Source organism: Pseudopodoces humilis, chromosome 3 (assembly GCF_049639895.1).
Source record: "Pseudopodoces humilis isolate 2021_Gansu_Grassland_sample_001 chromosome 3, ASM4963989v1, whole genome shotgun sequence".
NCBI classification, from domain to species: Eukaryota; Metazoa; Chordata; class Aves; order Passeriformes; family Paridae; genus Pseudopodoces; species Pseudopodoces humilis.
In genome coordinates, this window is record NC_142202.1 from 104,838,949 (window position 1) to 105,112,590 (window position 273,642).

The 273,642-nt window shown below is 41.5% G+C and overlaps 3 protein-coding genes and 1 non-coding gene across 7 annotated transcripts; 1 reads left to right on the forward strand and 3 right to left on the reverse strand.

Moving 5' to 3' along the window:
- Positions 1–42,991: 42,991 nt before the first annotated feature.
- Positions 42,992–98,572, reverse strand: HS1BP3 (HCLS1 binding protein 3). Its single transcript, XM_005521834.3, has 7 exons — positions 98,425–98,572; positions 92,279–92,444; positions 82,979–83,186; positions 80,921–81,140; positions 54,514–54,665; positions 53,755–53,890; positions 42,992–44,686 (listed from the first exon to the last, which is right to left on the reverse strand). Exons 1-7 carry the CDS (start codon positions 98,466–98,468, stop codon positions 44,467–44,469), a joined length of 1,146 nt encoding a protein of 381 aa, XP_005521891.1. The 5' UTR covers positions 98,469–98,572; the 3' UTR covers positions 42,992–44,466.
- Positions 98,573–98,606: 34 nt separating this feature from the next.
- TRNAS-AGA (transfer RNA serine (anticodon AGA)) lies at positions 98,607–98,688 on the reverse strand. The gene has a single exon. It is a non-coding gene; the product is annotated as a tRNA-Ser (tRNA).
- Positions 98,689–116,053: 17,365 nt separating this feature from the next.
- Positions 116,054–119,699, forward strand: GDF7 (growth differentiation factor 7). Its single transcript, XM_088053365.1, has 2 exons — positions 116,054–116,381; positions 118,777–119,699. Exons 1-2 carry the CDS (start codon positions 116,054–116,056, stop codon positions 119,697–119,699), a joined length of 1,251 nt encoding a protein of 416 aa, XP_087909491.1.
- Positions 119,700–130,336: 10,637 nt separating this feature from the next.
- Positions 130,337–237,269, reverse strand: LDAH (lipid droplet associated hydrolase). 4 transcript variants are annotated; one of them, XM_014251493.2, is made up of 8 exons: positions 237,165–237,223; positions 235,617–235,677; positions 226,033–226,191; positions 207,911–208,045; positions 192,125–192,294; positions 168,639–168,879; positions 146,110–146,192; positions 130,337–133,507 (listed from the first exon to the last, which is right to left on the reverse strand). In XM_014251493.2, the coding sequence occupies exons 3-8, from the start codon at positions 226,184–226,186 to the stop codon at positions 133,316–133,318; spliced, it is 975 nt and encodes a 324-aa protein (XP_014106968.1). In that variant the 5' UTR covers positions 226,187–226,191; positions 235,617–235,677; positions 237,165–237,223; the 3' UTR covers positions 130,337–133,315. The 4 variants fall into 4 exon arrangements, with proteins under 4 accessions (XP_014106968.1, XP_005521890.1, XP_087909791.1 ...); XM_005521833.3 differs by lacking the exon at positions 235,617–235,677 and having other exon boundaries at positions 237,165–237,269; XM_088053665.1 differs by lacking the exons at positions 235,617–235,677; positions 237,165–237,223 and adding an exon at positions 233,829–233,892.
- Positions 237,270–273,642: the final 36,373 nt, after the last annotated feature.

The following is a 273,642-nucleotide window of genomic DNA, read 5'->3' on the forward strand; positions in this document are numbered from 1 at the left end:
TGCTTGGTTTGCAAAATCCCCACAAAGCCAGACTGGCCACTGTTCCTGGAAGCAGATCATCTTTGCTTCTTTTGTCATTATCCCCGTTTAATGCCAGTCTCTCCTCTTCTGGAGGCTGGTTTGGAAAAGCCATGGCTATTCCTTCCTGTTAGTGAAGGAAATGGATTGGTTGGAGGAACCCAGAGACACAATGAGCAGCACCCAAATGCTGACTCAGATAAGAGCTTTGTCTTGCAGCACAGATGACTCAATTACTTTGGAAAGCAGCAGAATAGTCGTCAAGGGCTAACAAATCTCTAACACATGCGTATTTTTTTTTTGTGTCTCATGAGTTCACCTCTCTGCATCCAAACAGTAATATTTTAAGTTGCAGATTAGTGTTCCTCTACCAACCATGAGATGAGTCATGTGGATCATGTGGAGTGAAGTAACCTCCAGAGGTAGTTCAAAGCAGCCTGAACTCAGAGTTAACTTACTCATCTGAACTGGAAGTAATTTATGAGGTAGTAAAAACAAGGTCATAAGCTGTCATTTCTACTTTCTTTCTCATAGGACCATCTGTGTTTGGTCACTGAGGAACTTGGCACGTCCCAGGCAGCTGCAGAGTCTGGGAGCCATGGCTCAGAGATGATATGAACCTCTTCACTCTGATATAGCAACATGATCCATGGAGGTAAGAGCCACAGTGAGCAACAAGGCAAAAAATTGAACTGGGTGCTCCTGAAGATTTATTGGGTGTGACATGTCCATGAAACACAGTTATGTTAATGTTGCTATGGACTATAAAAGCACATCTCTGCTGTTGAGAGATTCTGCAGTAAAACATCACAGATATAATTCTGATCTGTTTAGACTTGTATTCTTGAGTTTACCTCAAGGCCTTGATATTGCACCTGAAATGAATTCCAGCAAGTAGGAAAGATGCACTGCAAACATGAGCTGTTTGAATAAGTCCTCAGCAGCTCCAGCTTTAATGACTTATTCATGAAAATAAATTGGCAGATGACAGGCTTCCATCTCTGGAACAGAAAGGTTGCAGCTTTAATTAAACTTTTTAATTGGCATGGCCATCTCCTCCCACCCAGAGCAAACACTGAATAAACATGGAATGTCACTGCATCCTTCTTGTGAACAGACATGGAGCCATTTCGGAAAATCAATGACAATGATTAAGAGAGCTTTCATCCCTTGCTCCTACCTACATTTTGCTTTCCACACCAAGTGTATTGACTAAATGTCTCCTCCTAGAAGGTTATGTGTACAGGCTTTCAGCAGACAGCACCAACAAAATTTTTTTAGTGACAGGCAATATTGCTCAAATTCCTAGCAAGCACTTTCCTTTGCCTTTGCAGCACAAGTCCTGTGGGGTCTGGGCACTATGTAAACCAGGCAAGAGATATGCTGTTCTCAGAGATCTTCTGGTCCCTAGGACAGAATAAAAGTGGTCAGGGATGAAGAAGTGAAGTGAATTTTTCCAGTATGGGGAGCCAGGCAGTAGAAGAGGGCATATGGCTCCTGGTTGAGGACAGAAGCACCATCTTAGAGTCTCCTTTCACTATCCTGTAACCAAAAAACCTCCTCCTTTGAGAGGAGAGGCCAGCCTTTGTACCATCCCACAGCTCAGCTGATAAGGCATTCAGGAGGCTGTTGCTGTGGTGTCTGAAATGCAGCTGTAAGAACACCACATCCAAATATGTAAAACTCTTGAGAACTGTTGGGCTTGTTGGCCCAGCCTCACCCATCTACTCCAGTTACTCTGCAGTTCTGGTGATGTTCAGGTCTGGGCTTGAGTCTCAGTGTGACACAAAGCAGATGGAGCTCAGTGACAAATCTGGCTCCCAGATAATCACACTGCTACAGAGCAACCTCCTTGAAGAGATATTTCCTATTCTGCTTAAAATCCAATCAAGATTAGGAGATTTTACAATAAGCAATAGTATTTTGCACGTACAATATTTTGCACATGCAATATTACTCAAACTTTTTTTTTTTTAATATCTTAAAAACTTTTATTTTTTCATCAAAGTTTTATAGACAATTTGTCACATAAAGGCCTAGGGAGAAGCATCACAAGAAGTACTGTTGAAATATGCTCTGGCAGCTCCAGCTAGGGGCAGAACAGGCCTATATCTTGCTTCCTTACATGGGTTTGAATCTATATCAGGTCAAGTTAAACAAACCTTCACCCTCTCTCCTCATAGTTCCGGTGAACAGAGATCACTGTAGTTGAACCTATACTTGCAAGGCACAGAGCCTGGTCAGCTAGTGACAGCCCAGCCTGTAATTGTCAGCTCATTAATGCCAGCTGAGCCATGGTGACTGTGCTGTTGCTGGCCAGGTTTGCCCTTCCAGCCCATCTCTGGAACAGAAAGCACTGGAGTACCTTTCAGCCCATCAACTGAGAAGTAAAGTGACAAATCTTATACCTCAATAAAAGAGGTTTACACTGTGTTGCACATGAAGACTCTGCAGATGAGTGCATGAGCTTCGCTGGCATCAGCTGATGGAGAGTAATTCATTGATCTTCTGCAACTTAGCTGTGTATCCAAGCACTGAGGGGTTGCATATATGTGTATATATATGATGTAGATATATGTGTGTGCAAGTATCTATCACAAAGTCACAGAGGAGCTGAGGTTGGAAGGGATGTCTGGAGATCATCCAGTCCAGACCCCAGCTCAAATCAAGGCCAGCTATAGCAGGTGATTCAGGACCATCTCCTGTGAGGTTTAAAATGTCATCTATGGCTGAGGCTCCACAACTCAGGGCATCCGACTGTGGTGGCAAAGCATAAAGCAAGGGCTTTAATGCAAGCATCATGGCTCTGAAATCCATTCTACCACTGTGAATGGCTGGGACAATGTGCTGCTTCTCTGATGTCCTCCAGTGAAGGGGCAACTTTTGTGGTGTAAATACACTGCTGAAGAAATCTGCACATATATGAACATATATGCAAGTTCTCACCTCCAGAGCTATCAAAGTATTTAGGAGTCTTTATGCTTTTGAAATCCATCATCCTGAAAATACCTTCCTAGTTGTGGAGCCTATTTGTAAGGCTCCAATCATTGTATCCTAAATGTCCTGTGTTCTTAAAAACATTTTTCCTTATAGTGGCCCAGGATATAAAAAAAGGATTTAAACAATTTGTCCCTGTCAGAGACATCCATGACTTCACCTGAGCCACAGACCTGAAATCTCGGTTCATTCTCCCTCTCTTCATCTATTCCAGTAGCACATTACAAATTGGCAGCTTTAGAGAGTGGGAAGTTGGCACATGCATAGGGCTTCAGAGTGCAAATACTAGAAATGGATTCAAGCTCTTGGATCTAAATAACTCTGGATCTGCATGCAAACTTTTAGCTGATGCCTAAGAAGTGGGAGGGATTTGTAAATTGTGTCTCAGGAGACATGTCAGAGCTACTGATAGTTTTACTGGAGGATTTGAATTGGGCTGCTGATTTTGTCATCAGGTCATGACTAAATAACAGATAAAAACTAAACTATGCAAAGCTATGACTGTTGCATGTGGGGGCTGAATGACTTGGCCGAAAGGCAAGTGTCCAAAGGAGCACTGAAACAGAGCAGCTGCTGTACTGCTGCCTTTCCTCCTCCTCCTCATTCGCCTCCTCCTCCTCTTGCTTCTCTGCAACAGTTGGAGCTTCTCAACTGCTCCCCAAATCCCTGCGAAGCTGTGAGAGCACAGGAGGTACTGCGAGACAAAATAATTCAGTTCTTCTGCCTTTTGACATGCAAAGGCCCTTCTCCAAGTTCTCTCACATGGATATGTACTTTGTATCCATCTGCAGGCTTTGTGTGCTGCATATAAATGGAATCACAGAATCAGAGAATAGTTTGAGTTGAACGGGACCTTTTAACCCCTCTGCAATGAGCAGGGACATGTTATTTTGTGGCAATACTGGGTGGGCCCTACACCTCTGGACTACATTAGAGAGGATATACCCGTGGATGTATCCCTAGAGGCTGGATGAGTTGACAGTCTGATTGTGCTGGACAAAGCGTAAATGGTCAAACAAGGTTTGGGGACAGCTGAGCTCTGAGGGTTAGGGATCTGGACTGCTCTGCGACAAAGACTTCCTGTCTAGCAAATTTAGGGCTCCCACCACAGATTTCCTTTCCTTAATTACTTTTTGTACAACTGCTTCCAAGTAGCCCAGAAACCTTCCAGGATCTGCAGACTACAGTTAAAAACACTGGTTTAATAAACAAAACACTACTAATAGTTGAGACAAGCAAGCATGGAAAAAGCAGGAAGAAGTAAATTGGCTCTGCACAGTTATTAGCCAGAGCAATTATCACAATTTTTTGCCTTCTAAACCATCCTCAGGCTGCAGTTATGCATTCTATGGAGCCCCTTGTTTTAATTTACATTTCTTTTTTATCCATGCTTTAATTTCTAACAATGTTTGTGGGGACAAGTATCTCAGGAAGCCACATGCTTACACAGCAATCCAGGGAAAAGCACAGCAATTGGCACTTGTTTCCCTGAGCAGCTGTGCCTCATCTGATGTGCACAGGGCTGTGGTCAGTGTGGTCAATAAAAGAGCTCAGTAGAGGGTGGGAACTATTAGGCTAAGCATCACTTCTGGTGGTCATTATTGACAGACTTTCCTGTGAATTATTGAGAAGAAGCTGGACTGGGGGTCCTTGTGGGTCAACGAGGCCAGTCTCTCAGAAGGCACCAGTCTCTGCTGTCACAAGCCACCATGTCACACGTATCCCCAGATGTGTAGCCATCACCTCCTAAACCGAGATTCACTCCTGCCTCCAGTGCTCTTCCTGCTCCTCCTGTTGTATCTGAAGCACTCTCCTCTAGTGATTAGAGCTACTTTTAATTTCAAGTCTAAAGTTATCTGTGGCTGGCTGATACTCATTTGTACTGGTGCCAACAGTGGCTTTAGCTTATGCTTTTTTTTTTTTTTCATCCTCTGGTGTGTATCTGCTTGATGTATTAATAGACAGCACAAGTTAATTGCTTCTTAGCTTTTGTTTTGTCAGACTAAACTGGCGAAATTCATTCAATTTCTTCTCACTGGACATGTTTATTGTTCCCCCAATATTTCTTCCTTGCATGCCATCCATTTGGGATGACTCTGGGCTGTAGGAGGCCATGATTAAACATATTTTTTTCAGAAAACACTGTAGAGGAGCAAAAGGATGCTTTCAGAAGCCTCTCTCCTGATGAAAGCTATCTGGTGCACATTTAGTGTTTGATCAGCACACTCTACAGTAAAACACTGTAATATCTTAGGCCACATTTATGGCAAGCCAGTACAGTGGGCCAGGGCCTGATGGCGTGGCATGGCTCACATCCATGACTCTCTTAATCTCCAAACCAGTGACCTCATCCCTACAGCCCCTTGGAAGCCGTCCCTGGCCGGTGCTAATCCCCAAAACATGCCTGGGCATTGTCTAGCAGGGAATTGCTCAGCCCCATCAAACAGTGCCAGGAAGCACATAAACATTTATCCTCACCAATGATCACGGGGCAGTTCATAAACCTGCCCTGGCTTGGTTTAATTAATTAGTGTAGAGGGAGCCTTAGTGCATGCCAGGCACTTTGAACTCTTCACTCCAGGTCTGCTGATACAGCTCTCAAATGCAGTGTGTTTTTCCTTTCTGCTATTCCCAATTCACTTATGCCTCCCAACTGTGTATTGTCTGCAAATATCATTAGCTCTTTTTTTTTTTTGCTCCAGAAGAAAACTATCTAAAACTGGGTCCAAGTAATTTCACCCATTATGTCCCCCTGGTCCTATCATTTTCCTTTCAGAAGAACCTGTTGTGTTTGTTCTTGGTGTTTCCTGACAGACCTCCAGCTCAAATACCAGTCCCTGCTTCTTCCAACACAAACAATAATTTCCCATGTGGCTCTTTTATCAGAAGTGTTGCTAAAGTCCAGACAGATTAGATCTAAAGCATTTCCCTTGTCTAAAAAAGCCCATGGAGAACTCTGTTTGCTCTTTTTTTTTTTTTTTTTTTCCTTTTCCTTTTCTTATCAAGTTAGTCTGACTCAAGTGACCTTGGTAAATCCTGGATTTATTTTTATCATATTTTGTCCTTCACTACCATGGATTCAGATGTTGCTTCAAAATTAGTTTGCATGTTATACAAACATCCAAACAACATATCCAGCCTATTTTTTCTGAATTCATGTAAATTCAGTTCCTAAGTACTCTGTTGATATCTGTTAGATAACACAGCCTCAGGAGGTCTGAAATTCTTCCTGCTGTGTGAGCACCCCCAAGAAATGGGGCTATTTTAAGATGCTAGGCAGAAAGAAAACTCAGAGCTAGAGCTACCTCAGTGCAGTGTGCAAACACCCAGCCTCACTTGTGCCAAGCTAAATATCCAGTCAAAGCAGAAAAAAATCACTTGCATACTAATCCCCTTCATAATTAACATTTAGGCCAATACTCCCTTGTTCCTCCATGGGGGCTTTGCAGCACACCATCCTGAGTCCCCAGCTCTGTGCCTGCCCTGCTGACCAGTCTGTCCATGTTTCACTGTCCCAACCCACACACACCTGAGTTTGCACAGACAGAAGCACAAGGACGTGCAGGGCCAACACTGACACTGTGTAGCACAAGGCCCAGCTAGTTTGATGTGAATTTTCTGGAACACTCATCTCAGAATACGGTTTGGTCAGGGGCCATGGTCCCCTTCTAAGGGATTTGGTTGTTACATATTTGGTTGCCCTGGTGGCTGTGACAAATGCTGCAAGTGCTACCGCTACATTTATTTCAAGCCTTTTTTACTCATGTTACACTTCTTTCCTGGCAAACCCGTTCCTCAACTACTTTTATGCAGCCTCCTTTGTGTATACAAATATATATATATATATATATATATATAAATAAAGTACATGAACATATGTCTATAGCTGTGCATATAAAAATCAATGTATTTCAAATAATTCCCTGTCTCCTTTTTTTCCCAATCTAATGCACACACAACAATAATGCAGGAGAGTCCCAGCAGCTACAGAAAAGCTCCTTCCCCAGTCTTCCCCTTGTCCATCAGGCTCTGATCCAAAAGTCTGCTGGTCTTAATCTGGGACAAAGGAGCTCTTTCCCTATTTAGCTGGAGGGTAGCTATGGCAACATGGCACAAAGACATCTCAATAGCTGGCTAAGGCCAGACCAGCCCCCTGTCTAGCAGACAGACACTGCTTGCTGGCACTTTAATTCTGCTTTTTTTGACAAAGGGAATGTTTATTACCAAAAACTGGGCCCCTGGCTCAGAATGTCCAGTAGCTGGAACTGAAAGCAAGCACTGCAACTCCCTCGGCAATTGGGACATTTCAGGGGATGTCCATGAATAGGTCTTGTAGTGGGTAATGAAAGAAGCAGTGGAGAGGGAGGGGAGGAGATGAATGAGCAGAGACTGCAGCAGCTGAAGGGAAGCTCGATGCAGGAGATGGGAAAGGGCGCTCTGATTTATGGCTTGTCTGTCTGGGAAAGTTGCACTGATAGAGCTTTCCTTTTTGTCTTAAATGCGCTGCCTTGTGGCCACACACAAATTGTCTCACATCCTTTTGTCCAGTCTTTCAACGGAAATGCTGCATTCTTTTTGTGCAAGGGCTGTTTCCCTCCTTTGTGTTGTAAAGACAAGGCTGCAGCCACAGCAAATCGCTGTCTGTACCTACCAGCCTGCACATGTGGCCACCACTGGCCTTGGGGCTTACCAGAGGCATCTTTGGGAATGCTTTGGGGAAAAATGGCCTATAAACACCTCACATTTAGCAGTGTACTCGAGGATCTTTTGGGGAGCACCAGCACAGCCACAAAGGAGCTGCATTTCCATGTCCCCATGTAAAGCTCCAATCCTGCACTAACCCCCCCACCCCCATGACATTTTATCTTTTCTCCTATTTCTAACTTCTACATTTTGGGGGATGGCCCTGGCAGAACGAGACACTGTTTCAGCCTCTAGGCAGTGGCAGCTCAGAGTTCACTACAGCCCTCTGTGCTCTTGCCCTTGCTCTGGCCAGAATGATCCCAAGCACATTGGTCTTGGAGACCCAAGGCAAAGGGCAGGGCAGATGGCTAAACCAGTAAGCATCTCTTTCTTTCTCCTTCTAAGCACTGGCAGTGTTCCTCCCTCCAAAATCCTGCTGTGTCCTGGAGTACAAAGCTGCCTGGGCTTCACGCATGGGCCTGGCTGTGCAGCGTGGGGGCACAGCCACGTATATGGGCCCTGCGGCCCTGATCTCACCCAGCATGTGCCTCAAGCAATCCCACACATCTGGTGAGGAGAGCTTGGGGAATCTCCTGCTCCACCCTGCCCCACAGTGTTTCCAGCAGTGGCAGAGCCAGGACGTGCTGTCCCTTTGACCACTCCACCCCCCAGGTAGGCTCATTTCAGCAGCCATTGGTGCTGGCTGATGGCTTTAGGGTTGTGGCGTCACTGCTGGCACATGCAGGCACATTTATCACCAATTAGTTTCCTTAAAAGCGCCACAGAGGCTGCAGAGCCACCAGCCCCATCGTAGGGCCATCTGTCTGGCATTCCTGGCCTGTCACCTCCTGATGACAAGTACCTGGAGAGTGGCACAGCAGCTACTGCATGGCAGCTCCATGTGCTCCCAGCTCCACCTGCTCTCCCCGTCACACGTATTAATCTCAGCCCTGAGGGTGGGAGGGAGTTGGCTGTGCTGCCAGATGAGCCTCACCTGATCCAGCCCCAGCCCAGCCAGATGCTGGAAGCAGCAGGCAGGGAGTCAAGGAGCTGCCTCGTGGGCCTCTGTGCCCTGCTGAGGCTGGCAACCAGCCTTTGCCGGTTATGTCCTGCACTGACACTTCCAGGGCGTGCAGATCCCTCTCTGCTCACTTGCAGGACAGCTGGAGGCATGCAGAGGATGGCTATCACCTCACCAGACCACCAGTTCAGCTCAGCCTCATGCAGCTGTGGAGGTGATCCATGGCTTGCTCCAGAACATGAGTGCAGAAGGCTCAAAAAACTCCTGAACATGATGTTAGCAAACAGCTCATGTTTTATGTTTGCTGCTGAGGAAGGCTGATGTAGCAGCAAGCTGTTTGCAAGGTAATGATCACTTATCACTCAAAAATATGCTAATATATTAGACTGGGTAGTTTATATTTCATCTGTGCTCCTCTGTATTTCCATAAGTAACCTCCCTCCCACTATTGAGCCCGACAGACTGTGGTCTTACCTGAAGCATGGAATGGATTTAACTCATTTAAAGGGGAGGGTTGGTTGCTGCCAAAAGTCTAGCACTTTTTTGGTTCCTCTTGGCAAGCAGCACAGGTTTTGGGACCAATGGGGATGCTTGTCTATACATCCATGAGAGCTGCTGGCACTTTGGGTACCCTCATGCTTCTCACAGTTTCTGTGGTGCTCCCTAACCCTTTAATTGCCAGTTCTCTGGGCCTGCCCTCTGCTCTACCTCGATAACTCAGCACCATCTGCTGCTGTAGACTTACACTCCAGCTTTCACCACAGCCTGCCTGAGCCATTTTGGAGTGCTAATGCTATTGCAAGCCACTCATTTGCTTTTCTGGATGAGGGTGCTGAGCAGTTTGATGTGCCCCAGAGCTGGGGTGAAGGGAGGTAGAGGAAAGGGAGAAAGACACTCCTGACCTGGGTGTCAGCATTGACATGCCCTCTTCTGGCTCCTCAAATTGCTGCTTTGCTCCAGGCACATTCCTATCTGCCATATAGGTCAGGATATTTTTTCCTGGACAGCATCATATACCTATTACTATTTTTCTTTTTCTTCCTGTGGGACCAGGACCCAACTTTTCTGAGACCTTTGCCCAGCAGCTTCAGCCACTTTGACACAGAGGCACTGAAGGTGCTAACTTCCAACAAATGCCATGACTGCAAAGCAGCAGAAGAGAGAGGAAAAGCAACCCTCTGGAGAGGGAGAATCAGTGGGTGTTTCAGGCATACCAGAAGGCAGGCTGGGGTCTGGGACACAGACACCCACAGAGTAGGTGTGTATGTGTGCCTTCTGGCATTCCACAGGGTCCTACAGCCATGCTGTGTGGAGTAGGGTATGTGTCATCACTGCAGGGTCTGGTCCCTGGGAATACCAGGAGGGATGTCCACGGGATTGTCCCAGGTACTTGTGGGGGTGGCAGAGAGACACTTACATGCTACTTTTTGGGTGACAAGATGTGTTTTCCCCCACTCCTGGCAGACAGGAGGGTTTCCAACAGCCTGGGACGCCTCAGCTGAGCCTCCTGGGATGACCAGGAACAGCAGACACTTGCATTTTTCAGCTTTACACATCAGACACCCAAGGAATGACATCAGTATGACTTTGTCCAGACAGGGTGGAGGCTGGATCCCACCCTTCACAGCACTGCTGGTGAAGAAGCCCCAAGAGAGGGAAGCTGGAAGCTCCAGCTTTCTCCCAGTTTGGGCATGTCTTGAGTGCAGACCTTTTCCTTTCCAGTGGCCTGAAGTAAGGAAGATTGCTCTTATTTAAAGATCAGCAAGTAGACAGCTGACAAATACCTCTGTCTTCAGCCTGTCACTGTGCACATCATACAGATGCTGAAACAATCTGCCTGGGGGTCTGCTGGGGGGATTTGGAGGGGTTCTTATTAGTTCTAGAGAGAGATGCATTACCTTGTGCTAAATGCTGTGCTAAAGGCTGTGTTACAGTCTTTTCCTCTGCTGTAGATGTTAGATGTTTCTTTTAGATGAAAGGGGAGGGGAGAAGGAGGTCTGGAACTTGTAGCCCCAAATAACTTAATGGTCATGATCTGTACTTTGAAGCAAGAAAATAAACCACATCTTTTTTATGCTATCCATTCCAAGAGCCTTTACTCTTCAGCCAGGATTTGTCTGCCTGCTGGGAATGGCCTGATGGAAAAAGTTTTAAAACTTTCAGAAATCCCATCTGAGACTTTAACTTTGTTCTCTACCTCTGAGGTTTATGTAGCATTTCTATGGCCTTATACATCAGACAGGACAATAAACATCAAGAAACTCCAGGTCATACAGGGACCAAATTGCCGACTCAAGCTCAGCTGATCTATCATAAGTACCAGATGCTGCACCAGAGCAGTTTAAACACCAGAGAGCTCTGGAAAGCCATGGAGATCTTATCTCTCAGGCTCTGCCTAACTCCTGAAGGTGTTCAAACCCAGTAAGAATGACAAAATTGAGCATCCAACAACAGGCCTTGATGTGTTGTTCGTCACTGCTGCCATGTGCTGCGACATCTGACTTGGAGTTCTGGAAGAGATTTAGGGAACTTATATGAGAGCTGAGCCTTAAATTGAAATAGTGTGCATGCCCAAGAGACACCAAAATGAAGCATTGCCAGGAATTGTCTTTTATCATTTTTTGTATCATGTCTTTTATCTATTATTGTATCAAAAATGGGCAGTGTGATTATGAGGCAAATGTCAGCTACAGCAGCAACCCCCAGCACCCTGAGACAGCCAGGCAGGGCAGGGTCACAGGAGCAGGTTTGGGTATAAGATGAACTGAACCCAGCTAAACTAACATATCCATGACTACTTGAAGAAGTTCTGGTTCTTCAGAAAATTTGTGGTAAAATCCTGAGTTGCCCATGCAATGCAGGAACCTCCACAGACAGGCAGCAGCTGTGGAGATATCTGCAGAGCTGGAGGTCAAAGCTAGACTAGGTCTAGCTAGGTCTAGCTCCAAGCCTGGACTCCTACACATTTTATCATGGTTTTTCCCTGTTTCTCTAGTCAGTTGGAGGCTAATGCAGACCATCTTAGCTCTCTTACAGACATATCACTATAATAAGCTGTTCAATTTTTAATGAAGCCAAGAGACTGCTTTTCTAAAGACCTTCTGATAATCAATAGTGCTCTTTACTGAGATACTACTTTACAATGGTAGGTCAATAAGGAAGGAAAATGCAAAGCCTCTAGGGACAAGTCTGCCTTCTTACCTGAAATGATGAATTTTGTGTGACAAAGTTCAGTTAGACACATGAATGATTTGAGGATGTATCACCACCATGTCACTTGTTCTTTGGAGTTATTAAATTGGTTGTTGGCAACAATTAATTATTCAGAGGTCAGAGATGGTTTAGTATTTTAGAATTTTAGTACAAGATCATTATTGGTCTGAATTCCTTATAACACTTCCTGTACCACTGCAGGGGGGGTATTATTATTATTCTGCATAAAAACAAGAAGCAGTTGGCAAATAGGAACACTAAGGCATCCTTTAGGTAACCTGTTATTAAACCTGACCATCTATATTCAGAAAAAAAAAAAAAGTGAAACAGTGTGGTAAACTTATATTAGTAATAAATCTCTTTGTTGATTAGTTCAGAAATGCTTTGTTTGGTTAAAAAGTCAATAACTAAATTAATCTGGTTCAAATTGGGTAATTCATATAAAACTCTTAATATATGTGTCCTCTTCTTTGCCTTCAGTGAGATTGAAAGAAATTCCTGGGGTTATTCCTAAATTTGGAAATTTCCCAAGCTGAAGTACGTATTTGTGAGCTGTCACTCACTGACCTCCCTCTGCTAGGTGCAGGAGGAAAAAGCAGAGAGTAAAGCACATTCCTGCTGCCAACATTGGGACATCTGCTAGAAGTGATTTGCTGGTGTTCCTTACACCTTTAATGGGGAGAGCTGGGAGCTGCTGAGCAAGGGTGCAGAAAACCTGGATCTCCCTTCTTGTAGGAACCAGCCTCCCTTCTGCAGCCCTTCCCAACATCCTGCAAGCTTTGGGATTTTCTCCACTGCTGCTGTTGAACAGTCTTGGCAGCTGCTGGCGCCTTTGACTCATCTGTGTTTACTTGGTCTGCCCCCAGTGCGGGGGGATGTGTGACCTTGGAAAAAAAATGTGCTGGACTTCTCTCCATCCCACCCCCACTTCCCTTTGCACCCTTGGGCGGATGTTGTCTGCATTTAATGCCTTGTCAATACCAAGAGGCTCCAAGCCTTCACAAGCTATTTTAAGATTTATCTTACAGACTTCCTGATTTTCCTGCATTTCTCTCTCTAAATATCTTATCACCATTTTAGGTAAAAGTCTGTCCTTCTGAGCTTTGAAAACAATGGCCCAATAACTCTGTTATTACATTTTTTTCAGTTTATATTTTCCCTTATATCATTTCTGCAAGGAAAAATCATAAGTTTTCATATCTTTTTGGTTAATTCTGCTCTCCAGGGACCCTGGGTCTTATTTTTGTCATTTTTCTTCTGTATTTTGTAACTTTGTTGAAGTTTTATTCCCTTTCATCTTGCTCCAAAGTTTTTAGGTGAGAATAGGTATCATGGGTCACCCTGGAAACTGAAATGACAAGACATTAGAAGTTGAATTGAAGGATAACACTGGATTTGGGTGCTTTGGATTTTAACCCAGTCCTGGCAGAGTGGGATCGATAGCCAGGAGCAGATCACCCAATAAATCCATCTAGTTTCAGCTGTCTTTGAATTGGGAAGAATTTTTGCCAATCTCTTATTGCAGCTCATTTCAAACATAACACCTTGGTCAATCTTGAGTGAAGGGCACTGGAGAAATCTCAGATTAAAATGTAGCTGGCCTCAGGCAAAGCACTGTACAGGGAAGAGATGGAAATGAGATAGGAAATTGTCTGCTAATACAGCTCATGGACACCGATGTGACAGATGCATCACAAGTGTTCACAGGGGAAATAATATGATGAACAAAAGCAAAGTAAAATGAAACTTCCACGACACGTTTGTTTTACACCAAAATCATCAGGTCTTTCCTTGGTGAAATTAATATGGGATTTCCTTACTTTAACACAAAACCCAGTTTCGATATCAAAATATCTGACAATTCAGCTGGTATTTGCATCCTCCCTGAACATCAAAAAAGCAATGTTTTCTTTACAAGGATCCTTTTTGGCTTTTTTTTTTTTTTTACTGAGCTTGAGATGAAGTTCCTGGAGACAAAATACAGTGGATGTGCAGCCACATTTGAGACAGGCATTAAGCATTGCAAGCCTTCCCACAGCACAACAGTAGGGCATAAATATAAAGGATTCTATATCCAGGAGAAATCACATTTATCTTGAAGTGACAAGCAAGAGTGAGAAATAAAGAGAATGCTCTTTATTTTATCCAGCATCAACCCCTTCTCATCTCCTTTGCAAAATACTTTCAGTGGCCAACTGGGCTGTGTCCTGGAAAACCATACTAGAGGTTAATTAGTGATGGATTTTTAACAATGGTGTAGAAGATATACACAGGAGAGAAAGATCAGGCAGTTCAATTGAATTACTATATTTCCATAGGTTTTCAGACTGACTACTTTATGCTTTTGATTAAATTATTATAATTTATGTGCTTTACAAGTAGCAATCTTCTCTGAGTTATTATTTTCTCTTGACCCATCTCCATATAGAATTATTTCCATGGTAACAGTTTGAGTGATTTAAGAAACAAAATTATGAACTTCCATTACTATTGGGATAAAAAACTAGTATTTTAAAACAAAAATACAGCAGATTTTGGCTTCATAAATGATAAAGAGTAGCATCTGAAGGAATCACAGTTATAAAAAGAGGAAATTGAAACTTGATCTTTCCTTATTTCTTTGCTACAAAAATGTTATCTTCCAAACAGGGTTATAAACTGTTATCATTAGACCAAATAAATCTGATGTTTATCTGCATTTGAAAGTACCTTTGAAAGTATGGGGTTTAAAACAGTTGTTATTATTTCTCCTGAGTCAGCAGACTGATAAACCAATGTATAACAAGTATTATTTGGTATTTTCCTGGAATTCTCTCAGTGCTGAAATGTTTAAATCAGTTAAATGTTTTAAATGTAAGGCATAAATTAGAGAAATTAGGTAAGACATGAGAGGCAGACAACAATCACCCAAAGGTAAGTGAGGGATCAGCCACAGCACTCCTTGAAACAATCATCTTTGAATGCAGAATGAGGCTGGAATGGGAAATCCCAACAGACCAGAGAAGAGCAAAGAACAGAAGGAAAGGGAGAAGATTGTGGATGGAGAGAAGCCAGACCAGTCAGACTTGCTTTGGTACCTAGCAGGATTCTGTGAATTATTTACAAATTTATAAGCACCAGTGGGATAAAATACAACTATAACAGTAGTAGATTTTTCAGGACCAAGTCACATGAGTCCAGCCTGACTTTCTTTGACAGGATAACAGGTCCCAGGAACAGGAGAATAGTAGCTACCACGTTGCATCATGACTTCAGAAATGCTTTTGTCCTGGCCAGATGATGTTACATAAAATCTAGGAGAATGTAAAAGAGATTAAATCATAACAAGGTGGGTGCTGAACTGCTTAACATATGGCACTGAACAACAAGCTGTGAATAGTTTACTCTAAAAAAATTGCAGTGTTTTTAGTCAACTTTTTTCACTTTGATTTCATGATGGAGTGAAGGATGTGCTTTCATTTGTGGAGAGATGCAGCTTTTCAAGGGAAGTTTTCAAATGTACTTAAGGTATGCAGCAGGGCTCAGAAAAGTGCAAGTCAGGGGAAAAGCACAACCAGCAAGGTGGAATGAAATAAAATGTTGAATTTGGGAAGGAGAGTTCAAATGTGCAATACCAAGGTGGCAGGAAAACAACACACCCTCCCAAAAACCAAGCAAGCAAGCAAGCAAACAAATAAAAACCAAATCCCACCCCAAACATCCCCAAGCACAGGCTTTTATTAGATAGAAGATAAAATGTGAAATAAAAGGGAAAATGCATTAAATAAAAGGGAAAATACATTCTGTATTGGGAAGAGTATCACAAGATGTGGTTTTGCTCTGCTCTTTGTTGATGAGTCTTGGGTTTATGCACTAAATCCAGTTTAAGAAAGGTTGGCTACTGTCCAGGATGGGCAGCTGTGGCAGAGGTTTAAGAAATATGAGTCAGGAGGATTGGCAGACAAGTTCCTCTGGGAAAGAGAGGGAATTGGAGCATGCAGCAGTTTCTCAATGTGGGATGGAGGACAGCAAGAGAGATTTCTGGCTGGCTGGTAGCACTAGGCAAAACATATGTTGGAACTGCCAGAAACAATATTTTTATGAGATAGTAGGGAAATATTTCTAACTGTAGAGTGCTGAAGCTGTGGATTGAGAGTCCTGGAGAGTTCCTGAACCTCTTGTACTAGGGATCATACACCCCAGGTTAGACAAGTCTTCACCAGAGAGGGTCTAAATATGTTTGTTCCTGCCTTGAAACTGGCAAAGAGGAAAGTGCTGTGTCTGTCACCTGTGTTGGATGGTGCCCACATGGGAGGTCACTATAGGAAGACGCAGCTGGATGATGTTCTCCCTTTCTGTGTGAAAGTTTTTCATGCCCAATGGAAGCTTTCTTTTCCAACACTCAGATGTCAGTAGAAGAGATTTGGAAACAGGAGAGGTACCAGGAGCATGTTTTAAATCCCAAGTTCACAGTCTTGCCCTGGTTTAAATCCTCTTCATGCAAACTCTCTGACTACACTAGCAAAGAGCGTCTGTGCCTCTTACAGCTCAGTTCCTACACCCACAGGACACTGTCTATCCTGGGCACCAGCCAGACTCATACCTCAGAAAGGCAAAAAATACCCTCTTAATTTACAGACCTGTCATTACCTACCTGTTTTGGGTATATATTTATGTACCTGCTTACTTTGCTGAACAGAGCCCAGAAGAAGAGCAATACCAGGAACAGTCAAATTTTCCTAAAGGCTTCCAGAGGCATTTGCAGGATTTACCTGGAGTTTCATTATCAAAAAACACCTCCCTCACCTGGGCAAACTCTAAGCCTCTAATCTGATCCCATCAATAAACTACAGGTTCAGCTATCAAGAATCCTGTATCACTATGCTGAAATTGCTTATTCTTATGCATTCTTGCACACACACTGTGTCCCCTGGGCAGAGCAACTGCCAGTGTGAGCAGGATTTCCTGCTGAAAGGTAATCAAGGTTTATGCCAGGGGCTCTGCTGGGAACATGCACACTGTGTAATCCCTGACGTTAAGTGACAGAAAACAGAACTTCCTGCGCAGCCCACTTAATCCAGACAGATTAAATTCATTTTGGATGGCTTCTCTTTCTCAAATCATAATGGATAAAAGAAGAAGTGTTTTATCAGGTTGTGTTGAACATCACTCTCTTCTATGACTTTTAGAAACATGCTGCTACATTCACAATGGATCCTTCTCCTTCTCCTTCTCCTTCTCCTTCTCCTTCTCCTTCTCCTTCTCCTTCTCCTTCTCCTTCTCCTTCTCCTTCTCCTTCTCCTTCTCCTTCTCCTTCTCCTTCTCCTTCTCCTTCTCCTTCTCCTTCTCCTTCTCCTTCTCCTTCTCCTTCTCCTTCTCCTTCTCCTCGTCCTCCTCCTTCTCCTCCTCCTCCTCCTCCTCCTCCTCCTCCTCCTCCTCCTCCTCCTCCTCCTCCTTCTCCTCCTCCTCCTCCTCCTCCTCCTCCTCCTCCTCCTCCTCCTCCTCCTCCTCCTCCTCCTCCTCCTCCTCCTCCTCCTCCTCCTCCTGCTCCTCCTCCTCCTCCTCCTTCTTTCTTCTTTTTTCTTCTTCCTTCTTCTTCTTCTATGTTTCTTCCTTTTTTTTTTGGTAAATTTTCAGGCTTGTCTAGGGACTCTTTTTAAATTCTAATCCTCTAATCTCAATGTGATAAAGTCTCTCTTAAAAGTTAGTGCTCTTAAAAGTTGCTTGGAATGAACACAGGCTTTCAGAAGAAAAACCTCATGCTTATGTCTTCTTGCTAATTTAGATCGTGTTCTCTGTGCAAGGAGGCTTCAGCCAGCATAGCTAAAAGTGAATGAGGGAAGTTTATTTTAACCACTGCTAAACTTTCCTGTCTTGTAATAGGAAACTAAATAATTTTTTTTTGGGAAAAGAGTTGGCTATGTGGAAGAAATAGACCAGATTGGTTTTAATAAGATCTTGTGTTCATACATTATTTTGCACTTTCCGGGGTGCAAAAAAATCCATAAATAGTTTAATTTGCATTTCCAGCAGGATATACTTCTTGTCCCATCAAATTTTGGTACTGGCTGAGTTCAACCAAAGATCACTGGCTTTGAAAACACTAAAATAATCTTCTCCAGGGACACTGCTGTCCTGGCTGCTGCCTGCTCTGGGTCAGCATGTTCTACTCCTTCCCACAGGGAGTCATTAGGGACAATGCTCTCTGCCAGCATCTTGGGGAACAGGACACCTCCCACTCCAGGCTGCTCAAACACATAACTTCTTACCCAGCTGTCTTCCTGGCTAAGGAGACTATGTTAAAATGGCTTCTGGGAAGAAATAGCTGCAGGTCACTGGGACACACAGGCACTGGGATGTTTGCTGGTGGGGGTCCAGGCATTGCTCACAGACCAGAGGTACCAGTGGGCTTTGATGCCAGGGCCAAGCATTTCCCATCTGGGAGGGCACTTGCCCCCCAACCTGCCACTGGGGGTTGATCATCCCATTAAAAGCCCATGTTCATTAAATAAAAGGAGCCTACTTCAGTTCAGGCTCATTTTTTGTTTCTCAGCAATGGTTTTACCTCCATTTGATTAATGTCACAGCACAAAGCCTTGGATCTAGTCTTGATAAATGAACACTCACTGGTCAGAAAACCAAGTTCAAGGTGAAGCAAGCTCTCCTGAGCCTGCAATTAAAGGATCAGAGTGAAGATCAGAGAGCACCTATCTCTCTAGTCCCTTCCACAGTATTTTTAAAAATCATCTGGGTGCCCAGGCATCAGGTACCACTGCAAATAAGCAGGCAGGTGGCACTCCCTAATATCAGCCTCTGGGCCATTACTGGGACTTGCTCCTGCTCAGGGTTGCAGTGCAAAGGCAGGTGAGAGCCCGGTGCTCTCCCTGACCCAGCCATCCCCTGTGTCCCTGTCCCTGCCAGCACAGGTGCCTTGGAGAGGTAAATCACAACTGCTCCCAGCACTGGCAGCAGGAATACCCCTACATCTCTGCTCCAACCACACTTGGCAAGGTTTGTCCAGTTCCTACTGCCCTTTTGTTCTCTTACTACAAGGTCTGACCTGTTTAAGGGCCAAAGGATCTACAAGCCTTTCTCTGACTTAGATACTTCTAAGCTTTATAGTTCAGTGGTGATTCTTACCTCCTCCTCATGTCTGAGTTCTGTCCTGTTGAGATATGAGGGAGAGTCTATCCTTCCTTCAACTTCTGTCATCACCTCCTCATTTTTGAGGATAACAGCCTCATAAACAATATGGACACTTATGTTTCAATTTCACACGGAAGCTGAGTTTTTATGCTGCAACACCTAAAGATTGAAGGTGGAAGAGGTCCACAAAATTCATCAATTTGGAAGTGCCTTTACCCATCTTCCCTTTGTTTGCAATACTTAGTTAGGCATATTAATACGTGAATAGAAATCAAACTGTTCTCAGACAGGCAAGGCCGTCAGTTCAATAAGAACAATGTATTTAATTAAAAAGAGCTCAGTAAGATGTTCTCAAAGAGAACACTTTAAGACTGATTAGAAGAAAAAGGGCAACAAACCACTATCCATGCCAATTGCAAACCAAAACCAATCAGAGTTTGCAGACATACTTGTTTAATCAGTAACTGAAAGGACTATTGTTCTGCCAATCTTGAGCTGTGTTGCTGTTATGGGATGCAGTTCAGTCCCACCACCACAAGTCCCACCCCCGGCATGCTCTCTGTGAGCAAGGGGGGCACAGGGTTTCTTGGCATGAAAAGTGTCACACCTTCTTTCCATGTCTCTCTGTGCCCAGGCAGTAAAATACTCATCTTCACAGAAAATTTAGCAGGGAGAGAGGCAGTTCTGCCCTCTGCATTCATTAGCACTGTGGTTAGTGCACCCCATTCCGGGGACAAGATGGAATGCGCTGCCTTTTTGGAGGATGCTTTGAGTTGAGAGGCCTTTTCCATAAATAGTCACGGCCGATTCAGCCCTGCCAGACCATCTCTGGTAAATGGGACACTGGGTTTCACGTATTCTGAGGGGGTAACTGGAGCATCACATGGGAAAATGCCAGGCACCCGTGTGTCTTTGTGCCACTAGTGTTGGTTTCAGCAGTGACTGTCTGGATTTAAATAAGAGCCTTTCAAAGTCAGAGTTTAAATGGAGCATTTATGGCTGCTTTGTCCTGTAATAGTAAATGTCGGGAACTGTAGGTCAATGCAGCAGCCTGGCTCGGTTGACAGGTTTTTTTGTGCAGCCCAGATTTATGTGACCTTGTGTCCTGAGATCTTCTATCTGTGGCCAATATTTGTGTGTCCCCTGGGACACGGCAAGACAATACTGCAGTGACTGTGCATCCAGAGGTGGCAGCTGGCTCTTGGAGAGCTCTGACTGCTGGAGTTTGGTCACTGATTTCACTTCGATGCTGTACAAAACCACCTGTTGTGAGAGACACAAAGCTGCCTGAAGCACATCTCTGTGCAGTAATTGGGCAAGGTGGGCAAGGCTGTGCCCTCTTGGGACACATTTCATTTTTGCCTGAGATAACTCAGGATAAGCTGTAAATTGCCTTACCAGAAAAGATATCCTTGTTGTTGGCCAGTCCATCCTTGTTCCCATGGATCACAGAAGGACAGCATAACCTCATACTAAGGTGACAGGGAAAGGCTCTCACCCCCAGCCCTGACAAAGCCAGTGTTTTATCATTTTCCTCCCTCCAACCTCAGTGGGTTGAAGACTTCCATCACTCACAAGCCTAGAGCCTTGTCTCCCAAGCTTATAATCCCATGGGAGTCATGGGGAGGAAAAACCCATCCCATGGGAGTCATGGGGAGGAAAAACCTCATACTGTTGAGTGTTAGAGCACTCCTTTATACAGAAGCTGTGGGTTCAAGTTTTATGGAGTAGGGGACAAAGGAAGTAGATAAAATAGGATTTTTCTCCAGGCGAATCTCTGACTACTCTCATGCAGGGAATGAATATCAGCTTGGCTTCTCTGCTCCTGAGCACAGACATTGCACTATGATGAACACTGCTGACAGCCCCATCCTTGTGCCAGGCATGCATGTGTGGCTGCTGTTGAGGCCTTGGATGCAGGGGGACATGGAGCAGTGTCAGCAGCCTGGTATTATGTGTCACCTCCAAAAGCAGTCTGGGTCCCACAACTGCTTATTCTAAGAATTTAAGCCCAAATCTCAAGTGTAAACTGCACTTTAATTGCCTTAACAACATTTTCCTTATGCCACTTCCCAAAGATCTCGCTTTTCCAAAATGGAAGTTATATTTTCAGATATTAAAACACCTGTGGATATGTTTTCCCTTGGTGTAAATTACCTGTGAAATGAGGTTATTTAACTGGTGTAGAATAATGCTGGCTGTGTGCTTACATCTCAGGAGACAGGAAGTCTGCAACAGCAAGGATAACAGTGTTTTTTTCATCAGGTGTTGGCACTTCTGAAAATGGTTGGCAGTGTTTGCTCAGAATTTGGGAAGGGATCAAATGATCCAGAACTAATCAAATTTGCGTGGATATTTTACCTTAAATACCACCTTGAACAAAATTACAATTCTGCAGAAATTTTTAGGAAGGTAGATAAGACTGAGAAAATGAAGACAAACAGAAAACAATACATATCTTAAGAAGGTTGAATTATCCTCTAGAAGTTCCGGTCTGTCCCTGTGGATTCTGCAGAGAACTTGGCAGTACTCAGATAACCAGCTATGACTGCATACTTTTTAGCACCCAGTGTGACAGGACTGCTGCTTTCTGAGCATGAGTGGCAATTGCTTCTCACTCTCTTGAATACAGTGTCTGATGGTGATGTGCTGAGATCAAGGCTGTCCCTTGGTTCTGTGCTATGTGACGTTAATAAGGCTTGGCTTAACAAGGCCCTATTGAAAGTTCAAACAGTTCCAGAAGAGGAAATGAGGCCCATTTGAAGGCAGGTAGCATATTTGAAAAGTCATGGCAACAGCAGAAACTTACAGGAGGCGAGAAGGAAACAAAATAGAGGATAAAGCGTGCTGAAGTAGAGGGTTAGTCAAGGTGAAGGCAGTCAAACTGCAGTCTGCCTAATGAAAAGGGGATTCAGTCCCTCTTAGAAAAGAAGGATTAGAGGAGAAGAGTTAATCCTCTTGCTGCTTTTTGAGTTACAAAATAAAGTCTTATTTGCTTCAGGTAGGAGTGGGGCTTGGCTGTATTCCGAGGAGAAGCAGAAGGGTTGGAGTAGAAAAGAGGGAATATTGCAGCTTTGCTGAGCCTCTCAGAGCTACCAGGCATGGGGGTGCCTGCAGTTGCATGTGCCTGCTGCATGTCTGCTGCACATTGTCTTCAGAGAGATGATGCCTCAGTGTTGCAGGATGTTTCAAAAAGGGCTGTGTGACCAAACTGCTCCTTCAGCTCCTGAGCTCGGCTCCACGCAGTTCTTCTGCAAATGCTGGGGAAGCCCACTACCCTCCCTGGCCTCAGCAATTCCCTGAATGGGATCTGATGATGCAGAGGGGGAGGAAGGCTCCAGTACCCTCCTCCTTTGCAGATCCTCCAGCCAGACTGGCTGTGGAGGTGGTGGTAATAATGAAATCTCTGAGGGAGCTTTGACATCCCTCAAACCCTGCTGGTGAGTCCAGCCAAAGCACACAGCAATACCTGGTGGTACAGAACCTATCTCATGCACCTAATTTTGTTTTTGTGGGGAGGAATGAGAGGAGTAGGGTGTTCCGTACCGTCAGAGTCACCACTATCAGTCCTTATTGCTATGGGTCTAGGAATGTAAGAGGAAAATAGCAGCCAAAGACCCAGAGACAGCAATAATCAAAGACTCATAGAACAGCTTGGGCTGGAAGGGACCTCAAAGACCACCCAGTTCCAACCCCCATGTCATGGGCAGGGACACCTTCCACTAGACCTGGTTGCTCAGAGCTCCATCCAGCCCGGCCTTTGAACACTTGGAAGGAGCTGTGTCCTCAGCTGCTCTTACGATGGCCAGCGGAGGTCCTTGCTGAAGCAGGATGCTCTGCCTGGAATGTGGTCAAGGAACTCCCCAGGTGGGAGCTGGTGCTTAACAACTGATCATCGACAGCTTAATGCTAACACAGAAGCACTCACTGCAGCTGTCCCAAATATTGCAAATCTCACTGGTGCCCTGCAAGCAGCTGCACATAAATGGATGGCAGTTTTTAATACAAAAGACGTGTTCTTCATAGTTCTACCTCAGGAAGAAGACAAACCCAAATTTGAATTACCTGGGAGGGAGCACAATACACCTTTATTTGCCTGTCCCAAGGGTATAAGTATTCACCTACTACAGCACACACTTTAGTTGAAGTCCTTCAACAAATGAAAATCCTGGAAGGAGTGCAAATCTATCAATACACTGATGATGTGTTGATAGAAGGTGAAGAGGAAGATGCAGTAAGAACAACAACACAGGATATATGGAATAAATTAAATGACAAGGGGGTAGAAATGCCCCTACTAAATGCCAATGCCCTTCTAAAGAGGTAAAATTCCCAGGAATCTGGTGCATTACTGGTCAGGCTGCAATCCCAGATGGAACAATTACAAAATTGGATGCTATACCCACTCCTAATTCTAAAAAGGAACTTGAAAAGATCATGGGTACTTTAGGAAACTGGAGAAATGTTTCTGAATTTTTTCTAGTAGAAAGACCATTGCACACGTTAATGAGGAAAAAACAGACCTGGGAGTGGCTTGATAGTCACAAACAGGCTTTGCAAACACTGGTAAAAAAGTTAAAAACCAATCAAGCACTAGGTCCTGTTCGTCCCAATGATCCTGTAATAGTTAAATGGGGTTTTGCTGAACATAGGACTTATTGTAATATGTTCCAGAAAAGTCCACATGGACCCAAACAACCACTGAGTTCCACAGCATTGAAAGATATTGATAGAGATACATTAATTGGGAAAAGGATTATCTCTGACCTAAGATCTTAAACAAGTAGAAAAATTCAACAGCATCAACTTGTGCAAGCCTGAGGACCTTTTAGCCTGTGGTCAGTATTAAGAAGGGCAGTGCTTCACCAGATGGGATTGCACAAAGACCAACAGTACACAAATGGTTTGCATGTCTCAGAACTCAAGGATCAGATGGATATAACTGAAGGGACAACAAAACCTGCAAAATTACACAGCTCTAACCCCAAATATGCTAGTTTTGCAACAGCCATATAAACCTAGTCCTGTACTTGATGCTCCTGCATTTACATCAGACTCTGAAGTTAAAGATGTTTGGTTTGCTGATGTGTCAGCCAAGCACACTGATAGTAAATGGAAGTACAGAGCAGTTGCTTTTAATATTCAGACAGGAATGAAAGTGAAGGAAGAATGGGAAGTGCACAGGTAGGAATGTTAAAAGCTGTATTGCTGGCATAAGAGAGAAAGAAAAGACAGTATGGGTCATGAGTTTTAAAAGAATTATGAATTTTAGAAAAGTTAAAGCTTTTAGCTAGATATAGGCTTTGCTGGAATTAGAGTTAATGATTAGGTTTGAAGCAGGATTTGAGATAATGAATCTTGAATTTAGGTAACGAATTACTTGTCATTGTATGTTTGTTTAGCTGTGCTTATAATGAGAAAAAGAGAAACTGATAAATAGGCCCAGGAAGAACACAGACTTTGCATCTGGAAACCTATTTAAAAGTCATGAAGGGAGGAAACTGGAGTTCTACCAAGTGTCATTCGTGATGTCAGCCATTGTAAAGGTAGAAAGGTCAGAGTGAGGAAGGATGGTTTTCCTTCATCTTTTGAAGACCACTCCTCATTAAAAGGACCACCCACTCAATTCAGGGAACTGACCACGCAGGCATAATGACCTTCTCAAGTCATTACCGTGTATTTTAATATGAAGTGGGGAATGGGAGGTGTTAGCATGATGAATATATATTAGTATTTTGGATATTCAAGACTTTTGTAAATAAATAGACACTGGAATCTTTTGTCAATTTGCAGTGCATATTAAGGGCATGATCCTCACACTTGCCCAGTGACCGATTAAAACATACACTTTCTAACTTTAAACTGTTAGAGTCTTTTGTTTGTCAACGGATTGATATTGATACTAGATTAATATCAATATTTGGTAAATCAAATATACGTTGACTCTTCTGCAGTCTGGGCTGGTGCCAGTGGTTGTGTCAGTGGAAAACATTAGTTTGGCAGGTAAATGGAAAAGAGGTGTGGCAGAAGGAAGATTGGAAGTGATTATTTTTACAGGCTCAAACCCAACCAATCCACATAGGATGGCACAAAGCTCATGCCAATGGTCAAGCCTTCCAGGACAATCTAAAGGGGTTCCAACCTGTCAACGTCAAACTACCCCAACTGGGATAGTACCTATCAGTCTAATGGACACTCGAGGACCATTAGCCTGGGTGGCTACAGACTCTGATGGCCACCAATACAGAATCAGTTCATGGATAATTCCCACCTTCTGATCTAAGGAAGTTACCCTTTCCCATCCAGCACAGCTGCCAAGATACATATTGTTTTATTTTACAGATCAGTGGCTGCTCCTGGTCATCATCCTGATGGTAACACCTGGAACACTACAGTGGATAATATCCTTCAAACAGCTTGGAGGCTGCTGAAATGTGGATTGCAAACACAACAGATCTCATGGTATGTACCTGCCTTCAAGGTCCCTCTGCAACTTGAAGGTGGTGTTGCCATGCATCTGCACCTATGGGAATGAACATTACCCTGGTTAAAAACTGTTGGAAGATCCTGATCTACACAAACTGGTACAACTGAAAATGATCATTGAAAAAATTAATCACTGTCCATCATGATGTGGAAAAATACACTGCTGTCCTAGAGACAGAGAAAAGGGATAGAAAGTGTCACAGTATGATGACTTGTTTGGATGATTCCTAACCATGATGGGCATTCTGAATTTATTGTAACACCCTGTTATTATAATATTGTTATTAATCAGAATCTGGTTTCTATAAGTAATTATTCCATCTATATTTTATATGTAAGAGTGTGGTACCTAATCCAACAAATGAAGATACTAACGGTTCCAAAAATACATAAATTAAAATAATAACAGTGTTTCTTGCCAGAATCAATAGCTAATTTTATAGTGTGCTCCATTTAATATTATTAACTAAATTCTGACCAATTTTTATAATAATTTTGTATGTAAAAGTACTATAATATAGCTAACACTATTTCAAACTAAGTCTAAAAAAACAAATACTGAATAAAAGATAAAATAGTAAAATCTAGGAGATTGATGTAGCTCAACACAAGTGGACACTTTCATAGCATGGAGGGAAGAGGTACCTGCATTACCTCCTCATGAGGTAAAGATGACTGACTGCAGTCATGGGGTGGAGTGTAGCAGGATGCTCTGTCCTGAAACATGGTCAAGGAACTCAAACAGTGCCCTATTAGCAAGGCTCTCAGTGGTGGACTGTGAGGGGACTGCTTTTGGTGCTGAATTATGCTAAAACCAGTCTGACTCACTGTGATGCTGAAGTAAAAATGTGGCAGATATGGTAAAGTATCTTTATCTAAAAATGCTAAGCTGACACAGTGTCTTAGGTTGCAATGCAAGATGTAACCAAAAGTATGTATTCTATTAACAGCTGTTAAAACCATCTGTGGCAGTGTTCTTTACCTCTTCCAGACCCATCCTCCCTCCAGGGGGATATCTTTTGTTAATGGGCCATTGAGTCTCACTGCATGACTGATAAAATTACATCACCCCATTGTGAGATGCTCCACCCAGGGGGAGGAGCCAAGCATTCCTACCTGGATATAACCTGAGATTTAGAACACCGAAGGAGCCTTTCTCCACTGGATTCCCAGAGGAAGACCAGACAAATTTCAAATTGCACTGTGGATTTTGCTGCTGTGTAGCAGCTAGCATTTAAATTGTTGGTCTCAGTATTTCTGAAAGAGTTCATTGTTGTGCTTCTTCCTTTTCCTAATTTAAATGGCTGAAAGGTGCTAAAAAGCAGCTCATTGGTGTCCCTACAGCTCACCAGCTCCAGCCTGCCCAGCATCCTCAGCTTTTGAGTTCCAGGCACTGGCATGAGTGCAAGATCTATCAATCACCACAGTGCTGCAGAAAACAATGGAGATCTCAGCACAGCAGGAGCCAAAGATGCTTGAAAAGCAGTTGCTCCTTGTTTAAACATGCAGGCTGCATCCATGCAAGGAGTCAGACCAGTCAAGAAGAGAGTTTTCAGAAAGGGACAGGATCTGCATTAATCTTTATCCAATAGTGAGGGTTTCTGCTTTCTTATGAACTAAAATTCAGCATTAATGAAATTGCTCACCTTCCTCCATAGAAATAAAAACTGATATACAGCATGGGATTTGAGTGCAAGCTGACAGGCCGTTGTGGCTTAGGTGAAAGGTAGAGAGGCCTGTGATGACAGCCTTTGCATGCAGGATGAAAATCTGGGTAACATTGGGAAGCCACAATGGCCAAAATGATGTGTAAAGGTTCCATCTTGCCCTCAGTCCTCTTGGCTTCCACAGAAATACTCCAGTATTGGTGGGCACCAAGTCTTATGGGAATTCACTGCTCTTCTTCCAGCTCTGAAGCTGGGTTGATAAGAGATTACCTTCAACAGAGGCCATCAAAATACCTCAATATGTGACTGTTCCACCACCATGGGCTGAGGGTGGAGACACCATAACCTCCCTGGGCAACCTGTACCAATGCTCAGTCAACCTCACAGTAAAAAAGTGTTTCCTAATATTCAGAGGGAACCTTCTGTGTTTCAGTTTGTCCCCATTGCCTCTTGTCCTGTCACTGGAAACCACCAAACACAGCCTGGCTTTTACTTCTGTGCAGCCTCCCTTCAGGTATCTATGTGCATTGATAAATTCCCTTTGAGCCTTCTCTCCACACTGAAAAGTCCCAGCCCTTCCTCATAGGAGACGTTCTCCAACCCTCTTTTTCATGAGCTGTTTCCAGAGTCTTTCCAGTATGTCCATGTCTCTCTTGTACTGGGAAGTGCACAATGGACTCAGCACTCCAGCTGTGACCACACAAGTGCTGAGTAGAAGGAGCTTGACTTGCTGGCTTTTTTCCTTTGTCTAACGGAGCCCATGGTACCTTTTGCCTTCTTTGCCACAAAGGCACACTCCTGACTCATGTTCAACTTGGTGTCCAGCAGGAACCCTAGATCCTTTTCTGACAAGGTGCTTTCCAGTGTGGCGGCCCCCAGCATATTCTGGTGCATGGGGCTATCCCACCTTCACACTTGTCCTTGTTGAACTTCATGAGGTTCCTGTTGGTCCATTTCTCCCACCTGTTGAGGTCTCTGGATGGCAGCATGGCCCTGTGGTATCAGCATCTCCTCAGTTTTGTATCATCTGCAGACTCACTGTGGGTACACGCTTCCCCCTCATCCAGACCATCAATGAAGATGTCAAACAGGACAGGACTCAGTACAGACCCCATACTCCCAGTCACTGGCTTCCAACTAAACTTTGTCACCACCCTCTGGGCCCAGCTATTCAGCCAGTTTTCAATCCCCCTTACTGTCTGCTCAACTCACCCACACGTCAACAGCTTGTCCATGGGCATCTAATGTAAGACAGCATTGAGTCCTTGGAGACACCCAGCTAGAAACTATCCATTCCTCTTCCCCCTTGTCCAGGCCAATCATTCCTTCATAGGAGTTTGTAAAATTGGACAAGCACGGCTTCCCTTTAGTGAAACTGTGCTGGCTGCTCCTGGTGGCTTTCCTGTCATTTATGTACCTGGAAATGGTTTCCAGGGATAAAGTTGAGGCTCTTCAGCTTGTAGTTCTCTGGGTTATTCTTCTTGTTCTTCCTGAAGATAGGAGCAACATTTGTTTCCTCCAGGCTTTGGGTACTTACTCCTCTTATTTTATGGGAAAATGTGTCAGTCCTTAAACGACATGGTAAAACAGCATCATCACTGAAAAGACTGCATGTGAGAGACACTTTTCCTGGCCTGGCTGTGCTGGCAAAAACTTCAGAGATAAAGGGTCCCTTGGAAACCAGAGGATTATTTTTGATGCTAACCTGTGTTTCATCTCCATCCATGGATTCATAAATAACATCTGGCATGCCTCTGCTTAGGTGATCTTGTGGTCTATAACAAATTTTTGAGTGCAAAGACAAGGAAAAAGAAGTTCAAGTCCCTGTGGGCATCTCTCCCTAATGTTTCACTCCTGACATGACATGGAGCTTGAAGCACTCTCCATGACTGATCTGTGCTCAAGAATCCCAGCTCTGTAGTGAACTGTGTCAACCATTCCCTAAATGGCAGAGGAAATGCCTTAATACTCATCCATATTGTAAAGGAAGTAAGAACATCAACAACAAAAAGAAAATTAGGGAAAGATATCCAATAGAGATGCAAATTAACCTCCCTCCACAAAGCCCTATATAAATCCTGTGATTTTGTGCACTTATTACTTCTATTAAATGTGACATATTTAAAGCTTTCCTTTGCCAAAAGTGCTCTTTCACTCTTTCTCTGACCTCACTTAGCTAGTTCATGAACAAAAAGGCAGATTAAAGGGGAGGTAAATACAATTTATTAAACACTTGGGACCATGGGAAAAAATGCCATATATAAAACCTTCATGAAACATACAGTATTCTTAAACATTTTATTTGCTGAAGGTTTTGAACTATTAATTACCAGTAACATTCCAAAGTTCAGTGTTTCTCTACCAACCATTCCCTTGCTTGCTAGGAGCTTAACCAGCTCCCTCCTCACCACCCCTGCTGCTTCTCTTGTTTCCTTTTTGCATCCAAGCTTGTAGCAACCACTGTTTGATCTAGGTGGAAAAAAGAGCACTAAATATACCTTAGTTCTAGGTCACAGCTCAACAAAAAAGGGCTTTTTTTTTTTTTTAACTGGACAGGGTGTTTGCCTAACATGGAAGGTCCCTGGCACACCAGCACACAGCCAGTGCAGTTTTTTGGTTTGCAACACCAACATGTAAGGTGAGGCTCTGGGTGGAGGTCATTTGGGTCAGCCTACTGGGAAGCAGGTTTTCCAGAGTTGAAGCGGTGGGCTAAGTCCACAGCAGCTGATTTCTGACCGACTTCAAACAGGGGTGCAACCTCTTCCCTTCTTCTGTGCCTCTGTGGCTTTTTCTCATTTCCAAAGGCTGTCATTTGCTGCTGCAGGGCACCTAGGTTTCAGCAGGAACATCTCATCTTTATTTGCAGCTGGGGCTGGGTGAAGATTCTGGTGGTGAAGATGTCTGGGGAGGCATTGCCACCACACGGTGCACATCCAGCAGGTGCACAGCAATCCCACGTGCCACCCCATGTGTCAAACAGCTCTGATGGCTGCAGGCCAACATCCTCAGCAGGTGTGGAGTTACTGACACAGCTGAATGGCAGGAGGCCTTGGTGATCACTGGCCAGCACAAGGCTCCAGCACTTGGTGTATCCATGGCAGGACACGGAGCTTGGCTGGATCCAGCATTGCTGTATGTAAGTGGAGACAACACCCTAAAATAGCCAGGGGCAATCATGGAAAGCATAATCTGCACAGGAGAAAGTCAGACACGTTTCCTCCCACGTGCAGTGGGAGTTGTGATGGCTGTCTGGACCAACATTTCAGCCTTCAGGAGATATGAGGCAATCTGGTACAGCTGTATCCTCTTTCACTGCGAGCTACATGATGTCATACCCAACCTCTGCTGCCAGAGCCTCACATCACACTTGGGCACTTGCTGCTGCTGAGGAGCTGTGTGATAACCTGCCAATCTGCAGTCATGTGTCAGTGTCTTAATGGGTGCAAATTGGGAGTAACTCCATAAAAGTGGATTACACTGGTGGAAAAAAATGGGCAGTGAGCCTTCTGTGCACTTATCAGTGAGGCTGGGCCTATTAGTCATGATTTACTCAAAACTGTACAGAGAAAAACAAATGCCTGGCCAGCACTATTGAAGTAACTGATTCAAGTTAACATTTATGGGAAATGGTCTGTGTAATGGGAAACAGCTCTTTCCTTCTGAGCTCACATGCCACTAAAGAGTTTACTTGCTACTACATGTCCTCACCACTCATCTTTTGTTATGTTGAGAATGTATTGATTTTATTAACATCCTTTGGGACGTTAAGGTTACTTTGGAAATTAATTTATTTCAAAAGCATCCTCCTTGAGACTGAATATATGTAAAAACCTCATGTAGCACAGCAAGAGGGAGTTCTGAGAACTGCCATGCTCTTCCCTCATGTTGTGACTTTCAGTAAATGCCCCAGCAAAGCTGCACCCCCCAAGCTTGGCTCGGACCTTTGGGGAAAGTCAACCTACACCAGCCTGGGGTGAGAGGCACCAGAAGGACTTTTTCTGTGGTGCTGTAATGGTCCTTTTTGGTCAGTCCCTTGGGGTGGATTAGACTGAAATGACACTGAATAACTGGTATATACATATCTATTTTTTTTAGGTTTATTTAAGAACAATTTGATTGCAATGGAATGGAGGTATGTAGCCATTTTTGTTATTCTATATAGAAATATAACAATACAAAAGTTTAAAAGCATCACTTAAGGAAATATATAAGAAAAAGTAAGACAGAGTAAAAAAGGGTAAGAGTAGACAGTGGAGAGGAAAGCTATCATCACCTGTGGATCCAGCAATGAGACTTGATTGTTGGAAAGTGATGGTTGCAGGCTTGATCCATTGAGGGGTGGATCTGCTTCTTATCTGCCTTTTCTCTTATTTGGCTCAAAAATCAGAGAGTTTCTAAACAAAGGTTGGTTTGTCATGGTCATCCTCCAGTAGTGGGTGTGCACATCCCCTGCACCTGGGCTGTGCTTGTGAAAGTCAGAGGTTTCAGCAGCACACACCCAACACGTCTCCTTATCCCCTTCAGCTGGGGGTGCAAACCTGGGCTCAGCAAAGCACAGCCTGCTGCTTTTGCAAATGGTCCATTGTTTGAGTCATTAACCCCTAACATTTCAGTCTCTCACAGATGCCAAGGTGGTTGGTGGTCCGTGGCACATGTCTGGCCCTGATGGTGTCCCCTGGTCTGGGGGCCAGCTCACACCATGGACCACTCGTACAGCAGTGTGATCCCCCTGTGCCAACTGGTCTCAGTGCTGGAGGTCCTGCAGGGAATCAGCTACCAGTAGGGCTGTCAGGTGCTTTTTAATAAACACCTGAACATGTCCTAGGCCAGAAAGAAACAATGTGATAGGCTGTGGCAAGAAGAGGCACTGCTGAGGGCCAAGATGGATCGTTTCTCTCATGACAGGAGGTACCTTCCACACCATGTCTGAGCCTTACAGAGCCATGTCAGGCTTTCCTCGACCAGGGCTTAGATTTCACCATCCCACGTGGGAGGTCTGGAGAATGTAGTGTTGAAATTATGTTCCCCAGGAGAGGGCAACCAGACCTGCTGAAGAACGTGGCCATGAAGAGGGGGCAGGAAGCAGGAATCACAGCAGAGGTATTGCAGGAGAAAACATTTATTAGGTGGTGATTAGGTGGTGCCACCCTCTGTGCCAGCACCTCTGCTGGGACACCCATTACTACTGTCCCCAGGACATGGCAGCAGTGGCATTTGCTATCTCAGGGATGTGCTGATGCACTCTGGCTGTTCAGCACTCCCAGCTCTGGGCTGATGTGTGGTCCCAGGCCAGACATGGAGCTGAGGGTTTTGTTAGCATCAGGAGAGACCATGTTCATCTCAGCCTGGCCTTTTCTCTTTTAAATCCCGGTGGTGGAGGAGTTACTCAGGTTAGGAACTAAATTGGCAGATTGCGGCAAAGGTTTCTGCAAGGTTTCATTATCAACAGAAATTTCAGCTCATTGAAGCAATTTCTTGAGTCTTTTAACCTAACTCTAAACCCAGCAGTTTTATCCTGAAGAGCAGGGAAACATTTGGAAACCTATTAGTCTCTACTGTTAGCTGTTCCTATGGGAAAATGGAGTTGCCTATAGGAGCAAATGAACAATAGTAATACCCAGCAAGTCACTCCTTGTCATTTTTACTGCAGAACAGTACAGATCACACAAGTATTGTATCTGTCCACGTGAAACTCAGCACCTGGACTGGCCTTCCCCAGCTTCTGTAATGAGAAATATCTCAACATTCCCAAATAATTCAGTTAAATTAAATGCCAATCCTTTCTATATTCCTATATGAAGGCAATGCCAAATAATCACTTGTGGTACAAAAGCCCCAGGGTAGTAATCCCTTTAAAATCAAAATATCTGTGGATTTTTTTTTTTAAAACCAGGCACAGGTTTCAGTTTCCCTTGATGCTTCTGCTCCCATCTGCTGACTTTATTTCACTGGGGTGTCAGAAAGGCAGTAGTCAAGTATTGGTGTGGCAGTTCATGTGTGTTGAGCTAGAGAGGGCAAGAAGGTCCTGCTGCCCACTGCCCACATGTCCACATGAGCAGCTGCTTATTGCTGGTCAGTGGAATAAACTGTTTAAAATGTGTCTGGGGAGAATGTGTCCAGGGCTGGGTTTTATGTTCCAGGTCAGCATTCAGGCAACTGCTGGGGGAAATGTGCACCGCTGTGCCTCCCTCTTAAAGGGTAGATGCTCTAAGTGTCCACCCCAACACTTCTATAAACCTCCCAGAGTTAACATTTATGAAGAAATTTTTAAAGATTCCCTGTAAAAATGTACTTTTGCTACAAGGCCAGCACCTGGCAGAGAGGGACAGACCTCTGCTCCACAGGAGATGAACCATCAAGGCTTGAGAGGAGCCAAGTCCCACCTGGGACAAGCCACTGTCTCTGCATTTTCCCCGGTGTACCCACTGCCAGTGCATGCTTTGGCTGGCTTGTGTGCTAACAAATGACCCCAAGCACGTGTGCAGAAACAGGGCCAAAATAATGTTCATGGCACAATTCCAGCTGATGGATCCTGGCCTGGAATAGCCTCCTGACAGCCGGCTGTCTCCTCCGCTTACAGCCCAGGACACCCAGCGTGACTCTTGGCAGGAAGGCTCCCTGGGCAGGATCCCTTTCACCTAACTTTAGATGCTCCCAGCCTGCAGCTGGGCCAGCTGGCCACAGTCCCTTGGAGAGGAGATCAGGCACTTCCAGAGGGCATGTCACCTCACCCTGGGTTAGATGAAGGTCAGGTGAAGCAGCCTGGGAGCACCAGTTGTCTGAGAGACCATAAAAGGGTTCTCAGCTGCCAGCTCTGGGATGGGATACACCATCCTTGAGGTTTGGCTCCTTTGCCTAAGCACAGATGTCTAATATCTGCTTGGCCTGCAGCTGCTGGCCCCCAGGTCTTTCTTGTCCCCAGATCCAGGCTGATCACTACGTACCACAGCCCCTTCAGAGCAGGGCACTGGTGGCCAAGAGCTGTGCAGGTCTTGCTCAACATCCTCCTGCACTGGGCTACTGGAGATGCTGTGCCCACTTTCTGACTGCAAATGGCTCTGACAGGGGAGACCATGTTCATGGCAAAATGTACAGTAAGCCCACAATATTTCAGCACTGGCAGTTCATACATTAGGTTTTTTCCCTTTTTGTTTTTTTTTTCTTGTTTTCTTTTTTTATCATACACACATATTTCAGAAGATGTAGGCTTTGTCTTCTTCTAATTAATAAACCAAAGGAACAACTCTGACATCCAAGTGATTCCTATGCTGATTCCCAAGCCATTCTTTCAAGCTTTGAGACTATAAAGCCTTCTCATCCAGAGTTTTAAGAAAAAATATAAGAAGTAGAACCTACAACTACTTCATATGAAGACTCATGAGCTGTTTGAGTTGAAGCATTCTTAATATCTCAGTTCTTAATATCTCAAATAATGAGGCATGTGAAATTTATCCTGAACAATGAAAACCTGGCAAAGTGTAAGGAACTAAAAACAAGAAAGAAAAACATATAGGAAATGGCTAGATGTATTTATCTGCATCAGGAATAACTTACCACTAAATACTAATAAGGATCATATTCCTTTTGGCTTAGCCACGTGCCAAATGGGATTGTCATCTCATTTGTGATGTGTAATCAATAGGGAAATAATAGCAGGAAGCCTCCAGTTATTAGAAACAACTCAGATCCCAGGAAACTACGCTTCTGTTCCTCTTCCAAGACCTCACTTCTCGCTCTTGCCTGCCAGTCCCGTCGCTCCCACACGCCCAACAAGGTGCGGTGGTGGCACAAACACCGCTGCCACCAGTGATCTGAGAGCTCCTGATGCCTGAGCTCTCTTTCCCTCCCAGAGGAGCGCACAGTCCCAGTGCCATGATGTTAGTCAGCATTCCCTCAGCTGTGTTCCCAAGAAGCAGGGCTGTCATCACTGTGGGGCTTTTCTGCAGCAAGAGCTGAAATCATCTCGGCCCATGCCATTTCCATTTCAGGCATGGCTGCGCCAACCTGTGCTGGGGACAGCAGCTCTGCTCTGCTCCAAGGGCAGTCCAGGGCGTGACATTGTCCCACAGCGTCTGTGACACTGTCCCACGATATCCTGGTGTGTGACATTGTCCCTCAGTGTTCTTGTGTGTGACATTGATACTGTCCCACAGTGTCTGTCACACTGTCCCACAGTGTCCTGCTGTGTGACACTGTCCCACAGTGTCCCTGTGTGTCACACTGTCCCACAGTGTCTGTCACACTGTCCCACAGTGTCCTGCTGTGTGACACTGTCCCACAGTGTCCCTGTGTGTCACACTGTCCCACAGTGTCTGTCACACTGTCCCAGTGTCCTGGTGTGTGACACTGCCCCACAGTGTCCCGGTGTGTGACACTGCACAGCCCCAAGGACGGGGCTATCCCACAGCTATACCCAGTACCTACTCTTTTAAGCAACCACAAGGTCTGCAGTGCTTCATCCTGGGGAAAACCACCCGGGCAGCCTTCTAGTGTCTGTGCCTCTCAAGGCATCTCTGGGTCACGCTGTCACAAGCTGACTTTGACTTTAAAAAAAAATAAATCTCTAAAATGTTTTGTCTTACGGAGTTCTGACACCAATCCAGTAAAAGTTTTATTTGTCCTGATTCTGAGCAGGCTGTGGTGACTGAACAGTGACTGGTTCTGGGACTGAGACTGATGGGGAAAGAAAGGTGATTTTTAAAGGAATTTAGAGTTTGGACCTGTTTTTCTGACATAATAAAGAAAACACTTAAGCTTTTCCTCTTTCATTTTTAAAGGTCAGTCATTTCCTTCTTATATTTTATTGGAAAAAAATAGGAGGAAACCCAGATTCTCACACCCTTAGTGTCGGGAAAATTCATTAACAATCCTAGCAAACGTTTTTCTCACAAATATCGTTACATATTTTAAAACTAAATAGAAAATCAACTGGAAAAGAAATGAAAACCTGTAATACCAAAAAAGCTAGTTTTCCCTCCTTTCATCTGTCACAATGTGACCAGTTCACTGTCTGTCCAGCAGATAAAGCATATTCCTGAATTTCTAACAAAACAGAGAAAAGGCAGGCAATTCTTTTTCAGAGGGTGATTATTTCAGGTCATCCTTATGCACATCACAGAAATGTGAAAACAAATCAGAAAATCCCTTAACCCACAAATTGTTTGGTTAATATTTTTAGTTTAGCCTCGAAGTTCATGGCCAAGATATGAAACCATACAAGTCTTTTTCTGGCTCTGTTACAGATTCCCTCTTTAACTGTGGGAGGGTTAATGAGCTCTCTGATTTTTCCATGTTCTCATATATACTATATACGTACATATTTTCAGACAGAGAGGAACACAGGGTCTATAAATGATTCCAAAGTCTTAAGTCCCAGTCTCTACTGAAGTGTCGAAAATAACTGAGTTGTTTTCATGAAATGGCTGTTACTAAAATAGCCCCAGGAAAAGGAAAGGGGGTAGCAGGTCTCTGACAGTCACACGGGTGAATACTCCAGCCCCAGGGCAGGGACACGGTGCTGCCACCTTTCCCCAGCACCTTTTGGAGTGTCACTACCAAGCAGCAGAGTGTTCCCAGAAAGGTGAGACAGCAGACAGCAGCAGTACCTGCCCACCCCCGGGATCTCCTACTGGATACTAATGCTGCCCTGTGTGGATCTCTGGTAGAATTACATGGAATTCATTATTCAAACATGGCTCTAGGGAAACTTTTATTTTTTTTTTCCACTAATCTCCCAATTTTTTTCTTTCTCCTCTAATCCTCTGGCTGAACAAAAGAAACTCCATGATTTTATTTTACAAAGCTGGAAAATCTGCAGGTCAAGTGGAAAAAATAAAAAGAAGGAAAAAAAGAAAGATAAAGAAATAGCGACAGAAATGGGAAAAAAAAAAAAAAAGCTGTGGTAAATGAAGACGTTACAGATTTCACCTGCAGTAATTTAGGGGAGGAGCCACTGCAGGTCAGTACCTGGAAGGGGAAGGCAGTTAATTGCTAATTACTGCATTAAATGGAAATGGGTCAGCTCATGGCTACTCTACAAAATCCAGTCATAGGGCACACACTTGAAAATATGGGAAAACGAGCTGTACACCGGGAAATGCAGCCGTATTCAGGACAGCCTTTGACTGTCAGCCTTAGCTGAAAACACCCCTGGGCAGAGCACACTGAGCCCCTGCCACCCCACTCAGCCTGGGTGGTGCCAGCTTGGAAACGGGAGAAAGCAACAGCATCTCATAGTGACCCCCAGTGACCAGTTCTTAAGCCAGGCCTGGGACTGAGTCTCCTGTATTTTTGCCTAAGGAAATTTTTATTTCTTCTGACTTTCCCTGGTGCACTGCCTGCTCACCCAGGAGGGCAGACACGCAGGCCTCTTGCCTTTCTGAGCTGCAGGGACTTTCTATCCCCCCTTTTCCATTTCTCCAGCAAACAAGAATCAAGGTCGTGCCAAAATCATGCATTATCTTCCCAGATGAAACTGGAAAGAAACAGGATTCCTGTAAGAAGAAACAGAGGTTTTATAGCAAGTAGGGTATCTACTTGAGAGCAGGAGCAGTGGGAGTTTGTTTTCTCTCCTGACTTCCCCACACAATACAATTTTTTTCTTTAGTTGAGCCAATGTTTTCTTAATGCAAAACTCATGAACAGCCTGGGCAGCAGAGACACATGAACAGAGCCCAAGCTCTGTTACAGACGGGGGGCCTGGCTGGGTATTGTGAAACTCCAGCACCTGCAGACCATGGAACACCTGAACCTCCCTATGATTTTGCCCCTTCCTCCCTTTGCTCCCTCAGTAGAATCCCTTACTGCAGAGGTGGAAGGGAACTGGTTCAGGATTTGGGGTCAGTTTATCACCAAACTGAGCTGATGACACCAGCAAGTGCAGCAGCATGATGGGAGGGGATGGGCAGAGTGAAACAGCTGGTGCTGAGTGCCCACTGCACACACCTGGGGAGGTTATTTCTACTTTTGGGGGGGTGCCTGGTTTGCTGCCATGGCAGCTCTGTGATGGGAACCAGGGTATGGTTAGGTGAGCCAACCAGATGTGCTATGAAAATGCTCCCTTGAGCTAAACTAAACCACTGACGAAGACAGCCTCAGACTTCTTTTACCATTCCTTGTGAAAAAGATTAATTTTCCACACAATTCCATGTAAATTAGTTTTGTTTGTTTGTTTGTTTGTTTGTTGGTTGTTTTTTTTGTTGCTGCTGTTGTTTTTTGAGGGAGGCATTGCAGCTATAATTAGAATGTAGTTCTGGACATAAAACATTTCTTTTGGGGACTGTACATAAGGTTAAATAAATAAGCTATGAAAGGTTGATACAGGGCAAGGTATAAGCAGGAAAACAAATCATAGCAGCCTGCAGATTTGATTGCTTAAGATGGGAGGGGAGCACTAGATAGTTTTCATTCTCAGCATTCAATGTAAATAAATTATTTTTTTCACAGAAAGATCTTGTTAACATACCCAGACATTACCAAATGGACTGTTTCATTAAGCTCTTCTGAAATACAGTCAGTATAATTAAAGCATTATTGCTAAAAAAAATAATTTGAGAAGTTTGCAATCATTAGACAAAATCTCTGGGTGGACTTAAAAAGCAGATAGATCAGCAAAGACGTAAGAAAAGTGCTCAGTAAATATCCCAGGAATTTTATAATTTTTATTTCTTTTATGCTTATTTGAAAAACCATGGAGCTCCTCTCACCACAGAATCACTAAATTAATTGCTGATTCCAGCCCTACAGCTGTGATATTTCAGGGCAATTGAATGGCTCTGGAGCTGTGTGTGTAAATCATGCAGATTCTTTCTTTCATTCTGCCCTGTCTCTCCTGTTTCTCAGTGCTGCCCTCCAAGCCCATCAGGCCTGTCAGTGGTGTCACATCCTATTCCTTTACCTCCTCTCTCCAGCACCAGCACGACCAGGCTTCCACTGATCTGCACGAGGTTTTGACAGCTTAGATTGAGAGCATGACCCTCACAGCATCACAGGAAGCAACCTTTTGATGACATCAGCGGTACAGAAACATTGCTTTTGGTAGAAAATAGCTAAATTGCCTCCTGATAGTATTTCATGAGTTCAAGGAGAGACAGGTTTGCATTTCTTTTACCAAAACCCAACAAAATTATAGGTTTTCATATATTGTTAGAATTTTCTGGTGACTGAAGGGCCACAAGGAAGATGCCACACTGACCATAATGCTTCCCCATGGCTTTAACATCTCCACACATCCAATTTAATACTGTGATTCCTTGGTACTTGATAATAAAACCAGTATACCTGAGCATAAGAAACCATGGTAGCTGTTAATGCAGCAGGGGCCAGTGGGCTTTGAGGTCTTTTTGTGTTTGCTGATGACTTCAGACTCGGAGGTTCCTGAGCACCCCACTGAAAAAGATCATAACGTCAGATGCTCTGTTTAGGGGATATTCCACTGCAATTTGATGGTGTTGTGATGATGCCCATTCATTGCCAGGTTATGCTGGTAAATCTGTATCTGACATGCTAAGCAAACTGTAATACACACTAACCTTCCCATCAGTGGCATCTTTGAATCATAGAACAGTTTGGAAGGGACCTTAAAGATCATCCAGTCGCAATGCCCCTGTCATGGGCAGGGACACCTTCCACTAGACCAGGTTGCTCAGAGCTCCATCCAGTTTGGTCTTGAACATTTCCAGGGACATCCACAGCTTCTCTGGAGAACCTATTCCAGTGTCGGAGCACCTCTACAGTAAATAATATCTTCTTAATATCTAATTTAACTCTGCCTCTACTTTGAAGCCACTTCCCTTGTCCTATCACTACAGTTCCTGAAGAAGATTCCCACTCCATCTTCCCTGTAGCCCCCTTCCAATACTGGAAGGTTGCTATGAGGCCTCAACACAACCTTCTCTTCTCTGGGCAGAACAACCCCAACTTTCTCATCTTCTCTTCACAGGGGAGGTGCTCCAGTCCCCTCACCAGCTTCATGGCATCCTCTGGACTTGCTCCAACAGCTCCATGTCTTTCTTATATTAGGGGCACCAGAACTGTGTGTCGTATTCCAGATGGGGAATCCTCACTAGAGCAGAGGATCTGGATCTGGAAGAGCCTTCAGGAATGACTGAAATCTTCCTCTGATATCATCTGGACTTTTACTGCTCACTAAATGTCAAAAGTGGCCTTTGGAAAAGTTTATATTGAAAATCAAAATTTCCACTGACTCCAGGACTTTCTCCTGAATAAATAGGAGAAGCTGCTTTGTTGTTGTAAGGCCAGTGGAGGGATCCTGTGGAGGGTGCTGGGAAGCAGGGTGATAAAGTACTGAGTATCTTCTGTTCTCTCAGTCACTCCCTGAGTGACTCGTTCCATGTGAGTTTTGGGTTAGACCAGAACAGTATTCCTTACAACAGTCAAAAGCAAATCACTCTAGGGAAATATGACAATATTTGTCTGTTTTCTCCCTGTTTCCAGTAATTTGTAGCTCAAGGACTTACCAAGCTCTGACTGGCATAACCATCAATTGATTTATCTTCCATGAATCTAACCGGTGTCTCCTTGACCCCATAAAAATTTTAAGCATCCATAACATCTTGGTATGAATAAAACTTAGTCCCTAAATATCTAGAACTAATCAATCCTTTAAGCAGCTTTATTGACTTCTGAACTCTCACAGCAGCATTTAATTTGACAATAATTTAATTTACCACCTTCCAGTGCTAGTATATTTACTCAAAGCAGTGCACAAGATTTTCCCATCACTTGAATTCTTCATTAGGTTCAAGGCATGACAGGAAATAACAATATGCAGGAGGCTTTAAAGAAAGATCAGACAGGGTGAAGGCTAAAAAAAATTGGATAAGAAGGGTTTAAAGATGAATTAAGGAAGAAATGGGCACAATACAGGAAGCGAGTGACAATTTACTCCAGTTGTTGATGTTGAGATGAAAATAAGAATATAAATATAAGAATATAGATAAAACTTCACAGTAAAAGCCTTCTCTCTTCTTGACCCACAGACATTTAAACTGTCACAAATGCGTGATCAATTGAGATAAAATGTGGTTGATGCATACATACACAGACATTCAAGAATCCTTGAATGTGTGAATTAGTGACAGTCACATTTTTAAGTGAAATATCAGTACTTTCTGGTACTCAGTATTAAATCTAACCTCAGGGATTGCTCATTTACAGCAGGTAATGCCTTAGTGGCCCATGAGCATGCTGGATTTTCATGACCTTAAATCAGAGGATGACTTGTGTATTCTGCTGTAGCCTACTCAGTTTCTTTGCAGAAGCTAACATCTGGGCAAAAATTAGCAGGAATATCAGTTTCAATTAATATATTGTTTTACAACTCAACCCAAATTGTCATTGACAGAACTAGGCCTTAAGTGCTACATGGGAATTAGCCTTCCTAAAAATTCCCCAACTGAACAGACCTGAGCAGATGACCCACAACTCATCTGTGAAATACTCAGCTTGGTGAAGTAATTTGTTTAACTGTGACCCAAATAATGAAGTACACAGTGTTAGCTGTCTATTAATGCTGTACCACAGAGCAAGCAAACTGTTATGCAAAACAAGAAACTGCTTATAAAGCAATAGAGATACCTATTATGAGCTCTAACTAACCTCCCTATCTTTTTTAAGAATTTAAATATAACTCTTTCTTGTCAAATCTTTTGATCAACTCTATTACTGATGTTGGAAGGTGATGACTGTCAGCCAGGAACTACATTAAGAGTCCATAATTGAATTTCAAGAGTTGTCAAGACCAGGCTAATCAAATAGCTGCTACTAGAATAAAATATGAAAGAAAGAAAAAAAAAAAGTTCTCTTCTGGCAGGATGGGAAGTATGTTGTATAGTTTCCCTATGTCATTTCTAATAGAATGTTCAATTTTTCTGGGCTACCTTTGTCTGACATTCTTCTCTTGTATAATAATGATTCATTACATATAATGTATTCAATGACTGTAACTCACCTCTCAGTGCCCAAAAATATGACTGCAGCTAGATATTTGCATTGTAAAACAAAAGCGTAACACCAGGGTTTATGAAGGATCCCTCTTAAAAGGAACGCTAGACGTTTTTTCTGAAGTATAATACTGACCTCAAAATAATCTTAAAAATCCAGCATAAGAAACAACAGCTCTTCCTTCCCTGTGCTTAGGTAATTTGACAATTTTAGGGAGAGCTGGGGGGGAAAAATACTCCTTGGCCATTCAAGGAGGGTGAAGAACTGCATTCCCTCTACTGATCATTAAATCCATGGCCTGCAGTCTGGAAGTTTTAGCAGTGTTCAGGCTATGTGGTGGGCTGTAGTCCAAAAACAGAGAAATGCAAGCAGTGTCCCCAGACAGTGCTGAGTAAAATGGAGAAGATGCCCCCTGAGCCCTCAGTTAAATACAGTGGCTGTTCATGACAGCAGGGAGTGCAACAGGAAGTGCCCTGAATTATTTCTTCCTGCCTGCTATTCCCTGCCTGTTCTTGGGCATGGCATTTATTTTCTCCTCACTGCTTTTATTCACCTTTTTATTCGTAATTGCACCAGGACACTGGAGGGACAGACAGGACCAGGTAGTACCTTTGGTTCTGCCTTTAGCTGCTCTCAAAGGAAATATGAGCACAGCTACATTTTTGGTTTCATAGTTATTTACACTTTAATAACACATAGCACTCCTCCTCAGCTGAAATGAATCGATTCTTTGCTGCTATGTACAACCTAGAGAACAACAGCAACAACACCTGCAGGTTAGCAAAATGTTTTATTATAGTAAAACATACCACACACAGAGGAGAACCAATGGTTATATTTTATCTGTCCCATCAAAGCAAAATACCTTCATAGTATTTTCCACTGGCTTAAAAAGGAAATGCTAATAGAAATAATTTCATTATTAAAAATATATAATGCTTTATATTTATTTTGTTCTATATTAGCAAGGCAAATACTGGGATGATAATATGGCTTAAATATATTAAAATTTTGCCTCTGGGGAGCTTGTCTTCATCTCTAGCTAGACCACACATGGAATGAGTTCAGGAATCTCTGCATGACAGCAGGTATCAACCCACATTAGATGTAAATTTGGTATCTTCAACCAGTGTGCCTGAGTTCAGCAAGAAAAGGGAAATTCTTGGATACCTATTCTACAAAGCTTTTCTCTTCCTGCATATTAAAATTTCTTCATTATATTTTCTTCCTATTTTTTTCCTCTAGATAATGCCATGTTTGTCTTCCCTTGTTTTAACCATCACATGGTAAAGAACAGACCACCATCTTATCACACAAACTCATTTTAGTTTAGTGGAATTGATCACAATGGCTGGTCCTTAAAAATTCTGGAAGAAGTGAAGAAATAGGAGAGAAAGAGTGACTCCAGAGAGCAATTCAGATTTCCTCCATTAACACACCTGCACTGAATGACCTCCTGGAAAAATCTCTCTCTCTCCACTAACTACAGTGGGAGTCCAGGAAGACTTGGCTGGAAAAAAATTAGCCCTTGTGAATCTGGAGTTCACAGGAGTCCTACAACACCCGAACCTCCTACACACTGCAACCTCCATCTGTGTCTGGAGAGTGTTCTTAGCCACCCTCAGTCATCTGCTATTCTTCCCAGGAATCAGAGATGCATAGTGTGGTCTTTGCAGGCCTAAAGTTCTCTTACAAGTTGGCATTTGTGCAGCAATTAAGGCAGCAGATTGTCAGGCTTAGCTGGGATTTCAGTGCTCCATGGAAAGACAGAGGAACTGTTAACTATATTTAGCAGTTCCTGTTAAAAATTACCAAAGTATCAGTCAGGGAGGAAAAGGCTGCTACAAAAATGCACTGGATAAAAGGAAAATAGCCTTTCCACTGAGCTGAAAAACATCTAAAAATGACAGGAACAGCATCCTATCATGCCTCAGACCATTTGTTGGACATTATTCACAGCTGCCATGTGTACAACATCTTCACCATTTTCAATCAACTGGCCAAAACTGTACAATGTTGATACTAAAATAGCAGTAGACAATCTGTAGTGCTACATCCTTGTCCACATTCCCTGTAAAACCCTGAAAATCTAAGGCAATATTAAATCACAGCTGCACTGTCTGGAAAACGTCATGGGGAGGTTCTGCTGCTCAAACTTGCTGCTCTCTGTATCCTGGTACACAAACAAGCACTTTGACAGTAGAAACACCTGGTTAATTCTTGCTGCTTTCACTTGAGCTCACTGGAAGGTGGAGCCAAGGAGGCATCCTCACGTTTTAAAAATACATATGATCAAAAAAGACTGGTATCCTGGTTGTTGATAGATTCATTTTCCTGGATATACTGGAGAATGTCCACTTCATTCATCGTCTGAATTCTGTTTTCCTTCTGCTTTGCCAGTGAAGGTGAATTAGTGCTCCTGGGGGCAACTGCTGGCTTCTGAGGTTTTGGTGGGACCTTAGGTTTTGGTTTGGAGGTAACCTCCAAGAGTTTCTCAAAATCATCTTCAACTCTGGAATGAAAAGAAAACATCAATAACATTCTGGGAATGTCTGAATTGCTTTTTGTTTTGTAAGAAAATGCAATCTTTCAAAACAAAACTTTTTGCAGGAAAGGATCTACTCTGATAAAGTTCTTTCTTCAGAGAAGTTTCTGTAAGAACCATGTTTTTTATGATGTGGCTTTTCAGTTCACACAAGCTATACAAATTAACTTTACAGCATGTTTTCAAATGTCTAAATTGAAGGCAATTTGTGATTACCAAAACCACCAAACTTAATTTTAGTTTGGGAAACAAATGTTTTTGATTTGTGACAGGATGCTTTGCTTCTCCATAAATTTTCATGGGAAAGTAAAATTATCCACATTCGACACTGTTTCCTCTTCATTCCCATCACCCAAAATTGAGACTGAGCATCCCCACACTCAATCATGAGAAACTGTAAACACTAATGAATTAAAAAATTTCATGTTCATATTTGGTTCCAGGACACTGAAGAAGTTTTGCAGTCTGTGACCATATACAACAACTCTTTTTGGTGATAATTTGCTTCTGATTCCCACTGAAATAACCCAGAACACCTCAAACAGTTCAGGGTATTTTCTACCTGCATTGTTTGATCTCATCAGATATGCAGCAGGCTGTGCCTGCCCAACTCTGTTCCCACGTGAGCTGTTAGAAGATTTTAACAGAGCCCTTATCACAGATTATCTTGTGGCTCCAAGAACTGTGTGCTTTTGGAACATCAAAATATGGAGTAAAGAAAAAGAAAGATGCTCTCCTGCAGCTCCACTCACTGGAACAGGATATGGTACTGGAGTCTAAGGAAGATGCCTTTTTAGTTTCTTCTTCTCCATTAACCGTAGGTAGGCAGTCCCTGGCGCACAAATAAATAATTTCATGTCATGTATTTTTTGGTTCTTCCTCTCATTTGCCTTTTGTAGTTAGAATCATGGGACCATTGAATATCCTGAGCTGGAAGGGACCCATCAGTCCAACTCCTGGCCCTGTACAGGATATCCCAAGGATCACAACTTGTGCCTGAGAGCATCGTCCAAATGCTCTTTGAGCTCTGTCAGGTTTGCTGCTGTGACCACTGCCCTGAGGAGCCTCTGGTCCAGTGCCCAGCCACCCTCTGGGTGAAAGGCCTTTTCCTAATATCCAGTTTATAACTTCCTCATTTCCAGGCAATGAGGCATCTTGGGAGGTTACCCAGACCCCTGTGAAACCACTGGGATAATTTCTGTTTCCTAAATGTGACAATGATTCCTCCCTTTCTCTCTTTGTTCACCAGTTGCCTTAGGAGAGGTACTGTAAATGCCTCTACCACACAACAGTACAACTGGTGGGGCTTTCTGCAGACAGTTAGAAGTAGAGCTGACCTTTTCCATAATTTGGGAAGCAACAGATTTGGGAGGCAACTGTCCAGGATGACCAGGAACATGATCAAAGAAACAACATCTCTGAGACACTTTATTCCTCCATCCCCAGTGAATATTGTTTGAATATTAAAACCATAGGTATTTCAAGAGCTACAGCCCCCTCAAGCTAAGGAGCCCACTATTACTAAGATAAACTGCATAATTTCAAGGGTTTCTTTTTTGTGTTCACCCTCATTACAACCTGTGAAGAACTTACAACTGTACAGCTCAAATTGAGACAAACTACCAAGAACTGGCCCTGAAGTCAATCAGGATTAGCCTAAATTTTCTGGTGTACAGACGGCCAGAACTCTTTAAGGTAAAACCATTTCTGAAGTCAGACAGATCTCCTTGTGACTCCCAAAGGGAAACTAAAAAGAATCACTTTTAACCAAAGCTACTCTTGCAAAATCAGTATCATAAACACTGATATCTAAAACTAGGGAATACCTGAACCAGCTGATGGACAGAATCATTCACTACCCCAGAGTTCTGCAACTTGAACTGTACCTGTGGTACTCCAACAGGCAGACCCTCAACTTTTATCCTCTCAGTAACTGTGATTATATTCTTTTTTATTTAGGTAAGATTTCTGATTTATTTTCCATGATTACTTGTCAGTGACATACCCTACTTAACTCATAAAACACACTCAATGTATTCCTAAATTCCTCATCTACAAAGAAATCAATTACATTTAAGCCCAGGCCTTTCCTTTTGTTGACAACTCTGCTATCCAACAGGTATCACACCTGTGATCACATTGCCAAGACATGTTCTTGTTCTCTTTGCTGTGTAATAAACAAAACTTGTTAGGGCTAGTATTTCTGAAGCCTCCCTTCTTGGCATGAACAAATAGTGACTGTATCAGCATCCATGTCATAAAGTTTTGGTCTTAAATAACAGAAAACATAATAAGCAGAGGAACAATGCACAATATACATGAAGACCATATGGAGGAAGAAGGATTTTGAACTAGATGCACTACCCAGAAAGGGCAGCAGCAAATCCAGCTCACTAACCTGATAGGATGGTGCAACTTCCTGAATTCTCTACTCCCGTGCTAATCACAGCAATAAAACCACTCGAGCACAACCAAAAAATACCCCCAAAAGATCCAGTCCAGTAGGCTGTGGGGGTCTTTAGGGGGTGGGGGTTTGGTGTTCTGTTTTTAAGACAAAGATTCTGCAGAAGAAAGTCTGGAAGAGGATTATGTAATTTCCTTTTTCTGTCCTGGATTTTTTCAAGGCCTTGGTTAGACAGAAGCCTCTTAGAGAGAACACAGCAGATAATTCGTGGTCTTTCTCTCAAAACCTGCTTTTCAGTGCTGCAGTGCTAGACAAGCTGTTTGATCCACTGCTGTTTGATCATATAAGATACAACTGTCTTTGCAAAACTAAAGAGGTAAAATGCAAAATGCCTCAGGCAGAGATAGAAACAAGGACTTCTATTTCTTGAAAGCAAATGAATTGTTACAGTGCATAACTACCACCACATTTAACTCCGGGACAGGAGGAAGAAGAAAAAAATCAAGGAACTATTCTGAAACAAGATTAAAGGAAGAACCTTCCCTCCCCATCTTTTTATAGACAATCAGGCAGAGAATCCATGTAATTAATCATTCTTTAATTAGTCTCTTTCTGTAAAAGAAAAGCAGTGTCATATTGTTTAAAATTCCTGCCATATTGTTGTGCTGATTCACAGACTCTACTGGTGGAAATTCTCTCTGACACAGAAAGCAATCAAAGCCCTTACTGGAGAAAGGCTGTCACAAAGCCCTTCATGACTGCTGGCATGTGGACTTCCAGACAGTAAATGAGTTCTGACTTGGAGACAGATGCAGCTGCCACAAGAACATCAACATTTTAAATGCCATTTCTCTGGACTTTGTCCCTTCTCTCTAGACCAGATCTATGAGACAAGAATGACTGTCTGCATGTACAGCATGATGGGGACAGTGACCTCTGCTTGCTGGGAATGCTTTAATGAGGAGAATCTGTAATGAAAGCAAGAGACAAAGACTCCCATAATTTGCTAAAGTATCTGAAAGGCTCATGCTTGAAACTCAGTTGTGCAACTAACTGCAGTTCTTGCAGAACAGACTTTCATCTTTTGCTATCTTATTATCTTTATTTTGTCTGGTGTTAATTCCAAGTGCAAGAGATACCTTAGTGAAGCCTTGGGGAGTGCTGTAACATCACATCTACAACTTAGGAAAAGACTTGTGCCCAAAAATAGGCAGGAGACTTCAAAGTATCTGTTGCCCACCACATTTACTGTGGTCAGGAGAGCCTACCAGCAAGGTGCAGAGAAAGACACAGGCTGGAGTTAACCCCAGGAATGCCAACCACTGGGGGCCATGAAGGAGGTCTCTCTCCTGCTGCTTCAGCTTTCCTCTGCAATCTATTACAGGTAAATTCCCAGTGGTATTTTAACCAGGGCCAGGAAATACGTCTGGACACTGGAATGTGACAGTCTGTATTGTTTAAATGCTACAAGAACCACTGGCATGACTGTGGTCTGGGAGGGATTAACCCTCCAAAAAACTCTCTGGCACAACGCAAAGGTGGTGTGGGACAGGGACCATTCCCTGGAGGCAGCTGCACACAGTCCCCTTGCTGTGCAGCTGCAGAGTCCAACAGCATGGATACAGCCCAGTGGTGCAGCTGGGCCAAGTGCCAGAGAACAGGCTCAGTGCAGGTAAGTCCCACAAGAAGCCCTCTGAAGAAATCAGCCTGCTGGTTACATCACTCACCTAGGAAATGAGAAAAGTCAATTTTTCCAGTCTGAAAAAATTCAAACCTCTCTTTCTGTCCTCTCTAGAAAGTTCCTCAATCACCAGCCAAAGGCACAGCTGTGGCAGGGAGAGCAGGCAGCTTTTCCCCTTGAGCTGATGATGTCTCTCAAAAATGTAAACAACCTGGTGTGAGATGATTGAAGTCTGGTGGGTCTCAAGCCCAGCAAAAGCATCTCTTGCTACACTAGGACACCACACCACCTCTGTGCATTATTCTACACAACCTGTACATGTTCCTAGGGATGAAGCAAGGATTAATGTTTCCGGTCTACCAAAAAACCTATTGTTTTGTTGGCAAGTTTACTTTATAGCTTTTCTAATGTTTGTAAGTAGTATCCCAATACATCACATGAATAAAATAAATAAACTCTTGAAAACCATCACAGAAGAATTTGCTTTTCTGTAACCTACTGCAGCCAAATCAAGGACCTTTCCACACAGTTCCATCATAGCAAACAAGAGAAACTGACCTAGAGTCGTCAGAAAATTTCTGACTCAGTTTTTACAACCTTCTGTTCCAGCTGTACATTGTCTAAATAACCCTCTCCCCAAAGGATCTACATACAAAGCCTCTGAAGCTTCTTTTTTTTTGTTTTCCAACTATAGTGCTGTCATACTCTCAGGACAGTGAGCATTGGTGCTGGAGATGCTGCTCCACAGGACTCCTGAAGAGTTTGAAGATGTATTACTCTCTGAATTCAGCATCTGCTAATGCCTACTGAAAGAAGAACACACAAACTTTTTCTGCTTCAAGGGTGGCAACAGTTCCTTGGCAAACTTGAAGCCAACAAACCTGCTCAAGAAGCTCTATGGACTGAATGGCATCTGGAGGGCACTTTCACAAATAGCCTCAGCCTTAAAAAGTACAATGCTCCTGGAAAGGGTTATCAGTGTAATCTTAAGAAGAAGCAGACCAGATCTGCCATCACAGGGCAGTAGAACTGGGATCCTGCTGCTGACACTTTTTTCCAGTACTGGAAAAAGACAAATGTTGTGCTGACAGCTGCTTCCTTCCATCTCAGCTCCCTATTCATTCTCAAAGGTGAAGCTAATTAAATCTCTCCTAAAAGGCTGCTCAGACAGCTGTGATAATTATTTCAGGCTAGGATGTGTGATAATTCATGTAATTCTGTGGGCACACAGAGCTGCTGCAACATTCACAGGATCAATTCCAGCATTGGTTTTCCACAAAAACCTGATCCATCACACCAGGCAGGCACGATTGAGATTAATGAGGCAAAAGAGTGCATGCCTGCAGGGCTATGGTCTCACTGGCATCATGGAGACATGGTGGGATGGGTCCTGGGACTGGAGAGTTGGAATGGAAGGACACAGGCTCTTCAGGAAGGAGACAGGCAGGGGACGTGAGGAGGGACTGTCACCCTCTCTGCCAGTGACCAGCTGGAGTGCATAGAGCTCAGCCATGAGCCTCAGATGAGGAGCCATCCAATAACTCAGGGGTCAGGATTAAAGGGAAGGCAGGGACAGGTGACATTATAGTGGGGGTTTGCTACAGCCACCTGAGCAGGAAGAGTGAGTGGATGGGGTACTCTACAGACAGGAGCAGCTTCACATTCACAAACCTTGGTCCTCACAGAGGACTTTGACCACCCCAATATCTGTTGGAAGGACAACCTGCAGGGCTTAAGCAATTCAGGAGGTCCCTCTAATGCACTGAGGCAAATTTACTTCTCCAAGTAACAAAGGAGCTAACCTCGCTCTAACCAATGAGGAAGGGCTGGAGGAGAATGTGAAGCTCAAGGGCAGCTGGGCTGCAGTGACCATGAAATGGAGTTTGAGTTTCTCAGGACAGTGAAGAGGGTGCTCAGCAAACTCAGTACCCTGGATTTCAGGAGAGCAGACTTTGGCCTCTTCAGGAATCTGCTTTGTAGAGACACATGAGATAAAGCCCATGAAGTTTCCCATTGCACTTTCAAAGCAATTGGTTCTTCTCAACACTCCGCACTTGTTAATGCAAAGTTGGTGATTTTATTTAAAACAGTACTTTTCATTTCATACGAGCAAGTATCCACAGACAGCACAGTCCTCAGTTTGCAATGAGAATGTTTATCAGATCCTCTCTTCCCTCATGTTGTGACAAGCACGGCCCACACACATTTTGCAGACTCATTTGTCTCCTTAACAGCCTCTGCCTCATGAGTTACAGCCACTGCTGAGGAGTCACTGCTGTGCTGACACTGCTGTGCTGCTACAGCCATTCTGGGACCATAAAGATCACAAAGGATTTGGCTGCTCCTGTGTTCTGCTCTAAATATTATCTTCTTCCCATCCCCCTTTGGAGGAAGGTTCTGCCCTCCTCTGCCTTAGGCAGCTCTCTTCTAACTCTGTCCGTGAGTCACAGTGAGTCAGACACTTCTCAGATCTACCACACACACGTGAGCAGGCCCTGAGGTACATGTGAATGTTCACTACATCAGTGAAGAGCTCCCACATCTGCATTATTCAGCTACTCCACTGGAGTGCAGTGAACATATCCAATTTCTGGACCTACCAGGGACAGGCTGGTGCATCATAGCTCAGGACAGTCCTAGATCTTAACAAAATGTGTCCAGGTAAACCTTCGGTATGATATAACTGACTAAGAGACTAAGATGTTTCCATTTCTAGTAGCATATCCAGCTCTAGCCTGCTAAAGGAATAGGTTGTCACAGCTACTCTGATCTGAGGGCTGTGGAGAGATTTCTTCCATCCCTTTTGGGAAAGGAGAGAAATTGTCAAAACATACAGGGCAAAGGCAAGACTTATTTCTTATGTTTCAAAATAAGCTCAAGCTCCTGTGCCAGGGAGATTGCAGAGTGCAGCTTATGTTGAACATTTTCTCACCACAAAGGGTCACTGCCTGGAAAAGAAGCTGTGGTACTGCCCTACACCACTTTGGTGGGAAGGGAAGGTGAGAGAGGATTCAAATGCTGCCTCTACATTTATGAGACCTGACTGTTCTGCTGAGGCTTCCAGCTGAACAGAAAACAAAGCGCATTTTGCCCTACCACTGGAGAAAGTTCAGCTGTGGGGTTTCAGGTAACTGCAGTGAATTTGCATAGAGAAGAGGTGAAGTGTTACATTAGGTTAAAACAGCACTGCCACTCCTCCCCTCTTGGACAGCAGCTTCTTCTTCACCCTCAACTGCCTTGCACTGAGCTCACCAGCCCTCTATGATGTGCAGATAACACCATGAACTGGGTTTACCAGGGCTATTTCAGAGGGTGTTAGGTGACCTGGAACAGGCTAACAGATCCTGACCTAACTGCCTGTACCTCTTGCACAGCCAGGAATTGCCTCTGGATTTCCATAGCAACTTTCCCATTGGACCACTGGAATGATTTTCTGCTTCATTACATGTATTCATTTCCAACTGGATCTTGACAACTTAGCAACTATTGGAAACACTGCAACAAATCAGGAATAAACAAAAACTACTGGAATTTAAAATAAATTAAATCTTTTCCCATGGGTTCCCATAACCATCTGGGTGTGCTGCTGTTGTTGATAATCCCAAACTGGTCTGAAAGCATGGTCTATTGGTCTCAGAGCAGACTTCAGAGACCTTTCTTTGAACATAAATAATCCAAAAGACATGAACACGACAGATGGAGAAGTTCTCTCTAGTGGATAAGAATGCAAGGAGTGCACTGGAACAGGCCCTTCTCCTCTAGTCATATGAACACTCTGGGTGAAGTGCTGTATGGTAAGATCACTAGCAGACAAGAAAACATTGCAAGCACACGTGTGTTTGCTCCCAGTGTACCACAGCATGCAATCAGGTCATGTCCTGCCCCATCAGCTTCTATAAACATCAGGTGGGTCATGTCAGGGTGTAATGCAAGATGGCACCCAGCACAATTTAACTCTTATTTAAAGTAAGTCATTAGTAAGGTATTCCTGCTGAGATAGCCAGCACTCTTCCATGCATAGAAAGCCAACATCTGCAAAATACCTGCTTCAGAAGTCTGAAACCACACACAGAGTGCCTCTCCTGGGTTTAGTACCTGCTGTGGAAATCATACATCCTAACAGGAGCTGGGTGACACAAATTAGCACTGGAAGCAGGCTGGTCTCATCATTCAGATGCCAGCTTGAGACCCAGAAGGAATGAATTTGACTCATTAATGCAGCACAGATTCCCTGTGTCTCTCCAAGCACTGGTTCCCTGCTTGATCTCTTGAGGATTATCAGTGCAGGCAAACCAGCCCTGTGAGAGAGATGTCAGGGATAAACACATTATGTGCTGATGTGTTCCAGTGCTACACTACCAAGGGAGAAGAAATGTATTATACCCTCCTGCAACTCTGAGCTCCAGCCCTCCTTCCCACTAGATTAAAAATTAAATACAGGATGATAAAGAGTCCTTTACTGCTGTGGAGATATGCACAGGATCCCTCCTGGAAGCATGGACAGAAGCCTGTGAGCCATCAGCATGAAAATCATTCTTCCTGTGGCAAGATCCCCTGATTTCAGGACCCTGAAGCTGAACTGCTTTTTACCTCTGGGCTTTGCTCCCCACTTTTCACAATGGAAGTCAGGTTCCCTGTGGATTGTTTGCAGAAAGCAGAAGTGTCATGTTAGAAAACAAGAACAAGATAGCACACCTTGGGCCTTCCAAGGCTCATCCTTTGGAGTCACAGAACAAGTCCTTGCACCCCAAAGGGCCTTCCTAACTTCCTTTTTGATGTGTTTGATATCCAAGCTCCATGACACACATCTTTCACTTTACTTGTCAATACAAGTAATGATTCACAGTTTGCTTTCTGAGTATTTAAGCTTTGTCCCTAAATTCATCTCTTTCAAGATTAAGTAACATCTCAGACCACCTTCATCCCGTATGACAGGTTTGAGATGAGTACCTCAGCAGTTCCTCAGTGTCCTCCTCAGGATCCCTGCTCAGCACATCCTTGCTGTGCTCACAGGCAGCTGGCAGCAGCAGTGAGTCGCCCAGTCTCACCACTCCACCGAGGTCTGGGTCTTCAAATAACTTCAGATCTAGAAAGGGGAATCAGAAGCTGCTGTATTTAAATCATGCTATGTAACACAACAGCTGCACCAACACCAACTAGTAAAACTGGCTAGCTGGGTTGAAAAAACAGATCATGTACACAATTATTTTTTTCCCAAAGACCTCCAGTCCACAAAGTGCACATACTCTGCACTCTAAGGACTTGGTAAATCTGCTTTTTCCTAGCACTCAAAAGTAGGTCACATTAGTCTTGTTAGTGTGGCCTGAGTGACTGTGGGACAGCCAGCTCCCACAGAACTTAATATCCCAGTTCAAAATGTTTACAGAGAACAGCTATGGGGGCTACAGGTTTCATTTGTTCTTTATGAATGATTCTAAATGTTTCTGCTAAACTGAAAATTTGCCTTAACATTTCCAGGTCATTATTCAGCCTGTATACTATGCATCACTGTAATTTAAAGGTCCAGTTATATTATATTATATTATATTATATTATATTATATTATATTATATTATATTATATTATATTATATTATATTATATTATATTATATTATATTATAGTATATATCATATCATATCATATCATATCACAAATTATTGTTTTAGATAAAACAATCTGTGTATATACAAATATAGAACAGATTTACTCTCTTTCATCTTTCTTCTGAGACCAATTGCTGAGAAATCTTTTTCTGGGCCAAAGAGTCCTTCATTTGAATCCACCTCCTCTTCAAAAATGGTTAATTTGGGCTTCTCTTCCTTGGCTGGAGAAGCAGGTACCTTCTTTGCTTTTTTAGTTCTAAAAGGTAAGAGAAAATAAAGTTAGCTGCAACTCTTCATTTAACAAGCAAGATTTATGGCTAGAAAGTCTCATAAGCTGAAAATAGATGGTGGGAGGCTAGGAAAGGTTTATACAAAGATAGACAGGCATCTGTTAATTGCTAGCAGGAATAGGATACTGAGCTGGAGGGACTGTTGGTCTGGCATTTCCTAGCTGGACCCATGTTTTGTATTCTTAATATTTGTCAAGCACCACAATGGGAATGGGAAAAGCAGCACTAACAATACTGTACTGTGCAACTACTCAGAAACACTTAAGCAGTTTTACTCCTCCCACACAAAAAGCTTAAAATAAAATCAGTTGCAGCAACACTGTTTGAGACAGACAGAAAAGGATGGCTTGAAATACAGAGTGCAAGTTGATCTACTGCACTGATCCCTTTGGCTCCATTTCCTGCTGCTGTTAATGGTTGCTTCATACTCCTTCCATAGAGGCATTAGACACTCCCTTCATTTGCACATGGCTTAAACAAAGAGAGTTGTCTCCCCTTCGCAGGGCAGAGTGAGAACTCCTGCTGTCATACCCAGGACTCACATTCCACCAGGTGAAGCTACAAGGCAGCTCTCACAATAAGGCTTGGTCACATAACCTTGAGTTATGAGGCAAACCAGATGGCACAGAAAAGGAAATTTGGAGGACAAAAACCTTTGGGTGAAAAGTCCAATTCAAACTAGGCGGAAAGAAAAGCAGTCCCTAGGAGAGCAAGTCCTTCCAAAGTAATTGCCGTATTTTAGAGATCTTTACTCTCAGCAGCCCTGGCCCAGCAACTTCCAAGGTAGCCCTCTGAGTGCCTCTTCCAATAGAAGATCTGATCTTCTCCTCTGCAGAGAGCAGGTCAGGTTTCAGCCTAGAGCAAACCCAATTATCAGCACTTAACATGCCATAGTCATCAAAAACTAAGAACAAGGTCAAAAGATTACGCACACATTCCAACTACATTAAAGAGTCTTGTAAAATCCTCTTCCAATTACAGCTGCACACAAAAGAGGAGTTCAGTTACTTCCAGTTATTTTCGCAAGTTTATTATCAACAAACTGCAACTCACCGATGGTATTACCTTGCTACCACCATTTGTGGCAAATGCAGCCTAAAAGCAAGCCCCATTCAGAGCTTAAATATTGCTTCATTTGGAAATATACCCTATTTGATACTCTAAAGGTATCTGCAGGTGTCAGCAAGTATTATTTATGACAAAATCCTTCATTTTAAAGCAGAAGAAAGTTTAATGAATTTCTTTTTTTGCATTCATATTCATTAGGGATATGCCTTGAGTAACTTCTGAATTTGAGCTACTTATGAAAGCGCAGCTCCAAGGAACTGCTTCAAACTGAAACATCTGTAGAAGACCCTTCTTCCAAAACCTGTCAAAATCTGAGGTTATAATACATACAGGCAGCTTTCACCCAGGAGACCTACATAAACTCAAATGCATTGCTTTATTAACTGTATTAAGGGATCTATCACTCAAATGAGCCTAAGTATTAAAGGAAAAGGTAAAACAAACAACAACAAAACCAGAGGAACAGTAGGACTGAGTCTTTCAGTGCTGAGAAACTGATTAAAAAAATTAGTAAACACAAATATCTACTAGGGAAGAAGCAATCTTTATTTGTATAATTCACGCCTCACAAAGTATTCTTTGAGAGGTGAATGCCAATATACATGAGGATTTGCCAACCTACAGACTGCCAAAAGTCTTTGTCAAGATCCCCTGTCCATTTAGAGAATTACAAGAGTTCTCCTGATGCATAAGAGCCCATCATGGCACAGGTAATTATATACATGAGCCAGTATATTGTCAAGCAACAGATCTCCACCCCAGAGAAATTAGCAAGGAATTTACTGTTAGTTAGCTCAAGTATTTGTAGTAAACAGTACCAGTATGGTGGGAAACATCAAAGAAAGGAAGAGAATCACAGTGTCATAAAGAACAGCATGTAAAACAGAAATAATGGAACTGAAAAGTCCTGGTAACAACCTTCTATGTAGCCTGGCCACCAAACCAGCCCACTGACACACTCTGTTGGCCTGGGGACTCCACTGGCAGCTACAGGGCATGGGGCCAGACCCACTGGGCTTGACTGGTACTGGTAGGAACAGCGGGAAGTTGTTTTTCTGCCTTCAAGTTGTTTCCCCTCACTACCCTTCTAAGGAAGACACTGCTGGACTGCCAAGTAATTCCAGTATATCCATATAGGGACACTGCTGAGGTCAGTCCCTGTGTGGGAAACAGGATTCCCACAGTTCTGTATTTAGCTGTGCCAGTCCAGACTGTACTGCTGAGAAGAGGTTAATGGATGAGAAGGGGGGTGTGAGACGTTTCAGAGACAGGTCTGCAGCTGGCCTGAGTGTGCATCTGCCTGCCCACCCATCCCCTCTCTGTATATTGGTGCTACCTCCCCACAAGCAGGGCCCAGGGACTCTGCTGGAGCTGAGCTGATTGTGAAGCCCCAAGCTGGCAGGCATGCAGAGGAGAAGCTGCAAGGACAGCTAGTTCGATGATCATGATGTACCAGGGTGCAGTAAACTTGTGCAGGAATGTAGACTATTTGGGGAAGACAGAAATGAAGGAACATTAAGTGTTCCCTGCACTTCATTAGCACCTTCTTCATACATCATGTTCACAACCTTGGCATCTGACATTTTGAAACTACCAGCATCAGGCTGGCAGAAGATGACCTGTATTATTGCTATTTCTTCATTTATGAAACAAGTGAGCTTTTGGAACATCACTCTAGTGGCTTTTAAAACCTTAACAAAAACCAAACCAGCCCTAAAGATGATGTATCCTTTATTCAACAGGAACTATTCACCCAGTTGTGGTTACTGATGCCTACACAGGATGCACTGTGAGAATAATTCAAATAACACTCCTGTCTCCTGCTCTGACTAAAAAGAAGCCTCCTAAGTGACTGTACATAAAGACTGGCCTCCTAACTGACATGGATCAAAACTGGATGATCAAAAATTAGAGTACACAAATCCACCCAGTCAGGCTGCTGGAACACTCAAAAGTCCAGCTGAGACTCTTCGATCCCACATTATCCTCAAATCATCCATGAAAATGTCAACAAAACCCTGTATGCAGACACTTTCAAACCTCTCTGTGGGCACAGTTCTCCTGTTACTGTTTTCTGACACAATGTAGGGTCACTCATCTGGCAGCCTCCAGGTCTCGCTGGCACAGCAGCAATGCACAAGAGCTTTCAGGTCAGCTGTGGAAAACAGCCACGAGGATGACTAAGACAGTCCAAAGTCAGAAGATTTCCAGACCTGTGTGTGATAGCACTGGAAACAGATCCAATGCTGCGTGATGCTGGTTTAAATCACAGTTTATCAACTGTGCTCTCTACAGAGAGGAGTTCCTGCCCCATGCTCACTGCTGGGTTAAAACAGTGAGCGTTCTTTTCCAGAGCACATGTAACCTCAGCACACAAGCAAAAGTTTTCAGATGTTATTATTCTGAAAATATGGCCATCTCTTTTTTATAGAAATAAGATTATGCTTCAGAAAAGGAATGTTACAGTAATATTAAAAAAAAAAAAAAAGCCTTATTCAGAATATACATACTCATATATTAGGTATCCATGGAATTTTACAAAGGAAGAACTCACTAATATAAATGGACATCCCAATTCCCACAAATCTATGTTCAGGCTTGAACAAAAGAGCTACAGCTAGAGTAGCAGCAATATTAGCACATCTTCTTGAAAACCACATCTGAAAAACAAAGATCCCATACACTAGTTTATGCAGAAAACAAAATGTCATCTGCTGCTTTCTTTTCACTCAACAGTGCTCATTTTCCAGAGCTGCCTGATAATAACAGACAGGACAAAAGGGGTCATTCTCAATCGCTCTGGCCAAGGGATGCCAAATAGAAATTTGAAGCCAATCAGCTCACACAGCCTCACTCCTAAGCATTAAGCCACCAGGACAAGTGCTGGCTGCAGGGATACATTACCTCACACAGCAATCTTTTTCTTGTGGACATCACGCTAATTTACAGTATTTGAAATGGCTTTGGCATGTCCCAAAGTAAGATAATGTGTAATTGATGGCATAAATCTCCAATTAGAAATCATTTGGAACAAGAGTATTCAGTTGCAAAGTTTGTCTACTGCAGCTCTGAGATTAGGTCAGCCTTGGATTATTGTTCCAGTAGAGCAACAGATGGAAAGAAAGCCTGAAGGAACAGATTTTCAAGAGTTCAGCTGCCATCCAGGGACCTGCTTTTGTGAAGAGATTTTTCTGAAGGGTTCAGAAGCAAGAGTACCTGTTCTTCCTAAACAAAAGCAAGCTGTGTTTATAATCTGTCCTCAAGTTTTCTGATGATATAATTTTCCAACGTAATTTGAAAGCAGATAAGAAGACCACAGATGGATTAGTACACAGCTCATTAGCAATAATCATAATACAGAAACATTTCCTAAAATGTTTTCAACTAAATAACTAATAAATCACTGAAGCACTCATAAGCCTGGCAAGAGAAGTAGGGTTACAGAGGAGATTGCAAAGAAGGAAAATTAACATAAAGAAAATTTCTTTATAATTTTCCTCTGATTTTTTAGACTAAACCAGAGTGTAAGACTTGCTGAAACAAGTTACAGACAACAAAAAACAAGTTTCAAGACATAATCATAACTAAATTAAACCACAGTGGTCCAGAAAGAAAGAAGCATAATAAAGCTGTCAATAATGATGTGAAAAAGCCAAAAATACTCACTAGTATTTTGGGTTTCATCTGCAAAGCAGCAAAATGGTTACTTTCAGGGTTTCTGACAACACTGAAATTTTTCTTATCCTAATACTCATGTTAATGATGAACATTTTCAGATATGCAATACCAGATAACACATACTAAGGTGTTTTGGAAAAAAACAGCCAGGCATTTTCTGCACCCTGGATGTAACTACTCAATACATTTTAGAACTCCAGGGAGGTTACAGGGGCTAAAAATAAAGCTATTTTAGAAATCAGAAAAGTTAAAAAAGCAGAACACAAGCATGGGCCATTGAGCATTGCTTTGATGCTCAGTAAAATTATAGAAGCCAAATTATCAGATATAATCAGTTAGTAATTAAAAGAGCATTTATTACCAAAATCTGCCCAGAATCATGCTATTTTTTTTTTTCATGGATGTACAGCCTTGATAAATAATGGTATCTTACCCAAAGTGTGACACAGCCATCCTGAAAATTCCTACCATTTTCTCCTAAAGCAGGTACAGGACAATGGAAGTTTCTCTCCTCCAGGTCCTTCAGTGATCTCACTGCACCATTGCAGGAACCTGCATCTCTGTAGAGATCCTGAGCCATCTCTGCCTTAACTTGGACACTCAAATGCCTCAAGCTATGGGGGATAAAACCACAACAATCTTTTGGTAGAACAAGGAGACAAGAATATTATGTCTGTGTATGAATTAGTAAAAGAGCTACAAGGCAATCATTATGATGGTAGCATCAGGGCCTGATGCATACCAGCTTTTATCATGCCATTAATTCTCTTTCTCTGTTTACATGTCTGGCAGGACTTGGTTTCAAATTGGTAAAAGGCGAGAAACATTGATTTTTGCTCTGCTTCCCTCTTCTGGTGAACCTTTTATTTTCCTTATGTCCAGCCTTTACAATTTCTGCCCCATTCCATCCTCTTCCCCCTTTTCATCCCTCCTCTTCATTTCCCCAGTTTTCTGGCCAGTATCAGACATTTTCTTGCTCCACCTCCAGAATCTGCAGGGCTGCCTTATCCTCCAGACTGACAATAAGGCCTCCTTGTCATCTTGAACACTCTTCTTCACATCATGTACCTCTTACTCTCCAGACCTCTGTTCTGGACTCTTCTTTTTCTGCTTTAACCCTAAAGATTATTATCATTGGTCAAATTATGCTTTTGAAAAAGACCACAGGCAGTAACTGAAGGAGAAACAGGAAACTTCACTGCAAAAGTGGGAAAATGCAGATGAGAAAAGGTAAGGGGAAAAAAAAAGGATAGAACTAAGCAGAGGCAACACAAGAGAAAGAGGAGAAGTTGAAGCTGATCACAAATGACAACTAGCTGTAACTATTAGCCCCTAAAAAGAAACAACATTTACAACTCCATTTTCAATCAAAGGCAAAATTCATGTCAAATCTTAAATAAATGCAAAATCTTTCTGAAGAAACAAAGCTTTATCAGGAAATACAATGAGGGAGAACAATTTGGACTTAAAAAAATTCTGCAAGACATTATCCCTTGGTTTATTTCCTTTAAAGTAAAATTCAAGCTAAAGGAGTTACTTTCAGGAATAGCTACATTTTAAGAGTTATTTCTCAGGAAGCTTTCTTTTAAACCCATAAAAATAATACTCTAAGAAAAAAAAAATCCATTCTCTTACATTAATTAATGATTGCTGCAAGTCTGTAGCTCCAAAACTAACAAATTCTTTACTAAGTACTGCGTTGCATGCCTGTAAAGTGATGTATATATGCAGTATTACTCAGCAATAAAATGTGCCACAAGAATTTAAATTTGACCACTGTAATGAAATCAACCAACATTGTCCCTTTATGAGATGTTCTTCACAAAACATCCTGAGAAGCTTCACAATCTGAGTCACCCAAGCTGAAACAGCGTGTGAAAAAATCTTGCTTGTAAGCATATTTTCTGCCACACTCTCAACAGCTTTGGGAGCAAACACTTAAAATTAAGGCCTCACAAAGAGGGAATTAAAGGTACCAAAAGTATGCAATGTCATGCTGAGAATTCTTACAAGTAGCAACTAAAAGTGACAAATGCAAATAGCAACCATTTTGGAGAAGTGATTGGTTTCTTCAACCCTGAAATGGTGAAACCTGCTCCGCTCCTGACATGAACATACTTCTGTAGCTTCTTGTTAGATCTATTTTCTGAAAAAGCACTGAACATGTGAATAGCTGATACCTCATTCTCAGATGTGTTGAGCACTCACACCTCATGGAACAGCAGAGTCACAAAATGGTTTGGGTTGGGGTGGACATTAACATCACCTATTCCAACCCCCCTGTTGTGTACAGGGACACCTATCATTAGGTTGCTCAGAGCCCCATCCAACCTGGCCCTGCTCACTTCCAGGGGTGGGGCATCCACAGCTTCTCCAGGCCAGCGTCTCACCACCTTTACCATACTTGTACCTCATCTAAACCTTTTCAGCTTAACACTGCAAATTTTAAAGCGTTGTCTCACTGCAGGCCTTGGCAACTCTTTGGTGCCTCTTTCCAACAACAGGCAGCCTGTTTGTAACTGCTACCTCTACTTACCAAAGTTTTAACTTTGGGTTATTAAATCTCTACCTCCTCACAACAGAATGCCATCCAGTTCCCTGGACTCACACTGTGCTCCTCAGGAGAAGATAATGTCCACTTTGCCACTGCCTCACCTGAATTCCCTCCCAATCACATCCTAAAGCAGAAGGGATACAAGAGCCCAGACTGCAGACACAACTCTAATTTTTCTCTGTCTGTGAACAGAAAAGCTTCAAACAGGATAGAGGATGTTTGCTTAAAAAACGTCTGGCCTCTCTAATCCCTGACGCTCCATTTAAAACTCAGTCTGAAGGGTAGCTCTCCTTTTCTTTGCCTGGTACCTGCACGGACCAACCCCCAGCCTACAGAAAACCTCTAGCAACCTGCACATGATCTTCCAGTCTAAAATTTTTTCTGACATACCTGTCACACCAAATCTAAAGAGCTTATGAAAAGCTTGAGTTTACCAAGCCAGTTACCACAGCAGTGAGCAGATTCCAGCAACAGCCAAGCAGGATTTGCATCAACTCGAGGAGGAATGATGGGGCTGAGCCAGGTTCCCCACTGCCTTCCCTCCCCCACATCTTGCTGTTCACAGAGGTCACTTTTTCCTCTTGGCTGTGCCATGGGTAAAACAAACATCTCACCACAACTCAGAGACGGCTCCACAGGAGCTACAAGAGAGAAGGACACAGTGAGACATTGTCAGGGCTAAATGACACTGCTGTTGTAGACACAGTGCTGTGCTCCGGCTGCTGCCCCTCCTGCTGCTCATGACATCAAAGCATCTTCCATAAAAAGGGAACACTGCTTTCCTGCCTACAGGTTTCTTGTGTTTTTTTTTTAATGGAGGTAAGATAAAATTGCTCTGGGTGAAATATTCCCTAGGCCATGGATATACCTATTGCATGAAGCAATTCCACTTGCGATGTTGCAGACACTGCTGGAGGTCAGACTGTAGGAACAGTCACACCAGGGAGCACGCCAGACACAATCTCTCCTTCCTAAGCAACAATCTGAGGCTCTGCAGTGGCGGCTGCCTAGGGGCTGCTTTCTGCTGAAAACAGAAAAACGGCTGACAAAATTCTGCATTTTTTATATTGGATTCCTATTTATGATCTTATTGCTAACTAGCTTGGTTTCTCAGCAGAGAAGCTTTTGCAAGATCAGTAATTCCAGGGGCTGGGCACTGAGATCAGTGTGCCAGCAGCTGGCTGTCAGGCTGGAGGGGGGTCCAGCACCACAAATCCCTTGGAGAGCACAACAGGGCTGGGCACTGAATCACTAGAACCTGCCAAGTGCCAGCAAGCCATAACACGTGACTGAAAGAAGGAGAAATGAGTAGAAAGAGAAATGAGTAGAAGGAGAAATGAGTAGTCTTCACAAGTGCTCTGGCTTATGCACACGATCCAACTCAGTTGCTGGTGTTATTTGGCAGCCATGACAATATTCCAAAATCTTAAAAAAATTCACTCCCCTCCTACTGGCAAAAAATCTCTGAGCTCAGCCCAGCCAGAGGACACTTGCTATTCCCACAGCACTCTTCAGATAGATGATCTCAGGCCTCCAGCTAGCATTTCACATCCCCAGAGGATTATGACTTGACACAAACAACATGAGCCTGTAGATCCACACAACTGACTCCCTGCAGATGCCACTCTTTGCTCCTGCTCAACCACCTGATGCTCTGCTCCTGCCCACCAGCCCCTTGAGATGGCTGCATTAAACACTGAAGATCCCTGTGCTGCAAGGGGTGCAGCAGGGAAAATGGATCAGGGAACACAGACTGTGGGTAGAAATGCTGGTAAACATCTCAGGCTCTCATACCCCGGATGACATGAGATCTCAGGCTTGTGTGAGGACAAAAAGCAACAAACATAGAGCTCCAACAGTCAAGGAGAGCTCTTTCCAGCTACTGGTCACTCACAGTGTGAGCCAGGTTTAGCTACTGGTCCCTCACCTGTGAGCTAACTTGATCCTTTGGGTGAGTTTGATGACTCACAAACCCTAAATGCATTCAAAGAACATTAAAGCTCTATGCTGTGAAGAATCTTGCACCATCTAGTAAGTTGAAGATGTGAGAAAATACCTGAGGTTTGGTAAAGGAAGATCCTTGGTTGAATACGGAGAGGGAACACAAATTGTATCACTGATCTGTGTCAGTAAGAGGGACAACTGGAAAAGTGCTGAAATTATGCTGATGAAAGCAGGGGAGTAGTGATTACAATTAATTGCACAATGTTTTGAGCTTTCACTCCCTCATGTTACAGTACCTATAGCAGTGTTGGAAGAAGAATGATCATTACAGACAGAAAACACAGACCCAGGGCACTTCAGGATTTGGATCCATAAGCAGAAATGCTATAGCAGACCTTTCACATGTCACGCAGCCAGGACAGAGAACAAACAGCACAGGGTCAGCGTGGTTGTAAACGTACAGTACATCAGATATGGTCAAAATGCTGATTTACAGGGCTGAAATCTTCTTGTAGCCAAGTCCCTTCATGCTGCCCACCCAGCTCCAGGTCTTACTCCTGTCTCTTCATTTTCCTTTGCTCTTTGAAGAGACACTGGTACCTGCTGTACTGAGTTTGCATGGCAAGGTTTTGGTAGCGGGCTGGAGCTACAGGGGTTGCTTCTGTGAGAAATTGCTGGAAGCTTCCCCTTGTCCGACAGAGCCAGTGCCAGGCAGGGACTCCTCAGTGGCAAAGGCTGAGCCACCAGCCATGGTGGTAGTGCCTCTGCGAGAGCACAGGTAAGGGGGAAAAACTATTCTGCAACTGCAGCCAGGAGAGAATGAGAATGTTTGAGAAACAGTCCTGCAGATACCCAGGGCAGTTAATGTTCCAGAGATGTTCCAGGCCCCAGAGCAGAAATTCCCCTGCTGAGGCAGCTGTGCCCCTGCAGCCCATGGAGGTCTGTGGGGGAGCAGAGATCCTCCTGCAGCCTGTGGAGGATCCCAACCTGGATCAGGGGATGCCTGAAGGAGGCTGTGACCCTGTGGAGACCCCACACTGGAGCAGGCTCCTGTGGCCCACTGACAGAGCAGACCATGCTGGAGCAGGTTTGCTGGTAGGACTTGTGACCCCAAGGGAGAAGGATGTGAGGAGTCCTCCCCCTGAGAAGGAACAGCAGAGACAACTGGTGATGAAGTGATCCCAGCCCCCATTCCCCATCCACCTGCACTGCTGGTGGGGAAGTAGAGAAAATCAGGAGCAAAGTTAAGTCCAGGAAGAAGGAAGGCATAGGGGGAAGGTATTTTATAATTCAATTTTATTTCTCATTATCCTGCTCTGATTTTACTGGTAATAAATTCAGTTCGTTTCCCCAAGTGGAGCCTGTTTTGCCTGTGACAGTCACTGGTGAATGATCTCCCCCTGTCCTTAACTCAACCCACGAATCTGTCATTGTAATTTCTCTCCCATGTACAGCTGAGGAGGGCAGTGACAGAGTGGCTTTTTGTCTTGGGGTGCAGTGCAAGATGTAACCAGAAGTATGTATTTTATTGCCATCTGTTAAAACCAGGTGGAGCAGTGTTCTTTAGCTCTTCCATGGCCCATCCCTCAGAACTCCAGGGGGATCTTCTGTTAATGGGCCATTGAGTCTCACTGCATGACTGATAAAATTACATCATCCCATTGTGAGATGCTCCACCCAGGAGGAGGAGCCAAGCATTCCTACCTGGATATAACCTGAGAATTGGAACACCACAGGCAGCCTTTCTCTACTGGATTCCCAGAGGAAAACAGGACCCATCAACACCACCACTGGGCCTTCAGAGGAAAACTACACCCTTCTACATGATCCAAAACCCTGACCAACAGGGTGTCAGGTTATATTCGGACTCTGTCAGTGGGTTTGGGTTTTTTTTGTACTACTGCATTTTTATTTTAATTTTTGTAGTAAAGAACTATTATTCCTACTCCCATATCTTTGCCAGTGAGCCCCTTGATTTCAAGATTATAAAAATTTGGAGGTGGGGGGGGTGGTTTATGTTTTTTAATTTCAAGGGAGGTTTCTGCCTTCCTTAGCAGACACCTGTCTTTTCAAACAAAGACACTTTGGAAGGATTTTGACTCTGAATTCCACAGCAGTGGTGCCATGAGCACAGGAGGCAGCACACACACCTACCCTGCTGAACAAGAGGGCTGGTGCAGGACTGTATCCATACTTTAAAACACTTGGTCTTTCCTTGCTCTCTGTGGCATTCTGGAATTTATGTTTATTCTGCATCTGTTTTTAAGTTCAAAGTGCTTGAAATGACATGAGGATTGTGCTAGAGTTCTGCAAAGTCATAGCCTGAACTGGTGCTAATGACATGCTTTGGGCACAGAACAAAGTCACGTGGGGGTGTTTGAAAGAGCAAAAGCTGGTATGATAGTGCCAGAGGACTGTACATGGAGGGAAGTTTGATGTTCATATCAACTTCCAGAAAGGGTCCTTGTGAGGGGTCCTGGTTACCAGCCCCTTCCAGGAAGAAGTGATAAGCAGAGAGCAGGAAGGAGACTCCTATCCTTTGCCATGTTGTCCATTTGACTGTAGGGCTTAAGGACACCTCAGCATCTTTCATAACATCAACCAGCAGCACACAACGGCACCATGGCAGCATCCCTCCTGTGAACAATGGTGTTGTGCTGCCAGCAGCTGGAAAAGGACTGGCAGACCAGGGAAGTTCCTCCGTGAGAGTAAGGGATACAACAGACTGGGTAACACGTCCAGCACCACCTCCCAGGGGCAACTAAACCAATGCGTACTGACAAAAAACCACACTGCTTGGATAGCCCCAAAACACCTCACAACCTTTCAGAATTCACCCTCTCTACACCTCTGCAAGTCAGGGCATGCCAGCACTGTTCTTTCACAGATCAGGAATGAAATGTGGTCCTGAAAACCAGAAGTGAGCTATCTGTAGCCTAAACAGGATGTCTTTGAAATGAAGAATTGAAACTAATTTTCCTGAGACTTTGGTGCACAGTTCTAGACCATGCACTTCCCCTTCCTGTTCCAGCATCCTGCATTGTGTGGCACTGCCCTCGTCTCTTGGCAGCCTCACTGAACAAATAAAAACAACTCCAGTGAGGTCAGGGTTTGGTATAACAGCCCCTGAGGGATGAAGTGAGGGTTAACTCTCAGGAGTCTCTTGAGAACTCATTTACTTTTTTCCATATTACAGGAACAGTTGGGGCTATGGCTCTGTCAGTCACAGCCAATAGAAGAAAGATGGATGATTCAAGAATAAGTTTCCAGGACAAGACTATTACACACAACAATAGCCTATGCTGGCAGATAACCCATCACACAGATGAAAAATGAGATGTCTGTTGCAAACAGGTCTAGATAATGTAGCAAGTTCTTGTTAGCCAAGCTGGCACAGGGTGGGGCTTTCCTCTGGCGAGTGGCAGGGTGATTAAAAGAGGGCTCTAGGGAGCACGGTGAACAGGAGCCTGGCACAGAAGTTTGCATAGCAGTTCGAACAGGCAGGTCAAGCAGGCGGGGTTGCAGGTTTCCTCCTGCTAATGGAGTTTTTACTTTGTTGTTTGCTGTGTTTTTGTTGGTGGGTTGGTTTTGGGTTTTTTTGTTAGTAATGGTTTTTACATGATCAAAAACTTCCGTTTGTAAAAGTATAGGTAGCCAAGTAGAACCCTCCCAAAAGGATGCGTCTGTCCAGACCCTTCCTGCACAGAGTATTCAAGCTTATCAGAGCTACCAGGGAGTGTTGCAGAAGAGGCCTGCCCACGGTGTGAACAGGTGAATGATCTCCTTTCGCTGGTGGCCAAGCTTAGGGAGGAAGTTGAAAGACTAAGGAGTATTAGGGAAAGTTAAAGGGAAACAGATTGGTGGAGTTCTGCCCTTCCATCCTTGAGGGAGACCCACCAGGAGTCAGAGGACCCCCATGCCTCCCACTGTCAGCAGTAGGATGCTTGGCCAATTCTTGTGGATGAAGTGGAGTGGAAATGGGTTCCTACTTGGGGAGGTAATAAAAATTTCTCCTGACCCCCACACCTACCCAGGTGCCACTTCAGAACAGGTATGAGGCCCTGGATCTACAGAGCCAGACAGAAGATGTAGAAGAAAATAATTTTCCCAGTGAGCCTCCCAATTACGCTTCATCGGTAGGACAGATCACCACCTCTGACATCAAAAAGAAAAGAAGGGTGATCGTAGTACGTGCCTCCCTTCTGAAGGGAACAGGGACCCCATATGTCAACCAGACCCATCCCACAGTGAGGTCTGCTGCCTCCCTGGAATCTGGGTACAGGATATCACTGAGAGACTTTCTGGGCTGATTCAGCCCTCTGATTATTACCCACTGCTGATACTCCAGGCTGGCAGTGATAAGATTGAAAAGAGGAGCATCAGGGCAATTAAAAGGGACTTCAGGGCAGAGAAAAGAGGCAGTCCAGGAAGTTCTTAGAGTCTGTGGAGGACAACTTTTTTTCACAGCTGGTGAGTGAACCCAGCAGGGGAGGGACTATGTTAGACCTGTTGTTTGCAAATAGAAATGGGCTGGCAGGAGATGTGATTGTTGGAGGCTTCTTGCGACATATTGATCATGAAATTATAGAGTTCTCAATATTTGGTGAAATCAGCAGGAACATCAATAAGACTTTTACACTGGACTTCCAGAGGGCAGGCTTTGGCCTATTTAGGAGAGTTATTCATAAAGTTCCTTGGGAAGCAGCTCTTAACAAAAGAGTCCAGGAAAGGTGGGTGTGCTTCAAAATGGAAATCTTGAGGGCACAGGAAGATTGTCCCTGTGTGCCAAAAGATGAGTCAACGAGGCAAATGTCCAGCCTGGATGGGCAACAAGGTTTCAAAGGAATTTAGGAATAAAAAAAGGATCTACCATCTTTGAAAAGATGGTCAGGTCTCTCAGGAAGTATTTAAGGGGGTTGCTAGGGCACGAAGGAAAAAAAATTAGGGAGGTCAAAGCTCAGTTTGAACTTAATTTGTCAACTTTTGTAAAGGATAATAAAAAATGTTTTTGCAAATATATTAATGGCAAAAAGAAGGGTGAGACCAACTGGATGTGGGAGGGAACTTACTAATTGCAGATGAGGAGAAGGTGGAGGTGCTTAATGCCTTCTCTGCCTCAGTCTTTAGAGGGAAGATGGCTTGTCCTCAGGACAGCTGTCCTCTTGGGTTGGTAGATGGTGTCAGGGAGCAGAATGGTCCCCCTGTTGTCCAGGAGGAGGCAGTCAGAACTGCTGAGATGCTTGGATATTCATAAATCTATGAGACCAGATGGGATCCATCCCAGGGTGATGAAGGAGCTGGCAGAGGAGCTTGTGAAGACACTCTCCATCATTTACCAACAGTCCTGGCTTACTGGTGAGGTTCCAGATGACTGGAAGCTGGCCAATGTGACACCCATTCACAAAAAGGGTGGGAAGGAGGATCCTGGTAATTATAAGCCAGTCAGCCTGACCTCAGTACCCAAAAAGGTAATGAAGCAGTTTATCCTGAGTGTCATCACACAGCATGTACAGGATGGCCAGGGTATCAGACCCAGCCAGCATGGGAGGGGTAGGTCATGTTTGACCAACCTGGTCTCCTTTTATGACCAGGTGACCCAGCTGGTGGATGCAGGAAAGGCTGTGGATGTGTCTATTTGGACTTCAGCAAAGCCTTTGACACTGTGTCCCACAGCACACTCCTGGAAAAGCTGCAGCCCAGGCTTGGACAGGAGCACTCTGTGCTGGGTTAGGAACTGGCTGGATGGCCAGGCCCAGAGAGTGCTGGTGAACGTTGCTGCATCCAGCTGGGGGCCAGTGACCAGTGGTGTCCCTCAGGGGGCTGTGCTGGGGCCAGTCCTGTTCAGTATTTTATTGATGACATGGATGAGGGGATTGAGTCTTTCATTAGTAAATTTGCAGACAATACTAATCTGGGAGTATGTGCCAATCTGTTGGAGGTTAGGAGGGCCCTGCAGAGAGACCTGGAATGATTGGATGGATGGGCAAAGTCCAGTAAGATGAAGTTTAATAAGCCCAGCTGCCAAGTCCTGCATTTTGGCCACAACAACCCCCTGCAGCACTACAGGCTGGGGACGATGTGGCTGGACAGTGCCCAGGCAGAAAGGGACTGGGGGTGCTGGTGACAGCCGGCTGGACATGAGCCAGCAGTGTGCCCTGGTGGCCAAGAAGGCCAATGGCCCCTGGCCTGTATCAGGAATGGTGTGGCCAGCAGGAGCAGGGAGGTCATTCTTCCCCCGTACTCAGCACTGGTGAGGCCACACCTTTAGTGCCATGTCCAGTTCTGGTCCCTCAGTTTGGGAAGAACATTGAGACGTTTGAGCGCGTCCAGAGGAGGCAAGGAGGCTGGTGAGGGGCTGGGAACACAAACCCTGTGAGGAATGGCTGAGGGAGCTGGGGTTGTTTAGCCTGGAGAAAAGGAGACTCAGAAGTGACCTTACCACTCTCTACAACTTCCTGAGAGATGTTTGTAGTCAGGTGGGGGTTGGTCTCTTTCTCCAGGCAGCAGCTGACAGAATGAGAGGACACAGTCTCAAGGTGCACCAAGGAAAATATAGGTTGGATATTAGGAAAATTTTTTTTACAGAAAGAGTGATAAAGTATGGAATTGTCTGCCCAGGGAGGTGGTGGAGTCACCATGGATGTGTCATATCATGGATGTGTTTAAAAATGGACTGGATGTGGCACTCGGTGTCATGGTCTAGTTGAGGTGTTAAGGCATGGGTTGGACTCAATGATCTTGAAGGTCTCTTCCAACCATGTCATTCTGTGATTCTGTAAGATGGTTTTGAGGGCATGGCACCATGTTTTGTGTTTAGTGATGCCATCAAGTATGCCTCAGAAGCTATTACAGACAAAAACCAATAAAGCAAGGAAGGGAGAAGCTTAGAAGTCTTCCATTCAAGCCTCTCCAATCCTTTTGTGTATCATGACAAATAAAGAGCAGTTATTACAGAAAACTGTGATTCAGAGAGCAGACCTCAGAAAATAACTGATACTAGTGAAAATCAAAATCAAGCCATGTGATACACCACAGCTCATACCCACAGGGCTGAACTCTGTTACAGCCCACAACAGGCAGGCTGCACCTATCCAGCTCCAGGCTAGTTCCTGAACTGTGCCACCACCCAACAGAGTGCCAGCTGAGAGGAGCCAGCAACCCATCCTTGCTGCAAAATGCCCCTAGGGGTTATGGCCATGGAGTATCCTCAGCTGCCAGGCATACACTTACTACTGCCTGAACCTCATTACAGAGCCCAAACAGCTCCAGCCCTGACTCCTAAAAATGTATATTATTTAGGCTGCCCTGAGGGCAACAAAAGGCCAAAACCAGCAAATCTGATGAGTGCATGGGCTGGAATAATGGTGCACAGTAACTGCCTGGTGAGGTTTTAGCATGCTCCCCATCATGAATGTGGCCCAGGTTATTGCTTTCCCAATATAATAATATTATTGCTTTCCTAAATGATGCCTGGATAAAGTTTAGGGATCAGTACAAGCTTAGGGCCCTTCCTGATTTGGTCATGGCCAGCTTGCTCTGGGGAGTGGAAGGATTTAGCTGCTGGACAGAAGCTACTTTATTCTAGCTGGCAAAAGCAACACTACTGTTCTTGCCTGCTTTTATTTACTAGTTTAGCCACAAACCACCTACCACGGCTGTGTATTTCACTTTCATAATAAATCTTACTGCCTCTATTTGATCTGGACATGACTGGGCATATCAGGCAATACGGAAAGCAAGGGTTTGACTCTTACCCAAAATGTACAGAGGGTAATGGAAAGTATTTCTCTTGCTTCAACAACAGTGGTCATTAACAACTATCTGAATGCCACATTTCTGTGCAAAGGGAAACTTTTCCCCAGGCAGATCTATAAAATCAGTTTTATTCCTTTTACTAAAGGGATAATGGAGAAATCTAACTCTTAAGTACTGTGATATGACCCAAGAAATTCAAGTGCAAAATGAAGAGCTGCTGAGACCCAGATGCATCTGTCCTTAGGGCCATTTCTTTTTAATTGACACTTAAGATGATTCCAGACCTGGCCAAATGCTGCAAGGGGCAGCAGTAAAAGATGTGATCCCCAGGTGTGTTAATTAGTACCAGCCTATAGTTATATAGCTAAAACATGCATTTTTGGCAAAGTTTTACAGATTGCTTTCAAAAATGGTTTTCCAAAAGCTGATTCTTTGATCCTTTGAAATGAAGACAAGAATGTCTGCAGCAGGCCCATGGGGAAAATGAAACAATGGTTTTATTAAGTCTGCTGAATTAGGAACCTGACAGCATCAGATGAAAGGGAAAACAAGTCTCCCATCTTGACTTAAACTGAGCACACATTCACCCCACAGCTTCTTCAGTGAACAGTAAAGCAATAGGGCAGCTCTGAATCCATCCCTCATTAGCAGTCTGTCTCATCTATGAGCAGTTCCCTGCATCTGTTGATTAAAGATTTCCCCTGCCTTGGTGATAGAAGAAGGCTCATCGATGAGGTAATGCTTTTTTTATACTAATTAAGGACTTGAGTCATCCTTTTATTGTAAGGTCCATGAAACAAAACATGTTTAAATCTGCCCAATTACATCATGTTCAATTCTCTTCCAAAGGAGAAGTAAAAAAAAAAAAAAAAAAGACACTTCTGATTCTCTGTAGTCATAAATTTATCCTGTAGCCTCTAAAGGATCTCCTACCCTTCTCTCTGTTAAGTGAGGACTTGCTGGATATGCCTACAGAGCAGCTCACAGAAGCTCCTGCACACCTTCAGTGCTGCCTAGCTTTGCTACAAACACCCGCACATCCTGTCAAATAGGAGGGGGAAACCAAAAGCCAAGAGTTCACACAGAGGACTATGGGAATTACTTAAAAGCTGGTACCAGCTAGTGGCAATGGCATTTCACTCCAGTTCCCTGATATCACTTGGCTCTACAGTTCTTCTGTATACAGAAAAGTGCATGTTAAGTTTTATTCCTTTAGTACATTGTAAACAATGAATGAGGTCTGTTAAAAATCCTGTGAAATCTTTCTTAAAAGGAGACATTCTACTTTAGCAATCTGGTCAAATTCCAAGCTGGGTATTTGCATTTACATGGTGCAATTCTCTCTGCATTTCCAGTTGAATTAAGTGTTCTTCATTGATGGTATTGCAATGAAGCGTTGCGTGAAGTAATTAAGTCCTTGCTGCATTTTACCCCAGGTAAAGTTACATTTGTGTTCTGCTTGGAAACACCACTGGATGATACACACAGCTGTAACACTACACAGACTAGAAAGTTATTTTTAGCCCTTTGGGCTTAGGATGATGGCATAAACACAAATTAACTATTTATAAAACCCATTAAAGTATATTCAGTGTTCTAATCAGAAAGAAAATGAAGCACATTAAAAATAATTACTTAAAATTTTTCCCAAAGGATCTTCATGTTCCAGCTGTGGATGTACTGGAATCACTCAAGCCAGTCATGACAAACTCACCACTGAACTTTAAGCCAGGCAATTGCTTAAAAACTTGGGGAAATAATGACTGCATAATCTCATAGGACCAAAAATCCAACACTAAACAGGGAAACATGAATGCAGACAAGGACAATGCTGGCACAGGGAAGGCTCTCACAAGTTTTCCTTAGGTCAGGGAAATGACTATTTCCAAAATAAAAGAAAACACAGAGCAGTCAACTTTAGAGCTGTGATTTGTGTATCCGCTCCAAATCTCTGTGACAGCTAGTGCCCTAGCTCCGACCCCAAGGTACAGTTCTCTCTGACTGCCAGGTGCATAGCAGCAACTACCTGCACAATACACTCTCCTGAAGGAGTGCTTATGGATAGAAGAAATGTCAACTACAAGTCCAGGAGTACCCAAAAATCTCAGTTTTCCTGACCATAATTCCATTCAGTCTGCACATCCAAAGAAAAGCTATGAAAGAAGAGGGCCAAGTCCTTCTCACATCCAACTCAATTTCCCTGGCTGGGAAGTACAGCAAGAAAAGGGTCTCAGTTCTACCATCTGGAGCCACACAAGCCTTGGTAAAGTTACCTCAAGGGAACAGGTTTCTCCCACTCAGAAGACATAACACAGAATAAATATGGATGATTCTGTGAGATCCAGCAGCTAAGGCTTCATTTTCCATTGTTTTCTTTCAATCACCCTCAACCTCCCATTTGTGGGGGAACAGTAAGATTTTCAGTAAGGAAATACATTGGAAGAGGTTCTCAGGAGATGGGATTGGTGGCAGAAAAGAAAGAAAAGCCCTCTGCATGGGAAACAACATTCACAAAGCACCTATAAAAACAAATATGCTCAGGAGAAAAACTGGAGGCACTGAATTCCTGCAAGGAGAGCATCCCTGCCAACCTGCTCCACTCCCTAGCCACTCAGTTAGAACAATCCTAAGGGGAGGCTACAAAATTGCCTCTGAAAAAGCTTGAGACCTCCAGCAACCTTAACTTCAGTGGGTGTTTTCCACTTTCTTCTTAAATGCCAATTCATCACAAGACCAGACAATTTATGAAAAAGTGAGGCAAGCTTATCCTCTAACTGGGCAGGTAATACAGAATTTTTGCTCCCTTTTCTTCTTTTCTCTTTGATGGAGAAGAACACTATACCAGACTATTATCCTTGGTTTTCAGAAAAATTTCATCTGTCAATAGAAGACCAACAGGGTTGTTTACTGGGATGTTGTGAGTTGCCAGTCTGACAGCAGCTGGATTGGAATTGCGACAAATACTTGTGTCACTTGGCAAAGTGATGGTCAAACATGCCTTGCAACCTAAGCTTGTGACTCAACAACTGACAGAAAATAAAGATTTGCCTGTTTAAATCTCTGAAGGCTTCACAGCTGTGAGCATGGATACACACACTGCTAGGAAAACAAAGCTCTTCATTCATTCATTGTTTTGATTATCTGAATTTTGTTAAAGAAAAAGTAACCTGTATCTTTGCTCTTCTTTGATGTTTTGACACCTTCACTCTCTTTTAGCTGACCAGGACAAATAGAAAAGTTGTTTTTATGCTGTGTATAAATCCTACTAGATTCAGAGGGGAAGGCAAACACCTACCTGGCTGGACCAAAAGGCAGCTGTGAATGTGTGAGTGGCTGAGGAGCAGGATGCCTGAGGAGTGGCAGGAATACAACCCTGCCAGCCAAGGACCAGAAGGCACAGCAGCTGAACACATATTTTGACAAGTTTGCTCCAGACCATCTGTCCAGCAGACAGCAGCTGTGCTACAACACCACTCCAGCCTGCAGAAATGTTCTTCCTTGGAGGGGAAAATCCATGAGCAAGTATGCTACCCTCACCTATTACAACTTTGGGCACTCCAATAAAACCACTTGGAAAGATGCTAAATGCAGGATTCCCCTGAAGCTGATTTCTGCCTCTTCAACAGCCTCTCTCAGCTGCCCACGGTTTCTGGCAGAGGAAGCAAGATCAAATGCTGCCACTCATTTCTTCCCCGAAGACAAAAGGCTGAGGCATTTTAGGCTCTTCTGCCACAACAGGGGAGAAGAAAGGAAAGGGAATCAACGACTCAGGAGTCAAGCTCTAGCCTGACTGCCACTAAGGGGGCTGGGAAACATGAAGGTGTAGGATGCAACACAGAAATGACTGCTGGCTTGTGTGCCAACCTACTTCCTCCTGCAGCCTGCTAGGCTCTGACAGCTCTGGCAAGGCCAGGGCTGTCTCCTGGCTGCTCATTCCTTGCCAATCTGCTGCTCCAAGCCATCACCTACTTCATCTGCAGCCTCAAAAAGCACCAAGTGCCTTAATAATCTCCTTACCAATTAAACCAAACAACAGCAAACCTCTGGCACTGGAGGTGCTTGAGCTTGACCCCAGCAACCACCAGCTATAAAGATTTAAAAAACCTCTGGCAGAAGGCACCCAAAGCATCAGCCCTCACCAGCCCCATCCCTTCCTAACTGTTGTCAGGACTTAGCTGTGTCTGTGTCTAAACACAACAGATGCAAAGCTTCCACCTACACAAGTGTCTGTATTCCTCAGGAGAGGCACGAATTTGGAAGAGGAAAAGCCACAAGGGGAAATCCTCTGAAACAATAGTAAAGGCACAGAGTAGAGACAGAAACTCTCCAGGACCCACTGGAAGATAGAAAAACTCTTGCCTAGGAAATACTCACCTCTGTGCAGTTTGCCAGGAAAAACCTATGCCTGGAGAAATATATGCTGTCACTGAAAGATTTAGGGAGGCAAAGGAAAAAGGAGTGGAGGAGAGGGTCCTATGAGGGCTGCAGAGAGCAGATGAAGACAGGAAAAAGAAAGCACAAGAAAAAGTGGGTTCTCCCAAAGTGGTGAACAAATATTACCTCAGAAGGTAATTGCAGCTGAAGAAATGCATGTGCTGAAAGGGCTGCTGCACGTTTTAACCCATGAGGCAGCCATAATCCTTTTGGAGAATTGTTGCTGCTTTGTTCAGAGGAGCTGGTTCACAGTCATTTTAATCAGCTGCTGTCTGTGGTTTTTTGGAATGAACTGAATACAACTACTAAATTCAGTTGTTGTGACTACAAAGTGGGAGGAGAGGGATGCTAAAGCTCTTGGCTTCAACATATGAATGGTAAAACTCGGTATTTCACCCACAAAGGAAGAAGACAAAACCCAATTCAGTTACTGCAATGTGTTTTTTAACTTGCTGTAAGATGAAGACCTGGAAATATGAACTTGGCCTTGCTTGGATTAAGCAAAGAAACTCCCAAGCTGGATGGCTGAATTCTCTACAGAAAGCCAAGCCCTAGAGGAGCTTGAGGGCAGACTGGAGCAAAGATGGCAGCAGGCAGAAAGCTCTGCTGGTAGAGGAACATGGGGCCATACTGGTTTTTTGAGTAATTTCTTCACAGTCTGGGCCTGAGCACAGGAGCTCAGTTCAACAATTCAAGCTGCTGGAACAGTCCCTGGTACCCCCCTGGCATGGGACAACCTGTCTTCTCCCAAACCCTCCCAATCACAGCCCAGGAGGCAGCACAGGCCAGCAGCCACTTGCAGTGAACATTCTGGAGACAGCAACTCGATGAGAGAACAGGAGAATGTCATGGTCCAGGCACGGCCAGACAGCTCAGCCAGCCCTGGCCAAGGGGCCCTGGCACGGCCGAGCTGGCTGAGCACTGCTGCTGCTCCAGAACCCTGCTGCACACAGCTCCCCTCACTCCATGCCAACCTCCCCTGAAACCACTGGTAAACCACACCTTTTTCCATTGCAGAATTTTCAGCAGTACCATCAAGTTCAGGTGGAATAGCTCATCCACCTTGTGTTTCTCTTCCACCCCTTGTCTTTCAGAGGATTAGCCTCTTTCAGATCCATTGCTCTTGTTTCTTTCATTCCTAAAGATATGCCAGTTGGAGAACTCCCTGCAACTGAGACTAGCTACACAATACTATTTTGCAATTTATGAGGAAAACCCTTTAAAACATTGTTAAAAGATACTGTACCTTTAAAATCTCAGATACCAAAGCACCACAGTAGCCCAATAAGAATTTAAAAATATGTATCTGCAAATGTTGAGCTCTATGGATTTAAAGAAGGGTGATAAAGAGTGGTGACAAAGATAAGTCAATATACCTAATATTGTCCCTACAATGGGGAGTTAAATATGTATCTGATTTCCTACTTATATGGGAATTAAAACAATTTAACAAAGAAATATTATAATGATTGTGATGATTGTGGCTTAAGAGAAAAAATGAAAAAAAAAAACCAAACACAAGAGATGCTAACTTTAAAAAAAAGCTATGAGAGCCTTACAGTGACTTAAAAGTCACTGTACACTTAAAGTGCTGAGAAAAGTGAAATGGAGCTAAAAGTGTGCCACTGCTACAAAAGTGAGTATACTATAATTCATTCCCTTATGCACAGCTGCTATCAGAGGATCATCTTACTCTGTACTAGGAGTGATTTTTCTTACAGGACTTGTATATTCTGTCCAAAACTGAAAAAAATTCTACAAATGTCCAGGAAAACTTGCAGAGTAATTGGTGACAGTACACGGGAATACCAATACACCAAACTATCAAGAAAGGCAGAGGATGAAGATAATAAAACAAACCTTGCATCCCACAAATATAAGTTAATTTTGAGCACCTTTTTTTCTAGGAAGAACCAGGCTTCTGGGGTAAAAAAAATAAAAAGGAAGAGGAGTGTTAAAAGATGAAAACTTAATCAGAAATATGTATTGTTTTTGACATGTTCCTGATTTGGACAGCAAAACCCCAAGTCCTTCTGTTGCTAAGAATCCCAGAATCACCCTGCTAACACAGAGAGAAAGCTTTGAGGCATAAGAACCGTACAACAGAGAGTTTGGAGATTATCATTAACAGCCACAAAAGATGAAGAGCTGAACTGGCAAGTGAGTTTGTCCACCTGACATCAAAGAGCAACTCAGACACAGCCCTGAAAACGAGGCAGAGAATCAGCACCACTGGGAGGTCTCTTCCAGGCAAAAGGAACCAGGCCATTATGAGCTCCCAGCTGCATGATGACCAGCAGTACAAAACCAAAAAAAAAAGGCCCTAGTTTAGCATTTTACCCCTAAGGCCAGATATTTGACTAGATATTGGGTGGTTCAGCAGCACAACAGCAGTGCTGGGACAACTCCAATTCACAGCCATCTGGCCCAGGAGGAGAAGTTGTTACCAAATGAAGCGTGCTGATAGCATATGGAGGCCTGTGCTACTGGAGCAGTTTCATCCTCATCCAGAAAGCAAAAAACTTGTAAGATTATGCCAAACACATGATTCAATTTAGGTTGGAGCTCTGCTGCTCAAAGCACTCTGGCCACCACTACTGCATGAAATGGACTGGCTTGTTTCAGTGCTGACTCTACAGCTTTCCAAGGGCTTTTCAGAGAAGAAAGGAGCATGATTTTTTTTTTTTTTTTTCCTTTTTAACCTGAATTTACTAGGCACTAGGGGACAATTTACTACTAAACACATTTATCAATCTGCTTTACCTCTGCCTCCTGTTTATTCATTCCCATATAAAAGTAATTTCAAGCACATGTGAAGCACTGAAGCTGTAGGGCTTCAGCTCCCTCTTCAAAGCATGCAAGCACCAAACATTTTAATAGGCATAGAAGACACCCTAAAATGTCCCCCAAGCACCTCCCATCCACTGACCACTAAGCTCCTGCCTTTGGCCTCTCATCTAGACACATCTTACTAGATGGCACACAGCTGAGATACTGTGCTGATGTCCCATCTGATCTCCACGGATGTGAGCTGAAAGTAACTTCCATGGAAGCAGGATGAGTTACAGGAGAACACAGACAATGAAAAATCCAACTCAGAATTCTTGTTTCCACTTTCATGTTTCCCCACAACACTGTACATTGTGCCAGTCACAAAAACAATAATAAATAGATATGGAGATTTCTTTTACAGATAGCCAGCCACTGCTTTAGAGTGAAAAACTTCTGACTGCATAACATGTCATGCTGCAGCTCTGTCCCAGTGACGACCATACTTCTTATATAAATGAAGTTATTTTGATTCAGTAAGAATTCTGTACTTGGAAGGAATGGAAGCAATAAACTAAATGAGGATAAAATACCAGATCTTGTCATCCTTCAGTGCATTAGAAGACCAAAATAATCAAGATTTTCAAATGCTATGTCAAGCTGTGCAGAGGAGAAAAGCAAATCTCTTGCTTGTTTTGGCACAGCAAGCTCTTTACAGCTTCTATTTGTTGTAAGTTGGAAAATATAACATTGCATTTGTTAACCCAATAGGTCATTTTCCTATCTAAAAAAGGACACCTGCTTTTGTAGACATACAAACTAAAGACCGTTTTGTGGGAAGTATTGCTTTATCTGACTTCTCATTGTAAATAATTATTTAAATTTTTAAACTCTTGTTAAACAAAAGAATGATTTTGATGCTGAATAATTTAGCACATTGTGTCAAAAGAGTAATAGTTAATGTTTTCTGGTGAAACTTTTCTGATTTAAAGGATTAAATACTTCAGGTAAAAAGGACAGTATCTGGGCATCCATGATTACATATGATTATAATAGCAGGAGGAAAATCCAAATAGGGCTTCCAGTATTAATCATCTTATTTGACCAAACTTAGTGTAGGAGACTCCAGCTTAGAGCCTAGATTGAATGATCCCCTGGAGATGATTTAATGCCATTGGGAAACACCAAGAGAAGGGTCTGGCTTGTTACTCTCAGTTACTCCCTTTTGCTATGCAGAAACATTTTGAAAGCACAGTCTAGACCCAAGACAACATTGAGTAGTGGCTGGTGACTCTGGGTAGCTGAAATCATCCAGCTGGGTTGATCAGTGCTTACTGAAGATCAAAAACAGCTACACCTCCTTTACTTGGACATCTAAAGCCTGAGACACCCAAAAAAGTAGTTGATACTAATGATCCCAGCCACAGAAAAACTGAATTTGCTTCCAGACTTTAGTAGTTAGAAATTGGTTTGGAATTCAGTGAGAAATTCCATCTTGAAGAAAGTAACTGTCAGAAAATTACTGGACAGGTAAACAAACCCAGATACTAATATCAGGAAGCTCTGATCCAGTTACTGTTTCTCAAGCTGTTACTGCTTATGTCTTAGTTGCTTTTTAGTATGTGCGGCCTTCAACACAGGAAAAAGGAAAGAAAAGCCACAAGTGAGCTCAGAAGCAATTCCAGACACTGCAATCAGAGTGTCCTGTGTACTCCAGAAGGCACATCCACTGGATGCTGGAGGGTTGATGCTTTGTGGTAGAGCTCTGCAGTGTCCAGCAAAGTACTTTCTGTAGCTGAGACTGTTAGCAAGGCATTCATGATGTCCCTGTCACTTCGATGTCCTGAGGAATGCACTGAAAAGGCACCACAAAGTCTCTTCCCTCTGTCAAAGCACCTCATTCATGAACTGCAGGGGCCCCTCCTCTGTGAAATTTAGTGATGTGGGACTGTGACATACAACAGCCTTATTCAGAAAGGCTAAAATCTAAATACCTAATTTACAGGTTTTTAGCCATACCTGATTATACCAAGAGGGTCTAAAATTTCCTCTTCTTCCTCATCTCCCTCTTCTTTTCTCTCCCTGTTTTTGATATTTTCCACTGATAAAAGCTGTGAGATTAAGTCAGGTGTCTTCTCCTCTTTGAAAAAATCCAATGCATCATTTTCTTCATCTTCTTGTTCCCTGTCATCAGGCACGTTTTTACCCTTGAAGTCAACAGCACTGGAAGATTTTGTTCCTGCAAAACACAGTAATGGAGAAAAAACTGAGTATACAAGATAACAACTACAGGTTTTTTATACCTTGCACTTGTTCCTGACAGTTTTGTTTGAGGAATAAAGGACATGATCAGCTTTTGTAAAACTTTCAAAACACTCCCACTGTTCCCTTAATTCACTGTGTGTCATTATGTGTCTGATCTGTTTATTGATTTAAAGTAGTTAAGTAGAGGAAGATAGAGGAAATGAACTTTATCTGAGACATAGCAGCACATGTCAAAACTACTTATTTATGTTCCTTCTACAGTAACAGAAACAATAGAATTTCCACGTGGTGATTCATCCCATCCAAATGAAGTCACATTAGAAGTTTCTCTTTGAAGTGCCTATTTCTCTTCTACTTGCTACAGAGAGACTGTAAATACTGTGCTTAGATGTAGGTAGCTAACTTTCACATAGCTAGTAGAGATAAAATCCTCTTTTTGATACTCTTTAATTACCTTGGGCTAAAATTAGAGCATTGGACAGCATGTTTCTACAGCTCTCCAGTTTACACTGAAAAATGAAGCCTGAAGTTCTAACACCCTTCAGTATGCAAGATGCAGCTGAGCAAATTCAGCCAACTGAAACATAAAACTAAGTCTTCTCACCATACTTGTGTAAGGAAAACTAATCCACAAACACCAGAGGTTTATGTCCAAAAAGGAGGCAGAGGAGTCCTTTTATTTTATTTGAATAAAGGGAGAGACCCTGTTTACATGCAAAAGCCAGCAGAATAAGGAGAAAATACTTCTTTGTTACAGTTTCTGGATGTCCAGAATTTAAAATAATGAGATAGAAAAAAAGAAAGGTTACTGAAAACTGTGATGGATAAAATTAATGGTTACACCATTTTGACTAGTGAAGTAACATGTCATGGGAGTCTCATTTCTTCCAACGTTTCATGTCTGCATCTGCCAAATCAGGGTAAGACTTACATTACTCTAAGGCAAATTTTGATTTCACATTACTTGCACATGATCTGCCCACAGAATGCAGTCCAGCCTAGTTTAGCTGCAGATGTGCACCATGGTTAGGTTAACTAGCAAGCAAAGATCAATCAACATGAATTCTGAATTCTTTGTGCAAGGGGTCTGCTCTCAAGAGAACACTGCCAGGGAAAAAAGCTCCAAACAAAAACCTTGCTACCTGGATCTTGCCACACATTAAGCAACTTTGACTATAGCAAACTGCCAGTTTCACAGAGCTAATCTGGCCAGACTCGTCACTTCTGCAAAATGGGCTGTTTACACTTGTTAGCTTCTTGCAACTTCACTTACTTAAAAGTAACCCTCCACTAAGAATCCTGCACAGCACCAGGCTGGAGTATTCCCTGCTCAGCAGCCCTCAGCTGAATTAAAAACAGAGAGCTCACATGTTCCACTCATTCAGTAACTCCCTCCTATGCCCAAAGGACACAAGAAAGGAACTACACTAATCAATAGACAAGACAACAAGAGCTTGACATAAGGTTACGGAAAACTAAGAAAAAAAAAAATTAAAAGTAAACTAAGAAGAAAAAAAAAACAAAAAACAAAACCAAAAAACCAAAAAAAAACCTAGCCAGAGAATGTATTTAACTAATAAAGAATCTGTCTTTCACTTAAATCTTTCTCAGAGTCAATAATTTGCAGGAAAACCAGCCAAAACATGGAAGAGTTGCTCACTAAGGGAGACTGCACTGTCCCTTTAGGGTCCATCTCCCCACTGATAACATAGTTATCAGAGCACTCTCTAGTTTTTGGCTACCCGAGTCAAGAATTTAACACTCCCATACAGTACACTCATGGGAGAGGGGACACTCACATCTTTTAGTTACCTAAAAATTCCAGTAACTCAGGACTTGCTGCTAGTTCCTCATCTTTGGAGATGAATTTCATGATATCATTGAACATAGCTCTTCGTTCAGAGATGTCAGATTCCCCCACAAAGAGAACTTTTCTAGGCAGGAGTGGAAGAGAAACCTGTGGATATCGTGCTGTCAGTCTCTGGTAGAGCTCTTCAATCTCACTGTACTTCTTGGAAACCTGCAATGAGAATGTGTTGCCTGGGTTCATTTCTTTACAGGAATACAGAAGCAGCAAAGCAGCAGTTTAAGTGCTGTGAAACATTAACTGTGCAAGTGGAAAACCATATATTAGCAAGGAGCTTTACACATGGCCTAGCAAAAGCCTGTTATGTACCTCATGAATCCTCCAGCATTGTTGTTGGTCTTCTGTTATTAAAATCTCCTGCTTAATGGAATTAAAGTTCATTGCCAGAATCCATTTGTCTGACTCATCAGCTAATGAAATACTGGGAAGGTCACTGTTCCAGATATTTTTCTGACAGCAGGAATCCTTGTCCACTGAAAGTGATGCCCAGTCCTGAGAGACAGGAGGGAAGAAAAGCCCTGTCTGGTAGGTATATGGTAGAGAAAGCAGCCTATGTCTTTGCACCATTGTCCCATTCCTCACCCCTGGTGGCTTCAGTGCAGTTTGGCTGCTTGGGCCTAAAAAACTGTCACGTTTTCTGCCCTGAAGAGCACATGACACAAAAACCTAAGGGCAAAGTTCTCTGCTGACCCCTGACTATTCAGTTCATCCATGAGAAAATAAAAACCAACAATTTGGCCATGGCCTAAAAGGTTCTCATACAGGGAAAAGATGTCAACAGTGAATGGAGTCATTCCTTCTTTGGACAAAGACAGGAAGCCTGAGGAGAAATAAGGCTCAAAATATTACAAGGAAAGCAATAGCTATGGGAATGTTGGTTAGAAAAGGTGTGGCTTTTATGCCACATTAAGTATTGAATTCAGTATCTTAAACCAACACACAAAACCCACACAAGAAACGAAACGCTATCTCCAAGTGACATTACAGATGCAATGAGGGTGACTTCCCTGCTAATCCCAGATAATATATTTGTCAAGGCCCTCTGTGGACTCATAATCTACCAAACTGTTTCAATTAATACAGAGATTTGAAAAAATCAACCAAAATAACAGTGCTAGCGGAGTGCATAGAACACAGATACTCTTTTGGGGTCCAGCTGTTATCCTCCTGTAACACATGTTGCTGAACTCTAATGGAGTGAATCCTAATTAACACTGCAATATGTGCAGTATTGCACATACTGAGATGGATATAAAAGACAGAGAGACTCAAGAACCACACCTTGGAATGAAGAAATGCTGAGTTCTCCCACAAACACAGGAATAAAAGAAAGTCAACCTAACAAAAAGCACAGAAGGGAAGTGAGTTATAGATTAATGCAGAATCCCTACACTGCCTCTATACAAGCAAACTAAACAGCACCAGGCATATTCCCAGCCACTGCAACTTGAGAGCATCCACTAGAAACCTCATTTACAGTATGTACTGGAACCTGAAAATGACTGGGACAGTTCCTACACTCTGGGCAGCTACCATTCTTCAGCCCAAGATCTGGCCCAGTGGAGAGACCCCTCAGCAGACAGTTTGGGGACTGATGCACACTGCAGATGGTAAGAAAGTTTAATCCTGCACATGCTGCCAGACTGTGTTCCCTCCAGGCCAGGGAACAGGCCCTGACAATAACAGGCACACCTCAACCAGTTCACTGATTCAGATGTGGGCACAAAGAGCAATAACCACCTCAGCTTTCACGCTTCCCTGCCTTTCGCAGTAATTATCAATCTAGCCAGATGATTTGGAAAAGCATTTGCATTTCAGCTGTACAATGTTCACTGTGGGTTCAGTGTCCAGTCACAAAAGGCAAGCAGCCTTGTAACAAAGGTCTGAAATGCAACACCCAACCTAAGTTGACAGGGCAATGAAAACCAAGTATTTCAGACTTGTCTTGTGAAAGCAACAAAGGTTAAGTGTGAGTAATACTGTGCTCCACATGCACATGTGGATCTGAAATACCATTCAGCAACCAAGCACTAAAGTGAGGGCAATAGAGATGTTCCAGAACATCATAATCTTCCCTTTGAAAGACACCCCAAAAAGAGAGGGGAAAGCAATTCCAGAGATTCTGAACTGCTGTACATTTTTAGTTCACTAGGTCCCAGCAGCACTCCGAGCAGGGTATGATGCCTGAGCCCCTCCCAAAAATACTAAGTAAGCGCGAATATAAGGACAGTAAGGAATTCACTGGTGCTCTTTTGAAAGAATAAACATCATTTGCCTCCATCCAGGAAAAAAAAAAGTAAGTCTGATTTGCAAAAAACATTTAACATCTAATTAATTTCAATAGTAACTACCAAATTAATTTCTGAAAGCATTACCAGACAGCAGCCAATCAAGATTATGCCAAAACAGTTTTTTAAATACTCTAACACTGAACTGAGACAAACTTATTTCTTTCCCCACTTTATTTTCATTCCTCCTCTATCAAAGTCTGTAAATTATTCATAAATCTCAATTTATGTCTAATTACACCACTGAACCTAAAGCAAATGCACACCCTCGCATCCCATCGCTAATTGCGCCTTTGTGGATCTGCGTGGGCTTTGAACAACAACGCTGGGAATGCACACGCGACACGGAATACCAAGTATGACGGCACTGTCTCCAAAGCATACTAATGTGCTTCCCAAAGCCTGCAGCACACCGTGCAGGACAATATCCAGCAGTGCCGGGATGCCCTCTGCTGGAACACCCTGCCACACCAGTGAGCTGTCAGACCTCCAGCCAAAACCTTTCTCTGCTTACCTAATGCTGGCCCCTGCAAGCCCCTGCCAGCTGGGGCTCCTCACCCACTGTCCCTGTGCCTCAAGCCCTGGAAGCCATGGGCTCCTCACTCAGCTCTGCTGCCAGATTTACTCTGGTTTTGGTGCTCAGAATGCAGTGGTGAGGCTGGCTGAGCCCACCAGCCCCAGACTGGTGCACTGAGAATCACCGAATGGTTTGGGTTAGAAGGGACCTTAAACATCATCCAGTTCTATGGGCAGGGGCACTCTCCACTATCCCAGGTTGCTCAGTCTGTCATCCAACCTGGCCTTGAATAATTCCAGCAATGGGGCAGCCACAGCTTCTCTGGGCAACCTGTTCCAGTGTCTCAGCACCCTCACAGTCAAGAATTTTTTCTTTACATCCAATCTACACCTTCCCTTCTTTAGCCTAAGGTCGTTACCCGTTGTCAATTCCAGGTCCTTGTAACCAGCCCCTCTCCTGCTTTCTTACAGCCCCTTTAGGTACTGGAAGAGGTCTTAACACCACCCTGGAGCCTTCTCCAGGCTGAAGAGGCTCTCTCAGTGTCCTCACAGGAGAGCTGTCCCAGGTCAATGGCTACTTTTGTACCCTTCCTCTGGATCTGTTCTAATCACATCTTTCCTATACTTGGGACCCTGGAGCTGGATGCAGTAGCACAGAGGCCTTACACGAGTGCCAGACAGGTTCCACAGAATGCATTTTTTCAAGTCAAATCCCAGACATGACGTAGAGCATTCTCACACCTTTCTAGTCAGAAAGCACTGCTCTGCCACAACAATTCTGGACCCTTTCAATGTGACATCTTCTGTCAATTTTCCAGAAGAAAGGTGCATCAGCATGTAACAAAATTAAATCCTGCCTTTCCTGGTTATCACTTACAGCCCTTTGAAATTGTTGATGGATCCTATGGCCCAAAATGTCAGGATAAAAAATAAGCACTGCTCTAAACCCCATTTAATCAATCCTATTAAGTAAACGAAGTTCCATTTGATTAATATTCAAATATTTCTCTTCTGCTGCCTGTAATTTGTTCAGGCCCTCATCCACCAGTTATCCTCTCCCCCTCCCCACCTCTAACTGAGCCCCGTGAACACTGTGGAGCTAAACCCCACCACCTGTAAGCCTGACTGCACACACTTCAAGGAGCTCTGTCAAGTCACAATATCAAAGGCTCAATCTGCTTCACTTCAAAAGAGTTAATCATGCAAATACAGCAAAGCATGTGCACATTTGCCAGGTCAAGACCTTATTTGCCTGCAACAATTAACATCCAACACAGAACTTAAAAGACAGACAGGGATGGGGTGAATGTTTTTTTTTTTTTTCTTTCCGCTGGGAACAAATAAATAAGTTGAATGTGATCAAGTATAGCTAGAAAGTTAAAAAAACCACCATGAAGTTCAAAGTGAAAGTCTGAAGTTTGCTGCTCATCCCCCAAATCTCATGCATGTGCCTTGCCCCCCTCTTCCCAAGGGCCTCACGCATGAAAGTACACACCGGAATGGCTGTAGGATACGAGCCTGGGACTCACAGTTGTGTGCAGAATTTGATCCCACTCAGTATTAATGCTATTTAATACCTCCTTTCCCTTCAAAGCTCCTTTTACTGCCCTATTTCTGACCTCAAACTTGCCTTCATATGCTTCATATCTACTGCAAGGATTTCAACAAAATGGAGATCTTAGAGCTAACCGAGCTCTTTGCCAGCCAGTGCACACCAATAAAGAGCACACTTGGTTTTATAGTATTTCATGAAAACCAGGGCTACTGTGACTTTCTTCTTATAAAGCCTTCTTCTTAACACCAACAGAAAACGGAGATCCAGCATCTCTGTCCTTTAAAATAACCACTAGCTTTGGGTACAGGAATCAAAAGCACCCCTTCTCTCAGGCAGCACAACCCAAGTTTTTCCTTGGAAACTCCCAATTCAAGCCATGCTAGAATTAATGTTGCTTGGTGACCCCATGGGTATGGATTATGGTAGATTTTAATTACATGACCACATGCTGTTCACCTCATCTGTTTTGCCCAGCAGAAGAGCAAGAACTCTAACATTTCTTTTTAATCAACATGAATCCTTAGTGGCTTCTGGACCTCATGCTACACTGAGCATGAATTTTCCCCCCCTCTTCCACATCACAGAAGCCATAAGGTGAAGTAATTTATCTTCACAACATACCTGTATGCTCAGGAAAAAGCGACTCCAATGCACAGATTTTGACACCCCCCGACCCTCCCCGCAAAAAGGCCAACATACACAAAAAGGCAATGATGAAAACATAAATGAATACACATCCATATAGTCATACACTCACCTCATTTTCAAAAAGGAAGACAGTTCTATAGTAATTGCCTCCCTAAACTGTGCTATCCCTGTCAAACACCAGTAGCTATTTGTTCAGCTTTGAAATAGAAAAAACTTGACAAATAACTTGTACAGAAGAATCAAACTGGATGCAGATACAATGAGAAGACACTAAAGGCTGGGTGGATTTTTAATAAGGCTGGGAAGGGAGAAGTTAATTGCTAGAAAAGCTAAGGTGTGGCTAGAAGAAACGCTTTTAAGAAAAGCAAAGCCTTCTCTTTTTATCACAGAAAATGGCAAATCTACAGGCAATAATTAAATATCACCTAGGTAGCCGTAGCAAAGAGAAAACCAATTTCCCTCTTTTGATAGTACAAGAGTATTCTGACCTTTGAAAGAAATGCAACTGACATTTCCCTTAATTATCAAATATAACCTTAAGGTAATTCAGTTCTACAACCCATTTTCCCTATTTTGCAATTAGCGTTTTTTAAAATTAAAATTTTCCCTCCAGTTTCTAAGAATTTAGATCTGAATGTCATCACAGAAGTGAATTTCTTCTTCACAAACATTTTGATTAGAGATGCCATGATGCTGATTTTGCAGAATCCTATTAAGGCTGGGGAATAGGGCACTCCGGATTGTTTAGGCCCACACTAAAGGCTTCACAGGTCAGATCTGAAATCTCTTTTTGATGTTCATCTGTTTTTTGTCATTGGGCCTTAACACATCTCTTGATCTTGACAGGACGAGAGACAGACAGAGCCTCAGTCTGCACCAAGGGAGGTTCAGGTTGGACATCAGAAGGAATTTCTTCATGGAAACGGTTGTTAAACATTGGGATGGACTACCTAGGGAGGAGGTGGAGTTACCATCCCTGGAGGTGCTCAAGAAACATCTGGACATGGCACTTGGTGCTCTAGCATAGTTGACAAGGTGGTGATCTGTCAAAAGCTGGGTCAGTGATCTCAAAGGTTATTTCCCACCCAAATGATCCTATGATTCAGCCCTGGAGACCACAGCTGGCTTAAAGGACACCTCTTCCTTGCTGACCATCCTTTCCCAGGGAAAAGAGGAGCTGCTGGAGCCACTGGAGCCACTGCCTGGCGCTTGCTGCAGGTGCTGAGGTCTCAGGACAGCGACAGGGCAAGGAGGAGCCACAAAACACAGACCTGGCTCCCAGCTGGCCAAAACAGAGACAATCTGAAAATCAGTATCCAGGGGAATCCTACCTTGCCTGCCTGCATTCTCTAACCTATGTGCCACCTCAGCGCTGTGACATTGGCTCCTTCTTCCAGTTTGGCAGTTTCAACAAAAGCAAAAAAAGATGTCCCCCATCCCATTCTGCCCATTCTGCTCCAGAATACGCACACAGTAGTTTCTTCATCCTTCAGATGTCTCATCTCACTTTGCTTTGTGATACAAATTTAATGTGTTAGATCTGCTATGCACTGCAGCCTTGCTCTTCTCTGTGGTTCCTCAGGTACCTCTCTTTACACTTCACCTGCAAACTCTCTGGGGAAGGGTCACAGCTCTTACTTGTGCTGCTCCTGCATCCAGCAGAACACGGCACTGCACAGACACTGGGTGCAACCTGCCTTCCCTGGCAGCCACAGGATTGGCACTTCTCTCCAGTTAAGCCATCTGCCTACAAGCATGAGATGTCTCAACTCCCATGACAGTCACTGGTAAAAGGACACTTTGGTGAAACACGACTGAAGCTCAGCTCACCTGAACACAGGCAGTCAGTGGCACCTTGGATGCTGTACTGTGTTCTGCTTGTTGTTTCAGGGCAGTGCCAATGCCTTTATGTCCTCTGTCACACCTGGCAGCCCTGTGCACACACCTACGGTAATTTAGGGTTTGTTTCTCAAATGGTACCAGACGTTTATGTTATGCAAAGTGGGTTCCCCCACCCCACAGATGCTCAGCTACATCCTTTTCAACAGCACTGCACTGATGGGGATGGGAGTTTAGAAAACCAAATGCAGACATCTAATTATAGAGCAGACTGTTTTGCCCAGAAAAAGGCATCCCATGCCATCTGAGATGCTTTGGGGTATTCAAGGGGCTTCTGTGCAGCAGGCTATTACCACCCAAGATCCATATGAAACCCATAATCTTTTGAAGGCCAGGCAGAAAATCCCAGGACACATGTGACTGCACAGAGTGATCTCTGCACAACTCTACTGACCCTCAAGCACTTCAGCCTGGAGTTGAAGCTCCCCACCACAGCTGTCTAAAATGTAAATACTTTCTCTTTATGGTCTAAGAAGAGACACATTTCCAGAGGATGAGTCACATCATTCCCCTCCTTCCCACTGACCATAAAAGCATGGACAGACTCAGATTAAAATATCCAGTTTACAGAGAGATAAGTTATGACAGGTGAATCCCTCTGTTCCTTCCAGTAATACATACAGACAAGACTCGTTGGAATGAATCGATGGAAAGCATCCATCCTCAACCTCCCAGCTCATGGTTTTAAATTACTCTCACACAACAAACTATATAATATATCATATTTAGTCAGCTGAAAAAAATGTAACTGAGGAGATAAATGTTATTCTCGTCAGGCTCCACCAGTTTTTTTCTTCATAAAGGATGAAATGTCAGGAGGCCTCACCAGAGGAGAAATCAGGAAGGTTCATTTCACTTGAGAAGAGCAACTGAGTGCTGAAAATCCTCCCAGAGAGAGACATGGGAACAGACAATCCCAGCAAGCAGAGGGGCTGCAGTACAGTCTGTTTCTCCTTTTTACAGACAAGCTAATTTTATCAATTTATTCTTAAATGATGCAAAATGAAGTTAGACAATGACAGCCCAGTTTAACATCTCAAGTGTAGTCAGATTCTTTCTTCCACAGAGATGTGTGGAAATATTACACAATATAAGCATGAAAACAAACAACTGTGCATCTCCTTCTCTTATCTGCCCATGTCTGGCCCTTCCCTCTCCTAAAAGAAACTTTAATGTGATTATGCAACTCACAGGCTCAAGGAACAGGTGTATATCAGTACTGAATAACAAGCCCCAAAAATACTAATTTTTAGCCAGGAGCAGTTCTTCAGCTGACTTTAGGGAATAGCCACATGACACTGGCACACAAAAGGAAACACTGCAGGAGCGACAACAAGCAGTCAGGGATGAGGAAGGAGAACAGAACAGAGTCCTATGCCAGCATTTCTGCTTGTACCATAGCACAAAGTGTGGAATAAATGCAGGAGATCTCATTTGTTGTAAAGCATTTCTTTACAACACTGACAGATACTTGTCTCTAAATCAGATTGCTTAAATAGGGTTTTATCAAATGTCTTCTGTGAAGTGTGTTATGCTGCAGGTCATGGCCTACCAGATAACCACACATTCACATCTCTCTGACATTACAGTTATTGCCAAAACCTCTGAAAAGAGCAGATGTTCAAGCATGCAAGGGCGTGTCCCTTTATCAATGGACAGAGAAATGCACTTCTTGGGAGTGGTTCAGCAGGCAGCTAAAGATCAAATAGAACACCCTAAATGCACCTTTTCCCATCAGCTTGACAGACAGTCCCAGGGGCAACAGCTTAAGTGGATGTGCACACACCACAGATGAGATTAATTCCACCTGTTTTAAGTCACGTGCTGTGCTTTCAAGCCTTTACTCTGCAGGTATAATGAAAAAGACAATCCAGCTAAATAATATTTTATATGGACACTTCCTTGTGAACCTCCCTTACTAAGGATTTTAAAAGCTGTATCTATGTAATAGACCCATTCAAATAAGCTACTATATATTTATTTCATGTTTCTGTATGAAGTCTAGTACTGATACATATGTTGGAGAATCTCATTTGTAGCAGAAATTACAAAAAGCTTAATTGGATTCCTATTTGTTGATCCATAATGAAAAATGCCTTAAAGGCAACAACAGTCATCATCACTTTTAGCTCCTGGAATAAAAAGTTCAGTTACTGTGTGCATAATGAAATACACATAATGGAATAGAAATTGCAGAAATGGTAAGACTGTGTTGTCCTACCAAGGACCTTGACCTGGAGAGGCTGTGATTGATGATGAAGCATCTGCTACATCATGACAGAAATAATCAATGCTGATTAAGAATGTGATCACTAACACAGGTCTGATTAAATATTTACCATAAATTGAACCACATCTTCAGGCTTGTGCTTTGCTGATTTGAAGGCAGCCAGTCGGGTAACAACAACAATGTGATACTCGACATGGCCAGACATCATCTTCCCATGGATTTCCTGGTATTCCGGCACTGACAAATCCAGCCCCGTGTGGGCATTCTGAATTTGCCTAGGGAAAAAAACACACAGAGTTCAGGCACTGGCTCAGAGACTTCTCCCAGTTACAGGCCCAAGAAAATCAGTGCAAAGGCTCTCCCTGGACCAGGACATCAGACAAACCCTACCCCCAACTCTTCCTACTCTGCAGTAAGACAAACTGGGACATAGCCTGTTTCCTATATTCCATCCCAAAGCACCTGCCATGAGCCACTGCAGGCAACATGCCAGGAACACAGCATTTCTGTGAAGAGATGTAGATTCATTCAGAGCAGGACTTCACTTGCAGGAGCTGAAAGTGCTCTTAACTCAGCATGGGAGGTGAGAAGATCCCATGACCTCTCACCAGGTTTATTTTGAGACAAAGGTCTGTTCATAGTGGCTCATCCCAAGCCCTATCCACCTGTCCTTTATCTAAGAACATTCCCAGGAATGACAGAGACAATAGCTGAAAGGTGCCATGAAAGAAAGAAGGAGCTCTCTGGAGCACAGGGACAACTTGAGGTTTGTGAAGAGCCAACCAGGGAACTGGATTAAAGCTGAAATACAAAGGAAGCTGCTGGAGCAGACTGTTGGGCCAATTGCGGTTTCCATTTGTGAAGGTCCTTGAGGAAAATCAGACAAACATCAAAACTGAGCAAGTTAAAGGAGGACACGATCTCTCAGAGCTGCCTTCTGGTTTTGGCTGTCTGATAGACAGTCTTGTCACCCAACAGCCTAAAAGGCACACTAGCTAAAACAGAAAATCCTACTGGAAACAGAACTACCTGTCCTTTCATACCCAGTTAAAGTAGACAACCACAGCATTAACCTCTGAGAGCTGCCATCAGTCATAACCACTCATGGCTCCTCCTGGAGGAAAATGCAACAGGGGAGCTGCTGCTGCTGCAGTTTACTCAATGTATTTTTTTCCTCCTGACCACTTCAGATCCACATAACTGGTGCTTACTTTCCCCCTGGATTGCCACCTGAAGATATGACATTTTTGCAAGAGGAATGCCAGATCATACTAGTGTGCTCACACATCAGGAGTAAGACCAAGTAGTTGCTGTTGGAGCATTAAATGGTACATTTAATGAAATAAACAGTCTGTTTCAACAGCCTGAAAACCAAAACTGGTAAAAGATCCCTTCCCCAAAGTTACCCTATGCCAAGCCACAGAACACTTGCTGTTATTGAAACCAAATATTCTGCCAGAATCAGAAGTTCACCATCCAGAAGACTGAACACCCTCTGAACACATCCCTGAGTACATCCTTCCTATGTGTGAGTGAATGTTTTTTAGAGAAAACAGAAGGGACCATTTAAAAGAAAATCAAACTAGGATAATTTAATATTTTTTATGCATTTTTAGATATGAACCATGAGGAGGATGAGAAGTTCCATCTTCCCTGCATTTCCTGCAGACTGTAGAGTTCTTGCAGAATTCTTACCTCTTCCTTCAGGAAGTTTAGATTCAGGTGCCCTTTCACCTAAGGATACACAGTGCACAGAACTTAATATACACTTTCAAGAGGTTTAAACAATCTAGTTTCAAACAAAGTTTCAAAAGATTCCTCTCATCATGTCAAAACTTGATCAGTTCTTATGAAACTCAAGCTTCCCCAAGAAGGCAACCTCTGAATCTCTAATGCAAAGATTGAATAAAAAGCCTTTTAAAAAGAGTATCTTGAGAGTTCTTGATAAATAGGATAACAATAAACAAGGACACAGACCCAGTTTTGCACCCAATTCTCTTCGCAAGCCATGTTTAAAGCCCTAGGCTTTTAACAACAGCTCTACCATCTCCAGTGTTTTGATGATGTTGTTCTGTCTGCTCTGATTCTGTTCTCATGTTCTGCCAGTCAAGGACTTCACTTCACACATCCAGACAAAATTTTGTTCTCAGTTACACGTGGCTGGCTCTAACACAGGACCAGTAGTGCCTGTGTGTGAATATAGAGGTGTCTGGCTTTCACACAGCAGCCTGTGGGACCTGCGAGTAACAACCATCATCTGGAACTCTGCCTTCTTCAGTGGCAGCCAAAATTCTGACTCTAAGGGCACCTGCCAGTAAAAAATCAGCTGGACCTGGAGATTTTTAGAATATACCTGCAGCAGAGGATATGCTATTTATTATACAAGACTTACAGATCACAATAGCCTTAAACACTTAAGATCACCAAAGGAATTTGCCCACTGTGGCAGACTGTATAAAGAAGCAACTCCTCATCTGTGACCACCGACACCTCCACCCCAAACCTGCCCCCATGAATTCCTGGAAATATGGACAGTAAATTAATTGAGATAAATAAAGGTGGTACTATTGTCCAAGTTATCTCAAGCCTAAGGAGAGGTAAAGAAGACTGGGGGAGAAGAGTGTAACACTGCAAGGAGTCCATGGAGAAGGCCAGCTCAACAACTGTGATGAAGGTCAGCTCCGACTGGAGGAGACTATAGTCCACTGACTCAAAAGAAGAGACACACTGAGCACACACACATGTAGGCTGATTCACACTCACATGTAGGCCTGAGGCTACTTATCTCTTCTGATGGGGCATAAAAGGCTGAACTACACAGGCATGAGAGACAGCTGTCATGTCTTAAAAAGTGTCATAAACCATCAAAGACACCCAAGGCACCCCCAGATGTATTTCTGGGGCCTTCCATCAGAGGACTGTACATGCAAAAGACAGTGCAAAGCTCCCCCCTGCAGGGGAAGTGCTTGGGCATGCTCACATATACCTGAATGTATATCAACCCATTAAATGTTATGTTTTGTGGGACCCTTACCACCAAAAAGGGTGAAGAAGGACCAACAGAATATTGCTGGATCCACAAGGTCAGTGATTGTTTTTCTACTTAATTGTTCTCTCTCTGCCTCTCCCCCCACCTTCTTTTCTATGTCTTTGTCTCTCACACACACATTTTACTAAATAAAATCTGCATTATTAATTTTGGCATATGATCTCATTTGCATGTTAATTTGGGTAGAAGCATCACTCTCAAATAATCACAATAATCAGATCTTAACAGCTCTCCAGATGTGCAGCCACTCAGAAGTTGTGACTGTAGCTATGGCAGCAAAAAGGTCTGTCACTGGTACTCAGGAATGACTTACTAACCCAGGGAAGTGCCTGAGTTACCAGTCCTTGACAGGATGTGTAGACACGGCACACGGGAACAGGGATTAGTGGTGGATGTGGCAGTGCTGGGTTAATGCTTGGACTTCATGATCTCAAAGGTCTTTTCCATCTCAAATGAGTCTGTGATTCTACTTCTGTTAACACAGAGTATAAATGACTAGCTAACCTGCTTTCTCCTCTAATATAAATAAAAGGAGTAATGATCAGTGAACCATCCTCAAGTGGCCTTTAGCTGAAAACACCAACCATGTACAGATGTTCCAAGATGACACAATGACAACTTCACTGTAAGAGCTGCCGCATGCATTAGAGAGTTGTGAAACTGTCATGAAGTTAATAAGTACCTTATCTACACCCAGGGGTTTTCTTTTAAAGTTGTCAGAAGTCTGTGCTAAAATGTCATGGACAATTATTAGAGGAAGGGGGAATAGCTACATTTTTGTTTGTTTGCTTTAGGTCTTATGATCACTTTCATTATCACCTACAGGAGACCCCTATTATCTCTTCCATAGCAACAGGATTTCTTTTTAAACATAAAACTTACTCTAAACAAACAGAAATCAACAGGAAGGCTGAGACAAACAGAGTGTACTATCCAAAGTGCTCCCTAGTTCTTGCAATGCCTTCAAAATAAGCAGCCTTAGTACTTAAATTAATTAAATACTGTTATTGTTATTCAAACAGACCTAGCACCTACAAATCCAAGACAGAATATAGTTTCACTGCATTTTTCACATAAAACACAATTATTTTTATACTTGTAGCTTTTTAACAAAACAGCAAAAGGAGAAAACTGGTTGTTTAACTTGAACAGACAGGTTTATTGCTTCTACTCTTTATTTGAATCTAGCTTATCTCCAGTTTACACTTCTATCTAAAAAACAGACAGTTCACCAGAGACCTGGGCACATGGTTAGCCTTCCTAACAGGAATCACTTCACCCAAACCCCAGGAGACCATTCATACCAGCAACACTGGTGTGAATCAGATCATTGCACAATCAGATCATGCAGGATTGGCCCAGAACAGAGGAACTGTAGATTATAAAGGTCAGCTGAACTGAGCAGCTTCCACAGTTCACGGAAGAGCTGGGTTTTCACTCCTGTTTTCTTTTATATGCATATAATAATGAAATTGTATTTTAATTAATCTGCTTTCTGTACTGAAAGACCAACATGGGGGGTGGGTAGTAGCCACCTCCAGAAAGAAAGTAAAATAAGAGATTCAAGTGCTGTGGCCAGAGAAAGGTTTATTCCAGCACCTGTGTGGCCAGGAGAGCAGAGTCTGTGCTTCCTGCCTCGATAAAGTCAGCCCTGCCAGCAGCACCCAGTTCCAACAATCTCTCTCCACAGGGGACCAAACTGTGACATCCCTGGTTATAGCAGGAGAAAAGAAATTGTACAACTGGTTTTGTTTATTAAGTGAAGGCAGAGTACTCACAAAATAATTTATTTCTCTGTATTGTCAAACTACAAGTATACAGATTTTGTAGGCTCCCCAGAGAAGTGATCACAGCATCAAACCTGAAAGAGTTCAAGAAGTGTTTGGACAATGCTCTCAGGCACATGGTGTGATCCTTGGGATGTCCTGAGCAGGACCAGGAGTTAGACTCAATGATCCAACTCAGCATATTCTATCATTCCATGATTTATATTACCAGAGCAACTAGGAATCCTATTCCCAAAACAAGCATGTGGAAAGAATAGTGGAAAAAGTCACAACTATACAGCTATTTCACCTCAGAACCTAGAAAATATGTTCACTTGCTAAAGTATTAATCCCACACATACATATATACCAAATTTTATCACTGAAAGCATTCCAGTTTCAGTGGGACAATTTGCTAGTGGGTCTTTTTCAGTCTAACAAATGTAAAATTGTTCAATAATTCAAATGTATAGTTGTTCAATAACAAATGTAAAGGTGTTCAGATTTCCATTTCCAAGGCTGAACTTTATATAAAGTCAGTCCTATGAAACATCTGTTAGTCACACTGGATACATTTGAAGGTTCAAGGCCATTGCTTCAAGGAAAGTTTGACCCTGATATAGCCAAATATTTAAGGATTAAAATAATGGCTTTGAAGTTAAAGTGACTGAAATAGTCATTATTTATGCCTTAGGAGTTAAGGACCCTGCTGAATCAACACTTCTGCTTCTCATGTCTCATCTGATAGGAAACTGCTTTCATGTGGTCTCAAATATCTCGTGGGAATTAAAAAAAAAAAAAAAAGGAAAAAAAAAAGGGAGCACGAGATCTATCAATTTCCCTATAAAAGATTGGCATAAGCACTTTCTTCTTGAGGCATTTCTCATGATCGTTCCTTTACCACAACTAGGAAAAGATAGGGTTAAAAAATTTAATGCAATGAAAAACATCTCCCCTGCACCAGGCAGGGGATAGCTTCCAGAAGGTGGGAAAGGAGAAGAAACTCTTTTGGCCCATCCCTGGGCTTCCAGCCGGAGTGGGCAGAGGAAGAGCACCCGACCCCAGGATAAATCCTAATTCCTGCCCACACACCTCGAAACACGGACAAGGAAAATGTGTTCCTGGAGGGCGGCAAGCACCCGCTGTGCCAGAGCGGACGGCGAAGGACCCGGAGTTATCCCAAGAGGAACGGGCCCACAGGACGGGCCAGGGATCGCCCCCGGCTGTGAAATGCAGGAAAACTGGAGAACATCTGAAGTGCTCCGGGGCTAAAGCTAAGCAGCACCAACCGGCTTCCCCTCAGCCTCCGCCGCCCCGCGTCCCTTCCCGTCCCGTCCCTTCCCGCACCTTCCCTCCCCTTCCCCGCTCTGGCCCGGGCTGCCCCGCAAGGCCGAGGCTGAGGCGGGCGCGGGGCCGCTCCCCCGCCCCGTTCCCCGGTACCTGCTGGTGACCAGCACGGCGGGCGCCGGGCCGCGCTGCTCCATGGCCGCGGGAGGAGGTCCCGCCTCCCTTCCCGGGGCTGGACCGGCCGCCCTGCCGGATGTCAGGCGGCGGCAGCTCCGGTGCAAAATGAGCGGGAGTAAGAAAACGTCCGGCACAGGGAGGAAAAGAGGAGCGCGGCTCGTAGTCGGCAGGATTCGAACCTGCGCGGGGAGACCCCAATGGATTTCTAGTCCATCGCCTTAACCACTCGGCCACGACTACACCGACGAGCAGATGTGTCGCCGTGCGGGCCCCACTATCTCATCCCCGCGCTCGCTCTTCCCCCCGGGGCCCAGACTTCCCCCGGGCCTTGGGGCAGCCCTGAGTGCTTCCCCTCCTCCTCACGGGAAACAGCTCGCACGCATCTCCCTGCCCTGAAATAATGGGCACGGTGCTCCTTACCAACCCCATCCCGAGGCAGCGGCAGCCGGGTGCAACGCACGGCCACCCTCGCAGCCCTGGCCACACACCTCGGAGCGGCTGTGTGCTCCGGTTTATTTTGCTGCCCCTCAGGCACCTGGTTTGTTTGCAGGCTGCTGGGCGTACCTGGGCGCTTGGTTATCCCACGGCTTCTCTGCGCTGGTGTGCAGGGCTCCTGCAGGGAAGCACTTGGGGAAAAAAGCTTCGCACCGGGCACAGCTCTGTGGAATCACGGAATTAGAAAGTTGTTATGGTTGAAAAAGACTCTTAAGATCATGGGATCCAACTGTTTACCCATCCACCGTGCTCACCTCTAAACCATAGCTCTAGGTGCTCCGCATGTTTTTTGGGACACTCTCGGACACAACTTTCCTGAGCAGCCTGTCCCAATGCCTGGCCACCCTTTCAGTGAAGAATTTTTTCCCAATATCCAATTTAAAGCTCTTTAGGTGCAAGTTGAGGCTATGTCTTTCTCTGTCACTTGTTGCTTGGAAGCAGGGACCAACCCTCACCTGGCTGCACCCTCCTTTCAGGTGGCTGCAGTGATAAGGTCCCCGCTTGAGCCTCCTTTTCTCCAGGTGAAACACCACCAGCTCCCTCAGCAGCCCCTCATCACATTTATGCTCCAGACCCTTCTCGCCACCTCTGTTGTCCTTCTCTGGACAGACAAACTACAGGTGATGCCAGGGAATATTATAAAAGTGATAAAAACCAGATGCTGACACTGCATCAATGCAGCCAGCCTCCAAACAGGCTCAGCACCTCAAGTGGGTATGCAGCAGTGTCCCCAGAGAGGAGCAGCCCTTGAAAGAGGACCTAGTGAGTAGATTAAGACTTTTCACCCCAGAAAGGAGCAGCTAGAGGAGTTTGGGATGTGATGGAAAAGTCAAAATCAAGGGAGGTTCAAAGTGGCAGACACAGAACAGTCTTGATGCTAGTGGTCAAACAAGAAATCTGGAACATGAAACCCACAAATCCAAAAAAAAAAAAAAAAGACTTCATAGGTGGGGTTCCTTCCTAAATCTCTATTGTTTCCTCTCCCTGCCATTACAAACCTTTTGTTAAGCAGAGTGTAAACACCACTACCCAGCTGCAGCCTTTCTGGCATGGGAGTTGCAGTTTCCAGAAGTGCTGCAAGCCACCAGAAAGTGCTTTTAGAATATGAATCATTCTCATGTGGCCTCTGAAGGGTTAAAAAGCCCTGGGGTGGAGTTCCTGAAAGCATATAATGAGTAGTTTTATGGCTAAACAAATTGCTTCTCTAATGGTATTTTTATCCCCATTTGACTTCCTGGATAATGCAATTTATTCAGATAGTAACTAGGAGTAAGCAGCTGGCAGTTTGCTGTCTGAGACAGCAAAAATAGAGCAGGACCTGAGCCATGAGTTTCCACTGAAGCTTGTGGTGCTCGCTGAGCAGTGTCCTTCCAGATGTTGCCAATGCTGATGTTGTGAAGGTGCTTCAAAAGCTGGGGATTTTCTCCCCAAACAGAAGTAACTGCTTGGCCCCAGTTAGCTGCCACTCTTTGTCCTGGAGAGCCTGTGTGTGCTATGTTTGTGTACTCATGAAGGAGTCCAAGCACTGCCTGTTTATCTGATTTCTTAACAATATATTCTTAATAATATATCTTAACAATTTCTTATCATATATGGCATTTCTATAACTCCACAGCCCGTATCACCATAACATATCAATAAAACAAGTGCCTCAGTGGTGTTAACCTCTGAAGTTGTGGAAATAATCAGCTGATTTTCCCATGAGGTTTGGACAGGGTCTTTGTTCAGATGGTGACTGTGAAGAGTGAGCCTCTTCATAAAAGGTGGACACAAATCAAACCTCTCAGAGAAAACTAATATGCCAATAGAGCTGTCTGCAGGAGCTAAGCATCAGCTTACCTCTTTGAGAAGCAACTTCCCAGAATACTTGGATACTTGAAGTTTGATTCCAGTATTGCTTTGGATGCTACACAGAAAACTTCTTCCACTGAACCAATATTTTGACTCAATTATCTACTGGAAACCTGCAGGGAAAAGCCTATGGGAGAATGTGCAAAGTATCTGAGAACCAATACCAGTAACAGACATCCCTTATAAACTTACATTTTCCTACCTGCTATTTGGGTTACCCTTAGCTGTTCCTCTCTCTTTCATGGTCCCCTTTGCCCCAGTTAAATTGTCTATGAGCAAAGGAAAGACAAAGAAACTCTGAAATTACAGGACTATTTTCTTTGGGATTTATGGCTTTTTCCCCTGCCTTATAGCTCTGCAGTACTGGCTGGTATTGTACATTGCTCGACTTATTTTTATCCATTCTTTTTCTGTTTTTTTTTCCCTTTCTTTCCATACCCTCAACAAACTGAATCAGCATATGCATGAATTCTGTATTTACTAGCCTAATTTATGCATAACTTCTGTAGTAAAACTACTAATTAATTTGCATGGAATAACTGCCTAAATACAAATGCAAGTTCTTTTACTGCAGGTATGTGTGGTACTGTACTAGACCATCTGTGGTTTCTGCATAAATGAGGCAAGGATGACTGCTCCAAGTGGGAGAAGATATTTGAAGAAAAGGGGGTCAGTCTGATTTCAGTCAAAAACCTCTAGAAAGTGAAGGGAAAAAATGGGTGGGAGATAAGTAATTAAGCTCAATAGGAGGTTGGAGGAGTTTTGTGTTCATGATGTCTGAGCATTGGGAAATGCCTGTGTAAGAGGAGCTCATGCTGAAAAATTGTATCGTCCAGGAAGGTTAAGATAACTCTCCCAACACAGAGGTAATGGAGAAGCCAGGTTTTAAACAAAGAGTTTATGGAGAGATGCATATAACCTCTTTAACAAGAGGTGTAGCTGTTTCATGAGTCAACTGGCTGTCTCTGATTTTACTACCACCCTTATAAAAATTCTTTTAGCTGTCATTTCACAGAAATAAAGGGGAAATTAGTTATTCTTAGAACTTAAAACTCAGATACCTACTATAATGGTATTACCCAACTGCAATACAATATTGTTATAAATTTCATGGATTTGGGACACCTTTTGACATTTGGGTTCAGTAGTATGGTTCTGCTGATCTGGGAGTACCTACTACATAAGTATTTTATGGCCTGTGTCCTGAGCTGACTTCCTGAAAAACCTTGTTTTTACACTGACATAGTCTAGTTTTCTACTTTACCCAGTGGCTTATCACTGTATGCTAATGTCCTGGGGTGACTGTATGGTCCAGTATCCCCATTGTCTGGTTTTCTTTTTTTTTTTCTGCTCAGAAATGAGTCCCAGGACCTGGGACGGCTATGAAACAAGAATAGCTTCTGTCAGAGCTGCTGTGTCCAGCACTGACAGGACTGCCAGAGCAGGGGGCTCCTGGAGGCTTAGCAGCAGCTGGTAAACAAGTTCATATCATTTTTCCCCACTTCTTTCTTCCCTTCCATGACCAGTGTTTCCACTCTCCTCCCACAGTACCTTTCTGACTACATGCAGGATCAGGAACTGCAGGTGTTCCTTCAACACAAGGAAGAGCACTGAAAAATAGTGTAAAGGGGTTGAGGTGGTTCTTGTGCTTGTGAGTCAGCTCTTGCCAGGTGAGGTGGGCATCCCCTAATACCTTGCACTGCTCTCTCATCAAACTTCTGCCCTGAAGCGCCACAGATCAGGGAGACCTGGCTTTGATCCTCCCTCCCAAATCCCGATCCCAGACACTCAGCACAGACCCATGGTGTGTGGGTAGTACAGACCCAAAGCCTCAGACACTCAGCTGAGAGTGACAGGCTCAGGGACAGCATATCAGTTTTGTTTGCCTCTGGATCCATTTTCTGTCCACTAGAGAGCACTCAAATACCACCTATTGACGCGGGATGGGCACTGGTGCTGACTGCAGTCCCCAGCTGTGTCTCATCGTGCTGGTTTTGCATGTGGTAAATTTTCTTCATAGTATCTGGTAAACCATGACACTCACCCTTTGGGAGCCCCCTGCTCAGATCCTGTCTGGCACCATTCACTCACACACACAATCCCACCAATTCCAGTGTAACCCTCAGCTCGTGCTCAAAACCTGACTCTGGGACCAGTTACACTGGGATTTTCTACAGAGCTGAAGTCAGTCAGTGATGCATTTGCAGTTAGGACTGATGTTTGTATTTACTTTTGATACACAATTTACTCCCAATAGCTAACTTTCACTGACACATAGCCCAGAGGGATTTTCTCAGCCACCTGCTTCAGCCTGGATGTAGGGTGGTGAAAATGCCTAGCTGAGTGGTATGAAAAAGGAGAAGAATCGCCACCTGTTCATGAGGACTGCTCACCAGCCATCTCCAGCAGGCCCTGAGGTCCCACAAATGGTTAAAGCAAGGAAGAAAAACCTCTCAGAGCCTGTTAAAATCCTGAGTGATTTGTGGCTGGGGTCTGTTCATTCTGTTAGATTCAAACAGACTGCAGCCCTACAGTTTAATCCCTCTCTGCTCTTCACAGGGGCACGGGGAGATGAAGGGTCTCCATCAGGGTCAAGGTGTGACCCCATGAACTCATCCCAGGGTCACGTCTGTCTCCTGTACACTGAGCAGGGACCAGGTCTCGCAGCACTGCGTCCCTGCCTGGGTGTGATTCTTGGCAGCTCATGGATTTGCTTTTCATCTCCCCCAAAGCAGCAGGAGAACAACGGTGAGTTTATAAGCCCAGAGGAAATTGTCTACCAAGTTTTGAATCCCTGGCAGAGGACTCTCACTGTAATCATGGCAGGATGAGGGGAAATCAGAGTCCTGCTTAGGGTATAGTAAATAAAATATGGGGGGAAAAAAGCAAGGACAGAGGAACATATTTAAAAACAAAATAAATCAGCTATGGAAACACAGTTTAAAAGCTGAACATGGAACTTTTTTCCCAGGCTTGATTTGGGAGAAATGCAATATAATTTCATTACTGAAAAAGGCTGTGCTAAGATTCCAGTGAGATGATCACTCACTTATCACTCCTAACACTATTTGTTTTCAGATGACTATTACAAAACCCAGATGTGAACCACTAGGAGATTTTATATTAGGACTGGGCTTCTCAGCGAGTTTCAAAGGTAGCCAGAATGGTAGATTTAAAGTTCACTCTTGTTATATGATGTGGTAAGGTTGTTGATAGCCTGTCATGGCAGTCTTTTAATCTATACACCTCCTAAACTCGGTATAGATTTATTCTGGAGAGAAGGGAGCAGAGTTATAGAGCTGTTATTCATTATGCCTCATGCTTTTCTCCTCGCTTTAAACATTTAACTTGTAATATGATGAGCCACATGTCAGGAATAATCTAGTAGAAACCATAGGTAATCCCTGCTGAAAGATAAGCCTGGCTCTTGACCTGCTGCAGCCCTGGAATTAAAATTCCACCTCTCTTAAATTTAGGGGTCCTAGGTAAATCATGGATAAGTTTCATGGTAGCCAGGGAGGAAGAAAAGATGAGATTTCCTGGTTTGCCTCAGTGTAATAAAACCAAATCCTAAAATACAGAAAATTGTCTATATTGTTCAAAAATCACATCTACAGTAGACAGATACAGTAATTTTTTAAAATTTTTTTTTACCCGAAGAAACCGTAGTATTTGGGTGGTTGAGTCTTTACATAGCAGCAATGGAAAGTATTTCCCCAGTCTAGGAAAAGTGCAGGAACAGTCAATAACTGCACAAGTGTACACCTAAATATGTTGCCAAGTTTCTCAAGTCCATCTTCACCACACACATGACCAAAGCCAGTGCCCAAGGATTTACCATCTCTTCCCTCACTCCCACCAAATAAGCTCTGGAGATGTTTATGTTTGTGCTAAGTTATTTAGTTGGAGATGAGCAAGACCCCAAGGCCTGCTTGGTTTTGGTGCTGGCTACGGGTTGCTCATTACGTACGTGAAATTGTGGAAGTGACTCCCTTTATGCAGATTCCTGACTGTAAGTGTAAAGGCTGAGGGTGGTGGAGACCCAAACTTCTCAGCTGAACTACCCACCAGAGCACAGTGTGAACCATCCAGGTTAGAGCTGGCTAGGTTTTGTTCCTAGATTTCCTTTTAAAATTAGGAAACCTTTCAGGGTCATTGTTGGAACAATTCCTCCATTTTATGAGTGATTCTGGAGCTGACTGAAATTCTCCCAAAAGGAAAAATTTCAGCTTTCAGAATTAACAAGAAAAAGAGAAAGGGCTGGAAGGTGAAGGGGTGTTAGTATGTTATTTTTCAGCACCTCTTCCTAAAAAGGAAGTGTGTACAATTGCTCTGTCTGCTGCTCCGTGGATCTGCCAGTCTGCTCCCCACTGAAAAACATTGCAGTAACCTAATGACCCATTTTAACCTAACACAACACAGGAGGAACTGGCTGGACAACTTTCAGCACCTCCAACCTTTGTAAAAACCTGGCAGCTCAATAGGTGAGAGGCCAGGATTTGTGTCCCTGTAAGGGAAAAGCTGAGGCATAAACTCAGCAGATACCTGTTTGATTTGGCTCACCAGTTGTTTCTTATGTACCTCCAGTGTGTGATGGAAATAAAAGGGAAGTACAATGCAGGCTTTCTGGTAAGCTGAGTCGCATTGGTTCTGCTACACTCTTTTCAATCCAAGATAACTAATTTGGCAGTTACCATGAGAATGATTTCAATGGCCCAACCTATTCTAGGTGACAGCAAGTCAGGATAGAGTGGCCTAGTTGTCCAAGGAGATCTGCAAGATGCCTCTGTCTCATAGCACAGTCAGTACAACCCATCCCATCAAGCAGTCATTCATACACAGCTGTGGTAGGAAGGTGAACATCTACCAGGTCATTGCTGTTTCTTTCAGGAGCTGAGTTTAGCTCACAGATGTTTTACAACAAGCATTTTAAGTCAGATGCTCTGACGCTTACCTAGAAAGTGGCTAACAGATTCTGGATTTCACCAGGTCATGGACATGGGTATTTAAATTCATATTTTTTAATGAAGATGTTTGTGGCTGAAATTGTGAAGGTGTTATGAAGCAGTAACTACTTGCCTATCCAGTGTCACACAGGGAGATTATTCTTGCTTTAAACTAGATTTTGACCTGCTCAGCACCTTGCTCTGTGCTGATCTGGTAGACTGGCTTTGTAGTCAATGGACAAAAGGAAAAATTCTGGTCCAAAGAGTGGCACGGCTGATGTAAGTTTAACAAATCTCATGTTGTAGATCAAGTGAAATGAATCTACCCTAAATACTTCTTTATCACACTCCTCCAAAACAGTGAATACTAAAGTGGCACTATATGCATGTCGGAGATTTTAGAAAAGTGGGTGATTGTGCTGCAGAAAGACAGAGAAAAAACATCCCCAGAGAGAGATGTAGCCATTTATGGTACAGTGGTCTAGCAAACATTTTGGATATTTTTCTCATGAGTCAAGTTTTCAACTTTCTGTAGTGCAAGAAACAACCACCACCTGGTGAGAGAAACAATCAGCCTGAGGAGAATAGAAATGAAGACTCCTTGGGAGACCACATTGTTCAAGCTGATCCTACAACCAGCTGTATCCATTCCTTATTCATACAACTGGAGCTTGAGCTGGAATCAGTCACTCAGGCATTCAAAGCTACAATTACAAAACCAGAATGGTAATTGCTGCCCAAGCATTACACGGTCAGGGGAGGTGGTCTGGGCAGTGCTGAGTTGGGGAGTGAAAAGGGAAATGCAGGAATTGAGGAAAAGCTGGTTGCATGGAAGGTGCCCTTCCTTCCTGACACTCCACCAGGAACATCCATTCCATTCCTATGCAAGGTTATAAATACACCATTAGTATTTCCTTGATCATTTTCCCAAGCTGCCCACAAAAACAGTCAGGGACCTGTTACAAAAGAGAAGGAAAAACTAAGATGGGAAGGAGTGTGGCTGTCCCAGGGTCCCAGCCAGTGCTGGCTGAGGTCCCTTCCCAAGGCAGTGTTCTTTATTGCTCTTGTTGCCAGCTTCTCAGCTCCACACCAAATACCAAAGGCCCAGACCTTCCTTCCAACAAGAAAAGCCACTGTTTCTTGGCTGGCTAAGGTTCAGCCCAGCCATGCTGGAATAAGCTTTTGAAGGAATGAAGGCAAGGCCACAGACAATCCTGACAATGACCTAGGTTTTCTACACACAAGCCTGTCAGGTACCCCTACCTCATGTCCAGGGTCTCCAGTGTTTCATTTACCCAAGTAAATTAAATAATGCCAGGGAGCCAGGCCAGCATTGTCACAGAGTTAAGAGGGTCTCTGGTGTGTTTTTGGATTCAGACCCTGATGAGGAGTTCCTTTGAGGGCAGTTCAGTTGTTACACAGGCTGGAGACCTTTCTCAGCTGACAGCTTGACCATCAGTCTTGGAGATGATGGGAGTTTATCCATGTGGACATGGGCTGATCCACAGCACTTGACCTTGGTACCAATGAGTATTCCTACAAACATTAAATTTACGTGTATAGATGTAGCCCAAGTGGCTACCTCTACTTGCACAATTATATCTACCTGAAGAGCTCACGAGTCTTTATATTCACAATCTGTCTTATAAATACTGTATCCACAAGCTATTACTGCACAAAGGAAAAAGCTATGGAGAAGATTTGGAGGAAAAAGCTAAAGAGAAGATTCAGATCTGAGTTCACTTGCCGTTTCCACACTGCTAATTCATCAAGGTCCGGGACAACCTTTAACTGTCCCTTTGACTCTTATAAAAACTGTCAGCCAAGACTGAATCTGCATGCAGGATGAGGCCCTACAGAGAGGATGGAGGCAGAATTTAACAGCTCCTTGTTCCAAGTGTGATGTGCTGGTTAGCAAACCAGCAGCTGCCCTACCAACAATCATTGAATTTAATTTCATTTCATACAGGACCCAGTCATACTAAGTCATTTTGAGCTGTACTTTTCTTCTGGACACAGATGAAGGAGCCCTAAATGGCACATTTTGACTTACTAACCTAGTGAGATCAATGTGTGAACCACAAAAATAGGTAAAGCTCCCTGTACACTGCTGAAGCAACTCATACACAGTGCTGTGTCTTCAAGGATTTCTTCAGTATCAGAAAGTCCCATCTTATTTTTTTCCTATTGAATTCTGATGATCTTCTCATAAGACGTGCTCAGGTGCTAAAATGGGTACCTGGGGTTTCTCTGCAGGCTACTTAGGACACCCCTGTAGTCTCACAGAATCATTTAGGTTGGAAAAGGTCAATGGACATCATGCTGATCAATGAGGAAGAACATTAGAATGCCCCCCTCTTTTCTGAGGCAGCAGCTGAAGGTTTGGATAGCACCATATATTCACATGAAAAATTCTGATATTGTCTCAGGTGCCTAAACCTGTGCATAAATTTTCTGGTGTGTAAGGGCAGACAAGCAGTCAAGGCAAAGCAATCATGTTGTCTGCATTAAATATAAACCATAGAATCATAAAACGGTCTGGGTTGGAAGGACCTTAAATACCATCTTGTTCTGCCCTCCACTACTGTCATGGGCAGAGACATTTTCCACTAGATCAGGTTGCTCAGGGCTCCATCCAACCTGACCTTGTACACTTCCAGGGACAGGACATCCGCAGCTTCTCTGGGCAACCTGTGGCTGTACCTCACCACCCTCACAATAAAGAATTTTTTCCTATCATTCAGTCTAATTCTCTCGTCTTCTGGTTTAAAACTATTTCCCCTTGTCCTATCCCTGTCTACCCATATAAAAAAATAGCTCTGTTTCTTTTCTTAAGCCCCCCTTTAAGTACTGTAAGGCTGCAGTGAGGTCTCTCTGAGCCTTCTTTTCTCCATCTGAAGAGCCCCAGCTCTCTCAGCCTGTCTGCATAGGAGAGGTGCTCCACTCCTGGGATCATATTTTTGTCCTACTGTAAATAACAGATCCATGCTTTTCTTGTTGAGGCAGAAAGAGATGCTACTGAAATACTGATATCAGTACAGCCCACACCAGCTTGTTTGCAAAGAGCTGAGATAGGCAGCTGTGAACACACACCACTGTGTTGTGTTAGGAAATCAAGGTCATCGCTAATAGAACACTTGACATCCCACACTGATGTGTGTCAGTGGCTCCATCCATGCAGCTGTCCCTGTCCAGAGACATGCCTTTAACATTAGTGGGAGGACTAAATAAATGTGCAGGAGCTGCAGGATGTAATACATTGCATATGTCTCCTTTTATTGCATTTACCAATGGAAATATATATAGGCAGAAAGCTTGTTCTGAGTTATACCTCAAAACTTTGCAAAGGACCCTTCCTTAAGCAAGATGTGATTTGCTCTTTGTATTAACTCGATGACTCTTTGAGACAGAGTCTCAAATGTGAAATAAGATGGAACTTCACCTGACACCCACAGTAAAAACTTTTAGCACTTGATCCCACCACTCACACTCAAGTCTGTCTAATGCACAGCAGAGATGAAAAGGAGTGTGCCCACAAAAGGTGTTCCCCTTTTCAGCCAGTTTTCCATCTCCCTTTTACACAGGACACACTTGTACTGGGTTGCTTTACATGTATTTCACAGCCTACACGGAGAGAAACCAGCGTGGGTAACTTCCAAACTGCTAGTGCCTTCCACATTCCATCTGTGCTTCGGAAAACACCTTGCCCGGAGCCTCAGTGCTATAAATCCCTTCTCCAGGAGATGGTGCTCCTGCCCTGGGAGAGCCCTTCCAGATGCTGCTCGGTCCCACCGCAGCCATCTGGCCCCGCTGCTGAGCTGGGACAGGCTGACTCTGGGATGGGTTCTTTTCCGAGCTTCTCATGCTGCTCAGCAGCTGAAGGAGAAAGAGGCCCGTAGCATGAATTTTTGTTCACAAAACAAAAAGTTGGAAAAGGCAAGATGGAAAAGGCAAGCAGAAATTGTGGGGTTAAAAGGTGGAGCTGGGTAGGAGACCAGAAGGTACGAGTGGTAAGAATTAGTTTGTGAAGAGCCCAGTTTGCCCCATGGTGTGAGCTGCGGGGCCTTTCAGGTGAGAGCCATCTCTCCTGTGGGCCCAAACCCCCCACGTCTGTCATGGAAGGACATGCTGCCCTGGCAGGGACGTCAGGGACAGTCTTTGATGGAAGTGATGCAATCAAAACAAAGCTGCAATCAACACGGCTTTGTACCACATCTTTTCCCCCAGCCACACACCCACCTTCCCCCATTCCTTCTCCTCCCCACAGCCCAGCACAGCAGCAGGCACAGAGGAGTGAAGGGAGGGGCGCTGGGCTGGAGCTGAGGGGTGGCAGGTCTTCTCTGGCCATCTGCACACCTCAGCTAACCCCCAGGGCTTTTTCGTTATTTGACCTCAGAATAACTGCCCAGGAAACCAAATTTGCCAGAATTTCATTCCATTTGTCATGTCTGTGGCAGAAAATAAAAGCATGGGATTAGAGCACTGAAGTGAATGAGAGAGAAAAGGTAAAAACAATGCTAAAGGATGGGAAGATAACTTAAAGGGAGAAAAACAACCCAAACACCTTCCTTCCATGTTTATAGTGGTGAGCAGCTGCATCCAGAAAGTTATGAGTGAGATAATTGGAGTTTTTATCAATAACTGGAGTTGCTGGTAAGACTGCATTGCAATGGAAAGCAAAGGACTTGGTTTTTGCATGGAGAAATTCTGTCTAAAGTGGTAGAGAAGCGAGCCTGACACAGCAGTCATGAGCAGCACTGGCTGGGAAGGGATGGGGAGAGGGCAGAGAAGGAACCTCCTAGGAGTAGCTGGGAACTGGGTCAGGCTGAGGTACTCTGTTCCTTTTCTGGTGTTCCCTTGGGTATCTGCTGGCAAATACCCTCACAGCCAGGTCTTCCCTTCTCCTCACTGATGCCCCCAAATCTGAGGAGCCTTCACAAAAGGACTGGGAGCTGGAGGACAAGAAGTTGGGGAGGAACACAGTGATGTGGGAAAATGATGAGAAAAAAAAAAGACTGAGTGAAGATCAAAGAATTTAATGCATAAGAATAAGGAATCATGGAGCAGAGACTGAGGAGAGGTGTAGGACAGTGCTTCATCTCCTAACATCTCACATGTTCATCCAGGGGTGAGGAGGAGACAGCTGATGGCTTTCTTAACCTCTGTGACAGCTGTCTCAGCTTGGCTCTGTGTTAGCGCTGTAGGAACTGCTGTCTGGAGGTTCTGCTCTCCCTCCAGGAACTAGCAATAGGAAGAAGGTAGTTATTTGGGCTGAAAATGAACCCAGAATGAAGGGAAATGAAACCCACCATTTCCAGCTAGACACTGTCATAGACTACCACCTTGAGGACACTTGGAGTGAGGCATCACCAAGATTCAGCATCTGTGCCTGTTGCATTGACAAACTACTTGCTGACTCTGCACTTCACAAAAAGCAGAGTCAGCTTTTAATTTTTTTTAAATTCACTGAGTGCTCAGTTGTGTTTTGACTCACTATTTTCAGGTGGCTTATGCCAGACCCTGTTGACCAGATGCTGACTAGGACAATTTTCCCTGAGGGGGTATTGGAAAGCCTTTTCCAAGAAGTTTTTTTGTTTCCAGAAGGCTTGAACTCTCCACAAAGCATTTCCTGTCCCCCAGCTAGAGCACAGTGCCCAAACAGAAAGTGATGTGAGACAAGGACAGTTTTAGGCAGCCAGACTGAGCTGATGTCAGGTCTCTGGGCCTGAAGCAAAGCAGCCTACGGGGTCCTTGGATCCATCTGATGTTTCATGCATGGAGTTTATACCTTTATTTGTCTTATCTTCTCTGGCTCTCCCCGAGCAGACAATCAGAAAGAATTCAGCTTGGCTTCAGTTTAAGTGAGTTTTTGGAAAGAGTTGCTGGAGGATTTGGACAGAAAACGATGCTGTTGCTTAGCTACTTGCTGAGCCGGCCCTGCCGTCACTTGTGGCCATCTCGCTAGAAGACATTTGTTAAGTGAAGCCCCAAGAGGCGTCTTGTGTGGTCACTACATGAAAACACACTTCCAAATAGCCACTGACATCAAGTCTGATCACTGAACTTGCTCCAGACTTGAAAAACTGGTGGAGCCCCACTAGCTCAGCTAACAGAAACAGCTGCAAGCACCCTCAGTTTTGAAACATGGAGGGGGTTTGTCACTGCAGCTTATTTCTATTCCATCAGAAAGTACTGATGACAGGAAAGGTGGAGGTGCAGAGCTCTGAGAATGTGACTGAAAAATGAGGCACATGGTTGTTCCATGAGGATTTCCCTTCTGCCTCAGTTTCCTACCTTGAGTAATGGTCTTCCACGCATGGTGTAGTTCTAGTTGTATAAAATTCGTTTTTGTGCTGAAGAGCATCAGCAGGGCAGCCCATCTGCCAAGCTGGGATCTTGCCCACAGCTGTAAAAGAGGAGGTAGCCATGGCAGGGTGATGCACCATGACCAGGACTCAACTCCTGTGCATGGAAATGATTCAGTGCTCCATGCACAAAGGTCCCCAGCCACCATGGACAATGCAGGAGGGCAAGCCTGGCAGTGCTGGGCACTAAAATAGGGAGCTCAGGAAGGAGGACTGCAACAGAGAGGACAAGCTCAAGTGTCAGCCAGGTAGGAATGATTCTACCTGATCCTGATCCTAAAGCAATCACCATTCAAAAAATGTTCCCAGTAAGAAAACTGGCTTAGTGAGAAGACTGTCCCCTTCTTTTCAGAAATCTGACCAGAAGGGTGTATTGGTCAAGGAAGGGTGAGGCTCTAGTGGGACATGGTGCAAGCTGTTTCAGGAGTCAGGATCCCTCCTGGGCATACAGCCATTAGCTTCATGTTACTTGGGACTGGTTCTTAGGGAAAAAATTAGAGGCAAATGTGGGTCTTAATCTTCATTTTAGGTTTTGGCGCACTTCCGATTTAATACTCAGTGAACAGGGTATCAGGACATTCTCACAACTGTGTTTTTCAGCCCATGATAGAGATACCCAGAGGATTTTTAATTGTAAGAGCAAAGAGAGATGGAGCAAGTGAGCAGGGCTGGAGCCAGGATCACCATGTTGGTTGAGGGGCCCCACGGGCAGCAGCACATCACTGTGCCCACAGCAGTGGGGAGTGCCCTCAGGAAGAACTAGTCTATTTGCTGGTGAAGCTGAACAGACATAAAATCTCCCTCAGTTATGTGGGTGCTTTTTTCTGTATAAACTTGCTAATTGAGTTGTAAAATAAAACTGCAGCTTCTCCTCTCCAATTTCTGCTGCTGCAGCAGCGTGCTAATTTGGGTTTGGAAGAGGGCTGGTAGAAGGTGGCTTTTTGCCAGTATGAAATTATGCACAAAAGTTTTGCAATGGGAGGGAAGGGAGCCCATCCCCAGCACAGGGAAGGACTGGGGGCAGGAGCTGCTGTGCTGCTGCGCTGGGCTCGGGAGGTTTGAGAAGGTCCTGCAGCTGGGCTGGGCTGGGCTGGGCTGATGGAAATTCAAGAAAGCCCAAAAGGGTTTAAATGAGGCTGCAATGGAGAACAGATGGGAAAGTCAGTGCTTGTGCATCTCAATATGTGGTTGAGAGGATGAGCTGTGGGATTTCACATCTACCCTCCAGCTCAGCCAGGCAGGATTTGCAGCTTGGGTTGGTGTACCTGTGTGTGTGTGTGTGTGTGTGTGTGTGTGTGTGTGTGTGTGTGTGTGAGTGTGAGTGTGCCTTCTGGTGCAGACACGTGCGCCTGGTGCTCACAGACATGTGTCCATGTCCCTGGGGTTTGTGGGTGTGTGTGCCTGTGTCTGGCTCTCCATACAGACAGTGAGCGCAGGAATCTGGCTCTTGTCACCCAGCAGCACAAGGCTCTGTCGTGGGGACAGCTGCACACAGGGACAAGGACAGCATGGTGCAAACTGATGCACAGGAATCCATTGCTCAGCTCTGCCAGCTCACAGCAGGCAGGGATTTGGCCCTGGTGCCCACACCAGGGGCTGAGGACTGTCTGTGGACAAAAAAAGTTGTGGGAGAAGAACAGGAGGCACAGCTGTCTGTTGCATCAATGTAACTTTAATTTTTGAAAGATGCACATCAAAAATGCAGTGACAGTGACAGTTCCAGTCCCAGGGAATTTGGTGAAGCTTGGGGTTCCACATGTGTGGCAGGTACATGCACCCCAGCCTGCAGGAGGATATACAGACTCAGGGGCCCGAGGCTAGGCCCACACTCACCATTTTTTGAATCTTTCACCCCATAAAACTGACTTTGTGAAATGATTCCAGGCAGGATGCTCCAGAAACCATTGCAAGAAGTCCAGAGGTTTATGAATAGACTTGTCTGTCCATTCAGCAGTCCTTCCCACCCCACCACCCTTCCAGCCTTTTGCTGACCCTTTTGATCCTTTCCTTGGGCAGCGCTGGGAAAAGGAGTGCTGCCATACCCTGCAGTGGGAGCATCAGTTTGGAGCCTGGGGCTGCTCTTTGAGGTGGGATTCAGCAGCACAGGACTGGACAGTGCTTTTCAGCCTTCCCATCTTTGGGAAGAGATGCCCTGAGCACTGAGCCCTGATTCATGTTCTGGTTCTGGGAGGGCTCCAGAGTGGAGTCTCAGTACCCTGGCCAGAGGGGAGTGAATCCTCAGAGCTGTGAGGTCTTGCCAGATGGTTTTTAAAAATGACCTTTAGTACCTGAACAGCATCAGGCTGGATTGAATAAGGGACTGCCAGAAGAATAACAGCTAATGAAGCCTTCCTCTGCCAGCCCTTCCTCTGCCTCCTGCCCCAGCTGGGTTGTGCTCCCAGGGATCACTCATTGCTGGGGGTGATGTGTGTGAGGCCCTGTGTGAGCACACTGAGAGTGCAAATGCCATGCAAGCCACACCAACTGCAGGTACAGGCTGTGCAAGCCCTGTGCAGAGTCTGTGCAAACTCTGCAAGTGCTCACCAGGTGTGCAAATTGCTTCAGGCCTGGCCATCCAACACTGCATGGACACAGGAATTTCTCAGGATGGGGTTTTCTTAGGATGGTGTCCTGGGAGTGGCGTCCATGTCTCTGCACAGTGTGTGTGTACATACCGAGCAAAGCCGCTGGCTGGCATTAGAAACCTGCTTGCAATACTGTGACAAGACACCTGTAAAATTACAGCAGAAAGAAATCCAAGAGGCTTCAGTGACACAAATGCTCGTGAGAAGCGATTGTTTCGGGGGGGAGAAGGAAAAAAAAAAGCCGTGTTTGTTTTGGCGAAACACCTACATTCCTTCAAATAAATCATCGCAGCGCTTGTTTTTGTATTTGCGGAGAAATCGCAACAGACATAACCAGGGACTTAAGAGACTTGAAATAACATCCTAGTAAATACCCCACTTTGTTATTTTAATCGAGACCCAAGGAAACATCTGAATTTTACCAAGGAAACCCTCCGTGCGAGGGAAAACATCAGCCCGCAGCCCGACTGGGTCTTTGTTTTGCTCCGGTGTCGGACTCCCGAGGCGGAATTACCGGGACCGATGGAGGCTCAGGGCAGCCCAGGGCATCTCGGAGCGGTGCGGGGGGAGCCTGGGGCCCCGCGGCCGCCCCACAGCGGGTCGTTCCGGCTCCCCCGACCGCTCCCAGCTCGGCCCCACCGCCAGCATCACCCCGCGGGCCAATGTCGGAGAAAAGGGGTCCGCCCGAAACGTGGGGTGGCTGTTCCTCCGTTCTAAACAGAGCCCTGACTGCCCCATCTCCAGTGTGGGACCGGGACCCCCGCCCCAGTACGGGCTGGTGGGTGACCCGCTCCAGTAAGGGTGAAGTTTCCCGGTCCGGTCTTCGGTGGGGGGTTCCCCGCTCCGAAATATGATCCCTGCAAAGAGAGGTGATGGTACCCCCCAACCTCCCGCCATCCCGAACTGGGGTCCTCTTCCAAAGTCAAACACAACCCCATTACACCCCACGGTTTGGCTGGGGTGACGCTTGGCACGGGGCTGTGGGACGCAGCTGCCCCCTCCAAATGAGGGGTGCGGTGCAGCCTTGAGGGTCCCTCACCTGCCGGGGGACCCGGGGCGGGATCCGATGGAGGGTCCGAGGGTCCCTCACCTGACGGCGGAGGCGGGGCGAGGTCCGAAGGGCATCTGGGGGCTCTCTCGGACGGGACGAGGGCCAAGGGGGTTCCGGGGGTCTCTCACCTGCCGGGGCGGGCGGGGCGCGGGCGGGGAGGGGCGAGCGGCCGGCAGGGGGAGCCCCCGGGCGGCGGGCGGGCGCGGCCGGGGGGGGGGCGGCGGGGGCGGGGGCGGCGGGGGAAGACGAGGTCCAAAAGGGGGGGGGGGGCGGGGGCGGCAGCAGCCCCGCGCCGACCCCCGGCCCGCCGCCATGCGCCCCCGCGCCGCCCCCGCCGCCCTCTGCCTCTGCCTGCTGGGCGCCTGCCGCCTCCGCCGCGGGCTGGAGGCCGCCGCCGTGCGCGGCTCGTCAGCGGCCGCTCCCCAGCGGCCCTCGGCAGCCGCGCCTTCCTCCGCCTCCTCCTCCTCCGTCGCCGCCGCCTCCCCCTTCTCCTCCCCGCCGCGGAGGGACGGGGCTCTCCGCAACGGCACGGTGGTGCCGCATCATTACATGGTGGCCCTGTACCAGCGCCTGGCCGCCCGCCGCGCCCCCGGCCGCCGCGCCGACACCGTGACGGGCTTCGCGGAGCGGGCGCGCAGCGGTGAGTGCGGGACGCGCGTCCCCCCGCAGGGACAGGGGAGCGCCGACCGACCGCCCCGCCGGGACCCCGCCGTCGGGAGGGAGAGAAGTCGATGCTTGGGCTTAGGAATTCGGGCTTGGGGACGAAGATGAGGCTTGGGGATGGAGACGGTGCCGCGCATGGGTGTGGGGATGGTGCTCCTGTGCGGATGTGGGGATGCACGGGGTTGTGCATCACTCCGAGCCTGAGTTTGGGGACGTGATGGCACACGGAGAGGATGCTCGCGTGTTGGCCCGAGCAAGGGGCTGTGCCTGGGAAAGGTCTGTGCGTTGTTTGGGGAATGGGGCTGTGCATTGGTTTCCGCACGGGATGATCGAGGGACGTGGAGCTTCACCGGCTGCGTATCCCGGTTGTTTAACGGGAATGAAGCCGTGCGAATCTGAGCTTGGGAATGGGGCGAGGACAGGGTGGGAGTGGGGTTTTGCGTGAGCATACGGTTAGGAGGGTGACGATGGGGACAGCAAAATGTTTGTGCCTGGCACCGGTGAAGGAGTTTACCGACGGAGACGAGCGTGGCGCTGAGCGGGGGTCTAGCGTGGCGATGGGGTCGCGCACGCAGTCGGTGTCAAGGATGACGCTTGGTGCTGGGGATGCGGGTCAGGACGGGCTGCGAGGTGCAGCCAGCCAGGACGGGGTGAGCGGCGGCTCTCGGCACCTCCCGCCACCTGATGCGGGGCCGGGCTGTGCGGCGCAGTTTGGGAGCGGCTTCTCCGCGCGGCATCTCCCGTCCTGCAAGAGCCTTTGCAGCCCGAAAAACTCCACTGGGCACCGCGACGGGCCGGGCAGGGCCAGGGAGGGAGCGCAGCCACGGTGCCCGGGGAGTTGCTCGGCCGCGGCGCTCCGGAGCGGCTCCCGCTAACGCCGCCGGCTGAACTCGGCATCGCGGTCCCCTTCTCCCTCTTCGCCCTCTTTTGCCCTCTTCATACCCGCGAATCTAATCATAATAATGATTAAATGTATATACGCACCTAACGATATACTTTTAACAAATACATGTATATCTGTACTTCGCGCCCTGCCGGCCAACTTCGCTCGGCTGGGGGAAAAAAATTGTACATTCCGCATCGAATAAAATGAAAATGCAAACTGAAAAGCAGCGCCAGCCGCACCCCGTGCCTGTCGCCGGCTGCCTCGTGGTGGGAGAGCCCCCCCCAACCCCATTCCCACACCCAGAAGGGGCCGTATCCTGCCGGCAGCCTTTGCGGGAGGAGGTTCACTGGAAGTTGGTGGGGAAACGTCGGGGGAGCGAGGCGGGACAAGGATGCTCCGGTGGGAGGGTGGGCAGTGCTCAGCTTGTGAGAGCTGGGCGAAAACTACGCACAGGTCCTGGGAAGTTTCAACGCAAAACGAAACCAGATGAACTCTTCAAAGGGATCTCCTTATCTGCTCTTATCTGCTCCTCATAGGAATTTTAGATCTGCTTTTCAAGTAGTAAATTTAATAACTATAATGAATAATAATACTACAAATAAAGATAATAATAGCAGCAAACGCCAGGGAGAAGTTTCCCCCCCGGCGGGCTGTGCAGGCTGCACCCAGCGGCGCTGCCGGCGGGGGTGTCGGGCTGGGCTCTGTCGGCAGCAGGTCGGGGCGCTCCGGGCACAGTAGAGATGTTTGCAGCATGCCCAGGTCAGGTTTCTCGTTAACGAGGGAGAAAACAAAAAACAACCCTCCCAGAACTCAATAATCTCTTCTTTGCAGTTCCACCTCCTTTGGTGTTTCTTTTTTTTAATTCACACTGAGTGTATTTAGTCAGTGCCAGAAACGGCACAAGTCCGTGTCAGGTCTTTGGATCCACTAAAAATAGTGACAAACTGAGACTGGGCTCACTTTCAGCCGCTGTGGGTGCCTCTATCAGATCTGTGTGCCTGTGCCTACCTGCGAGGGGAAGCGGGATTTTTAACAGCATGTGTATGTGTGTGACACTTAGGGCAGAAGAAATCGGTGACAACCTGCTCATTTGGGATGAAAATGTGCTGCACAGGTTTAGGTGTGGCTTCCGTGCCAGAACAGAATAGCGGTGCATCTGGGGTCACTGCAACACCTGGGAGGAGACAGAGAAGCCTCCTCAGGATGTGAAGAGTGCTGATGAGAAGCCACTTGTTTGAATTTATTCCTCCCTCCCTCTTTACCTTCTCCTCCCCATTTTTTTTTCGTTTTTTTTTTTGGTTTCCCCAGAGCCAGCCGGACGCTCCTGGATGCAGGACACAGAGACTGTGTCCCTCTGGGATGCTCAAGGAGCCGTGCTGCACAGCGAGATCTCCCCCATTACCTCTGCATCCCCTGCACCTCTCTAATGAGAGCTTGCTTTGGCGATATTTAATTTTTTTTTTTCCTTCTGTGTTATCTCTTCCAGATGCCTCCCCATCCGCCTCGGAGCAGCGATACCTCTTTGACATCTCCAGCCTGCCTGAGGCAGAGGAGGTGACGGGCGCAGAGCTGCGGATCTTGCGCTCCCTCCCTGAAAACCGGAGCTTGGCGCTGTCCCCCGAGGGCACCTTCCACCACCTCCTCCTTGCCCACTGCCCAGGCCGGGACGGCGAGGAGCCCCGGCTGCTGGACTCCAGGGCTGCAGACATTTTGGACACGGGCTCCACCAGATGGGAGGTGTTTGATGTCTGGGAGGCCTTGCGAGATCAGAGGGAGAGGTCGCTCTCGGGAAGGCTGCTGTGCTTCCAGCTGAGGATCGTCTCAGATCAGTCGGGGCAGCTCCTGCCCCCCCGGCAGCTGGGCTTCGGCAAACCCCGGCCACAGCCCCATGAGCGAGCCCTGCTCGTGGCCTTCTCCCGCACCCAGAGGAAGGAGAACCTCTTCAAGGAGATCCGGGATAAGATCAAGGCCCTAGGCAGCCCCCCCTTCCTGGAGCCCCCCGATCCCGGCCAGGAGGCGTATCCCAAGCGGAGGAAGAGGAGGACCACCATTGCCGCCCGGTCTGGGGGCAGAGGCCACGGGAAGAAGGCGAAGACTCGCTGCAGCAGGAAGCCCCTGCACGTGAACTTCAAGGAGCTGGGCTGGGATGACTGGATAATCGCCCCCCTGGATTACGAGGCTTATCACTGCGAGGGGGTTTGCGACTTCCCCCTGCGCTCCCACCTGGAGCCCACCAACCATGCCATTATCCAGACCCTGATGAACTCCATGGACCCGGAGTCCACCCCCCCGAGCTGCTGCGTGCCCTCCAAGCTCAGCCCCATCAGCATCCTCTATATAGACTCTGGCAACAATGTGGTTTACAAACAGTACGAGGACATGGTCGTGGAAACGTGTGGCTGCAGGTAGCAATTTCTGCAGCTCTCCCTATCCCTCCTGGCCTTGCTCAGCAGCCCCATTTTATATATATATATATATATATATATATATATATATATATATATATATATATATATATATATATATATATAAAAATATATATATAAATATATATATATATACATACACATTTTGATGTGTGCCTTTCCAAAAGCCAAGCTCAGAGCAGGTGTCCCCTTTCTTCCCTGGACCACCCTGGCCATGACCCCAAGAGGGATGGGGGACGCCCCTCTGAGACTGTGGGGCTGCCACCATCTCTGTGCCTTGCCTGTTCTCCTGTGGATAGGGGGCCACACAGCCTGGCAGAGACCCAAGGGAATGTCTCCTCAGCTTCTGAGCTCTGCCTGATACACTTGGTTTGCCTAAGTGGAGCTGACAACTTCTTTCCCAAAGGTTTTGCAAAATGTCTAGCCAAAATTGTCTTGGTCGGAATGATGACCTGGGATGGGGGGAGGTGGAGTGCTGTCTGCAGCAGAGGGATCCGGTCAGGATCATCCTCTGGCTGCGGCAGTGGGATGGAGGTGAGGCAGGAATGTTCTGAGTTAAAGGAGTTTTCTTGCAGTCTTCAAACTGCTGCCCTGGGTCTCCTGGTGGAAAGAATAAGGGATCCTTGGGAGAAGGCAGGGAGTGGAGAACCTGTGGCTGGTGTGGGTTGTAATCACTTGGTCCAGGCCTGTTTGCAGTGGGGAAAGGTTTGTGAGTCTACTGGCAGAGACAGGAAAGAAGGAGAAGCAGAGGTTAAAAGAGTCAGATCTGAAGCGGAGCTTGTACTCTTAAAAAGATGGGAGAGGCCCTGGGAGGCCTTTGCTGGAGATGCCTCCACTCCACACGGTCAGAAGCACTGGCCCTGTTGTCTGTGTCCTGCAAGGGGTACTGGTTGGTGAATCCCCTCCCTTTCCTGCACAAAACTCTGTTTCCAAGGCATACTGGTAACCTGGCACCAGGCCCACAAGTCACACAGCCATCCTGAGCATTTCTGGAGAGAAACAAAGGTCCCAAGTTCCCTAGGGAAGAGCCATTTCGCTCGGGTTCTTCTCTTTCCAAATAATCTCTATAAAAGCACTACGCTCCACCCTATCTTCCTTTGGCATCAATTTCCCAGGGAGCTGTGTCCCTCCCTGGAGTGCCAGCCGCTCCCTGCTCCCTGTTCCTCCAGGAACAGACCTCTCCCATCCAGAGTGCTACCCTCAGGGGCTGCTGTATGAAGTGGAGTGCTTTGACGTGTGCTTAAAGGGCTGCAGGGTTTTAGTAACTCAGGAGCTGAGTATAAATTACACCTTTAAATTACATGGATGAAGAGAAGCTTTTCATCCATGCCAGGGTGTGCTTTGGATGCTGGGAAGCATTTCTGCTTCACCTCAGTGGCTTTTGGTACCAAACTTTGGCTTCCTGGGTGGGTTGGCTTAGACCAGAGATGTATTTGCACAGATTTTGTGTTTGATGGATTGTTTTTTTCTTGTGGGCAGGGTGTTGGTGTGTAAGCATCAGGGCTTATTAGCGATGGTAGTTTGCTTTTGGAGGAGATAAATCCCTGCTGGAAAACATGGGATTTTTCCTACATAAATCCAGTTGTCCTTAATGGCAGGGGTGTTCTGCTGGAAGGGCTGGCCAGGGCAAAAGAGGGGGTTGCCTCAAAGAACTCTACTGGGATCTAAACGATTTCAAAGATCAGAAAAGCCTTGGTGAGGTTCAACAGCCCCATCCCGCCAAGGGCATTAGAAGGGAGTAAATGTGTCATTGGAAATAGTGACAGATCCACTGGGATAACAGCCCCTGCCTCCCTCCATCCTCGCCCATGGAGCCTGCTCTGCATCCTCAGGCTGTGGCTGGCGGCAGCTCAGAGGAGTGAGTGTGGTGCTCCTAAGTCTCATGTACCCTGACACCTGCAGAGCTCCTCTGGCTTTATATCCACACATCCAAGAGGAAAACCCATCTCCCTACCTCAGCATGAATGTAAATATATGCTAATGATGTACCTGTCTCCAGGAGGATGCTCAGAGATGGAGGCTGGGAGTGGGGCAGTGAGGAAGGATCAGGTCCATGCCATGGGATTTCTCCCTGTCAGCATCTGGGGAGGCTGAGGTTCCTGAGTGGGTGAGGAGGGGTCAGCACGAGGGTTTGTGGATTTCCTCTGCCCTTTGGCTTTAGCACAGCTGGTTGGGCAAGGAGGTTGGTGCAGCAGGGCTGAAGCTGCTGGATTACACATGAGTTACAAAGTTACCAAGCTTTGGAAGTACCTGATTTTTCAATTGCCTTTGGTTGTTTGATAGTTTTTCTCACTGCTGAGACAGTTTTTTAAAATGTTTTTGTTTCTTTTACCCCCTCCCCTTCCTCCAAATATTTGTGGTGAAGGTTCATGGGCAGTTCAAATCCAGGCAAGATATATATAACTCCTGGCAGCCCCTGCTGGCTGGTGGCTCTTGTGAGCCTCCACCAAAAAGGTGTCCTGAGACCTGCTCCTGTGGTACTGTGTCCAAAGGGTGGCAATGCCAGTGACTCCCAGTTCTTGTGGGTTTTTTTTAGCCAGAGTTGCAGGGGACAGACAGATGTCACCTGCCTCAGGTCTGGAGGTGGCTGGTGGAGAGCAGGGTGACAAGTTGGGTCATGCAATGCTTCACCCCAACCCCAATTCTGTAGCAGTGCCCACTGCTGGGGTTTTTGTCCTGAACCCCATGATGGCTTTGCTGGTGCTGGGGACAAAAGCAGTGGCTCAGTTGCTGCAGTTCCATGGCCTGGATCACTACGATAAATGAGAGGGGAAGATTTGGGGAGAGCACAGAGGCCACAGCTGGCAGCGATGCTGTCCATGGTTTCACCCATTTGGGAGCCTGACCTGGCTCTCCTGGCTGTGGGCATCCCTGAACAGGGGTGTTTGGTGTGGGAGCATACTTCATCCCCCCGAGAGGAGCCCAGTGGTGCTGGGGCCTGTGCCAAGTGCCACCTGTTCCTTTCCTGGGCAAACAACCTCTGGAGGACAAAGGGAGTGCGAAGGATGGAGATGGATCTTTTCTGCTTCTCTAAGGAGTCAGGGGAGGCAGCTCCCTGCCTTGGGCTGCTCCAGGGGGATGTGTATGAGCAGGGCAAGGCTGGAGGAGAGTGGAGCTGGGGCTTTGGTGGGTAACTGTGCTGCTCCCCCTCGGGCGAGTGTATCAGCTGCAGGGCTTGGCTGTCACATTGCTCATTGCTCCCAGGGAAGAATTTCCAGAGCAAAAGCCACCACTGCCCCCTGCATGAATCCCTGCATGGAAAATGCAAGGTCTGCCTCTCCATCCCCAGGCAGATTTGGAGATTGCACCAAACAGTGGGATTAGTCTTGGGCAACAACCATAGAGCCTTTGCAAATGTGTAGAGGTTAAGATTAAATATTTGGGGAAGGAAGTCACAGAAGGAGTTGTAAAGCTCTGCCCAGGGAAGCGTGGAGTCACCATCCCTGGAAATGTTCAAGAACTGTGTGGATATGGCACTTGAGGTGATAGTTTAATAGTGAATATGGTGGTGATCTGGGGTTGATGGCAGGACATGATCTCTTCCAACCTTAATGATTATGATTCTAAATGGAAGTGGTGGGTGTGAAAGCCTTTCCCAGGCAGGGAGTTTCTCTCAGCTGAGTTGTTGCAGCCCTGCACTGTTGGGGCAACACAGGGATGTGTCTGTAGAGGCCATGGAGAGTGAATCCTGCCTTTGGAGAAAGGTTGGTGGGGCACTGTCTGCAGGATGATGGTAGCCCAGCTCAGCCCCCATCCCTGGAGCTGCTCCTCTGCAGAACATCACCCTCTAATGCCAAAGGAAAGGCCCAGAAAAAAATGTATTTCTGATCAGCTGCCTCTTGCCTGAGCTGATTTTTGTGCACATGTAAACTTTATAAATATGAGACTAGAGGTTGAACATGGACAAATATTAATTCAGCAATCTCAGAGTGGTTTTAATGGATAATTATAGGTTCTCAATCTGCAGTATTTATACAACCTTTCCAGTTAAAAAAAAAAACCAAACAGTTTCCATGCAGTGCATATTCTCCTGGAGGATTTGTTTGACCTTGAGCACCATTTTTATCTGCAGGATATAATTACAGTGAAACTAGAAATATTAAGCATTTGAAAAGGACTATGTATCCATGCTTAACTGGCTCCCTCCTCTCTGACATAGGAATGTAACTGCACAGGAGTCGGGCAATGTGCAGAGTGATCTCATTTGACTTAGAAGCACTGGGGCTGGGATTTGAGGAAGCCTGCCCAGTTAGGACAGGGACTGACTGGTGTGTGTGTCTTGTCTGGGGGTTCTTTGAGCTTGTGCTCAAGGCACTGCCTTCAGGAACAGTCAGAAACAAAATGACTTTATGCCCTGTTTAACCCTGGTCACCAGGGGTGCTTCTGGCCTAGAAATACTTCCCAAGAATCACAGATTTATTTATCTTTTTTTAAGGAATAATTGCTTTTTAATTCTCTTAAAATAGGGGGCTTGTGTGCTCCCCCCCCTTTTTTTTTTTCTTTTACATTATACTTCAAATCCAATGATAGGTGGGAAATCAGTATCCTCTGGCAGGGAGAAGGATTCATATGGAAAAGGGCTTGATGTAGCTTCATCCTGGCACAGCTGCGTTGATCCCAGTGGCCTCACTTCCGATCAGCGCTGACAGATGGAGCCACGCCTCTTTGTCTGTTGGCTGATGGTTGGCATACCCATGAGGAAAAGGCTGCAAAGGCACCAGTTCTGATTAAAAGCAAACCCCAGGCCTTGAGCCTTCTGCTCAGGTTTGAGTGCCAGCAGCTCCCGTGTGTGTTTGCACCCCGTGGGTTCTAAGCCAGCCCTTGGCTGTGCAGCTCTCATCAGGTAACTCTGCGGTGGTTATCCATCACGCTCCTCCTGCAAAACAAACAGCTCCTTTTACAGCTTTAAGCCCTTATCCCACACACACCAAAGTGGTGTTTAGTGACAGTCAGACAGTGCCAGGGAGAAAAAACCCTCAGTGGGGCAATGGCCACGATAGCCTGGGTCTTGCAGAGGCTGTCACCTGAAATGGGGCTGTGTGCCACTGTGTTTGACAGATGATCAGAACAAAGGGCTATCTCATGGACCTTGTCCGGGCAGTTCCATCAAATCACTTGCTGTGTCTCCTGTCCTGGGTGCAGCTGGAGTTATGGGGTGAGTTTTTCTCTTCACATCATGCTCTGGGTAGGTGGGTGGATGGGAAAACCTGTGTGGGAAAAAGCAAGGTCTTTGAGAGCACTGTGACTCAAATGTTTTTAAGTCTTCATGACCAGCAGATCATGTGTGTCCCACTGGCCTCAGAGCAGCTCCCTTGGCATCAGGGATCCCTTTTGGTGGGGTCAGAATGGAGATGTAGGGTGGCAGGAGCAGAGTAGCAATGTCCCCACTGTGGGAGTGTGTCCTCCATGAAAACACAATGAGGAAAGGAGTTGGGGAGTAGCTGTTCTGTGGGTGGGATGTTGCTGATGGTTGGGAGCCTGTGACTTTGTGTGGAACAGTTTTTCTGTCTTTCCTATCTTTAAATTAATAGCTGGTAAAAGAGCAAGATGTTCCACCAGGCTGGTGTGTGTGACACCTTCAGTTTTGTCATAAGCTGGTTTATGTCTTCCAAGGTAAAACCAGCTGCATTCAGTGCTTCTAAGCTCTTTGTTCCTAGTACAATGTGTTGTGAGGTGCATGGAGGTGCAAAGATGTCTCTGAAAATCACTCATGTCCAATCAGGCAGTGATCTGGGCCTTCAGAAAATGACAAAAATTTGGAATTCATGCTGGTGTAACCCACTGACCATGGAGTCCACCTGACATCTTTGCACCTCAAGACACAAATAGCCCTGTGTCTGCTTTTTCCTTTTACTGGCTTCAGTACTCAAACAACCCCTGAATTTTCCATGTTGGAGAGGTGCCTGATATAATTGGTGGTGGGTGCACCATGTTTGACTCTTGCTCAATGGATGGGGTAGGAAGCTTGGGCAGCAGAGCATTTGCATGGAACTGGTATTGAGAAATCTTAAACCAAAGCCTGATCCATTCCCATCCATTCCATGGATGAAAACAGAACTCCACACATTTTCAATGGATTTTCAGCAGGGTTTGCTGCTCATTTTTCTGTCATCACCACTTAATAGTTCAGTTGTACCTTTTGTGAACTCATTTCTCTGCTTTGATACTTGTGCCCATGCTTTGGGTTTTCAGGACGGGGAGTGCACAGACTTGCTGTGGTGTTTGGTGGGGGAAGGAGGGTGAGGAAGGGAAGGCTGGCACTCAGCAGCAGGAGGACGTGGTGCAGTCTGTGCCTTCAGGCAGGGGACGGGGAGGGCACAGGTCTGGCAGGGTTGAAGCTGGTGGGAGGAGGGGACCTGCTCACCATGGGTCGCACACTCAAGTGCCTTTCTGGTGGAAGGTGGGAGTGTTTGGGCCTCCCCTTCTCTTTGCCACAATGTCAAGCCTGTGCTGGTGCCACCCTGGTCTCCATCATCAGAGGAATGAGACCCAGAGACAGGGCAAGCCTGGCCACCCTGGGAGCTGTGGCATTGGCCTCCATCCCAGTTTTTAGGGAGATGGTAGTGTTCCTTGTGGTGTTTCATTCATTTCCTCCATCCTGCCTTGGTGAAGAGAGGGGAGGAGAGCAGTAGGGAATAAACAGGAGGCAAAGTTTAGGGCTGCCTTGCTCCCAAGCTGATCATCCCAGGCAGCTGTGTGCCAGGAACTGCTGAGCACCAAGGAGCTCACAGGGGCTCAGCCAGCAGCAGCAGTGTGAAACAGCATCCACAGGCCAGGAAAAGGGATGGTAATGCAGGGAGGGCCCAGGCTTTGGTCCTTGAAAGTGTCAGAGTTAAGTGGGTATTTAGGAAGTGATCTGCTGGGATGGGACACTTTGTAGGAGCAGCTCATCCTCTCCTTGCCCAGGGAGGGGGGTGATCATCCTGCTTCCATTCATCCCATCTGCTGTGAGTGATAACTTTTTAAAGTCCGAGTTCCTGAGGTGCTGAAGGCCCAGAGCTCTCACATGCTTTGGTTGAAGCCACATTTGTGCAGCGCCTTTGCAAATGGAGCTCTCACAGCCTGAGGAGCAGTCAGGGGCTGTGCCCACCTGGAGTCACCAGCTCTGTCTTGCTCTGCAGCTCCCACTGGAAAAGCTGGTGGAGATGCTGCTAAAAGGAAATGGACACTTGTCGGTGCAGCACAGACCTGCTCTGCTCCTGGTGCTTGCTGTGTCAGATGAAGCAGGGAGCAAAGTTGATCCAGTTTGCTCAGTCCCTTTGTATCCCATCACTGCATGCTCTGTTTCTGGAGTCAACACTTTCTGGAGTTCCTTTGACAAAACGAGCCTCTCTGCTGGTCAGTCGTGGTTTTATTTATAAGTTCTTTTCTTTGATTAGAAAGGAAAATATCAAAAATTGAAAAAATTTCCAATAGCTGTATTTCTAGTAGTTGTGATTTTTGAAGCAATACTCGTATCCCTGTGTGTGCCTCTGAACTATCCATGTATTTGTTCAGCTTTTTCAGGTCTGGGTGTGTGAAATATCTCTAAAGAAGATAGCTCTGTACGTGATGGTGTAAATGCATTGTTTGTATGTATCTAAAGTTTAAATAGATTGTACATATGGGATTGTAAATGAACTGTAAACAGCAATCTATATTTTCTTGAATATATTATATAGCAGTATATATTTGTTAAATAAATATTCTTGTATACTCTTCAATAACCTTTTTAATATTTTGTACAGATAAGTTTATTAAATATTTTATTGATAAACAGACCTCTGCAAGATTTTCTTTTGATGACTTGGCATCTGTGTCCTAAAACCAGATGTCAAGAGCAGCCTTTGTAAACCACCTTTATTCCCTGGGCTACCTAAGGTGTTAAACAAAACATGAAATACCCATTCATTTTAAACTGCCTTCCAGGACAGCCACAGGCATTTTCCAATAAATAAAGTCACAGAACAGTGAGTGTTTGTGATGGATTTATCACCAAAATGTACATCTTTTTTTCCCCCTGTGTTTCTGAATAGTGTTCACCTGCTGTGGTGAGTAACTATCCAGCTCCAGCCAGCCAAACAGGATTCCCTCCATTGGCTCCATCAGCCCGGACAAGAGAAGGCTCCATGGAGACCTCATTGTGGACTTCAGTGCCTAAAGGGGGGCTTATAAAAAAGAGGGAGAACAACTTTTTACACAGGCAGATAGTGATAGGACAAGGGGGAATGGTTTTAAACTAAAAGAGGAGTGATCTACATTGGATATTAGGAGGAATTTCTTTCCTGTCAGGGTGGTGAGGCACTGGCACAGGTTGCCCAGAGAAGCTGGGGATGTCCCATCCCTGGAAGTGTACAAGGTCAGACTGGACTGAGAGGTGCTTTATCAGGTTCTCCTGCAAAGGACATCACCCAGGTCCCTTGGAGACAGAGAGTGAAGGTAATAGGGATTATGACTCTCTCCTACACCCCTAAGCACACAGTGCTGTGAACATGCAGGTGTGGAGTAAGGCACATTTGGAGGCATGGAAGAAGTCCTCAGGGCATTAGGTATGTGTTTTAGACATAAAAAAGCAAACTCAGTTTTCAAAACCCAGAAGAAACGTGGAGAACTGAACTGGAGCATGGTCATTTCCATTTGCAGTGCAGACCCACCTTTTGGTCAGTACTCTGCATCCCCACATGCCCATTTTATGGTGACACTGGCTGAGGGTCATTTATTGGTATTGGTCATGTATTGGTAAAGGTTCTCTGGGGAGGGAGGCAGGATGGCATTTTGCCCCTTGCCCTCTGGCTCACTCTGTGAGCAGTTTTACAGGAATGTGCTATCCTAACAAGCTGTTTTCAACAGAACAATGAAGGTGAGAGCAGGTGGCTATTCACAGGCATTGCACCAGGTCTTACCAGTGGGAGTGGTGTGGTTTGTGTTCAATGGACCTGGGTTTTTACTCCACTGCAGACTGTTCACGATTGACAACATAAACTAGTCTGTTCATAAATGAAGAGAAATCAAAGGCACAGCAAGGACAGAGGAGATGTCCAAGGTCACACATGAATACAATAGAAGAAAATGCAAAGCATTGGTAAAACAGGACGTTCTGAATTGAGGCTGGACCACTCCGGATGCTTCAAATCCCATGTTTATTTTGTGGGTGAAAATACAAGTTCTTTCCTATAAGCACCGATGAACTGCAGTACCTCCTGCATGATGAGAGCACTTTAAAACATTTATGTTCTGTAAATGATATTCCTGTGTCCTACAAGTTAGACTGGACCAGCTGGACACTTAGCAAATTTTAAGGGTGCCTGTTAGGGAAGAGAAGTAGGTAAGTGTTGGCATTGGGAAAGTCTGTTTTTCCTAATTCTATGCAACCTCCACTCATGGATTCCTCTCAATGTATGAAGCGCAATATTTCGGAGTCTGGGGGCTTTGTTGAAGATGTTCACCAAGGAGGAGACCCCCATTTCCTCCTTCAGTGTGAATTGCTTCAAACAGGATGGAGAAGATCTTTTGAGTGTCTGACTGGCAAACCCTGCAGTCAGGTACAGTCAGTCAGATGTTTTAAAAAACACCCCGTATTTTATTAGCTGCTGCAAACTACTTTCTGCAACACAACTATTCTCCTGCAAGCATATTCCTGCAAGAGGCAAAACTGAGGCTGTTGACTATCAGCTCAAGCACTCTGAAAGAGTTTTTAATTAAATCCCTCCATGCCTGTCCCATCTGAGCATGAATGTTAGCCTGTTCCATAACTTCTGCGTGATGCTACTGAGAGCAGCGATCGCTCCTGGCAGCTGCTTGCGGTGTTACTGCTGGATCTGCTGCTTGTGCTCAACCCCCATCAGCTGTTCCAGAAATATATGCTGTTTTAATAGTTCCTGGTCACTCACAAACACTCTCTGGATTCTTATTCTGTAAATGTGCCAGGAAAGAGAACATTTGCCTGCAAGCGAAGAGCCTCAGAAACTTATTGTAGTTGGGAGTCTGAGCATGACCTGTGACACAGAGTAAAACAAGTCTCTTGGGTCTAGTGAGTTTATCCAAACCCAGTAATAGTTTGAGTGACTTTAAAATGATAACATTGAACATCTTGTTTAAAGTCTTTTCTGGCAATTAGCTAGACCAAAGAAAAGGATGGGGGGGTGGATGCACATATAAATCCATTTTCTGTAAAATAAATATATAAATGAACTCAGCTGCAGAGAAGAGATTATCTGCTGTGGCTCATGTGTGCAATCTGTCTCTGTGAGTCAAGAATCTGGTGTTTAGCTTGGAGTCCAACTCCAAATTCTTCACCATAAACACTGGGCAAGCACTCATCCAGCTTCCTGAAGGGACAAACCTCACTCCACACACTCTATATAGCTCATATAGATCCACACACTCTATAGCTCATTCACAGCAGCAAACATGGAGCTGGACGCAGCAAGAGGAAACTGATAGATTATTTTGGAGGGGCTCTGGATAAAAATGCTTAAGCAAGTCAGGTGCCTACCACCCACAGATTTTCTGTGCACTTGGCAGATGTCTGCATCGCATGTGAAATTTGGCATTTGGCAGGTATTTTTGTAGATTTTGTATGCATGAAGTAATAAAGGAGCTGAACTAGGACTAAACAAGTTACCAAAACAAAGAATCAAGTTACACTTTACCATAAATTTCTTTATTTTTGTTATTGGAGTTGTGTACTTTTAATAAAAGGTATCAATCTAGCAAAACACTTGCACATGAGTCAAAGTCACTGCACTAGCAGGGTCACTCGTGTGGTGAGAATCAAGCACAGATGTGAATGACAGTGAGTAGGTGCTACAGCTTACAGCCCATATCTCTGTGATAGGTTTTCCAAGAATTCTTAAATAGTCTAAAATAGGCAAAACCACACTGTGTTTTCATGGTAAATTGGCACATTTGGACCACGAGCACTTCTGATACTCTTTGCCTGGGGTGACAATGAACACCATGGGCTTCTGAGGAGCTGGATTCTCACTGTGTGGGATCTGCTCCTCTTAGGAAATACGGCTGTGGAAACTAGGCCCGTGTGTTTTAGCAATGAATAGAGTAGCAAATTTTCAGATCTTAGCCTTACAGTAACAACTTCTAAGAGGAAGGTAGCAATTGAATCTGTATGGTTTTGATAATACTAGAGAAAATTCTTTTAAGAAAATTGTAAGGCATTCTTCTGCAGTAGATCTGGTCATCACTGACCAGACCTAATCTCAGTTTAGGTCTTAATACAGTTAGGATTTAGTATAATGGATTAACTTTTGTATAAAAGGCATACACAAGTCAGGTACAAGTATTGCTAAATTAATTCCTCATACAAAGTATACGCATAATGCACTGTAAACAACTGCTTCTCTTAGGTGCTTCAGTTTCCAGGCTGTAGTAGCTGCTTGTCATCTTTGGTTAATGCAAGATTCCATCTGGTCTCAGGAGATCCACTAAAACAGCTGAACTCCCACAAACCAAGTCTTTGTCAATTCCCTGACTCCACACACTTAGAAGAACAAATGTTTTGTTCAACCAGATCAATGTGCAAACCAAACCAACCACGTGAACTGTAGTTTTTATGCTGCTGACATACAAACAGGTGCACATGTACATACAGGTGTACATTAATAACATCTCCACATACGTGTAGGTCCTCCCTGGCTCTGCCCCAGGGAGCACCTCAGCCAACAGATGCAGGGAGCATCTGCCACAAGGCCATCCAGCTGGGATGATGCCAACACCTGGGGGCTATCACACACACACATACAGCTATGGACTTCTACAGTGAGCACAAGGATTCTTTTGATCATGACTGAATATGGACCTGTAGAAAGATGGAAAGTCCTGTGACTCTGCAATGAGCAGAATCAGTTGCATGGGCATAGTCCCCTCACTTTGAATGTATCTGGTTCCTCCTCACGCTGCTGAAACTGTGCTCCCAACATTCCTGCCCCACTTACCAGTACTACTTCATTACGTGGCAGTGTAATTGGAAAATCCACTGACTAGTCTCAAAAGCTAAACCAGCTTCTGATACAGGGAAGGTCACTTAAATTCAGTGTCAGTCAGCAGGTTTGAAAACCAGTCCAAAATATCCAGGAACTGAACTCTATTACAAGTTGCTCTAAATATTAGTGAAAGGTTCAAGGGGCATTTAGAGAGCAGTGAAAGGGGTGTGCATAATTGTGTAAGAAAACTAAGCAGTTAATTGATCTTCTGCATCACAGAGAACATTCTCCAGTACCATTCTCACATGTATCAAAACTGGTAATAAATCATGTAAGTTAGATACTCAATGCATCATCTAAATTCATCTGTTCATGAGGGCAGGACCTCCCCTGACTATACTCTGTAGTGTTTTGCTTATTTATAAATGTCTTTATGAACTCCACAGGGAGACTATTTCACAGGTTCAGGGCTAGAAAGCTTTTCCTGATTACACTTGGCTCTGTTCTCCTTACTTGCAATATTTTCATTTCTAGCTATTCCCTGTAACTTCTTTTGTTATCACAACTGCTAGGATTTTTTTTTCTATTTTTTTTTTTCTCCATCTGTAAAGGAAAGGGTTCACCAAATATGAGAACAGGGAACTTGTCAGCACCATTCAAGGGTCTGGTTCTCAACAGTAATGTTCATGCCATGTCATGGGTGCAGCTGTGGCACAGCAACAGATGTTTTCTGATGGTGAACTTACCTAATTTGTGGCTTGGCAGAAAATTTAATATTTCAGTCCTTAGAGCAAAGAACTGAAATTTAGACATGCATTCAAAGTGGTTTAATTCTTTAAAGCTGCTGAGCAAGCAGTGTTCTCTTGGACTTCATTAGGACAGCTAGGCCACCTAGAAGTTGTTATACATGGATTCAGCAATCGATTTAAACTTTTAAATACTGGCATTTTTGACCAGTGTTCTTTCCTTTCTCTACAGTCAATTGAAAAATGAAATACTTGGCCATGTTCCAGGCAAGACATCCTGACGCATTCCCTTGCTGAACAGCCACAGATACCTTACAGCATTTCTAATACCCTGTGGAGTCCTGGCAGTGCTCCAAACCTGTGGCGAGACTTGGAGAAACTGCACTCCTGATCTTCACATCTTCCCTGAACTGATCTCAAACAGCCTGACCACCAACCCCCTCTGACCCAGAACAGGCAACAACAGGGTTGTCCAGGGCCTTGGACTGTTCTGGCTGCCATGCACCTGGCTTACATGGATAGGTGAAACATGAGGAGAGGGCCAGGCCTTGCACAGCGTACCAGGATCCGTCGATAGGATCCACCCACAACCCAACACTTCTGCAGCAGAGAGTGGGGTGGGAGTAGCTCAGATACAGTTGTTTCAGCATTGTCTAGAGGGCCAACAGACAATAAATATTCCACCCTTTGCCAAGTCTTCCAGAGTCCTGAAGACTCAGGATGAAACTACATAAGCACTGAGTCAATAAAACTATACTTTGGACCAGCCAGTCTCTCTTTAACTTTCTCTAAAACATCTCAATAGAAAACAAGCCATAATCTATAGTAAACAGAAAAAAAAAGAAAAAAGACAGACTCTCTCACAAAAAAAAAAATAAAAAACACACATTCACATAATAATTACATCATTTTCCTGTTGCTCACTGAATTAGTGTTTATAATTTGGACAGATCATCCTGTAGCCAGTCTGTGATCATGGCAGCCATCTCCTTGCTGGCATCCAGCACGAAGGCATGGCGGAGCCCCTTCTCACAGAGCCGAATGTCCCCATCTGGAAAATCCATTTTGATCTCATCGTAGTAGTGCTGTGGACACCAGCTGTCTCCAGTTCCATAGTAAAAAATCAGCTAGAAAGAAAAGCATATCAAATAATCAGTGTGGAAAGTTACTGATGGAGCAACCAATACAATCGTTTGGAAATAAGTAATACATCAAATCCTGAGATATTATACTGTGAGGAATAGCAGACTGGTACTTCTTGGTTGTTTCCAGGTCTGCAGGTATGATGAAGACAATTAAATTCTCTGCAATTCAGTTTCCTCACCTGCGAAACTGTACAATACAAGCTTAACCCTGAAACAGAAATATGCTGATGAAAGCCTGGCTGCCTTAGTAAATTTCTTACTGTGGCTCAAAACATCAAGTTGTCCATGAAGTCCACCCCAAGCAGCCTGGCCACTGTGTTTTCCATGGCTGTTAGCAGCTTTCTGTGTTAGCTTTCCTGCTATTAAAAAAAACCAATAACCAGACACATCTTCACCAATATCAGGTTGCTCAAAACCCCTTCTAACCTGACCTTGTATGTTTTCAGGGATGGGGCATCCACCTCTGGGCAACTTGTGCCAGTGTCTCATCACCCTCATTTTAAAAACACTTCCTCCTTATAGGTAGTCTGAATTGATCCTCTTTCAGTTTAAAACTATTGCCCCTTGTCCTGAAACAGGACTTGCTCAAAATTTTGTCCCATTTTTCTTACAGGTAGGTACTTACTCCATTTTTCTTACTCTTTAGGTACTGGAATGTGCTCTAAGGTCTCCCTGGAGCCTTCCCTTCTCCAGACTGAACTGTCCCAACTCTCCATCTTATCCTTGTGAAGTGCTGCCTGGGTGGAGTGTAGGCATCTCCCAGAGACCAACAAACAACTTTCTTCTGGGTTGTAACATGGAACTAAAATTCTGCAAAAGTGCATTTTGCCCAAATAACCTTGGCCAATGACTAACACGAAGCAGGTGCTACCTGCCCTGAACACAAAAGCTGTAAATTCCAGGAAAATACCATATTCAGGGAAGTATCTTTTCTCTCTGTTTGAAACAGTGAACGTCACATTTCCCCAAGTCATCATTTCTCCCCATTTTCATCTTGACTTTGCATGCTATAGCTATGCTTTTTAATTTATGTAAAGTATATGAGGGGAATGTAGTTTTCTGGGAGAGAGTAAAAACCTATGGATTTCAGACTATACAAGAACAAGATTAATGAAGAGCACTCTTCATACTAAAATGTCTGAATGCAGGTACCAGAAGGATGCTGATTGCTCAACACATCACACACACAGCTTGGCCCAATTCCATTATTCGCATTTGTTTCATATTTCATTTCTGTACTTCAGTGAATAACTGAGCAATGCTAACATAAATTAGAGGACAAGAAGTTTTCCTTTCATCACAAATATCTTCAGTTCCATCATTTTTGTAGCCATGTGGAATATAAATAAATGGACTCACTGGGGTAGAGGTGGGCTAAGAGCCCAGACTTCATTTCACAAACTATTACAAGGTTTTGTCTAACTCACTTTTCTCTTGCTGAAGTTTGCCCAAATCTTGTACATTATTGACTGTTGGCTGTATCCAAAATATAGTATCTCAGCTGCACAGACACCAACCCCAGTTATACTTCTATTTATGTGCAAAACATAGAACATAAACCATCCCATGTTAACAAACATTATTGGTTTCCTTTGTCACTCACTACTTGCAGAAAACAAGGTGTGTTGTTTGCTCTAGCAGAAAATTTCTTTTGATTTTGCCTTCAATTCATCAATCACAAGATGTCACACTAGGAAAAGTTTTTCAGAGAAGCCAATGTAAAATGTCCAAATGCATCCAGGCCTTTTGGAAGCAAAACATCTGACCAAATTAAGTTTAACCCTGGGTTTCATTACAGAAATAGATATAGAAATAAATACAGATATAGAAATAAAGATTATGAAACTGAGGGGGAAAAAAAAGCAATGGAGCAGCTCCAGTTTAATGGAGCAGTCCTTGAAATAGTCAGATTTTTTGAAAGGCAAGTCATAGAGACTCATCACATGATCATTTAGAAAAAGATGAAAAGCCATTTACACTTACAAAGGTGGATAAAATACTTGGCTTTGTCTGCATGCACTGTGAAGTGGGCTGTTCTCCAGGTAGGGTTGTAAACTTGAGAACTCACAGATTTGAAAATGCCTAAATAGAAGATTTATGTGCATTCTTAGCTTGCCCCTGGTATATTTGCATTACAGTTTAATCTTTCACTGCATGATCCAAAGGATCCTTGACTCACTCAATCCACTGACAGGATGACATTCAGCTGATGAGCTGCTATTTGATAGTACTTTTCATTTTAAGTTCTGTGTGCGGTCTGAGTATTTATTTACTACATATTTCATGGTTTACAGACAGGATTTATTTTCTTTATGCTCTGCATTCCTCTGGCATGCACTACTACAGGATTCACATGCTCACATTTATTAATTTAGTTTTGCAACACCTTAACGGCAATTTTTATCTTCATTTTGCAGGTGGGGAGCACAGAAATGAATGTCAAACTACATTTATTAATTTGAAAGCATGCAGTGAAGAGTGAAACACCTCAAGCTGGCTTTCCACAACATACTGTGTGTGCAGCACTACACAGTATTGACTACATTCAAAGGACAGCACTCCTGGACTGCACCTGCAGGTGTTCTGAAACACTGTTTATCTGTTTGTAATATACATTTCAAGGTCTTAAATGAGATATTCAGAAAAATGAGAACTAACTGTGACTATGAAAAATATCAATGACTTTGCCAAGACTCCATTCTTTTTAAAGTTTAGGTGCCTTTATCATGAACTTATTCACTTGTATTTCAATAGGAATTTTACCCCTTCTGTCACAGATGAGGTAGGAGTTCAGCATCCTGTTGTTTCCTTCATTACACAGCTCTTTTGGTTAATGAAAGAAGAAAAAGGAAAAGGGATGTTTTAATGAAAGATCAGTGCTTAGAATACTTACACAAAAGGTGTCTGAATTGAGGTCAGTGCTCCCCAACTGTGAAATGTTTGGTAATGCGAGTGGTTTTAGCAGAACTTGTGTGTACAGTCTGCTGGGCTTCGAGGAGGTAAACCAAACCCCAGGTATTTCACATGTAGCACCTACAAGTACTGCCAACAGTGTCAACACCTCTAGATTTTCTGCTTTAGGCCTCTGTTCCTTAAGGTCATGGTGTAATTGAAAGAAGCAGCACTGTCAGCTTCTGGCTGGAGGAACACAGGACACCTTCCTGCTGGTGTCACATTGGAGGCATCCAGCACAGAAATTAATAGTTTGAAAATCTATGGTGTATTTTTGAAGCAAATGTTCAGATATTTACCATACTTTGGTTACCATAGTTTGGACCACATGGAATCCCTCCAACTGAAACTAAAGCAAAGATGCTCTTCAGGATCACACTTAAAAAAACTCCAGTCACCAATGGACATTCAGTCCACGAGACCAGACAACTGTTGGCCAAAGTAACAACTCTCTCAGGTACCTTCACTGGGAACACCAGGTCTTCTCCCCTTACTATCCATCTCTACAAATTCCCTTCTCTGCTTCTGTTCTTAAGGTAAACATAGTAAATGGCATCTGCTGAGAAGAGGAACAATAAGATCTTGGAAATTTAGATTCTATTCCAAGCAGAAAAGGGCAGAACTTTTACCAACTACTGCTCTTGTTGTCCAGTCATTTTTCCACTCTTTACAGGTATGACTTCATTTGTCTTGTACCTTTCTGGTCTCAAGACTGCCCTACATATACCCTCTTGGTTATTTATTTCAGTTCTATTCTCCGTATCTCATTATTTCCAATTCTACTACTTCTGCTTCTTGTTCTAGTCCCACGTTCTTGCCCTGCAAAATCCAAATTTTAGTCTCCTGGGCCCTCCATCTCATTTTGAGTCCTAATTCCAATCCTAGTTGTTTTTTTCTAGAGCCTCTACTCCCTGCACTGTTCCTCAAGCACCTCTCAGAGTATCAGTTGTTCCTGTCAGCAGGGCTGGGTTCAGTTCAGCATAAAAACCTCTATGTACAGGTCACTGTACCATGGTGTTTACGTGTATACCAAGCATCCCAATTTCAGGAAAGATGGCCTTGCTGCGGTAGCTCAAATCCACCACCTCATATAGCACCAGAAGCATTTTTTGGCCAAACAAACTTTGGTTCTTCCTGCCTCCTCCTCCTCTCTGTTTACTGCTCCCTCACTAGTTGCCTATTAACTACCTCAGCACGTGTCTCCTATACACTGGAATGAGAAGCTTCCTTCTTCAAACTAGGAATTGCTACCATGAGAAAAAAATGCATTTTCCCTGAGCTTTATTTGTACACATTGAAGAATCCTTTGTATTGAAATAAAACCAGTCAAGGCAGGACAGACACTTGTGTCACATATGCAACTAAGTAAGGTTTGGGTCTATTAAAACCAACTAAGAGCAGTTTTTAAACAGAAGATTTGGGAAGTTTGATTTGATGCTGCAGTTATTTTGCCTGCTTATTTCATGTGCAGTTGTTGGTGTGTGCATTCTGTCCATGTCTGGACATCCAAAACTTTAACAGAAGTGTTTTTTAATTGCAGAATTGTTTTCAAAATGCTTGATTTTTACTGGATTATGAAAAAGAGCAAGGCTGCAATCAAGGTGTAAATTTTCAGTGATCCAGATGCTGGTACAGGGCCTAGGAAACCTGACAGCTACTTGACTGCCATTTGTGAAACTGAGGATCTCCTTTTCAATGACAAAATTTATCTGCTCTTTGCCTGCATCATACATAGACATGAAATAGACAGACTTTAAAATGTCAAGCTCTTTCCTAATACATTTAAACATCATAATTTTAGATCTATTTATGAAAAAGTTTCCAGAATCCATCTTCCCATCTTAATTTTAACATCAGGAGCTTTGCTATTGCAGCAGGCAGGCAGGAATAATTAATAAATCATGTGTAACCAGAGACACATGGGATCTCCATTAATGTAGGGAACACTGGCATGCACTGTATGGCCTGCATGGATCTGTAAAGTGCATATTTTCCTGTGGATGGAGGATGGCTGTAAAGACATCTTGAGTCAGCACAACCACTGCACCAGCAATGGAAAGCTGCTGCCAATCTAAGCATTCAGTAATGATGAGTCAAACCCCTAGAATAATCAGACTAGCTTAAAAATAAACAGATTTGCAAAACAATAAATAGGAAGTTCTTTCTGTTTTTGCTGTTGGCTTAAACTTTCCAGTATTTGCATTTTTTTAAACTTTTCTGCCATGAGGGTGAGAGGATTATCTTTTGCTCTTTTGCAATATTGAATGGTGAGGCTTCCAGATATTCCTGACTCAGAAGGGAAATGGCAGCTACCACTGGACATGACAAAGACTTTATGATTCCTGATGCAATATCCTACTTGCTACGAGTGACTGAAACATGTCCTCCTTCAGGATCTGCTGTTGAGGGCACCGTGAAGAGGATGTGGGCTGTTTTTGCCAGCCATTTCAATGTTGCATTTGAAATAGTTATGCAATTTCTAAACTTCAAATAGCTTTAAAGTAACAGTAGTATTCTTAGACGATGATTTACCATTAAATGGTTCAGAAGTATTTTCAGCCTTAGCTTCTGTAAAATAAAACACAAATCCAAACAGGGCTCTGTCAGCCTTGTACCCTGCAATATGGTATGTGTACTCTGACACTGCACAATGATGGCAGCTGCTAAGTAAACATCAAAAGAATCTGAGATTTGTATCAACAGGATGTTTACATTTTAAGGAGTTTCTAAGAAAATAATAAAGATTTCCTGCAGTTGACTCCATTGGCACTTGTTATAGTATGTATGACAGTTCACAGAAGTAAAAATTACAGAGATTTATTTTTTGCCTCTTCTGTAATTGTCATAGACCAGCACTGAAAAACAAATCAAAAAAGTTAAAATATATTAATTGATATGTTTCTATGTCTCTGGAATTTGGTACATGTTATAACAATTTTAGGATCTTATTGCATGGGCAGGCACCACTCCAGCAGATGGCCAAGAGTGAAGGACTGATCTCTGTGGATATAAAGGAGTGGCACATGTGCAATAGCAGGACTGCACCAGTGTCCTTGCTGAAATCCTTGTCTCTGATACACTCATATTTTATCAGTATTACTCCCACATGCATTCACTGGCTGCCCCAGCAGCTTCTCTCTGGGTGACATCTCTTGACAGTAACCAGCCAGCAGTTTTATTTGCTCTTAGCTGAAAACTAGTTTCAACCACGGTTTATAGAAAATTACTTAGCTTCTCTGAAATTATGAGAGTGTCTCCACCTTATCCTGCCAAAAGAACAGGATAAACGACATGGGAACAGACTGGTTTGGGACATTTTTAAAATTTGCTTCAGTTGTACTTTGGCTTTTGGGAATCCAAAGAGCTGGCATTGTCCTGAGAAGCCCTAAATGCTTTGGGATCTGGTTCTCTGAGATACCATCTCTCTCCCTCATGATCCTGCCATGGTTGAGATCATCCAGTTTGATGGTAAGGTCCTGGGAACTTGCTTCTCAGCTTGTTTTACCAGAACTGGGTTTTCTTGGCTTTCCAAAGGCAGTGTGAAACCAAATGTTTTCAGCTCGACTGTTTTGAGAAGAGGCAGTTGACAATCTGGAGTCCATGATGCTCTTTCTAAATACCGACCTGTAAGACTTGTAGCCAAGGTGTAATGGGTAGTTCAAGGGCTTGTGGTGAGTTCATTTACCATAATGGTGGCCAGCATTGTTAAACTGGTATAAATAAGAAACAAAAACACCTTCCCTGTCTGGAAAAGAAATGGAGAAACATTTTACTATCAGAAAATTTAGGATGCAATCCCTTAGATAGGGCCTGATGTAGCAGTTACTTTGCATGTGATTCCAGGTGTGTGAGTGCTCTTCCCAGTTTCAAGTATGGTGATCTACACAGTTTTCATGCCTTTATTTGTGTTGAGACTTGGTAAATCAACAAAGGGAAGAGGGCTTCTCTTTAACTCTGCTGCAGTTTATTATCAACACTACCAGCTGCTCTGCACACAGACACATGAGATCAAGAAAGACCACTTTTATTTCCACTTTCTCACCAATAATGATGTGTCAAACTTAATGCAAAGTAAAACTGTGATTTAAAAAGGATGCACAGGATTTATCAACAAATCAGGGTGATTAACTTATTTATATTATCTATTTTACTTTTAAAGGCTTAAAAGCATTTTGAGAGTATATATTTAGACGTGTCAGGAACATGAATATTTCAGAAGTCAAGTCTGTATAAATACCAAAATAAAAACAAACAGACCTGAAACGACTATTTAAGCAATACTACTGCTGGGATAGATTCTTTCAACCATATTTACTGCAAACAGTTTTTCCCTCTGAGTATCAGCCTGACACTGTCTACATTCAGTGGGACTTTATGGTAAATCAGTCAAATCTCTCTTGCAACAGCAGGATCAGCATCTGGCTGCAAAAGGCAATGTTCCCCAGTGGTGTGCAGAGTAGGAGGTAAGAAATAAAGGGGTAGTAAGGGGTCAGTGGTAACTTTTAAACGTTCTTCAGAAGGCTAGGGAAATATTGCTGTCTTTGCTCATTGTGTGCAGCATACATCTTATACCCATCCCAAAAATTCTGGAAATCCTTGTCATCACTTCTTTACTAGAATACCACACAGCACAAATGATGGTAACAGATGCTCAGTTATAGAGTAAGTGAAACATCACAGGTAAGTGTATTGTGGAACATTGATTTTTTAAAATGCTCACTGGGATCCTTTTCCCCCAAGGAGAGAAGCTGCTGATCCCTGATCAGGCATCCTAGGCACTTCAAATAGAAGGCTGTTGAGGTTAAATGACACAGGCACCAAAATCCCCGAGCATATGTGCAACTTCCCCGGCTTCAACTCTGTACCTCCAGGGAGTGTGGGCCAGAAAGGATGTGAGACCAGCCAAAAAGAGAGGTGATCTTGGCTAGAGAGAACACTTTGCACCTATTCAGAAAGTGTTTGGAAGGTTTTTCACAAATGCAGGCAAGCACCTCACTCAGGCTGTGGGCAGGTAAAGTATTTGTAGCATTCCTTTAAGCACGTATCTTCAGATCATGTTCCTGTCACTGGGAATAATTACTAACCCCCATGGATGTCTACAGTGACTCAAACAAAAACACAGGGCAACATCAAAACAGCTGCTTCAGGGGTCAAAATTGTTCTTGGTTGTTTAGTTTTAAAAATTTCTGTAGCAAGGATAACTTTTGCAAAAGAAAAGCCTAGCACTTCTCTGTGGAAAGGAAATACTTCATTCTTCAGCCTTTATTCTAAATCTCTGCATGTCACTGTTTAGTTGATACTCTTGGACAACACATTATTTATGGTATCACTGGTGTGATATAAACTTGCACTGCTTTAAATTCAAAATACACCACTGGAATAAGCACAAAATAGTAAACATAGACTCCACTAATTCAGTTTTTTCAAAACTGTACTTCTTTCCCACTTAACCATCTATACATGGGTGATTATAAACCACCTACAATACAAACTTCCACAGTTTGAGTGAAATTAGGTTAATACGTCGATAAATTTCATCTTTGTTGTCATGTTTCATCATTTCATCATGTTGTTGTCACACAACAGGTTGGGGTTTCTTTCATCTTTGTATCTCTGCTTCAGATGTTTCCTGTATTTTTCTTTATGCAATCAATGCAACTGCTACACCAGACCACTGGCAAAAAACTCAAGGAACTTATATATGTTTTTGGTTTAACATGCCAACCAAAAGAATCCTGATTTGCGTTGGAGGAGATGGTTTATGATCTTAAAAAATTATGAACCACTATAAAAGTTCACTGATGCAAGAATTCCTGAAGCTTGTGAAAGCGCTTCAATGGATTTCAAAGGGCTTTGGAGCAGATCCTGCATTTCAAAATAGGACTACTGTGTTATTACACATGGACTAATAAACCAGCTATATCTCTCAATAAATACAAAATCTGAGGGGTGATCATTTTAAGAGAATTTCCTCTGTAAGAACCCTAGTTTTACCCTTTAATGCAATTATCTTCTTGATTTATATAAGATTTTATTTATTATAATCAGTTTATATGCTTAGAAAAAGAGTAAATAAGGCGAAGTCTTAAAAGAGAGCAATGAACAGGGCATGATGCAAACTTAAAAAGCTAAATGCTGTAGGGAATCTCTGTAAGGAAATATCATTGTCCATTCCAGGCTTGCTAGAGAATGCCCAACACATCAATTTTCCTGTGCTTTTTCATTTTTTTATTTTGTTTGTAAAAGCTCCATGATGCTCAGTGCTGATCCATCTTTTAAGAACGTGGAATTACACCCACTTCCTTTTGTGCAAGAATTACAATAAACTTCCTCTAGTTCAGTAGTATCTTTGCCTCCAGCTTCTGTTAGGAAAGGGAGCTGGTGTTATTACAGTGAAAGAACGTGGGTAGCTCAGCTGCTTTAGACATCATCAGCTAATAATTAACCTCCAGAGCTGAGGAAATCTTTTATCAGTATCCCTTACCTTATTTGCTTGGATTTTCTGGTTTATCACAACCTCCCATGTCATTGCAATATGAAGCTCAAATTCCTGTACATCCATGTACTGCTTGATCCGGACAAATAGTTTTACACAATATTTCAAAGGCTCTATCATATATTGCTTTGTTAGAAGACAGGTCTCCATCCTCCTCATACAGTTCTACTGCTATTTAATGTGCACAACTCCTGACTTTAAAAGAGTTTAAGTGAAAAACCTCACTTAATTATCCAAACAATATTCCAGGTCCCATTCTTTCAACATAAATCCAACCAATTAACTTTGTTAGACTAAGAATCTGCAGTCTGGTGATAAAATTTCTCCTGGTCCCTAGCTAGTATTAATTATAGTTAAATCTGGACATGGAAAGGTTGGAATAATTTTATGTCTCTTCTTTCAGATCACAGAATGCAAATAAGATCCAGAAATAACTTTTCTATTCCACAGCAGCTGGCAAAGTCAGGTGTTAAGATTGGCTTTTACCATATGATCACAGTGACTACCAAACAGTATAAATTTTTTGAAGTAACAACTTGCCAGCTCTATAGCAACTTGGACTGTAGTTCCTGTTTTTATAAACTTCCAACCTTTATAAGTTAAGCTCATTTTTATTGTCAATACTCTTCAAATTTAACATGATGCCAACTGAATATTTTTCCCTTAATTCTTACATTCCCAGAAATTACTAGAAGATGAAAAAAGAGAAGCATTTAGCTTCACTTTTAGACCTGCTTTTTCTTAAGTCTGCTAACTCTTACAAGCTTGCTTCAGCTTTTTGTCTTCTTGAGTATGTTTGCCACACATGTATGAGGACATAGAAGAATCAATAAAAGAAAGTTAACATAGTTTTAAAACAGCTCCTGCCTACCAAGGCCATGCTTAGATTGACAGAGTCAACAAAAGCACAGATGAAGCAGACTAGGACACATGCAAACTCTTACTGTTGGCTATGGGCCTTCATTCAGTACAAGAAATCAGAATTTTTGTAATGTGAAGCATTTGAGAGACCACCTGAAGTCACTGGAGCTGCAGCTGATTGTCACCACCACTGTCCCACCCAACAAAGCATTTTTGCTTAACTTCAAGCACAAGTGTTTAACATTTTGTTAATGTGCTTAACATTTCCACAAGCACCTGGAATCCTGCTCCTGCACTCTTCACTTTGTGTCCTGGCAACAAAGGGACCTGCAGTCCCTCCCTTCAGGGCACTGACAACCCTTACCAGCTCTGCCTGGCCCCCAGCCCACACTCCCTGCACAGGGCTCCAGGGTCTCCAGCTCTGCCCTTCTTTAGTCTCAGCATCCCAAGCTATACAGTGGAGTGACTCCAGCCCTGGCCCCATGTTGCAGACCAGCAGCAGATCTACACTGTACACAGGATGATACCTGGATGGCTCCTACCTTGCAGCTTCCCTTCCACCTTGTCTTTGGCAATCCCTCCTGGATAGACTTTGAACTCATGTTGTAGCCTTGTCTCCACTCCTGTCTCTGCCCCTGTCCCATTTTGCTCCTGACTGGATTCTCTGGAGGGATGCTGGACTTGTTTCATTGCTTTGCCTTGTCTGGGACAGTCAATAGATCCTGTTCCCGTGCTCTGCTCAGGTACTGTGGGACTGCATCCTGCTTGGAGAGAGCACTGCCTTTGTGGGGTCAGCCTTGCTCACTGTTCAGGGAACAGGCAGACCCTCCAGCTCCCTGACACTTGGAGGGGTGATTCAGTCAATAAAATCAACCATTTTCCTTGAATTCCCTGGACTTTGGATCAATCCATGGGAAGTTTCATTTAAGACAATGGGAGTATTTGCAGTCTGCAAGATGAGCCCTTCAATCTTTTCACTGAGATTCCCCATGAAGTGCAAAACTTTGAGTGCTCTGCAACAAAAATGAGAAAGCCCAGGCATACCAGGTACAGTGCAGGGATCCCTATTAACGTGTGCTACTTCAACTCCTTTAAAATATGACCATACCTTTCAAAGTGCAGAGAAGGCAAAGGGCCTAAATAAAAAATAAGTCTATTTTCAGCCACAAGAAAAAAGACTGTTTTATGAGATGAACTTTATACCATTTCTATTTAAAAGGCACAGAGTTATTTTAAAGAGATCTAGGACCTCTGTCCTAGAAAACTCCGTTCTCTGAGGAAAATCTCTTCTAGTGCAAAGTGCTAAAATCATTCTTCCAGCAAAAAAGACAGGGATGATATAAAGAAATAGAGACAAGGAAGGGGACACAGTAGAATATGTTATACTGATTATCTATTGACACAGAGGCTATCTCAATAGAAGTTTATTAAATGTGACAGTTTTCTGGCTCATAAGCCATCTGGAATTGTCTGATCACAGTCACAGTATTAAATTATCTCAGCCTCCAAAACATGGTGACCACAAGGTGACCACATCAGAACTCCAATTAGAACAGTTCCTGGGCTGTGCCAACCCCTGACCTGTGACTGGCAAAATGTGATTGGTCCAGATAAGAACTTTACAGAATCTCTTTCAACAATAAATCCATACAGACAACAAAGTTCAGTGTGAGAAAGGTCCCTGAAATGAATTAGTTCACCTAAAGAGCAGTAGCTCCAGCCTCTGAGGAATTTCTTTACATTGCAGTCCAGTGGCTGAAATGGTGGAGCCATAACTTTGCTGACTCCTCTCCGTTTCATTTTGATACCACAGAAGATTAAGCCTGCAGAATGCCATGATAACAGCTGAGACCCCACAGCCCAGAGGATACATGCTCTTCTTTACCTCTCCAGCAGCAAAGTCAGAGGATTCAGTCCATCAGTCCCTCATGTCCTGGCTGGCCACCTGCCTGTGATCAGAACCCAGGTAACCACAGGCCCCACTGGAGACCACACCTTATGCCCAGCCAGAACACAGACTTCTTCTCCAGCAAGGAAAACAAACCAGATGGGTTGGTACAGCTGATAGTAACAAGTGCTACATTTGCAAAGGTGTGGATCAACACATTTTAAGGCTCAGTGACCCTTTTAATGGCTTCTCCAAAGTTAATGTGATGACACTAACAAACAATCAGAATTGAACCTGCTGAAATTCTGGCTTTGCACAAATATAACTGGGTATAACATCTCCTTATGTATCTGGGCTTCCTTTGAAAACTGAGGATTAAACTGTTACCTTCTTTAAATTTTGCTTTATGGTTGTACTGTCTCTCTCCACCACCTTCATCATTTCTTGGCTTGCCATGTACAAGATGTTGGCTGCAGAAAAAGAAACAGGCAATAATGTAAGTACATATCAAAACTGTTAGAAAGAACAATATGGACATTGCAAAAAAGCAGGGCAACTAGAGCAGTCATCATCTTGACAATCCCATGGAAAAGAATGCCACCGATGGAAAGAGCAGAGTTTATCTCACCCAATCAAATGATTAAAAAGGCATACAGACTGAATTAAGTTATATCCTATTAATTAATTCCGTAATTAATGGAAAGGATCTTTGGATTGTAACTCCATCTATCCTACAGACTCCTCCATCAGCCTGTGGTGATGACTCTCTTTCGCTCCTGACCACAGAAGCTTTCACTAGATGCTTTTAGAAAGGTAAAGTGAGTATGAAAATCCCTAAGAAGGGTTTTCAAGACTGAGCATTAAATACAAAACATACATTACAAGGCATTAACAATCAGTAGATGATTAAATTATTGACATCTCAATATGCAAGTCATTCAAACATTCAACACAACGAATAATAAAAACAATGGTAACTACAAATATGTGGTTGTCCTCCATAAAATTGATGGTACCCATCCAGTCAGGACTGGACTGGACACCAAACATCTAAGCCTTAGCTTTCTGGAATGTAAAAAATTAAAAAGAGCTTAGTGCAATTTATTTTGAGTTAATCTGCAAGATACTGTCTCACAGACATAAATGATTGAGTCTAACATTCAGACACATAATTAATTTTATAAAGTCTTGAGTGCTGGCATGTCTCATGTATGTTAGACAGCAATGGGAACTAAGCACTTCTGCAGAGTGGGCTGGTTTGTCTGGATGCCTAAATATTCACCAGTTTAAACATTCTGACACAGAAGGATCACACTGTGTCCACCTAGCCTGACTTTTCATACAGCAGAACCCACAGAAGCCTGACTTTTCATACAACAGAACCCATAGAAACTTGACATACAGTCCAAAACCTGGCTTTGAACAAGAACTGTAGATGATTAATTCTGCTGCTAAAACAAACCTCATGTGTTCAACTGCAGAATCAGGGGTTGTTCCATGCATTATGTTTTCAGAATATGAGAGGATCTTCAAGGGATGTTTTAATAAGGACTATCCATTTCTGTCATCATCATGCTGTACTGAAGAAATGTGAAGCCAGCCAAAGAATTAGCACTTCTTTTATCTCTTTTTTGGACCAGTCAGCTTACTGGCTTATAAAATGGCCAAACCTCTCTTGAACTCTGATCACAGAGACTTTCATAACCTATATATGGGAATAAATGAAAATATTCTACTTTCTCACCAGTTTGTAAAACCAACATGGCTAAATTATCCAAAAGCATTTCAATTTCTAGGTCTCAGAATGCTTGAAAGTATTTTAAAGTACTAAATCCTCTCCTGAAAAACAGGAGAAAATGGAAATATTTTGGCAATTTTTAAAATCTGAACCAATGAAGTTTTGTGCACAGGTAGTTAATGACAGTGTTGGATCTGATGCTGCTTTGAGACGGGAGTAAAACATTCTCCAACTGTGGGATAGAGGAGGAAATGGCAATCACATAGGTCACATCTTTGGTGGTGACCAAAACATGGAGTTGGCTGAATTCCAGCAGTGTTCTAAGGAAACAGAATGCCACTGGAGAGATGAGAGATGGCACTGGAAATCAAATGTTAATAGACAAAGCCAGTGCTCTCAAATGAAAAATAAAATTCCTGGGAAGTAATATCTATTTCTGAGCCAGCCAAAGCAGATGCAATTCAGTTATAGGCCTGCAGAGCTCTGCCTTCTTCAATTAAACACTGAATGCAGCTCATGCAAGATCTTCCTTTCCTTGACAAGATGAAAGGGTTGATAATGAAAGGGACAATCCAAAAAATTTGCTGCTCCCATCCTACTCTGCTGAGAAAAGGTGTCATCCAATCCTGTGGTGCAGCTGGCAAAAGTTGTGCATCTACAGCATTGTTGAGCTCATACCCTGACACTGGCTTGTCTTCTCAATTCAGCTCCAAACTGATGAATTAAACACCTGGTTTTTAGAAGGACACACTTTGAATGCATCTTCAAAAATCAACTAGGAAAAAAATAAGAGATAGGAAAGACAATTGGAACAAGTCCAGAGGAGAGTCACTAAACTGCCCACAGGGCTGAAGCAACTCTCCTGTGAAGACAGGCTGAGAGAATCAGGGCTGTTCAGCCTGGATGAGAGAAGGATTTGGGGAAGCTTTATAGCACTTTACAGTATCCAAAGGGGCTGCAACAGATGGAGAAGGTATTCTTACAAGGGCATGGAGTGACAGGACAAGGGGGAATGGCCTTAAGCTCAAAGAGGGCACGTTTAGATTGGATATTAGGAAGAATTCTTTACTGTGAGGGTGGTTCAGGCTCTGGCAAAGGTTGCTCAGAGAAACTGTGGTTGCCCCATCCCTGGAAATGTTCAAAGCCAGGTTGGATGGGGCTTTGAACAACCAAGTATAGTGAAAGGTGTCCTTACCCATGGCAGAGCAGTTAGAACTGGATGATCTTTAAGGTCCTTTCCAATCCAAACCATTCTGTGAGTCCATAATGAGTAATTCCATAGGTATGTAATTAATTTCCCATTGGGTTCTGCTTCTAATGTGGTAACTCTATGACTTCAGTGTTCACAGTTATTACCTATAAATGAAGCTGTTTGCCAAAAGCCCTGCTCTATGTCAGAATGCAGGATGTGGAGAGCAGCCCTTGCTACTCTAACTGCTGGTGCTTCAGGTGACCAAGGTGGCTCACTGGATTTAGAAGATTTCACAAAGCACTAAGTGCAAGAGCTGGATTTGGCAGGGTATCTGTGGCAACAGGACTTCTACCAAACACACTATACGAGGATCTCAGTATGTCAAGACTTCTATCTTCCAGCCCAGAATGCAGTTCTTGTTAGCAGGCCACAGCAGATAGCACAGGGCAGTCAGAGCTTCTGCATTACCTTGCAGTACCTGCAGTGGACGGAGGCCAGGGATGACAACACCAATGGCCCTCAGTGCAGAACCTGACAGATTCAATGCTACTGGGACTCGGAGCTCTCCACGCCCAGTTCAGTCATACAGTGGGAACAGTGAGTACTGTCCTGCTCCCCTTCTCCCATCTTCCTGGTTCCTCTGTCATACCTCCTGTTCTTGGTGCCATCTGCTCATAGCTCTGGGTGGTTTGTGTGTTTTTTTCAGTAAATAGTAAGAATTGAAGTGGAATTCACACACGTAACAAACTGAGATTTGTCACAGAGATACTTAGGACCGCAAAGACAATAAAAGCAGTACTTCAAAAGGAAATGTCTCTGAAGGTTTGGGTACTGTGCAAGAAAGGGAATCAGGAAGGCAGGATTAAGCTAAACCGGATGACCAGCAAGGTTCAAGAGTCTATTTCAACCAAACAGGAATCCTTCAAATTTTGGAAACATGATCCTAGGGAAACCAATAAACAGGAACTTAAACTTTAGCAGGCGTTAAGTAAGAGGAAATTGCGAAGAGCAGAAGTAGGTTTCCAAGAACAAACATTAAAGGATTTAAAAATAAACAATAAAATATTCCTTAGGTATATCAGTCACAAGAGACCTACGACAGAATTTGTATAAGCTAAGAGAGCAGCTAAAGAAGATAACGATGCTGTTTGGAACATAAATTACTTCCCTTTATGGCATCCAACTTTCTTGTTCAATACACTCAGGAGGTTTCTGCTCTCTATATTCTTTTTCTGGAAATAACAATTTCTCTTTGAGTAGTGAGATATTGAGAAGTAGTAACAGTGGAGAGAGAACACAGAATACATCGGGTGTAGAAGGTCTACTTAAAGGTTTGAAAGAACTCTAAATAGAGAATTGCTGAGTTAATAACAATATTGCTACACAAGAATCACCCTGTTCTACGGCTTTGGGAGTAGAAAATACTATCTAATTGCTACTGATTTTACAAAGAAAAATAGGATATTACTGATCTTTAAATTCTTCAGTATGCATAACCAGATGACAAAAATTACAGGTCTTTTAAAAACTCTCTCACATATGACACAACAAACTTTGGCTGGAATTAATGATTTTTAAAATGAAAGGCTGTAATATGATAAGGAGTTTGGAAGCAAATAAAAAAAATAGGCTTAGATAATTTGGTCTTCATAACAATAAAGAACGTCTAGATTAATCACAATTTTAAAATAATAAATTTATAATAATACAATTAAAATAAATAGTAAAAAATAATTTTGTTTTAAAATCTCTAAATAATCACTGAACACACCTGGCAAACTGATCATTTCTACTATGGATTAAATCACTACTCACTATTTTCAGTGATAAAACCTTCAGACCTTAATCTGAATTAAATTCCTAAATTGAGGTGGAATGAATCCTGGCCTAATATTCTTGTCCAGCTTGTTATTAAAACAAATGGGTACCTTATTTCTTAATGATCTAGTAAATGGATAAGTACTTTATTGAAAGCATTTACACAGGACATAATGTTAGTCAGTTTGTGAGGAACAGGCAGTGAGAATGTGAGAGAGCCAATGAGAAGAGAGAAAAAAATCAATGCACTAATGAAGTTCAAATTAAAGAAATCAAGATACATGCAGAAAAAAAAAAACCAGAGTAGTTTTTTTCCATTACAAGGTTATAAATCAATGCAAAGAGTGTAATCAGAATCCTGGTGTTCACTATCTGCATTAACTCAAAAGTCCAATCAGATCACATACCAAGTTTCACAAATAGTAAGAGGAGGATGATACAAAATTCTGCAGTACCACTACAGAAATCACACCATGTGACCACACCTGAAGAACCCTATATTCTGTATGCTGACAGCCACAACCCCTGAGTGACACTGCAAAACTGAGAATGATGGGGAAAACAATCTAAGAAGTACAATTAAAGATCTGTTGCCATCACGTTCATAATAGTTTATGACACACTGTCTCTCCCTCTCTTAGAGCACAATATATTTAAATACAAAACAATAAAAGGAAATACTTTTTAATGTCATATGCAATTAATTATGAACCTTGCTGCCACAGGAAACTGATCCACACACATATTTGGCACATTCACTTTAAATGTGTTGCCCTGAGCTCCTCTAATTTTAAACACAACTAATAAAATTACTTTTAGGGCAAATCTCTACAAAGGCCAGAGACCTTATACTTACATCAACCTAACCTTTTAGGCATTCTCTACATCTGCTACTACTCTTTCTTGTTTTTTTGTGGACATGTCCAGTGGCTCATCTCTCTCTTGAATTTTACTGATGCAGAATTTCAGCTCATGCAGTGTGTCTCTCTCTTCAACAGCAGAGCTGCACCTCTTTCAGCCCTTGTGTCTCTTCATATGTATGAGAATCATGCCTCATTTTACAACACGTTAACCCACATGAACTTGTGATCCACAATATATGATATTTTCTTGTGGAACTATTTCTTAACCAGTAATTTACCACCCTTGTAAGATATTTATGTACTGAACAACTTGGCTCTTTAAGGAATGATAGCATTCTCCTCTCCTTGCCCTCCAGCACTTCACTTAGCTTGTGAAGGTCACTTTGATCCTGTCCCTCTCCAGCATTTCTGCAGCATATTCTTCTAGCATAGTGCTTTCTTAACCTCAGCAAACACACACATTGTATCTCGCTAGTCACATCCCTAACAGCTACTGAATACTAAAGGAATGAAGATAACATTGTTACAAAACCCTACTAGATACATCTTTCCAGTTCCAAAAATCTTCCAGAATCCTATTTTCCAGGCAGTCATACATCAGTCTAGTAGGTGCTTCAGGTATGTTGCATTTCCCAGACTTTCTTAGAAGAACATAATGGGAGATACTGTAAACATTTTTATTACGGTCAAAATATCCTAAATCCACTGCTTCCCTCTAATCCACATTACTGTAAGATGTTTAATGTCTGTGGAAAGCTGTATTTAAAGATATACCATTATAAAGCAGGAACAGTAACCTTCTCTCTTGCTGCTGTGGAATGTCAATCTGGGCTTCTTCAGAAAAGCTATTTTTCTCAAAAGCTAAGTCACAAGTTCAGGGAGAAATCTCTCTGCTATTTCCTAATGCTATACTCTGCTAACCTTGACATTTTTTGAATATTTAGTTCTTTCCTTTTCAAAAAAACTTGGTTTTTTTCCTTATTTCATGAATACCAAGCACTTTTTCTACGGAAATAATTCAGAACTTACTTCTTTTGTGTGCAATTAGAAAGTAATTTCAAAAGGCTCTTGAGGACTGTTACTTTGAGCTTTTCAGCAGCTCTGAAAATAAGGTTGTGAACTGGATACAACCAGAAGCTGACACTTATAAAACGAATGGCCTCTTAAATCTTTCACTAGGTTTGAAGAGGAAGGCTGTCCTATGATATCACCTTCTCAGTGTTTGCTTCCTGGTGTTACTGGAAAGATTTCCAACCTGTGCCAATACTTGCTTTAGCAGGAAATCTCTAGAGACTCCCAGAATCATTACCAAGAGTCTTGGAAAAAAATATTTATTGGCTTTTATTGTCATAATTTCAAGTAGAATATAAAATGCAATGTACAGCCCACATGCTGAACTTCCTCTGTGAAGCTGTTTCACCCAAACCTGCAGAACCAGTCACTGCACAAAATAAAGCACATCCACAAACCTGCAGGAAGGACTATGGCTCAAAATGCAAGTGTAGGAAATGCACATTGTGCTGTGTGGAAGCTCAGCTGGAGCTGTGACCTCTGTGTCCATGCTGGATTAGGGTGAGTGTGTAGCCTCAGTCTGTTTGGCATCCACCACTATCTCTCACTACTCACTGAAGAGAGAAATATCCAGGGTTCAGTAAAAGTAAAAGAAGACTGAAATTAGTATTCTGAAAAATCATTACATGTGAAAGGTAAGACTGTGGGACAAAAGGTCAAGAGGCCTGAAATTTTTCTGAACTATCACTGAAATCCTCTGAGAGCCTGTGCAAATTAAAAAATCCCTATGTCTCAGTTTTCTCATTTTAAAAACATGCTTCAGGCTGCTATGACAATGAAGTGTGTTTTGTAGACTGTGTTAAAAATATTTGCAAGTGAAAAACATTTTGTAAAAATGTCTATTAATTAGTCCTTGAAAAATATATTTCTTTATCAATAATGAAATTTACAGAGCCAAATTTATCATGTTCCCTTAGAACTGCCCACTACTACCTTGAACGTTGCATTTTACAGTGATCAAGTAACAAAATCTTCACAGCTATCCGATGAAGAAAACCTCAAAAACAGAACCAAGGGTTAGTATGAAAGTACCTAAAGTCAAAGCATGGCTCTGTGCGAAAACTCTGCTTGCTGAATTTAAAATCTTTCTCTGAACTGGCTTAGTGAAGCCAATAAAAAAGGCTTGGAGGACCTAATACTGAAAGCCACACACTTGTGCATATGATGTGCTGTCTCTTTGCTTTCAGCAGGAATGTTTGAAATGCCAGTGTTAAATATATGCAGGATGAGAACTGTCCTGTGGTTTGAAACTGCTGTGTCTTCTGTTAGGGACTGACAAAAATAAGCTGGCATAAAATGAAGGTGTATGCAGTGGTTGCCTAAGCTTTATGAGAAGTTGTGCACCTGTAGAGCTTCCTCCCAAAAGCAAGCCAGTTCTACCCTCCTGAAGGAGGGACTTCACCAGTGAGAAGCCATGAGAACATTCAGTGTCTGAAGAACCCCACCAGGGCACAGCTATGATGGGATGTGGAAATGAGATTAACGTAATTTACACTGGTTCTTTTGATAACTTGGATATTCAGACCCCAAAATGAGGAGGGTGTTCTCACAGACATGAGTGTGAGTGCTCCACAACTCCACTCACAGACACACACAGCGGCTTGAAAGCTCTTTACTGCACAAAGATGGTTTGCAGTATCAGGGCTGGAGGGAAGTCCTAAATCCTGTCTCGCAGGGATATGACTTATGAAGCCATCTCATTACCCACTGAGGGTCATAAACTGCAGTTCTCTCCTGAAAACACTTTGGAAGAAAGGAATAAAAATTATTTTTTTGAATTCTTTGCCTGGAAGGCAAATATTCAGTGCCTTTGCACTCTCAATTCCTATCTAGGAAACAGGCTCCTAACAATTTGGCTTTGAACCAGCCGAGGATTTCTAGGAAAAGAACATGTAGAAGCTCTTTAGCTTTTCCTGTAAACATCTTTTTTGCTTATTCCATATGTTGATCTGCTTTAACAGTCTAAAGGAAATTTGAGTGGGCTTTATTCTTAATTTTCATGGTATAATCCCATTACTTCAAATCTGTATATGCAAATCTACTTTTGCATGTACTGGACTGATGCATGATGAGTCAGCCTGAGTCAGTGGGATAATCCAAAGCACAGAAAGCGAAGCTGATAACATGAATTTTTTCCATTATCATGGCCCTTGTAAATATTCCTTCATGTGGGTTTATTTCTCACAAAACAAGCAAAAAAAATGTGGTTGCAAATCTACAGAAACTGGCCAAGGTACCTGATGACAGCTATAGAATCCCAAAGTTTATTATGTTCTATTTCATCTCAAGTTGCTGATATGCCTTGTAATTCATAACCAGGTCACCAAGATTCAATAACAAAAAGAGCTAGTGTTAATTAACTATCATAAACAATTAGGCCTAGAGCTTAAAAATGAATCAAAGTTTGAACAGACAAATACCATGTTTATTGTGTTCTTAACACATAAATACCTTCTTAACATTCTGTAACTTTTCATATGCAGATCTTTTATAAACACTGATTACCTTGGAAATGGAAGGTTCTCCTTTATTCCCAGGTCAGGCTTATGAAATTTACTGCCAACTTAGCTTCTCCCCATGATCCTGCCAGTGACCTTTTTCTGCCACCCTCTCCATGGATTAAAGGTGATTAAGGATCAGTGTCAATTCAGTCTCATACATTTGCTAAGCGAAGTCGACAAACTGTGCCAAAATGTGTTTGATTTATTTGTGGGGGTTTTGTGATAGAGGACCCCTGATTGGACTCAAATCAAGGATCCAGAAAAGAATAGAGTGCTTTATATCATTGGTAGCTCTTTAACTCAAAGTGTCACAGCAAGGACTTAATATCCTTCAGCTAAATTATTAGTTTTCACGAACAATAATGACTGAAATCAATCTTTTCAGTGTTTCAGGTTATTTAATCACTAATTCAAGCAGCCAGTTGTTAGATGGATACCTGCATCTATAGAACTAGACTTCAAACACATTGATACAGCCACAGTGTAGCCAAGCAAACGATGTGTGAAATAGAAAATTTCCTGAGTTTTAAGAAATACATGCCTAGCATTATTATTATCATTGTTGTTTTCTAAAGATTTTATAATTATATTCTAAACCAATTTCTTGTCAGTTGACTCTATGGGTATCAAGAGATCTATGCTAGAACTTGGGAAGCTGTGCAAATTTCAGGGAAGAAACACGTTTCTAACTCAGAACAGATAAACTTTGTACTTGATTCTTGAAGCAATCCAGAGACTTCCAGTTCTTGAACAGAAATACATGTTTTTCCTCAAGTCTTTAAAATTCTTGCTTGATTATTGAATATCCAAAGATTTGCCTGCTTATTTGCAAGAAAAAGATTAGATTAGGGCTAAATTAATCAAAAACTCACATTAAAACTGAGGGGTCACACTACGTCGTTCAAGATAATTTGTAACTATGTCTTTATGGAAAGAACTCTTGAAAAAAATTACTTACACATGGTGAACATATCCATGAAATATAAAAGGTTATGAATTTCTGACTTAATCCTGATAAACTTTCAGAAATATACATGCCCTTGATTAATTTAAAAACAGCTCTGTGCTGTAGTGCTGTGACTAGAGTTCATTCTGTGTGGTTTGCTCTGTAGTCTGTACATTAATTACATAAAAATGATACTGTGTTCTTTGCTGGGCTAAGGAAATTAATTTGCTGTGATAGAAAGAATAGACAGAAAGAGATGCCATACTAATGAAACAAGGGACAATAACAAAGGAAAAAAAATCCCTTTCAACTTCATTGCCTAATGATTTTCAGGAAATCATCAAAATAGTTCCTTTTCCAACAAAAATGAGTGGTTGTGAAGATAGCCCCAATCTAGACAATTTAATGGATGCACACACACATCCTTTAATAGCCTGTTCATCAGACAAACATAAGACTACAAAGGGTTACCCGAGCTCACTTCATTTCCCTACTGCAGCTGGCTTTAGATTATCTTGACTCTGTCAACAAGATTGTGGTTGTAAGTGTAAATTTATTAAGTCCTACAAATCAAAATACTGTTCTATTTCATAAGTTAATAGGAGCTATGCTCTGGAATGGATACAGGGAGAAACACGAAGTCAAATTTTTACTTCAAGGTCCAGATAGTACGGTTTCAGCAGCATCAACCTTGGGAGAACATACTGTAAGAGTTTCTAGTGTGGACAAATTCAGAGGAACTGCTGTTGCTTTTGCAGGTGCAAATATAGGCTACATCTGCACCAGTATATGAAATGGAGCCAGGAACTATTCTGAGGCCCTAAGGCCAAGTGGAATAGAATGGCTTGTTTCCACAAAATTAGATTCTTCCCCAACCCAAACTGCTTATGGGTACAATGCACGGCAGTGGTAACTCAACTGAGCCTGAATACTAGGAGAATGCTAACTGGAGAAGGCTAAAACCATACCAGAATTCCTTAATAATTTAGCAGTATGGATGATCACACTTCAGTGCTACCATGAGTCTTATACTCAGCTGATTTCTAGATGTAACCTATCTATCTTTGCAGGTCCTTTCAAAACATTACTGTATCCTGCATTCACTCTGCAGAACGCAGATTCATCTGGACACTCAATCAGACCACACTTTATGAACTTTCAGATTTGCTTTTAACTAATGTCTGACATTAGGCATGTTTTACCTGTTTTTGGGTTTCCTCAATCATTCTATGTTGCATCTGTTCACCTGTTTTGCTTGATTCTTCTATGGTACACTGTCCCTCATTAAGGGTTCCAATTCTCCATGCTACTCTTGTATATTTAATCAAGTATACTTTAAAGCAAGTATGTATGACATTACAGGACTGTAAGGAATCTCCATTGGTCTCTTTTTCTTGAAGTGAATCAATGATACTATGTTATTTTCAGGAGATACTTATGCATCCTGCCATTAGGAAGCACACGATGGAAGTTTCATTATCTTCATAGGAAATCCCATCTAGAATTCTGTTCACATCATTAACTAAAATCTAATCTGAATCACTTTTGTTCCCATGTACTCCATTACATATTACCTCATCTACCATGGGCATGTAAGTTAAATTACTGCCTTTTACTTGAAAACTCTTTCTGTGTTCTTCAGTTGGCTCCTGTTCAGTGCAAACATCTCTGTTTTATACCTGTCATAGGATTCACCTGATTAAATGTGGGTATCTAACGCTTAATTCTTCTTTCTTCAGTCAGAGGAAAGTACACGGTTCATCTCATCCTGAAGTACTGACCTAGATAGATTAGACAAGTGTTACCTATTTCTCCACTGACTATAGCAGGATTTTAAGGGGATTAGTGAATGAATAGAGCTTTATGTAGTAAACGTGTGAAGTATTTCTGTTCTAGCACAGGTGTTACCCTTTTGTGAAAACATGGCCAATCTGCCTCTTGTAATACTCTGTATCAAACTCTGTCACAATTGCTTTCTCTGCTCTATTACATATATATTTAATACCTATATATGTATGTAAAGCAAAGCACTGTAAGAACCAGCTGAACAGTCCATGTTGTGGATTCCCTCCTCTACAACCATCAAGCACATTACATACTGCACTGCAGGTAGCTCCAAATTTTCTTAGAAGCCCCATAAATCCATCTGTCATGCTCTGGTGGACATAATATTCAACACGTCTCTCTTTAATATGTGGACGCAAAGATAAGCCCATCCATCCACCTCCTTTCTCCCTCCTCTTCTTTCCTGAGAGTGTGAGGTCCCTTCACATTGATATTCCAGCTCTGTCAGTTCTCTCACCTGTCTCTGTTAAGACAATTAACTCGTAATTTTGATGTTTTTTGAAGGTTTGCAATGTTATTTTATTTTCCATACTTTAGAAATTTACATGACCTGCACATCACCTGCCACATCTACCATCTTCCAGTAGTCCTTTTGTCCCTTATGATTTTCTTTCTCCACCACAATTTCAGATCATTCATGAGCACAAATTTGCTCATAGCGATACAGAGGGTTTTTTTTATCTTTTCCCTTGAATGTATCACCAAGACTCCTTTACTAAATGTTTCAATGTTAATCACCTTTTCATTGCTAAGGAAGCCAAAGCTCCCATGACACTGGTCTGACTGAACATGCTCCAACCTCTGTGGATACTTGAAAATATTCTTTCAAGGAAGAAGTGTGGTTTTAATAGCCAAGTATTATACCCTGTAAAAAACAAGAAAGCTCATTACCCTGTCATTAGTCTCTCTGCAGTTTATTTCCATACATCTTTCTTTTCCATATTGACACTGCAGCTTCCCATGACGCTTTTGATGCTCTGCCTTACAAAACTATCATTTACTGTCAAATTTTTTCACAGACTGAATCTGCTATTTCACCATTTGCCATTTAATTTATATTACTGCTATTACTTCAGACTCTTGCTTGTGTTGGCTAAGGACCACAGCAGAGACTGGGGACATCTTTTGTCAGGTACTGGCAGTACTGACATAGAAAACCTGAAGTGATGCTTTCTTCTGTCACACAAGAGAATTCCACAAAACCTCCACAAATTCTTAGTCTCTTTCTTGCAGAACACTCCACTGATACCTCCCTTAGCAAATCTCCCTCACAGCAGGATAACTTCACAATAATCCATGATCACAAAATGCTTCAGAATTATTTTTAAATATGCTAAATTACAACTTTAAATTCCCACCCCTGGCCTCTGTAAAGGTAAATTGGATAATCTAAAATTAAATTGAAAATTTCCCAGTAATTGTAGCCAAAGGAAGAGTCACAAGTGGCTGACTGGATTTTTTTTTTGCGTCTAAGAAAGAGTTATACTGCATGGGAATGCTAAAGGTCCCAGTCAAGTTGGCTTTAGCATCTCAGAGGCTACTCAGGCTATCAGGAAAAATATAATTTCTGCTCCACAGATTTTAGAGTTTATTTATAAATGTGTTACTGCTGAACATTGAGTTCAGATATACACACAGTTTTGCTTGTCCTTCTGAGGGACTACAAGCAGAGGGTATAAGAATAAAATTATTTGATTTCATTGGGATGATTACTGCCAAAGACGCTCCTATGAAGATAAGCTGAGAGAGTTGGGACTCTTCAGACTGGAGAAGAAAAGGCTCTGGAAGACCTTCCAGTACCTAATGGTGAAATAAGAGAGCTGAGAGAAGACTTTTACAAGGGTGTGGAGTGGTAGGACAAGATGGAATGGATTTAAATTGACAGACAGCAACTTTAGATGAGATATTAGGAACAAATTCTTTACTGTGAGGGTGGTGAGACTGTGGGTGCCCCATCCCTGGAAGTGTTCACAGACAGGTTAGCTGGGGCTTTGAGCAGCCTTTTCTAGTGGGAGGTGTCTCTGCCCACAGCAGTGGGGTTGGACTTGGATTACCTTTAAGGTCCTTTCAAAACAAGCCATTCTGTGAGTCTGTGATTTTCATGTGCTGCAGAGCTCATCTATGTGCTGCAATACAACTCTTTGAAAAGTACTCTAAAATCTAAAGCAAAGTTGCTTAAATTGAAAAGTAAAGAATAAATGCCACATTTGTACCAAAATGACCTGCAAAAGTTGTCAGAATTTTTCAAATTAAGTTTACATCAAGAAATATACTACTATCTGTTCACATTTTTTTCCTGGTAAGTTGCCTGTCTTACTGTAAGGTTCTTCAGTCAAGTGTAACATTAGTTTCATTTCCACTTTATCCTTTCCTCTCAAAGAAGCAATCTCTGTCATTCCCCTGAAGAAGTCAGAAAACAGTGGTAAGAACTAATAATACCAAACAGCACTGTAATTTCCTATGGGGAAAACATATTTTCTACCAGTAATTATTGCCAACAGCAATCTTGGAAATATCGTATAACTTATTGTTTAAAACATCAAACAGAAGGAACTGCTTTGTATCAAGGATGACTAATGCAGGAACATGTGCTTCCACACATGCACAGACACATTAGATAAAATGTTGATGTTTAGAGGTTTACAAAATATAAACATTGACTTTGGGGTCTGCTTAAGTTTACACTTGAATTTATAATGCAAACATAGCAGTTAATGTCTAACCATGATGGACACGAATAGGCAGAAACAGCTGCATTGTTACGGACGGGGTTCTCCAATCTGCTTGGTACTACAGTTGCAGGAAGATCAGAACTATACAAGAAAACAGTCAGCTGTGCTTGAGAAAGCAGAGTAGAGGTTAAAGGCAAAAATAAAAAGTTATTCAATGATTATACCCAGGTGCTTTACAAACAATAGATGCTTTGTTGGGGAGTGCGAAAAACACTCATTTACTTTGTGTGATGAAGCATGTGCAGATGAAGTGCCGTGTGTGATGGAAAACTGAAATGTCCACAGGCTTAATCCTGCTCGAAGTTACTTTGGAACAACTCCCACCATCTTCAAATGACAGAACTGTCCCTTAGGTAGAAAAATTCATCTCCAGCTTAAGCTCTCACATACTGTGGCAGATGGCTGTGATGCTGGGATTCCTGCCAGCGTCCAGACTCTGGTCATGGAATCCGCTCTTACCCTGCAAGAGGGGCACAGAAGGGTCTGCTGTAGGTGGTGCTCAGTCCATAGGGAATGGCCAGGATGGACACTATCTGCAGCAGTTCAGCATCTCCACCCTGTGGTTCCTGCCTGAGCTCTGTGGGATTACCCTGCTTTGCTAGACAGGGCTCTAGCCCGTGATAGCTACATGGAGGTCAGTTTAAGTCACCTTCTGGACGAACCCTCATGAAATTCAACATCTGGACTATCCATCCTTTGAAAAAGGTGAACCTTCTTTCAAGTGGAGTGGCTTTGATTCATAGGAAAGGTGGACTTCATACCACTTTATACTTCATAAACATAATCCATTACTTTTAAATCTCATTTTAAATAGACCTGACCTTTGCACTAAGCAGCAAGCAATCTCTTGTGCCACTGGGTTTACTTAAGAAAAGCCAGCATTTCCTTCCCAGATCCATGAAGATTATGTAGGAATTTTCTCCTTGTCAATATTGTCACATTAAAGAATTATTGAGCGCTGGTGGACATCTTCATGGTAAGAAGCAGCAGCAAAGTGGATTGCCATATTGTTTTAGCAATATGGCACCATATTGCTCAAAGGAATTACATCCAAACCAGTGTCCCCTTCAGTCACATAGAATAACAGGCACTGCATTAATTACCAGCTTTGTAATTGTCATTTAAAAAAAAACTTATTCCAAGACACAAATGTCTAGAGTTTACCCATGGGTATGGATTTATCATGTGTTTAAGTGCTTTGCTGGTACTGTGTAATGAAGGAGTTTCATGAATCAAGCTAAATTTCTAACCAGTAAACACAAGTTATGACAGAGCCAGGAGTTCTACTTCAGATATTCCTTGGGGCAGTTTTGGCAGACACCTCTGATTCAAAAGGCATGAGCCTACTGCAGAAGGGAGTCCTTCCCCTGAATTCAGGGGGGTTTGTATTGGCCCAGGAAAAATAAAGTGCCAATTGCAGATGATTGTCTGGCATAGTTTAACAGAAAGCAACTGTAGCTGGTAGCACTTAACTAGCATATACTTATTTTCAACATCCTTTCTGCTTTGTTGATGTTACCTCTTCCTTCTTCATGACATTTGCAACACATCATTAGACTTACTGCAAATTTGTGGGCGTAAATTGTGTCCCTGGGGATGAAACCTCACCAGGGGTGAATAAACAATCTCCCCTTCCCCAACCAAATCCCAACTGTGCCTCACATTTTATGGAAATGATCAGCAATTCCACTATCAAAACATTCACGCCTTATGAGTAATATTTATGGTGGGAGTTTTTTATGTTGGGTTTTCTCCCCTAGAAGAAAAAGAGGAATAATTAACAGAAATAGACCAAATGAGAAATTTCCACATTATTACCATTATTTTCATAAGACTTTCACAGGAAAGTAAAAGCTTTTGCAAGTAATAAAAGTCCTCATTAAACATATTTCTTTCTTTTGGAAATGGGATAAATTATGAAGCAGATTTGCTTTAATAAATAAATAGGACTATAAATACATAAAAGTCATTGCCTTCCTTCAGTAACTTAATATGAGCATCATACTTTGAAATAAGGAAAAGTTTATTCATTCACAGAAAGAATAGAGCAGATGTGAGGTTTTTCCATCAGCTTAAGTGCTGCTTTGGTAAGGTGAGTTGTCCGACTACATTAAACAAACATTTTAGTCAGGCATCACACAGGAAAATAAACAGTAGCAAAGGAAACATGAAAATATTAAAGACTGTTTTTCTTTGGCCCCTTTTCCTGCAAAGCAGGTGATAAAATATTACTGTGTTTCCACAGGTAAGGAAACACGCTCTTAAACACTTTGCAGAAATACATATTACGATCATCACTTAAAATGTCACAAGTGGATAGGACTCAACTGTGACAGCACATGGGACGCTGATGAGAAATGCTGCAGGACCAGAGGATTTCACACACTGGGCCAGGCTACTGGGCTACCTTAAACAGCCTTCTGGCAGAGCAAATTCAGAGAGGCAGAAAACATCTTGCAGGAGACAGCTGTAGTTACCTGATTCCAGAACAGACTTCTCTTGAAGCTTAATTAATCAGATGTTAGTGAGACGGAGAGAATATCTGCTGTATCATTTCTGACCTCCTTCTGTCCCACTGAGCATCAAACAATGCACATAGGAAGAGAGGAGACCTGCTGAGCTCCATTGTTTTTGCCCACCTGTGATATACTGTACTATGCTGCACAGATGTAACATGCTTTAGTTTACGCAGATGGAATTTATGTACCATGTCAGTAATTTCTGCCCACCATGAAATTTCGTCTGGCAATCCATCATGTCTGAAATTCTATACATATTTAAATATATAACACCCTTGAAATGGTTTCTGCATTGTAGCCAGAAGTCATCAAAAACATATATTCATCAGAAGAAACAAAGCAATCACTTTTTACTACCCGGGCTTGGATTTCCATCAGCCTGGAAAACCAACTTGAAAATGTCCTGGTCTGGGTTCGAAGACCTGCACAGTTACCCAGTGCCCAGAGTGCAGGGAAAGCTTTTGTTCTCCTGCCCACTATGAAAGACGTAGGTGTGAGATTGCATAGGTGCTACCTGAGATCCTTTGTAATATCAGTTTCTCTGTTTTAAAATTCACTGCATGCACCAGCCTGTCTGGCCAGTGTGGTCTGGGGAAGCTACTCATGGCTAACATACATATATATATATTTTTAGGTTAAACTAGTGGCTAGGCAGGTTCAGTAGATCATCTGCTGCCCTGGCATGCAGGTCTATGTACAGTTTGCTGCTGACCAGCTATGTGATGCTGGCCAATAGCTCATCCCTTGTCTTGAACACTGGGTTCTTTTTTAAACATGCTGTTATAGCATTTGAAATAATAAAACCTGGATGAGCATATAATGTGCATATCCCCCTTGGCTGTGCCTGCCTCAATGGACGGGTTTTGTTCCATTCAGCATAGAAGGCAGAGCTCTTTTGATTTTGCACCATAAAACAAAATAAAAATCAAAAGAACTCTGCCTTCTGTGATGAATTTACATCTACTTATCATAACTTCTGTTGCATTTTAATTTAAAAAGCAAAGCAAGACAGAAAAGTAAACTAAATTTTAGCTGTGCAATTATATAGCTTTTAGAAGTACTTTTTTAGGGGAAAAACCTCTTATTTCATCATATTATGCAAAGATTTTTATAAAGTGCTTACCTAATACCTTAAGCACTAGTTTTTATCTCTGAAAAATAGAAGCAAAATAGGCGGAGGTGCTACTGAGTTCCACAAACACAATACAATGTACTGTCCTTACCCAAGTATTTTGGTTAGATGGGTATTTCCACAGTACCTCAGTTCCTGAAAAAGAACTCCAAAAAAATTTGCCATCTCACTTGTCAGGAAATTGAGGTGAAAATGTAAAATGAGTTTTCAAAGAAAGCAAGAAACAAACAACAGGATTCTCACTAGAAACCTAACCCCCAACATAGCTGTAAATTCTAATGCAGCCAAAGTATGAGATATCTGACTGTCCTAGCTGCAGACAAATTTTGGAACACATTGTTTTCTGATATCTGAAGCAAAAAGTACAGTCAGTAGATTCTGAGTGGCATTTATCTCCTCTGCTTTTGGTTTCTAGTAGACAGAGTTTTACTGTGATCAGTAAAATGCATCAGTCATTGCAAGGTGTGATTTGCCTTTCCTGCTTTAAAGCCAACTATTCAGACAGCATGATGTCCATAGTGATCAGATGAAGATCACACATAATGCTGCATTTAAAATCTCTTTGATAAATAAAAAGAATTAGAATAGAAACAGATCTTAGGTCATGACAACTCCTGAGGCTGGGATAATTCAAACCCAGAATACAGCCTCCCAGTTGGCTTCCTGGAGATCAACTTTTAAAATAACTTGAGACAATGTAGAAGCTTCTGTTCAATTTTCATAGTAACTGGAAGCTTACATTTCACTGGCTTTTGATATAAATTTATCTCCCAGATGCTATTTGATGCAAAATTTATCCCACTATAAAAATTTTCACTCTGGCACCTCAGGGATTTAATTTTGTCATCCTGTACATCTGACAGGGAGAAGCAGCTATTAATGAGAGAAAAGCCTCGACACCTCAGCTGGGACTCACTTCCTTACAGTCCTGTTGAGTGCCTGAAACTGCCGTAGCCCCTTTTTCCTCTGCCAAACAAGGGAAATGTAAACACTCCACATGAAATCTGAATGTCTCCACACTAGTAACAAGATAAAATTTGAATCACAACTCTGGAGTTTTACCTTAATTCTTTGTTTTACAACTTCTGTTGGATGCTTAAATTAACCAGGCATCTCTTGTTTCCAGCTTTCACTCATGTGACAGCCTAAATGAATGTGAGAGCCTTGTTTCAGGCTTCTGAATCTCCTCCTTCCCAACCTGCCCCAACAATACAAAGCAGACCTCCCCCTGCCCCAGTGCTCCCCTGTTCCCCAACCAGGTTAAACAAACAGGGAGATTCCTCCAGGGAAGTCACAGGTTCAAGACCACAAAGGACCCACCTCATTTGGGCCAGCTGGAGGTTTTTCTTGCTATTGTGCTTATCTGTATCTTCCCTGTCATCCAGACATTAACCTCTGACCTGTGAGCCTGCCTCTCAAAAAAGCTGTGCAGTGTTTACCCATTATGTAATGTCTGCGCTTTTGTGGAAATTTTACAGAAACAAATGGAGGAAGTTTGCCAGTCAAACGGCTGGACAATAAATCCTGTCCCATGTAGATAGAACGGTTTACTGTCACTGTAAGTCAGCTACTGGCATCTGTCACCAAAGAAATGTTTACAAATTTCAGGGCACTGGAGTGCCAAAGTATTCCAGTGCTGCAGGATTGTACATGATTTGTAGAACCACTACCACTGTGCTAGATAGGGGTAGCCTTGTTTTGCTAGCCTGAATAAACAGAGTGACAATATTTCAGATAAGTCAGGGTCACTAATGTTCAATATTTCTGTCTATTAATCTCCTAACTTCAAAAATACCAGTACCCAAATGCTTGTTTGTTCATTGTAATGCTTTTTCTGCCCTAAGATATCTTTGCTAGAAGTTAAGTCAGTAAAGTCCCTTCAGCCCCTTTTGCTTATTTCTTATAGATCCTTTATTATTTATACACTCTATGTTCCTATCTTTCCTTACAATCCATCTTCTTTACAGTCCCTGCTGTCTCTTCTCTTTCTGCACTGTTTCCTCTTTGGGACAAGACATTCCATTATGTTCCCTTTCTGGACAGTGTCATCACAAGTCCTCTTGCTGTGTAACTGGGGCTTCTATCTCTCATCAACTATGAAGTTAGGACAACAGAAAGATGTGTTGGGATAAGAAACAGGAACTACCATAATTTGGAATAGTGGGACACATAGGTAATGTAACTCTTCCTTCGCTGATTCTTTCAGCCAAGAGCCTGATCCTCAGCAAGTGAATGGAGCTTTTCACTCAGTGTCAATGGGAGAAGCACTTGGTCTTAAAGTTCTGCTCTAATTAAGTTTTCAAATCTCATTTCCTTTCAGAGGAGAGAAAACATTGTTGTGACTAAGCTTTGGATGTGGTAACAAATCCCTGGCAGGTTGGTTTGTTTTAACGGACGTATTAGATTTAAGGAAACTTTTACCATCTTTTTGCCCTTAATCACAGCTTTTATTACAATTACAGTAATGCAACAGAGGCACATGCCAAAGGCAATATGTATATTTTTAATGAGTTGACATGCAAGCTTCCTGGAGAGAAGAAACAACTTCATTTGCTGAACGTTTCTGAACAACATCTAGCAATTTATTAAGGGAAATGTTCAGAAAAGCATCTAACAAAAAATTCAGAGGTTTCAGCCACTGACAGATGAGCAGTCTCATAAGACTCAGTTGTTGTGCTAGATTTAGCAAATTTTTGCTGAATGGTAACATTTTCTATTGTCCTCAAACAATAAAGGAGAAGGTTAACAGGCAATATCCGGACACTCAAAGATTATTAATCCACGCAGGCGGTCCTTAGTCAGTGGGCTGTAAAACATCATCAGTTTCCAAAGATCAAACCAAAGGGGAATTCTGCTTGAGAGAGATGCTATCACAAGCCCAAAGGAACTAGTTGCATCAGTAAGGCCTATTTATGCAAGTTTTACAAGGCACTCCCAGAGGTTTACTAGGCTCCCAAAGGTTTTCATTCTGGTAGAATTAATTCAGGCAATAAACTGAACATAGGCAGAGAACATATGCTATGAGTGAAGAGCCTTCAGCATGGTTTCTTGCCTCAATTTACCTTACAGCTAGGACACAGGTCAGACACTGGTACACACAGGAAATTACAATAGGCTGACAGGCACACATCAACCAGGCTCATTCTCCTGGGGACTAAAGAGCTCAGAGGGTCAGCCTCCAACAGCAGAACACAAAATCCGTTCTGTTAAATTATTCCTGCCACTGCTGTGGCCTGGGCCAAACAACACATACAAACAATGGCTGGCCATGCTTTTTTGGAGGTTAACACAGGCCAAGGACCATTTCCAATACAACTCCCGGCTGTGTATAACCTGTTTTTTAGAGGTAGAAGTTTATCTGTGGGGACCAGAGAAGGAAGGATTCCTGGCTTGTGAAGATGTGACCTCACAGACCACATACCCTTTTCTGAGACAAAACTATCAAAGGAAGACACTCGAACACCTCCTGTAGGTATTATCAACTAGGAGCCTGATTTTGTCAGGCACAGGGTACTGCAAGGGAGTGACTGTCATCATGTCCAGTTTGTACAACAAAAGTGGGGCTGTCCAGGCTGACAGCACAAACCCCCACTGCCCATCCTGCTGTCAGTCTGTGTACAGTCCTACATTGAGCCTCCCACACAGAGCATCAAACCCACAAATCCATGAAAGGTACAGCCCCTCACTGCAATCCCAGTTACTCTGGCACATCTGTCTGGATGATTAGTAAGTAAAATTTAACTGATAGAAGACAGAGCCCAACTGGAAATGTAGGAATGTGTTTTTACTACTATTAATGCAATCAAAACTTCCTTCTTGCTACTATTACTGTGTTAGCACGTCAATTCCATTCCAAATTGTTTTAAACTGTTAACTTACCAAAATACCTGGAGTATAGCACAATTCACATTCTGGTTTTCATCCTAAACTTAACATAATTTATCTGAAATTATTCTGACTCTTGAAGTTGTTTCTCTTGCTAGAATGTGCAAAGTATGTGTTCAATATACACGGGAGGAACATTAATCTTTCTCTTTATGCCCAAGAAAGTGCTGAAATACAGTGCATAAGTAACTTCTATGTGCCTTTGTAGGCTGAAGGTCCTTTTCTGAATGTACCAATATTCCAATTCACATGACAGAATCTTTACAGCTGGCTAAAACAGCTTTAAAAAAACAGATGCAAAGAACTCTTTGTGAAACTGATTACTGATTTACATTCACCATCCAGTATGAATGAAATGCAGAAAGTAAGCAGATGTAAGTCACATAAAGTAGATTGTAAAAAGAGTGTTTTAATCACATGAGAAATCACGTCAGTAGTGTAGGTCAGTTTGCTTAAGAAATATATATTCTTTGGGAAAATATTTTGTTATTTTGCCTGTAAGACTTTTTTCTTTTAATTTACTTATATGAGACTTTCCTGTACCCATGGTCTTAATTTTAGAAAATTAAAGGAAAGACCTGTTATTTTTCAAAACTCATGCTTTAATATTAAGAACTAAATCAACATTTCCTAAACGGGAAAAATACAAAAGATGGTTTAACACAGGTGCTCACCAATACAGTCGACACTGAAGAGATTTATAGAGGTTGTTATTGAAGACTCATCACAGGTCTTCATCCCCCGCAGTGCAAACCTCACCAGGGAGGCCTTGAGTCCCTCGGGGAGGAAGGACAGCAGGTACACGGGCATGTAGAGAGCGTAGCGGAGCTTGCAGAGCAGGGGCGTCATGAGCTTCCCCTGGGGGGACTGAGCCATGCGCTCAATCGTCGGGAACAGCAGCACGGAGCGCAGAACCTGTCGGAGCACGAGAAACCGCTGTCAGCAAGGCCTCAGCACCACAGCCCAGCCTGGCACACACAATCTTTAAATGACACTCCATTGCAATGAAATTGAGTTTCTAGGCACGTTGCCCCTCAGGCTGGGTGTGGTGTGCCCAGATTACGTTTTTTAAAACATGAAGTAAACAAGTACATGGTTATGGAATAATGTTTTAATGTAAGACAGGGAAGAACTCAAGAGGTGAGTGGCTTTTGGAGATCACGACAAACCGGGAAGCACCAGCAGGAGTAACCCCAGCAGAGGGCAGCAGGCAGGAGCCCTCCGCTCAGTCCCGGCGGGCTTTTTATGTCAGGAGAAGTACACTGCTTTTCATTTCACCTGGTAAACTGTTTTCTCTAAGTAAACCAACCAACCAAATTAAAAAATGTCATCTGCTGTGATGGTAACTTCAGAAACTGACAACACATGGGTTTTTCAATTTGCAGTTCAATACAGGTAAACTTAAGAACAAGAAGCACACAGCCTCTTTACTACAGTGTGTAATATTGCCTTTCATATCTTAAAATGAAATAGACATTCTGAAGCTGGTAATTAGTTTACGTTATAATACTATAACCTTAAAATACAAAGAAATTAAATAAAATCACACCATACTAAAACCCATACTAATCAAAAGTGAGTTAATACACCTACTCTTAGTTATATTTCAATGCTAACATCTAGCAAATATTCTAAAAGAATAACTGTGACATTTTTATGGAAATAAAAATATATTGCAATAACTCATAAAGGATTAATCCTTAACAGCCCTACCTAACATAAGTATCAATTAAAAAAAAGTAAGATACAACCTGGGTATTGCATTGGCAGGTAATAAGGTATAAACAGCTGGGCTTTTATGATGACTCAATATCAATAAATGTAGTTACACGTCTGCTTAGTGCACATCATCCTATATGTTGTGAAAATTAGATTATTATTTTTGTAAAATATATTTTATGATAATTTTCTTTACTCCCAGATAAGACCAGCTAATGTATGCCACTACAGCTGCGTGCAGCACTCCTGGTCCCAGAAGCTCTCCAGTGGAAGACAGGGAATGCCACCAAGAGATGCTTACAAAATCTGGGCCTTGTAACAGAACAAACAGCAAGCATTCAGGAAATATAATAAAATCACAGGATCCTTTAGGTTAGAGAAGGTCTTTAAGACCACTGAGTCCAAGTGTTAACCTAGCACTGCCACATTCACAAATAAACCGTGTTCCCAAGTACCACATCTATGCATCATTTAAATACCTCCAGGGATGGTGAATCAACCACTTCCCTTGGGCAGCCTATTCAGTGCTTGGCAACCCTTTCTGTGAAGGATTTTTTCCTAATATCCAATCTAAACCTCCCCTGGCACAACTTCAAGCTGTTTCATCTTATCGCTTGTTCCTTGGAAGAAGAGACTGATCCCCACCTGGCTACAACTTTCTTTCAGGTAGTTGTAGAGCAATATGGTCCCTCTTAAACTCCTTTTCTCCATTCATCTCCCTCAGTCCATCAGACTTGTGCTCTAGAGCCCTTCCCAGCTCTCTTGTCCTTCTCTGGACACACTCCAGCACCTCAATGTCTTTCTTGTCATGAGGGGCCCAAACAGCACTTGGGGCATTGCCTCAACACTGCCCAGTATAGAGTGACAATCACTGCCCCTGTCCTGCTGGCCACTGACAACTGTGTGTCTACACTGTGTAGCAGGTCACCAACCATTTTCTCTCAGATTATGGGGGCTTCATTCTGCTCACTGTCCATGTCTGGATACTCAGAGAACAACTGGTCAGTCAGGTATTGATCTGTTGGCTCTTCCTGTTTCTTCCCTCACCATTCCCTGCAGCTGGAAGGACAGAGAATATTATCTGTGCTTTTGATTCCTTAACCAGTTGTCCCAAGGCCCTAAAGTCTCTCTTGATTGTCCTTGGGCTGCTAATTGCAATTTCATTGCTGCCTACCTGAAGAATCAATAATGGATAATAATCCAAGAGCTGTACAAGGGTGGCAAGATGAGAAGCTTTCTCTTCACATCTTTAACCTGGCTCAGGGAGGCAGCAGGCTTCTGTAAGAAGTGAGTCCTCCTGATTCGTTCAGAAGGAGTTTCCTACGGAAATGACTCATCTTTTCTTTTGTGGAAGCAGTTTTTATGGAAGCAGGTTGTAGACTGACAACCTCAGCAACACTTCCAAGCCAGGTGAATCACTGTTGTGGTTACAGTTCTTGCACAGCCTCACACCTGTCATTGCAGGGCACCTGGAGAGGTGGAGAAGCCCCAGAGCAGACATACTGGCTGTGCCAGGTAGGGACTTGTCACCATCGCCCCCTCTCTTTTAAGTCACTGTGTTCAGCCAGACAGAGAGGGCATGGCAACCTCTGTGTCATGCATCCATCATCAGAAACTGTAATTCTTACAGAATTTTAAAAGCAGACTTTGAAAGAGTTATTTATATAAAATACAGAACTATTTTAAGAAATCTCTCTACTTTCCAGCTGATACTACTTTGGTCTGAGACAAAGAAAAATACCTTCTCAGGGAAATCAATCCTGGGCCTCTTTTTATTAAAGGCAACCAGCAGCTGAAGCACAGGAATGCAAAACTTTTACTAAATTACATGGTAGTTTCGTGATATTTCAGCTAGGAGCTGAACCCAAACTGTTGTGATCTAAAGCAGATTTGACCTGCGTTCCCAGGCACACTTTAATCCTTTGACATTGCAGTTTATAGATATAGGATTAGTTGCTTGGATGGCTGTACTAACCATGGGGAAAGCTGCAAAACTTTGGCAGAAAAAGGAGAAACCAAAAAAGCTGTTATCCCGTCCTGTACATTCCTGCATTTTGTAATGGCCCACAAATTTAGAAGATGGAGGATAATTTTATTTAATTTATTTCTCAAATATTTTTTAGACAATAACAGAGAAGTGTAAAATTTGTATTTTTCAGACATTTATCCGGTATTTCTTAATTTAGTGCTGGAATCCCAAGCCAGGATCTTGAAATGTGCATTTGGCGGCAGAATTACTTAAAAGATTTAGTTCAGTTTCTTTGCAACAGAAGTGTAGATATATAGATTTAATCCATTTTGGTATACCGACATATATAATGATAAAAAAAGCACCTCATATTTGTGTCTTGAAATAAGTGAAGTAGAAATATTCAGGTAAAATTAAGGAAATTAAGAAAATTTAAATGTTCAACATCAGTTAATAACTTACTTTTTTTTTTTTTACTTTTCAAATGCCTGGATCTTATCTATACACAGTTTACACTAGTTGAATTCAGGCAGATGGCACAGAATTATATTCAAGTTAAAATTTTCAGCATTATTATATGGCCAATTATTCTGACAATGGAGGACACTACCTGTCATAAGCACCAGGTATTGTCACAATTATGAATGACACATAAATACAACTAAATAATGTGGAAAAAGTTAATGATCCTCTTATTTATGGAAACCGTTCTCATAATTCATGAAGTTTCTTGAGATAACCATCAGTCAAAATACAAAAAGTATTACAAATTTTTATTTCTATAATAAAAAATAATATATCCATACACATATATAAGTTTAGCTGTAATGCACAAATATTAAAAATATTAGAGGTTAAAATTCAGATTCACCTAGTTTAAACTACTTTCAATGCAAAGTCCAGTAATATTTATCTGTTAAGCACATGGAAAGGCAGAGAGCTGAGCAAGCAGAGACACTGGAAACAGTGACTCGAATGGATCCAGAGACTTCACAAAGTTAGCTAGTGACTGCACTGAAGGCAAACACACCTCGTGTCCAGGAATTGCTGAGAGCTGTACCACCTATCCTTGACTCTGCTTTGGCCAACCCACTAAAAATAGTACAAGTACTCTTAAATTATAGTGGAATTGTCACTATTTATGATTGTAACTATGAACAGTATGGGTACAACTGTAGTTCAATTTATTTACCAGTTATTCACTTATCATGCTACTCAAATGCAAGATCTCAACAATCAGGATGGCACATACACTAAAGTTCACTATTCAAAGCATAGGTGCTCATTCAGTTAGTCACCAAAGCAGCTGCTTCTATTCCCTCATTAATTTTAAACTCTACATTTCACAGGGCTCAAGCCCTGAATGGTTCAAGGGCCTACAATCTGATACAGTGTCTCAGAAGTTCCACATTTTGTTAAGAACCAAAAGCTAACACTACCTGCAAACTCTTCACATAACTCATGGGTGCCAAGGCAGCTCCTACTCCCTCGTCTAGCAGTGTATATATATCAGAGAGAAAATGAAATGGTGCATGGCCTGAGCGTGTGTTCAGAGAACAAACCAGCCCAGAATGTTCTCCCCTTGATTGTTTCAACACACACCACAGGAGAAAGGCGTGGGGACTTCGGGAGTTTCCCTTTTGACATTGTTTATATATTTTGGTATCTAGAGCAATCAGTCCATTAACTTCAGGAATGTATGACCTGCACAGTAAATTTTAGAACACAGAGGGAAGAGAAATGACTTATTTTACAGGAAAAATGAGCTCTCAAAGCAAAGAATATTAAATACCCATTCTGTAAAAGCATGGTATTGACCAAGCTGCTTTGTTTAGGATGGAACCCCAATCACTATGATCTCCGATGATCACTGATGCATATAAATATTAAAGAATAAAGCAAAGGCTTCCAGCAAGCTACCTACATAGAGAACACATCCTGTACATTCAGGCTTTTGATTGAGCATTTATCTATATCTATTCAAAGCAAGATGACAAAATAACAATTGAGCACCTTCACAGCTTCAATGCATAATGGTTACGTCAGCTTGGGTTTGGATTTGAAGTAAAAGTTGAAGTTGTTTTGTTTTGATTAAAATGAGAACCAAGTACAAAAAGCTAAACTATTAAATTTACAGTAAGTTGCTGTTTAAAACTGCACAATTTAATAGTCTCAACCACACCAGCAAAGGATTTTTGTTAAATCTTTAAATGGTTTCTTTATAAAAACACTACAAGTATGCAAACTGGATAAAGTTAAAAAAAACACCCCCAACAGTAATATTTTCCACTAGTGCCTTCTACTGAATGAGTTGAAATATATTTTTCAGCTGCAATTTGAAGTTTGAGCGGGTAATACTACTTGTTTAAGCAACTGGTAAATGACAGTGCTGAGAATGCAAAATCATGCTGAAAACCTGGATGCTACTTACAACCAGTACTCAAAGAAGTGACTCAATTTTCAGAGCAGTTAAGTCCTTCAATGCCAAGAGAAGGTCAATGCTTTTGAAATCAGCCAGTTTTGATTGCACAAGAAATGCTGGTTACCGTCTCAGGTCCCCAGGTGTGTGCCCTCTGAGCTCACAGAGCCCAGGGCCTGGAGAGGGTGGTCACACTGACACCTGCTCTTAAGCCAGAGAGACATTTTGCTAAGAGAAATAAAATGGGAGAGAAATGCAGTCAGGAAAAGGCAGACACTGACCAACAGAAAGGAGCAGGAGCCATTTCAAAGATGTTTTTCAGAGGAGACTCCAAGGAGGTGAATACAGCCAGGCTTTCTCTGTCCGGTCCCTTGGCTCTCAATAAACAGACCACCCCTTCCCATGACAGATCCCAGGTATGCTCAGATATCTCTATCAGAGCCATAAAACAAAAAGACTCTGTTCCACTGAAGAAAATACCAGAAAGTGAAACTTCCTGAGAAATACCACTGGTTCACTCTGCTGTAATGCCAGAAGCAGTGGTCGCTGAAGGCTCTCACTGACTTTTGACCAAGGAAGTTTTTGGAAAGCATTTGCTCCTGCTGCATAACCTGTTTTCAACCACCAGGATGGCAGAAATTATTAATACAACAACCACCACCAAAACGATCACAAGGCTCTCAGATCCCACACCATTTCAGAGCCCACCGGGAACTCAGACTTCAGGGGGCAGAAGCAAGAAAACAATCAATGATGCATTACGTCGGAGCCATCGCACTGACAGGTGCTCAGTAATGGAGCGCCCAAGCATGGCACTGCACTCACACACCCAGCTCTGGAAAGAAAACAAGTAAGGAAGTTTAATTTAAAATTCCTTCAAAACCCTACAAAAAGCAAGAGTTGCTTCTCTGTCAAAAGCAGCACTTCTTTTGATACACATATTAGGTCACCCCATGTATTAGTTTGCTATTCCCCTCTTCTGTTGGCAGAGGAAAAGCTATTATCTGTCAGGTAAAACCTAGTAAATTTCTCAAAGATAACATAATGATACACTTAACTGTAATCTACAGTCTACCCCGACACAGAATGCCATATAAATCACACCACTTCTTCTACTCAGTATGCAGAAACCTGCAGGCAAAACAACAAGGATCAGGGGAGGATTCTGTGCTTTATTGCCACAGCTGTGCTGAGCAGATTTCCAAGAAAACGCACAGGACAAACCAGACAGTGCTGGCTTGGGCCGTCCTCTCCCCACAGCAGGACTTGCTGGGCTTGCCAGTTCACTTTGCTCTCTCATGAATTACATAGAATAGAATAGAGTAGAGTAGAGTAGAGTAGAGTAGAGTAGAGTAGAGTAGAGTAGAGTAGAATAGAATAGAATAGAATAGAATAGAATAGAATAGAATAGAATAGAATAGGTAAAATATAGAATTCTACTTTAAAATCTTGAATATTTTCTTCTTCCTCTGTTTAAGATATCATTTGGTTTTTGTACCAGTGAACTCTCACAGCTCAATATCAACAAATCCAAAGGATTTCATGATAGCAAAAGAGCTAAAGAATGGACACAAGTGACAAAACACTGTTTTTCTCCTGCTGTGAAGTCAAAACATACTATATGCATTTTCTTCTACTTTATCCTATGGATCTCCTGAAATTCTAAACAAATGTTTGGTATATTAAAGAGGGAACATAACAAGTATCTCAAACACAGTTAACAGAAGATCTTATAACTGTTAATTTCAAAGCGCTTTATAAGAATTAAGTCCCAGAGATATGGAAAAATAAACTGAAATTTGTGAAGTTAGGTAACTCCACATGAAAATATTCATTGCAAAAGCAGGAATATTTGAAATAACTGTACAGTAAATTACAATTCTCTGCTGTAACCAAACTCACTTTTCTGGGTAACCAAACTGTTTCTGTTAAACAAAATAGTAAAACACTAACATTTGTTAGAAAAGCTTGTATTTTTTTGTTGCAATTAGTATCATGGTGGCTTAGTTCACTAGTGCCAGAAGAAGATAATCTTCTGTAAACATCTTCCGTGGAGCCCTCCTAACCAACATACAGGGGCTATAGAACAGGGCAGAGGTATGTGCACTTGATTTCAAAGTTTAGATTTTCTACATTTCCTGTTTCTTAGTGCCCAAATTTTCCCTTTGGCATCAGACACGTTCTATTTTTTCCATTTCTTTCTTTCCAGACTTCTTATTTTATTACATGTAATCTGTGAGACTAAATGACAGACAGAAAGATTTTTAAATTTTCTACAAAAAGTCTTTTTCTATGAGGAGCATAATGTGCTCCCTGAACAGCTGAATTCATTTTCCAAACAAATTCACAGTTAGTATATGCAACTCTGTGAAAATGCTGGTAAAACTAAGTAACAATCTTAAATTCTCTGATGGGCTGAAGGAATTCTTGCTCCCTAGGAAAAACAGACTTTATGAGTGCCACCAACAGCATCATGTTCATGTTTGTCAGCTCAACTTCACTAAGGGTATTTGAATTTTCATAGTTTGGTAACAAACTGAATCGAGGATCCAGGATTGATCCCAGGACCTTCTGGTAGAATTTCCATAGGCATACTGAGGATCCAGCTAGGGATTGAGTTCTTTAAGGGAATCAACACATGAGGAGGGGCTGTGAAGGAGGAACATGGAGGATGCACAGACACTCAAACAGGCAGAAGTTCTCTCACAGTGTCTAAAGAAATTACTGTTCAGCAGAACTGAACATAAAAGCATGCAAGGAGTCCATAGATCCATTTGCCACATAAACTTTGGATTGAATTTTGCTTGACAACTTCAGTGCCTTTACCTCTAAGGCTTAAGGCCTCGGCATTGCCTTGGGCATGTGCCAAGTCCAACACATGCACACATGCACATACCCAGGTACATGCTTCTAATTCTTCACTGAATAAATATAGCAATACCTAGAGATCCCCATCCAGCACTCTGGTTACATGAATATTAATGACATCTTACACTAAAAGAGCAAATTCATAAATACAGTAAAGCATGTATACATGCACAGAGCTGAGCTGTGCCAGAACAGCAGTATGACAAACAGTTCTCTCTGTCAGTACAGCAATAACCTGAGCTTTATCATAGCAGAGGCACTCATTATTGACTATCCAGCAGGGTTTTTTTCCCCTTGCATGTCTTCTGTAAATAGAAAGAGGTGAAACCAGCACAAAAATGGTTATCAGATAGGCAGTACAAGACAAGAAGCTAGAGGTATTTCATACAGACTGTCACTACCTCTTTTGTAGATGGACTGCAGTTTCCATGGACATGATGCTTCAGTACATGCCTAACCACCTTTCTGAGATCCAACTTGAGTGTCTGATTTATGATGTTTAAGGTAATTTTCTTAAGCAGTTCAGAAAATACCTGCCCACCAACAAAACCCCCAAAAAAACACCCACTTTCACCCCACTCCTGAACTGGAAAGCGGTGGTATAATAGTGAGGTTAAGTTAAATTTGGTATTTTAATTATTCAGCTCACAGAACAAACTCAGAAGCTACTACTATTTTTAAATATGCTGAGTAAAAACAAATAATCTAAATAAAATAATCTAAAGCATGAATGAGTAGCAAAAATCCTGGCAAGTAATACAGTAGTAAAGACACGTGGGAGATGCAAGTCTGCAATATGATATGGTGCAGAAAGCAAATGAGAAAGAAGCTCTGCAACTTCATGTTACACAGTGAGGAAACACATCACAAATGCCAGAAGAAGTTCTGCCTCTGTGCTCTACATCCTAAATGGAAAGATTTCAACCAAGGGTGAGCCACAAACACAGCCTAAATTAAAAAGGGGCTTGGATGATAAAATTTCTGGATGAAGTTATATAAAGAGAAAAAAACATGAATTGTGTGGCAAAATGGGAGCAAAAAAGGTAACGGGGTGGAGAACACTACACTATTTTTCAAGGCCTATAAATTCAAAGGATGTTCAATAATATTCTGTGTGGAACAAGTAACATAAGTAAATGTGATGGAAAGAAATTAAAAATCTAAAATACTAAAGTAGGTATCTCTGTATTGACATGAAGTTTTACACTGCACTAAGGTATAATGTCCCAGCTGTGCAACTGTTACCAGCAGGACTGGTGTGAGAAAGGGAAATGCTCCCTCACACGGGTGTACAGACAGCCTTGACTTCTCAAACCAGAACGTTGTGTCAGGGATGTGTAAAAAACTAGTTAACATAAAGCCTGATGATGATACTTATATATTCAACTTTTCTCATGCAAGTACATTGTCCTGGGACTGCATATTACAGATGTTGACTAAATGAATGATGAAAAGCAAATGCATTGACTTAAAATGTGAGGGTTTTTTTCCCATCTATTTATTCTTTTGTGTAAATATTTAACACATTCAAAAATTAAAAATGTATTTATATTTCAGTTACACAGAAAGCTGGCAGAATATCTGCAGAGTGGTTAAGCTCAGGAAAGAAATACACCCTTTCAGAAGGAGAAAACCAATCACACATTATTCCCAAAGCTTCTACCCTTCTTCCACCAAAAAAAAAAAAAAAAAAAATCAGAAAAAAAAAATGAAGTTGAGAACAACATGGGAAAAATACTTATAATTCAAAGTATTCTGTTAATAAGATGAACTTATCAACACTCCAGCACAAGACTGATCATTAAACTCAGTCCACAACCTTTCTGCATTTCCTTCCCATCAAGCTGTAAGAAATCCTCCAGCACCCAACAACATTTTTTATGATGCTTTGGAAAAAGATCCAAACCCCAAAAACAAATGATACAGCACAGGATGAGAAGATGGCAGACTCACAACACTGTCATTCTCATTATCCTTTTCTGATATGGAACTCATTAAATCAAAATATTTTTAAACGCCCAGGAAAGGATTTGTTTTCAGCCAACAGAAAGTGCTACTAAAACAAAACACAGAGATTAGTGTTGATGGAGAATTCCTTTGTAATTTCAAATATTTGATTAATTTTACTGTGAGCGTGTAAAGAAGGCTTACAGTGTTATGGGGAACCCTGCATATACTCTTTATGTGTGGTCATTTTTTACTGCTTCCAAGGAAGGCAAATGAGGGCACAGAAGCTATGCTTCACACCAGGACAAAAAGTATTTGTTAGACTATGGAAAAGTCCATAAACAGGAGCTTAGGTATGATAGTAATAATTAAATTTAATACATACATACATATATATATATATATATATATATATATATATATATATAACATTTACAATATTTACATGGTACAAAAACTACAGCCACCGTAACAGATGTACTCTCTCAGCTTTCTTTACAGTCCTTTCCATTAACTACTCACATCCTAAGCTCAGGCTGGCTGTGTGACACGGGCTGTTTCCTGTCCAAGTGCTGTTTTCCATTTACCTTTGATGTCAAGGATGTCTCTGCCTCTTGGTGTCGGATGCACTCTCCTTTTTCCATAGTTAAATTTATGTCTTCATAATTAAAATTACTTATAGCATACTCTAATAGATTGAGATATTCAATTCAGTCTGAGAAGGAGACCACTCTTGTTTCTCTGTCATCATAGGTATAGTCCATGCAGACCCCTCTCACCTCTAAAAAACTTCATCACTATTACTGACCTTAGGGGAGCTGGTCAACTTAGAAAGGTCTCCATCATCTGATTTATAAAAAAGAGAACTTCAGAACCTACAACAGGCTGGCTTCAGGACAACACAAATTCAAATAACCACATTTCCCATGGTTTTAGCTATTCCTACCTGAACCTATGCAGCTATGCCAGCTCTTCAGAAAGCAGTGTACATAGATTTATACTTCCCTGAACGTTTCTCTAAGAAACAACATACATATAAATCTTCATTAAAACATCAAAAGTGTGTTGTTTCCAAACATTTCAATAGCATTATTTTCCTTCAAGATACAAGGCAATGAAAGATACAGGGTATACTGAGACCCATCTTGTGAAGCTGGGCATAATCCTCACAAGTTTACAATGTTTTATAATGGTACCAACTGTTGCAAAATATAAGGCCGTACCTGATTTTTTTTTTTTTTTAAGAGAATTAAGTTGTATGGGCAATGCTGACCTCAGTGATACAAGACAAAGTCACTATTTGTAAATGGCACAAATGTAAGCCAAGCAACAGTTAAGTAAATCAAAGGAAACCTTCCTTTTTGTGTAAGCTGGTTCTTATTTCATGACCAGAAGATTCTGTATTCCTTTTGAAGGGGTCAAATGTAACACAATGGATCACAACAAACAATTTTTATAAATTATTTCACTTATTTTTTTCTTACATTCAATATATCTAATATTATCATATAAATGATACCTCCTTTAACATCTGAATTTGACCAACTATTTTCAAATATATATATATAATCCACACATTTTTTCAAATGGATTAAAACTTTTGCTTATTTTTTTACCATTTTCTTTCAGCTCCCACCTGATGATATATATAGCAGGCAAAATTTGCATCTGTTTAAAATACTCTACAGTGATCACACGGTTTTTCCATGTCCTGGCACCTTCTTTATTTAACATACATTATCCATTTTTATTTGAAGTACACCTATAAGACCCCAAGCCTCTAGTGCTTCCTGGCAGTTCCACTTGGATGGAAACAAAATTCAAGGACCAGCATTTTAGTTAATGTATTTGTACTTCAAACTGTGATCTCCAGTGTAATGACAAATACAGTGCTGGGTACACAATGATTACATCCTTTGGTATGTGGACCTGAATGTCATTTGCACCAAGGTGAGGTGTGACTAAATTTATGTCTACTTTAAGGCCACTTTCCACTGACTTAGCATAAATTTAATTCTGAGCTTTATACACTGGAGTCCTGCATCCAAACTCATTGGACTCTCCACATGAAGAGTCCTGTAAAACATGAATCACATCAGGCTTCTACAGTATTAACTTTGTGCTGTATTATTAGGAGAATACTAGAAGTTGCTCTGCAGAGTTTAATTACAAAAGAACTGAAATGGGACAAAGATAACTGAGGATAAGCAAGTGAGAGGCATGGAAATCTCAGCAGTATCCAGCTTCAGATTCTGGGAATAAGAAATCACCTTTGACAACAGTGATCACAAGCACAGTAACCAAAAAGGAAGAGCCCTAATGAGACTTTGAGTGCCCAATGTCCCTTTGAGTACCCCCGGTCCTTTGTGACTGCACCTACAGTACAAGTGGGTGTGTGATCTTGCTCCTGTTGAAACTAGTGGCAAAATCTTCATAAATTTAATATGCCTTAATTCTGCCCTGTGAAAAAATTCTGATTGAAGAATTATTTCCCAAATATTAAATGTAACAGCCTACACTCCATGTAGAGATCACCAAAGACACAATATTCCCAGCTCTAGAACCAAGACTCTCTTACCTGTTCTTGGATAGACAGATGAAGACCACAGCTGCCATAAAACACTGATCATGATATTTGGAGATTAATCTCTTGGATTGACAAACAAATCGAGACCTTTGATAATTTCTTTTGAAATCAATACACTTTCAATCCCACCTTTCAGCAGGTGTCTGTATTTTCTGTGTACTTGACTTCCAATGCTGAAACCTGTTTAATAGCAATAGGAGAGGGACTTTCCATACCTCACCTTACAACTGGGTCATGGCACAGGAAAAAATTATCTGTTGTTTCACATTACTTGAAATATTTTCCAGTAAGAAGTACTCTTAGAATTTTTCCAGCTGAAGCCCAGAATTCTGCTAAATATACAAAAGTCTCAGAAGTGTTCTCTACAGACACTGCAAACGGTTTTTCAACAGGTCAGCTCTACATACTGAACTATTTGCAAATTATTAAAAATATAAAAAATATTAAACACACAGACTGTTCATTACATTTACAAGTCTCTCAGGGCTGAAATGCAAATTACTCTGTACTACAAATATTTGGGTAACTGAAAACTTGCCCAAAATGTTTGAATTAAAAAAAAAAAAAGAAAAAAAGAAAAGCCTTTTTATGTGTTAAGGTAATAATGAGAAAACTGTTCTCCCAAAAATCTGTATCTTATTGTTGGACTGAAAATAGTTTAATAGAGAAAATATTCATTGACAGGGCAGTATTTTACATAGAGAATTAAGCTCCATCAAAGTGGGCAATGTCATTCCATCTACAAGGGAAGTGCCAAAGAAGACGGCCAAAATTTGCAACGGTGTGATAACACCAGCAGGGATGGATTTGTTGCTATTATGATTAAAGCATATAAACAGAAGAAGATTAGGAGGGGTGAGAGTGAAAAGAGAGGAAGAATAGTTTATTGGCTGGAAGAAGGGCAGGGAGAAGCTTATGTTGGAATGCAGTGTCACAGTTACACACCATAAAGCTTTCAGTTGCTCCCATTACATGAATGTCAGAATGCAGCTGCCACTTTCCAGCAGAAATTCTTTCCGTTTTCATTTTGGAAGTACAGGGTGGGTTTTTTTCAGTGTAGAACTCCCATGAGATCACCACATTGCATCTGCAGGTACCCTTATGGTGCAGGGACTGCAAATGTGACCTTTGTACACATGCTCTGGGACATTTACCACTTAAGATGAACCAGCAATATGCCCTTAAAGCGGAGAGGTTGCTCAACCAAAAGAAAAGCATTAAGAATTAGACTTTGTGTTGTCCTGAGCCAACTGCTTTCACAGCCATCAATATACAGCCATACCTCTATCAATAACTCTCAATGAAAATCCATTCCGTTTAAGGAAATGGGGCAGAACAAAGTAAATGAGAAACCAGTTTGTAATTATAATCTCATTCTGCTGATGAAAAGGAAAGGCCATGATTTTCCATCAGTGTCTTGAGATTCCTGGACTTCTATTTTTAAGTGCTCCACTCAAGACATTTGGAAGGGGTTTATTTTACCACTCATTTAAGTCAGCCCTCAAAAAGGCATCTAGTCAAACCAGACCCACAGCCCTTCTCAGCTCAAAAGGTTAGGAGTCAGACAAGCCAAGCTGGCACTGAATACTGGAAGGAGTTCAGGCCCCTATCATTTTAACTAATTAAAATGGCTTAATGATGTACCCTGCAGAAAGAAGAACAGCAAGGTTTTACCTTGTGATATCAGTGAAAAACAAGATGAGTGAGTCAGGAAGTACACACTGAGCAGAACTTAGTATTTTTGTCAAAGAATGAAAAGAAACCATGAATATTTGAGGTTTGAGAGAGAACTTATATCCCAAATTCTTCTCAAGGTATTAGAAGAAGGTAAAGAGAGAAGGGAGTTAGGAATTCTCTCAGTCAGCTAGTTTTTTCCATCCTTGCTTCATCTTTCCAAAACGGTAAGCATTTGAAATAGTAAGGGAAAAACAGAAAATTCCTTCCTTTGCAATACTACAGACTAGCTTTAATTATTATGATGAATTGCATATATGTAGGAATCTGCTATGGAAGAAAAATTATTGTATCTAATTTATCACCCAGATAATACTGGTCATCAGGTAAGTAAGGTTTTAGTGCAACTGAGAACAAGAATTTGCAGAATATCTTTCAATTTCCAGTGCCAGGTAAAAAGTCTGAACCGTACCAGCTGTCATTAAAGGTTGCAATTTAAATTATATTTATTGAGAACTGGGGTTTGTAACTTCCATCTCAGTAAAATACACTTGCAGTAGTCATACTACTGTTTTAAAACAGGAACAGAAATTCAGTGTTTTCAAGAACAATTAGGACTCAGTGAATTATGCTCCTAATACAAAATTATGCTTGGTTTTGGAATTTGAAATGGAGCAGAACGTGCTTAAAATTTTCCAATGACTAGAAATGTTGTAAAAAAAATTATTAAAAGCATCTTTTAATTAACACCAATTAATTAATTGATGTTAATTACATTAATTACAGGACTTCAAAGGTAATAAGTAATGTATTACATACATTGTCCTTCCTGGACATCTGCTTAAATGTATACTTAATACTCAACTGCACATGAAAGAGCGAATTCTAATGAGTTTTTTTCATAAAATGCCACAGATAAGTAGACTTGCATCCAAAGACCAGAAATCAAGTATGTCAAACACTTACACACTGAAACAAACAGAAAAGGAAGTGGACTTTTATTACATTTAATTTTGAAGATAACCTTAGTCATCAGGTTACAGTACAGATGGGCATTCCTACGAAGAAATCTAGGGCTTGATTTAGTTCCCTAAACACAGGCTTACAGTCACTGAACACATCCTCAGGTATCTAAAAAGATTAATGGTAGTACTGGCAAAAACTCCCCTAAAATAATCAGCAATCACAGAAATACTAAAAAGATATAGAAAAAATAATCTCTGGTATTTGCCTGAACTTAATTCAACAGGGTACTAGAAATGCCCTCCATGCAGTGGATGCGCTATCTAAGCTCAGAGATCTAATAACTGTTTTGTGTCAAGTTTGTGTCTTTCTGATTCCTTTCACTCCTGCAGTGAACTCTTCAAATAGGATAAACCATTCTTGGGTAGAAACCAATGCAGCAGAAGCACCCCTAGACTTCACCATGAATCATGTGGAATGAACAAATGAACAATATGGCAGAGTAGGAAATATTTGCAATTAAAACCCTGTCCATCCTCAGTAACCTCTTTTATAAAGTCCTAAGCTAAGTCCTTCCTCACTGCTCGAGCAACTGTATCATGAGGACTATAACATGAGGAAAAAGCTGGAAAAGTAGCTCAACTTCTTTGCTGTGGGTTCGAGATTGGCAGTGAAATTCCATTTTAATATACAGGTTCTAGGAACAGATACTGGTTATTAGAACTAAAGCTGCACTCGAAGCTGAGCTTGAAACTACGTTTGCAAAGTCTATGTTCAAAAACTCCACAATGTCCCTTCACCTGCTCCTTTCATGAACAACTCTTCAATATCCTAACTGGCTGTGTTCTCCTTCACCTACTATTAAAACAGCATGAGAACTGCTAGACTTTTGACTCTGTTGTCTTCTGTAAAAGCACATTAACAGCAATATAAAAACATAAAAAAAATTCTAGCTATGTGCAACATATACCAAATTCCAATAGTTTGGTCCAATTCTCTGAAGAGATGACTCTCTGATTTTCAAGAGCTATGCACATACATCTGCAGAATTTCAAAAGATCTCCCCTCCCAGCATAAAATGTTCTTTGAGAAATCTGGCTTGTGGAAGGGTGTTGAGTTCTTCTTAAAGCATATGCCATAAATACTAGCTGATTTTGAAACTTCTTGCTTTCGATTCCCTCATTTTTATATAATCATTTCAGTTAGTTATTATAATATGAATCTAAATTTCTGGAGATTCAAAATGACAAGATTTTATTAACGAATCTGTAAAAATTCACGGTACTTCGTAAATCCTGTTATTCTGCCATTTACCATTTTAACCATCTTTTTATTTTTAGTACTTCATTTCCGCCTCATTCCCATGTTTTACTTTGGATTCCTGATGAATGATCACAGATTCCACTTTTCAGTTTATTTTTCTTTCTTTTCTGTTTGTACATTTGGCTACTTTAATGTCTTTTAACTTCCTAGAAAAAATAATTTTTATAGGTGTATTAGAATTTTGATTACATACACTTGAAATCAGATGTTTCATTAGCAGTGAAATAAATATAGTATGAAAAAAAATCAAGTCTCTTGAAATTAAAAGGATTGCTCTTAAGTTTTACCTCTTTGAATCATCACAGATGAAAATCTTACTTTTCATATTGTTTCTGTGTTTGAGTAATAAACTAGTATATTAAACAAGGTGAGAGAAGTTGAAGTTTCAGTGAACATTAGGAAAAAACCAGAATTTTTCACAGAAAATTTTGGGAACTAAGCTTTTTCTCAGGCTTTCTGATCACAGGCTTATAATCCAAACGAGGAAATCTTAGGTCAATGTTGTTATTAACTCTGAATCCTCACTCCTAAAAATGTGATCAATGTTAAAAACAGAAGCTGTTATTTATCTGCTTGTAATTAAAAGCTGACAGCTACAGTGTTGCTGATTTTGTCAAGCCTGTCTTTCAATTGCAAAAATTGTCACTTTGCTATTTACTGATCTCATCTCGTCCTCAACACTTCTGGACTGCAAATTTTCTTGTCTCAGGAGAGTACGGGACTATATGTAATCCAGTACTCCCCATAAAGATCTAGGATTAAGCAGGTGATATCTATCTGCTTCACCCACTTCAGAAACCACACAAGGTACACTATGGATACACATGGCAAACTGTTCAAAATTTAAACTTCCCTCATCATGTCTTAAGTTGTATCACCTTCAACAGGGTTTATCTCTTTCCATTTTAAGTTTCTTGAATTTATTCTTTGGCATCCCTGAGACATTTCACATTCTTCTGTTTGGTGTATTACGAGGTGGGGTTGTCTGTGAAGTGATTTCTGGCAGACCTACACAGCACAAGGCAATGGACAGTGCCTGTTGCTACTGACAAATGCAGTATCCATTGAGGGTTACACAGCAGAGCCCATCTGCCTGTTGACTGCTGCACTTTCTTACAGTTTACATTTTTAAAAGCTTTTATTTTTTTTTTTAAGGGGAAAGGTAGAAAAGTATATAACTGGATCCCTCAGGGTTAGGGTCTGTCATCAAGCCAGTGAAAATAATGGTTGCTAGCAGTCTCTTGGGTGAGCTGACACTTTCAACCTCATTCCGCAGTTATCGACCTTTTGCTGATAGTGTTTTCAAGGTTTGTTGAAATTTCAACTCCAAGCCTTTTATGACTGTCTCAGTTAAAAGTTAGTATTTCCCTTTAAAACCTTTGTTTGTAATGAACCATCTTTTTACTTTACAGCCTCCCACCCAGAGAGGATATTTTATATTTGTATTAGGTTTTCATGTGAAGATTTTTTCATATTTTCTTTTTTAGCAAAAAAAAAATATAAATTTTTCTACAAATCTTTGTAGCAACTTCTTCAATGCTTCTAAGATACAGTATCTTATTTATTTTATTTGGTTAGATTTAACAAATCATCTGTACTACTTCTCTCTTCTTTCAGGTGAGTGAGCTGCAGAATGTTTGCATATGCCCCACGCTCCTTTGGCTGCTTCACTGCCTGTTCCATCAGAATTATTGATACTGCCTGAAGCATCATCCAGAGCTGCGGGGTGGATTTTGCAGACTGTAATGTGTTAGCTGTCAAGTAAAACAAATTTAATTCCAATTGCTGTCTCAGACCACCTGGGCTTCCTTGTATCTGCATACAAAGACTTGATATACCAAGAACTGAGAGAACTGTCGAATCTCTCTCTCTCACTCTCATAAAAATAATCCAACTCAGAGAACAACTTAAAGCATCCATAAAGTTAAATTAACCCACTCATCTCAGTGAAGGCATCTGAACTTAGATTCATGTATAAATCTGTGCAAAACTGTGTCAAGAGTATGTCTTTTCTTGCTTCCTCGACATGTAAAGGGGGATGAAGGTGGGTGTATACGAGCCTAATGCCATTTACTTGTTCTTTTAATATGTATCTCATTTATATGGATGGATGGACTGAAGAAGAAAACTACACTAGACTCAGTTAAGTTTTATATCATGGCCTAGAAATTCATAGCTCTCTTCACAAGATACCCAATTATCTGAAATATGCACCAATTCCCCTGTGAAGTCTGCTAATAATAGCCATCTGATTTTTTCCCTGCATAATGATTTTACAAATATTGTCACTGAGTTTGTTACTGTCTTTTACCCATTTTAATTTTTATGCTGATTTTTTTCAATTTTTCATTTAAGCCTGCAACTAAGAAGAAATCCATATATTTATTAATCCCTCTCTTTCTCTCTCAGTATATTTCTATAATATTTCTCTATTTTATACAGTCTCACTTTCAAAATATCTGAGACAAGCTTACTTTTGGAAATGGAGCATACAATGTGGTTAAAAATATGCTTTCCTAAGCATATTTCATGATGGACAGTGAGACCATCAGAAGCTAATTTACCTAGACAACAGCTATATAAACTGACTTTGTTTAAAGTACCATGACAACTAATTTAGGTAATCAGCATTGAAATTAGATGCCATTACATCTATGAAACTTTCAATTATGGAATAAAATTTTTTATTCCTTTTTATCTCATAAGTGGTTGTATTTTCATCTTTTCTCTCTTTCCAAAAAGCACTAGAACTTCTATACAGAACCTGTTACATTGCCATCCTTTCAGAAGATGTTTTCTGTAATGGTGACATCACAAGTATTGGATTACATATTTAGGTTCTAATCTCAGCAAAACAGAAACTGAGTAAGTGTCACTGCTTTCATATATTCCTTGCCTCTTCCTTTAATCCTGCTGAAAAGATTCCCTGTTATCTTAAAGGTCAGACATGCTTAGTAGTTCCTGTACTGTTAAAAAAAAATCTCCCTCTTTTAATCTTGCAATCTCACAGATCCTATGGATTTCCAGTAATCCCAGAAGTAAAATGCTTTGGTTTCTTGTAGAAATACACATATTTAAAAACATGGTAGTTTTCTCTTTCCTGGCATTATGAAAGTGCTTTCCATACTCACAATCAAGTGTTCAACAACTGAAGCTAAACAATCAGTATGTGCACAGAAATGATGCATCAGGGTTTCCAAGTTAGGAATGTGTTTTATGCACAATTCTGAGCTCTGTGTTTTTAGCTATCATTTATGAAATCAACAAATTCCAGCAATACTCAATATTCCTTCACACCACTGAGACATAGTCACAACACATGAGTTTGATTTACATATTACAGAAATTTAATTTGCTTAAACTGATACTACTCAGAGGTTTTACACTCTTCCTCTTCAATGAATTTTACACGAAGAGCAATACTTACATTGTGCTCATTAACAAGAGTTAAGTTACTACCACAAAGGTGCAAGCATTTCAAAAGCATCACTGCAAATTAATGCTGTAAGAGATTGAATTTCACTAGCAAGGAAACTTGTCGATCTTTGATTAAATTAATGATCAAATGGAGTGTTTCAGGAAACACTCAATAGTGTCACCAGTAAAGTATAAGGAAACCCTCCAAGTAAGGATTTGCATTTTAGAAGGTAATGCTTGGAGGATGTATTATATTTATGAGTCAGATGCATGTTACAACAACTGAGAAAATGATTTTGTCACTGAGCCTCGTTTTTCAGTTCTGTTGTCTGAATACAGAGCGAAGAAGATTATGAGGCTAAGAGCAAGTATCAAGGAAACTGCACATTATTGCAGTTTTCTGTCTTCACAAAGTGAGGCTGATTGTTTTCCCTCCTGGTGCCAAAATTTTTCAGCAGTCTGGAAAAATCTGGATGTTCTACTTCTCACTGTCCCTAAAATCTGTGCCATAGCCCCACGTAGTTACAAGTATGGATGTAACCTGCGTGCCCTTCTCTACTAATCAGACTTGGTTAAAGGCATCGACCTAAAATTATGTTTGTGTTAATGGGTCTTCCTCAATGGAAGCCTCCCTGAGAGTCAATGGGAAAATAGGGATGGGCTCCAAAACTGAATTCATGCTGGAATAAACTGGCAACTCCTGTTTAGTTTCTCTTAATTACAGAGGAAAGCATTATCTCACACAAGTTTAAGAAAAAAATGCAGCACCACATTTACTTGCAGATCACAGGGACCCTAGATAGGAACAGCATTTAGGTCCAAAGAAGGTCAGTAAAGCTGGTAAAGGGTCTAGATAACAAGTCTTATGAGAAGTGGCTGAGGGAGATGGGGTTTCTTAGAGGAGGAGGCTCAGGGGAGACCTCTGCAACTGAAAAAATGCTGCAGTGACATGGGGGTCAGACTCTTTTGGTCTGTCTTAAGTGAAAACATAAAACGAAATGGCCTTAAATTGCACCAAGGGAGATTCAGATTAGTTATTAGAAATCCTTTTTTCACTGAATGAGTGGTCAGGCATTGAAGTAATTTGCCCTGGGAGGCGGTGGAGGCCACACTATGGAAGTGTTGAAAAGGCATACTGGATAAGGCACCTGGGGATATGGGTTAGGGGTGAATATGATGCTCCTGGGTTGATGACTGGACTTGATGATCTTGAAGGGCTCTTCCAACCCTGATGATTCTGTGAAAACTGACAGCCAAAGAGGAACCAAGGAGAGAGAAGGGGATATACTTCCTCCTTTGCACGCATGCTAAGGGAGGGACAATCTAGTCTGTAAGTGGTTGGACTACAGAAGAGCTTTAAATTGTGAAACAAAAAATTCTTCAGTGAAGTGGGGTCAGGCTTTGGAACAGACTGCACAGAGAAGTGGTTGAATCACCATCCCTGGAAGTGTTCAAGAAACATGTGGATGTGGCACTGTGGGGATCTGGTTTAGTGCTGAACACAGCAGTGCTGCATTAACAATTGGACTCAATGACCTTAGAGATCTTTCCCAAACTTAGCAATTCTGTGACTCTGTGATTCTAAAAATCAAATTTGCTAAACATACATTCCAAATATAAATGCTTACTGGATTATTTGAATAAAAAAAACAACAAATTAACCTCTAACTCAGAATAATTGACTATAAACAATGAAAGCCTCTTAAAGCAGATAATTTTAAGACCAAATCCAAAATTCATATAATGAAAAAATATCACCAAGAACTACACAAATATAAAATCAAATGATCTAGCTACTAAAATACACATATGTGCTCTAAATCTTGTGGGAATCAAATATTCCAGTAAAAATAAAGGGAGAGATGGAAACACAAGTTTCTTATTATCACACTTCATATGTTATAAAACCTAAGAGTTAACTTATTTTTGGCAAAGGGACAAAGATTGCACAATACCCTGGCTTACACAAATATTTTCTATTGTTGAATGCATCTTAAATGTAGCTTGTCATATATTAACTTTATGCACACAGTGTACCATGAGATCTAAGAGTGTCCCAAAGATCCCTAAGTTTCAAAATACTGACAAAAAGCTGCCAGCATCCGGTGAACCAGGTGCAAAAATGTTACTCAAAAATTTGTAGTTAAATTGAAAGCAGATAAAATCATTTGAGCAATAGACTATAGATTTTGACCCCCCAAAAGCTGGCACTTTTGAACAAATTAATGCATATGTTTTTTAGAATGCTTCTTTCAGAAAATATATAAGATTTCTCTCAAAAAGTGTTCTTCTTTATAATCACAAAGTGAAATATGTCTGTGGAAATATATTAGATTATCCTCATGTTTCACATTTTTAGTTCTTTTTTCCTTTAAAGGAAGAAAAAGTTAGATGTGCAGTGGAAATGGTTATGAAGCAGTAGATTTGCATATATTAACCACATACAGTACATTTATTAACCACAGGCATATATTAACCCCAGACTTCATGTCACCACTAACATGGCACTTCCTTCCACTGAAGATTTTATGAAGTAAAGGAAGAAGCAATGATTTAGCAAGAGTGAATGATTAAGAATAAAAATTCCCCATTCTCCATTTATCAGCCACTAACAGACTGAGGTATTACTGAGCACAGTTTGCCATTTACAGAGGGTAAGGATCCGGTCCTGCTTCAGCCTTCTTACTGCTTTACAGTGACAAAACAAAATGTTCAGATATACAGAACAGTCAGTAACAGCTCTCACTCTCACTGAGTTACACAAACTAAGACTGAGTAGCAGAAGCAGTGACATTTCTATTAAATTTTAAAATCAATGTCTTTCATAGTAGTCTTGCTCACAGTTTATATTACTATTCATTCCCATACATTTTCCCATGTCTAAACAGCAATCTGTTAACCTCAAGATAAAAAAACATTATAAAAATCACAACCAGTCTTAATTTTTGGTGTAAAACATAATGCAATTGACAAATATCTAATCAGATATCAAAGTGATTTGCTTATAAATTATATAAAGAAGAAAATAAGGAAGTTATAAAGATATTTCTCACCGTTATTATTATTTATACTCCAAGGGCATTAAAGATCCAAATTCAGACTCAGAATAATATCAATCTGCTTCGTTATATGTTACTGGAATGAAGCCATATTTTTTGGTGTTTTGTGCACAGCAGAATAGAATTTCCCCAGGAAATACATATCATTAACCAAAGGCTGAGCACATGCACTGCTTTGCTAATAAAACAACTCCCATTCAAGAAGGTTCATGTACCTGAAGTTCTGATGCTCGTTTCATCATCTCCAGGGTGATGTAGCAACCAATAGAATGAGCAATCAGTATCAGCTTTATATCTTTTGATACATTCTTTTTGAGGAAGTTCAGCTTATGCTCTACTTGTCCGTTAAGTCCAAAAACATCCTCTAGCTCCTTAATATCTGTGTCTGAAACATAAAAGAAAAGAAGTCCTTTGGTTCAGTGAAAGAAATTTCAGGCATGTCCTTTTTTCCCCCCACTTCTTTGTAGAGCACTGAAATAAAAATATGTATTAATTTTAAAAAGTCCAAATAAACCAAACACAAACAAAACCTCTCACCAGACTTAAAAATTTAGTTTTCAGTTACCACCACTGGAAAATACTGGCTGATAAATCACATACACAGGAAGGATGTAACGCCTTATATGTATAGCTAAATTCATATATGTATACCTATGTGTAGCTTGGGAACCAGCACAAGGTATGAAAACACATGGAGATTTCATAGCACGTAATCCACTATTTTGATCTTCATTCAGAAGAAGACCAAGTTCAGGGTGTTGGATCAGCTTAAATCAACCCAACTTTACATCTAGAGATCAGGACCTACAACAGCAATTCTGTCAAGGAATGAGTCCCTCCTCTCAGAAGACAAGCTACCATATATCCTCATGCACTGGTAACCTTCAGATATTCAAAATCTCCTCTCTTAAAGACGCACAAAAATGTCCCATGGAACAAGGGAAAACAGGAAATGCCTATGTGTGAACACAAAAAAACACTAGCACCTACGTAAAATATCCATGTTAATGCATGTTCTTATCATTTTCAATTCAGCTGTAAAGAGAAAAATCAAGTTAAAGCTTCATGGTACCGTACAATTCCATTCCTGTTTTTCCAAGGACCTTCTAAAGGAGCATGGACAATCCTTCAAGATGAGGACTTGGCTCCTTGCTTCCTGGCCAGTGAACAAGATCAACTGAACTGGTGTCTGTAAGAATATACAGCAATTCAGGCTTCTTTAACTTGCTTATTACAAGGCTGACGTGCATCTGAAATTCCCCAGTCTAAGGGGGTTCACAGACCTTTCATCTGCTAGGAAAGTGTTTTACCCACTAAACCAAACACTAAATTAAGGGTACACCACTCCAGTTTATGCTGGGCTACTCTAGTAACATGACTGTAAGAAGAAATACTAAGAAGAAGAATAAAAGAAGAGACAGAAAGAATGAAGGAATGTTTGCCCCTACCTTAACAGATGAGATAGAGTGGTACTAATATCTCTTTATCTCTTAAATCTGTGCTATTATCTCAGGGTTCAGTTTCATTCTCCAGATTAAACCTCTGATCTTTTATGCTCCTTACAGGCTTACTTGCACCGCAGTTTTAGCCTGAAGTAGGCTAAACCTCCTGGCAGTACAGTTTGGTCACACAATGAGGACCAGCTCGTCCCTGAGCCATGGTCCTACAGATGGCTCCTAGGTTCCTGGCAAAAGCCACTCACCTCTAACAACTCAGGAGAAGATAACAGAGTGCACACAGCCCTAACTGGCCCAGTAAGGTGTTTAACTTCCAACTTGGTGTCTTTTGATGAGCTCTGCAACAGTTCCCTCTGTGAAAAATAGACGTGGAATAAAGTGCCTATCAGGCAAAGACACTAATGATAAATACATTAAAAATACTGAAATGTATTGAAAAATTACTGTATAAGAAAGTCAGAATCACAGTTCAGATTGTTCTGTACCTGCTTGAGGAAAGAGGTAACAATGAGTTAACTGCCTATGACTGTGAACAGCATTTATCAAGTGATGGCTGTCAGTGTTTTAATTCGTAAATTTCATGGCAACTGGACAGCAACCTCAAATCATAGAGATTACTAACCCTGCTGCAGTGAAGTTATTGGGAGGTTGATAGTGACAAAACTCACCAGTAGCCTAAGCGGGCTGGAACTACATCACCTGTTTGATCATGTGTATGAAACATAACCTTTAGAAGCAAAATAATTTCTCAAGATAGATCTTTTCTGGGTTTAAATAATTACCATCTAAGTCCCAACAAACTTGTTCTTCAGTTAAACTACTATTTCTGCTAAAACTACCGATGACCATATCCCAGCAAAATTTAGAGCAATTTACTCAAAACGAAAAAGGGTTTACCAAAACACACCCAAGGAATGCAAAATTAGATGAGCAGTGATATTTTGTTTATTAGGCTTTCTACATGTAATGAAAAACAGAGAGTTGGTCTACTTTCCAAAACCTTAAATAAAAGCCTAAGGCAAAAACATTGTTTTTAAATTTAGTTTCTATTTTTAGCAAAAGCTTCCTTTCCCGCATTAAATTGCACAGCAGCTCAGCCTCATGGAGGAATAGGTTGTCTATATCCCAAGTCTAATTACAGGTATATGTAACACTAAAAATGCCAGAATAGAAACATGATGACCCATTGGATACAGCAACAAGTGAAAGAGTAAGTTATATTGAGTATATATGTATTACAACTTATATTGTAATATATATGTGTTTGTAACATATATAGTGTTGGGTTGAGTGAGTCAATTGTCCCTTATAAACATTTGCTATCATTTCCATACTGTTTTACTGAGGCACTGCCATCTCAGTAGTTTATCAGCACATCTTTTGTTTTACATTTAATTTCAATTCTTGAAAATAAGTGTTTTCAGCTTATTTTCCAGTTAAAACAAGGGAAAAGGAGGCAAAGTAGGTATATAAATCTTCTAGAGAACTTTTCATGGTTCACAAGACCTCCAGAAAGCAAAAAAGCAGGAAAGCAAGAAACAAGACATGGTTTTATTTGTATTATTCAGTCTCATGAGGTTAATGCTTTTCCGCACATGAGCTCAACGTCTGCTAAAAGAGCTGCTGAAGACTGCTGCCATGAAATAAATGCACAGCACAGCAGAGACAGTCTAGGCCCATCTCAATATTTTCCAAGTTTAGATGACTATGTTAGACAAATACGGTAAATTAGTTAAGACATTACATACCTAATTTAATGTTTATTTACCTAATAAATAGAAGTGTAGACATTCTGGCCAACATACCCAAAGCTACTGACTTCAGTAGAAATGTGCCTGGTCAGAAACAGCTATGTTGCCAGAGCAAGAACCCTGAGGAAGGACATGGCTGGGGACTGAGAATAATGTGAAAACAATGGCTTTTTCCTCCTTGCATTTGGCCAGACTTGAGAACACTCAACTCAAGCCTGTGCACCAGTGTCTCCTTAAGGGAGTCAGGGAGAGCTGAGCCTGCAGAAGTGATTTTTAACTGGATGGGTCATTTGTGATTGATGATGATCATGGACAGTCATTCTAATGTGGGCCAAATCACCCTCAGCACAGCCCTTCTCACACACTCAGAGCAAGGATGCCCTGATTCCCTTGGCTACTGACCTGTGTTGCACACACAGAGAACCTCTCTGAGGCTGCAAGTGAGTCCAGACAGCCAAGGCTGACCCCAGAGAGTTGTTTCAGCTGTTAAATACAACTTTTTCTTTTCTTCTGAAATAAGGGTTTATTGCCAAACTCAATCACGTTGGCACTATTCCTAGAGAAGCCACGCTGAGGAATGAGCATGCAGCGTGGGGTCTGGTAATCCCCATGCAAAACCCTCATCATGGACCAACCCCAGAGTCCTCAGGTGAAGCTCCAGCGTCACGTAACCCTGTACCAAAATAGGCATCCTATTTGACATCTGGATAAATATAAAATTGCCCATGCCTCATGTCACTTCATGCTCCCGCAACACAAATGCTACACTTCCAATAGTCCAAAATGTGCAAGAGCTGGGCTGCGTCACAAGTCTGAAAGATTTATTTATTTATTTTACAGAATAAAATCGCCCAGGGATAATCCAAAATCAACATGAATTTTTTGGGTGGAGAAGCTTAAATGGGTTCTTTGTATAAGCAAACAGACTTGCACAAACACACTGGCAGTCAGCACTCCAATGGCTCTACATCAAAGAAGGGACCAGAGTGACTTCACCTCAGGTGTGGAATACATGCCATGGCTGAAGGACAGCTCATTTAAGCAGTTTTCAGATAGTAGAAATTACACGACTTGTACTTTATGCTACAAACACCCCATCTGAGCCAAGACATGATTTTAAGACTTTACTTAACTGGTGTATTAAAAGAAATACTGTATTTCTTTATTTTTTTTGGCAAAACCTTAATTTTCTGATGTGCTTTCTGAAAAACAAATGCGCCATCACTTTAATGAATCTCTTTTTCAACCCTCTGCTAAAACTACAGGCAGAAAACAATGATAGATTAAAATAAAGTGTTTGCTCTAAGATTAGTCGACAAGGTAATCTTGCTAGGAAAGAGGACTTTGGTTTTCAGGGAAGTAACAGAGAATTGTGTTTATTTGTTTTTCTGCTGTGCATGCAAGGGAAGTTCTTACGCAGTAAAAAAGCAGAGAAGTTATATGAGCAGACTTCAGGTTGCCAATTCATAAAAGTTAGCCTTTCATTATAAAGTCTGCTGAATCATAGACTTCTTTTTACTGGAAGACTCAAAAAGATACCGGAGGCCGGACTTTCTAACAGGACCTTCAAATTCCTGCACGCCTTTGTACTTCTCAAATTTCACAATTTCACATGTCCAAACTCCAAACTGCCATGGTCACAACAGGCGACTGAGTACTTGAGCTCAGTATACATGAACACCTGTTCACTTGTCATGGAGTGACTTTGAAGTATGCCCCAAGATCAGCTCATGAACAAGGCCTCCAAACTACTCATGAATAAGTACCATGAGGAAAGGTGAACTGCAATTACATATAATGAAGGAAAGGGAGGTAAAAACCATTGGTCTACCTGCACTGTATCTTCCTCTTCCAGGTACCATTGAATCCTAAGAAGTGGTAGCAGGTTATCTAAGGAAAAACTTCAATCAATCACACCAAAAACACATGTGGTCAAGAATTTTCAGAGCTGGACCTATTGCAGGCTAAGGACAAGTCTCTGCAGACTGAACTAGTGAGGTAGCTCAGGGGTACATATAAATTCCTCTGCATCTCCACCAAATACCCCAATTAAAATCAACATATTAGGCCAAGTATTTTAGACTTTACATACCACCTTCTTTTTCCACCACACATAAACAGATGCTGGTGGGAGAAGCAATAGTTTTGACTGAATAACTTGTGTTTAGATGAAGCAACACCTGGAAATATTTTATCTTTTCCTTCATGCAGTGACAGGCAGAAATGACAACTGACCTACTTAGATTACCTGTTGAAGTGGTGTGCACAATATGAAGCCTAATTCTAGAAAATAAATATGTAATTTGATTGTTTATTCTCATAGCAAAAGATAATAATTCCTCAAAATTGAACCATGCCATTTGAAAGTAGAACTGTAAGTTTAAAAAAATGAGGCTTAAGATTTGTGGGTTTAGTATGGGCATCCCCTAAAGATATATTGCTCAAAGCCTGAATGTTTCACTCAATCTTTCATTTGATTAGTGAACCATGGATAATTTGTATCAGAAAGCAATAAAATACCAAAGAAATAGGACAGAAACCCTGAAAGAACGCTAAATAAATATTGAAGAACTCCTCCTGACACCAAGAACCAGGTCTTAAAGCATTGTGTTTTAGATTAACCCCTAGACCTTAGTCTGGCCGGAGCACCCTCAGGAACTGTTCATGTAACTATTAAGATAAACACACCACTCATTAGTGTTTACTAGAGCAATTACTTTTTGTAAAGTTATCCTCCAAAAATAAATTACCATTTACTCAAGATACTGAAGTGGACATATGTATTATTTTCTTTACTAGAAAAATAACAAAGCCTTATTTTACAAATTGAACTACTGATTTCCTTTGCTTTCTACACACTTATTGCTGGGACACTTGTTTAACACCCAATATGTTTTTTAAAGGAAGCTGTATTATGATTAAATTAGTACAAGTGTAGTCTGACAGAATGAACTAATAAACATGACAAGTACTAAACCCCAGATTTCTATTAAAAGCATACAGGAGCACCCTGGAGTTTTAAAATTATCTCTTAGAAACTGATTTTATTTTACATTCCCGGGATTGCTTTCCTCTGGTCAGAATAACTATTATCAAATATTTATGAACTAACAGTACAAACTTTGAAGAAGAATTTTGTTGCTTGTCTCCAATTCTGGCATGGCAAACACCATTAAGAAGTGTTTTATTATGCAGCTCTACAACAATCAACATCTCCATTGCAAAGACTTTAGTGGGCATAAAGCAAATGTAATATGGGTGTGTTACATAATGTATATAGTAAAGTTTTCTGTATTTGAATGACTGCATTTTGCAGTCATTAGCTGTATACTGCAAGAAGTGCAATCTGTAAGAATTCTCAGCATCGTATTATAAAGAGAGAAAACAAACAGTGAAACAAACTTACAAAAAACCCCCACACTTTGCAGGGTACGAGCTAGATACACATCACTGTATAAGAGCAGATCTGAATCTCCAACATAAAATGACGTCAAGGAATAAAAAGCAAAGAGGTCTGAGTCCATGGGAATGTGATTGTTCAGGCTATGTTTTTTGTTTCTGGACACACTGAAGCCAAGTGCAAGGCTCTGTCACCAGCCATCCACACAAACAAAACTGCACACTTCAACAAATCTTATTTTTACACCGATCAACAATGGAAGAAAACCAAAATAACGATGTTCTGCACATCACCAAGAATGGGTAGATGTAGCACAGATGTAAAGAAAGGACAGTAGAAATTGTGTGAATATTTAAGGAAGAAAAGAATAGATGAGTATCACTTCCCAGGCATTGATTCCATTGGTTATGACAAATGAGGTGCTGCACCACAGTAGGCAAATCCAACAGTCACACCTATTGAAAACACCACTTCAAAACTTTGGGAAGTTTAAACAGATACAAACAGAGAAAGAAGGACTGAGAGCAAACAAGGCAGAGCCAGAGTTTGAAGCAGAGTAAGACAGCTGGCCAAGGAAGACAACCCATGTTATTTCACAGACAGGAAATAAAATGAATTCTTTTCAAAGTAAGAGAAAATGAGAAGGTGCACACTATGATGTTAGAGAAGGAAAAGGGAAAAGGCAGGGAGTTGAGAGGGGCAGTTATACAATAGCCCAAGCTACAATACAGGATCTGTACTTCACAGTGACTGGACAGATTGATGGGTGACATTTTCTGAAGTGCTTGATGCTTGTACTGAATTCAAGCTGTAACTTTTAATTTGCTAGGCCAGTCCCAATTTTTCTTGACAATCCATCTTAAATTTTATTCAGTACTGTGATATCAACCAAGACTGACATGTTCAATTAAGTATGACTCTTCAGAATATTACCAAAATAACAAGTAATGTACTTCCTGTTTCACCAGCACCTATAAAGGGCGTAAGGATGGCATTCAGTAAACTTAGCCCTTCTTCTTTGCCCTTGTGTATATTCATCTTGGATGACAGTTTCATTAGAAGTATAAAGAGAAGTGTAAGTTCCTACGTTCATTTGTCCACAGAAAAGTTAAATTTAATACCCAGATCCAAATTATGTAACAACAGCATCCTTTTTAAGGAGCAAACGATACACTTAGGCAAGCATAAAATTTTTCAGTCTTTCATCTGTATCCCTCAAAACTGATGGATTATAAGAAGCCTTCAAAATTATCTTATATTCTGTACTCTGTAAATTGGTGGCACAGCACTGACTGCAAAGAGCTACATCAGTTTATGCCAGCAGAGAACATGACTGCTAGCAGTGCTGAGAGCTGTAGCACGGCACATCTGCAAAATATTCTGCAATGCAGTGCTACCTCACAGGACTCAGGCAACACTGCCAATGCTACCTGCCTTGAAAAGCCTTATAATCTCTGGGCTCCTCTTCACACAAGGAGTGTGAGCTGACAGCAAAGGGAACCAACCACGGCTCAGTGACACCCAGCACTGATCCCCACAGGCAAAAGAGAAATGGACAAAACAGCACGTGCCAGTGTGAATTTATGAAAAGTAGTAGTAAAACCGAGGAGAACAAATAGTATTTCACCTTGTACTTTGTATAAATGTAGCAGGTTTATCAGTTGCTGATGCTTTAAAGTAACTATTTGCATATGCTGTGCAGTGAAAATTTTGTTTTTCTGGAGGAAAAACATTTTTGTGAAATGACTACTTTAAATTCTGATTTATATCTTTTCTTCACCAGTGTTCTGTTACACTATTTAAAAATTAATTCTCAGTTACGTTTTTAACCTTCCTGGAGAAAATGCTTTAGTTTTCTTTCTTAGACACCCACCTGGACTGCCCAGCATACAACTACGGCAACCTGTCCAAGGTACTACTGTGATGGTTTTATTCTACTTGGAGTTTTACCTAATAGGTGAAATAGAGACTGAAGTGCTACTCAGTACAAAAATGAGTACTTAAAGGGGCTACAAGCAAGATGGAGAGGGACTTTTACAGGGGCATGGAATGATAGGACAAAGGGAAATGGCTTTAAACAAGAAGAGGGCAGGTTTAGTTTAGGTATAAGGAAGGAATTCTTTACTGTGAGGGTGGTGAGACACTGGAACAGGCTGGCCCAAGCTGTGGATGCCCCATCTTTCAAGGACAGGCTGGATTTGAGCAGCCTGATCTTATGGAAGGTGTGTCTGCCCATGGCAGGAGATGAATAAGGGATTTTTGATCTTCATTTTGCATATGTGAGAGGTCCTACATGGAAAGTAAATCAGTTCACCACAAGCAGTTCTAGAGTCACAGTTGTAAAAAGTTTGGTTTCCTTGCTCATTTACATTAGCAGACATGGAAGCAACAGCTCAATACAAACATTTTGAAACTGCCTGAGGCTTTACAGTATAATTTATACAAAAAGACATCAAGTGAGTTTTGCCTGCACTCTAGACATAAACAGCTCCAAATATGATCATGTAGCTTCATACTGAAGTGTATTCAGGAACACTGACATTTCATAAAAGATGTGATTAACTGAAAAATCTCCCAAATCATATCACAGAAGTCAGTGGAGTCTCTGACAGCAAGCTTGCCAGTAATATGGTTGAAACCACAGATCTGTTCTGAAAAAAATGACACTCCAATGGCAATCCCTGAGAATTTTAACTATCTGCTACAATGTTTAACCCAATGGGGAATTATTTGGCAACTAATTAGTCACCTGACCACACCAGTAATTCAATACCTGTAGTAAATGAGATTTTTTTAATATATGTATTAATCAACAAAGCCTCAAATTCAGCCTTTAGAAAGGTAAGAATATGTCTATCTTAAAGAAAGACAGTAGTGCCATGTGCTATCAAAACTAAAAAAACCAAAAACTTCATCCAGCAAGTGGCAATGAGACTCCCTCACTCAACCAGTACCACATCATATTGTTCTTTATCATTTCTCCAAACACTCTGCCTCTACTCAGATATTACAGATTTAAGACACACTAGAGGTAACAATAATTCCTTACTGATTATTTAAGAATGAAGCCATTTGCAGTTACTTCCTCTGCACAGTCTGCCTTAGAGTTTTCTCTGTTTCCCTGAAATGCCTATATTGCTCCTCAATGGAAGAGAAATTCCTAAAACTGAAACAAAACCAGAAAGGCTCCATGTTCCAAACCTGATTATTTTCAGAATCTGGAATGATGTGCATTACCGATGGTTTCGCACTCTTACAGCTCAAGATCGTTATCAATTAAAAATAAAAATATCGTTTAACACTGAACTGATCCCATCAAGATCCGCACCATTTTTCGCAAGTTTTGTGCGTATCAAAATTAAATCAAAGGTCCCAATTATAAATTAGAATTGCTAAATGAAACTATTGATCAGCTTTCCTTCCTGCAGTCAATCTGTGTAGTGAATAAAATTCCATAAAAGCAAATCCAGACCTCTTACACCTTCAGACATGATGATAATTCCCTGCTGTGGAGTAACTTCATTGTCATTCTGTTAGCAGGTGCAAGAATATCTCTTAAATTGAGTTGTGTTAAAAGATTACTAAGCATTCTCTCTGTGGAAAATAACCTGATCATCTCGGTGCTGTGTTTATAAAATTACATTAGGTTTTTACTTTCCCTTTAACAGTAAACATTTAAGCAAGCTACTCTGAAACCTCAGCACTGCTCATCCCAGGGAACTGTGACCTGCCTTCAAACAGAAAGCAGAAGAAGGAACTATTACCTCTTTACCCGGTTCACATTTTTGAATTTTTTTTTTCCCCCACTAAAAGCCACCTGCACCTAAACAGAAATGGTCATACCAGTTGGAGAACATACCTATGTCATGGGGAAAAATGCAGAAAATAACCCATAAACAATTTCAAAACCTACATCCAAAGCTTCCTGGAATGTGGTAAAGACATTTTGTTCTCTAATGGATGAACTCTTGACTTTATTTTTTTTTTAACATCTTTTCTGGATGTTTTCTGGATATAGATACAGAAGATTGTATCAGTTTACAAAAATCTTTAAAAATAGAATTATATTACTCTTATTTGTAGGTATGGGCGAAAAATTCTGGTTCTTTTAACCAAGGAATTAGTTGAGTAAAGTACTAGAATGGATTAAAAAGCTCCCCACATGGATATTCTCTAATAATATTCCAGTAGATACTATGTAAACAGACTTAGTGGAAAACCTTGAAATAGAGAATGCAGAGGATCTATTTTTTATACAGCCATAAGAAATGTAAAGACAAAGTCCTATTCCTTGTAATGTCAGCAAAAATTAGTCACTACTCTATCAAACTCAATGGGATATAGAGATACATGAAGTGGTACCAAAATGAGCTTAATAGTGTTTAAGTGATCTTTACAAATAAATACATGGCTGCTAAGGTATTATAATATAAACACTTAAAATTGTTAACATTTTGAATAGCCAGAAAAGAAAACAACAGAGCAACTTAGACATACTTCATATATGGCAAAATTTTATTTTTCTTAGTTTTGATTTTGAATGGAACAACACTTTCAAACACATGCTTAAAATTAGGCAGGACTGATAAAGTCAATGCCAAATGCCAAGATTTCACTCTAAGGGTGTATTTGCATAATTATGGGCATGATTACAGGACCTCCATGAATAATTAACTGAATGTGGTTTAAAGGAAAGAAGTAAATGGGGTAGTGTAGCATCCCTAGGGCTGCTTACTTTTCACACATCTAGATTTCAAGCATTCCAGTGGGTTCATAACATGAAATGACCATTTGTTTCCTTAAAATAGATACTTAGCTTTAAAGCCATACAGTAAAATTCAGATCTTACCAGGCTAAGACAAAAACCTTAACATTTAAATGGCTCATAATAACTTTTACACATGAACACACATTTCCTTCCTTAGGTTGCCTTTTCCAAGACAAGGAATAAGGTTTCTGGGCAGCAGCAGGGACAGCAGGACTGCACTGCAGTGAACTGATGCCTCCTGTCCCATCTGTGGAAACAACCAGTCCCTCTGTGCACACCCTGACCTGGGATCCCTCACTGCTGACAAACACCATGCGAGGAGCTCCATGTGATTAATCAGCGCCAAGGCCAGCCCCACGAACAGGAGCCTTCCCTTCCCTATACATCAAAAAAACTGGGTACGAAATAGCTGTAAAACCAGCAAAACTCTACCAGGATGGCATGCTTGAAAACTGGGGGTTTTTATTGCATCTACAGTGTGATACCACTAGACTGGGAGACATTGTGTCATGTAAATCTGCATTGAGTAAAGCAGAATGTTAATGTGTTCTGGGCTATAAACATGACTACAGAGTTCTCTGGGTCTGTAATATAGAAATATAACTGACTAAACCTCAAAGGAACTTATATTAAAGATAATTCATCTTTCAATGACTCTCAGAAATTTTAATTTATATGCCTAGGACGCAGAAAATGTTGAAACAGAAATTAATGTGAATTAAATGTGTGTAACGTGAATTAAATGTGTATATGCATAAGCCTAAAGTATGCATGTGAGATGCCAGCCCAGCTGCCTTCCCACTGCTTTTCTCCCTATGTGAATATACATATATATATATATATATATATATATATAAACATGCAAGACATAAATGCTTTTTAAACACAGCTATCACTGCATACCTCAATGTGGCCACATATCTGCTGTTATAACCAATCATACAGGGCTGAAGCACAGATAAGGATTTTCTGGTCAAAAAACTTCTGAGTATGACAGAGATTAACCCTGAGTTGTTTTTGTACTGACCAAAAACACTGCCAGTATCTCTGATCCACCTGATTCAGCAATGTAGGTATTTTCCATCATCAGCAATTGCTAAAGACATCTATTCTACTTAGAATAAATGAGTCACAAGCCAGCAAAAACTACCAAATGTGTACAGAGTCCCTGTGTCTGTGTAACTTCTGTCCCTAGAAATGTTTAAGGCCAGGCTGGATGGAGCAGTGAGCAACCTGTCTGTGTCCATGGCAGGGGAACTGGAACTAAATTATATTTAATTATATATTTAAGCTCCTTTCCAACTCAGGCCATTCTATAATGCTGTGATACACAACAAGGACAAGTCCCTATTTTTAGGAAGCCAGTTCTTGGAACACCAAACTTCTATGACCTCCTCCTCTCTTGTTTACAACAGTGCAGACCACAATCCACTCCTTGCCAGCACCACACGTTCATGGTGGCACAGTACCTCCAAGGGCACCGCAGAAAATGCTTACAAAGAAGTGTTATTGGAAAAGTATTCTTAGTTCCTATTCATTTCGCTTAGCAAGTAGAAACAGGCAAGAGTGCCAACTGCATCTGATCAGCCAGATCACAGTTTGGGAATCACTGTCCTAAATAACTCGTAACCCTCTTAGAGAAGAACACCACACTCTTTGTCTTGCTTGGGCTATTTTAGGCTCTTTCCTGCCAGCATAGCATATCATGATGGTAAAAACTTATGGCTCGTACCTGCTAATCATGCCCACACTTCTATCTGTCATTTGGTGGACAACTACCCAGCAATTAACAAGACTATTAATGTGCTGAAGTATAAATTTCATTTTACCCAAATAATTTCAGTCATTTTTTCTGGATTTATATCACTTGAGCTAGAAGCAGACTCTCACTCATAGTCAATTCTGCAGTTTCATTAGAAGCCAGAGGGCTGTGAAAGCAAAGTCCATTCAGATGAATTGTAACAACAGCCAAGAAGCAATATATCAAATAAATTTAAGCTACACACCACTTCCAAATTTTCCTGTAATGCTAGAATTTATTTTTTTTTTATGCACAACTTAATTTCAGTTCAAAACTTCACACTGATGGTACATTAACATTTAGGGTTCACATAATCAATGTTTTCACAGATAATTTACCATTCCTTCACCACTTCTCTGCTTTTCTCATACTGTTTCCTAGGACATAATTCAGTTTCAAAATGGTCTGAAGGCCCTACTCCCCCTGTGTAAAGAGAAAGCAGCGGAAACACTCTTTTGATGAACTAGAAATCAATCATTACCTATCTTTTTTTTCACCATGAACCACAAACTAAGGCTAGTTTAGCAGTTTTTAAGGACACACTACTATTTTCTACAGTCCACAGAACATAAAAGATTAAACTAAAAATTTATTTTGTAAATTGACTATTAAGACTGACACTCAAAATTTCCTGTCTTTCAGAAGGAAAAACATGACTTGCTGATTTGACTGTGTATAGCTTAATACTCATCCGTACAGTTTATAATATTCTAGATATTTATCTTGAATATAATTTATCATTTGACTACATATTGTATCATTAAGTCATGAATGCTGACTAGCTACTTATTAGGTGTATGATGTTTTAATACATCAATTGTGTCTCTTTAGTTGATTAAGATATGAACCACAGGGTTCCATATTTCTGTAGCAATTGGCAGACTATTAGGATAAATAAATTAATAATTTAATTCTGATTCAATTTTTCTTTATTCTCAGTCTTACTTTGCTACCAAAAGCAGTTTATTGGCAGCCCTAAGGACAAACAAAAGCAAGCCTTCAATCTTCTTGAAGGACATTGAAGTGTTGGAGTGTGTCCAGAGAAAGACAAAGTGCTGGGGAAGGGTCTGGAGCACAAGTCTGATGAGGAGCAGCCTAGGGAGCTGGGGGTGATCAGCTTGGAAGAAAAGAAGTTCAGGGTGTATGTTATTGCTCTCTACAATGACCTGAAAAAGAGGCTGTAGCCAGGCAGGGGTTGGTCTCTTCCAGGTAACAAGAGATGCAGCAAGGGAAAACAACCTCAAGTTGTGCCAAGAAAGGTTCCGGTTGGACACTAGGAAAAATTTCTTCACTGAGAGTGGTGGTTAAGCATTGGAACAGGCTTCCCAGGGAAGTGGTGGAGTCACCACCCTCGGAAGTGTTCAAAAAACAAGCAAATGATATGGCTTCGTGGGTATGGTGGTATTTGGTTGCCTTGGACTTGATCTTGGTGTTCTTTTCCAAATGTAATGATTTCATGACTCTACATATCTTTCTGCCTAAGATGTTCTATTTCTTGCTTCTCATCAAGCCACAGCAGATGTCCACAGAATTAAACCACTTTAAAACATGGCAATGTACGTACACCTACTGTCTATGCATATGGTTTATGCTAATTTTAAACAAAATAAGAGAGAACTAGAAAAATGTTCTTTCTGTAATTTTGCCTGCAACTAAGGATTGATGCTGGCCTGTTTTATGCTCACAGCAGTGTTCAAAACAAATGTCTTTTTAAAAGCTGAGGAGGAGGATAAGGACATTGAAACTGAGGTATAACTTTTGTATTGTATTCACCAAGTAAAATTAAGTTTCTAATAGTTTTGCACAGTGGATTGATTGTTGGGAGCAGAATTACAGCAGTGAAATGTTCAATTAATGGTGTGTGTCTCTGTGGAGCAGAGCTTGCAAGAGTTCTCTGAATAGAAGGATATCATACAGAAGCACAAATGAAGGGTATAGCTTTGTTCAGTTTCCAAATGGCTAAGTGATATCTCTCCAGTCAATTAGGAAGTAGTCTGTGATTAATGGCTGCTGTTGGAAAGCTTGCTTTAGTCTTTATGAGACTTTCAAAACCTGCTTGAACTAAAGGTAGTCAGTCCTATTATTCCTAAGTAGTTTGCTACATTTTAGACTTCCTTACAGGCAGCACCATTCATAAGTCAAGTGTACAATTTAAATGCTTGTACACTCTAAATTAGTGGTCTCCAAAGTGCGGTGTTTGCACAGTGTGATACAGGAAGAAAGTATCAAAAATGCTGATTTACTGCTCCATCACTGCAGCTTGAGCAAGTCCTGAGGACTTCCAACATTAATCAGCTTTCAGGACAGATGCTTGGAGCACCATCTCTTGCTGGAGATCTGCATGCCAAAAGACTCTTAACAGATACACGAGCAACCTCTACCCTGCTAACATGCCATACCCCAGTCTTAGAAAGATGTGCTTTCTTCCAGGAAATTCACTGATTTAGTACAGCTATTTTTAAATTCAGAGGTAATTAAATCTCTCCTAATGCACTCAATCTCTGAATTGGACATTTCATTTAAAGATGTACTTTTCTAATCTACTCTTCTCAAAATAAACACATTCTAGACCTTCTTCACTGTAACATGCCTCTAACAACTGCCAACACTAAACTCTCTTATTCTCTTAGTAGCTCATATTTGTCTGGCAAATCTAATTTACCTAAAATACTTCACTAACTTCTCATACAGCTGTGAAAATTGTTCTGTGGAAGCAAAATGGAGATACTTAAAACTCCTATCAGCCTGTTTTCAATAGGAAGAAGTTTTGCCATTGAAACGAGAAGGGCACACACAATTGAATGCACAAGTTACAGTACTGTACCTTCCATCATTTCCATCCCACTTGGAGGTTTACAGTGTCCAGCATGGCTCACAACCCAGACGGGATACTGCTGGTTCAGCCCACAATAAAGGGCCTGTATAAAGGTCCTGTAATAACCTGCCAGTCCAGGGTTACCTGCCAAAAAACAAAACATACAAGCACGGTCAATATTAACCTTCAACAGCAAGGCAATCTGCTTCAAAACAAACTAAACAGCATTACACAGCAATTTGTTAATTTATTTTCTCTAGTACATTTCTAGTTTTTATTTCCCAAATGTCATGGGCTATGCTATTCAACTTGTTTAATTCCACTGACCAATGGCACTCATGGGAAGCATTTTACAGAATTACTTCAAAATTGCAAAACCTAAAATTGAAATCCAACACAAGTGAGAACATCTTTTTCCAGAGGTCAACCAGCTTGCTTATCCATCCCATCCACTTACAGGAATGTGAAATTAAAACATTACAAAGTCTACAGCATGTATCACCCGATCCAGATGTCTGCTCTCCAAATATCTCAGTGTTACTACTTCAAAATAGGTATGTGGCATTCTTACTATACAAAAAGGCTGTCCTGACCCTAGAAGAAAGGATGATTTTATTTTAAACATGTTTGACCAAATAAATCTTTTCCTGCTTGCAACTTCATTTTCTCCCTGTCCCTTTCTACAGCAGTGGAGAACCTCTTTCCTTTTCAACTCTTGTGCTCTAGAACCATGGGAGAATCTGTCCTCCCTCCTGGTGTCCCAGAAGCTTGTGAGGACTTCTCAGAAAAGGCTGGCATCTGAATGGACATGGCTTGCCCTGGGAATTCAGACCACTCTGCTCTAAAATCCACCATTAAACACGGAAAACATCAACAGTCATACACCATTGCTGAAGTGGAAACTGAGATACCATCCCAAAGATAAAAGTACATATATGAAAGGGATCTTTGGATTGCCCAACAAAACTCTATACTCCGCTCCTCCTTTTTTCTTTCTCTTCTGGATATCACTAGTGATGTAAATTGGAGAGGAAATCCATATGAAGATGATGCAGAACTTTCCTAATTTCCATATGATGTATAAAAATTCCACACAGACACAAGAACATATATATTCTTATTTATTTATTTTCCAGAGTAGTTACACTGATTTTTTTATTATCATTTAGACACCAGCAAAGCTCACCATCATGGCTGGGATTGCTCAATTATGCATCTTTCAACTCCCATATCAGGCAATTCTTAGCTTGGATATCATCAACAGGAAAAGGCAGCAGGAGCAGTATTGTGTAAAAAGGGTGTCATTTATTAAAGACATTCCAAAATAACACCAGTGTATTACAAAATGAAAAAGCCTTCATTCAAATTTTATCAACTTCTCTATATCAGTCTGATTTTGATAACAGAGGCTGAGCTGTGTAAGTATTGATAGTGACAGGGAAGAAGAATTAGACCTATAATCAAATTAGTACCTGTGAAAACAGTGCATGGAAATAAAAACAAGTGTTATTCCACTTCTTCTCTTTCTGTAGTGGGTATTTTCATATTTTCTTCTTTTACTTCCACCTGATCAGGTAGCACACAGTAAGTTCATTGCTCACCCAAGAGGTTCCCTGAGCCTAGTGCCACCAAAGCACACACAGGCATGCGGAGCAGAGCCACATGCATGGGGGTGATACCATGGCTCACCCTGGGATGATGCATGGGCACAGGACTGGAGACTTTCCCTCTAGGTAATGTATCTCACACACTTCACCTCTCACTTACTTGTATTAAGTGTCACTAGGGGATAGTAAATCTTAATAAAACTAGTAGTCTTAGAAAAACATTTTTACTGGACTACACAGATGTGGGGGGGGGAAAAAAATCCCCAAATCATCACTATCAGCAATTACATATTTCTAAGCATCTCTTTGTAAGCTTGCCATTAAAGGAGACTTTAAAAACAGAAACTGTTGTTTTGTAAAAACTCCAGAACACAACCAAATTTGTGCAAGTTGATTTCCAGGAAAACAATTTAAAAATCACAAGGGTCACACTTCCATACAATTGCATCACAGCTGCATACATCAAAAGTATATAGCATAAAAGGTCCCAGAGACAATAAAACATAATCTTGACATCATCTGTCAAGTTCCTTGGATTGATGTTACAGAGAGGAAATCTGTCTTTCAGCAAGGCTGAAGAAAAAAGTAGCAGCAATCCAAAATCAATAGTGTCTTGCTGTACAAATGATCATAATGTTTTGCATTATGTTTAATCCTGGAATACAATATCATTAGGAGTTCTGAGATCAAGAAATCACAAAATAAATCTCAATCACAGAATTTTTTCTCTACGCTTTTCTCTCCTTTAATAATGCAGAACAAGGATGAGGAGAAATTACAGCAGCTTAGACATTTTGGTTCTCTTTCCCATCATCAGGCAGGTGAACCTAACGTAAAATCTGCTCAGGATTTGGTCATCAGGTGAAGAACAGTCAGGTAAGAACTGCTTAAAAACACTGAGACTTTGCATCAAATATTATACAAAGACTAAAAAACTCTAATACTTCTTTCAGGGAAAGGGGACTTTTAACCTGTGATAAATATCAAGATGTGGTATTTTATGCAGGTAAAAGAAAAAATCCATAAATGCAAAAGAAACCTGATTTCCCCAGTCCTCATAAGCAATATGTTGAGATATCTGAGCTATTGGAACTGCTACTGGCATTCCAAAATGCCTTGAAGGGTATGAATGAGAGCTGCTGGCATACAGTGGAATGAAAACCAACAAGAATTTTAACAGCAAAAATTTCTACATAGAGATCACCATGTGTAAAGCAGCTATAAATTCATTCTTTACTGAACTTGCAATTCCAATGGAGTTATTCCAGACTTGTACTGACCTTTAGGTAAATGCAGATTAATAGTCCCTGCTTTTGAAAGCTGGCATCTACGATATTTATGAGTGAAGAATGTTTATATCACATGTCTCCAAAGTAATTTTGTATATTTTTAATTGAGCTGCTATGTGTCAAAATACTTTATGGGGCGGAAACAAAAAAAACCCTGGATTGATTAAGATTTTTTTTCATACAACAGAGTAACAGTAACAGGTAACAGAAATAACTAAGACTTAATATGTACAGCAGTCTGTGATCAATAATGTTTTAGGCTGATCTTTGCAACTGAAATGTGTTCAATTAAATTATTTTATTTTATAAATAAAGAACTACCAGGTTAATCACAAGAGAACCGTGAAAAGAACAGTGCTCATTTGTGTTTTTAAGGATTTCCCAGTACAGTAAACTAGAACCGTATATGCTCTATCACTCAGCAGCCAAGTGTCAAAAAATAGAAACCATAAGTAAATGCAGTGTTAACCTCCATGATTTGAAGTTTACTCCAGTTATTTGAATACCACATCAATCCTTAGACACCTCAGGGCAGCTGAATCATTCATGCATGCCAACAAATCTCAAATTGCAGTCATCTGAATCATGAAGCACATCTTAAGCAGTTACTCTCAACTGTGCTTAATTTTCAACAGCATTTACGTTGTTTCAGAAGTCTTTTAAACAAAAGCTGTAAATGGTGACCATAACAGAGAAAGACACAAGACTGTAATACACTGTGGATTTGTCTAATTTGCAAAAGATTTCTAAGCATTTCATGGAAAGAGTGTGTCAAATGGGCAATTTATACAGTGAATGAGAACAGCGGGACCACTTTATCTGAGATGTCCATAAGCTGCAACAACCAAAGGACTCCTGCCACACTCCCTGTTTTCCTCTATAACACATGACATTTCATCCAGCTATTCTACATTAAGGTCGAAGTCTTTCCATTTTTAATTTGAAGACAGGAATCCACTGCTTCCTTTTCTGATCTGTTCCACCCACAGCTAACACAAAATGGTACAGAACCACCGAGAGTGCAGAGGTGGAACTTGGTGATATTTTAGGAGGTAAATATTCTCCACTTCTATATATTCCAGATACAGGCTTCCAAGAACTAGAACTACTACTCTTCAGTCACCCATATAAGTAGAAATACAAATATTACTTATAAAGATGGATTTGCCTACCTTTCACTTTCATTTTCCTGTTAATGTTTTTTCCATCAAATCAAGATTTTAAATGCCATCTGCTTCCTTAATAGAACAGTCAGTGGAGAGAGAACAACTTGTACAGAGTATTTACCCCAGGATATCACTGCTAAAGAATAACCTCTATCCTGATTTCACATGATTTCCTATTCAATGCATCATAAAGTCAAACTTGGCCTGTCTTAAAATAAAATAATTGAGATGCTGCACTTCCACAAGAGAAGGTATTCAGACTTGATAAATTTAAACCTATATACAGTGCACCATCAGTGCAACTCGATCAGTTTAATTATGAATGGAAAACAACAAACACATCATGCTCCCTTACACAGGCCATAGCCTCACAAGCAATGACAGCTTTTATGGCTTACAAATCGTCAAGCATTTTAAATTCTTCAGCAACACAACACATTCATGTCAAATGGAAACCATAATTAAGAGAACACTAGCATTAGATAACCCCATGCAAAAAATGTTCGAGGTTAGGAATGAAGATATTCACCAAAAATATGAAAGAAGTCTGTCCAGAGAAACATAAGTCAAAGATATATACAGCTTGCTCAAAAGAAATTGAGACTAAAACTTAAAACTAGCTAATTTTTAGCAGTTCTGGAAGGGATAGCTAAATTGAGAAAGATTTATTCAAGCAGTATATAGTAAAAGCCAAGATTGGTGGGGACATGTAACTAAGTCATCCCCAACACTGACAAGGTTTCTTGCACCTTGCTTTGAAAGAAGTGTTTGGGTTCCCCGCATTGTCCTGTGAGACATTCCCCAGTGTTTCCAGCTGTGTCTCCAGGAGCCTGACCATCCATGGGAGCAGTAGCTGGCACTGAGCTGTGGTGCTTTATGCACTTCTCCAGCAGTTGCTTTTTGCTTGCTCTGGGACCTCAGCAGGACTATAAAGAATAAAGGCAGCTATATGAATACAAGAAGGGAAATATGCAGCCAGCAGTGGGTTTACAGAGAACTTTGAGGAACTGGAAAATATGCCAGCAATTACCATAAGTATAATTTTAGAAATAATCCACAGTTTCAGAATTAAGCATATGCTGCAGTATTTACATTATAGTTTTCTGCACTGTAAGAAAAAAAAAATATAAAGAGCAGCCACAAATCAAATTTGAAATCCAAGGGTGCACAGCAGGACACATAAAAATCATTTTTGTGGCGATGATTCTCACTGCCTCTTCACAGAGCTGCCAAAGCTCCCAGTTCCAGCTCGAAGAACCTCAGTGACAAGTTCCTTGCTCAAGGAAACTTAATCTGCCTTTGGCGTCTGACCAGCCACCATGGGAGAAGATGCAACTCCCCTATGTTAATGAATGGAAAGCAGCCCATGCAGATGTCAGAAGAATTTAAATGGAGCATGCAAAAAACACAATGATGTTCTCACACTTGGGAGAAAACGGCAGAATCTGACACCGTGGCTAGGGATCAGGCCTTAAAAGGCAAGACACAGGTCTCTCTGACATGCAAAGTCAATGGATTTCATATAAAACACGTCAAATAACGTTTGAGTGACCATCATAAACTCGTCAAAGCAGCTCTCACCTGTTTGCACGTCTCAGGGAATGGCATTCTTCATCCTGTATCCCTTTATAGTCCCTAGTCTAGGGGAGTAGCATCAGCCAAGGAGCAAAACATTACAAGGACGTTATACAGAAACACATGTGAAAACTCTGTTTGATCCTCTCCAATTCTGGAATTGTGAATTTGGCTGGAAAGCACCTTAAGATATTTACTTGGGTTGTGAAAATAGGGAATCTCAGAAGGATTCAGCCAGGTGTCTGTAACACAGCTTATTAGAGTGGTTTTTCAAGAGCATTTCACATTTTTTCCCTATATATACATACACACATACACTGTTATTAGTTTGACACAGCTATAAAACTTACATATTGGATTTTATAATACACATTCTTTGAATATATTTTACAAAGCCAATAAGCTTGTCTGTTCTTTAATGCTGTCTCACCTTTAGGATAAATGTAGGTTCATTCACCTCTAAAGAAATCCCACAGACAGTCTGATAAACCTGAATTACCCTAACACAGCTGTTTTTGCCCAAGTGACAAGAGTACCTGAAGCTTGTGAATTAAAATTACCAGCTAAAAATTGTGACAGTATATGCTGGTGTTCCCACAGGAATAATTAACTGCATCTACCCAGGCAGATAAGATATGAAGTCCAAAATACTGATTTAATCTACTGCAAACCTACTGGACTTTGTAATTAAGCAGTATTGCAAGAGTTATAATGTCCACAGATGTATTTCAATAATTACCTCTGCCACCTCAACCAAAAGAGGTACATAAATACAAAAGAAGCCTTGTTTTTAATTTTTTCAAATGTGTCTGTAAACTGATGTTTCTTGGAAGGCAGTTCAGACAGACATAAAACTGAAATAACTGAATTCCCAATGGAATAGCCAATTTTTTACACTTTTCAATGGCAGAACCTAGGATTTTCTACTGCTTACCATTGAATAATTTTTGTGTTATTTTCCCCATAATAAATGAAAAATTAAAACATTTAGTTAGATCTCCTAGTACACACCTACTGATACATAGTCTCTTAAGTAGATGAAGACAGATATAACTACTTTTAACACCCAGAGGTGGTTGATCTGATACAATCCATCCTACAATCAGTGCTGGCCAAGAGGCTACTGTGAGTTCTGTGCTGGGTCTAGAGCTCCCAGTAGGAATTTTTCAGCCAGCTTCGTGGTCTGAAGCAGCACTGGACCAGAAGAAAACAAACCTCCTTCTGAAAGAAAGAGGGAGAACAAAGGAAGTGCATGAAGAGGAACATGAGACTTGATGTCAAATGGGTTCACAAGAAAGCCTACGAAACATCTGATTAACACAAATCTGATGAGAAAATAGCAGCAGCAGGAAAAAGACAAAGACAGGAAAATAAATAATTCAAACCCAAGATAACCACAAATTATTTGTTTTGTGCAGATACACAGCTCTGAAAATTTGATCGCTTCTGAATAATATACAAGGAGAAAGCAAACAATACACTCAAAAGGCACCAGAAAGAATATTTTCAAATCTGTATCAGATTTTCCTATGCTGTACCACTGGTAAGAATTAAAAAAAAAAAAAGAAAATGCACAGGTTTGGGTGCTTTGGGGTTATTAGGTTTGGCTACTGCTTGTTTTGTTTTATCAAGGTAGTAAGAGACAGGAAACAAACAGCAATAGAGAACACCAAGACAGTTAATTTCAGAAAAAAAGGCCAAAAATGTGTTTCTGCAATTTCTGTGTATTAAAACTTGAAGAACGTAATATTTGAAAACAACAGTGTAAGGTAATTTTGTAAACAAATTTTGCATTTGCGTCTGCCTTGAGTCTTCAAAAATGCAAGATAAAAGAACATCCTATTCTGAATATGAATAAACCAAGATTTACCAATTCACTTCCTTAGGGAAGGACACTTTGAACTGACACCACTGTATTTATGACTGAGGAAAAAGGCCTTGTATTTGGGGTATAATACTGGTCCTAAGTAGATGCTCCACCAAGACATTAACTGAAAGACTTTTTTCAGGAAAACACAAAACACAAGTCACTTCACAAGCACATTTATTTACCCATTCAAGATCTATTGCAAAGAGTTTCTCCTCTTAAGAGAAGGCTGTGATAATGGATATGAAATATCCAAAAACAAAGATGGAAGGCAGCATTTATATATCGCTATGTATTTACTTCTTCCTATGAGAGTTTTTTAATCCAACAAGGACAATCAAGGTTTGTTTCCAAAAATGGAAATCAGGACAATGACCAAAATCTTCTGTGATGCCCGTAACAGGAAAACAAGAGCAAGAGTTATGACAAACTCAGGTTCTGGTCATACTGTTTTCCATAATTCATATATTGAATGTAACGGGTCATATTTATTTCTATTACAGATTCAGTGATCCATAAGAGTTACTATCTGATAGAAGGAAGGCCATGTGTTAACTAGAACCTGAAAGAGGATTTTTATTTTTCATTCTTTTCAGGTACAACTAAATATTTAATATCAAGGCAAATTCATAATAGCTCAGGTATTTCTGGTATCAGCTCCCAGAACGGAAGTACATTATACACTGCTGCTGTAGCTTTAAAGATTTTAAATGCTTTATTTGTACATGATGCACATGGAAACATTGGATTCCCTTCATAAGTAGGTCCTTCACTATGCAATTTCTTCCCTCCTGCCTCAGACATCCCATGAAGAGAAACAGATCCTTTTAAAAATTTTCAAATCAAGTGAAATACCCTAGAACACAACTTTTCCATAACTCTGGCCAACTCAAGCCACTGCATGCTGCAAGAGAGGGATCACTTCCTCCCCTGATGCTGCTCACACAGTCAGGCAGGAAGGATCCATGCTGAAAAGGCCTCATTAGTAGGGAGAGGACACCAAAAGAAGACTGTGGATTGAGAAATTTCAGTAAGTCACTTCAGTAAGTCACATCTGCCACCCAGATTTAGTGGAGGGAAATACTGTCAAGCACAGTTGGACGTGCAACCATCCTGTCATTACTCTGCCTTCTCAAACTTAACATGCTCAATTGTGCCAAGCCCCCATCAGAGATACTTCTGAAACACTGGGAAATTAAAAAAAAAGGCATATTTCAAGCCTAGATCTGACATACAGGCTCCTCTCTGCATGAGGAAGTTTTTATTTTTAATGAAAGACTATTTTTTTTCTGTTCTAAAGACAATGGAAGCTCACGGGCTGACCCGGTAAACAAAGCTCAACTGTCAGCATATTTTAAAATATTAGTCACAAACAAGTAGTCCATAAGCAGCAGAAATAATAGAGAACAGTGTCCTAAGATGTGGATTTTTTAATATATAATGTAGGCTAGAACACACACCTTTCCTTCAGACAGTACTCCACCAGCACGCATGTCTTCTAGACAAACTTTAATTTTCGTATCCTTTAATATCCACAATGTCTCAGAAAAAAAACAGGGGAAAGTTCATGGACATATTCAAAGTTTTATGTGAACTGAAAACAGAAATCAAATAGGTACAGATGAATTAGTATTGTATGCTACAAATAATGTCCTCAGGAAGTCAAACTATTTACCTTCGTAAGTAAAGGGGAGGGTCATTTGATATTTATTCAAACATTATAAATAAGAAACAAACCAAATAATCAGTGGCTAGTAATACTTCAATTTTCCCGGACAAAGAACTCCAGCTTACAGTACCTTATATGCATGCCCACCTCAGGAACAGGAACAATGCTGATCTTGTAAATAAGTCATGAATATTTGCACTAGAGATAAAGAAATGGCTGGAAAAGTTGGGATGAGTGGCTTTGGAAGTAGCAGGAAATGTGGGTTTCTTGGTTTGTGTGTGTTTGTGTATATGCTTTTGCTCCTGTTCAAAATGCAAATACACAAAATATGGTGACAGATATCCCATACAAGCATAAGAATAAAAACTGTTTTGCAGTGTTTATGTCTCAGTGAAATAGAAAACTGTGCTCTTACTTTCTTACCTGCTGATAGGAACACCAGTCACAGGGAAAAACATTTTGTCTTACTCTATGTACCTCTACCTGAATTGTTATGCTGCACAAACTTTTAACTCTACAGTGTAGTCTGTTCTCAGTGATGACTTTTGCATCCTACATACCAATTACTGGAGAGATGGAAAGCCAATTTTTTTTCCTCCTAAAAAAAAACAAACACACAAAACTGCAATATAAAATATAAATTCTCCATGTCAGAATCTGAGAACTCAGGATCAAATGCAAAGAGTTGGCAGCTTCAGCTAGAGCTGCAGTGGAAACAAAAGCAGAAGCCTCAAGGGAGAAGCATTCTCAGTGAATCACTACCACCTGGAGAGGCTGTTGGGCCACCAACTCCTGCAAAAGAAGTCTCCAGACAGAGTATGTGAACTCATGTATGTGCTGAGAGCTGTGGGCTGACACCATAATTTATCAACAGAAAATTCTGTGGCAAATCCAGCTGAAGGAACTCCCACCTTCCCCTCTGACTATCATTCCCACCCTCCTACCATGGCTCACCAGCCCCTGAATTACACTGGCACAACTCTGTGGGGGCCCTGCTGTGAACCCAAACAGGGAACTGTTCCAGCTGTAAAAGACCCCAGAAATAAATGTATGTATTTATTTAATTCACAGCACGATCTCTCCAAGTATTGTTCTGGCATAACTGAGGGGTAGAATGGCACAGCATGGTGGGAAAAGGAATACCTTATGCCAGTATTGTTGACAAACATTTTGAATTGCGAAATAATGGCCTTAGTAAGTTTTTTAAGTGCTCCAAGCACTAATCTCTTGGATTTCCATTGTCTGGTGAGTCTTAGTAAACACTTTACAAACGGTTTCTAACTTCTTTACTGCTTTACACTCAGGAGCATCTGCCTTATACCTAACTTCATGGTTCTAACAGCTGTATGAAGGCAAGCAGAGCTCTGCGAATGGCCCAGTCTCTTCACTGGCTGCCCACATCCAAAGAGAGGTTCAATTACTTAAGTGTTACCTGCAAATAAAAGCAGATAATGTAGAGACCTTCCAAGAAAACTCTGATTACGTTATGCTGATCACATAAGATCATAACACAGAGAGGTGGAATACAGGGAAATAAACTCCTGAAAATTTTCAGAACACCAGGTATTTTTCTCTGAGCCAGTGTGATGAGCAGCCCAGCTGCTCAAAATTGAAGGATCAAGTGGTTGCTTCAATCCCTATGCTGCAGGTAAGGCCATGGTAAAAGACTAATGCATTTCCCTTCCCTGCAGGAAAGGGCTGCAGATCCACAGCCATTCTCTCCACACAATAAGGAACAATGTTTTATAGTAAATAATCCAGTCAAGCACAGCATCTGCAGAACTAAGTTTAATTTAAAGTACTGCAAACATCACAGAATGGATGAATGCTGCTGCTAAGATAAAATGTAAAAGAGAAATCATTCCTAAATAAATGGAGTTTCTGTGCACACAACAGAAGGAATTCTGCTCAGCTGCTTGGATATGAACAGCATATAATCAGGACACAAATCAGATGCAAAAGTCAGACTTTTTTTGGTTCCTGCTGATTAGCCACATGTGACTCAAGTGTGCCAGCTGGACTAGATGCCATTCTGAGCTCTATAACCCTCCATATGCCTTGTCAAGAGAGCCAAGAAATCAAACAAGATTTTTAAGCTGATTCCCTGGACCAGATGTGTTAAATAACATCCTCACTTTTGAACACCTAAAACTTCCTTTTTCTCTGCTCCATTGCTTCATCTGAGGATGGACAACAGAAGCACTGCTCTCCTTGGGATGGTATGATCAAAATAAGCAAAGACAATAGGACTCATGAAACCTTTTATCTTATACTAGTCGAGGTATATGAAGATAAACACAGAAAGTACAATGTCAATATGATGGAAAACATCCACACAGGAAACAACTCGAGCTTTAGGTCACCAGAACTATGTGACACAGGATTAAGAAAAGTAAAGTGTTAAGTTAGTATATGAACAGCATGTATCATAGCATGTAGTACAGCAGTATCTCTAGCATGTAGAAGCATTACTTACTTCAACTCTCAAAATCCAAAGTTAAATGAATGATTCCTTTAAAAAAGACCTGAAGTACTTTTATGTGGCAAGTTATTTTCCTTCATGTGCTTTGGGTATTTACTGCTGTACACTGAAAGGTGATACCTGTCCTGGCACAAGAATTTTTCACAGTAAGAGTAGAGCTGCCCATGGAGCTGGTCAATGATTTAAACATTGCAGGAGAGGAAGTATTTATTGTCTCATTCTATGCATATGTGCTTCTGTATTAATTTATTTACTTGGTGTTAGCTGATTTTAAGTGAATGCTAGGTTAGAAGCTTAAGCTATTGGATAATTACAAATACTGTAAATGTGAATGAAGATTTGTTTGGTGCTTTGGGACACAATCTGTGGAAATGACTGGCCATCTACTGAGAAACAGCCCAATGGAAAGGTGGGAACAGACCCCCAGCACTCCCAATCTTATACTCTCTGCTCTAATTTGCTTTATCTCACTCCTCCTAATGCAAATAAAAGGCATTTTTATGACCCTCAACAACTAACATAACTGGTTAATCACTGTCACATGGTCTTATAAAACTACTAATTTTTTTTCTGATAAGAATACAGTAGAGAATCACTCAATGCTTACCTGTGCATTCAGAGGACAGCCTGAAGCCTGTAGTATGGTATATTTGGCTAATATAGCAACAACTTTGCCAAAACACACTATTTTTTTTTCCTAATCTTTAGAACAGCTCCCTCTTCTGGCATACTCTGTTTATACTGTATTTAAATAGTATGCTTCATTCCTTAACAATTTTTAATTATTTTTGGTTCCCAACACTTAACAAATCCAGTTTCATTGTTAAGGCTCTCACTGTTCTATACAGCTGTGAGGGCAAACTATAGCTTTTAAAAGGGCGACTAATTCTTATCAAGTATTTCTCTATGATTATCCATAGACTTTACTACCTTTTGGAAGTGTCCCAATATCAACCAAGACCAGAATTCACACATGGACAAGGAGCCTGGATGGCCAGTGCAGGGATCATATGTGCAGGATCACTGAATTTGGAAGGGATCATTGCAGATCTCTGAGCTCAGCCCCTCCCTGCTCTTGAAGAGCCAGAGCAGGCTGCACAGAGAGTCAAGTTTTGATTATCTCCACAGCTGGAGATTTCAATCCCAGGGCAACCTAACCCCACAGTAGGCAGAAATGCTCATAGCAGTGCCATTCCTACCTACTGGTTCTACAAACTACCCAGAAATTTATGCTCCTTCCTTCAGCATCTGAATTAGTTTTTTTTCATATCAGGCTGGATGAAATTGGGACTTAGAGTCCCTTTATAAAGCAGGTGCCACATCATGGACTCAGCCTGACCACACCTCTACCTCCCTCTCTCGCCCAAAAAATCAACAAACCACCAAGCAAAAAGCAAACAAGCAAAGAAAAAACCACCAAACTTCAGAAGAGCTCTCATAATCCTGCTGATAGTGACAAAACTGCAGAGAACACATGAGGACAGACTTTTTTTCCTGGATGATACTCTAGTACTATTTAAAAAATAAAATAAAATAAAAGCAACCAACGACAAAACTAGAAAAAGGAAAAAACTTCCTAATGCATTCAGACAGAACAGGTTCTCAACTTCATTCACACAACTGCTGCTGGACCTCAACCAGTGACTTCAGGCACAAAACATACATGACCCTAGAACTCAGAACTCCCCCTGCCCAGAACGTGAAAAATTTATTTTCCTCTTAATATGTCTGTCCATTGCCAGCAACATTCCCTTTCCTCCAGTTGCATTTCAAAGGCAAATCATGAACACTGCTATGTGCTGGGGGAGGAGACCCTGGCTGCCGACTTGGAAAGTAGTGCCTGAGTAGATAAAGTACCTTCCACGAGTAACCCAATGGTCTTCACTCCAAAATCAGATTTTGCTTCCCATAAACAGCTCTGATCCATCCACATGAGGTGCCAAGACTCCAACACAGGATTCCAGATTACACCCTGGCTAAGGCTGCCAGAAGCTGCACACTGCCAACCTCATCTGCTGATACTGGGAGTCCTTACTAGATCCAGTTCAGTTGTTGCACACCAAGTTATAGCAGAAAGATTATGTACCAACAAGGGCACTTAGTCACATAAATTTTGTATAAATCAACGCCCATTCTAAAACCAAACTGAGGAGAATTAAACATGCTTTAGACAGTTTACTGAATGAGGAAATAGATTCTTTTACCCCTCAGTCTCAGTGGTGACAGTAGGCCCTCTGAAGAACAATTCATGCCAGTAATTGCTGAGCAGAGTGAAAGATTAGTAACTTTCAGAAAGCTGGTTTTGTGGGAGCCAAAAAACAAAATACAAAGGAACTAAGCTTCAGGGCTATACAATTAGTTTTACTGCAAAGCATTATAACATAATGATTCTTATTATAACTTTCCTTATGCAAGTGTTGAGGGTGGTGATTGTAAAGTGAAACAGAAGGTGAAGACAAAGCCAGATAATTACTGAAAGCTTTTCTGAGTCCCTATGTTACAGTAAAAAATGGAACTTTAAAGACTTCAGAACTAACAGGAACTCTCTTCTCAAGAGAGAATATATTGAAGACTTGTCATTATATACACACACTAAGACTTGTCCAGGCAAATTGTTTGCACGGTTGAAGTAGTCCTTCAAGTGAAACAGTAACAGTGTTGTTGATGTAAGTACATATAACTACTCCTAGGAGAAGATGAGAATCCAAGTCCTCAATTTCTATCATGCATAAGCAATTCTTGACTCAGACAATTAGCTCAGAAGAAGAATCTTTCTACCTGAAGAAAGTGTCTGTTTAACTCCTCATAGCCCTTAAGTATCACCAACTGATAGTATGAGGTGGTAAAACAGTAAGATGATCCAAAAACCCAGCAGTGATCCAACTGCAAACAGGCATATCAAGAAACTTGACAAAGCATAGGAAGTACTCTGTATGCAGGCTAGAGAACCAGATTCTGAACTTATTTCTGTATACTAAGGAATGAAACTTGTGTAACATGATTTACCACCAAAAAAAAAAAAAAAAAAAAAATTTACATTATATATGCTTCCCAAATACAAGACCGTAAACTGCAGCAAAATTGCCTTGTTTACAGCAATGGTAACACAAATTAAGAAGCCTGGAACAAAGGCATCCCAATGCATTGCAATGGGCAATGAATTGCAAGAAAAACTTTGAGGAAAAGCAAAATGTCATGAGCTAAACAGTACAGTGGTTTTAAAATCTGTATTTTCTCACAAGACTAAATGTTTCATAAACATACAGGCACAAATAGATACTATTAAAACAGAAAAAAAAATCCATTACACATTGTGGATTATGGTTTTCAGTGAACACAACCAATGATAAATATTGCTGTAGTAGATTTTGCACTCTGCTGCTAATTTTACACTAAAACACTTTAAAAACGAAAACAGTCCTTTAGGACACAAGAGGAAAACCTACATTTCCAGAATATCATGGACCTGATCCTTCGACTGTAAACATTTAATGTTGTTCTCGTGAGTAAATCTCATCAATTTTAATATAAAAGAATTCATATTAAAAAAGTCAAATAAGAATATGCATATATTCTGGACAAAGGAAAAACTGGACCCTCTACATAGTATATACTTTAGTAAACATATTATTACTCCTACTCAGAGGTTTTGTGGGCACAAGAAATAAGGTAATGAAACAAAAAAGTGTGTATTACACATTTCAACTAATACAGTTGAAAGTCTTTATAAATCTTTATACATATTTTAAATACAATAAATCTTTATTACAATTAAACTCTGCTGCATGTTTTTTTCAACTGCTTCAAGCACAGTGAGCTATCAGTTCTTAGGAGGCAGAATCCTGCCTCATTTCAAGTCAATGGAAATTTTGCCATTGATTTCAGAGTAGAAGAATGTTTTGGAGTTATTTTTTCAAAAAAGTGGGGAGAGGGAGAAGGCTAAATTGGACCAGAGAGGAATCCTCCTTGTTCTGAAGTAATGTGATTAAAACACAAGATGAAAATAAATATACAGGATTCATTCTCAAAAATCCTGTAACAATGTGATTCCAGCAGATGCCGAGAATTTTGTCATCTTTCCCAATATCCACCTACAACTGTTTGGTTTGACTACATGTTAACAAAATAATATGCCTGAATTTCATTAGGATTGGAAAAGCATGTACCAGAGCAGTTTAATACACAGAACAGGGTAACACATGCAGGAGGACTAGCCACCCTCAGTTCAGATCGCTCAACACTTGGCTGTACATGTTCTCTTTTTTAAAGCCAGAGCTCCCCTTGTCTAGATATTGCTTTCCTTGATTTGTGTGCCAAGCTGTCCTTTTGCCCCTCTTCCCCTCATTCCATAAAGAATCTCAACCAGGAATTGAGATTCACTCAACATGCCTTTCAAGTGTGAAAATTGCTGGACTCCAGAAGGGCTCCACGTTTCATACTCGGGAAGTTATAAAAGCACAAGGGGAATGATACCTAATCCTGACTGTTTAGGTACATAAACATGTTGCCAGATGACCCAAATGTCTGGATCTCTCCTAAGGCTGTGTTTTTCACACTGGCAGATAAGCCTTCCCTTGAAGACTAAAATGAGGCATGTAACAGTAGTAAAAAACCCCACCATTTGTTTTATGAGAAGCAAAACTGCACTTTGTTATGTCAGGTCCCACTCAGCTTCCTGCCAGCCACAACAAGAAGCTTGGGTAACTTAATTCACTACTGAGTTTGGGCACCTAAAGTGAAGATAGCTTTATAGTGGTTGCTGAGGTTTTAAATTGTTTTTGCAGTGAGAGAACTTCCAGCTTGTTACCAACGTACTTCTGAAATAAGAGAAAAAAACATAAATCAGCTGCTTGCAAAAGCCTGAAGACCATGGCAGAAGCACTCTGAATATTTCACTGATGTCCATTTCTGAACATCTATCTAATTAAGATGTTATTAAGGAGTCTTCACAGAACTGTTCTGCAGGAAATAAGCTCCATGTAGCCCTGCCACTACATTTTCTTGCATTAAAAATTTCCTATTACAGAGACCATACAGTGTATGTGACTTAGTACATTTTGAACAGAATAACTTACATGCCTCGTACAGGTACCATGCCTTGGATGCTAATGTTCAACTTTTATGCTCTTCCCCTACATATCTTTCTACTCATATAATCTAGCTTTACAGATTTATCCTTGTTACAGCCCCTACTATCACCCCAAAGAGAAGGTATCAGCCTGAAGACAGGTGAAAGCTCCAGAACTTGTGTGAAAAAGAAACTCTAAACTTAGCTGTTCAATTAAACCTTCCACAAATGCCTTAACTGAAAGAAAGCAGCAATTGAAAAGCATGAAATCAGGCTTGTACCTCCGGAGATGTACTAAAGAGATACTACATAGTATATTTGGTTTAAAAGGTTATTCCCCTCAAAATAGGGACAAGATGTACTCATAGAAGGTTTCTCCTTTACAGTTAAAGTAAGAATTTAAACTTCACTGTCACTGGCTTAAAAAGTTACTATTCAACTCCTGGAGGTAAAGGCATAAAATTTTGCCCAAGGAAACAAACAAAATTTTCCATGGACCTTCCAAAACCCTGAGAAAAAAAACCCTAGAAAAGTGCACCTGTGTACTCTTTCACCACTAAGTAAAGACCAAGCCACACACAGTCCCATAAACAGCAACTAAGTACACGATCAGTGAACTCAAGTTGTGGAAAAATCAGAGAAGTCATTTTTTTCACCACTCATTCTGGGGGAAATAATAGTATCCAGTACATTCAAATAAACTACAGAAAGCATCAGAAATCTGCAAACTGTAAGGCTGTGAGAGTCACAGTATCTGTGCTTGAGTGGGCTCAAGCTCTACTTTTGCTAAAGACAGAACTCTTACAGTTCATTGGTACTCTTCAAAGAAATTAGGATTTCTCCTAATTAATTTTAACGTATACCAAATGCAAGTTTAGAGCTCTCATTTTAAGACAACCACATTTAAATACAATGAAGAACTGTACAATACTCACTGAGTTTAATAGGGTCAGCATAAAAATTCATGTGCAAAAATTTAAGTTAAAAACTTTTACTATTAAAAAAAACAACTTAAAGAAACAATTGGATCTAGAATTTTTCTGTAACTTTCATCTGTCAGTTGGCACACAGCTGACGTTGCAGTAACACATCAAGGTACAACAGATAAATAGAAGAGCAATGAAAACAAACAAAAACCCACAACGCTCTCAGTAAACCACCACCATGAAGAAAATAAGTAAGACATCATAATTTCTAAGTACTGCCTTCTGGCACTGTTAAAAATAAAGGTAGCAACAGCAATCAAATGTGACAAAGAAATTTCACCACTGCAGCATTACTGATTCTTTTGGCCATATGCATGAGCCAAAATCTACCACTTATATAGCAGAGATTTTTGAAAATTAAACTGGACATACCCCTTTCAATCAACAAACTTCTAGACTTAAACAAAAAAAAAGACCCTTACCAGGAATAATCATGAACAAGAGCCTGGGTAGATTTTTACTTTCATCTTTTGAGAGGTCTTTCCAGGGCCCACACTTTAAGACATGGGTAGCAGCTCCACAACAGTAGATAAATTCTTCATGTAAGGGTACTGGCTCTTCTGACCCTGACCCCATGTTTGCTGTTAAGCAGAATAAGATACTGTTATAACAGGTCAATACTTGCAGAGTTGTCTCTTTGCTATTATGCCTTCCCCCAGAATAATTGAAAAAAAACCCATCCAAACCACCTCACCCCTCCAACAGCTGTCATATCCAGTAATCTGAGGCCCAGTTCAGTATTTGATGTCTGAAGGGGCTATAAGAGTTGATAAATGTTACTACTATATGAGAGAAAGCATCTTTTAGTTTCTGTCACAGAAATACACAATGATGAACTGGACAGTAAGTTCTATTCTACTAAATAATTTTAAATTTCTTGTTCATACTGTCCACTGGAAAAATTAATCTGAAATCTGTTTGAAGGCAAACAAATGAAAATATACCAAACAAACAGAACTAATACATGAATGTCTCTGCAAATTCTGTGTGCCTCATAATAAAACTGCATATTGCAGCATAACACCATGATCTTTGACCATCAAACAGTTAAATAACTACTACCTAATATTAAATAAATATGACCTATTAAGTTAAATAATAGAGACAAAATTTGATCTGCACTTAGAGTGTTCAATGAAAGAGCTGTCACAAACTCAGACTAGTACCTCATAATGTAATCAGAGTAAGCAAATTGATATCTGGCTTATAAACTATTCACTATCAATCACTAGACAGGACAAACAGGTTGGTGTACCTATCCTGAAGCATGATGCTGCAGTGAAAGATGCAATGGTAACCACGAGGGCAAAGGTAAGCTGCATAAAACAGTGGTGAAACCAAAATAAAGGAGAAAGGACCACTGCAGCAGATTTGACATATAAGCTTCCACAAAATGTTAAGAGACACACCCCAAGGTATCCATGGCCAAGACTACTGTGAGGCCACTCTCTATCTTTTCCAGTAAGCCTCACAGACATTGGAAAAAGCTACCCAGGAGGAAGCATTCAAAAAATGTGTTGATGTGGCTCTTGGGGACATGACAGTGATGAACATGGAAGTGCTGTGCTAACAGTCAGAGCTCTTTTTCAACCTTAACAATTCTATGATGGGGAAATATGTCTGGAAACTGCAAAAAAAGGCAACCACCATGTCCACATTAGTGTCCAGGGAGCTCTAGGCCAGTCAGCCTCATCTCAGTTCCCAGCAAGATATAAAAAAACCCAAACAACTGCTCCAAGTTGCACCCAAGAACATGAAACAACCATTAATGTACCAGCGATGTCTTTCAAGGATCAGTATTGGTCAATAAGGTTCAGTGTCCCCACTGAACACCTGCACAGAGGACAGGAGATACTCTCAGAAGGGTCATGCAAAATGTCAGGGGAAGACAAATTGAAACACTGGAGGGCAGGGCTGCTATCCAAACGGACCCTGACAGTCTGGAAAGGTAGGAACTATGTGAAAGCCAAGGGCAAATGGAAAGTCCCGCACCATGGGTTCAGGTGGGGGCTCAAAAACTAGTAAGTAGCTTTCCAAAGAAGACACAAATGATTAAGCTGAAAATGATTCAATAACGAGCCCATGTAAGCTTAAGTGTATACAAGGCTGCACAAGGAATAGCCTGCAATCTCGGAATGTGTTTAACTTCTGCTGCTTGGCACTGGAAAGACTGCATCTGGAGAACTAAGTCCAGTTTTAGACTCCTCAGACAAGCAAGACATCAGTATACTGGATAAAAAGATATACTGGATAGATATACTAGTATAACTAGATTATATGGATGCTGAAGCATATGATGTATGTCCAAAGGACAAGGAAAAACAGTCAAAAGTTACAATGAAGGAAATTCTAATAACAAAGGCTTCCCCCACATGCACAGTTAGGACTATTAGATAATGAAAGTTGCCCTGAAAGGCAGGACAATCTCCAACTGGACAATGCTTTCAGCAACCTGACCTGCTTTGACCTTTTTCAGAAAGAACCTGGACTACATCTTAGGGATAACCTGCAAAGTTGGATGTTTGTAAATTCATGAGACTGGTATAGATACACCAAAAAGTGCCAATTGCAAGGATGCTGTTTATCAAAAAACACTGTAAATGAATGGAGGTTTTGATGGTTGAGGATGAAAATGTATTTAAAATCATAGTCATTTTCCATCAGAAAAGGCAAGAAAAAGCACCCAAGGCAGATCTGGTTCAGCTGAGTCCACAGAAAAAAATCACTGGAGCATGTATTGTATAAATTCCTCTAATCACATAAAGAAAAGATGTTAATTCAGAATAACAGACCAGTCTGCCAAGAGCAAATCACGTTCAAGCAATACAATTGCCCTCAATTATAAAATACCTGGCTATAAGAATGAAAGAAAATATGTAAATGTAATGCACACTGCCTTAGTAAGAATTTTGGCACTGTCTCCCACTGCATTCTTTTTTCTAGGCCAAGGAAATGTAGGCTGAATAAACTGACTTGCATAGTTTGAAAAGTAACTGAACAAGCTTAAAAGATAATCAACTCCTGTCTGTCAGCTGTCAAGTAATCTTGGGTCAATACTGGAGCCTGTAAAACTCAGGATATTCATCAGAAACATACCTGTAACACTGAACCCAGCTCTGTTCAACCACACAATGTCAAGAGCACAAGAAAACTTGCGAGGGTCAAGTAAATAACTAGGCTAGAGGAAAAGCTTTATGCACTGTGTTTTTTCAGTCTCCCATGCTGTAATCAAATAGCAACCTAGATCCATTTGAAGGAGACTTGCAAAAGCAGCATAGCCAAACCTTTCTTTGCAATGGAAGACAGTAAAACAAGAGGCAACAGCCACAAGTTATGTCTTGACACTCCAAGGCATCATAAAAAAAATAGTTGCTAAGAAGGCAATGAATGATTGCTAGGAAGGCAGCAGAACCTCTCTTGGAGATTTTTAAGATTCAGTTGGACAAAACAGAAATTTTGGTCTCAACAGAAAGATGGATGAATTTTTCTCCGGAGTTTTCCACAAATCAACAACTTACAATTCTTATGGCCCTAAAACAGAATTAAAAAATGAAACAGGTGGTACAACAAGGATCTCAAACAAATTTTCTAATACCTTAGTAAATGCAGAGTTTCATGAACATAGTACATGACAATAACTAAGTATTTAGGTCAGACAAAAGGAATCTAAACTAGACCAGCCCCCAAAAATATAGGAAACTGAAGTAGATGTATTCTATTTATTAGCTGTACCAGTTTAAATAAAAGAAAACCTGCCCTAATAGGTGATTTTATGTGACTGAATTCAACACTAGAATGCAAAAGAATAACTGAAAAAGAGCAAGATTCCTTCAATTGCCTTCTACTCTAAGGCTCTGACGATTTCTACAACATTATTCCCACTGGAGAATCATCCAGACCTGATGTAAGCTCTTTGAACTGAAGACTGGAACTTATGCTTATAGTTAGGAACTAGAAAGGGACAGACTGACCAACCCGGTAAGAAAACTGCAAAGAGGAACAATGGAAGATGGGATTACATGATGTGAGAGATGAGGTATGACATGATACACGATGCCCAGATCTCATCAAAGATTTATCAAGACAAACAAAAAATAATGGATGCCAGATCTTCTCAGGGAAAGCAATAAACACAGGCCAAAGACTTTGCAAGCTGTTGTGACATAAGTCACAAATCTTGACCAATTCTGTGTAAGAAAAACAGCAGCAGCAGCCAGTAGCACATAAAAATGAAACACTTCATTGTACTTTCTAGAACAATTCTCTGACAAAGTTGTATACAAGCCCCTTTCACACCAGCTCTGAATTAGTAAATAAAAACTGTTAGGCATTATTTGTAAAAATTAACAAAGCTAAAAAATTAACACTATGGACACATCAAACAAAGCAATGTAGTTATATAAAGCAACACTCTAAAACCAGTGAAGTGATTAGGTGGCCTTTTTTTAAGTGATCACTTGATGAGCTACCAATATGATGCCTTCAATTTATTTTGTTCCTGGGTCATTCCCTCCATGCCCCTCAAGGAGTAAAACAGCCAGGAGAATTTCACTGACAACTGTATAAAAGTATCAGTGACACACATAGAAATGGGGTACAGCTTACTCACATTTAGGGTTCTAATGATAAAAAGCTGAAGTGCAGAATGAAAACTGGAATCACTCCTCAAGTCTGAACCTTATTCAGAGACAACACAGACTGTGCAAAGACCTAAGGAGGGAGAAACCTAGTTTTAAGAACTGGATCTACCTGCAAGACCTTGTAACATTATATTGCCATTAATAATCTTGTAGCCATGACCAAAAAGTGTGCACAGACCCAGTGTTAGGGATGCATGGAAAATAACTTCTGGGTACCTGTTCTGTACCAAACAAGTGGTCCCTTGTCACTGCCTAACATTATAAAAGCAATTATTGAGACAGCTATTCATCAAAGCAGGACAGGACTCACAAATCAAAAAACGGTTAGCTTGGAAAGGTCCATCTGAGGACTCAAATCAGGAACAGATGGAATCCCCCACCAACCTTATTCCAAAAAGGTGCTTTGCTCTGAAATGAATAATTTGAAAGAGTTTTGGAGTTAGGGAATCAAGAAATTGGAAAATTTTCAGATCACACAATGATACATTGGTCTGGCACAAAATTATTCAATGAATAGGATGATCAAAACCCTGAGGAAATGGATTAGGTTAGGCCCACCATAACTTTTAACCTATCTTTATATGTCACTGTGAGTTATAGCTTTGAGAAGTTCAGCATGTATTAAGGACTAAAAAAATAATTAAATAAATAAAAAAAAGAAGAAAAATAAAGAGCTTCTGATAATTATCATAATAGAACTACTACAGTACTCTTGGCCTTGACTTCCCCACTACTCCCAAGAAGGTAAAAAACCAAATGAAAGACTTCCATGGGAATCAGGCACAGTGGCAAATTATGAAAGCAGTCACACCTCTGAAACCATCAATTATTTGTCTACAGCACTTAACAGTCGGTAAGTGGCTCTTACGTTTCACTACAGTTCTGGCAACAATGCTCAAAGTTTGATGCCTGGTCTCTTTATCCTTTGGCAATCACAGACCAAAGGTTGTCATAAAACCACAGTTATGTTTGCCCAGTGTTCCAAGAGCAGAGTCCGTGTCCTTTGTTACCAGCTAGATCAAAGATCCTTCATTTGCTGTCACAGTTTAACATTTGGTTGGAAACACAGAGCACTGGAATGGGAGCAAATGTAAAGGAAACCCTGAGAAGTCACCCTGGTGTGGCCAAGGGTCCCTGAGGCTTCACACAATACCAGCTACTATGAAATTATCCAAAAAAAATGAAGACATAACCTTCTAAAAGTGGAGTATGTTTTATCAAACACATTTCAGAATACAGTGGAAGAGGTCGAACATGTCATGTCCTGCCACTCTGTTTAATCACACCAAAATAACTTTCACTTTTTCAAAAGTGAACTCTTGAGAGCTACCAACATGATAATGACCCCAAATGAGTACATGTTTTTTGTCTTGGTTTGTTTTTTCTTAAAGTAACTTAATAAGCACAACTAACACGGATTACAAGAAAGTGGTAGCTGTTCTCCCAGCAAATTCCCAATTTCCCAGTCAATACACGAGCCTGATGATAAAGCTAAGACTGTCCATGACCTCAAATGAAATGAGCAAGAAAACTGTTGTTTAAAGAAACAAATCTACTCAAGGAAGTAATGATGGCTTCATTTGCATGAAAGCAAAGAGGATGGCTTAATTTGTTGTACTATGAAGCATTTTCCAGAACAGAAAGTGGGATTTTGGGAAACCTTTTAGTCTCAAAGAAAGAAGCTGTTCATTTTTACAGACTACCGAAATTTACTGGTGAAATAAAGTAACTTTCAAAGACTGCTTTCCCTCCAAATACTGCACTGAAGTACTGGATCCAGAGAAAAAAAGGGGCTTTCAAAACTGAAATCTCACAGGGGATTAAACAGAAGGTGGTAGGCATGAATAAAATGTGGGTATAATAAATGTACTTTATATTCTGAGACTAAACTGCAATGTTAGCAAAACCTCATTCAAATAGAGTATCTGCACAAAAGAACATAAAAAGCTGCTGCTGAAGTACAATGTCTACATGGTAAGAAAGGTTTCCAGCGGAAAAAACTATGCCAGGTCTCTTCTGACCAACAAATTTCAAAGACACAGCAGACTCATGTCAAGAGAATCTTGTCAATAAATTTTCCCAGCTTTCTGTTGCATTAGAAAGTCAAAGAGAAAATAAATCACTTTGGAATTGATAGCATGAGAAAACTGTCACAAATACAGTAATGTTTGCAAAGTATGTAATTTGTTTATTTGAATCATGTTGAACATCAGTATTCTGGGAGGCACTGGGCAAAACTGAAATGTAACACCACGATTACAGACTGGGTTAAACCTCATCTGAAGTTAGAGGTGGGAATGTTATACTTCATTAACAAGAACCCATCATGCTTATGTTTGGATACAGACAGAAGAAACATCCCTGGTCTCTAAACTTCATCATGTTAAGAAGCAGTTATGTGAATTATGGGGGAGAACACATGACCATTTACAAGGTATTGCTTCAAAGGAAAGAGAAATATCTAAATATACTAAAAAAAAAATAAAAAAGAAGAGTGAAGGAACAGGTTAGCAAGGACACATGGACAAAAATAAACTGAAAATAGCATTGAGAGAGAGGAAAGATATGCATGCAAATAAGCCTGCTTGTGGTCTAAGAGTTTGGAAAAAAAACACTTGCTCACTAAACAAAGATGATGCTTCTTAACGATGTAGTTCCTACTATCCCTAGTAGAAAGGAAATCCTAGGGAAAATGAGAACTTTTAAAGAAAACAAACAAACAAACAAAAAAACCTATATGGCTCTTCAACCATATGTTCTATACTCTTATTTTTTTCTCCTACATCAAAAGAACTACAGGGCCCACATTTCTGTTGGACAGCTGTTTAAGTAATACAGGTAATCTGCCCAACATTTAATGAAACAATTTAAAGTAACAGCAACCTACATATTCACTTAAACCACATCTCCCATAAGTTTAGCATTTGAAGAAACATCCATCTTTCAGCAGCACTAATAACAGGCAAAAGCACAAAAAAGCAAATCTATTTCATCTCATGTTCAATAACTCCTTTTCCATCTCCTATCAGAATAAGATTCACTACTTCATGGAGAGCATTATTCTTTTGTCTTGTCAAGTAATGTGAAGTTCAAAGAGCATAATGAATACAAGCAAGAAGCAGATACCAAATTAAAACAAAAAAAGTCCACAAGTACAATTAGCATCATGCTGCCCTAGATTTGGCTTCCTTTCCTATGCTCTTCTGCATAAATCTCCCCAAGGAACTATCCTTTATTTCCTTGTTTCTTCCACATTTCCATGTTGGTTACTCTCCTTTAACCTAAAATATGCTCCAAATTCAAAACACCCTTTTCTTCTCATTTTATTATTTCAACTTGCATATGTTCTTACATCAACTGTTATCCCACCTTCATCTTAGCTCTCCAGCTGCTGCTGGTTTTCTTGCTTTCTAATGAGGACATAAAAGAATTGGTCAAAATCCTATCTACTCAAAGTAGACCAACTTACTAGCTACAGCTGCATTCTCCAGTAACCCCCCTCAACCCGTGCTCACTGCTTACCACCTCCTCCTTATGTTTCCTGCAACAGCTTTACATTCTGATACTCAGCCACTCACCTAAACAGGTTAGGAAGGCACTGCAAGCAGAGACATGAAAACAAACTGAAGCAGACTGTATGGAGCTCTGTGCAAAGCATAAACAGGAGAATCAATCAACAGGAGACACAAATAACACCGGGTAGCATTAGATCCCCTTCCGAGTCACTACAGTAACATAGCTGTCTGTACTACTCATATGAGGCCTGGAGTCCAAGACCTTCCCAGTAAGAAGCACTGGTTCTGCTCATCAGGAGGACAGGACAGGGAATTGAACAGCCAGGCTGGACACAGTGGTGCCGGAGCCAGCAGGTTTATCTAGAACCAGTGCTGCAGAAAGGCCTGCACATGCCAGTGCTCTGACATACAGACCTACAGTTCTAGTCACAAGAGGATCCAAACACAATTCACCAAGCTGGGAAAACTGCAGCTTGTTCTTCACCACACCAGTAACCCCTGAAGTTGCTCTATGACAGCATTTTGCAGAGGGGCCCAGCTTTTCCCATCAAGATAACTCTGCTAAATCCTGGTAACTCATGACTATGAACAAATACATTCAGGAACAAAGCCTGTGCTCATCATAGGTTCAAGTAAGAATCCAATTATGATCAGATACGCATTCCCAATTGGTGCTACAATTTCTTTCAGGACATAAAATTTGAGGAGTCAGACTTCTGCAAAAAGTTTGTATCACAAGTGTTTTGGTTTTTTTTAATAACTAAAGATTTGAATAAAGAATTGGTCTAAGCAAAGGACAATGGGAGCAGAATCCAAACAGAAGCTGGAGATGAGATGGAGAAAGAAAGAACTAAGTGAACAGCACAGTAGCAGCAGGAGGAAGCAAAGAGACTGAAGAAAGAAACAAAGATAATGATAAAGAAACCCTGCCAAACTTGAAGTTGTGGCATCATTGGTTAGACACTGTTCTGGCACATCAGGATTACCTAACATATGGTAAGAAGGCACTGTCACACTACATAAGGTAGTTGTGCAACCCCAGTGAGCTAAATAAGCAGTTCTCATTCATTTCACCAGTGACAAACTATGTAGTCAGGCTTGTATTCAGTGTGAGAATTTCAATTTATTTCATGATTAATTGCTCTGTAAGCTCAGATATTTCACATTACACATTTTTTTATTATGAATATTCTTTACCAGAATAACTTACTTTCCCCAGTATAAGCTGTTTACAAGCCCCACAAGACATTTAAATGTCATCATTCAACAAGTAAGCTAGAATCCAATGTTGTCAAACATTTCACTGAGAATTCAGTATCTGCACAGTGGTTTGTCAGGAGCAGAAAAAACACAGCCACATCGCTACTAAGAGCACACCTGATTTAAGTAATTAAAAATTACCTGTCCTTCATATCCTGCAAACATGTTTTCTGTACAAATGCATACATAGCATGCTCTAAAGCTGAAACCTTGAAATTCTGATTCTAATACTCAGTAAAAATAACCTAGACATCATCCAAAATCAGGACCACCCCTTTTTCCAGACAAGGTGCCCTCATTACAACAAACCGCAAGAACAGGAAAATAAAAAGTTTCATTTAAAAGAAATCAAAGCTATCAATTAAAAACAAATGAATGAACAAACAAAAACCAGCAGTGAAAACAGTACAGTTATGAAGCTTTAGCATAAATATTGTCAAATGTACTGTTAAATTCTTTGGCTTATCAGTCATATTGGAAACTTTGTTTTACCATTACCCATACACAATTTATTGTAATTGTCCTTGTGAATCAATTAAAGCAGATAATACTACATAGATGTAGCAGAAAGTGTGTCAAAAACCAACAGACCTTAGTGGATTTTTGACCCTCAGAACTTCTTGAGGCTGGATGTTTGGAAAGCCAGAGCTACCTAGGGTTAAAGGCAAGGATGAGTCGATGGAGAAGTCCACAGTGAATCTTTAAGACCTCAGCACATCTGTTCCAGAAAGTTCCTGGACTGCACTTTGTTGCAAGCTGAGTGGATACAGAGTGGGACCAGGTAAAGTAGATTCATACATGCTTGCCTTTTTCACAGGCAACTGCTAGTTGCTTGTACTAGTACCCTAGTACTGTCCAAGATTCATAAAAAATCACTGACTTTGACTGCTTTGACATAAACCTTGTAATATGTCCATGAGAGAAAGTATAAAGTCCTAGTGTCGTTGCCTACCCAGATGTGGAAATGTGTGACTACTTCCCTCATTGACATCATAAGCAAGTGTCACAAGCAAATAGGAAGCTGCAATAATCACAATTAGTAATTGAAGGCTTCTAGTCTCTGAAACACACAGAATACAAATGCATATCCAGATTCTGACACAGGCCCATGTGGATGGACTCTCAAACCTTAATTGGGCATCATAAAGTCCCAGAGGGCCAGGAGTACATAACACCTAAAAAAATAACAGTCTGCATAATTCAAGCCATTCAAGACTTTAATATTATAGTTAAGTTGCAAGAAAATAAGCTGTTTCTTCATTTTTGCAACAAAAAACTTACCACTAAAAAAGCTCTCAACCACTGTCATGCCTCAAAATAGCCCTTCATCATTATCCTAATTTGTTTCATCACATATTTCCATGCCAGCATTTACTTGCTTCCTGAACCTGCTGCTCACTCTGTCTGGCACAGGCACCTCTTCTCTTGTGTAATAAATACAGGCGTGAAGGTGGGTGCTGACAGTGATGATGCCCTGGGACCAGCAGTGACAGCAAACCTGACAGACAGCAGTCCCGAAGGAGGGTGTGAGCCTGCAGGATTCCTTGCTTTTCCAAAGCAGTAGTTCCTCTTCTAAAATAGGTCTCTTTCCACTTAAAAATCTCATCACACTTGTAACTTTAAAGGATTTATAATCTTATTTTCCTCTTTTCCTATTTATAGGCCCTTCAGGTCACAGACTTTTCCTTCGTTACTTGTTTTGTAACATGCCACCAAGATAACAAGCATCACTCAGCTGCAAGAGATGCTTCACAGGAATAAGTGCTAACACATAGAAAAAACACTACAAATAGCATCACCTCAGTTATTTTCTGGAAAAGGAGACATCACGTTTCATTAAGTCTCCTTCATGACAAAATAAGTCAAGGGAGAACGTAAGAAGCGCTTCTTTCTGCATGGCATGTGTCAGTCCATCCTCAACCGCCCGCCTAGAGATCACCAACGTTATTCGGAACAGGTTTCTTATAGACCTGGCACCCGACACAGCCGGGCTGGCGGCACCTCCCTGCTGGGCGAGGCTCCGGGTCAGCCCCGCACGGCGGCGGGGGGTGACCGCCCGCGGGCTCGGGGCGGCTCTCGGAGCCGGCACAGGGACAGGAGAGGTAGGGGAGGGCAGGGCAGGGCCGCTGCGGCACGTACCTTCCCCGTTGGCAGGCTCCCCGGCTCCCGGCACGGCTGCGGCCGGCGCTGTCTCTGCCGACACCGGGCGGAAGCAGCCGGCGGGGGGGGGCGGGGGCGCCCGGGCCGCTCCTTCCGCCGGGGCCGCGGGGCGCGCTGAGGGCGGGCCCGACCCGCCCCGCGCCGCCCGCGCCGTGAGGGCGGTGGCTGCGACCCTCATGAGGGAGGGGACCGCCTTTCCTACCCAGCCCTTCCTACCCAGCCCTGCCCACCCGGCGTCAGGAGCCCGCCACCCGCTTGGAAGTGGCAGGAGCAGGATGGGAGATCCACCCGCTTGGAAGTGGCAGGAGCAGGATGGGAGATCATCCCGGGACGAGCGTCTTGGTTTTCTTCTGCCTGTCATTCACTCTTTCTCAAACCTCACAGTTTCTTTGGGAATTCTGGCAAAGGAGAAAAGGAATAGGTAGTCTTGAAAGAGCAAAATGGGATGGGGTGCCTAAAAAATGGCAGAGAACGGAGTAGGCAAGTGCAGGCTTATCCTTCAACATGTTTGAAGGCTAGAATTGTAGAATCACCAAGGTTGAATCATCTGGTCCAACCATCAGCCCAGCACTGCCACTGCAACCCCAAAACCACTGAACCACATCAGCCCGGCACCAGATCCAGACACCTCCTAAACGCCTCCAACGAGGGTGACTCCACCACTTCCCTGGGCAGCCTAATCCAATCCTGACCACTCTTAACGGTGAATTTTTTTTTCTAGTATCTGATCTGAATCTTCCCAGTCTGTTTAAGGCCATTTCTTCTGGTCCTCTCACTGTAGGCATGGTAGAAAAGACTATCACGTCCTGGTTTTAGAGAGCGAAGAGGACTCCCCTGAGTCCTCTGGAGACTGAACAAGCCCAGCTCCCTCAGCTGCTCCTCATAAGGCATGTCTCATAATGTTTTCTGGACCTTTCACCAGCCGTGTTGCTCTTCGCTGGAAATGCTCTAACACATCAATGACATTTTTTAAATGAGGGGTCCAAAACAGCACAGTACTGGAGGTGCAGCCTCACCCGGGCCTAGTCCTGCTGGCAACATTGTTCTTGATATGGGGCTAAGATGCCATTGGCCTTCTTGGCCTCTAGGGCGTGTCCAGGGCTCAAATTGAGCTGGCTGTCATCCAGCACCCTCAAAAGATGTTTCCCTTAGCTGCATCTAAATGTGGAAACTCAACCAGATCACCTGGACTGTGGCAACACACTAAAGCACACACATACCTCCCCACGCCAAAAAAAATAAAAAAAAAGAAAAATAGTTTTGAGGATCAACTTGTGAAAGAGCACTATGCAACTAGCAACAGGACAGGAGGACATAGTCCTAAGCTGTGCCAGGGGAAGTTTAGGTTGGACATGAGGAAGAAATTCTTCACAGAAAGGAAGGTTAGACCTTGGAAAGGGCTGCTCAGGGAGGTGGTGGAGTCACTATCCCTGGAGGCGTTTAAAGAAAGACTGGACATGGCACTCTGTGCTATGGCCTAGTTGACATGCTGCTGTTAGTTCACAGGTTGAACACAATGATCTCAGAGGTCTTTTCCAATCTAATTGATTCAGTGAATATAAAAAAAAGTAGCAGTAATTTTTTTCCCTAAGCACCAGGACCCACCAGGACAGAGTCTGCATGCCTGCTTGGTAAGGTGTGAAAGGAACTCAGGGAAGATGTAATGAATAAAGTAAACCCCATGCTTATCAGAGAGGAGCTCAGGGAGGTTTTCATGCTAAAATGCTGCTTTTTGGGTGGAAGTGTTGGAAGAGATGTTTCCAGTTGAAGCCAGGGTAGCAGGTAAAAATAAATAAATTGAATAGTAGGAAATTGGCAAGACTGGATGGTGTTTATTCAAGAGTTACACAGGGATTCTGACATGAAGCAGCTGAACTATCAGTAATCACATGCTACTAGGAGTAATCACATGCTACAGGAGGTGTTGGAGGACTGAGGAGTACTGGGGAGTACCACCTCTAGCCAAAACCTGAGCAGCTTCAAAAGGAGTCCCTAAAATTCGTGTGCATGTTGATCAAATCAGTGGGAAGAATAACAACCACAAGAGGAAGGGGAATAGCAATAGCTATGATGCACTTGAGAGCAGTCAGCTTTGTTTTCCATGGAGGGACATGGTGCCTCAGAAATCTGTGGGACCCTTTGGAGGAGCCAAGTGACCTCATTTGCCAAGGCAAACCAGGCCAATGAGCACAGAATCATAGAATCATAGAATCATAGAATCATAGTATATCCTGAGTTGGAAGGGACAAACCTGTATCTTCACGTCCAATTCCTGGCCCTGGACAGAACACTCCAAGAATCCCACAGTGTGCCTTAGAGCATTGTCCAAACACTTCTTGAATTTTGACAGGCTTGGTGTTACCGCTAAAGTTGAATAGATCACACGGACACAGGTTGAGGTGTGGTGAAAAGAAAGAGCAGAGTTTATTTTTCCTCCCAAGATTTATAGGCTTCTTACCACGGCCAGGGATTGGATGGTCAGGATAACACTTTCTCACTGCACTGGCCGTGAGAGATGCCCATCACAAGACGTGTAACAGAAAGAATGTACACATATCTATGTTTACAGTTACTGTCCTGGGAAAGTCCTAGAAAACCATGTTAGCAAGCTCAGAAGCTGAGTTTTCAGGGTGACAGGCTTGGTGATGTGACCACTGCCCTGAGGAGCCTATTGCAGTGCCCTACCATACTCTGGGTGAAGAACCTTTTCCTAACATCCAGTCTAAATCTCCCATGACTCAGCTTCCTGTGATTCCCTCAGGTTCTGTCACTGGTCACAAGAGAAAGAAAGATTGGTGCCTGCCCCTTGGCTTCCCCTCTTGATGATGTTGAAGACTGCCATGAGGTCTCCCCTCAGTCTCTTCTCCAAGAGAGCAAGCCCAGTGTCCTCAGTTGCTCTCATATGGCTTTCCTTCTAGACCTTCACCATATTTGTAGCTCTCCTTTTTGGACACTTGCTAATACCTCTATAACTTTTTTATATTGTGGTGTCCAAAACTGCACACAGGACTCAAAGTGAGGCCATACCAATGCAAAGCAGAGCAGGACAATCACCTCCCTTGACCAGCTGGCAATACTTGTGGTGCACCAGGCAAGATTAGCCCTTCTGGTTTGGACAAGAATTTTCATTAAAGGTTTCTAGAAGATTCAGCAGTCATGTTTTATTGAGCCACTCAGGATTTGAGCCACTCAGGATTTGAGCCCCTCAGGATTTGAGTCAAATTGCAGATTGTTTTAATTGTTAATCAGTAGCTATAACTAGACAGTCATGATTAAGCAATTGCATTGTGAATGTTGGACACTTTGCTAATCTGTTGTTTTAAGGAAAAGGGAAGACAATTCCAAGATGAATGAGCTGTCTGGATGACAGCCACCAGGAGTGAAGTCAGCAGAACTGAACAGTAACTGAGGGAAAGGTAAGTCCAGCAGTAGGAGATCATGACCATCAACTGACCACTTACTCTAGACCCCCAGCTCAAATGGAGGAAAGAACTGTGCATATGGACTAATTATCATGAGAAATGACAGTGATAACTAGCATATAGGGGGTTTGAGCACTATTTAATGAAAAAATTGTGTAATGCTGGTGGCATTGTTGGCTAAAACATATAAATAGTGTAAAGTTTTGATGACTGGGGAGCCAGCCTTTTGTGTCTTAGCACCAATCTCCCTGCTTTGCACAAACTCAAAAAAAAAATTGGGATACTTCACCTCAGTATGTGAACTGGTGGTGTGCAATGGTGAACAAGCCCAATGAGATAAAGAATACAACCTTCAGATGGGTAGATACTTGCTAGAAAATAAAGGTTAAGAATTGATTATAATATTTTTCAATAGATTTTGTAACAGGTAGGACTAGTCTGGAAAAAGAGGTGGACAGTGGACTGTTGTTCACACTGAGTTATTTAGATTTAAGAAAAATTGTCAGATTGCAGAAGGACCTCTTGATTCCTACTGAGCAGTAAAATGGACATATTGACATGTGAGATAAAGCTGAGTATTTAGATGGACTATAAAACCTTGTGTTTCCAAAATCAGGTAATATTTAGTAGCCATTATGAACTGAATGCTCTGATTCTTACTCTGTGTGATGGTGACGTGCTCTCTGTTTGGATGGGGACTGTAGTTCCTATTGCTCAAAAAGGGTACAGTAAATCCACAAAAGATATAGACAATGTGACAACATTTTTTCACAGATCTGAAATTCCTCCACATAGTAAGCAGAAAGTAAAAATGGAAGTTGGAAGATAAGCTGATGAGAAAAGTAGCTTGAGGAAATAATGACACTGATTTGTGAAACCAAGGTGAATGGACAGTGATTCCTCATTGTAATTTCTAATTCAAAAGCTTTGGAAAACAAATTAAATTAATAGGCAGCAGTTTCAAAACAAAAAGTATTTTAAGTAGTCTTAAACTTCATTGGAAATGTCCCAGATTCCTAAAATTTCACAGGAATTTGCAAAATGATGTGTCAGATTTCTGGAAAGAAAATCTATCAGGGACTGATAAATGTGAGAATACTCCGTAAAGGCTTAGGGAGCCCTGAGAGAGCTGTCACTCTGCCAGAGCTTGTACCAGGGAAGTAGCCCAATGTGCTTGTGCTTTTCTTGGCACAGCTGTCGGAGGCTGTCAAAGACAGAATGGACTTTTGGCCTGATCTGGTACAGTTTTCATCTTCCTATTTGCAATTAACATCACTTTTTTTCTGAGATTCACATCAAATCCTTCAGGTCATTTCTTATTCCAGAACTCAGTTTGACTAATGTATGCTGAATATATAAAAGAACTGTGGTGGTGTGTTTTTATTGTTAATTGTTTAATTGTTTGTATCAATGGTTGTCCCCGAGTAGCTTTCCCCCCTGAAATAGAACAGTGTCTTTCTAAGTTCTCACCACCTTTCTCCTGTGTCACTCACCCCAAGACCCTTCCCTATTTTCCAGAATGGTCTATGTCAATCTCCCGCTAAGTTCCCAGTTGTCCATCATTGTAAACCCTGCCCCTTATTCCAGACCCTTCCCTGTCCATCATTGTAAACCCTGCCCTTTGTTCCAGACCCTTCCTTGTCCCTCTCCTAACCCTTGAGGCCCCATTGGCCTACGTAACCGGCCTTCTCCTCCTTCTCATCCCTGTTGGTCCCTGTATTGTAATCCCCTCCCATTGCTCTTCCCTCCAGGATTCCCCATTGGCTGATTGTTTATACCCGCCTGTAAGAGACGCTTCGGGGTGTGGACGGTCCAAGACACAGCAGAGACCTCTATAGTCGAGTTAGATGTTAGTAGTTTATTTCAGGGCGTGGGAGAGAGAGAGAGCGCCTGCTATGAGCCAACAGATAGAGCTCAAAGCAGGCTCAGAGAGAACAATACAAAAGGGGGTAAAATATGAAAACATGAGTTCAAGACTTAAGATTGCTAAGAAAGAGAGTAACAGAACAGAAGTGAGAGAGCTGGGGAAAAAGGGTAAAGAAGGGCAGGAAAGAGCCCTTCTCTAGAAGGAATGAGGAGTAGAAAGAGTGAGGCAAGAGGGCTAAAAGAGCATAGCAAGAGAGTGTAGCAAGAGAGAGAGTTCTCTTTTACAATTACTTATATAATCTATACATTTGAATATTCTATTCCTTTACTAACCAATCTTTCTAAGTATACTAATACAGTAACATTTGTATGTGACCTGTAGAAATCGCTGCTTTTGCATATTTTTAGTTATCTCAGGGTCCTTCAGACCTTTCCTTATAAGGCTGGGGAGAGGGGTCTTAGCTTAGTTTTATTGGGGGAAAGAATGTGTTCTGGCATACCAGACCGGTTTCTTTGAATTATTCAAACCGTGTTATCATTTGTATTTCTTCCTTAGCCTTTCTGGCTAAAGAGTCATATTTATAATTTCTTTCTAATTCTACCTTCCCAACACCCGCCCATCAATTTGGAGTTCTATAAAATCCCGAGGGCAGTAGGGCTTAGGGCTCTTTGGTCCCTGATCCCACTGGGGAATAAAGCTCTCTGGGATTCACACCAGAGGCGCTTCCCCATCCTTTATCCCTGCCTCGGTGCTTCCTCTGACACTAAAAGCCGTAGATCGTGCCAGCCTGACTCACACAACTCATCCCTGATTGCACAGCTTTCTGGGGACGGCCCACACATCTGCTGCCATGCCAGGCAGCGTGGGCTGACCAAACTTGGGTGCCGTGACAAAGAACCACCTAGGTGCTTGATGTACTATTGATCAGAGTACATTTTATTAAACTGTTTATAAATTGGTTTGTAAGCAGCAGGTTAGCTCATGTGTGATACTAAAATAATGACTGAATGTATTTAGTTTGGTATGAACTGGAGTTGGTAAATTACTGCAGTGAAGTCACAAAAATTCTTTCACTTTATAGAAGAGGTGCTTTGCCCTGGTCTGTCGGCAAAGGGAAACATTAAGTAAGAAAATGTCATTATTCTTCGTCTCCTTGGAAGAAAATGAACTTGACATAGAGACGATGATTGTCTCATTGTGCCCTGTTGTGTTAGTACATGCAGACCTTGTGCCTTTGAGTTACATGGCAGCAATAACATTTTAGTAGGTATTGCTGTATTATAAGAGTAAAGAAGATGGCTGCAATGTTTTGGAGTCAGAAGTTGATTGGGGGTTTTATATTTTATGTATTCTATATATATATATATATATATATGTCCAATATTGATCTCATGTACTTCTTTTTTTAAATACATAAAGCCACAGTACAGCAAACACAAAACTTTGAGCATGTGAATGACCTAACATAAGCAATGGTCCCAGTGGTTTTGGACATGCATAGGCTTGCTTAAACAAACAGTGTCCTGGAAAACAGTGATCTTAAAGTGGCTCATGTACATAAAAAATTTGCTAGATCAGTGTGGAATACAATAAATACATTTAAGGGCTTGTTAAATTCAGGCATAGGGAAAAAATAAAATTTATGTTATGAAAGCTTGGAGTAGTGCTTTATAAGGTCAGGTTTTCATGAGTATTTGGCATTACTTCTCTGGTTATGTTTTTACTGCTACGTGAAACAGGACCAGTGAGTGTCCTTCAGTGCTGAACCACTGGTTGTTCAGATTGGTCAAGCATTGCACTGGTCTGCACCTGTGAACGCTCTGATGAACAGTCCTGGGTGCATTCCAGGGCGTGGACATGCGCCAGGAGCCATACTCAATGGTCAGGATGAAAAAGCCTCCACCAAACTTGATGTTCTCCACTTCCTGTGGTATTCCTAGTGGCCTTTGTGCTCTCACCCAGCCCATACTGTCACACTGCATCCAGCCCATGTTTTGCAAAATGGAGAAGTCACTCTGGAGGGCTGCAGTACAATCTTTGTATTTTTCAGGCACTTAGGAATGAAGAAACCCCTACACAATATAACAATTCTGTCTAATGGCAACAGTGGTACCACCCAGCTCCAAAAGGAGAACTGAGCCAAGTACGAACAAGTGTAGATGTGGCCAAGGCTGCCCCCCTTGGCTGGCTAAGGGTCTCTGCTGCTACTTCATTTAACAGCAGGGGCACAGCTTCTGACAAGGCCCAAGTAGGAACATTTTGTATAGCCAGATACCAGGGAGGCCTTGAGGAATATTAGTGCTGAAACAAATAAGCCTGGTATATTTTTGCTGGCATCAAATGAGAGGCACAATGGCATTCAGCAGGTTTGAGAAGTTAGTTGGTAGTATTTCTAAGCACCAAATAAATCTGCAGGAGATATGTTCTTCTGGCCAGAGCCTTGGAGGCCATCTGCTGCAGACTTGTTTAGTAATATAAATATCACAATAATTGCTATGACCTATACATTTAAGGCTATTTTGTAGTTCTGTTTAAAAATACTTAATACAATGAAAGCACAATTAATGTCCAATCAAAATAGGAAATGCCCTTTAGATGTTGACAGTTACAGGATAGTAAACTGACAAGGATTTGTCAATGCAAGAGTCTTTGTTAGTGTTTGCCCCAAAGATGAGTGGAAATTAGTTTTAAGGCAGCAGAGACAGAAAAAAGGGCATGTATGTGGAAAGTACCATACAGAATTTGCTGAAACTGCATAAGCACATGAAAAAAGGTTTCTGGTAAAACTTCCTGAAAAGGCATTTGGTTCTTGAAAGTACCCACTAGTGTAAAATGTGTTTGCAGCTAGCTGTTAATGCAGCTGTGTGTACTGGAACAACTCACACAGCAACTGCCTCATATTTAATAGCTGAAAACTGTAAATGAAATAAAACATTGAATTTCAAGAAAATAAATTCCATTTATAGGTACATTTAAGAACTAGTCAAATAATTTGTGGTTTCTTTTTTCTCCTGCCTTCCCCTGTTGCTGTCTAAAACTGACCATGAGAACTGTTAGTCATGAATCACAGCCATGTTTGGCTGAGAATCCTCATCAGAGATTTTCTGGCATTTCAGAGGGTGCAAGCTTCAGCTCACGTACAGAACTTGGTCTCTTGTAAAAAGTCCGTTCTAGCCCTACCTTTTGCCTCAGCAACATGGATCACATTTTTGTTTAGCCTTTGCAGAATATTGAATTTTATTCTGAGCTGTTATTTATGATTACTTGTATGTGGTCTCCCGTTAAGCAATCACAGACCCATATGCAGAGTTAAAGGGCAACAATGAAATACAAACCACTAGAAAGTGGTGAACTTTCCAAACAACTTTCTACACTATTTCCTTCTTGATAGTGATGGGACCCACTACTTTGTCCTTGAGGTCAATATACAGGAAAAACCTGCTGTGGTAATGTTTTGGTTTTAGTCCCAATGCAGATAGTAAATTAAAATTATTTCTTCTTCAGCCATTTTAAATGTATCAAATTGTTCTTTTTTACAACAGCTTTTGCATAAGTTTAGCTGCATTAAATCCCCTAAAATGTCATGTGTGTTTTGTCTGTATCTTTGATAATATTGCAGTATTCTTAATACTCTAAAACTGTATTGTTGGTGAAGTAAAATCTGTGACTGAATTTTAATTTAATGATGTATTATAATTTTTATTTAATTTATGTCAGTGTTACATTAAAGGAAGTTTTAACGTTTTAGAACCCTTGTTCTCCTTTCCCTGCCACCATTATATTGTTACAGTACTTTATATGGAAGAGTAGGTGACTTTGATTTTCTGTTCCCTTGTTTAATTTTGGAAAGAGATGTAGTTCCAAAACAAACATGAGGTTTAGACATCAAATGAAAGAGACGTCAACCCATCCTATCCTGAGTCTAGCACCAATGGTGAATGGAGTACATGGACAAGTGTAACTACGTAGTTATAATTTCACTCTAGAAGTTAAGCACAGGAAAGACAAACCAAAATGTTACTTTTCTGCTTTTTCTTTTGCCATTTTAAACTATACTTACTGATACACAGACTCACGGGAAGGATAGCATAGGAAGGGACTCTGGAGATTTTCTAGATCAATTCCCCTGCTCAAAGCATGGTCAGCTACAGCAGGTTACTCAGAGATCTGTGACCATTTGAGTTTGAATCTCTCCAGGGATAGAAACTCCACAAGTTTTTCTGAGCAACCTTTTCCAGTGTTTGACCAGTCTCACCATAAGAAAGATGGTTTTTAATTTTAATTAAAATTTTTAATTTTAATTTTTAATTTTTTTTGTTGCTGTTTGTGCCCACTTCTTGTCATGTCACTGGCTCCCACTTCTTTACTTCCCTATATCAAGTATCTTTACTCTCCAAACATTGATAGGAACTCCCTGAGATTTCTCCAGGCTGAACAGTCACAGCTCTCTAAGCCTTCTCTTGCTTCTATCCCTCAGTTTTCTTTGTGACCCTTTGCTAGACTTGCACATGTAAGTCTATTGTCTCTCTTGCATTGGGATCTCATGACTGGACACAGCACTCTAGATGAGGCCTCACCACTGCTGAGGGGAAGACAGCACTGCTGTCAGCCTCCTAGCAATGCTCCTCCTGCCACAGCCCAAGGATACTGTTGGTCTTCCTTGTTGAAAGGACTCATTGCCTGCTTACAGTGAAACTGTTGCCCACCAGGACCCCCAGGTTCTTCCCTGCAGAGCTGTTTTCCAGCTAGTTGGTCTCCAGCCTGCTTGGGTGTGTGGGATTATTCCTTTTCCTGGTGCAGAACTTCATACTTTCCTTTGTGGAAATGTGTGGTGTTCCTCTGTGGCCGTCTCTGCAACCCACCAAGGTTCATCTGCATTGCAGTACCTTCACCCCACTCCTCCCAGTTTTGCTGAGTGTCTGGCCCATTGTCCAGGTCATGAATGCAGAGGTTAGACTGTACTGGTCCCGCTATCGACCCCTGGCTGTGCTGTTAGTGAGTGGCCTTCAGCTGAACTTGGGGCCGCTGGCCACTGATTACAGCTCTTTGAACCCAGCAGTTGTTGATATTTTGCCATGATTTCTGGTAGTTTCCCAATTTACTGTACATCAGATTTCCTTACATTTTCCATGCAAGTGCCTATAATGGCTCATCCATTATTCTCTGATAAATTTTTATGCCTTTTCATCTTGTGCTTGTGTTTCTGACTGCACAGGACATGGTTTTCCCCTGCACAGAAGAAGGGAACCTCATTCTGGATTATTATATTTTCAATCAGTTAGCAATAGTGCAGAAGCTTTTCCTGTGTGCCTCTCTCCAGAATGCTGCAGAGAGTTTCTGTCTTTCTGTAACATTACTACACTTTTTCCTCTGCAGGCTTCTAAAAGATGGTAGACTTTTCTTCTGGATTATTGACAGACACATCCCTCCAGTTTCTACTGGTTTTATTATTCAGGTCTAAGGCAGCTGCAATTACTAGATAATTGGGGGAAAGGGTGAGGAGGAGGCCAGAGGTTATGGTTTTTGTCTGTTGTTCTGAAATACTTATCTGTTTAAAAATGTAAAAATATATCAGTGATACAAATATTAGACTGTGGCTTGCAGGTACATGACAAAAAACAAGAGGGTAGATTACATTTAAGGTCAAAATTATTGATGAGCTTGATGAAACACTTGAACAGGTTGCTGAAAGAGGTGCTGGATGCCCCACTCCTGGAAACGTTCTAGGTCAGGTTGGACAGGGCTCTGAGCAACCTCATCTAGTTGAAAGTGTCCCTGCACATCGCAGAAGGGTTGGACTAGATGACCTTTAAAGAACTTTCAACCCATACTAATCTAGGATTCAGTGATTCTATGACAGACAACAAACTCCTGTTAACTTACAAGGTACATTGAAATGATAAACACAGACAATTCCGTTTGAGAAATACTCCGTAATGTTCTATGGCTATTTTCCATTGTAGTCTATGGGAACCTATTATTGGGGGTTTTGGTTTTCCTGGGGTTTCTTTCGGGGAGTGTAACATTTCAAGTAGTTGATATTTTCGATACAATTATTTTTGAATAGCACAAAGGTGGGATTAGGTTGTTAGTGCAGCTACTGAGCTCAACTGTTTCACACTTGTGGCCAGTTTTGCTGTTCACTCTCAGCTGCCTGCGCATAACAATCTAGTGCTATTTGACATGTTCTTGTGCACCTAAGACATATGTAGGGGTCTGGCACAGGAGAGACAGGACCTATCAGGCATTTTCTGGTCTGGCAGCTGGCGTCTGAACATCTCAGGACACAGCAACATCCCCTAGGACATCTTGGCTGGGACTTTCAGGTGTTTGTGCAACCTAATCCTGTCCTGGCCGTTAGCCATCATTGAGTGAATTCCAGTGAGCAACACCACCTTACAATAAATTGTATTTTAAATGCCTCTGAAATTAGCAGCATTTCCAAGTTTACCAATAAATTCATAGTTACTGTGACTGAAAGACAGCCGAAGAAACATGTATTAATACTGATACCTGCACATGTGGAATGTGATTTCATATGCAGTGGGTTGATGGAGAGACTATAAAAAAGATCTTTAATAAAATTATGTATTACCCAGATACGAAATAAAAAAGACAGAGTATTTAATTAAGGAAACAATTTAATTTGCAAACTGGGAAGCATGCATACTTAGAGAGGAATACATTTGATGTATTTTTAGAAGTTCTAAACAGTCTACGTTACAAAAGTGACATTCTTGCACTGAGTTTGAAAGTGTTAACTGGCCTTAATATAAATGTGCATTAAAGCTGCTCTTGTTACACGTGAACTGGAGCTAGGGGCATTGTACTCATGTAAGTATCGAACTTTCTCCACTAGTTCCTGGGCAGGAGCCCTGTAATCCTCTGGGAAGGTGTTTTGACAGTCCTTTTCATTGCTGAAAGCAGTGCTGAAAGGAATTTCCTGCCTTAGATTTCAGAGGTCTATTGGAATTGCTTTACTGGGGAGACTGAGTCTTCAGCAGGCAGGAGGGAGGTGGCTACTGTAGGGCAAGGCTTGCTCCATAAAACTTGGCCTCACTATACTTTCCAAGAAAAAGAATGGAAATTGGTCACTTTCTCTTCAGACTCAGAAGTCAGCATCTTGAGATCCCATAGCATTTTTGAACTTTCTTCCCTTCCTTTCTTGTGCTGTCTGTATAATTTAAGTAGAACAAGTGTGTTCAAGAATTTGCTATCGGCCTTTTCTAGGTCATATTTCTGAAGACCTCACAAGCATCACACTGCCATTTGCCAAAAAATTAACATAAGGTAAAGTGAAATTCCAGCATATGGCTGGAAGTGAGTGCAATATGTAAATAATCAGACTTTCAGCTTCTGCCCTTTACTAAAGGTGTTTACTTTGCTACAATCAGTTCTTTATTATTTTAATATCTCATGCCATTCTTTTAATCATGAAATTATCCCCTATTCCTAAGTTCTTCTATTCTCAAATAAAATAATATGTATGTTTTGCTAAAACATACTGGGTTTAATATTAATTTTTTTTTCATAGTGCTTCAAATTAAATAAGCTTGGAGTATCTCTTTATTTTAAATCTTACATTGCTAAAAATAGCAAAGGAAGTTAGAAAGGATAAAAAGTAACACTTTTTTTGACTGCTGAAATTCAAATGCAACTAAATACAAACGTTTTTTTTCTCCCTGAAACTGAGATCATAAGCAGACAGCCAAATCTTTCCCAACTTCAACTGACTAAATCTAGTTGCAGATTTATTTTAAGCACATAATGCCATTGCTGATGAATCTTTTATATGTTTATCTTCACAATATCCCTGTGAATGTAGGAAGTGCTGTTGTCTCCCCTTAGAAAACAAGCACATCAATTGCATTAGGTATTAAAGCAATTTAAAATCTAGCCTAACTAGAATGAGGTTTTAATGTATGGCTGACTTCTTGCCTGAGTTTTCAGAGATGTATTTGAATTATTTGTTAAAATTAAAATTCTTCAATATAGGTAAAAAAGCAAAGTCTCTGAATTTACATTGTTATGCAGTAGCTAATTGTTCCATCTGAAGCAGTACAATGGTGTGAAACAATTATTTTCCTCTAGCTCTGAAGGAAAGTTCTCAGAATAAAGTTTTCCCTGGTTTGGGGGCCATATTCTTGTGAACCGTGAAAGGGAAGGCTCTCTTCTCAAGCAGCCATGTTCTCTGGGTACTCAAGACGAGTCTTGCTTGGCTAAACTACCTCTGATTTCTTTTCCTATCTGTACTGGTCTGGCAGATGATGACCCCCTACAAATTAGCCAGCTGCAGTCCCTCCTTTGATCAGTTAAACCCTGCCCTGCCGTGTATCAGTCACAGGAACAAAGGGATGTGATTTACAAGGGGTTTGTGGCAGCTTACAGATAGTGAGTATTAGCAAGTTTTGAATCAGCACCACAAGCCTCCCATTGCTTATGCTAAAATTGCTCACTTTGGATGCTGAGAACATAAATTAGCAAAATGATTCAATGATTAGCAAAATGATAGTTTCAGATGGTTTGGGGGAGTTTTCTGTTTCAGAGGTTGCCTTTTCTTTCTCTGCTTTTTAGAAAAAAATTAATTAAGCTTTAATATTCTGGGTACATTTTTTAAAAGTATAGTCTATGTTTATATTATTTGTCTAATACTATTTGTATGAAGTGGCCACCACCTGCATTTAATTTATCTTGTGACAGGTCTTTCCTGCCTTGATCTAAAATTCTTTAGAACACAGAAGTGACTATTTTCTGCTTGGACTTTACTGGCTAGCTCCAGTTTGATTGTTGTGGGCCTCTTCGAGCCTAAACAGATAACATACATCCAGCACATAGGTTTTTAACTAATTACTAATGTTCTTAAAGCACTTTGAAGAGTAAAAGCATAATACATGTGTTAATTATTATTAAGAACTTAGCTTTGAACATCACGTTCTGATATGAAGAATGTTTAGTAAGTCCTCACCAAATTGTAGCATTATAAATGTATTTCATTAAGAGGTCATTAAGACATTAAAAGGCATCATTACTAATCTATACATGATCTAGGCTTGGCAAACCTCTGTAATCCAGACTCATTATATTAGCATGAGTACCTTTCCGGCCAAAAAAGTGCTGAGATTTTGCATGGTAGCATTTTCATTTATCAACGATATTACAGATGAAATAAAAACTCTGATTTTTGGAAAATCTCCCTTTCTAGTCCCATTACTTTTTCCTGGGTTTGATATGGTGCAGTTGTTGTTTCTGGCATTAATGCCTCTTAGGTTCAGTGTTGCACACGTTATTTGAATTGAGTAGTCTTATACATTAAGTGCAAAAGATCTTCAGCAGGCTCTGTCCAGGGGTTTCTTGGATGTGCATCAGTGGATTTTGCGGGAGAAAAAATCTTTCTGGTACATAAGAGTTATACATGTTCTTTGATAATGTGTTCTAGAGAAACTGTTAATTTTTCTAAATTACCAATTGTGATGTGTAGCACAATAAATAGGCTGTTGGAAATCATGCTGATTTTCTTTAAAGTATGTATGATGAAGAAGCAGATTAAGTGATGAACTTTCAAAATTAAAAATCCTCAAAGAAATCTGCTAAGAAAAAAACAGGAAACCCAGTGGGCTGCCTTTCAGTTTTCCTGCAAGCTTTTATCTTTCACTTATAAGTGTACAGTTGTTTCTCAATTAGAGCTTTTCTGCTTGGAAAACTAGAAGTGTGGCCAGACATTGATACGTGAAGAAGAATCTCAGTGTTTTTCTTATTGCAGTGCACTTCTCTAAAATGTGATAAGAAAAATTAAATATTTTCTTAAAATGTGAAATCAATTTTTCAAAATACATTTGATGCTTCAAAAAATGAATATGTCTTTCCTGGGGTAATTTAATGTACTAAAAGAAAGTGTTAATAAATTTATATAAACATGTTAAATCAGTCTAAGGATAAATGGGACAATTTAATATAATGACTGAGATCCACAAACCCTGTTTTGCATGTAATTGTAATATTGTAATGGTACAGTGCAATCATCATGTCAGTATTCTTGCTTATACATTCTGAAGTATTTCACCAAAACCATCTACTGTGGCCAATGTATGTACTTTACTGTAAAATTCATTTTATTCAGAAGAATGCAGAAGATTTTTTGAAGTCCCGTGCTTGAAAATGCTCACATATGAGGTCATTTAATGGTCACTTAATATACTGAAGTGCAGAGATATGCAATACTGGAATTTGCAAATCTTCTAAATGTCTAGTTCTATGTATATAGTTGAAAATTAGGGATTTTACCCCTGACTTCCTTAAAGGTTTCTGTGATAGAATTCTGGTCAATATGCTGACTTGGAAAATACTTTCTTTCCAGTTGAGGAAATTTATGCTTAATATTAGACGCCAAGTCAAAAATCTGTTTGGGATTTAGATTCAGATTGGGATGCAGGCATCTGAATTGGGTAGTCTACACTACAGCCAGCTATGACTTACCTAGATGGGTGAACAAACTATATGTCCTTGATCCAGTTGTTCACACTTGAGTCTCTGCTGCCACCTGAGATGCCCCTGGGCTTTTGTGACAACTGCTTCTGATGCACATGTGATGGGGCATCTGTGGGAGCAAATTGCCCAGCAGGGGAGGTGGCAGATGTGAAGAGTCCTGCATGAAGGGAAATACATTGAGAACCTCAGGTGAGCATGTCATGATGATACCATTTAGACTGTGCTACTAGACTGTTATACTGGAAGCTATGAAATTCCGCTGTTACTCCAGGAGAATAAAAGGGCTCTCAGCCACAGAATTCTTTATCTACAATACAGTTTTTCAATGTAAAAAACAATCTGGTAGAGGCTGTAGTGGCACCAGCCAACTGAGTTTAGTCCTGTTTTCAAAGGTGTCATAACACTTCTAGGTTGAGGGTTTTGCCATTGTTATACAGTGCCCTAGTAGAGATTCTTGAGTGGTTTCCAAACAAGTTGGCAGACCAGCACAGCACAGCCCTTTTGGAAACTGACACCCTGGGTCTTGAGACTTTAGCTGAACATGTTTTGACAAATATTCTTGAATAAGGAAGAGATAACAACCAGGAGAGGTAAATATTTTCTGAAAAATATTATGCTAGAAGAATACTAGTGATGCCTGCAAAATAGAAATTGGGAAATTGAATATTATTTTTATTTTACTTTCCTTTTTGTAAGTAATATTAAGTGTCCTCTGCAAATACAACCAAAATAATACTCTTTATTATTATTAGAACTGTTTTATGATGAGATGTTGTCCTGGGGTGACATTTTCTACCAGAACTTAAAAGCATTGTACAGAAGACCTGCCTAGTATAAATAAGTTGAATATATAAGACCTGCACTTTTTCATCATAAACTGGCTGATCAACTCCTTTATTCCAATCAGATCAGTTGAGTCATAGTTCAGTGTTACAGAGCACACTCTTAGGTTGAGTATCAGATAGCAGACTAATATATTGCAGATTACATTAATCTTTTTTATCTTTTCCTCTCTACCCTTTCTTTTCTATTTTTTTGTGGTTTTGAGTTAATGTTTGTTTTCATTGTTCCATAAGAATGATTATCTTTACAGGACACAAACTATAATTATGTATACACATGCCTCCTTTATCTCATTTACCTATGACTGGTGTTTGAACTCTTAAATCTTTTGCTGGATTATATACACTTAGTAAAGAATAGTTAAAAAAAAAACCAAAAAACCAACCTTAACTGATTTATAAGCTTTTGTGCTTATCAGAACAAAACTCAAGAGCACTTGGCTATGATATTAAACATGTAGTCATGGTTGAATAAAGACTTCCTTAGTTGGCACACAATTAGATTTTAATATCTTAAGCCCCTATGCATCAACCCACATCAACAATCAGCAGCAATGTCTTTTTCATAGAAGTTTCACAGTTTCATACTTAAGATATGTACCTAACAAATAAGGTTGGGACTAAAAAGTTATCTCATAGTCTAAGGAAGTTGGCTAACCATGAAACTGTCTGTCAGCTGAAGACAGGAAAAAAGCAGTAAGATGGTTAATACCTTACCTCTCTTGTTGAAGTTAAAATATTGTGTATCTACAAATGAGAAAATAATGGTGTCTGGAAGGAGAGGAAGCACCAGGAACCCTGATTTTGAAGTTTACTCAGTTTTCACTGCTAACAGTATGGAAACTGGTTTTACATTGTCCCGTGACTAAGATAAGCAACAATCCCAGTGTTAGTATCTATTACCCCATCAGAGGGCTTTCCTCTTTGCTTTTGGGTTTCATTCAATCAATCTTTCTTGTTAGAGTGACTAAGTTTTTAAGATTACCAAATGTTCTGCTGCTGTAGTTTTTGAAAGACAGCTGTCCACATCCTAGATGGGTATTTCAATGTCAGCAGTGAACTCAGGTTTCATAGTCATCCACTAACAGTGCAGCTCAGGTTATCAAAAATCTCTGGAGGTTCCTTAGCCCAATCCACCTGGTCAAAGTGGGGTGAATTAGAGCTACTTGCACAGAGTTTTGTGTCCAGTTGGATTTTTAGCATCGCCCAGGATGGAGTGTCCACAAGGTTTCTTGACTACTGTTACAGTGTTTGATTCTGTTCTCAGAAAAAAAAAAAAAAAAGAAAATAAAAGGTTTTTTTCTTCTGAAACGAAATTTTTTGTGTTTCAACACATCTCATCCTGTCACCTGTTGGCAATGTGAGGAATCTATCTCTATTTCATTCCTTCCCATTTGAACTCTTTGAACTAGCAAATGTTGGAAGATTTTAGTGCTGTACGCTCTACAGCACACTTAGATAATAAGTTTGTTAAAAATTATTGTAGTTCTGCTCAAATACAGTCATCCTTTCAAAAAGGCATAGCCAAAAGCTTTAGAAAAATCTTAGGCAGTTTTACAAAAAGTCATACCTTGTCTCAAAAATGACTAAAAAAAGATTAAAGATCTTAGAACAAAAAGTATCACTGAGAATACTGCATTATTAATAGACCTTAGTGTTTTAATCTGTATGCTCTAATGTATGTCCATGCAAGTAAGCTGCATTTTTAATGCACAATAAAGAGAGGTGATATCTATCAGTATTACATGGCCAAAGTCACTGTGTTTTTTATCCAGAAGCCAATACCCTGAGATCCTTCTAGAGACAAAAATAAACCTGAAGATCCAGGGAAAAAAAATTGAAAGAATTTTCCCTTGAGTAAATGGACTCTCCAAAGCAAGGCATATTCATGAGTGCAGAAGAAATATATGGATATTTCCACTGAAATCCACTGGCACGAAGATGGTAAGAATCCCCAGGGCAGGGAGAATCAGTCATAGAAGAAAGAAAACACTTGACTTGCTTGAAACTATGTTTCAAGTTATATGTGTTCAGAAAAAAATAAGCACAATCTGGAGCACAGTCATGGTAATAAGATGAGAAGGTGATCAATTACAGGAGACTCTAAATAGATTGTTTGGAAAAGGCTGTTATTGTCTTCCTATATGTATTAAGAGAGTGATTACCAAAGAAGAAAAATAGCTGTTAAACTAAAGAAAAATCCCTTTGAAAACTTAAGTAAATCTAATATGTAGCAAATCTGAAGCCTAAGTTTTTTTATAACAGTACATTGTTATTTCTCCTCTCATAGTGCCATCTGAAAGCTTAATAGTCGTGTTCTGTCTCCTATTATTTAGGTCATTAATGAAAGTGTACAGTGAGGTGTACAAGCTACTCATGTGCTCAAAATTAATTGGACATATAAATGTTTGCAAGACAGACTCCTTTGTGATGCACAGAGGTTTTGGCAATTTTATACTTTTTAAAGCAGTTAGAGCTTTTGGGGTAGTTTTTTGGTTTGAGGTTTTTGGTTTGGGTTTTTTTGTTTTGTTTTTTTTTTTTTTCAATAAAACCATAAATTGCAAAACAAGCTTTTTAAACTTTTCTGATATTCTCTTTTTCTGACCAGTTTGAAAGTGTATATAAATCTTATCTGCAAAGTTTGGAATTTCCCATTAATAATAATGAAGAAAAAGAAAAGAACAATAAATTGTTCAAGAAGAGCCTGGAATTTTTCACTGAGAGTTATTCAATAGAGTAGAAAACTGAACAAAGATATAAACATCAAACAAATTAAATTTTGATTGTCATTTATGAGGAGAAAACATCTGTAATGGATAGAAAAAGCAATCTTGAGTCTTAATATTCAGACTTTAATGAGTAAACAGATATTTCATCATCTTGTAAAACAATAGTATTATGAGCTCAGTCTGGTTAGAACTATTCGGGTGCTTAAAGACAGCCTTAAGTGTTTTTCTGGATCAGGCCAGAATGGTCAGCACCCTGCCAGATTAATTCTTGGAAGAGTTTACGAAAGATAGTGAGAAAACTTCTTGTGCGTAGCAAGAAATCCAAAACAGTGACCAAACAATATGTATTGACAACAGGGTAAGCCAAGTTCTTGAAGAGAATGATCTGAGGTTCGGAGTGTCAAAGAAAAAAGTATTTTTCTCTTTTTTTTTTTACTGGAAAAATTTTTGTCCTCAATGACAGTTGAATGGATTCCAGGCCAAAGCAGAGTTCCAAGACTTTCTTTTGTGTGAAACACCATGTTTGAAAACCCACTTCCATTTGCACACACGTGTGAGTGAGCTCACTTGTGGTTGGGTTTGTGGGAAATGGTAATGTAAAGAAAATCACCACTTTCTCTCAGAAAACAGTGCAAAAAGCAGAGAATGTGCCTAGATGTATGGAAACTGCTAAAAACCGGAAGAACTTTGAAATAATTTTCCTGTCTTGCTGGCTTGATAATCCCTTTTCATGAGAAGAAAGAATTTGCACATACTGTTCACATTGCAGTGTTTTCAAGGAAATGTTTTAGACGACTTCTACTTATGTTATTTGCATTACATCCCCTTCTTTTCTCCCCGCAGGATGGGTGTTATGCTGGTTCTGTAATATTGCATGAGGATGAAATCCTCCACCTTCATGAAACATTTTGTTTTCTCCTCTTTGCTCTTTGTGTTGGATCACTGAAACTCTTGCAAACCATTCGAGGCCAGGTTGGATGGGTCTCTGATAGACCTGGTCTAGTGGAAGGTGTCCTTGCTCATGGCAGGGTCAGGGTTGGAACTGGGTGATCTTTCAGGTCCCTTCCAATACAAGTTTTTCTATGATCCTATGTGGTTTTAAGGACAATGGGATCCTTGGTCAAGTCCCCATTTGCTGGTAGTTAGTGACTCTTTTACATGCTTCTTCCATCCACAATTCATCAATCCAGTTATGCTTTAATTAGTTTTTATTATGTATTTACTATCCAGGCACTCAGACAGATTCTAATTTCCCTTTGGCACTGCTTGGGATGGAGTTAATTTTTATCACAGCAGCCTCTGTGATGCTGTACTTTGGATTTGTGGCTGAAACAGTGCTGGTAACACATCAGTGCTTTTGCTGAACAATGCTTGCACAGCATCAAGGTTTTCTCCCCCGTTGCTTACCTCCAGTCAGAAGGCTGGGGTAGGGCAAAATATTACAGGGAGACACATCTGGGACAGCTGATCCCCACTGACCAGAGGGATATCCCATATCCTATGTCATTGTGCCCAGAGCAAAAACTGGCAGAGAGAAGAGGAAGGGGAAGTTACAGCATTTGTCTTGCCAAGTAGCTATTGTGTGTGCAGAGCTGCCCAGGAAGAGGCTGGATATCTGCTGGCCTACAGGAAGTAATGAATTCATTACTTTGTTTTTCTTGCATGTGTAACTTTTGTTTTCTCTGTTAAAATTTTATCAACTCAGTCTGTGAGTCTTCTCACATTCCTTCTACTTTCTCACTGTTCCAGGGGAGAGAGAAATTGAGTGAGTGAGTGAGTGAGTGAGTGAGTGTTTGGCAACTAGCCAGGGCCAACCCACCATCTTGGCTAATTAATTGCTTGATTTGAGTAGGAATCCTTTCACTGTATAATAATAATCCATGAAACGTATCGTTTGGATTGATCCTAAAAATATAATTCACCTTAAAGTGTGTAAAATCTGGATTTTTTTTTGTTGTTAATTTTATCCATCTTTGTTCTATAACGTTTAAGTTTCTTATGTGTTTCCAAGTCTGTAGGAGAGTATTATGTTGGCAAAACCACAGCAATTTTATGGGCTCCAACCTCAGACACATATTTCAGGTTTTCAGAGCTCTTTCACTATGTACAGTACATCTGAAGGCCTTGTCAGTTTGTATCCAATTTTACATGTTTTTGTGCTCTCTGGGTAGACTTTGGCCTATTTTACAAGGGGAGTTGGCTGATCTTGCCTTTGAAGTCTGGAAGCACTGCTGCAGAGATTGGCTATTAAAGGAAAGAAGGCACAGTTCCTGCTGTAAAGGGATTTCAGTCCTTATTGATCTCTAACATTTCCAGAAAGCAAATAATCCTGATAACATGGTTGATCAGTTCAGGGTACTTTCTAAAGCAGATCCATACTGATAAAAGCAGAGAGATAAACTCAGTGAATTATGTATGTATCCTGTATTTACTCAGCTCTGAATATTGCAGTGGTCATTTGTGAGGTTAATGAATGCTGAGACATTTGATAGATAAGCCTCCAATACTTAATTAGTGTTTCTTGTAGGAACTTGTAGTACATGTCAATTGAGAAGCCAAAAATAATGGGAATATCTGTAATTTTCTGACTTCCCCAAATTCAGTGGATACCTGAAAAGCCAGAAATTAGAACAATGTTGCACGATACTGTATAAGGCACTGGAATTGTCAGCTTCTTTACATGCAGAAATAACTGTGATATTTTGGTTGTTGCAGGCACCCATCATGAATCAAAGGAACACCAATAGCAAAACCTCATGAACAGAGCAATAATTCTGACCCCAGCAGGGTCAGTGATATATTTAGATAATTGAATAATGTATATATTTAGTTGAAATTATTAAAAAAAATTTAAAAATTAACAATTTAAATATCATGAGATTAACTTAAGAGCATAACATAAGCAAGTCTTCCTTTTGGCTACCAGCTCTGGATCATTATTAATTCTTTGGTCAAGCATTGTGTGGTGCAATGAAACATAAATTTGTACAAAAACCAGTGTAAATAAGAAAAGGTGATGGGTTGCTGTAGTAGGTAGCTCCCTTCTGGGAGGTACAGGAGCACCCTTTAACTGGCCTGTCGTGCTCTCTAGAGAGGTGTGCTGCTTACAGGGGGCTGATATCAGGGATGTCACCGAGAGACTGCCAAGCTTTCTACAGTCCAAAAAGCATTATCTGCTGCTGTTGTTTTGTGTGGGCACCAGTGATACAGGCAGGAGCAGGCGGAGGAGGATCAGGAAGGATTCAAGTATCACCTCCCCCAGGCTCAGGAGCAATGCATTCCAACAAAGTGGAAGTCAGGAAAAAGCCTTAGAAGGCCTGCATGATTGAAGAAGGGTTTCCTGGACAAACTCAGACACAAAAAGAAAGCCTACAAGAGGGAGGAAGGAAGGACAGGTAGGCTGTGAGGACTGTAGAGGAATTTTCTAAGGACCAGGGATCAGGTTAGGAAAGCTGATAAAAGTAAACCTGCCCAGGGACACCAAGGGCAACAAGTGAAGCATTTGTAGGTACCTCAGTGATAAAAGGAAAAGTGGGAAAAATGTGACCCCTCTCTGGAAGGAAATGAGAGACATGGTCTCCCAGGATATGGAGAAGGTTGAGATACTTAACAACTTCTTTGCCTTGGTCTTCACCAACAGTATTCCAGCCACACTGTCTGAGTTGCTGAAGGCAACTGGGACTGGGACGATGAAGAACCACCTGCTGTAAGAGATTATCAGATCTGAGACCATCTAAGAAACCTGAAGGTGTGTTGCAGTCTGTTTGACCCGACTTGAGGAGCAGGGTTCACCCTGACTCAAGGTCAGGACTTGTCACAGTCTGGTGATAAAGCTAGGTCACTGGCTTGACCAAGGCGGCCATCACTGGGGTCTGCTGTGGCTACAGGTGAAGTAAATGGAGTAGGTACAACTGTGGTTGACTGAAAAACAGTTTCATAGAAGAGCCAACAAAAACAGAATCCATACACAGTTACCCCAGAGGGTAAAACCGTAAAAAACATGGGCAGCCAGCAGAAGACCAATATTACAGGGAACAGAACATTATATAACCTTGGTGACAGAACAAAGAACCTATGAACAACAACATATCCATATACAGAAAAGCAACTAACTAGTCATTGACACACAACCTTATATAGAGACTATGATGTAACCCATATTAACATAACTAAACCCATAATCCTGTGTTTCTTGCCATAACAGATCTAGATGTTCTCTTTCTCAGTACTCCACATCTCAAGGCCTTAAGCTGATGCTTTCTGTGTGGTCAGCCAAGGCCAACCCACTGTCAGTCCCTGCTTGACCAACTCCCATTAAGGTGTAGAAGTCCATGCAACCAGGTCCTGAGGGAACTGGTGGATGGAATCACTAAGCCACTACCCATCATATTTGAGAAGTTGTGGTGTTATGGTGAAGTTCCCACTGACTGGAAAAGGGGAAACATAAGCCTCGTTTTAAAAAAAAGGTAAAAAAGGAAAACCTGGGAATTACAGGTCAGTCTCACCACTGTGCCTGACAAAGTCATGGAACTATACTGAGGCAATGGAAATCAAGGAGTTGATTTGTGAACACCAGCTGTATGGTGTAAGCACTGGAGGATGACATGAACAGTAGAATTAATCTTCTGTAATTTGAGGGGTAGAATTCAAATTACTTTAAATTCAGAATGAATTACAAATTCAGAGCCTAAACCTAGATAACTGTCAATATTTGTGCACCTGCGTGAGAGCTGGGTGTGTAAGATTCCCTTACTGATGATGCAGGCAACTGTTGGATTGCTGAACTATAAATTCCTGATGCCTCTGACATATGGTACCCGAGATGTCCCCCTGGAGCAAGCAATGTACAATACACCCATCTGGAGACCAGAGAAGATTCTATAAGGCATATGAAATGGCATGGGACTCCTTTGTATTAACAACTGCCATATGCCATAGAGCTAGATGAGCCAAAGCATTTTCTATGGAGAGAGTATTTAGTACAAAAGGAATTTTTTTGGCCGGCAGTCCTAAGGAGGTGACTAAGACTACCTTTCTCTTTTACAAAGCCTGTAGAGAAACTGTCAAATGGTAATAACCAGTAGCCAAAAATTAATTTACATTCCAAGGCATCCCTAGCTCTGGTGAAATGATCCTGTGTGTGGAATTTTCTTTTTCAAAGTAATGTTACATTTAATTATATATTGTTTTTTCATAATACCTCCTCCCATTACCATTATGATCATACAGTCCATTCAGGATTTGATTTCTGTCACTGTTGGACACGAAATGATTCACACAGACACAGCTCGAGGTGTGGTGAAAGAATAAGAATCGTCTATTTGTTCTTGCAGTATTTATAGGTTTTTGACCATGACCAAGGATAGTCAGGTCACCACCTTCCCGACTGCACTGGCCATGAGAGACATCCATCAAAAGGCATATCTTTAACAGAGTGTATAAACACCTATGTTTATAGTTACTTTCCTGAGAAAGTGGCTAGAACTTGTGAGAACAATATCGAAAGGCCTGATTCTCAGGGCGACAGATTTCTTCAGCAAAACTTCTGCAGCAGCAAGTGGGTGGGTTGCATTAATTTACCTTTGACCAATCTATTTGCTATTGCTCATTGTGTGCTTGATAGTCACTATAACAGCCATAAATATAATAGATCTGTATTCTTAGGAACTTCTGATATGCAAGACCAAGGTCATAGAAAGAAGAATTTGTGGCTGCTCAGTTTAGCAAGTACAGCTGTAGGTAGTTCATCTACAGAAATTCAACAAGTTGCACTGGAGAACATGACATACTGCTTATGATGCCAAGCTTTACTTGGAAAACATTTTTTTTTTTTTTTTTTAGAAAAGACAATAGTGTAACTTCAAAAAATTTCCTGTAAGGTTATAATACAGCTATATTCTCTGACTCCATGAATCTTTATAGTTTTGCTCATTATATAATACAGAAGTACCCATAAGCATCTTAAAATACAAGATCCACCATAATGTGCATCTCTGAGGAGGAATATAATCTTGTTATGTTTTAATCTGTAGTATCCTAGAGATTTTTTTTCCTTCTTCACAAATATGGGAAGAGATTAGAAACTCAAGTATGGAAACAAAGCAGCTTTATGCTGTGTCTAGCCTCTCTAAAGGCAGACAACTGCAGAAACAACCTCTGCTGAGTAGGAACAAGTAGCAATGACTGTTCACTACACATTCCTCTTTTGACTTTTTGGGTAGCTATAACATTTTACTTTTTACCTTCTCAAAATATATTTTGTAAGGTTTCTTCTCTGAATCATTAATTTATCCCAATATGTTTAATATCCTTGTAATAGTGTTCAGCTTCCTTAAAGGAGACTGAATGCTTACCTACTTTAAAAAAAGAAAAGTTATGAAAAAGATCCTTGTGGGTACTATGTTGTTTTTTTAAAAAAATATTGACGTTTGACATAAATGTTACAGAGGTTTGTGAAACAACAAAATACAAAAATATTTAAAGAGGCCATGGATGCTTCCAGCTGAGTGCTGGGGCATCCTGACCGCAGATCTGGAACTACAAAAAACAAGCCATAAACCTCTGGACCTTGGAATTAAGAAATCTGGCTCAAAAAGGCAAGACCTATCTCTTCATTCATAGTTAACAGTTATGACTTTTTCATGATTGTATATGCAGAAGAAAAACACGTTTTTTTGAATAAGCAATGCTTACCTCAAGCAAAACCAACTGTTGCTACTGGAAAAATGTGAAGAACATCCAGGAATAAAACTATCATCAAGCTTGAGGCAAATGCAGAAAAGGCAAAAAAGCATTGCAGATAAATGTGTAAGGGACAACCAGATCTCTGGTGCTTTCCTCAGATGATTTTGTTTCATTTGTTGCCCTTTTTCATGCTCTCCAATGCCATTGTGTGTACAACAGAAAGTGAGGTACAACAGAAAACCTGGAGGAAAAAAAGACAAGAAAGGCAAAGGAAAATAAGAGAAACTACACAAAACTAGACATGAAGTAAAAGAAAATAGCACTAATAGGAGAAGAAGACAAGTAGGAATCAAGAGGGAAAAAAGATGATTCACATAGAATTATGCATAAGGGTAGATGGTGGAAAGTAGAAAGAATCTACAAAAGGAAAAGATGGAACTAGTTACTGACAAAATCTTGAAATTTTAATTTTCTATGGTGTAGGGAAGAAAAAAAAACCAAACCCAAAACAAAAAGGAAAAAGTACATAGGGTATCATTAAAAAGGAAATGGAATAGCAAAATAGAAAAAAGTAAAGAATAATTGAACAGAAGCACTAGAACCTACTTGAAGGACCTGCAAGTAGATAGAAATTGAACATACAATTGTATCAAATTGCCAAAGTACCTGCAGGGGACCACACTTGGTCAGTATCAGTTTCTTCTGATGATGCAGTCTGCCTTGCTCCTCAAGAAGTGTATTTTGTGGAACAAGGTTTCCAATGTACCACCTTGCAATTCTTCCTCCTCATCACCAGAAGCTTTATTCAAGTTATTTGCTTTTGTATTGTCATGCCAATAAGACAGCCAAGTTTCTGTAAATCTGCCAGGTGGTCTTCTTTCTGAAATTCTCTGTATCTAAGGCAGAGAGCTGATGAATTGGGAAAGACTAATAAAAAAGGGGAAAAATATGGCAGTTCTAATTTCATTGCATATACTTCCCACCTCACCTCCTAGGAGGCTGGCTAGGATCTGAAATGTGATGTTGGGGCCTTGTTGGTGTTTTATGCCAAAAGAAAAAAAGAGTAATAATTAATATCAGGCTGCACTAGGCAAGTGGTAAAACAGATCAGCAGGTAGAAAGAGCAAAAATCAATTCTAGTGTGGAAAGCAATTCCTCTAAACAGGAAATCCTGTGGAGAGAAGTACCATTGTTCATAAATTGTTTCTCTTGCTTAGCTAATTAAAAAACATCTTTAGTAGTGTGGTTAGGCCTCAGCTGGCTGGAATACAAAATCCAGTCATGTGAGGCTTAATGAATTAAAATCACAGTTTTCTGGTCTATCTGGCTTGCAAAATTTCCCCCATGTTTCTCTTATTAAAAAGAAAAAAAGCTTTTTTTGCTTTTTTTGTAATATTTTGTTTTATGTTGATAGCAATGAAATGTTTTTGTGAGACTCTATGCTGTCTTTTATCACTAATTCCAGACAATAAACTATATATGACTTCAACAGATGTTTCTTCTGCTGCGGACAGTAAGATGTTTTGAAGTCCTCAGAAGCAAATTAAAGTAAGAAGGAGAAGTTGTATGGAAATGAGAGACATTTTTCCATGAAGATTAAAAAAAAAATAACCTTTGATGTCCTATTTAGACCTAATAATAAAAAGCAGAAAGATGTTCAGGTAAAGACATAACTCTGCGTAGGAAGAAGCATCTACAACACTCACAATTAGTCACAGTTAATGTTAAATCTGGACTTTAGATGCATCATGCCAGATTTTCCTTTTGTGTGACCGTAACTACTTTGACTTTGATAAAGCTGGATGGACTGTTTTATATCAGGTAGGATCTGCCCTTCTGAGTCATATTGTGAACAAGAAGAAAAGAAGGAACAAAACTTGAAGAAGGATTAGAAGATGCCTGGTTTGTATCTCATTTAAATTCCTGTTGGTTTTCGAAAGCATCATGAAGGCGCTTGTGTTTTGTGATGCTGTATGCAGCATTATTAAAAGTATCTGTAATGTAATTCTTCCTTAAGTAGAAATTATTTTGATTCAGATATAAGATACCTATTCAGATGTAGAAAAAATACTCATAATATTTCCTTCTCTTTTCCCCTCTGGGCTAAGCCCAAAGATTTGCTATCTTTACCCATTTCCGTAACATTTTTAGGCTTGGAATGGTGCTTAATTGTCTTACATAAAAATATAGAAGCCTTGGAAATGTAGGGGAAAGAGCCACGAAATCAAATCCTGGACTCAGTGTTTATGGGGCTTAGGGCTGAAACTACAAAATTAATGCATTTCTAGCAGCATTATCTCTATTAGCATAAGATCTTGTCCATAACAGATCAGTGCTGCAGAATGTCATCTAATGAGACTGATGTTCAGGAAGGCAGTAGTACATGTGTAGTGACCAGTCATAACTCCATAAAGCTGGGGACAGAATTCTGCTAGAAACAGGATTGATCCCAGAGAGAGCGCAGGGGAGACAAAGGAGAAGGTAAAAATGCTTCATTAGTCAATTTAGCAAATTCCCAACCAACAGCTTCTACTTTGGCAGAAACTTTGATCTATAGGTCAAGTTCCAGAGTAGGGGTGGAACAGTGGTGATAGACTTTATAAGTGGGATTCATGAGACACCCTATGGGAGATCCCACCTGGCTTTCAGCTGGTGAAAGGTGTGGCTTTTGTGTAGGTTCTGTTTAATACCTGTCAGAAGTTTCAGATATCTAAAATGACATCTAAGATGGTTCTGATGCCTGGATCTCACCAGAGGATCTTGGCTCATTTTCCTCCAACCTGCTGCTGCTTCTGCAGAACATCTATCACTGTGTGGTCATCTCAGACACAACAAACCTAGTGACACTAGACACATGAGGACAAATGAAGGAAATCCCAAAAGTCACCATGAAATTCAGCTTTATGACAGTCTTTATTTTCAATGAAGAGGAAAGATTACCTCCTCTCTCCTATGATGCATATGTCTGTTAGGGTGGGATGAATGGATATTACACCCAGAGGGCTCTCATGCTTCCCAGTGGCAGCAGATACCTTTATTTAAGTAACCAAATCCTATCCTAAGTGTGCCAGGTGAGTTGAATTGCTGTTTCAGTGCCACTGACTGTACTGCTTAAAGTAGAAATTCAGATCATAATGGGAATCCTCACTGAATTCCAGCTGCTGCACTAGAAAATTGTTGGTGGTACATCAGAGCTGCCTGTTCTGTGGGTTCGTTACCATCTCTTATGTGTTCAGTCCCTTCACCCAAGTATATGACATCTAAATTTAGGCGGCTGAAACAACCTCCTCATATTTGTTAGTATTAGAATTAGGTGAGAGATATCATAGCCTAAGTAAGTGTCTATACATAATTATTTCAAAAGAAAAAGGTATTTAGATCACAGAACTTGCAGTATTTAGATATGCCCTTCTGATCCTAATAATACCATGAATAATAACACCATGAATAATACTTGTATGAGATATTACTTATGATATTCAACAACTGAAGTCACTACTGTTTCTTGGTTACTGTGTCAATAACTATATTAGCATGTAATACTATCATAACTAAATATAAAAGTGTTCATGGAGCTTATTTATTGATTTCCATATCTAATCATATTACAGGTATAAGTAGGGAGGTAGGAAATAATTTTTAAACACTTAACAAAACAGATAAATAACTACCTTAATTAAAGACACTTTCTGGAGGAAAAGAATTCAGAACATATAGTCAGAATTGAACTATAATTGGTTGAAATTAAAATACATAAGGATTTTTAAAATCATATTTTTATTAATTATTTTTGTTACTATTATCTTCATCATTATTCGATTTCCTGAGTATTTTTTGCATAGCATTGAAATCTGGTCTCAGAATTCTTTAGGCTGGTTCAATAATTTTTCATCAATCAGAAGGAAATTTCAAATTTTTGAATACAGTGGAATATTCTGAAAATATTTACAGATATCTAATCTGATTTTTTGTTTTATTTTTTAAACTAAACTAGTAATGTACCCTCAGAGCACCAGCACAGATCCCTGTTCCTAGATTACACTTCATGAGAATCAGTCAATATTTGTTTAATGAATGTCTATCTGTATCTGTATCTCACACTGACTTAGTATATAACTGTATAGCTTATAAGATTGCAGAATTGTATACAAATCCAAATTAAACAGAAATAGTTAATTTTCTATTGCAGTAAAATGTTGCTAAATTTGTAAGTGTACTGTCTGGAAAGAGGCCAGGAGAAACTCTTCACAAGTTGTGCACTGAAATCATAGGAATTTTCAAATGGTGATGGGTTGTGATTCTGCAAAGAGATATGCATCTAAGCAGGCAAAAAGGGTTCTAATCATGGCTGAGTTTGAGGAAATGCCATCTCGTTTTAAGTGTTTTGTAGGTTTCAAATCTTCTCAATCTTTTTGCCTTTTTTTTTATAACTCAGATTTCTTACTGACAGCCTTTTAACAAGTAACAGTTGCTGTCCTTAAGGTAAAGTTCTTCTTTAAGCAGGAAAAGTAGTGTCTGAGGACCAAACAGGTACAGAACTCTGAAGAAGTCTGAATGTTTACTGAATGCATTTGAAAAACTTTGTCCTGTAAATTTGGCTCATATAAAGAGACATATGGGTTTAATCCTCCACTTCAGTACAACAGTTTTGCACTGGTATAACTTTGTTAGAGTTGCAAGGGTGTAGAGTTGGAATAACAAAGTGGAGAATCAGACCCACATGTGTTTCATATCCCCTGGGAGTCGTGTATCACATGCTTCTCAAATCTGATGCACGCGGAGTGGCATGGAATATCCATGGGACAGATCCTATGTCGTGTTAGCCCATGTGAGCCCATATATTATCACGTATTTGGTAGTGGATAAAATATGTACTCTTTAAGAGGAAGAAAAGTGCTATAAATTTATGCAAAACCTGCTGTTGGAATAAGCAGTAAGTAATTTCAGGTCTGCCTGTGTTCTGGTATTTGAGATAAAGAGTCAAGGCACTGGTTCAGTACTTAGGAATGGTTCACCTCTAAGAGTCGTGAGGAAACCCAGTACTGATTTGCAGTGAGTACACAGAAGTGAATAATTTCACTTATAGAAGGCCATCACTTCTTCTAAAATCCATCTGAACGGGGGCTTGAGGTTTTGTTTAGTTTAGTTAAAATTGCACCAAGCTATGACCCAGACCAAGTCTGTTTATGTTACAAGAACTGGTGGATCTGTAGCACAAGGCAACAAGACTTGACTAACAGCTGCAGGAAAGCAGTGCAGAGTCCTGATCTGTGTACAAGATTCACAGCGTATGTTAAATAGTTATTGTGTACAATGGAATGAATTTAATTGTATTTAGCCATTCTGTAATTTGCAAACCAATTGTTAAAACATGCTGCAGGATGTCAAACTCATATTTTTAATAAGCTGGGCAAACTATCAAGTGGTCAATGTTCTTGTGATTCAGCCTTTTTTGATTAGTTGCCTTGCAGGCGGGTTTGGACAGTTATATGGAAACAATACAGGGATGAACAAAGAAGAAACTGGAGTGATAATTTGAGAGAGTAACTGGGAAATTGGTCAGAGGAGAAAAAAACATGATGTAGATGGTTCACGGCATGTTGCTTTTTATCCTGGTCACTTAAAAACAATGTGCTGTAATTTATGAGTAGACGGACCTGGTTAATGCTTGCTTGGTTTATGTAGATGCTTGGGTGTCCAAAAGCCCTAAATCAGTTTTATAGTATGCATTACATGTACTGTTGACTGGCTGACCTGAATAAAATGAAGTTTACAAACTGGTTTTGATTAACCATGTCTGAATGTAGACATTTAGCCTATTATTAAATTTAGAAGCCGCTCGTTTATATGTTGTTTTATTGCTAATCATCTGTTACATTACTGTCAGAGTTTCCATACTGTCCAATTAAAAAACAAACGTTGTGCACAGATAAATAAAAGCTCTCCAGGCTTGTGAGAATGGTGTAGACTGTGTTTGGAAAGCACCCGTTCAACTGCATTGTATTTCCATGGAAGAATTACTGCCAGAGACAAAAGACATCTCAGACTCTTTTCTCTACAGCAGACTGGATGGATGGTCTGTTAGTTTGACCAACACAGCTCCACTGGGTTTACTTTCAACAACAAAAACTACTGGAAGCACAGCTTCCCTGGCTGTTCATCCGGATAAATGAGAGCAGTCCCTGGACATAGCGTATGTGCTCATTGCAGTATTTCTGTTTGGAGCCTTAGAGTATAAGGCACCCAAAAACAGTCCCGAGGGTATCCCACACAGGGCTCTCATGGCTACTTAACGCTTTGACATTAAATAATTAGAGCTGCACACACTGACTCCATCTCTTCCAACAAAGTAATCACTGCTGGTGCGGGTCCAGGCACTGCCACATGTGGTCCATATTGTTTGCTAGCACACAGTCTCGGGTGTGCATTTCACTTGTGCCAAGAAGCTGTCTCCCAGTGATGCCTGAACAGAGACCTATGGGTGGCACATACCAGAGTTCATTCCCAGCAAAAAGTTCGGAGGTACCACTGGGTTTGAGGAGTAAGGCAGTTCAGTTGTATGTATGAAACCTCTCCTGTGCCAGCTGGGCAGAGAATCAGTCGTGGCTCATTTTCATTACTGCTGTAAATGTGGCCATTAAGTTACAGAGAGGCATGGCTGTTCCTGAGGTATGTACTGCCTCAGAGGAGGCCCTAAACAATCCATTTGCATGTGTGCCTCTCTGAAAGGGAAAACACACAGTTTGAAAAACTATTCTGCTTGGGGATGCTTACAGGGGGCATAGCTTCCATCTGAAATCTATTTTTCCTGATTCAGTGCTTTGAATATGGCAACTCATTAAGATATCAAGTATCTTAATGTGTGTTACCAGCAAAAATACAAACTGTAGATTAAAATCTGTTTTGCATTGAACCTGTGGGACTGAAGTATTCCACTCTGACTCCAGCATTTACTTTGAGTATGTGAAAGGGCTGGGAGCAATCAACTGCTGAAAGAGACTCACCTCACCATATCTCAAGTTGATTTCCAGCTTCCATTTCAGGGGAAATATCTACATATTTTCCCAATAAAAATAGTGAAAAGAGAAACAAAACTAGAAGTGATGTGCTAACAATTAAGGAAACCTCCATCTAGAATTGAAAGGGTGAGGTAATGGCACATCACAAACACCTTTCACGCAGCAGGAGTTGACCATTTCTTGTTGCATGTACCTCCACATCCACTGGTTTGGCTTGATTTCAAGGTGACGATTGTGGAACAGGACATACTTGTTGCCCTGAGAACTCAGCTTCTGAGCTTGCTGACATGGTTTTCTAAAGACTTTCCCAGGACAGTAACTGTAAACATAGATATGTGTATATTCTTTCTGTTACACATCTTGTGATGGGCATCTCTCACGGCCAGTGCAGTGAGAAAGTGTTATCCTGACCATCCAATCCCTGGCCGTGGTAAGAAACCTATAAGTCTTGGGAGGAAAAATAAACTCTGCTCTTTCTTTTCACCACACCTCGACCTGTGTCTGTGTGATCTATTCATCTTCAGCAGCAACACATACTTATGTTTTGAGGAAGGTGGCAAAAAATCATTCATTGTGCCACAGATCATTGAGTTTTATCAGACCTTCGTGAGTATTGTTTGCAGTTCCCTTGAGATGTACATAAGAATGCAGCCCTTATTGCCTCCAGCAATTCTCCAGCCTTCTCTCCTCCTTAGCTGAGATTTAACTGTGTGTCTTACAGTGTCTCTGCTAACAAACCACCCTCTCCAGCTTCTTTACATCCACAGAGTAAATATTGCATCTCATAAAAGAAACCAAAGCTCTTAGGAGGAGCAATTGTAATGAGTCTCTTAACCACACTGCACAGTCTGCAGAGCATAAAATGTGATGTGAGTTGGGAGCACACTTCTTCCTTCATAGGTCAGAAGGGGATTGCTATTTCCAAATTACCACACCTGTTGACTGCAAACACAACCTATCCCTGCAAACTGGAGAAATGTGGATGCTGCTAGAATAAAAGAAGCCCTGTTTTCCATCTGACCATCCAGTAACACAGACCTACCTTTACCATCCTCCTATATCCCATGGATCAGCCCACTGCCTCGCTGGAGGCCTTGTGGAAGGCGGAGGTCCCCCATTCCTGCTTCCCTGAGGAATAGTTAAGCTGTCAAGCAATGTGAACAGAGACAAATGCTGCACGGGAAATAGGCAAATAAATAAATCTGATTGGGAAAATAAAAACAAAGCAAACCAAACCTATATTGAATGTATTTTCAAAAGTTTAGAAAAAAATAGGGGAAGTTTTAGTTTTATACAATGTTCAGATGTGGAACTGATTAATTCTTTTACTGTCATGAAAGCAAGTTTTCTCCTGTGAATGTTTCATGCATCACTGCCCAGCTGTTTGGTTTTTTTTTACCTTGACCTGTTGGCAGAACATTGTTGGACTGTGTCAAGAAGTTCAACTTTTTTTCTGTAGGATTGTTTTTCCCAAAAAAATTTGAAGATTGAGATTTCCTAGGCTTGACTTTTTTAAACATTTTACTGCATCAGAATGACATGTGGATTTCAAAATAAAGAATTGCTATCATCGTAGACTGCAATAAGTATATCCTATAAAGTCTGTGGCATTGATGACCAGAATAATGCTATATTAATTAATGTAATTTTATTATGCAGAGTATATATGGTAAATATCAAATAATTACCGGTTCTGATACCTTGTGATTGATTAACCTGTAGTTGCAGGAGAGTCTTGATCTGAAGATACTAAGAGCAAAACCAGATATCATATCGCTGTTCTAGTGAATACTTTTGGAAACAAGTACTTTTTTCTACTTTAAATTTTCTAATTTAAGCTTATACTTATGTGTAAGCTGTCAAACAAGAGCTTGCCTGTTAAAAGTTTCAAGTGTTCCTTTTAGACTTCAGGACTTGGCAACTTTTGAAACGTTAAATTTTGAGACATTAACAATGATATCTAATAACAAAAAAGTTGTAAAAGTTATAAAGCTCATAAATATATAGTGGGATCATTCTCATAAGTTCAGCTGTAACTCAGTTATAGAAAAGTATTATCTGCACAAGTTAAAATTCACTTAGTAAATCTCAAAAACAGCAAATCCCTTTTCCATTTACTAGAACGTAGGCAACAGCAGGAAAAACAACATCATCTGACAGATTTGATTATCCTGCAGTAGGCCTGAAAGTCATAACTATATTCCAGAGAGGTGCATATGATGGGGTGATGTCAAAACACCTGGGTGGAACTCTGTCAGCTCCTTGTCTCCTGTTTGTGTGAGTCCCATGTGGCTGTCAAAGAGGCTCTACAGTGTGTTGGCTTTAATAAAAGCAGTGAGTGAAGGCAATGGAGCAATTGCAGAGCCATTCAGTTGAAAGCAGATCCTTCACAAATGATTGGATAATTAAAAATATGAACGTAGCTAATCCATGTTGACATTTTTATAGCCTTTACATGAAACAACCTTTAAGGGTATGTTGGAGTAGAGAGATAAAATTCTATGGGAGGACCACTGGCAGTTGATCACAGAAAAAAAAGGTACTGTATGAAGAAAACGCTGGTTTAAACAGAGCATAAGAAAATAAACTGGATGCCTAAAAATAAACATCAATGGGAATCTCCTACATAAAAATCACTGCTAAAGTAGTTGTATCCATAAAGATGAATCTGTAAAAACAAGAACTAAGCAATCCCATGGGTGACTGAAGTGCAGTGTTGCACACCCTTAAGGGACATGGAGACTGGCAACTGATGAGCAGTGAGAAGTGGGGACAGTATACTGCCTTTTATATCACTCATATAACTTATTAATTTAATACTGCAGCTTCTGGCATACTCTTAATTTCCTATGTCCATATATTATCAAACTAGAGAGCTTAAGAAGCAAAAGAATGGTTCACAATTTGAAAAATAAAGCATAAAGGGGTTCAGTGATACGTAAACCAAATAAACAGATTTATTAAAATACATCCATGCGTACAGAGAACAAAGAAATTAATATTCCATCATTCTTTGTTGTAATAAAGAAAAGGCATGAAAGAATACAATAGCACAGAATTTGAAGACCACAGAAAAAATAGAAGTAGGCATCTTCATTTTCACAGTGATGTATTTCCCAGTGAGAGTTGTGCAGTGAGGACTGCAATGGGTTTGACATGTAAAATAAATACGTAATGGATGTCTCTCTAACTGAGGGATTCTAGTTGTCAACTGATAAACCATGGGACTTGATAAATAAGTTCCACTTCTCAATAGTGCTTGGTATAAGGTATTCAACCAGTGCTATTGAACAGATAAAATCTTAATATCATGCATTGGAACATGATGGGTTTTTTTGGTATTCTTCATGTTTGCATGACACTAAGACTTTTTAAATTAATCAGACATAATTCTGAAAGAGTTTATACA

Coding starts and splice junctions, on each gene's coding strand:
- GDF7 (XM_088053365.1), top strand. CDS start 116,054: ATGCGCCCCCGCGCCGCCCCCGCCGCCCTCTGCCTCTGCCTGCTGGGC. Junction 116,382..118,776: donor CGCGGAGCGGGCGCGCAGCG/GTGAGTGCGGGA, acceptor TATCTCTTCCAG/ATGCCTCCCCATCCGCCTCG.
- LDAH (XM_005521833.3), bottom strand. CDS start 226,186: ATGGGGTCAGGGTCAGAAGAGCCAGTACCCTTACATGAAGAATTTATC. Junction 208,046..226,032: donor CTTGTTCATGATTATTCCTG/GTAAGGGTCTTT, acceptor GTTTTTTGGCAG/GTAACCCTGGACTGGCAGGT. Junction 146,193..168,638: donor CTTCAGTGTCGACTGTATTG/GTGAGCACCTGT, acceptor CTTTTTCTGCAG/CCAACATCTTGTACATGGCA.
- HS1BP3 (XM_005521834.3), bottom strand. CDS start 98,468: ATGGAGCAGCGCGGCCCGGCGCCCGCCGTGCTGGTCACCAGCAG. Junction 53,891..54,513: donor CAGAAGAAAGATGAAAGAGA/GTAAATCTGTTC, acceptor TCCCCTTTCTAG/ATCTGAAGTTATTTGAAGAC. Junction 44,687..53,754: donor GACACTGAGGAACTGCTGAG/GTACTCATCTCA, acceptor TTTTCATTCCAG/AGTTGAAGATGATTTTGAGA.